At 37.2% G+C, this 288358-nt stretch overlaps 2 protein-coding genes and 2 pseudogenes across 2 annotated transcripts; 3 read left to right on the forward strand and 1 right to left on the reverse strand.

Moving 5' to 3' along the window:
• The first annotated feature begins 11278 nt into the window (after nt 1–11278).
• On the forward strand, nt 11279–30542 carry ADAMDEC1 (ADAM like decysin 1). The gene is made up of 13 exons (XM_060013575.2): nt 11279–11366; nt 11598–11716; nt 12320–12396; nt 20437–20515; nt 21931–22007; nt 23186–23372; nt 23550–23609; nt 24298–24369; nt 24833–25002; nt 25365–25446; nt 26161–26291; nt 27244–27421; nt 30462–30542. Exons 1-13 carry the CDS (start codon nt 11279–11281, stop codon nt 30540–30542), a joined length of 1401 nt encoding a protein of 466 aa, XP_059869558.1.
• Nucleotides 30543–56861: 26319 nt separating this feature from the next.
• Nucleotides 56862–104876, forward strand: ADAM7 (ADAM metallopeptidase domain 7). Its single transcript, XM_060015374.1, is given in 22 exon segments — nt 56862–56917; nt 69911–70028; nt 71389–71465; nt 72503–72695; nt 73982–74035; nt 77384–77452; nt 80228–80397; nt 82436–82527; nt 84023–84155; nt 84999–85173; nt 86614–86703; nt 87730–87925; nt 88332–88434; nt 89416–89602; nt 93737–93817; nt 94950–95028; nt 95554–95639; nt 95641–95660; nt 96249–96348; nt 103019–103112; nt 104365–104473; nt 104732–104876. Coding segments are annotated over 22 exon segments (2427 nt in total).
• A 122-nt stretch (nt 104877–104998) lies between these two features.
• Nucleotides 104999–241695, forward strand: LOC132427721 (tyrosine--tRNA ligase, mitochondrial pseudogene; annotated as a pseudogene).
• Nucleotides 241696–278559: 36864 nt separating this feature from the next.
• On the reverse strand, nt 278560–279727 carry LOC132427722 (sodium/potassium-transporting ATPase subunit alpha-1 pseudogene; annotated as a pseudogene).
• Between the last annotated feature and the right edge of the window lie 8631 nt (nt 279728–288358).

The raw sequence follows: 288358 nt of genomic DNA on the forward strand, positions 1-288358 counted from the left end.
ATACCAAAACCAGACGAAGATACTACAAAAACAGAAAATTACAGACCAATAGCACTGATGAATATAGATGCAAAAATCCTCAACAAAATACTAGCAAACAGAATCCAGCAACAAATTAAAAGGATCATACTCCATGATCAAGTGGGATTTATCCCAGGGATGCAAGGATTCTTCAATATACACAAATCAATCGATGTGATACACCATATTAATAAACTGAAGAATAAAAACCATATGATGACCTCAATAGATGCAGAAAAAGCTTCGACAAAATTCAACACCCATTTACAATAAAACTCTCCAGAAAGTGGGCATAGAGGGAACCTACTTCAACATAATAAAGGCCATATGTGACAAACCAACAGCAAACATCATTCTCAATGGTGAAAAACTGAAAGCATTTCCTCTAAGATCAGGAACAAGAAAAGGATGTCCACTCTCACCACTATTATTCAAAATAGTTTTGGAAGTCCTAGCCATGGCAATCAGAGAAGAAAAAGAAATAAAAGGAATACAAATTGGAAAAGAAGAAGTAAAACCGTCACTGTTTGCAGATGACATGGTACTATACATAGAGAATCCTAAAAATGCCACCAGAAAACTACTAGAGCTAATCAATGAATCTGGTAAAGTTTCAGGATACAAAATTAATGCACAGAAATCTCTTGATTCCTATATACTAATGATGAAAAATCTGAAAGAGAAATTAAGGAAACACTCCCATTTACCATAGCAACAGAAAGAATAAAATACCTAGGAATAAACCTACCTAGGGAGACAAAAGACCTGTATGCAGAAAATTATAAGACTGATGAAAGAAATTAAAAGATGATACTAACAGATGGAGAGATATACCATGTTCTTGGATTGGAAGAAACAATATTGTGAAAAATGATTATACTACCCAAAGCAATCTACAGATTCAATGCAATCCCTATCAAGTTACCAATGGCACTTTTTACAGAACTAGAGCAAAAACTCTTAAAATTTGTATGGAGACATAAAAGACCCCAAATAGCCAAAGCCGTTTTGAGGGAAAAAAATGGAGCTGGAGGAATCAGACTCCCTGATTTCAGACTATACTACAAAGCTACAGTAATCAAGACAATATTCTACTGGCACAAAAACAGAAACATAGATCAATGGAACAAGATAGAAAGCCCAGAGATAAACCCATGCACCTATGGTCAACTAATGTGACAAAGGAGTGAAGGATATACAATGGAGAAAATACAGTCTTTTCAATAAGTGGTGCTGGGAAAAATGGACAGCTACATATAAAAGAATGAAATTAGAACCCTCCCTAACCCCATACACAAAAATAAACTCAAAATGGATTTGAGACCTAAATTTTATACTGGGCACTATAAAACTCTTAGAGGAAAACATAGGAAGAACATTATTTGACATAAATCACAGCAAGATCTTTTTTGATCCACCTCCTAGAGTAATGGAAATAAAAACAGAAATAAGCAAATGGGACCTAATGAAACTTAAAAGCTTTTGCACAGCAAAGGAAAGCATAAACAAGATGAAAAGACAACCCTCAGAATGGGAGAAAATGTTTGCAAATGAATCAACGGACAAAAGATTAATCTCCAAATATATAAACAGCTCATGCAGCTCAATATTAAAGAAACAAACAATCCAATCCAAAAATGGGCAGAAGACCTAAATAGACATTTCTCCAAAGAAGACTTACAGATGTCCAAGAAGCACATGAAAAGCTGCTCAACATCACTAGTTATTAGAGAAATGCAAATCAAAACTACAATGAGGTATCACCTCACACCAGTTAGAATGGGCATCATAAGAAAATGTACAAACAACAAATGCTGGAGAGGGTGTGGAGAAAAGGGAGTCTCCTGCACTGCTGGTGGGAATGTAAATTGATACAGCCACTGTGGAGAACAGAATGGAGGTTCTTTAAAAAACTAAAAATAGAATTTCCATATGATCCAGCAATCCCACTACTGGGCATATACCCACAGAAAACCATAATTCAAAAAGACACATGCACCCCAATGTTCATTGCAGCACTATTTACAATAGCCAGGTCCTGGTAGCAACCTCAATGCCCATTGACAGATGAATGGATAAAGAAGATGTGGTACATATATACAATGGAATATTACTCAGTCATAAAAAGGAACGAAATTGGGTCATATGTTGAGATGTGGATGGATCTAGAGACTGTCATACAGAGTGAAGTATGTCAGAAAGAGAAAAACAAATATCGTATATTAACGCATGTATGTGGAACCTAGAAAAATGGTACAGATGATCCGCTTTGCAGGGCAGAAGTTGAGACACAGACATAGAGAACAAACGTATGGACACCAAGAGGGGAAAGCCGCGGGGGGATGGGGATAGTGGTGTGATGAACTGGGAGATTAGGATTGATATAGATACACTGATGTGTATAAAATTGATGACTAATAGCCTGCTGTATAAAAAAATAAATAAAATTAAATTAAAAAATTAAAAAAAAAGAGAAAGGAAACAGAAAAATAGCATATTCTCCCCAAAAAAATAACAATACCTAAAATGAAAATGGGCAAAACACCTAAAATAAAGCAGCCTAAGCAGATATATTAGAAGAGAGGGTCCAAAAATAACAATAAACATATTAATAGGCATAAGAGAAGTTACTCCAAATATAAAACAAGAAAAGATTTTTAAAAAATAAGGAAAAATATTAGGCATGAAAAACTTCATACTTGAAATACAGAATAAAATAGAATAAATTGTGGAATGTATGGAATTGAAGAACAAATCAGTAAATTAAAGAAACGAAGTAGAGAAAATATTTCCAGAAAAAGTTTAAAATTTGATTTACATCCAGAGAGACATATACTCAATAGTACTGTAAAGTAGAACTGACTGTAAAAACACATATCATGTAAACACTCTTTAAGAAAGGCAGTGTGGCTATATAAATATCAGACAAAATAAATTTTATACAGGAAATACAGCTAGAAATAAAAAGGGACATTCATCACAAACATATAATAATCTCAAATGTTGTGCACCAAGTAATAAAGCTTAAAAATACACGAAACATGGGGCTTCCCTGGTGGCACAGTGGTTGAGAGTCTGCCTGCCGATGCAGGGGACATGGGTTCGTGCCCCGGTCCGGGAAGATCCCACATGCCACAGAGCGGCTGGGCCCATGAGCCATGGCTGCCGAGCCTGCATGTCCGGAGCCTGTGCTCCACAACGGGAGAGGCCACAACAGTGAGAGGCCCGCGTACCACAAAACAAACAAACAAAAATACACAAAACACAAACTAAAAAGCATTAAGGTAGAAATAGGTAAATCCACAATTATGGTAGGTGATTTAAAATACCTCTTTCAGGCATTGATGGAACAACCTGGAAAATTTTAACAGTACAGTTATGGAAGACTTGAACAACACTACCAACTAGACAACTAGTATGACCTAATTAATAATGAGTACAGTATTATATTCATAACCACAGAAAATACATGATTTTTAAGAGAACATGGATTTTTCACTAATATGTTGATGAATGTCTCATATATTTCAAAAGACTGTAATGTTACAAAAATTTTCTCAGAACACAACAGTAATATATTAGAATTTCATTAAAATGAGATATATTGGAAAGCTCCAAATATTTTGCAATTAGGCAGCATGCTTCAAAATCTCATAAATTAATAACAAAAATAAAATTAGGAGATATTTTTAACTGATGTTTTTATCTCTTTCAAATAAAAGAAATAGTGGATAGTGCTGAGAAATGTATAGCTTCCCAATGCTTATGTTAGAAATTTAAAATCAATGATTCAAATAATAAAAAATTAAAAAGAAAATAAATTAATTAAAATTAAACTTATAAAAATTAAGAAAAAATGAGGGACTTCCCTGGTGGTCCAATGGTTAAGACTTTGCCTTCCAATGTAGGCAGTGCGGGTTCAATCCCTGGTTGGGGAGCTAAGATCCCACATGCCTCATGGCCAAAAAATCAAAACATAGAACAGAAGCAATATTGTAACAAATTCAATAAAGACTTTAAAAATAGTCCACATCAAAAAAATCTTTAAAAATATAAGAAAAAATGAAATGGCACACAAAATATAATAAAGAAATGAACAAAGGAATAATTTGATTTGAAAAGAGAAATTTGGTAAAGGTTTGATAAACTTTTACCAAACATATCAAGTATAAAGAGAAAGCAGAAATTACTAATATCAAGAATCAGAGTGATTCCATCACAACAGACCCTTTAGATGTTAAAAGGATAATAACAAAGTAGTATGAAAACTTTACAGTAAAAATTCAGCAACTTAGATAAAACAGAAAAATTCCTTTAAAAACAATTTAATTTGGAAGACAGAGTAGGTGTACTTTTCCCTATTTCTCACATGAAGTACAACTAAAAACTGTATGTGGAATATATATAAAATAAACATAATAAGACTCAAAGGTGGAGAGAAGACAGAACATCTAGGACCTTGGGCTGCAAGTAAGGACATAATGGTGAGTTCCCTGGGTTTTCTTTCACCCAGACTGTATCTGAAGAAGCCATCAATTTGGAAATGTCAATGGACACAGACAAGAAAATCCTCAACAGAAGTCTGTTCATTTTAGTCAAACAACCAGGAATAAGACAGGTTAGCAACACAGAAAATTTTAAACGCTCTACTCCGGCCAAACACTACACAAATATTTATGGCTACACTTCAACTACATGAGCAAAAGCTGAATGAACCCTTTGACCACCATACTGGGGTGATGTCAGACAAGGCTAACTGGAGGCCTGCGCTTTTTTCATTCTCACCAGGCGGTAATGATCATGACAGCCCACTCCCCTTGGTCTCAGTGGAAATGAGGTAGAGAGCCTTGATTTCTACCCCTACCTGGGGAAAATGAAGGGCTCCCTCCCCACTCACTGCTGCAGGGTTGTCAGAGGAAGCTTAGTGGAGAGTCAAGATTTTCATCACCTCCCGGGTGTAACAAGGCCACCTTCCCTAACCGAGGTGTCAATGGAGACCATGTGGGGAGCAGTAACAAGGTGTTCCTACCTCTCCAGAGAGGGTAGTGTCAGTGGAAACCTAGTGGGGAGCCAGAACCCCCTCTCCTACCCAGGAATGATAAGAAGCATTCCCACCTTTAGGTGTCAGTTGAGTTAGAGTGGAGAATGTGGATTTCTACCTGCAGTAGGTAGTAATGAGGCAGTGTCCCCCTTCTCCTGCCAGAGAGGTGTTAGAAGAAGTCAGCTAAAACAGAAAGTTTAAGTAATATTTAGAGTTTCAGAGCATAATATCTCCAAAGCCCAAGTTTTAGTAAGAAATTACTCATTATACCAAGAACAGTGGGTATCTCAAATTAAGTGATTAAAAAACAAAAACAAAAATCAGCCAGTATAGATGAAAACACTGAGATGACAGAGATTATAGAATCATCTGACAAAGATTTTAAACCAGTCATTAAAAAGATGCATGAAAGAGCAACTATTAACATGCTGGAAACAAAAGCCAGTATTTAAAAATCACATTAATAGACTAAATAAGAAACATCAAATGATGATATCAATCAATGAAGGAAAAATTTAACAAAATTCAACTGTAGTGCATGATTAAACCCTCAGTAAAAAGGAATAGAAGGGAATTTCCTTAATTTGTTAAAGAACTTCTAACAATTTTTAATATTTAATTATATAATATTACATTTAATTGTATTTAATGATGAAAAACTCAGTGTTTTCTCCTAAAACTGGGAACAAGGTGAGGCTATCTGCTCTTGTCACTCTTATTCATCAGTGTAATAGAAGTGCTAGCCAGTGCTACAAGGCAAGTAAGGGGGAAAGAATCAGATCAGAAAAGATAAAATAAAACTTTATTTGCAGATGACATGATGGTCTATATAGAAAATCTCAAGGAATCTACAAAACAATCCTAGAATAAGTAAGTTTCACGAGGTTGCAGGATACGAGATAAAAATAAGTTTTATTTCTCTATATTACTAATGAAAACAAGAAAGCTTAAACTAAAACTACAATCCATTTGCAGTTTCTTAAAAAATTAAACATGTGTGTAAGTCTAACAAACATATATAGGATTTATATGCTGATGAAGTACATCAAAGAAGATTTAAATAAATGGGGAGACCTCCCATATTCATGGTTAGGGAGGCTTAGTATAGTAACATGTCAATTCTTTGCAAATTGATACATGGGTTCAACACAATTCCTATCAAAATCTCATGAGGATTTTTTCTATATACAGACAAGATAACTCTAAAATTTATAGGGAAAGGCATAGAAATTAGTATAGCTAAAACAATACTGAAAAGGAAGAAGTGAAAAGATCAATTTACCTAATTCCAAGACTTATTATTTGGCTATTCTCAAACTCCTTTTAATAGGTTTTATACATTTTTTTCTCTAGCTCATGAACATATTACTAGTGGAGGACTGGTCTGATACAACCTAGTCTGCAACAGTTGGCAGTTTTCTTTGGTTGATACCCAAAATACTCTTCTCTTACCTAATTCTGTATTTTCTTTTCCCTCATGCACCATTCCACTTACTGTTCAGTGTAATTTTCCTCACAATTATACTGTTGAATCTCACCTCCCAAAACCCTTATACAAAGCCTGGAACATAAGCAATTCTAAATATTTGTTGAATGAATGAGCAAACCCAACTGAACCCTCTCTCATTCCTTTTACTTTATTCACCTGAAAATATACATACCCCTTATCTTCAATCTCTTTACCATCTGTCATAACTGAAATCCCACTCTCCATTCAATGACCTCGTTACCTTGCATGCATTTTAGGGATATTTCCAACATATTTCCCACATTAATTGGGAAAACTGCTAGTTCACCAAAGATGGCTTTTAAACGATTGCATTTTCACTTTTACTTCCATTAAGTTTCATGTTGCTCAGCTGTCACCTTCTATTTTTACTTATCTTTGACATCTAACAACTTGATGATAGCTAACAAATATACATTAAAGCTGTGTGATGTAGCTGTTCACCAAACCCATTTCCCTTTCCTCTGGAATCGTGTAGCTGGACTATTGTCCCAGCCTCCCTTACAATTAAATGTGACCCTGTAAGTTCTGGCCAATGGAGTTCCAAAGATGCGATGTTACTTCCAAGCCTAGCTCCATAAATGCTCCACTCTTTCTCTTCCTCCATCTTTCAGATGGATGTTGATGTCCATGGTAACACTGAAAGTTACGTGTTGAAAATGGCGGCGCCTCCATCATCCAGTGTCTCCGAATGACTGTGTGGAGCAGAGCCCCTTGCTGCTGATTGGATTTTAAGTGAACTATATGTTGTGTGTAGCCACTGAGATTTAAGATTTACATGTTACTACCCTTAGAATGACCTTTAGTAGTGCACGTGGCACTTCTCTGTATCAATAAAGTCTGCTATAACTTTAGAACTTTTAATATTTAAAGACCCAGAAGCATACTAACATTATAGTTCTTGGATCTTACTGCAAGGCAATACTTTAACTCTAGTGGTATCAAGCCTTACTATCATTTCAGATAACTTAGGTACCTAATCTATTGTCTAATATGAAACTCTTGTACATCTAACTCTTTCTGTGATTTATAACCTTAGTTGTTTCATTAATACTAACTAAACAATCTTTCTACCTTTCCTTAGTCAGCTCCCCTTCCATTGTTTTGAATAATTATTCTGAGTACTTATTTATTTATTCTTATTAAAGTATAGTTGATTTACAATGTTGTGTTAATTTCTGCTGTACAGCAAAGTGATTCCTTTATACATATATATACATTTAATTATTCTAAACCCTCTCTTCTCATCTCAAACCTCTCAGCCAACCCACTAATTCCTATCCTCTCATATTCTTAGAATAGGCTTCTTCCTTGAAGCGATTGAAGCCATCATGGATCCCTCCCACAATAAGATATTTGAAATACTTTAGTTCTCATATCAAGCAACTCTTCTCCTATGTCAGTGACTTAGGAGACATATATTACAGACCTTCTGGATGATTTGAAGTAAGTCTCTTTGAGTCATCTATAAAACGGGAATCACAATCTTTGAACTGACTACTTAGATCTATTACGATTACCAAATAAAAGAATGTATGTAAAATATTCACATTTTAAGGGATTATTGTAATTTTTATCCATGTTGCTGTTCTATTTTCATTTCTAGTTAGACACTGTTTAAACATCTTCCCCAGTCATCAAGTATACTTTATTATGAAACATTTCAGAATGTTGTTAACTTTTATTGGAACAAAATTCTCTGTGGTCAAGACGTTGGTCATGATTTCTTAGTTTTGTGATCATAAATTAAGTCCTATGTTTAGTAAATCCTTGGATATTGTGTTCATAAGGGTACATGATATGTCATTCCTCATTCCCTCCAGATGCATCAAGTAAACAATCTCTTCACTATTATTTCCACAGTTTTAATTTATAGACTGATATTCAACTATTTAACAAACAGCATTAGTATCTCAGGCAGACAGTTCAGTTTACAAACTTCTTTTCATTGAATGTGAATATTTTTGAACATCTATTATCTCCAAGGTGCTGTGCTCTTGAAAGATACACCAGGAGATATACATCCTGCCTTTAATGGTTATAACTAAAACAGTCTGATCAACTGACCAAATGGGAAGATGTCATCTATAAGATTCATACAGTTGCTCAAACTGCCCCTTAGAACTCATTCCAGATTTTTCTATCTTCCTTAGTTGTTACATCCGATCAATTAGCAAGTGTGACAGTTTTATGAGCTAAATATTTCTCAGATAGGTACCATTTTCCTTAAGCCCTTTAACATTTGTCTCTCCATAACTTGGCCCCCTGAATATCTCAAAAGCTTTATGCCGTATACCTATTACTTTTTATGTTATGTTCAAGTCATGGAGAACATATTGTAGTTCTACACACATATGATTTTCTACATATCCATGGCTTTTCTCACATAGTTTTCTCTCACAGAATGCTCATTCCCCTATTTCTTTTCCAGCTAATATTATCTGACTCTCTCTGTGCACCAAATGATGTATTCTAAAGTCTACCTGAATGTAGTGCACAAGCCTCAATCATAATGTTTACCATTTGTATAAACGGACCTATTTGTAAATTAATCTCTATTATTAGACTTTGTTACGGGACTATCACAATACTAAGGATAGTATCAGGGTCATCTTGAAATGCCCAGAATAGTAGCATTAATTTAATATAAACTCAAATTTAACATGATCTCAATAAATATTTAACTTATCTTGAAATACTAGCTGTATAAGTAACCAAAAATTAATGTGGTGTTTAATAGTCTGAAAGCAGACTTTTCAACAGCAACACTAGTTGTCAAAAAAAAAAAAAAAAAACCCCAGTAAAATAGCTTACAAATGCTGAGACATTAATTGTCATTCTAAAACTGTATTCCGAGCTAAACCACCATTAAAGAATAGGGTGAAATAAATACTCTCAGAAAAAAAATTAAAAAAAAAGTAGTGTTTACTCTAAGAAATGATTTGTCAGAGAATATGTTTTATAAAGACATTTAAAAAAATACTAATACTAAAAGGATCTATAAGCAAAGAAGGTGGTATGATTGTGAGTAATTTCAAATAGTATTATCTGTATAAAACACAAACTAATGATAATGACTAACTTAGGGGTGAAAATCATGGTAGAGCTAAAATACCTGACAACAACATGTAAGATGGCAAGGGGTGAGATGTTGATAAGAGTTACACCATTCCAAAGTCTTGTACTACTTGACGGTAGAGATGTTAAGATTATATTTTGTGAAATTTTAATGGTAACTACTATAGGATATATGTAGACTGTTGATCTTCTGCACCAGCAAAAAAAAAAAAAAATATATATATATATATATATATATATATATATATATATATATATATATATAAAGTTATAGAGAAAGCTTAAATGACACAACAGAACGTAGAAGAACAAAAAGAAGCATGAACATGAAGAGGTAACTATAAAACTTACAGTCCAATGCTAGCAAACTCCCAAATGTATCAGTGAAAACTGAACTCAGTAGTTAAAGAGCATAGATTTTTAGATTGGGAAAACTCTGCAAATGGGGGTGTAATTTGGAGCTAATTATCTGAGGATTACCAGATCAATGTATACCAAGAAGCTCAAATTGTTCTACCTTTTTAACTAAATAATACCATTTCTAGTAAGTTATCCAAAAGAATCAGAAAATCAATCATAGAAATATACACAAATAACGACATATAAAACATTACATGCAAGGCAATATTCTAAAGTCATTAAAATAACATATTAATATACAATAGGATGACAATGTTTATGCTATAATGCTATGCAAAAAATAACAGGTTCCCCAAACCTTTTCTACAGTAAGAACTATAGTTTATAAAGTTTAATTTTCTTTTTTCTTTCCTTTCTTTTACTAGTGCATGGAAGAGAGATGAAAATAAGTTGTCAAAATGTTAACAGTAGTCACTTCTTGATGTTGGGCTGTTGGGTGACCAACTTCTTTCCCTCAGGATACTGATTTGATGCTTATGACCATGAAAATGTATTATTTTTGTAATCAGAAAAAGTTATTTTCCTTCAGTAGAACTCATAGTGCGTTTCAAAAATACTTTATATGCAGTATAATTTGAGGCTAGCACTGTCGTCAAGAGAATTTACATTTGCACATTTCCTTATAGTTTTACGTGTGTGCGTGCATGTGTGTGTGTTACCTTCTATGAACTTTATAAGAAACTTAGAGTAGGTATCATTATCATCATCCCCTTTTCACAGATAAGGAAAGTGAGGGTCAGAGAAATTATAATATCCTAGCTTATAAAACTTTGCCTGGTGCTTGTTTTACAGATTGTTTTCTCTGTGCCAATTTTTCAAAATATGTACAGACTACTGAAATATTTTCTAAAAGTATGGATCAATTTCTATAACACTACCGAATGGCATGAGCAATGGCTGAATTTAATGAATATGTAAACATATGCACACACATCTGTCTCAGTTGGTACTTTCTCACTACTATAGGAGCATCAGGGCCAAGCAGCTGTCCAGATGTGACTCCTTAAGCTGTAACCACAGACATAAACACCTCTCATAAATGAGGAACATTCTCACGATCTTGACACTGCAATTTCTTAGCAACTTCCCAGTGTCATTAGGAAACATTCCTCAATCTCCCAAAGAAGGTTTTAGGTTTTTATTATTTTTTTTCAATTTGTAAAGAGAAGTAGGGGAAGATAAAACTGGACAGCTGGGGAGACCAAATCTTCATGTTGTGTGGGATGTCTCAGCTACCTACAGTAGCCAGCATGTCTTTGGTCCTGCTTTCCACCCTCTGGCTCATCGTTCAAGCTCAAGGTAAGTACTAATATATTGACAGTTCCAAAGAATTGTTTCATCATTGTCACATCTTTCCAGAATAGGGAGAAAAACTAAAGAAAAATTCTTTGTTATCAAAGCTGAACTGGAGGAGTAACTTGTTCTTCTCAATGTTTCCCTTCTCAATGGAAATTGTCTTCCACTCACTTTCAAAAAACCAACCGACAAAAACCTTTAAATATTTTGTCAGTATTACCTCTCTTTTTCTAGCAATAGCCATAAAGCAGACTCCTGAACTAGAGCCCTATGAAGTAGTTCATCCTAAAAAACTACACATTTTACACAAAAGAGAGATACAGAACAACCAGACAGAGAAGCATGGCAAAGAGGTAAGCAATGGGATGACCGTGGGATTTTGCTGTCATCTAAAGAGACAGTAAAGGACCTTTTCACTAGTAGAAGTGATGTCACAGTCAACATCTAGTAGTTCAGTCTTGAAGCCCATTTACACGAATGCTCCCCTTTGCCCAGGAGAGGGCATAGGATTTTTCTAAATGCTTTTACAGTTAAGCAGCAGGAAGGGAGTTAACTCCCTTCCTGCTGGATCAGAAAAAATAAAACAGTTTGGGTGTTTCTCCAACTCTGTGGGGGGATCAGAAAAAATAAAACAGTTTGGGTGTTTCTCCAACTCTGTGGGGGGAACAAAAAAAAAAAGAGGACAGAACGGCAGTATTTCTAGGAGAAGACATTCCTTGCCAAGCCCACCAAACCCATGTCTTCTCCCTACCCTCACCTCCTGACCCCCCGAATTGCCTTTTGTCTATGATAGAGAAATCATATTATCTCATTAATTAACATTTTAAAAATGTATTATAGATATTAACTTTCTATTACATTTGTAATTATTATTCTATACAGCTACCTATATCATTATAATTATTTTAGATAGACTCATAAATATAAATTATCATTATATTATTACATATTTTTAGGAAAGATATGAACATGAACTTCAGTATCAGATGATATTAAATGGAGAAGAAGTCATTCTTTGCCTACAAAAAGCCGAGTAAGTTGTATTTCCTGACAGTCTAATCACTGGATTATACCTAAGAGAATGTGGAAAAATAAATCTTCTTTAGACTCTATATACTGTAATTTGACATAGAAGACATGAAGCATATTGAACATTAGATGCTAATAGTTGGTGTTAATATTATCTAAGAAGTTTGATGTTTCCCTAGGAAATTATATGCAAAGAGTAAAACAAAGAGCTGCACGAATGACTTGATTCCCTGCTGCTTTTGGAATTTACTGAAAATATTTTTCACCCAGATAAACTGAAACCTTTGATGTGACTTTCCATTACTTTTTGTTGCTGTTGTTCTGTAAAGCATTTTAATTTTTTTTAACATCTTTATTGGAGTATAATTGCCTTACAATGGTGTGATAGTTTCAGCTGTATAACAAAGTGAATCAGCTATATGTATACATATATCCCCATATACCCTTCCTCTTGTGTCTGCCTCCCAACCTCCCTATCCCATTCATCTAGGTGGTCAAAAGCACCGAGCTGATCTCCCTGTGCTATGCGGCTGCTTCCCACTAGCTATCTATTTTACATTTGGTAGAGTATATATGTCCATACCACTCTCTCACTTTGTCCCAGCTTACCCTTCCCCCTCCCCATGTCCTCAAGTCCATTCTCTACGTCTGCATCTTTATTCTTGTCCTGCCCCTAGGATCTTCAGAACCATTATTTATTTATTTATTTTTAGATTCCATATATATGTGTTAGCATATGGTATTTGTTTTTCTCTTTCTGACTTACTTCACTCTGTATGACAGACTCTATGTCCATCCACCTCACTAAAAATAACTCAATTTCATTTCTTTTCATGGCTGAGTAATATTCCATTGTATATATGTGCCACATCTTCTTTATCCATTCATCTGTTGATGGACACTTAGGTTGCTTCCGGGCCCTGGTTATTACAAATACTGCTGCAATGAGTATTGTGGTACATGACACTTTTGAATTATGATTTTCTAGAGTGTATGCCCAGTAGTGGGATTGTGGGGTCGTATAGTAGTACTACTTTTAGTTTTTTAAGGGAACTCCATACTGCTCTCCATAGTGGCTGTACCAATTTACATTCCCACCAACAGTGCAAGAGGGTTCCCTTTTCTCCACACCCTCTCCAGAATTTATTGTTTGTAGATTTTTTGATGATGGCCATTCTGACCAGTGTGAGGTGATATCTCATTGTAGTTTTGATTTGTATTTCTCTAATCATTAGTGATGTTGAGCATCCTTTCATATGTTGTTGGAAATCTGTATATCTTCATTGGACAAATATCTATTTAGGTCTTCTGCCCATTTTTGGACTGGGTTGTCTGTTTTTTTGATATTGAGTTGCATGAGCTGCTTGTATATTTTGGAGATTAACTCTTTGTCAGTTGCTTCGTTTCTAAATATTTTCTCCCATTCTGAGCGTTGTCTTTTCATCTTGTTTATGGTTTCCCTTGCTGTGCAAAAGCTTTTAAGTTTCATTAGGTCCCATTTGTTTCTTTTTGTTTTTATTTCTGTTTCTCTAGGAGGTGGGTCAAAAGGATCTTGCTCTAATTTATGTCATAGAGTGTTCTGCCTATGTTTTCCTCTAAGAGTTTGATGGTGTCTGGCCTTACATTTAGGTCTTTAATCCAATTTGAGTTTATTTTTGTGTGTGGTGTTAGGGAGTGTTCTAATTTCATTCTTTTACATGTAGCTGTCCAGTTTTTCCAGCACCACTTATTGAAGGGGCTGTCTTTTCTCCATTGTATATTCTTGCCTCCTTTACCAAAGAGAAGGTGACCATATGTGCATGAGTTTACCTCTGGGTTTTCTATCCTGTTACATTGATCTATATTTCTTTTTTGTGCCAGTCCCATACTGTCTTGATTATTGTAGCTTTGTAGTATAGTCTGAAGTTAGGGAGCCTGACTCCTCCAGCTCCATTTTTCTTTCTTAAGATTGCTTTGGCTACTCAGGGACTTTTGTGTTTCAACACTAATTGTGAAATTTTTTGGTCTAGTTCTGTGAAAAATGCCATTGGTAATTTGATAGGGATTGCATTGAATCTGTAGATTGCTTTGGGTAGTAGAGTCATTTTCACAATGTTGATTCTTCCAATCCAAGAACATGGTATATCTCTCCATCTGTTTGTAACATCTTTAATATGTTTTATCAGTGTCTTATAGTTTTCTGCATACAGCTCTCCTTAGATAGTTTTATTCCTAGGTATTTTATTCTTTTTGTTGCAATGGTAAATGGGCGTGTTTCCTTAATTTCTCTTTCAGATTTTTCATAACTAGTGTATAGGAAAGCAAGAGATTTCTGTGCATTGATTTTGGATCCTGCAACTTTACCAAATTCATTGATTAGCTCTAGCAGTTTTCTGGTGGCATCCTTACGATTCTCATTGTATAGTATCATGTCATCTGCAAACAGTGACAGTTTTACTTCTTTTCTGATTTGGATTCCTTTTATTTCTTTTTCTTCTCTGATTGCTGTGGCTAAAACTTCCAAAACTATGTTGAATAATAGCAGTGGGAGTGGGCAACCTTGTCTTGTTCCTGATCTTAGTGGAAATGGCTTCAGTTTTTCACCATTGAGAATGACGTTGGCTGTGGGTTTGTCATATATGGCCTTTACTTTGTTGAGGTAAGTTCCCTCCATGCCTACTTTCTGGAGGGCTCTTACCATAAATAGGTGTTGAATTTTGTCAAAAGCTATTTCTACATCTATTAAGAAAATCATATGGTTTTTATTCTTCAATTTTTTAATATGGTGTATCACATTGATTGATTTGCATATATTGAATCCTTGCATTCCTGGGATAAACCACACTTGATCATGGTGTATGATCCTTTTAATGTGCTGTTGGATTCTGTTTGCTACTATTTTGTTCAGGATTTTTGCATCTATGTTCATCAGTGATATTGGCCTCTAGTTTTCTTTTTTTGTGATATCTTTGTCTGGTTTGGGTATCAGGGTGATGGTGGCCTCGTAGAATGAGCTTGGGATTGTTAGTTCCTCTGCAGTTTTTTGGAAGAGTTTGAGAAGGATGGGAGTTAGCTCTTCTCTAAATGTTTGATAGAATTCACCTGTGAAGCCATCTGGTCCTGGGCTTTTGTTTGTTGGAAGATTTTTCATCACAGTTTCAATTTCTATGCTTGTGATTGGTGTTTATATTTTCTATTTCTTCCTGGTTCAGTCTCAGAAGGTTGTGCTTTTCTAAGAATTTGTCCATTTCTTCCAGGTTGCCCATTTTACTGGCATACAGTTGCTTATAGTAATCCTTCATGATTCATTGTATTTCTGCAGGATCAGTTGTTACTTCTCCTTTTTCATTTCTAATTCTGTTAATTTGAGTCTTCTCCCTTTTTTTCTTGACGAGTCTGGCTAGTGTTTTATCAATTTTGTTTATCTTCTCAAAGAACCAGCTTTTAATTTTATTGAAGTGTGCTGTTGTTTCCTTCTTTCTTTTTCATTTATTTCTCATCTGATCTTTATGATTTCTTTCCTTCTGCTAACTTTGGAGGGATTTTGTTCTTCTTTCTCTAATTGCTTTAGATGTAACATTAGGTTGTTTGAGATTTTTCTTATTTCTTGAAGTAGAATTGTATTGCTATAAATTTCCCTCTTAGAACTGCTTTTGCTGCATCCCATAGGTTTTGGGTGGTCGTGTCTTCATTGTCATTTGTTTCTAGGTGTTCTTTGATTTCCTTTTGATTTCTTCAGTGATCTGTTGGATATTTAGTAGTGCATTGCTTAGCCTCCATGTGTTTGTACTTTTTACAGTTTTTTTCCTGTAATTGGTATCTGGTCTCATAGCATGTGGTTGGAAAACATACTTGATACAATTTCAATTTTCTTAAATTTATCAAGGCTTGATTTGTGGCCCAAGATATGATCTATCCTGGAGAATGTTCCATGAGCACTTGAGAAAAATGTGTATTCTGTTGTTTTTGGATGGAATGTCCTATAAATATCAGTTAAGTCCATCTTGCTTAATGTATCATTTAAAGCTTGGTTTCCTTATTTATTTTCATTTTGGATGATCTGTCCATTGGTGAAAGTGGGGTGTTAAAGTCCCCTACTATGATTGTGTTACTGTCGATTTCCTCTTTTCTGGCTGTTAGCATTTGCCTTATGTTGAGGTGCTCCTATGTTGGGTGCAAAAATATGTACAATTGTTATGTCTTCTTTCTTGGATTGATCCCTTGATTGTTATGTAGTGTCCTTCTTTGTCTCTTCTAACAGTCTTTATTTTAAAGTCTATTTTGTCTGATATGAGAATTGCTACTCCAGCTTTCTTTTGATTTCCATTTACATGGAATATCTTTTTCCAAACCTTCACTTTCAGTCAGTATGTGTCCCTAGGTCTGAAGTGGGTCTCCTGCAGACAGCATATATACAAATCTTGTTTTTGTATCCATTAAGCCAGTCGATGTCTTTTGGTTGGAGCATTTAATCCATTTACATTTAAGGTAATTATAGATATGTATATTCCATTTACCATTTTCTTAATTGTTTGGGGTTTGTTTTTGTAGGTCTTTTCATTCTCTTGTGTTTCCTGCCTAGAGAATTCCTTTAGCATTTGTTGTAAAGCTGGTTTGGTGGTGCTGAATTCTCTTAGCTTTTGCTTGCCTTTAAAGATTTTAATTTCTCCATCGAATCTGAATGAGATCCTTTCTGGGTAGAGTAATCTTGGTTATAGGTTTTTCCCTTTCATCACTTCAAATATCTCCTGCCATTCCCTTCTGGCTTGCAGAGTTTCTGTTGAAAGATCAGCTGTTAACCTTATGGGTATTCTCGCCTATGTTATTTGTTGCTTCTCCCTTGCTGCTTTTAACCTTTTTTCTTTGTATTTATTATTATTTTTTTTTTTTTGCGGTACACGGGACTCTCACTGTTGTGGCCTCTCCCGTTGCGGAGCACAGGCTCCAGATGCATAGGCTCAGTGGCCATGGCTCGTGGGCCCAGCCGCTCCACGGCATGTGGGATCTTCCTGGACCAGGGCACGAACCCGTGTCGCCTGCATCGGCAGGTGAACTCTCAACCACTGCACCACCAGTGAAGCCCTGTATTTAATTTTTGATAGTTTGATTAATATGTGTCTTGGCGTGTTTCTCCTTGCATTTTTCCTGTATGAGTCTCTGCACTTCCTGGACTTGATTAACTATTTCCTTTCCCATATTAGGGAAATTTTCAACTATAATCTCTTCAAATATTTTCTCAGTCTCTTTCTTTTTCTCTTTTTCTTCTGAGACCCCTATAATTTGAATGTTGTGTTTAATGCTGTCCCAGAGGTCTCTGAGACTGTCCTCAATTCTTTTCATTCTTTTTTTTTTATTCTGCTCTGTAGCAGTTATTTCCACTATTTTACTTCCAGCTCACTTATTCATTCTTCTGCTTTAGTTATTCTGCTATTGATTCCCTCTAGAGAATTTTTAATTCCATTTATTCTGTTGTTCATCATTGTATGTTTGCTCTTTAGTTCTTTTAGGCCCTTGTTAAACGTTTCTTGTATTTCTCCATTCTATTTCCAATATTTTGGATCATCTTTACTATCATTACTCTGAATTCTTTTTCAGGTAGACTGCCTATTTCCTCTTCATTTGTTAGGTCTGGTGGGTTTTTACCTTGCTCCTTCATCTGCTGTGTATTTATCTGTCTTCTCATTTTGCTTAACTTACTGTGTTTGGGGTCTCCTTTTCACAGTCTTCAGGTTCGTAGTTCCCATTGTTTTTGGTGTCTGCCCCCAGTGGGTAAGGTTGTTTCAGTGGTTTGTGTAGGCTCCTGGTGGAGGGGACTGGTGCCTGTGCTCTCTGGTCGATAAGGCTGGATCTTTTCTTTCTGGTGGGCAGGACCGCATCCAGTGTTGTGTTTGGGGGTGTCTGTGAATTTATTATTATTTTAGGCAGCCTCTCTGCTAATGGGTGGTCTTGTGTTCCTGTCTTGCCAGTTGTTTGGCATGGGGTGTCCAGTGCTGGACTTTGTTGGTCATTGAGTGGAGCTGGGTCTTAGTGTTGAGATGGAGATCTCTGGGGGAGCTCTCACCAATTGATATTATGAGGGGCCAGGAGGTCTCTGGTGAACTTGTGTCTCCCCCACTCAGGTCTGAGACCCAGCTGGAGCACCAAGACCCTCTCAGCCACATGGCTCAGAAGAAAAGGGAGAAAAGAAAGAAAGAAATAAAAGAATAAGTAAAATAAAGTTATTAAAAAAAATAAAAAGATAGTATTAAATTTAAAAATTTTCTAATTAAGAAAGAAAAAGACAAGAGCAACCAAACCAATAAACAAATCCACCAGTGATAAGAAGCACTAAAAACTATACTAAGATAAACATAAAAATCAGAAACTAGTCAGTTGCATACAGCAAACCCCAATCTACAGTTGCTCTTAAAGACCACCACCTCAATTTTGGAATGATTAGTTGTGTATTCAGGTATTCCACAGATGCAGGGTACATCAAGGTGATTGCGGAGATTTAATACGCTGCCCCTGAGGCTGCACAGAGAAATTTCCCTTTCTCTTCTTTGTTCGCACAGCTCCTGGGGTTCAGCTCTGGATTTGTTCCCGCCTCTGCATGTAGGTCGCCCTCTGGCAACTCTTCTTCGTCCAGACAGGAGGGGGTTAAAGAGCAGCTGATTTGGGGGCTCTGGATCACTTAGGTCAGGGGGAGGGAGAGGTATGGAATGCAGGGCAAGCTTGCAGTGGTAGAGTCCAGTGTGACCTTGTACCAGCCTGAGGTGAGTCATATGTTCTCTCAGGGAAATTGTCTCTGGATCACGGGACCCTGGCAGTGGCGGGTTGCACAGGCTCCGAGGAGTGGAGGTGTGGATAGTGACCTGTGCTCGCACACAGGCTTCTTGGTGGCGGCAGCAGCAGCCTTAGCATCTCATGCCCATCTCTGGGGTCTGCGCTGATAGCTGTGGCTTGCGCCCATCTCTGAAGGTCATTTAGGTGGTGTTCTGAATTTCCTCTCCTCGTGCACCCCGAAACAGTGGTCTCTTGACTCTTAGGCAGGTCCAGACTTTTTCCCGGACAGCTGTGGCACACTAGCCCCCTTCAGGCTGTGTTCAGGCAGCCAACCCCAGTCCTCTCCCTTGGGTCTGAACTCTGAAGCTGGAGCCTCAGCTCCCAGCCCTCACCCACCCCGGCGGGTGAGCAGAGAAGCCTCTCAGGCTGGTGAGTGCTGGTCGGCGCCGATCCTCCGTGGGGGCATCTCTCCACTTTGCCCTCTGCACCCTTGTTCCTGCACTCTCCTCTGTGGCTCTGAAGCTTCCCCCCTCTGCCACCCACAGTCTCTGCCTGCAAAGGGACTTCCTAGTATGTGGAAATTTTTCCTCCTTCACAGCTCCCTCCCAGAAGTGCAGGTCCTGTCCCTATTCTTTTGTGTCAGTTTTTTCTTTTGCCCTACCCAGGTACGTGGGGAGTTTCTTGCCTTTTGGGGAGTCTGTGGTCTTCTGCCAGCATTCAGTAGGTGTTCTGTAGGAGTTGTTCCACATGTAGATGTATTTTTGATGTATTTTGGGGGAGGAAGGTGATCTCCCCGTCTTGCTCCTCTGCCATCTTGAAGGTCCTCTTCTCCATTACTTTTATAATAACATATATCTAATGCTCATTCCGGGCACACAAGTTTGAGATAGATCCCAGGGTATGGGGCTCCACCAAGTTCTATAATAGTCAGTAAACTTCTCCCTGAATGCAATGGTCCTTCATGTGTATTTACGACCCAACACCCTACAGAGATCCTTTGGAGGCTATATCCTTGGTTCAAAGAATCCCAAAATAATCCATTTGAAGGTAGAAAAATTCCTATGTGATTTTTCTATCAGAAAAGTATTTCAGGGTATTTCTTTCCTCAGATCTAAGAGGTATAACTAATGCTTTGGTTTGCTTCAGGAGCAGACTTCTGATGTTGGAAAAGGACCAGTGGTCAGAATGCCAGCTCTTTCTCACTGTAGACATTATCATTCCTTTAGTACTGATGATCTTACAGGAATATTAGCCTTTACTACCACCATGAGAGTATCATGCAGCTTTCTGCTCTCTACAGGCATCTCCTGGGGCCAGACTACCTTGAAACATATTACTCACCCAGAGGAGAGAAAATCACAACAAGCCCTCAGAACATGGTAGGTTCCGAATGCTTTCTGGGACTCTTACTTGGATCTGCTGCTTACATCATAAGATTCATAGGTTCAAGGGCAACTTAAAAAAAATTAAAGGACTTGAAAACAGGATGCTCATCTAAGACCAATGAGGTAACAGATGAAAAAAATTGTATCTTTTTTTAAAAGACAGGAGTAGTAGGAGGCTTCCAAGTGTTGCATTTTTAGAAGCAACCAAAAGTCTGCTTTCCCTTAAACCATCTTATCAATAGGTTAGAAATATTGTCCCCTAGGTACTTGAAAGGTCATGTCGCTGTTTACTGTTTCCTAATGATATATGCATTTATCCTGAGATCAGAAAAGGTACATTATTTAATTAATATAATTTTTTATCTGGTTAAACTACCATCATATGAATAATGCCAAGGTATAGATATCAGACATAGAGAATCAAGGCCAAGGGAAAAACAGGAAGAGAATATAAAAAGACTCATTCATAGAGTATTACCAAGCTAAGCGAGTTTCTCAGAGCCACCCTCCATGGTGCCCCAAATATCTATGTTTCTATAAAAAAACAGACAAGACTTATGCCACAGAATGACTCTCCATTCCCTTCTCAAGTCAAGACTCTCATTTCATGGATGTCTGGATTGTTGCTAACATTGACCTCTGGGGAAAATATCTGATAAATTTATTCATGCTCAAGTGTGAATAGCCAGTGATATCTTAATGTGGTACCTTTTCCAAGTCGTCTATAAGAAAATGTTTATGACGACAAGGTTTCTTACAAAGGAAAGAAAGATACAGATGGATTTTCAGACCCTGAGGCAAGTCAGTTTATTTTGAGCAAGAGTTTATTCATTAGCTTTCTTGGATCATTCTACATAAGTGACCCATTACTTTGCTTCTACGAAGCGCCAACCATGTGTGAATCTCTAGTTGTAGATAAATTCTCTGGGCTTCGGATGCTGGTAAAGGGATGCCACTAACACACTAGTTAAAATAATGAGTTGGACCAGTTAGTCTGAGGGGCTCAGGAGTGGTGATGTGGCCCCCTGAGGACTCTAGAATCTGGAAAAGTGAATACCTCATTTTATTGATATGTGATGCACAGTGGAGCTTGCATAAGGGAACTATATTCTCAAAAGTTGACACTCAAACCTGAGAGCTCTTGGGGAGTGCTATAGATCCCATTGGGGAACTGGCTACTTCTCAAATGCAGCATCCACTCTTGCCATGAGTCCATTTAGATTCAAATTCCCCATGGAGTAGTTCATGAAACCGCTGAGGTTCTCAATGTTTTTGTTTCTGGGAGCTGGTCTGGCCACAGCCACTACTTGAAGAACTTTCCTACATAGTCAAGATAAGAGCTTTCAACACAACTGTGATATGTTTACTTTTGTAGTTAAAAAAAACAAACACATTTTTTTCAACCTTAGGAACACTGCTACTATAAAGGACACGTCCTAAATGAAAAGGATTCTGTTGCCAGCATTTGTACTTGTGATGGGCTGAGGTGAGTGCCACTTGCAAAAATGTTAAACATCAAGAACCATTTTGTGACACAAGGTTGAGTCTTTCTGAACACCATATCTTCTTACTATCCTGGTAAAATTGTCTCCATTGATAAAATGTTGAATATATGTGGTTAAAGTGAAGAATAATGTATCATCCTTGCACTCATTATCTGCGGTTCCAGTAAAAGTTAAAGTTAGCAATTTTTAAACAAGTACTACATTCTGGAGCTTGATGATATCTGGATCCATTTTCATGTTTATCACCCACTCTACCACTCACTCCCCAAAACCACCTGTTTCATTTTCTTAAAGATTCTACCCTGCAATTGTCATGGTTGAACATAATTTTTAGAAGTTTGTGTGTATGGGTATGTGTGTGTGTCTGTCTGTGTGGTATTTCTGTTTACTAAAATAATTCTTGCCAATTAGGGAAAATTTTTAACGTGTGAGAAAGCACAAATACAAAAATATCCACCATAAAATTTTACCTCTGTGTATCGCTATTATTAATATTTTGTCATGGTTGCTGCCTTTTATGCATATAGACAAATATATCTTTTACATGATTGAAATATGAAATAAAATATACATGATTCTTCTGCCAACCTGGGACATACCACATGACATCATAAGCCTTTTCCCAGGTCATAAAATACCTTCATAGATGTAATTTTTAACAGCTGTGTTGGCTTTCTAATATTCCAACATATGGATTTACTTTGTATTTCTGAACTAATTTTCCTTCTAAGAGGAGAAAATCTTTAAGTTAATACTAATTATAAACTGTTCCTCTGGCTGATCTGCTCATCATTCTTTCTCTCTTCTGGGGTTCTTGGTATCTAAACATGCCTTTACTGCATTTTCCATTATATGTCTGGGAACTGCCAAGAAATATTTGCTAAATGTGAAAATAAACTATGGTGTACATTCCAAATTCTTTGGGATAGCTTCACCTTAGTACTTCTTGTTCAGAATTCTCTAGGTAATTAAAATAGGCTCTATTTTAGTACTGACAAATACTGAGTACAACTTAAGTTAGCAAAAGTTAGCTGCAAGGCCTACAAATGAAAACTCTATGTGTGAGTTTGGGATTGAGGGAGAGGTATCCCTCCACACTCTGGTCAGTGGATGTGACTCTGGAAGACAATCTTGAAATATGAGCCTCTGTATCTCGCAGGGGATACTTCACACATCACAATCAGAGATACATGATAAAGCCTTTGAAAAGCACAGACCAAGAAGAACATGCTGTCCTCATATACAACCAGGAGGAGCTAGACCCAGCTAATCACACCTGTGGTGTAAGAAATGTTGGCAGGAAACAGGGCCTTATTCGAACCTCAAGGTCACTCAAAAGGCCAAAGGTGAGTGCAGCTTTCCGACCAACATTCATTTCAGCAATGATGTATGAAATACTGGTGCACCCAGCAATGACTCGTATGAGTAAAGCCCAACCCTTCTTTACTTATTTAAATCTCTTTGTAAGCTTTTTAATCTCTTAGGTTGAAGATATTAACAATGTTCTTTCACTCTTTGTAAAGAAAGACTTTCTTCAGGCTAAGAAATACATCGATCTCTTTTTGGTGCTGGATAATGCCTTTGTGAGTATGAAATATAAGTACTTTTTGGCCAGTTAAGTCAACTTTTAAGTTTTCTTATCAAGTGGACACAAGCAATAAACTATTCTAGCTGAAAATACAAAGCCTGTCCACCTGATTGTCTTGTCTGTTCTACCTGCTTTGTCAAAAATAGTTTTCATTCATCCCCCCCTTTAAAATCTTCTGCCAAAATATTCAGATATTGGAAATATACTTAATGCCAGATAGCAACAGTAAAACAACCACAATAACTAGAAACATAAAAGAATGGGTTATTAATGTCTTTTTAAAGTTCTCACTATAATACATATAGACATAAAACTATCTGTACTTTACAAATTATGTTCATATGCTCAAAAATACTAGAATCTGTGCTTCTCTCAAATACTGCTTTATAACCAAATTTTAATAATATTAAATTGGTTTAAAAACACTGAAATTAATTTGATTTATTTAACTTAGTTTGAATTGAAATTTTATATGAATGCCAAATTGTTCTCCTGCCAAAAACGTCTTACATTTGAATTAGAATTTGTTGAAATAGATTCTTATATAAGATAGACGTGGAATGAACAGACATTTATTTACATTGAAACGTGTAATTTTTCTTAGAATGTAAAATCCTGTACCCCATCAGCTTTCTCATTTTAATTTGTGGTTTTAATTACTCTTTGCATTTTCTGTTTTACAGTATAACATGTATAATAGGAATGTAACTTTGATAAGAAGCTTTCTGTTTGATGTGATAAACCTACTCAATGTGGTAAGATATTTGTTCTCTAAACATATATTTCCACACAGGAGCTTAGGGCTTCCCTATGTGTTCACCAAATAAGGAGCTGGGAGAGTCACAATGGCTTAAGGCCAGCAGTTTTGGGAAATTTAGCAGATATGATCAACATCAAGGTAAAATCACATATACTGTAGAAAAGGCAACTTCTAGGTTTTCTATTTTCAAAATTTGGATACATTTATGCATCACTTGTGGTCAGTAAAATATCTAAAATACTAAAGAAATCTCTCCTACTATATAGCACAGGAAACTATATTCAATATCCTGGGATAAACCATAATGGAAAAGCATATGAAAAAGAATATATATATATAACTGAGTCACTTTGCTGTACAACAGAAATTAACACATTGTAAATCAACTATACTTCAATCAAAACTTTTAAAAACAGAAATCTCAAACATTTTCACGAAGAAAAATGTTCTTTCCACAGATGTATAATACCATAGATGTTCAAGTGGTCTTGATAGGTATGGAAGTCTGGTCTGATGGTGATAAGATAAAGGTGGTACCCAACACAGCTGTCACCTTTGAAAACTTTCTGAATTGGCATCGTTCTAACCTGGGGAAGATGAAGATCCATGACCACGCTCAGCTACTCACGTGAGCACACGCTGGACAGGGCCAGGCCTATTTTGGCAGAGAAGATAGTTATCCCAAATGTTTCTTGGCAGACATTCCTGTTCAATTCTACCTCCCTGATCAGTTGTCAGAGAGCCTAAAGTTCTACTAATAGCAGTTCACCTGTGAGATTATTGGAGACCCATGTCAGAACACTAAAATCGACTCTTGGATGTGGGATAGCCATCTGTGGTCATTATAATGCTATAGAACAGCAGAAGCTTTTCGGGGGCCTCATGAATATGAAAAGGATAGGGGAACTAGGGAAATCTCAAACAGAGTTGAAAAAAGCTGATGGTTCCAAAGATTCAAATTGTGACAATGTGCCTGTAACTTTCACACAGTGGAGTTGGCTTCAAAAATCGAATTACAGCACTGGCAGCCTTGAATTCCTTGTGTTCCCCATCGTCTGTTGCCGTTATTGAGGTTTGTAAAAATATAGCTCCATGAGGTTCTATAACCTCCAGGAAGACAAGCACAATGTCTTATTCAGAGTTAGCACAATGTACATTTTCTGAGTCAGTAAATAAAAGTAGAAATGAACCTCCTGCTAGATCACTACACTGAAGATTCCTTGGATTATGAAACAGAGTATCTCTTTACATTGACTATCCCAGAGGTTTCATTCTTTAGTTTGTGTTAGTGAATGAGAACAGGAAGACTGGGACATAAAGGGAATCCAGGTGCCCTCTGGGGCCCAAGGCAACTTCAAATTAATCATCCCTAGTATCTATGGCCAGGAAGGTCAGACAAAGTGCATGCTGGTGTCATACGGCCAAACACTACCAATGTCATAGGCATCACGGCAATAGTTTTTGGAGGTCTCTGAGTATATACTATGGTGTATTTTAGTACTTCTTATAAAGAATGGAATTACCATAATTTAACCATGGTTTATCAAGAATTCATCATTAATTCAGCAAATATTGATTGAGCACTGGCTCAATGGTTAGATTCCCAGGAGGCAATCATTTCAAATGTTTATGCAACAATTTTCAATAACCAATGACAGGGCAAGAAGCTCAATGATTCAATAATTTTCATCTGTCAAACTATTTTTTTGTAACACTGAACATTGGCAAAAATTAACAAATAACTGAATAAAATCAGAAGTAATAGATATTTCTATTCTTTTTCCAGGGTAAGAGAAAGAATAGTGTCTCTCTTGCAGGAGTGATGGCACATGAGTTGGGTCATGCCCTCGGTATGCCTGATGTTCCATATAACACCAAGTGTCTCTCTGGGAGTTGTGTGATGAATGAATATCTGAGGTGAGCCCTTGTCACCCTAGAGAAAAAATATTTCTTAAATCCCAAAGAATTCAGATGCAGCCTATATAGTTGGATGGAAAATTTTTTTTTTTTATGTAGGGCTGTTTCCTGCTAATTCACCCTCCAGCTTCTTTTTTCTTTTCTTTTTTTTTTTTTTTTTGGCCACACCGCACAGCATGTGGGATCTTAGCTCCCCAACCAGGGATCAAACCCGTGCCCCCTGCATTGGAAGTGCAGAGCCTTAACCACTGGACTGCCAGGGAAATCCCCACCCTCCAGCTTCTTGATGTATAGGATTTACCAGCTAGCAGAGTTCATTATTTAAGATCTCCAAATATGCCAAGATAGAGTTTATAAGTATAGTGACCATGTTAACTTAAAATAATTTTAGCTTAAAATAATATATTTTCTAAAAATATTTATCTAATTAAGATGATGATAACATCCTTATAAATCCCCATCACCAATCAATTCATTTTTATGTTATTAATAGTTGCCTTTTAATTCCAGGCACTTTGCAAGGACCTGGGATAGAAAAATGAAAAAACATACCTTGCTTTTGAAGTGTTCATAAATAGATAAATATGTCCATAGAACCTCTAATTCTGCAATTATTTCCTTTCACTATTCATTGTTATTATCGCCTACCTCTTAGCCCTCGGCGAGATGAGTGAATGATAACAAATGGCGAGGCTCATCACTGCTGCCCTTTAGGACAGAAGTGAATCCACACGGGAATTTAAATTCTTCCAACTCTACAACTGGGTGTCTAGGAAAAGAATTTTTCAACCAGCAGAGTATGCCTGCTCTATGAAGCTCCACATATAACATGGTCCATTTATACTAAATTTGGAATTTTCATTGAACTACGTAATATCGTTAGACAAGTCAGATTCTCATGTTCACTTATCACTGTGTGTCATGATATGTCTCATTTTTCTTCTGGTTACAGTTCAAAATTCCCAAAGGATTTCAGTACAGTCAGTCGCTCACATTTTAAAAAATATATTTTATCTCAAAAACCAAGCTGCTTGCTGAAAACACTGGTTCCTAAAAATATGACGATAAAACCAGTGTGTGGGAACCAACTTCTGGAAGTAGGAGAAGTCTGTGATTGTGGCTCTCCTGAGGTATGAAAATATCCACGGTTTAAAAATTTTACTAAGGAGTTATTGTTGCATAAGAATTATACTGTTTTCTTTTTCTTTTTTTTCCTTTAAAATGTTTTTTTGGAAATTCTTTTTAAAGACAAACTTGACATCTTAGTAAAACGTAGGCTTGCACTTGTTTTCAGTACTGCTTTTAGTAATCTTTTGAAAAGCATTTCAAAGCCAGGATACACTTATGACATGATTGTATGAAGTTCAGTGTAAAGAAGTAAATCATTAACTATAACATGTCACTTATGATCTTTCCTAAATATATTAGTCAGAAATTCCTAAATCACATAAAGTCACAGCTGATCATTTGTTGAGCAATAACAATTAAAAGTCTAGAAGTAAGTTCTCTCCATAGAAAAAGTGCTGGCCTTCTCTCATCAAACCAGTGTGTAAACGAGGAGAAATTAAAACAGAAGGAGAAAAAAGAAAAATCACACAAACCTGTAGAAAATGGGTTAACATAGAACGTCTAAGATAATTACTATACTTCTGCTAATCTTCATAAAAATCTGACCCCTTCAAGGCATCAGTGCACTCTAAAGAATGTCTCTGATAGAATGTTTACTAGCAATCCCAGATTGGGTTTCTAAAAGAAAGCATTCTATTTTCTTAGCAATCTTCTTTTACTTTTAAGGTTGAGAAAATGAGTTACTATTTGAAGAGAATTTTTATGTGTTAATCTGCAAAATGCTTTTATAATCACAATCTCCTTATTACTCACAACAAATCTACAAAATAGGTTTGTTATTTTCCCAATTTAGAAAAGAAGTGAGATGCAGAAAATTTAAGTAACTAGATCCAAGGATACAAAGCTAGTAATTGGTGAAGCCTACTGCAACCCAAGACTTATCCATTACTTTAAGAGGCTCTATGACAATGGGGAAGGCATGTAATCTCTCTATGCCTGAGTTTATTTATTCAAAAATTTTAAGCTATTGAATTATATTAAAAGTTTACATGGTGCAACAATCATTTGTAAAGAATATTGCAAATATTCTCTTAATTATAATGAGATATGAAATTTTACAAATGACGTGATACCCTACAATAAGTTAGACTTATGTTTATCTCATTCTTACTTCCTTACATTCCCATGTGGTTTCTTGGGTGGAAGATCATTGAAGTTGTTCACAATCCTTACTATTTCTAATTTCAGCAGGTAAATAACGTGTATTCAGTACATACAGACACACCTACAAAAAAAAGAGGGAGAGAAGGGAGGAGGAGAGGAGAGAGAGAAACTACTATATATGATGTATAATATCTAATATTCTTTAAGTATATCATCCAACTGCTATACTTTTTCCATATCTTGATTTTCTTCTTCTACAGATGAATAAAATCAGAGAGAGTTCAAGCTTACAAACAACTGAATTTTTAAACAACTGTTTTCTTATCCAAAAAGTAGTGTATATATACTTTATATAGTATCCTTTAGTGAAAAATCCAGTTTTCCATGATCTTATATGCTATTTTATTATTTTTATGTATATATGCAGGTATTTTTCTGGATTTAAAAAATGATCATTCTATCTATCTGTCTAGATATTATCACACAACTGAAATGCTACTTTAATGACTGTAACTATGTAACACACTTTAATATCTTTAATAGAAAATTTCTTCACTGGCTTTTTTTTTTTTTGGCAGTGTTTACATAGCAATTATCCAGTGTTCATTCTTCTATAAAACTCCCAGTATTTTTTTTTTGTCAACTTGCCCACAAATACAATTGAGATTCTGGTTGAAACGTGTTAAATTCATAATTCACTCTGAAGGCCACTGGCATTTTCACAATATTAAGTATTGTCTTAAAAGACAAGTTGCCTTTGAAGTTTTTCAGGGAAGTTATATAAAATGTTCTTCATGCAGTTCTTGCACATTTTGAAAGTTTATTTTGAAGTATTTCCAATTTTTTCTTTTTGCTATTAATATGTATAATGTTTTCTTTTTTATTTAGGTTCTAATTTATTAGTGTTCTTGATGTTATTTTATTGTTATCTTAAACAGCTATCTTAGTGACTCATTCAAAGTTTTTAGAGTTGATCCTCTCTTTTTTTCCTAGGTCAAGAATTGTACCACATATGAATAATGAAAGTGTGATTTTATGTTCCAATTATTATACTTTCATGTATTTTTTCACTCATAGCATTTGTCAGAATTTACATTAAGATATAGCCTATGAGTAACTTTTTTAAATTACTTTTTATTGGAGTATAGTTGCTTTACATAGTTATAAATAATTCTTGTCTTATAGTTTATATTATTGAATATATTTTTGCTATTCATCAGATAGATTTTATCATAATGATGCATAATTCTGTTCATAGTTTACTAATATATGCTTAAATAAGTAAATAATGGCTACCTAATTTGTACTAATTTTTGCCATCTATCACTATAATATTAGTTGTTTTCTTCCCTTAGCCTTTTAATATGATGGATTATATTACTTTATTCTGTAGAGCTGAGTCACTCTTGCATTTTTGGTGACAAAAAAAACCCTGCATAGTTTGTAATAGAGAGTTGTTATATTAATAAGCTAGTGTTTTACTAATATTTTATTCAAGTTTTTGCATTTATATTCATAAATGAGAATAGTATGTATGTGTATATTCATTACCAAATCTCATTATCGAAATTATGCAGGCTTGGTAAAATGAATTGAGGATTAAGAAAATTTTTTTCTCTATCTTCAAGCTGTTTGAATAGTACAGAAATATTGTCCTTTGAGCTTTTAAATTAACTTACATGTAATACCACGTGGGCAAATTTATTTGGGATAATTCTTGGATAATTCTATTTTTGTCCTTTTAGGAGGTAGTTTTCACTACTCAGCATTTTTTCTATTATTAAATTTCCTTGGTCATTTCCATTAGAATTTGTATAGCAGAGTAATTTAGTTTAGAAAGTGAAATTTCACTGTCATCTTGTACCAGAATTCTGTGCACCTAGTCTACAGGAAAAAAAATACTTGAACCCACTTTCGCATTGTGTGTGTGCTTTAAAGGAATGTGCCAATCCTTGCTGCGACGCCACGACCTGTATGTTAAAACCTGAAGCTGACTGTGGAAAAAACAGTAAACCATAACACGTAAGACTTTTTTTTCTTTGTTTCCAAATATTTTCATACTTCTATGTGATTTAAGAAAGATGTGACACTGAGTTCTACAATACACTAAAACACAATTTATTTTACATTTTTTAAATGACTCAGTTTCAGAAATGAAAAAAGCCATCAATATGAACATAAATAACTCAGAGTTGTGTGCATACTAATATAGTAATGAGAAAAGTGGCTACTTTATCACCTACTAGATCAGGACTGCTGTAATCTGTGCTAAAATTTGTATAAGTTTCTATTAGTTATAAGTTTAATATAAAGTAATATGACAGGAAATTTTATTTAAAAAGGTCTCAATTGAAGAGCAAATTTTGTTCTTAAGTGCTGATCATTGAAACTTGCAGCGTAGTCAGAAAATAACATTTAAGAACACACTACAAGATTTAGCAATTTTATTCCTTTCAAAATGCCTCAATAATTCATAGTTCACTTATTATTTTTGTGTTTTACACACTCCTACATAAGTTATACTAGGAAACCTAATTGTTCTGAATATATTCCTTTCAGTGAAAAACAGTCTCCAAATCTAAAAATGGCAACAAGAACAAAAAGTTATAAATAGGGGAAAGGTTCAGGATAAATTATATTAAAGGAGTTATTCTTACAAATCCCCACCCTTTCCTGAATTTCCTGAATCTTTTCTGGGACGGAAACTGCAGAGAGATTATAAAGTGAATAATCGACTCAAAAACCATTGACTATAACTTCCTCAAGGAAAGGATCAGAGGGGCCATAAGATGAGGAACATCATTAATTCTCTCACCAAGCATCATTGCACTCAGCTGAACCCCTGGTGTGATCCATTCTGCAGGGAATGCTAGACATTAGGCCCATTTTCTTCCTCTGTCACAGTGACCAGAAGCATAGCGTCACAGCAAACATCCATTCAACTCTTTAGGGGCTTGGAATGATAGGTGGGCATGCCCCATTACTGGGCAAGATTGGCAATTTAGTATCATGGAAAGAAAATTGGACTTGGACTCAGGAAACTTCAATTCTTTTCTTAGTTCTTCCCCAAACTAGGGACTTTAAGCTAAGTTATTTAATTAGTTTTCTCACCTGTAAAATGAAGCTAATGATATTGCCTTTCAGTAGGGTTGTTAGCATTTTTAAAATTCTATAAATATTTATTATTATTACATAATATTTTATAATTTATAATAACCATGGCTTCCAACTTTTTTCTTTTGATCAGAGAATGAATCCAAAAATCCACTTCATTGAGATGCTACTTGCCAGGACAAGAATCAAGAAATCTAAACATGCCAGGAATCTTGCATATTCTCACAGTTGCCCTGAGATATATTTTGCTTTTCACTTGTCATTATGCTTCCTATAGTTTTACCACTCCAGCCAACAGGTCAATAAATGTATTTAGAGAAGCTGCATGTTTTCTAAGCCTGATCTTTAGTGTATTTTTAAGGACCCTGAAGCTGTTGTTTAGCTCTGTTCTTTGGAGAACAAAAGAAATTAGCCTTTGACTAAAACACCTCAAAATGTTCTGCTGAATTATGCAGGCTCAATTCAGAATTGTAAACTGTTAAGTGACATGTGTTTTAACCCCACTTTTTTTTTTTTTTTTTTTTTTTTGCGGTACGCGTGCCTCTCACTGTTGTGGCCTCCCCCACTGCGGAGCACAGGCTCTGGACGCGCAGGCTCAGCGGTCATGGCTCACGGGCCCAGCCACTCCGCGGCATGTGGGATCTTCCCGGACCGGGGCACGAACCCGTGTCCCCTGCATCGGCAGGCGGACTCTCAACCACTGTGCCACCAGGGAAGCCCCTTATAAAGCATTTTTAATTTTGTCATGTGTAATCCTTTCACCATCACATTTAATATTAATTTGAAGAAGTCTGCATTGCTTACACTGGAATTTAGCCACCAAGGAATGCCACCAATTCATCTATTGGCTTAATGAACCACAATGTCAATGAATAAAAGCGCAACTTTTTGAGGATTTTCTGTGTGGTCATTTTCAAAAATGAGTATTTTCTAGCTTTGCCGTAGGTTTGTGTTAGACGTCAAAGCCTCACATAATTAGACAGTTTTCCCTCTGGTCATTTGACGGCATTGCCACAGAGAGCTGGGCATCGTGATGGAGATGGAAAAGGTCACATCATATTTTAATGCCCGAAATGAAATGACTTGAGGCCAGTCACACAAGACTAGACTTCTTTTTGAAGTTTCTCTAAACCCTTTTTAACAATTAAAATAATTGCCCACATTTCCACTGATGCCTGGGCCGGGAGAACAGGAACTTAAACATACTTCTAAAGATTAGGTTTTGAAACAAGCAACCTTCCAGAAAACACTGCTTGCTCCTGTCGGCTGTCTTCCCCTTCCTTGCTTCCATATTACTGGTGGGTTTGTAACTACAAGTGTTACAGTGAAGCTGCACATCTGATGTTGCTGGTAGCCCTGCTGCAGCCAGGACTTGTCAATATCCCCAACTGTCCACTGGTCTGATACAAACTCCCACCCTAATCTTCCAAGGAAAAAGGGTTTCTTTAGGTTTATTTCTCCCCTACCTCATGCTCAGATAGAGGCCTCTTATAGTAAAACCGCTTGACCTACAAGGATTATAACCAGTGGCATGCTGGAGACAGCTAGCATTGGTTGTAAAACACAGCCATTACTAAAAAAGCAACCCATAAAAAATGTGTAATTAAATACATTATATTAAAACCTATATTAGAGCTCCCCAGAGAAACACCATACATACTATATTTACATTTATTCACTTTTTATGATAAATAGATATATATCATATACATATGATATCTATCATATACATATGATAAATACATATCTATATCTATATTTATAGATGTCTGTCTGTCTATCTACCTACCTACCTATGTAAGAGAGAGAGAAATTGAGTTTTGTTGTGAGGAATTCGCTCACACAATTATGAAGGCTGAGAAGTCCCCAGATCTACCATCTGAAGAACCAGGAGAGCTGGTGCTGTAATTCAGTCCAAGGGCAGGAGAAGTTGGGATGAGGTGTCCCAGCTCGAGCAGGCAGGCAGGAAGAAAAAACAGGACAATTCTTTTTTCTCCACCTTTTGTTCTGTTCAGATCCTCCACAGATTGGATGATGCCCACCAACCTTGAGGAGGAATCTGCTTCACTGAGCCTTACGACACCCCGTGGTGCAGTCACAGAAGCAAAGGACACACTGAAAACTTATCACTTCCTATCATACTACATTTTACTAACCCGTGCTCTTCTTGTTGTCTAGGTCTACCATAATCATGTGATGGAAATCTCATACAGATCTTCCTTGATTTATGATGGGATTATGTCCCAACAAAGCCATCGTTAAGTTGAAAATGCAGTTAATACACCTAACATCGTAGCTTAGCCTCGCCTACCTTAAACGTGCTCAGAACACTTCTATTAGCATACAGTTGGGCAAAATCATCTAATAAAAAGTCTGTTTTACACCAAAGTGTTCAATCTTGCAAGTAGTTTATTGAATACGGTACTGAAAGTGAAAAACAGAATGACTGTCTGGGTACAGAATGGTTATAAGTGTATGGGTTGTTTCCCGTCATGATTGCATGGCTGGCCGGGGGCTTTGCTTCCCTGCCACTGCCCAGCATCTTGAGAGAGGATCATACCGCATATCACTAGCCCGGGAAAAGATCAAATTTCAAAATTCGAAGGACAGTTTCTACTGAATGGGTATCGCTTTTGCACCATCATAAAGTCAAAAAATTGTAAGTTGAACCATCGTAAGTCTGGGACTGTCTGTATACCCGTGTGCTACTCTGTGTAGTGTGTACACCTCTACTCTGTGTTCAGTGATGTCACATTAGTAGCTCTGAAATGGACCCTGGTGGGAGAATTTTATTACAGAAATAGGCAAGTGCTATAAATCACTGATTGTTTTGTGCATTGTCTATATTTCAGAAAGTGATGGAGAAGTTTTTTATAATGCAGATTCAACTTAAAAATGAGTCTTTAGGGCTTCCCTGGTGGCGCAGTGGTTGAGGGTCCGCCTGCCAATGCAGGGGACACGGGTTCGTGCCCCAGTCCGGGGGGATCCCGCGTGCCGCAGAGCGGCTGGGCCCGTTGGCCATGGCCGCTGGGCCTGCACGTCCTGGAGCCTGTGCTCCGCGGCGGGAGAAGCCACAGCAGTGAGAGGCCCGTGTACCGCAAAAAGAAAAAAAAAAAAAGAGTCTTTATAGCAATTACAATGTGAATAGCACAAAAAAATTGAGAGACTATTCTTTCAGTATTGGAAAACTATTAACCACTTAAAGTCACTCACATTTTTGACAAATGAGAGAAATTCCAATATATATTTTTGTGGTTTCATTTCTGTTCATTTGCATAAACAAAGATACAAGTTCTGATATTCATATCAGAACTACCCTCATTCATCATTTGCAGCAGCTAGTCTGGCTACAGACACAATTGTTCAACAGAAATCAAAGAAAGCATCCTGTGAGAATCCAAAGGCTGTGTGAAATTTACAATAAAGAATACTGTATGCTTTATTATTATTTAAAAATTATATGACACACACCCTTTGTATCAGTAAAATTTATAATAAGCATATGTACTCATGTGCAAACATGCCTTTTTTTCCCCCTGAGAGCCAGTTGTTAAAAATTTACCAAGGTACCACTGATTAGAGCATTTTATATCTAAAATTTTTAAGTCATACTCATGTGACTTAACATCACTTTGTCCAGGGTATATCAGTGTTATCAGAATGCCCAGGTCATGGGAATGGATTCTAATAGCCCAGAAATATGATCTCCATCCCTTTTCCACTCTCTTCTCACCTACTAAGTCCATATACATAGTCTAGTCCTTTCCTCTTCCTTTCAGTGTTGTTTTTTTTTCCCTAAAAGATCCCTAGTGTTTTTCTGAAATTTGCCTTGATTAGGGCTGCTCCAGTCTATTGAACATGGGTTTATATCTATAAACCTCAAAGGCAAGAGTCGGGATTTTGATTTTTTTTTCCACCTTATAGGATTATTCTCCCTCAGTTATTGAGACAGTATATAAATACATGGACTAGAGCTGAAATAGGGAGGACCCCTTCCAATTCTACTTAATAGCGTCTAAGCTCCAAAAGCTGATGTATATTGAGGGGGAGGGGCAACACCTAACTCCAAGTGGCTTCAGGCTGTAAGTCCCAAGCCCTTGCCTAGCTAAAATGTCCTATTACATAATTTAAAATTTCTAAACAACTCCTCATTTTGTAACCAAAAGTGGGGTCTAGTGCTCGCTGCTCAAAAGCCAATAAAGAGGCAAGCTTGGTGGAAAGGAAAGTTTGCTTTATTTTGGATGCCAGATACCAGGGTGGACACCCGTCCAAAGGCTGACTCCCCGATACTGACAGAGCTTTTATAGGCTGAAGGAGGAGACTACATGCAGAAACAGCACAGTCAGCTCTGACCGTCATCTTGAAATTGGTCATGAGGTAGTCTGACCACTGCCATCTTGATTGTTTTAAGAACAGTTAATTTTCAGTTCTAGGGTTGGTTTGTTCCCATTTCCTTGAGGCCAATTCTTGGAATTGTGGCAGCTTATGTCACGGCTACAGTCCGATCATCATGTAGTTAGCTTCTTCCACCTGGTGAGCGTTTCAGTACCTATAAGACAGCTCACAGGATATGGCTCATAATATTACCTATAGCCTTTGAGTAGGAACTAAGGGTCCTTGACTAATGTTTAATGACTAAACTATTATTATTTGGTCTCCTTTGACCATTTTCCTTTGTTTCTGCATTTTCTCACTTCTCTGATTAAACTTATTCTTTGGCTAAAGTTTTTCCACAGATGAAAGACAGAGGACTTGGGGGACAAGGACCATAGGGTCCTGCTCCGTTTCTATTTGTCATGAAAACATAGCATCTTCAGAAAAGTGGCTTAGAGATTTGGACAATTTTTAAAGGCTGGGTATAATTGGCATATTACCAAATAACCAATTTAAATAAAAGTTTTCCCACTGAGTTTATCAGGAGCCATCAAACTATTTGGGAAAAAAATTGCTGTGATAAAGACTTAAATACTGTTTTTGGAAACCTTCAGATGATTGGCATGTTGGTAGACCAAACATCTGGATAGTTTGCTTTTGACATTTGGTAATATGCAGACAGTCCAACAGTTAAATGTGATGTGTTTTTAACATCCAGAAATTACTTTTCAAAGGCATAATTTTGTTTCCAAACAAAGCAAAATCAAAACACCACCATACATCTGTTCGACGCTGTAAGTTTTTCAAAGTATTTTTATATCTTTTACTTAGTTTGATTCTTAATGAAATCAATAAGAGATATGCATGAAAAATATTATTATTTTTATTTCATAAGGAAATAATCTGTGGCCAAAGAGGTTGTTTAGTGATTTATCTAGACTTCTATAGGAAAGTTTGACAGAACTCAAACTCCAGTGCCCTGAGTCCCAATGTCAGATCACTTACAAATAATTTAGATGTTTACCATTTTATCCTCCTTTCTGATGGGATTATCTCTGGAATGGATGAACCTCACATCTTAAAGCATTCAGATGGCATTTATATATTAAACCTTAGAGTGTGTCATAAATCCTAAGAGAACCTAGGATGTTGGAAAATTAATTTGAGCTCAAAGGCCTAACTAATGTCTACAGATAGTGCTCAGTAATCTGCTTTCTACAGACACTGCAGATGTTACTTCTGTTTCCTCCAAAGAGCTTCCTTTTCAAATACATGTTTCAGGAAGTCTTGAAATATTGGAATCAGTTTTTACATTGCCTTTCTCTGTCTTCCTTGTGATCACGTAGTCAACAAATTCTAAGAGGAAATTGAAGGCATAGAAACAGAGGATCAGTAAAAGCTCACCAGGGACTTCCTGGGTGGTCCAGTGGTTAAAACCCCACGCTCCCAATGCAAGGGGCCCGGGTTCGATCCCTGGTCAGGGAACTAGATCCTGCATGCCGCAATAAAGGTCCCACGTACCGCAACTAAGACCCGGCGCAGCCAAATAAATAAATTTTTAAAAAATAGAAGAAGCTCACCAGAAGAGAAAAGGTAAGAGAGAGGGAGTAGAAGGAAAAGAAATCTACTCTCCTCAATGGATATATTAGAAAATACCCTTTCTAGGTGGCTACCACTCGGTACCAGGTGACTGGAAAAATCATTCTTCATCTTGACCATCAAATATCAATACATCAGAACATTAGATAGTTACTCACAGCTATTCAGCTTTGCCTATCCCCAAGTCTACCACCACCTAGGGACAGCCCAAAATTGACAGAGCTTTTAATTTCTGAAATCAAATTAATCGGGATTTTGGGCATCTTCATAGACAAATGACAATCATCAAGAAAAGGTAAACCTGTAAGAGGGAGAGAGTGCCCCTACATATCTTAGGGGTAAAAAGAGAAGTGCTGTTTTCTCAGGTATAATAAGGTCCACGGGATACAAGAAAGCAGTGAGAAATCAGGGTCAAGGGTAGGTAATAATGTTTCCGTGGACAGACAGGAAGAAGCTGAGAGGGAGAATCAAGGTTTGAAAGGTCAGTGCTGTGGCATCAAATTAGAACTACACAGTGAGATCAGCTATATAGAGATTGCTTATAAGGAAACTAATCCATCATACAGGAAACATGTCTAACTCTTCAAATATTCTGGAGCCCCTGACTGTCCTCCTGGACTGGGCTCACTCATTTTCCTTCTGCTGATGCACCACGAAAATTCCTGATATAGCTCTTCTTCAACTGTTATCGACACAAGCCAATCTTAAATAATGAAAAATAATGACTTCTTTCTTGTTTCTCTTAGCAGATCTAACTAAAGTGCTTTTTGAAAAAACTAACTTTACTATAGACTTAATAATAGGAAGAAATAAATAGCAGCATAAAAAGGAAACATAAAAGATAGCCATCTTCCCACAGTGTGGCTTTTCTGACAAGTGCCAGTCCAAAGGACTGTACATCTTCATGGACTTTGCCCAGGGCCCTTCCTCCTCCTCTTTATTTCCACGGGAGGGATTCCATTTTATTATCTATTAACTTTTCGTCCTGAATTTCTGAGCCTTATTCATCCCTAAAAATCCCACTTAAGAACCATCTGCAACGCCCTCCCTGTAAGTTTCCAGGAAAGCTGCTTACTTCCCCGCAGGAGACTCTCTTCCAGGAAGGCTTTGGACAAGGAGCCAAGTTCCGGTGACAGGGAACAGACAGCAGATTTGCTCATCCCAGCGGCATCAGCGACACAGAGCAGGGTGGGAGGGGCCTTCCGAGGCCGGCTGATCTTCAGGACCTCCCAGGAGCAAGGACTTCTTGCCTTTCCCCATCTTTGCATCTCAGTCTAGTCCCCTTTTCTCCCGCATCAGAGGGGCTGTGACCGGTGCGCGTTGTTGAACAGAGTAGAGGACTCCAGGATCAGGGCAGGTGGACTTTAGTCTGAAGTCTGGAAGCTTAGAGAGGGGCTCAGGCAGGGCCAGGATTTGTGGACTCAACGCCGGCTTTCGCAGTTGTGGACACTATTTAGGGTTTTACGCGCCCTCGTGTGGCCACAATATATATAGCAGCAGAGCCCACCTTTACTACCCGTCCAGTCTGCATTTCCTTCAAGTCATCTTAACAAAGTTGATCCACTGGGGTTGAAAGCTGCATCCCTGGCCAAGCTTTATCCATTCAGTTCAATACAACAAACTGCTCTCTGGTTAACTGCTGAATGAGGAAGTCGGTATCTTGGTTCTACTTGCGTTTTAAGAGTTTCTAAGGACACTCTTCCTTATTCCTTTCAGATTTGACCAGTTTCCCACCTAAGAAGACTCTTTGAAGCTCAGAGGACAGATGGGCATGCATGCTCTGGAAGTGGTCTCCTCCCAGCACTGCTAATGTACTGCACATACACACACATTCACACACCAAGCTGACTGCACTGATTACCTGGGATAATTACCCACGGGGTTTACAGATTCCACACAGCTGTCACTCAGAGCCTGGGCAGGGGGTATAAACCACAGGGTTATTGTCCCTAGTCAGAAACACAAAAGGAAGGGTCAAATACTGAGGACACTCTGGTTTATTTCCCAGGGATAAAAGGAAAAAAAAAAAATTGGATCAGAGGAACTCAGAGGTCTGCAGATTGTTCTGGCAGAGTGACATACGTCAGAGACCTCAAGCATTTGGGTTTCATTCCCAGACTCGCAGGCCCTAGAGGTAACCTGGTTCATTCAGCCAAGAGGAACCCTGCTAAGCCCTGTTGGGTGGATGTTCCATTTAGTGGGCTTTCAGAAAGATTAGGGCCAAGAGTAAACACTGAATCACTAGGATACATCCTCTATTCTGCCTAAGAATTAAAATTAGTCCAACCATGCTATCTCCTATCCAAGGGTTCATCAAATTTTTCCTTTCCCCTTCTACTCAAAAGGAAAGCTATCTTCTCATTAAATCCTACACAAGCTCCCTCCTTTCTCCTTAACCTTAGCCTGGAGACACAAGATGCAGGATGACCTGCTCCCTTGTTTTTCCTTGTTAATTCTACCTGGGACTTGAGCCTTACCCCTCATTTCTTGCCTGTGGACCACAAATCTCTTGGATTATGGCTATCCATCTACTACCATTTTTGAGTGCTAATATTCTGGACACGAGTCCTTGTCAGATATATGTATTAAAAACATTCAGATAAGTCAGAATATGAATATATATATATATACACCCATTGGGTATAGTGGAACTTGCCTTTTCATTATCTTAATGCTATCTTTCCAAGATTCAAAGTTTTTAATTTTAAGGAAGGCTAATTTATGATTTTTTTAAATGTTTGTTGTTTACTCTATATTCGCACATCCTTCTTCCCTTAGGGTTGTTAAGATTTTCTCTTATGTTTTCTACCGGAATTTTTATTATTGTATTGATGCTTTTTACATTTAGCTCTATGATGAATTTCAAGTTAATTTTCATGCGTGGTGTTAGGTAAGGTCCAAAGTTCACTTTTTCCATATATGGCCTGTGGTTCCAGCACCATTTGTTGAAAAAAATTATCAGTTCCTCATTGAGTTTCCTTGATGCATTTGTAAAAACAAAAAAATCAATCGTTTATATGTGAGAGCTCGTTTCTGGACTCTTTATTCTGTTTCATTGATCTATGTATCTAATCTATGACCTTGCTCAACTAACTTATTCATTCTAACAGCTTTTTCTCCCCCCTAATTTAAATACTGCCTTTTCTTGTTGTATGTCGTCTAGAGGACTACAAATCCCAAAGCTCTTCATTGATGTGTCACATTATTTAGGATCTAGCGACTATTCCTAAATCAGTTTGTGCAGCCAGTTCAGTGACAGCCATTCAGTCTGGATGTGGCATGTGTGTTCTGTTCCACATCCTGGTGCCTCACTCTTTCCTAATGCTACTATGTGATGACTTCCTGTCCCGTACACATGCCCTCCCACCAAGAACCAGGCTGATATGACCATCACTCTGTCCTCCCCATCCTCCAAGTCAGTGGCATCATCTATATTTTGCTTTCGGCAACATTAGCCCAGTAATTCAATTTAGAGACTGGAGATTCCAGCTTTTACCCTGGAGAGGGCTGTCTCCATGGGGGGAAAAAAATCTCATATTCCATAATTGATAATTTAGGATTTGTATTTTTTTTTGCTTTATTTTTTGTTGTCTATTTATTTGAACATTTATGGCAATATTTCTTCCTTTTGTAGAATAAATAGAAGTACAGAAGAAATTGTAAGTTTGAGGAAGATGGACTCATGTTTGGAATATGCCAGGATATTCTGCACAACTCAGCTACAAGACGACATCTTTTTTGACCACAGTGCATGTCGACCTCTTGTCTTACATAGGGATATCCACCCAAAAGGGTGTGATGGTCTTCGCTGAAATGAGGGGCCTGGGATTGAGTGCAGAGATGTATTATATGAAAAACTAGGGGCTCATTTACTTTTTTAAAAAAAGGGAAATAACAAACAAACAATATTCAACAATAAAGTCTTCTCTAAGAATGTGAGCAAAGAAAGATAAAAGCTTCCGCTGAAAACTGGGAGATAACGTTTCTCATGGTCTGCTGCCAGGGTTGGGATGGTCATTGTGTGGAGATTGTTACCTGGTTTATTTTTCTTGTATTTATTGAACTCCTACTGTGGGCCAAGAGGAAAAAAAAGCACGCTCCTATTTCAGGCAGCAGAGAGAATTCTTTATCTCCAAAAATGCAAATGGAAAAGAGGGCACCACCTCCTGTGTCCATCAGCAAATACCAGGGCCCACCACCATCCTTCATCACCCCAGGCCCTGTGGCCTCGAAATTCTGATGATGTATAGCATCATGTTGTTTTCTTAAAGTATCAGCCAGCAGGTGTATTGACACTCGGTTGGCACCCTCCAGAATCAGGCTCTGTGCAAGGGAAACTGAACAGGGCAGATGTCTGGGAAACTGGGAAGCAGTGGCAGGGATGTGAAACTCACCAGCCACTTGCAAACAGCATGTGGTTAGTGACCATATTTCCTTGGTGCTAAGGGTAACATCCTTTCACATTTTAACATTTATGAAGCTGGGATATTGCTTGTAGTATATATGGATGTATATTTTTACACACACACACATTTGATGAGGTAGTGTTCTGTTTTTCTCTTCAATAACTATAATTAAATCAATGCTGTAGTTTACCAGCATGTTACTTGCCAATGCAGGAAGGCACTCATTACCATGTCAATTCTCACAATGTGCTAATGATACTAGTTGCCTGTTTTTTAAAGCCATATGTCAAAGTGATTAGTGCCTTTCTCTTTTTCATTAAGAAAACTTACAGCATGCTTCTCTTTTATTAGGCAACTGTGACACCTGCTGTCAGAAACAAAGAACTTATTTTCCAATTCCTTGCTGGTCTTTCCTATGGAAAAGAGATAAATATTGCTAGAACATGAAAACTTCTAGGAGAAAATGAGCAAATAACAGTTAATTTTTCCTGACCATTGAAATTCCAGTATTAAGTAGGTAGCATTATGTGTTGAAATATTGTAAGCAGCCCAAAGCATGTCTCTGTGTCTCCCCCTTGTTTTTACTTGAGGATTTGGTGATGAGTGATTTAGTGACCACAGATGGACAAATATTTGCAGACATCTACCCATTCTTTGAGCAGGTAGATAGCACCCTTCTATAGTTTCTAGTTCCTTTTGTATGTTTGTTCCTATGTTTTGTTTTGAGCATTTTCTTTTCTTTTCTTTTAATTTTTATTGGAGTTTAGTTTGCCCATGGGCTCTGTGGGTTAGGATTTCAGCAGGGCACGGTGGGGACAGCCCTTTACTGTCTGGGGTCTCAGCTGGAAGTACTAGGAGTGACTAAATGCCTGGATGTCAGAGCAATTGAGGCGATGTCACCCATGCATCTAGCGGTTGATGCTATGGGCAGAGACCTCTGTGCTCTATAGACTGGGACACTTATCTGCTGCTTCCCCACAGCATGGTGAGTGAGCATTAGCATGCAGCAGGTCCTGGATCCAAAGGCGTCCAGAGCCAGGCAGAAGCTGCACAGCCTTTTCTGACACAGTCCCGGAGGTTGTATAGCATCACGTGTGCTGTACTGTATTGCTTGCAAATGCACCCCTGTGGTCAGTCTAGATTCAAGAGGAGAGGTCCATGTTCAGAGAATCTATGAACATGTTTTAAAACGACCGCATCTATTTACTTGTGTGCCCTGGCAGTCCATTTCTTACAATCAATTAGCAGAGCACCATTGTATGGCTGTGCCATGCTTAGTGTAATCGATTTAACCTTTCATGGCTATTTAGGTGGTTTCTAGTTTGTGGCTATCATGACTATAACTGCAATAAATATTTGTGTACAAGTCTTTCTATGGACATACATTTTTATCTCTCAGGAAAATACCAAGGATAAAATTACTAGGCCATATGGCAGTATATATTTAACATGAGAAAGTAACACAATGTTTTCTAGAATATTATGACTTTGTATTCCCATCAGTTTATATGTGAGAATTCAAGTTACTCCACATCTTCACCAACAGTTAGTATCATTCATCTTTTTAAATTTTAGCTATTCTGCTACGTATGCAGCATTATCTCCATGTGATTTTAATTTGCGTGTCCTTATTGACAAATGTTATGAACACACTTTTGTACGCTTATTGGCTATATCTATTTTCTTGTGCAACGTGTGCATTCAGATCACTTGTACATTTTTATTGTGTTGTGTATCCTATTATTGAGTGATAGCAATTGCTTATGTATCTGGACACAAGTTCTTTGTCAGATATACCTATTACAAATATTTCCTCCTAGGCTATCTATCTCTTGCCTTTTCATTTTCTTAAAGATTTCTTTCCAAGATTAAAAGATTGTTGTTTTAGCATATATGTGGAACCTAGAAAAATGGTACAGATGAACTGGTTTGCAGGGCAAAAATAGAGACACAGATGTAGAGAACAAACATATGGACACCAAGGGGGGAAAGTGGCGGGGTAGGGGTGGTGGTGTGATGAATTGGGAGATTGGGATTGACATATATACACTAATATGTGTAAAATGGATAACTAATAAGAACCTGCTGTATAAAAAAATAAATTAAATAAAATTCAAAAATTCCAAAAAAAAAAAAAAAAAAGGATTGTTGTTTTTAGACTTGTGGTTGCCAAAGGGGACAGAGAGGCAGGGGAGGGCTGGACTGGGAGTTTGGGATTAGCAGATGCAAATTATATATAGGATAGATAAACAACAAGGCCCTACTGTAGAGCACAGGGAACTTTATTCACTATCCTGTAATAAACCATAATGGAAAAGAATATGAAAAAGAATAGATATATATGTATAACTGAATCACTCTGCTGTATACCAGAAACCAACACAACATGCTAAATCAACTACACTTCAATAAAAAAAGGGTTTTATTTCTTTTTGTTTTTTTAAGTATTTATTTTTTAGAGCAGTTTTAAGTTCTCAGCAAAATTGAGAAAAAGGGAGATTTTCCACATAGCCCCTGCCCTGACATGCATATGCACATAGTCTCCCCAAAGTCCTAAACCAGAGTGGCATATCTGTTACAGCCGAGGAACCTACACTGACATGTCATTATCAACCAAAATCTACAGTTTACATTAGGGTTCAGTCTTGGTGCTGTACATTCTAAGGGTTCGGACAAATGTATAACGACATGTATGCATCATTATAGTATCTAACAGAGCATTTTCATTGCCTTAAAAATCCTCTGTGCTCTGCAGATCTTTTTCCTCCTTGCCCCAACCCTTGATAACTACTCATCCTTTTAATTGTCTCCATAATTTTGCCTTGTTCCAAATATTGTATATAGAGTTAGAATCATATAGTAAGCACCCCTTTCAGGTTGGCTTCTTCACTTATTAATATTCATTTAAGGTATTTTCATGTCTTGTCATGCTTGAGGTCGCATTTCTTTTTGGCACTGAATAATATTCCATTGTCTGGATGTACCACAGTGTATTTATCCATTTACCTACTAAAGAATAACTTGGTTGTTTCCAAGTTTTGGCAATTATGAATAAAAGAGCTATAAACACTCATGTATATAGGTTTTCGTGTGAACCTAAGTCGTCATCAACTTTGGGAAAGTAGTACAGAGGGCAAATGCTGTATTACATGGAAAGAGTATATTTAGTTTAGCAAGAAACCACCAAATCATCTTCTAAAGTGCTTGTACAATTTTGCATTCCCACCAACAATGAGTAACGGTTCCTGGCACTCCACACCCTCAACAGCACTTGGTATTCTCAGTGTTCTGGATTCTGGCCATTCTAATAGTTGTGCAGTGTTATCTCATTGTTGTTTTAACCTGTGTTTCCCTGATATATGGTATAGAGCATCTTTTCATATGCTTTTCTCCCGTCTGTAGATAGTATTTGCTGAAGTGTCTGTTAAGGACTTTGGCCAATTTTTTAATGTGGTCATTTGTTTTCTTACTATTGAATTTTGAGTTCTTTGTATATTTTGGATAGCAGTCCTTTATCAGATGTGTCTTTTGCAAATATTTTTTCCCAGTCTGTGTCTTGTCTTCTCATTCTCTTTACATTGTCTTTTGCAGAACAGAAGTAAAGTTTGAGGTCCAGCCTTACCTTAATACCTCAATGTTTAATCTCCATGTATTTGGGGATTTTCTGGTTATCCTTCTGTTATTGATTTCTAGTTTGTGGTCCATGAGCAGATGTATGATATCTATTCTGTTAAATTTGTTAAGGTGTGGTTTATGGCCCAGAATGCGGTCTATCTTGCTGAATGTTAGGCACAAGCTTGAGAAGAATGTATATTCTGCTGATGTTGGATGCAGTAGTCTATAGATGCCAACTCTATTGTTGATTGATAGTGCTGTTTATTTCAGCTATGTCTTAATTGGTTCTCAACTGCTGGATCTGTCCATTTCTGAGAGAGGAGTGTTGTGCCTCCAACTATCAACTATCAAGTGGATTTATCTATTTCTTCTTGCAGTTCTATCAGCCTTTGCAACACGCTGTTGTTAGGTGCCTACACAGTAGGAATTGGTATACCTTCTTGGAGAATTGACCCCTTTATCATAATGTAATACTCTTTAACTGTGATAACGTTCATTGCTTTGAAGTCTGTTCTGTCTGAAATTAATATGGCTACTCCTGCTTTCTTCTGATTAGTGTTAACATGGTATTTTTTTCTCCATCCATTTACTTTTAAGCTATATATATCTTGTAGATGACAAGTGGATTTCTTGTAAATGACGTATGCTTGGGATTTTTTTTTTTTTTTTTTTGGCGGTACATGGGCCTCTCACTGTTGTGGCCTCTCCTGTTGCAGAGCACAGGCTCCGGACGCGCAGGCTCAGCGGCCATGGCTCACAGGCCTAGCCGCTCCGCGGCATGTGGGATCTTCCCGGACCGGGGCAGGAACCCTGTGTCCCCTGCATCGGCAGGCGGACTCTCAACCACTGCGCCACCAGGGAAGCCCCAGGTAGTGTATTTTATAACAACAAAATAATTCTAATTTCTCACCAGTCCCATCCTGATTACTACCATTCAATTCACGCACACACACACACACACACACACACACACACACACACACACACACCCCCTATATCTATCTATATCTATATCTATATATCACAACCATTATATGATATATACATAAGCATAACATAATTGAATACATTGTTGATAATATTTTGAACAAGTTGTTATCCACTAGATCAATTAAGAATAAGAACAATAAAACTTTTTATTTACCTTCAATTACTCCTCCTTCAATGCTCTTTCCTTATGTATATCTGAGTTTCTGACTTGATCATTTTCCTTCCTTCTGAAGAATTTCTTTTAACACATTTTGGAAGGCAGGTGTACCAGCAAAAAAGTCCTTCAGTGTTTTTCGTCTGAGAAAGTCTTTATTTCTTCTTCACTTTTAAAAAGTAATTATTCTGGGTACGCAATTCTAGGATAGTTGGTGTTTTCTCTCAATACTTTGAATATTTTACTCTACTCTTTTCTTTCTTGTATAGTTTCTGAGGAGAAGTTAGATGTAATCTTATCTTTGCTCCTCTGTAGGTAAAGGTTTTTTTCCTTTGGCTTCTTGAATTTTTTTTTTTTTTTAATCATTTCCACTTGCTTCAAGGTATTTTTAAATTTTGTTTGTGATTTCTTATTTGATCATTGGTTGTTTAAGATTGGGTTGTTTACTTTTACTTTCCCTCTCTTTATGGGACTAAAATTATATACATATTAGAAATCTTGACTTTTTCCCATAAGCTGTTGAAATTTTATTTTTTTCAGTATTTTTACACTCTACACTCCATTATAGACATTTTCTATTGTTATATCTTCAGGTTCACTGATCTTTCCTTTTGCATGCCTAATCTACTGTAAATCATAAACAGAAATTTAAATTTTGAGACCAATTTTTTTATTTCTAATAATTCCTTTTTTGTATTCTTTGTATCATTTATCACTTTATTAACTTCGTTTTCTTTTAAATATTTGAATATATTTCATATCAATGTTTTACTATTCTAGTGGGCTAATTCCATTATTTCTGTGATTTCTAGTTCTTTTTTTATTGGTTGATCTTCTCCTGGTACTGGGTAATATTTTTCTTTATCATGTTTAGTAATTTTTATTGGAGGTCAGGCATTGTAGACTTATACTGTTGAATCCTGGGCTTTGTTGTGTTCCTTTAAAGTGTACTGGGATTTGTTTCTGATTTAATTTCTCTTTCTGATTGTTCGTTATTAGTGTATAGGAGTGCCAGAGATTTCTGTGCATTAGTTTTGTATCCTGCAACCTTACCAAATCCATTGATTGGTTCTAGTAGTTTTCTAGTGACATCCTTAGGATTTTCTATGTATAGTATCATGTCATCTGCAAACAGGGACAGTTTTACTTCTTCTTTTCCAATTCCTTTTATTCCTTTTTCTTCTCTGATTGCCGAGGTTAGGACTTCCAAAACTATGTTGAATAAGAGTGACAAGAGTGGACATTCTTGTCTTGTTCCTGATCTTAGTGGAAATGCTTTCAGTTTTTCACCACTGAGAATGTTTGCTGTGGGTTTGTCATATATGGCCTTTATTATGTTGACGTAGGTTCCCTCTATATGCATTTTCTGGAGAGTTTTTATCATAAATGGGTGTTGAATTTTGTCAAAAGCTTTTTGTGCATCTATTCAGATGATCATATGGTTTTTATTCCTTAATTGGTTAATGTAGTATATCACATTAATTGATCTGCATATATTGAAGAATACTTGCATTCCTGGAATAAACCCCACTTGATCATGGTGTATGATCCTTTTAATGTGCTGTTGGATTCTGTTTGCTAGTACTTTGTTCAGGATTTTTGCATCTATGTTCATCAGTGGTATAATACCTAGGAATAAACCTACCTAAGGAGGCAAAAGACTTGTACTCAGAAAACTAAAAACACTGATGAAAAAAATCAAAGATGACATAAACAAAAGAGAAATATACCACGTTCTTGGATTGGAAGAATCAATATTGTGAAAATGACTATACTACCCAGAGCAATCTACAGATTCAATGCAATCCTTATCAAATTACCAATGGCATTCTTCACAGAATTAGAACAAAAAATTTTACAATTTGTATGGAAACACAAAAGACCCCAAATAGAAAAAGCAATCTTGAGAAAGAAAAAAGGAGCTGCAACAATCAGGCTCCCTGACTTCAAACTGTATTACAAAGCTACAGTAATCAAGACAGTATGGTACTGGCACAAAAACAGAAATATAGATCAATGGTGCAGGATAGAAAGCCCAGAGATAAACCCACACACATATGGTCACCTAATTTATGACAAAGGAAGCAAGAACATACAATGGAGAAAAGACAGCCTCTTCAATAAGTGGTGTTGGGAAAACTGGACAGCTACATGTAAAAGAATGAAACTACCTAACACCATACACAAAAATAAGCTCAAAATGGATTAAAGACCTAAATATAAGACTGGACACTATAATAAAACTCTTAGAGGAAAACATAGGAAAAACACTCTTTGACATAAACCACAGCAAGATCTTTTTTGACCCACCTCCTACAGTAATGAAAATAAAAACAAAAATGGGACCTAATGAAACGTAAAAGCTTTTGCACAGCAAAGGAAACCATAAACAAGATGCAAAGACAACCCTCAGAATGGGAGAAAATATTTGCAAATGAAGTAATGGACAAAGGATTAATCTCCAAAATATACAAACAGCTCATGGAGTTCAATATCAAAAAAGCAAACAACCCAATTAAAAAATGGTGGAAGACCTAAATAGACATTTCACCAAAGAATACATACAGATGGCCAAGAGGCACATGAAAAGATGCTCAACATCACTCATTATTAGAGAAATGCAAATCAAAACTACAATGAGGTATCACCTCACACCAGTAAGAATGGCCATCATCAAAAAATCTACAAACAATAAATGCTGGAGAGGGTGTGGAGAAAAGGGAACACTTTTGCACTGTTGGTGGGAATGTAAATTGATACAGACACTATGGAGAACAGTATGGAGGTTCCTTAAAAAACTACAAATAGAACTACCATATGACCCAGCAATCCCACTACTGGGCATATACCCTGAGAAAGCCATAATTCAAAAGGACACATGTACCCCAATGTTCATTGCAGCACTATTTACAATAGCCAGGACATAGAAACAACCTATATGTCCAACAATAGATGAATGGATAAAGAAGATGTAGTACATATATACAATGGAATATTACTCAACCATAAAAAGGAATGAAAGAGTGCCATTTACAGAGACATGGATAGACCTAGAGTCTGTTATACAGAGTGAAGTAAGCCAGAAAGAGAAAAACAAATATCGTATATTAACGCATATATGTGGAATCTAGAAAAGTGGTACTGATGAACATATCTGCAGGGCAGGAAGAGAGATGTAGACGTAAAGAATGGACATGTGGACATGGGGGGGAAGGGGAGGGTGGGACGAATTTGGAGATTAGGTTTGACATAAATACACTACCATGTGTAAAATAGATAGCTAGTGGGAACCTGCTGTACAGCTCAGGGAGCTCAGCTCGGTGCTCTGTGATGACCTAGGTGGGTGGGATGGGGGTGTGGGAGGGAGGTCCAAGGGGGAGGAGATGTGGGTGTACATGTGGCTGATTCACTTCATTGTGCAGCAGAAACTAACACAACATTGTAAAGCAATTTTACTCCAATAAAATAAATAAATAAATAAAGTGTACTGGACTTCCCTCTGATATTCTTTTCAGCATGGACTCTAGAACTTTTAGCATGGATCTAGAGTAGCCTTTTAGAGCATGAATCTAGCACTAGCTTAGCCTTACTACTAAGATGTGATCCCCCCTTACTCTACTGAATGTTCTGAGTGATGAACAAAGTCTCTCCATTCTGGTTCTGAATTTAGCTCGTAGAATTACTAGCTGAGCTTTTGTAATTGTTTGGTTTATTACTCCTCTGTAATTATTCTTTCTTCAGAAGTCACTATTTTCCTGATTCACGAAGTTTTCTGTTACACACATGCACAAATTTTTGTTCATCCATGAACTCTATGGACCCAATGTCAGATTTCTGGAGCACTTTCTCTGCTACACTGATCTACAAATCCTATCTTCCTAAGGATTCTCCCACCCAATTGAACTCTCTCCTCAATTCAGCAGAACCATAGGCTATGTTTGTGTTTCCTCTTCTTGTGCTGCATTTCAGGTTGAAATCAAGGTTACTGTGGGGCTTCCTTGTTTGTTTCCCTTATTTCAGGGAAGCCTGTTGTCTAATTTCTAAAAATATCATTACATATAATTTGTTCTGTTTTCTGGTTGTCTATAGTATAAACCCAAATTTCAATACCCCGTAATGAGGAAATTGGAAATATTTGGACCTATTTTTTCTTATTCCATTCATCAGTTATCTGTGGGTTTTGGAGAAAAGAACACCTAAGTTTAATTTGTCACCTTAACACCTATAGTTTCAAAGCAGTGAAGAATAACATTTTAACCATAACAGATGGTATTTGGATGCAGTCATCCTAACAAAACTTTGTTCTTATTGTAAAATATAAGAAAAATCCAATCCCTTTAAATAAACGCTAAATACAAAGATAAAACGCATCATGAATTTATAAACATAAGTGTACCTCCCACTCACAGAAACTATTCCATGTACTCCATTTCTCATCACTAGATAAAAGGGCAGGAAGAAACTTATTTTAGAGCACTGTACATCGATCTCATGATTGAAATGCAATCATTTCCAGTTCTTGAAGCTCTTATTCAAACCAGAACTATATGTCTTTTTATTCACAGTGTTTTTCCATTCAATACAGGCATACTGCAGGTTCAGTTCCAGACCACTACAATAAAGTGAATATCAAAATAAAGCAAATCACATGAAGTTTTTGGTTTCCCAATGCATATAAAAGTTATGTTTACACTATACTGTAGTTTATTAAATGTGCAATAGCATTATATCCAAAAAAGTACATACCCTTATTAAAAATACTTTATTGCTGAAAAATGCTAACCATCATCTGAGACTTCAGTGAGTCATAGCAGTAACATCAAAGATCACTGACCACAGACCACCATGACAAATAGAATGAAAATGAAAAAGTTTGAAATATTGAGAGAATTACCAAAATGTGACAAAGAGACACGAAGTGGGCAAATGCTGTTGAAAAAACAGCACTGACAGACTTGCTTTATGCAGGATTGCCACAAGCTTTCAATTTCTAAAAAAACACAATATCTATGAAGCACAATAAAATGAGGTATGCTTGTAAATATTTTTTGTTTGTTTTATGGGAATTCTACACGCCTGGTCTGCATGCCTTGGCCTGGCCACTTATTCTTTCTAAACTTCACTATTCATAGCTTAAGACATAAGGATAATTTCTATTTTACTAGCTTACAAGGTATTACCAGGATCACATGAGATAATCTATGAGGTACCTTTTTTAGATGTATTGAGCTATATATATATCATACACATGTTTGTGGAGTCCCAATGTCCTTGACATAAGCCATTATAATGTATGTGAGAATATTTATTTTACTAAGAAGTTACTTTGATAGTGTATGTCCTGAGTCTCTCTTCCTGAAAAGCATTTGATTTTAACTATATGGAGAATTGGAACATTTGCATGCATTTCATTAAGAAAAGTAATGGGATCTCCAATTAGTATAGTCAAATATTCATTCATTATCCTCAGATTTAAATTAGCTTTTTAAAAATCATATATCTCCCTTAATTGGTAACCCACATTAAAAAGAAAAAGAAAAAAAACTAGTAAATATGAATATCAAAGCTTATTGCCTGGTCTCTCTCTCTCTTCTAATCTATCATCCTATCCATACCAACCTACTTATTCCTACACTGGGTAGTTAAAAAAATTGTTAAGGTAACTAATAATGATACATAATACACGAAGATGAAAACATCAATTTGAAGCAAGCAACAAAAAGTAAACCTCTGGGTTTTTAAATATTCATCTTTATTAATTTTGTCCTCAATGTGAATAAGAGGTATTCTGGATCAGAGAGATATTAGTTATTAGTATTTCCATAATAATAGCTGTATTGTTTCCTTTGTTCCACTCTTACCCCAAGACAATACAATGAAAGCCAGATGGGAAAACTTATTTGAGTGGTCAGATACTCCCTAAGCAAGAAATGGAGAAAAATGGATTTTCTCAGCTGTCTCATGGCTGTCTTTCTCTCCAGTCCAAAAAGAAGACAGAAAAACCTTTGTTCCTTAGAGACAGGATGGAAAAGTTTCTAAGTTCTTACTCTAATCTTTTGGAATATAAATATATCCCTCCAAAGGCCAGAGATGCCCCAGACTTTCAGGCTTCTATGACCTACAGATATACCTCCAAGGTCCCAGGTCTCATTTTCCATTGAAATTTTAACTCATACTTGTACCTATGGAATTAGATAAATGTCACTGGAGTTCTCTCATTCTCTATACTGGTGTATTATCTTCTCATGGCTTATTCTTAGGTCAGAGTACAAAATTTCTACAAAATTTATTCAGAAGATCCTTGATCTGCAGAAACACAAAAATATTTTCTCTATATTGCACAGTCATACAATGGCAAGATCATAAAATTTATATGAACAGCAAAAGTAGGAGAAAGTAGCTCTAGGTTAAGTCCTTGAAATTTCTCTTTTAATACATCTCAGAAATCAACTAATTTCCTAGTTAGTTTCCTAGTTAGTTACTCTCTCTTTAGAGTAAAATACATATACGTAAGTCCTGTGCATATACACACACAGAAAACAACCAAGCAGAAAAAAAATCCATTATTTTCACTCAAAAGAAGTGACTATGTTTTGTTTTGTTTTTGTTTTACTTCCACTTGGGAAATTAAAATAAGCTTCACAGAAATTAGAGAACCAAAATATTTTGTTGTAAAATAGAGAGAAAAACTCATCAGGTTGACTTAAATGTTCTTTTGATTTTTACTTTTTCAGATAAAGGGCTTTTTGCCCAGGGCATGTTATTGAAGTCAGATTTCCTTATTAGGAACAGAGCACTTTAAGCTAGAAGAATCCTTCAATATTTAACAACCCTAATGGAATCAGAGCTAATTTTAGAAAATGTATGTCTAGGATACATATTGATTTGTAGTACTGATGAAGTTTGTGTTTCTTCAGAATTATATATTTCCAGTTACCTTTCTATGTTCTTATTACCCAGATGGGCTTTCTAACTGCTTTAAATCATAAATCTTTTAAAATCAGTGTATCTTTTTAAAAATTTAATTTATTTTCTATTGGAGTATAGTTGATTTGCCATACTGTGTTAGTTTCACGTGTACAGCAAAGTGATTCAGCTATACATATACATATATCCATTCTTTTTCAGATTTTTTTCCCATATAGATTATTACAGAATATTGAGTACAGTTCCCTGTGCTATACAGTAGGTCCTTGTTGATTATCTATTTTATATAAAGTAGTGTGTATATGTTACTCCCAAACTCCTAATTATCCCTCCCCCCACCTTTCCCCTTTGGTAACCATAAGTTTGTTTTTGAAGCCTGTGAGTCTGTTTCTGTTTTGTAAATCATAAATGTTGACAGGAGGTAGATGCTTGGGATTTTTAAAAAAGGTATTGACCTTTATTAGAGTCAGTGTGATATCCTGAAAAGCACTGGCTTTGTAGAATACAGACTTGGTTGGAATCCTTACTCTGCCACTTACCACCTGTATGAAATTAGAAAGTGAGATAGGTTTACTCACCTATGAAATTACCCCCCATTAATACATGAGGACACAGGATGTAGAGGCACTGGATGAAGTACGGTTACATGCTGCAAACTTTTGGCAGTTTAACAGAGATATATAAATTGCTAGCTGTGTGTGTGAGACACAGTAAGCACTAAACCCATGGAAAATAACTTTAGTAAATTTCTAAAATAGAAATCATTTTTCTCTTTGTTCAATCTCTGATGGACCATCTAAATATCTCTGACTTTCCATAGCTCTGCCTTCTTCACCAACAGGAGGGTAACTCAGGACACAGTTGGAAAACTTCTTGTGCATCTTTTGAGGACTGCATTCGTTTGCATCACTTATACTGACAAGACCATTTACACACTTTCAACAAAGAGTGGTGCCTCAGTGTCCAGGAAAAGAATGCCTAGAAACTTCATTATGAGATTAAATACTCTAAAAGACAAGTTTGGCTTTCTTTCAACAAAAAAGATAAAGCGTTATGTAACACAGTGAGCAAAACAAATTGTTCCATTTTTGTTTCTTCTTGCTTTTCTGTTTTTTACTATGTGTGTGTGTACATGTCTGTGTGTATATGTGCAGTACTCTGTAACTTAGGCTGTTTGAGAGGACTTCTATTCAACTCTTTTCTCCAGATTTCCATTTCAGTTCCTCTTAAGAGCTCTGATCAGTAAAATGTAATGCAGCAACCTCAATACTATTGAATATTTATCTCCTCAATGGTTCAAAACTTTAAAAACAAACGAAGGAAAAATACACTGACAAAAACAACATTGCCTAAGACTCGAGTTGGTATATATTTTCTGTAAGGGACTAGATAGCGAGTATTTTAGGTTTTGTGGGCCATGTGGTCTCTGATGTAACAACTACTTCTCTGCAGTAGCCATAGACAATACATAAACAAATGGGTGTGGCTAAGTTCCAATAAAATTTTATTTATAAAACTGGTGGCCCACAGACCATCATATCACAACCCCTGGCTCACAAAATACAATGGATGCAATTTTATTTCTTAATTTTGTGGAATATCACAGAGCAACCTTCCAAATAGTGGGTTACAAATCATTACATTTAATATTCCACACTAAATACAGCTGGAATATCCTGTCTCTAGCAAGGAAAACTCCCAGGAATAAAATCCCTCCATCTGAGGGATAGGATTGAAATTTACCAATGTGAGTGAAAACTAAATTAAGATAAAACTGATAAAATTCTCCTTCCTGGTCAGAAGATCTGGTACAATCATCACCATTTTCTCCTTTCTCCACTCCAATCCATCATGCCAGATGTCCTTATCATATGAGAAACAGGTCTGACAATATTTTTTCTGTGTTTAAAATTCTAACAGCTATTGTCTTCAGGATAAAGTATCATTCTGTTACTCTGGCAAACTGACTTCTTCATATTCCATCTTCAACCTACCTGGAAAGCCTTCTTTCATGGCACAATCCACCTCCCCAATCCCACTTAACATGTTCCATTGTTAACATCCCCATTGATCACCCAACCAAAGGATCTGTCAGAATTTTAGATATGAGTTGACTTCATCTACATTGTTTTTAAACAATTTCATTTAACTTCATAGCAATACTCTCCTACAGAGTTCATACCTTTGAGCAAATCTCATCATTCCATTAATATCCAACTAATTTTTTTTTTTGTCCTGCTTAAAAGACTATTACAGTTTCTACAAGAATGTATTACTCAGTTGAAGCAACTGAGAAAGTTCAACAAAGGAATGGCAGAAGCAAAGATTAGAGGGGCTCAAGCCGTAACAACAAACAAAAGAGGAAAACATAACACAAAAACAAAACAAAAGCATACATCCTCACTTCATAGGAAGAGAATGAGAGTAAATAATTTTCTTGGGTGACGTCTCCTTAAGAATTAGGGAAAAATAAGTATGATTCTTAAAAGAAGAAACCAATGAAAAAAATTGAAACTCTCAATCTCAACTTTCTCTTTCTATTTCTGCTTCTAACCATGGCCACTGGCAGGCAGCAGGACCATCACCAACAAAGCACCGTGGAAAGCAAAGGCTCAAAATACTCCATATTTGTATGGCACGTGGCTAGAGTTTGAAACTGGAAGGGAATTTCAAACCTTATGCAGGGGCTGGTTACTTTGAAAGATTAAAAGTATTTTTTTTTTTTGAGATTATCACTACTGTAGGATTTCTCTGTTATGCTCAGAAGTGAGAGAGCAGGATAATGGGAACCTCACACATTGTCTAAGGGACTTGGGCATACACAAAGCTCCACCATTTGCTGATTACCCTTGAATGGGTGAATTTCCTTTTTGAGACTCAGTTTTTTCATCTGTAAACTGGCTAATTATTTAACTACCACATACTGTTAACACTGAACGAGCAAGTGACGGACAGAGTGAATGCTCAGGGTATAAGTTTTATTTCACCAAGCTTTTAATTTCAAGGCTGAATCAAGACTGTGCATTCTGAGTTAAGGAATATCCAGGTGCCAATACCCCTCCCTCCCTTAATGTTCTCTTTGTGAGGTGACAACTTTGGCCCCATGGGGAGCTTCTGGCACAGGTTTGAGGGCCATTCCCAGCCTCTGCTCCACGATTAATGAAGTGCTGCTGGTACAGTAACATCGAGATCAAGCTGTGCCGGAAGGTATTACTGTGGGTGAAAGCAGTCTACAGAGTTTGAATGGGCAGACTGTAGAGATGGTATCACATTCTTTCCCATTTTCAGAAGAAAGGCACGATCGATATCCAAGTTATTCGAAATATTACTATGACCCTGACTCCTACTACTTGATGGTCCATGAATAGCCCTTAGTCACAGTGATTAGGGGGCTTTTAAGCAGGCTTAGGTTAGCTACACAGAGACCCAAAGAAGCTCCCATTTTCAGGAAAATGAGAATTATTGTGAAATTTTTGTTCAGTCCCAGTGAATCCATAATATTTATCATCTGTTCTATAAAATGAGTGTAGCAATAATGTTATGATAAATTATAATCAAGTTCTTACATTACTATTTATTGAGTACCAACAACATGCAAGGTCTGGTACTGTTAGACTCCGCAGGTGACATGTGAATGCTCGCCGTGGTCTCTGTCTTCAAAGGGCTTGCACATATTTCAGAAGATAAAGTGAAAATTATACTAATAATTCCTATGACTGCGAATATTTGAGAGCAGTGATAGGCAGAGGGTAACTTCAGATATATCACTTTATTAAGAAATAAACAAACAAACTTACTCGATACTGTGGATTCCACTATATCTAGTCTACCATAACAAGAAGAGGAGAAAGACTCACTCAAAGGTACTTACATACCAACATGCAGACTGTAGAGCAGAGCTAGGCAGGGTATCAGGAGTCAGGGGAAGGAAGGAGCAGCGCATGCTATGCTGGGAATAGGGGTAATAGAAGTATCATGAAGAATGTGGTACTAGATGTGTTGGGTTCAGGGAGGGTAGACAGGGGATGATGGCCCCTCACCCCAGACAATGATTTATTATATTTGTCAAATTGGAGGCAAAGGGTGGCATAGAATGAAGCATATGATGAAGCCACAAAAGACTGACAAGTATACTCTGAGTTCTGTTTAATCAACCTTGAACAAAGATGTTTCAGCTGAAATTGTAGGCAGATGAAAGGAGGGCCAACTGTGTAGGAGAACTCCCACAGGCATGCTGATAAAAGGAGCAGGGGCAGCAAGAACTGAACGGGCCAACCAACCAAACGGTCACTTGGCTAAAAGTAAAGTCCTTACACCGTTTTGTTGATAATCTTAAAATATCGTGCAAACAGTGGCTAGATAGGATAACTTATGTCTCCTTACATTTGACCATCCATGCTACTAAGAAATCCTCTTCAGAAAGGCAGAAGAGGCCAGAATCTCAGTCATTCATTGGTAATACTCAGTTTCTTGAAAAGAAAATGTAAGCTCTATGGACAATATCCTGAAATAAATGGTTACTTTACACAAAAAGTTTATTGAGAGTCTGTTAAATGCAAGGAACAAGCCTAAGCATTGGGGGTATAGTACCAAACAGGAAAAAATCTCTACATTACATTTTAGAACAGGCAGAGGATGAAAAATAAATACATGAATAAAAGTCTTCACTGACCAGGTACTAAGAAGCCTTCATTCACCAAGTGGGAAGGGGGGTACGGAGTGCTTAGATATTTGTTCAAAGACAGGTGCAATCTAAAATAGAGTGAACAGAGAACGTCTTGGTGAAAAGGTACTGAGGAAAGAGCTAAAAGAGGTGAGGGAGGGAGCCATAGGGATGTTGCCTTGAAGCGACAATGGGCTAGCGTGTCCATCCTGGGTACAGGGAGAAGGACAGAGTAGCTGAAGAGAGCTGAGAAGAGCCAGTGATGAGGTCCAAGAGTCACAGGGCTCCAGACCATGTAGGGACTTGTAAATCTCCACAAGGAATTTAGCTGCCACTCACCATTAGACGGCAAGCCACTGGAGGACACCAAACACAGGAATTGACGTGGCATTGCTTCCATTTTAAGATGATCACTAACTACTTTTGGAAAAGAGACTATGAGGGAGAGGCAAGGATAGACATGGTGAAACCACTGGTCAGGAGGTTACTGTAGTAACAGACTGTGGATTTGCTCAGAGTGGTAGCAGTGGAGGAGAGGAGAAAGATTAGATGCAGAGTATATTCTGAAAGAAGAGCTTCTGGAGCTTCCTGAGAGATGGTGTATGGAATATGAGAGAAAGAGAGGTGCCCAGGCCAACATCAAGGTCTTTGGCTTGAGTAGCTATTTTGATTGACAGCATTGTCATTTCCTGAGATGAGCGGGATGTGCGGAGGTGCAGTTTTGGGGATGAAAATCAGGAGTTTTGTTTCTGTGTATACTGAATTTGTTATGCTCACTAGACATCAAAATAGAGATGCCAAATGGACAACTGGAGTCAAGGAAATAATTCTGGGACCTATGAATTTGGCAATCAACAGCAGCGCAATAGTTTTTAAGACATGTGATTTGTTGAGATCTCCAAGGGAATAAGTATAGACAGAAAAGAGAATAAGTTCAAAGAGTGAGACCTGAGACCCTCCAATGTTTAAAGGTCTGGGATATGTGGAGAAATGAGTGAATCAAAGTAAAAAAAAAAAGCATCTAATGAGAGAGAAAAAGCAGGGCTTCCTTTCCAGTAAGGATAGTGTATCAAAAAAAAAGAGAGGGTCAAATGACAAATTGAATATGACCAAGAAATGAAATTGGGACTGAAAATTAACCACAAATTTAAAATATGGAGATCATTGGTGACCTTGATGAGTAATTTCAGTACAGTAGTGGGTACAAAAGAGATTGTCTCTTGTACCTGACTGGAGTGGCTTAAAGAGAGAATGAAGAACTGAGAACAGTGATTATAGATAGCTCCTTGAGAAGTTTTTGCTATAAAAGGAAAATAGCAAGGTTTCTGGAAGGGCATGAGAGATCAAGAGAGTTACTATAAATTGTTTAAAAATGAAAATTACAGCTTGTTGAGGAGTGAAGTGAAGGTGTGACATAGTTCTGTAGGAATTGGACTTGTGGATAGGATCATGAATGCTATCACTTATGCAACTGGAGAAAATCTAATTGCATTTCATTTCATACCCTGTCACCACTTGGCTTTAAATCTATGTTGTTTAAACATTTTGACCTTACCGAAGTTAGTGTATTCCCTAAAGCTCTTATGAAACAGTTAAATTGAAGGTGAGAAATAATGTCAACCCTTCAACAAAATTGAGAGTCGTATATGTATTATGCACTATTCATTAATTATCTTATTAATCTACACAGTGATCTTGTGTAGGAAGCACTATTATCTTTAATTTGCCACGAGGAAACCAAAACTCTAGGAATATTAAGTAATTTGTTCAATGTCACTAGTTAAGTAATGTGACTTTCAGAATTAAGAGGTGAAATTTCTATGCACTCTTTTTAGTCTGGGTCTGCCATTCCCCAGGAATAACCTTGTCCTTTTGGGTAGCAGAGTGAGTCAATTTTTTTATGGCTCTTGTTGCATTTATAACATGACATTTACTATGCATATTAATTTGTGGAAAGTAGGGTAATGATGAAAAAAAAAACTCCGAACTTGTCATTATTCTATCAAGTCAAAATTTCTACTTACAGTGAAGAGGTCTTGGGAAAGGAGAAAAAAATTCAGTAAAAGCATGGAAACATAGCATCCTGATGTTAAAAAAAAATCTTAAAGATCAAATAATCTGATATTCCCAATTTATAAATAAGGCACTGGGGCCCAGAAAATAAGTGATTTGGCAGAGGTAGCAGAATTAGTCACAGGTGAACACAGAGTTCCTGATTTTGAATCTAGTGTTCTTTTCAATGCACTTAAAACACAATTAATGGGCTGAAACTAGCTTCTACAAAAAGAATTGCAAGTTCCCCTTAATTAACATGGTTTTGGAATACTTTATAATGATATTTCTTTTAAAGTCAGACATAAAACGCTACCCTTTATTCCAGTATTTCTGTGTGAAGTTTTTGCCATTTCTATTGTAATTTGAATAAGATTTTTTTTTATTCACTTCATTCTCTTCATTCACTTGAATTTACTGCCCCTTTTCTTCATGTTTCTCTTGGCAAAGGACATACAAGAATAAGCATTTTGAGTCTGCAGAGTGCGCCGCCGTTTCTGACTTAGAATATATTCTTTATCATCTGTCATGCTTCCTGGGCCTCCACTATTGTGAATTCACTCTGTTAAGTCCTTAAGAAGGGGGGCTTCCCTGGTGGCGCAGTGGTTGAGAGTCCACCTGCCGTTGCAGGGGACACGGGTTCGTGCCCCGGTCCGGGAAGATCCCACGTGCCGCGGAGCGGCTGGGCCTGTGAGCCATGGCTGCTAACCCTGCGCGTCCGGAGCCTGTGCTCCGCAACGGGAGAGGCCACAACAGTGAGAGGCCCACATACCGCAAAAAAAAAAAAAGGAAAAAAAAAGAAGGGGTGAGGGATTGCTCTCTAAGTTGCTGGCTAGGAGAGGGGGAGGTGGACTGAGGGAAAGAAAGAGAGAAGGACGCTCAGGACGGCAAGCCTGAAGGGGTACCTGGATTGTGAGGGAGGTCAAAGGGAGAAAGTGGACATGCGCTTCACAAAGCTGGGAAGCCCCCAAGACACATACTGCTTCACTGCTTGTTAAAGGGTGATCCTAGTAATGATAAGGATTGGACACAAGAATGTACAACCTCCAAACCCCTCCCTGAAACCAAGATGGCATTCGATTGGAGAACCTCCTATGAGAGGTTGCTTCACTAATTTGCAGCTAAGATATGAGCGGACAGAACGTTCTCATATTTGTCTAATTTTTAAAATCTGCTTTTGTCTGATAAGCAGACTTCCCAGAGCCACTTTGACAGAAATCTGCTTCAGGGATCACTGTTTGTTTCTAAAGCTTTATATACTTTAGTGATGATGTTAATTTAAACACAGAAAGCTGTGACCTGAGAGTGAGAATAAATTATAAACCAGTTATATTATAATATTGCACTATTCCACACTAGTCACTTGATAGAGCTTTATGAGAAAAAATAAAGTTTCTTTTCCCCTCAAAAAAAGCACTAGTGTATAATAAGAACACAGAGCCATGCAGAAATTTTATCTTAATGTCTGCTTTCACTTATTGATTATGGGTCATGAGTAAGTTCCAAAAATTTTTCTTCTTTGAAAGTTGTTGGCTGTTTCACCTGGATTAGCCATGGATAATGTCACATCTCTAATCTTATAGACATGCTAGAAAGTTAGCTCAGCCATAACTAAAGGCATCAGACAAATGCCTTTAAGCCTTATCCTTTAACATGACACCATAAATAATTGGGATTTCACAATTGGTACTTTAAACATTGTTTATTCTAGTTTCCACAATTTAGACTGTAATAAAGGCAAGCTCAATATAGTTCCAACCTATCACCCAATTTAAAATGCTCTCTTTAACTGTCACTGTGAATGAAGCTGCTAAGTTCCATTTGATATGTGGATGAGTATTTGTTTGGTGATGGGTCAGATATGCTGAGTACGCCCATCAGTCTTCAACTATCTCTTGTAATGACCTGAAAGATTATCAGAAACTCTACTGGTAGAGATGCTCATTTGGATTAAAGTTGTTTCAATTACGTTCAAAATTTTTAGAAACACACGTGGATGTAGCCAGATAATAATCATGTTGCAAATTAGGTTTATTTCATTCAACAAATTTATATTGAATACAGTGTGTATATGCAAGGCACTGCTAGATTTGTGGTACCAGAGTAAGAAAAAGCCATTAGTTTGGTTGAGAACCACCTTGTTAGTGACTGTATATAACATTCCAAGAATCGAGCCCTGGATATCTGAGGTATTTAGATACTGAGGAGGGAAGGATGATGCAACAACTGAGACTAAGAAGAAGCAGTGAATAAGCACGGAGGAGATCCACAAATGAGCTAAACTCTTCAAAAGGTGAAAGTCATCAACAGTGTCAAAGGTTGTAAAAGGTCAAGTTAGTGAAGACTGAAAATTGACCACTGGATCTGGCAAAGGTGCAGATCAGCAGTAACATTGACAAGAAGTGTTTCATTGAGTAAAGGATGAAAAGTATGTTTGGAGTAATTTCAAGAGCAAATGGGGAGAGAGGAACTGTACATTCATCTTTCAAGAAGCTGTGCTATTAAAAGAAGTCAGGAAAGCAGTAGTAGCTGGGTGGAAGGTAGGGTGATGTAAAAGAAGAAATGCTTTTTGAAAAGATATAAAAATGGCAGCATATTTGTATATATACTAATTGAGAGTATTCAGTCTCGAGAAAGAACTTGCCAGAATGATGATATTGGGGCTAGGGGACAAGAAGAAACGGAATCCAATATATTAATGGTGGGTAGACCTTAGAGGAATGGGCAGTACATTTATAGAAACAAGAGAGAACTAGTCTCTTGTCTTAAGAGACTATTGTCTTAAGACTTAATCCAGACTAATATGAAAATTTCCAATATGAATCTACAAGATGAGCCTGGACAGGGCACGAAATATACAAAATGAGTTGGGAGCATCTTGTAGTTCTAGAAAGTAAGGAAGCTCTCAAACAAATGAAAAAACAAACCCAAACCGACATTGATGGGAATATGTCAAGAGAACACAGGGGGCCAGCTGAAAGATCTCTCAGTGGCCAAAAGGACAATTTGAGCAACAAAGGCAATAACATGGTTTTGGACCATAACACAAAGTATCAGTTAATATCCATGAGCCCATATTGATATAAATAAAAGACCGAACAAGTAAATTAATGAGGGAGAATAGACAAATCTCCCATAAGGAAGAATCAAAAAACTGATGTAGAAACGTGCCCCCCGCCCCCACCAGGAGGAGCCCTACCCTTTGAGCATGGGCTGTGCATAGTGATTTCCTTTCAAAGAGTAGACAGAATAATATGGAAAGAGGAAAAAGTATAACTTTACAGTGGAGAAAGCTGACAAATGCTACCTCAGCAAAGCAGTCCATGGTAACATCAGTAGTAAGTCATGTTGACAGCATGTGCTCTTTATATGATGTGATGAAAAGTGGCACTTGATTTTGTTTTCTATCAAGTCTCCATAACTCCAGTCTAAACATGAGAAAAACATCAGAAAAACCGAAATTGAGGGAAAGCCTACAAAAAACCTGACCAGTATGCTTCAAAACTGTCAAGGTCATCAAAAATAACGGAAGTCTGAAAAGCTATCACAATCTAGAGGAGCCTAAGGAGAAATGACAACTAAATATAATGTGTCCTGGATGGAATCCTAAAACAGTAAAAGGACATTAGACAAAAACTATGGAAATCTGGATAAATGTAGCCTTTAATTGATAATATCAATCTTGGTTCATTAGTTGTGACAAATATACCAGAGTATTATAAGGTGTTAACAACAGGAAAACCTGAGTTGTGGGGTCCATGGGAATTTTCTGTATTGTCTATCCAATGTTTCTCTAAATCTAAAATGCTTCTAAAATTAAAATGAATTCAAAATTAAACAAAAATAAATATAATTCTAAAATAAAAAAGTGAAAATTTTGTTTATTGACAGCAGAATGACAAGATGAAAAGCAATATTATCACATTTAACAATATTAACAACAGTTTCATTATACTAGCTAATATAAAATCCATATTCAAGCACTGAAATTTCAAAAGTCCCATTATAACATCTTGTTACACACACACACACACACACACACACACACACACACACACACACCCCTATACATATAGTTATGTCGTAAGATGGGATTCAACCCTTCTTATTTGATTGAGCACCTAGTTTCTTGTCTGGCCATCTATGAATTCTGCATCTTTACAATAAAGTTCTAATTTTATATTAAACTTGTAATCAAAAAAGTCCTAACTAATGCGTTCCTCACATTCAACAAACACAAACCTCCCCTCTTCCTCCCTCAAACCTGCCCCTCCTTCAAAAGATCCACCTTTCAGTGGTGAAAAAGTTAAACAAACCAGAAACCTGGGGCAATCCTTGACTCTTTTCTTTTGCCTCCTCTATCAAGCAATCACTAAGCCTTGAAGATTCTAGTATGTAAATAGTCTTTGGAATCATCTACTAGTCACTATTCCCGCAGCCACTCCCCTGCTCAAATCACCTATACACCATCAATAACCTGTAAATTCTTTTTCTGCCTACAGTCGTGATTTCTGCTGATCCATTATCCATAGTAAGCAAGCCATCTAAAATACCAGACCAACTTCTGCATTCTTCTGCCTAAACCTTTTGCTTCTCTTTGCTCTTAGGCTAAAGTCCAAATCCTCTTAAGTGACTTAGTGGGCTGTACATGATTTGACTCTTTCCTAACTTTTCGTTTCTCATTTCTATTCAACTTACACTTGATTTTCTGGCAATATTAAACCTCTCTCTGTCCTTCAAATGTGTCAAGCTTCTTCCTACCTCAGGGCCTTTGCATGTGCTGTTCCTTGCCCCTGACCCCTCTTTTCAATATCTCTCACACAGTCACTGAATTTCTCGTATTATGATGCTTATAATACCCAATTACATTTGCTTGATTTTTTTCTTTGCCAAGCTGTGGCTTCCTTGAGGGCAGTGACCTGTATCTTGTGCACCACTGTTGAATAAATGAATAAACATATACCCATAATCCCATCAAGACATAAAAATACAAATATGCTCATTAACATTTCATTATATTTATTTTATATCATATTTCTTTGTCTATCCATTCCTCTATCATCCATCCATCCTCCATCTTATTTTTATGCATACCAAATTATATTGCAGACATCAGTACACTTCCCCCTAAGTACTTCAGCAAGCATATCATTAGAGTTTAATATGTGTTGACAGTTTTTCTTTCGATGTAAAATTTTCATGCAGTGAAATGCACAACCTCAAGTGTACATGCATTGAATTTTGATGAATGCACATACCTGTGTTACCCAAATTTCTATACAAGTGAATTATAAAAGAACTGTCACTCAGAAAATTTCCTCCTCCTCCTTCCTAGTCAACTTCTCTCAAAACCTGTTCACAGAGGTTTTACTCATCATAGATTATTCTGTCCATTCTGGAAGTTTTTATAAATAGATTTACACTGCATGTACCCTTTGTGTAAGGCTTCTTTATTTTAGCATTCCATAGACAGAGATTCATTCATGTAGTTCATGTATCATAAGTGTGGTTCTTTTCCTTTCTGAGTACTACTCCATGATGTGTATGTATATGTATATATGTGTGTGTGTGTGTGTGTGTGTGTGTGTGTGTGTGTGTATATACATATATATATGTATACACACACACACACACACACATATATATATACACATTAGCATTTTTTTATCCATTCTATTGATGGAGACCTTGGCTGTTTCCAGCACTTGGCTATCATGAGTAAAGCTTGAATGAGCATTCTTGTATAGTCCTTTTATAAATATATGTTTTCATTTCTCCTTGGTGAACGCCAAAGAGTGAAGTTTCTGGATCACAGGGTATGTATATGTTTAGTTTTATAAAAAATGGTCAGATCATTTTCCAAAATACTGCGAACAATGTATGAGAATTCTAGTTGCTCCAAATCCTCTTTGTCATTTTGTGTTCTCGCCCCTTTTTAATTTTAGTTATCCTGGTGGGTTTGTGGTGATATTTCATTTTGTATAAGTTTTCAGTTCCCTGTTGAAAACTTTTTTATGTGATTATTGTCCATTTGTATATCTTTTGTTAAGTGTCTGTAAATATTTACCCATTTTTAATTGGGTTAATTGTCCTTTACTGAGTTGAAGATCTTCATACAATCTGGAGATTAGCCCTTTGTCAGATATATTTCTTATTAACTGTTTTCTCCATCCTGTTACTTTTTATATTCATTTTCTTAATATTCTTTTAAAAAGTAAAATTTATAATATTGAAGAAATTTCAATTTACTAAATTTTCTAACGTTTTCAGGGTTTTAGTTTTGGTCTATTATCATCTTGAATTTGTGTGTGTGTTTGTGTGTGTGTGCCTGTGTGTGTGTGTGTGTGTGTGTGTGTGTGTGTGTGTGTAATTTGAAGGTGGGTCAAGGTTCTTGGTTTTGCATATACATAGCCAGCCTCTTTTGTTGAATTGCCTTTCTTTGGATTGAATAGCTTTTGCACCTTTGACCAAAAGCAAATGACTATTTCTGAGCTCTCTATTTTATCCTGTTCACCTCCTTTTCAATCCCCAAGCTATGACCACATTGTCTTGATTACTGCAGCTTTAAAGTAAGTCTAAAAGCCAGTGTGGGTAACTTATATAATTTTGCTCTTCTTTTGCAGAATTAAAAAAATTCTAGATCCTTAGCATTTCTCTATAAAATTTAGAACTCACTTGTTAATTTTTATTTTTTAAAGAGCCTGCTAGAAGTTTGGTTGTGATTTTACTGAATTTATACATGAATTTAAAAGAATTGATATCAACAATATTGAGTCTTCGTGTTGCATCTCTATATTAATTTAGATCTTTAATTTCTATCAACAGTTTTGTAGTTTACAGTGTACAGCTCTCAGACGTCTTTGCTTAGATGTATTTCTACATATTTAATGCTTTCAGTGCTCTTGTAAGCAGAATTGTTTTTTATTATTTCATTTTTCTATTGTGAGGTCTTAATCTACGGATTTATCTATTGTTTCATAGATTACTTAGAGATGTTCATCAGCAAGTATTGGCAGTTGTATATCTTTCTTTCTAGTCATTATTCCTTTTATTTCTATGCTTTATTGTAATGGCTAGGAACTCCAGTACAATCTGAGTAGAAATAGAAGAGTTGGCAATATTACAGTATCCCTGATCTTAAGGGAAAAGTGATAAATATTGAATGATTAATATTATATTGCCAATAGACTTGTCATTTGTGTACTTTATGAGATTAAGATAGCTTCCTGAGAAGTTTACTGAAAGCATTTCATCTGTATCCATTGAAATGTCCATATGGTAATTTATACTGATTGATATTTGAATGTTAAACCATACTTGCATCCCTGTGATAAAACTCTCTTTGCTGTATACAGTTCACGAAGATTTTCTTAAGGATTCTGACACCATGTTAACGATAGATATTATTCTGCATTTTTAGTTTTGTGTGTGTGATGTCTTTGTCACATATTTAATATTAAGAGGTGAATTGGGAAGTGTTCTCAAAAATGAATTGGGAAGTGTTCTCTCTTCCTATATTTTCTGAAGAATGTTATTTTTAGATTGTTGAATAGAATTCACGAATGAAACTACCTGTGCCTTGAGGGACTTTTTGTGTGTATGTGTGTGGAGGAGGTTTTATGATTACAAATTCAATTTTATTGAGAGGGTTATTCAGATTTTCTATTTCATTTTATGTCAGTTTTAAATTGTAATTTACAAGGAAAATGTATATTTCACGTATGTTGTCAAATTTTTGGTATAAAGTATTTCATAATATTCTCTGATTATTCTTTTAATATCTGTGGTACCTTAAATGATAATCTTTTTATAATTTCTAATATTGGTAATCTGAGTTCTCCCTCTTTTTTTTCTTGACAAATCTAAAGAGGTTTATCAATTTGTTGATCTTTTTAAATAACCACCCTTTGAATTTGTTTATTATTGCTACTGTCTGTTTATTTCACTGAATCCATCTATTATCTTTATTATTTAATTTATTCCACTTATTTAGTGTTTACTTTTTTATGCAAACATTTGATCTTTTTGTCATAGTATTTAAAATATTTAAAACCATGACATTTCCTTCAAGCATTAATTTAGATGCAATTCAAACACCTTGACATCTTTTATTTTTATTATCATTCCTTTCAAAATATTGTCTAATTTCTTTTAAGATTTCTTCTTTGATTCATGGATTATTTAAGAGTGGGTTATTTAATTTCCAATATTTGGTAGTTTTTACATACCCTTTCTCAGGCTTTGTATGATATCATTTTTAAAAACATGTATTGCAATTTGTTTTATGGCCAAACCTATGTTCTAATTTGTTAAACATACCTTGAAAAGAATATGTATTTTGCAGTTACTGGGTGAAGTGCTCTATAAACAACAATTAGGACAAAGTGGTTGATAGGATTATTTAGATCTTCTATTTTTACTTATATTACTTGTTTATCTGTTCTGTCAACTGCTGAGGGAGGAATGTCAAAACATTCAATTATGATTTGGAATTGTTTATCTTTTCAATTTTTAAAATATTTTCTTCATGTTTTGGAAGCTTAGCTATTAGGTTATACACATGTACTATTATTTTTTCTTTATGGTGAATTTACTCTTTTATCATTATGCCATTATGGAATGCCCGTCTTTTTGGGAACTGTACTCTACCTGATATCAATACAGCTTAGCTCCGCATTCACATATTTACTGTTTCCATAATGTACTATTTTTCATGCCAACCTACCTGTGCCTTAACATTTAAAATGTGTCTCTTGTAAGATGGCAAGTAGTTGGGTTCTGCCTTTTTAGTGGATTCTGACAATCTGATTTCTAATTGGAAAGTTTAATCCATTAACATTTAATGTCATGAATGATATGGTTGTATTTAATATTGAATTTCTGTTTGCCTCTCATTTTGTTCCTCTAGTTTTCTCTTCCTGCCCTTCTTTGGATCTTCGAATTATTTGATTTCTTTTTTACTCTTATCTACTGGCTTTTTGTTTATCGATTGTTTTTATAGCAATATCTCTCTGCTTTAGTTTAAAGCTTTTGTTTTAGAGGTTACAATATTTACAGTTAATATTGTATAATTTCACATAAAATGTAAAAACTTTGCAATCATGTTAAATCCATATCTATGTACATATGATACATATATCTTAATACATATTAACCCAACAGCTGTATATTTAGATAAAACATATATAGTATATACATTTATACATATGATACATATACATCACAATTTTTTGCATTAATTTTGGCGCTTAAGGCAAGAAGATTTTTACTTAGATAATATTTTCTCTAGGTTCTTCTCAAAATGATGCCTTGTTAAAACTGCCAGAATCTTTTACCATCTTTATCAAACCAGGAAATCTAGGTAGAAAGGCTTTTCATGTGACTGGGATTGATTTTGCTTATTTGCTTTTAGCATAAGAGGATCTTGCTGAGAAGTGAAAGCAGCCTAGAGCCTTCACTCTCACATAACAGGTTTTATCTGCTAACTTTTTAGAATAAGCGAATCTCACTACCTCTCTGCCCTCTTTTCCAGGCAGTTCCTAGCCTCAGATTACAGTGAGACATACTATTCCACAAAAGGAGAGCAGATCACCAAGCATCCTCAGATCATGGTATCTTATGGGACCTTCCTATGTCTCTTCTCTGAAACTATTGTTTCCTCGTATGATTTTTAAATCCCATCCTAGCTTTACAAGCAGCTTCAGAAAGTGTTACATCAGAAATTACTCCTGCATTGACTACCATCACTGAATGATTCTAGAACAGAAACTATGACATTCTGACCTCTAAAGGAGATTGATCACTGCCTAACAAGCAAATCAATGACTGCTAATGTATTTTCCTTTACCACACTGACTTCTATGTACCCAAAATGGGGTTAAGTCTGGAGGAAGGGTAAAGCAGGACACCAGAGAAGTATAAGGTACCATGATGGAATAGTAATTAAGCTAAAGGATAAAACTTCAAGACATGAAACAAGTTTAAAACTTCCATCTAACTGACCCTTATGGGAGTCAAATCCTCTTGCCCTGTCCTTCTGATGCACCAACACTGAATCCTCTCCTTCATTCTCCAAATGAATCTTTGTTCATTAATCATGAATATTATTCCAATGGATATGAGTTCTATTTTTATATTTATTCCCCTTTACAGAACATGCCCACTGCAGCCTTCTAGCCAAGGATGACTTTATTCTCTTCTATTAAATGTATACTTTTAAACCATATTGCCTCTGTTTAAGGCAGCTATCAACTATGAAATCTCAGTCATAATGCAATCTTTGTAAAATAGAACAGTAAGAAAACTGGGTAACATTCTTTTATACAGTGAGTGGTTGTTCGTCTGTGAGAGTCTGCGGTCCAGGACCATGGAAAGTGTCACACATAGGCAGGAGCTGAACATAAGGAACTGATGGAAAGAGAAATTATTTGGCGGAATCACCATGGATGGAACACCCAGTAGGGAGTAATAAAGATACCAACTTGATTGAAGCAGAGAGGCAGGAGACAAAGCCACGAGGGGACCTGGTTGGAGAGTGAGACCTAATTTCTGCGATCATCAAAAATTTTGACTTTATTTCATAGGCAACTGGGGGAAATTTATAATAATAGCACAGGAGGGGTAGTCTGATAGGATTTTAAGATGGATTAAAAAAGTAATATTTCAAAGGAAAAGGGTCACATTTCTGAGGTTAGCATCAACTAATAGACTCTTAAATTTGTGAAAGAAGAATTCATACACTGCTTCACACAAAGTAATCATGCAATTAAAATAAAAGGCTTCTAAAGTAGCTTCGAAATTTTCCAATGAAAGAATGCAATGAATGAATGCATGAATGAATGCAGAAATGAACATAAGTGTAGTTTGTGAAAATGAAATAATGATGTATTGTGAACATAAAATATGTAGGTATTAATATTTATATAATATCAATACATGTACTTACATCAGTAGCCTCTTCATCTATTTTAGGATCACTGTTTTTACCAAGGATCCATCATACATGAATTTGATTGTGCTGCCAGTATCAGCACATGTAACGGTCTGAGGTATGCACCGTATCTTTCTACCTTTATGAGTTTTCCTATGAATTTTCAAAGACATTCACGTCTCTTTTCTTTTTAAGACCTTTAAATAGAAAAATTAATGGAAAAAAGCTACTGTATATTTTCAGCATGAGGATCCACTCCAGCCCATTGTTTATGTTCATTTTTGAAAAAAAGATGTAAAGCACAGCCCTAAGCAAGACAAGTTTTTCAGTATATGATCAAGGGATTCAGAGTTGGAAGGTGACCGGAACTCATCCAGCCTGTCCTCTCATGTTACAGATCAGGATACTGACATCAGAGACTTGCTCCTGAGCATTCATTTTGCTGGTGGTTGAACTCTGTCCAAAAACCAGGCCTCCTAATTTGTAGGCCTGTGAATTCCCACTGCATCACACCACAATGCTTCACAGCTTTTTACTAAATTAGGCAGTGTTTCCAGACTCTGGAAAGTAAAAAATGTCAGAAGTAAAGCCTATATTGTTGTCTCTAGATCTTGGGCTCAAGGACAAAGGAAGAAGATGTGGGGTGGCAAAGAGTAAAGAGCAAGAAACCTGTGTCTTCATTTTTGAGGATTTTACTTGAGTAGGTCCCAGAATTTTAAAGAATGAGAAACCCTTTAATGACACAATTACCACATAATAGTGTCTGTACCTTCATATATTTACTCTGTAATTAATGAATGATGGACATGAAAATTCACAAAATTTTTGCAAGAACTCACACTTGCCAGAGGTCCTCAACCCTGGGTGGGAATTGTTACTCTACCTATGCTTCAAAGGAGAGGTTGGGCTGTTAAACTTCTGAAAATCCAGATGAGCTGACTCTTAGAAAAGTTATTGAGTCAAAGGTTACATGCCATCTCACCTCTTTGTCTCTCAGAATACCTGGCTACATGCTTACATGAGGCCTTGACTCTGCAGTTTCCCTTTCTTGAAAAGGCAAACTCCATAAAGTGGAACAGAGAAATATTGTGTAAGTAATGTAGCAGTAAAATGAAAGAGATCTTAAAGAGACAATTGTATTCCCAATTTCCACAGGGGGTTCTTCAGGGTGAGTGACCGAAGGTACCTCATTGAACCAGTGAAATATTCAGATGAAGGAGAACATGTGGTGTTCAAATATAAACCCCAGATGCAGCAACCTGCCAATTATTCCTGTACAGAGCTCAATTTTACCAGGACAGCTGTTCCAAATGACAATACTAAATCCATGGAAGACTCCAAAATGGAAGTGAGTGCCTTATTTTTAAATTATCTTTATCCCAAGTCAAATGCCTCTTACTTTCTTACTGATCTCAAGAGAGAGATTATGAGCCCAATTAATGAAGTGTATAGGCTGCCTGAATCTGAATCTTCATTGTTTGAAATCTGAAATGTCAAACTTTTGTTTTTGTTATCTATACAGAAAGTGTTCATTCCCTACAGCAAATCCCAGTTTGTCTCATCAGTTTCTAAGAAGGGGCATATCTACAATCCTACATATAGATTTATAGTATTAGGGCTATAAGTGGTTGGAAAGAATGAAATTTACATCTTGAAATCTCTCTTAGATATTATCTTTTCTTTCCTTGTCTTTCCTGCCACTTTTTTGGGAGGAGATGTTGATGATAAGCCAGGTTATCCCCCTTTCATCACGCAAAATATTCTAATTGTTAAGGTGGAATTTCTAGTAGAATGAAGGCACAATGATAGTCCTCCATATTTTAGGCTTTTCTATACTTGTTCATATCAACTTAAATCCCCTCTACATGTTAGCCTTTAAGATGTGTGAGTGTTTATTTTCTTCACATATCCACGGTGTAGACTGTGTCTGAAACTTACTAGATGCCTAATAGATGGGTTTTTTTGATTGAATAAATCAATAAATAAATGATCACTTAGTTCAGAAAAGAATGACAGTCAAATATTTGAACAATATGCCTCTGGTTTATATTCAAGAGCATATGCATGTACCTCAATGCATGACACTGAAAGCTGAAAACTTAGAATTTCTTGGTATTGCGTTTTATAAAATAAAAGATCTATAAATAACAACTTTCATATCTTTCCTTGGAATTGACACTCCCATAAAGGGAGACTGGGAGATAGAAGAGGAGTAGAAGGAATACAGTCACTCCTGTTGGCCAGTTATATGTCTTGCTCTCAACTGTAAATGGTCCTTTTACATGAGCTTACTTAGTAAGCATTTAGTTTGTAAATTAAAAAAAACCCTAAATGTTAAAAACTGGATTCATGATTCTTTGTTTATAATCCTTATTTTACCTGAAAGACTAAACAAAAATAAAAAGGGTAATAAAATATGGAATGTTGTTTCAGGTTTACTAGAATCTGATGCATAGAACCACACGTTTTAATAATATAGTGGGTTTTATTTACCTACATTTCTAGAATTATTAGATATACTCCTGCATGTCAACTTCCAATAATACTAACATTTCTCACCTTGAAAATTTTAGCTTAAAATGTTAAGATAAGAGACATTAACCGTACTTCATTCAATTTTCCATAAATTTCCAGAGTATGGAAAAGGAAAAGTATATTGAACTGTTCATTGTTGCTGATGATAACATGGTAAGTTTTCAGAGAAACATTTGCTCCCCATTCATTCTTATAAAACTATAGTTGTGATTTTTAACAAAGAGAAAGTAGTATTTCAATCAGAATTCCATTCCAGGTTCCATGTTCTGTTTTTAGCTTCCCCAAACAGGCATATATAAGAGATGATAATGTCCTTTGGCAGTACAGCAGACTAAGCCAAAATAGAACCTCCCTCCACATCATGAACATACGGAACTGATGAACAAATTCAAAAAATTGAAAATATGTTCACCATCTATAGTTGAGCTAAAAAAAACACAGAAAATCTCCAAGTGCTAAAAATGAGGCAGAGAATCTCCATCGAAACAGTAACTAAAATTCAAAGGCATGGTGACACAACACACAGTATACAGAATATATTGCATAAGGCCCAGAGCCACAAAGGGCTGTCCCATCTCTGAAAGGAAACTGGAAAAGCTCTCTAGTGAAACTGCAGAGAGAAAGGAAACGTTTTGTTTGTCTGCCTGTAGCAATGGGCAGGGAAAATGTTATGCATGAGAAAACAAAATCCTAAGCCTGTGTCCTGCACTGATGTGGAGCATGACATACTTTTCTTTAGACACAGAAATGCCACGCCAAGCTTTCAACAAAAAAACTGATCAGAAATTCGGTAAACTGCTAGACTCCAAGTCAAAAATGCCCTATAATCATAATCCAAGGTAAAACTAATCACACGAGGAAGAGTCAACCAACATAATGAAAAGAAGAATGAGCTCTCCAAGAACTGCAAATCATCCAACGATATTTCAGATTATACATCTTACAGCAGAGTATAAAAAGATATACAACAACAACAAAAAACATGGTTACAGGGTAAGAAGGGTTGTTTTTTACATCTCTATTAGAAAATTTTAGGCTAAGCAGGGAAAAAATTCAACAAAAATAGAAAAGATTTGAACCACATAAATATAGGTTTGATCTAATCAATTGATGGATGTATACTGCAACCAGAAAAAAGACAATATGTATTCATTTCAAGTTCAAACAAAACATTTTCAAGAATTAAACTGACATTTTGCCACAAAGGAAGTAAAACAGATAGGAAAGATATATATGGAGAAGATCACCGCTTTTTTTTAACCACAACCAAACTGGAAGGTATAACAAAAAAATTGTTAAACTAGACTACAAAACGAAAATTGATTTGGAAACTAAAAGAAAAATACATTGCCAAATATTGACTAAACAAGTCAAATCTGAAAGTATGAAATATTTATAATAGCAAAAAGAAAACATTAGTTGAGATAAATTTTTCTAGATGCAGGTGGCATAACAGTAATTAGAAGGACATTTATAGACAAACATTTATATTAAAAAAGAAAGAAATTTAATGAATTAAGAGTCTAACTGGAAAAGTTAGAACATAAACACAGAATAAAACCAAAAAAGAGAAGGAAAAATAATTTTAAGAATGAGTAAAATTGATAAAAAGCACAAGACAAAAAGAAACAAAGTCAAATGCTAGTCCCTTGGAAAGATAAATGAAATAGAGAAACTTCTGACAATACTTATTAAGACAAAAATAGAAGTACAAATAAAATTAGGAATGAAAGAAAAACATAACTATAAATATAGGAAAGGTTATATGTATATCATTAAAAAATATATGTACAACCTTGTGCCAATAAATTTATGAGTAGAAGAATGTAGTACAATGTTAAGAAGCTGACTTGAGAAGAAATAGGAAACTCCAAAAAGAATGTTACATAGTTTTAAAGTTAAACAAGTAGTCCACAATCTACTGACAAATAACTAGGCTCAGATGAGTTTAAAAACAAATTTTACCAAAATTTATTGTAACAGAAAACCCCATTTTTTATACACTGTTTTCAAGAATAGGAAACATTCTTCACACATTTCATAGTTATTATAACGTTCATATTAGTTATCTACTGCTGTGTAACAAACTACCCAAAACTTAGTGTGGGTCATTTATACAGTTGCAGTAATCTGGTGTTTCCACTGGGCTGGCTGGATGGTGTAACCTGGCCTTAGCCACTTGTCTGGTACATAGTGTTGGGTTTGGCCCACGTGTCCCAAGTAGACAAGCCCGTTCTTCTGGTATTATAGCTGGGCATCAAAACATCATGAGAGACCAGGCTTCAATGTACAAGAGCTTTTCAAGCTTCTGCTTATAGGACACTTATAAATGTCTTATTAACTAAAGTCATATGGCCAAGTCTAGAATCAATGGTTGAGGGAACCACACATCGGTGCAGATACCCGGAAGAGTGATTCCTTAAGGGTCATTACCATAACAACCTATGATGATACTGATAACAAATCCAGACAAGAAAGTAAAATTATAAGCCAATCTCACTTACAAATACGACTGCAAATACCCTAAAAATATTTGCAAACCCAATCCAGCACATATCAAAAGAAAAAGTGTGCATAACAATGAAGGTTTACTCTAGTAATGCAATGGATTTGATGATTAAGAGGACATTTATGGGCCTATCAGGAATAGTTTCAGTAGAATAGTGGCATTTAAATCAATGAGTAGTAAGTTGAGGAGTGGGTAGGAAATGAAAATTAAAGGGATTCTAATGTAATATCTTTGGGGGTATTCAGATATTTAAGATAACAGGCGAGCAATGGAATGTTAACTATAGGATAATTGCAGCATTCAGAAAAGGCATTTTTTAAATTATTATTATAAAAGAAGCTTGACCACTTGCATGTATCTCTACGGGATACCTTATGTTATTATTAAGTGTATTTTATTAGGTCTAAACTGATAATGTTGAGAACAAGTACAAATAGGGAATCCATTTGTAAGAAGAGAACAACATAGAAAATTAGCTGGAGCAGGAAACTGCTTTGTCTTCTTAGCCTTTTCCTGGAGAGAAAGGAGGGGAAACCACAATTTCTTGTCCCTCTCCATCCTATCCCTGGCTCCAGGTCCTTGATTACATGCTCCTTAGTTTGTAGCCACATGGATACAGGAGTGCGGACAAAGTTGTTTTTTGCAATATAATGGTTGCTGTGGAGCTTTAGTAAGTTTTGTTATGAATATGGACTCTAAAGCACACTTATCAGTTGGTTTAATAAATCAACGTAATGTAATATATTTAATGTGAAGAGGGAACAGAGTCATAAAGAAAACCTTAAAGTAAGTGCCAAGGTGAAGCATGACTTTTGAAACTGCTATATCTAGTTACTTTATATAAAACATGTTATTTCTGCATAAGTTGCCCAGATATTTTAGCCCTCTGGAAGGAAAGCCAATGAATTTTTTTCTTCGAAATATCTCATGATGTTGAATTTTTATTCAACTCCTATGATTAATGAGTATTGATTTGATGTCTATATTTCCAGTATCGCAAGAATAATCACCCTAACAAACTGAGGAATCGAGTTTGGGGAATGGTCAATTTTGTCAACATGGTAAGATTTGATACAGTCTGAATCAAGCCAAAAACACAAATGGAAAGAAACTTTTAGGATAGATCTCTGCTGGATTTTTGTAGTAATACTGATATTAAGACAGCCCAAAACATAACAGTTCACCAAGTAGTCTAGCAAAATTCCATTGAAAAAAAAATCACAGCAACAAATGCATCATAGCTCTAAGTTTTTGGTTTTCTAAGTAAATGACACTTAATATTTACATAAGTTTCAAATATTGGTCACTATCACAAAATTTATAAAGCAATGTACAAAGATTTGAATACCCATCATGAGTAGATCAAATCCACTATTTTAAATCACTCTTCCATGACCTCTGCATAGCAAAAAGTCTTTCAAGCTATAATTTATTGCCCATGTTTAGACAGAGAAATCAGGGGAAATATTTCTGTAAAATTCACTAAAATGATTAATTCGTCTAACATGAAATGAACTAGTATCCTGTCAAAGAAGCAAGACTGTGAATTATACACATCTTTTTAAAGCTGACTCCTTCCGACCAGCTCCATTACCAGGATAAAGAGGCCCCAAAGAAAGACACTGTAAGAAATCGCTCCTTTAGATCAGTGGTTTTTGCATTCACCAGCTGAAGGACATTTGATCTTTTTCTAGTTTTTCACTAGGATGTTTGGGGCCTGAATCAGACCTGAGTGCACTGAATTCCCAGGGTAGATGAGGCCACCAGTTTTGCTCCGCAGATGGGGGAAGCCACGGGCTGAACTCTGTTCAAGTTCCGCAGTTGAATGGGCTATGTAGCGTCTCACAGTGAGGGTCCCTGGTCAGACAGGCTGAAGTCTATATTCAGCAATGAGCGGGGCTGCAAATTAAATTCCCTGCTTGGGCACAGCAGGAGAAGCAGCCCTGAAACTGGTAAAGCTCTTTGTTTGCTGCCTTAACTCAAGCTGACCCCAAGTTTCCCAGCTGAATAGGAGTACTGGCTTTGCTTGCAGACTACTGGCTCTGTCTGCCCTTCTCTCAGCTTGAGCACCGCTGCGATGCATATCTTTCAGGTGTTCTCACCAGCCCTTCGGGTCAGATGGGGCTGGAAAACAGTCTCCACAGTGCGCGGGGCTGTCTCAGCCCCCTAGCATGGGCAGGAGGCGGAGGAATTGCTTCAGGGTACTCTCAATTTCCCAAACAGGACTGGAGGGGCTGAGAGCTACCATTAGCCTTGGATATAAATGAATCCCTTTCCTGGGCATAGTGGGGAGCTCCCACACCCAGTACTGGCTTTGCTCTGGGGGTGATCTCAAGTGCTGCTTCTCCTGTTTCTTATATCTTGCAATTGTCTTTATTACTCCTCTAACACTGACCCAAATATAAGACTCTAACTCTCTCCTTGGGGTCCCATCTCCAAGATTGTTGCACATTGCTGAACTTTTACTAAAGATTTTCAGTTCAGACTGGGGGCTCATACCACAAACAATTTAAAGTAGCACAGTCTAAAAGTCCTTGACTCTTCCCGTCATATCTCTTCTTACTGGCCCTTTATCCTCCACACTCATTATTTCACTGCATCCTTTCTCACTTTACTTTCATGTCTTCACCTCTTTTGTCTCAGAAATTCCAAAGTTCTTTCTCAACAACCTTCCAAATATGTATATCCAAACCCATCCAAGCATTCTGTAGATAAAATATGGCTTTATTTTATAGGATATTTTTTCACTAGAAGAGAATACATCCATAGAATAACAAATATTGTTCCCATTTGCACTTGAATCCAGTTTTATGGACCTAAAGCCCACCCACGAATGTAGAGAATTCAAAGGTTAAAAAAATTATCTTGCTTGGTGGGACCTAATTCATAAGGTTTATTCCACAATACGATCAGAGCCAAAAGGAATGGACATCTAGTTAGGTTTGAGATCATGATTTAACTAAAGGTCGGCTTGGTGCTTTGTGACAGCCTGGAGGGGTGGGATAGGGAGGGTGGGAGGGAGGGAGACGCAAGAGGGAAGAGATATGGGAACATATGTATATGTATAACTGATTCACTTTGTTATAAAGCAGAAACTAACACACCATTGTAAAGCAATTATACCCCAATAAAGATGTTAAAAAAAAAAAAGTTTATGAGAACCATAGTTCTCACGGTTATGAAATGACTTAAACTCTTAAACTCTTTTGTCGTGGCATCGAAGTACCTATCAACTAGGTGTTTACAAAAGCAGATGGGAGTAGGGGTGAGAATCCTTGGGCTACAACTATTTCTGTCTGTTTTGAGGCTTTGAGCAATCCCCAATAAGATTTCTTACACAACAAAGTAGTTCCAAAAATCAAACATGGGGAACAAACATGAAAGCTAAGCTATGGGTTTTTGAAAACAGTATCAACTTTCTAATCTGCTACAGAACAAACTCATGACCTAAGTAGAGAGATGAATAAAGAACATTCATTCCATTATGTGCCACTGTTCATAAATTCATATTTTCAGGTCAGGTATAATCTCAGAGCTTTAGTAAATTATTTATTTTAGACATATCCTGAGCCCAGTGTATGTAAGGATTATAATAGTTCAAGGAGAATCAGGTGTTTTTGGTCAAGTTTCTTTGTTGGTCACGGCAATTCACCCAGTATTCTGGACGATTCAACTCTACATTCTGCTTCAATACAACTGTTTGTAAAATGAGGTCTAAACTTTTGCTTATGTACTTCACACATTAAAATTACTTTTTTTAATGTAAAGGAATATAGCCATGATAAAGGATCCTTCTGCAACTTGACATTGTGAAAAATTATTTCTCCTTTGAACAGATTTATAAAACCTTGGACATTCAAGTAACATTAGTTGGCCTTGAAATATGGACAAATGGAGACAAAATAGGTATAGATTCTAAAATAGAAACGACCTTATTACGTTTTTCGGCTTGGCAAGAAATAATCCTTTAAAAGAGGAAGAATTTTGATCATGTTATGTTACTCAGGTATGTCGCTGCTCTATTTTCCTGCACATCTTAGGTGGATTATTAAAAAAGAAAACAAAACAAATAAACCAAAATACTTTTTAAAGCAGCTGATTTTTGGATAAAAGCCACAGGAACAAAAATGTTATGTGTAGCTATACAGAACATTTCCAGGTGAGCTTGTAAATAACCTTTCTTCCTAATAATGATTAATATCAGAAATGAAAACCCTGAAATATTCATGTTGCTGGGCAGAGTTGAAAATGTCATTAGGTAAGCAAAGCACCCTTAGAATCCATTTACTTTACTTATCAGCATCCAATTTGAACTCTCTTCAGCCTTCCACGCCATGCCATTTCAACACTGCACCGAAACCCACCTTTCTGAGAAAGCACTTCATTTTCTGGACATTTTCCCTCAACAGAGTGTGTGCATCCAGACCAGCTCTTCAAGAGCATCTATACTTAAGATAACAGATTATTAATCTGATAAATTAAACCTGCCACAGCTTTAATGTTCCTAAGTAAAGGGTTGGATTTTTCTGTAATACTAGGTCATTAATTCCTTAAAAGGGGGGCTATTTTTACCACTTTGTCATTCAAAATACCTAGTACACTATTCAGCCTATAGGAAAATGATAAATTATGGTGGAACTGGTCTGACATCAACTTTGTGTTTCACATAGTCCTGTCACCATAAGGAATGTTAAATTAGGGAAGAACAAATTTGAAGCAGTGGAGTCTTTTAGCATCTCTTTTGATGTCCTTAAAGCTACTCTGTAAGAGTGGTATCCACTTTAACTATTTCATCTACCTATATTACCAGTATTTCTCCTAAAGTCTACAAACATAGCCTGCAAATATGCTTTCTATCGTTATCTAAATGTTAACTTTCAGTCTGAACTCAGAACTGTGAAGCTTCCAATGCCCATAGTCAGAGGTCAGGTTCAGCCCTTTGGCAGACTGATGAGTGAACCAGACCTCCAAATATCATTTCTGATTTTCATATCCAGGATGGTCCACAACACATATCTCCAGGGGAGTAGTGGTTGGGTTCAGATATTCACGTACTACTGTGCCCCAAAATTATGGAGATACAGTAAAATATTATCATGACCTTCACAGCAGGCAAGATTAGCTCTATTTGCCTATTCCTTGGATGTATGTCTTAAAATACTTAATAAATTAGCCTAGGAAAATTAACTTGGTATAAGTAGACAATCTTTTACTTCCATGTGTGTCTCTTACTCTGAGCAGTAGCTTCACCACCAATAGTATGTCTACAAATAGAGATATGGGGGAGTGCTACTAAATGACTTTAAAATGTAGGGACAGAAACATATCAGTAGTGAAGAAAGAAATACAGCATATCTCCTTGATCAGAAAAGTTAAACACTGAAAGGGGTCATCTAGCCTGACTAGCTTTCTTGTATTTGAACCGTCTCTATTATACTCTACGTACGGCCCTTCAGCCTATGATAGTTCTTTTTAAAGTGGTCCAACTCTAAATATTCTTCTTGAAAGCATATGAAATTTGGCTCCCTTTAATATACACATGTACATCTGTCTTTTTAGATAACCCAGGAATAGACCTGTTTTCACATGACAAGTGTTTTAAATGTTTGATTATACTTATCAAATCCTCTATGAGTTTCTACGGTTGATTAATTTTTTTGTTTTAATTTTCCACCACGGCAAATTAATCGTGGTGTTGAGTCCATTCACTATGTTGCATTTTACCCTCTGAACACTTTAAACTTTTTTGGTCTTTTAAGTGGTGTTATCCAAAGTTGAGTGTAGGGCAAACTAAAGTCAAGTCAAATGGACTCTGACCTTATTATTATTTTTGGGGGGAAAGTACTCTTTTATGATTTCAACTCAAGACTACATTGACTTTCTCAATGCCTCTAAAATACCACAGGTTTAAAATGAGCTTCATATCAACCAAGGTCATCCTCAATTCCAGAACTCCAGTGCCAAGGCACTAGCATTGGGGGGGTTCACGGCACTTCAGTGTTTGTGTTAACTGAACTACGAGTTTATTTATATCTCGTTCATAGTGGAAAGTGGCTCTAAGCACATGCACAAGGAACTTCCTATTCAGGGGGTATATGCCTGCCCTATTATTCCTCCAGTGTCGTTAAGGTGGGCTGTGTTTTATTTATGTTGTATTACTTAATCAAAATGCTTACCTTAGATTTCTGTAATCTTCTGTGTCCTATTGAAAGGGACCATGTATGCATCCTGTCATACATTCCCACCAAAATGTCACGATGAAACTGTCATGTTTCCGTTATTAAATGGGAAATGTTTTATTAAAAACTATAGATAAATAATGAAGATAAACCAGTGTTTTCCGAGTTTATATGAATGTCATACACAAATTAACCTACAAAGATTAGGAAATCTCTTTTGCATATTAAATATAGTTATTTATAAGGACACGTGATGTACATAAAACTTGATGGCTGGTTTAGCAAGTAAGGATAATTGTTCTTATGTGGAAAATATCATACGTAGATGGCTTTACCATTCACTTTCAAAAAGCCTAAAACCTACATACTGCTGACTCCCCTTGTTTACCTGATCCTTTCCCAAGTCACTACACTTCTAGTAAATGCTGCCCAAATAACACTAAGACATTCTTTAAGATATCAAGGTTTGAAAGGAAAAAAAAAAAAAGGATATGCACAAAGACTATGAAAATACATTACAAAATTTGTTTAAAAAAAAAAGATATCAAGGTTTGGGTTGATTTCCTATAGTGTCTCTGCCTAATTGTTGTTATGCTTAAGCAAGTCTTGTAAGACCTTGAACTTAAAAGCCAGTACTTATTAAAATGGCTACCTGATTTATTATTCCTATGGTTCTTTTTATGATTACGCCTTTGCCCATGGTATTTTAGAAACAAAATTTTGCATAATAGAGTCAAATTAATCTAATATAGGCTGTCCACTCCAACTATGACAGTATAACCCATCCAGGACACATTTTAAATGTCATATGAGTAAGATGAAATCACCAAATTAGGGGTGTTTTACTTTTACAGTAACCTGATATCCCACCCCTCTTTGGAAATTTAATTTTTTTCATTAATATAGAGATTAAAACATGAAATAGAACTAAGAACAGAGATAACTATCAACTCTGTGTTGGATTTTACATTACTGATCTTCTGACTTTTTTCATAGTGGTAACTGCCTCTTCATGATTGTATAACATTATCGCCTAATGTGAGACTATAAATTGGAAACCCAAAACTCACATATTTTTATTTTTACTCCCTTTGAATATCTAATAATAGAAGACAATCAATAATGTTTATTTTATTGTGTAGGATTTTAATTAATAAATTTGAGCTATTTGTAAAAATAAGTCTATATAAAACCAACAATGACTGCACCAAAAAAAAAAAAAATTTCAAAGTGTTAGTGTTAGAGACATCCAAAAGGTTACTTGTCCAACCTCATTATATAACTGAAGAAACTAAGGTGCAAGAACGGAAGATAACTAAGTCCACGACCTCTTAGATAAAATACTAGTTAACCGGAAGCTAGAAACCAGCTCTCAACCACTAGTTCAAAGCTTTATGTACTGTAGTGTACTATCTTACAGAACTTTCTAATGCACATCTTTTTTGGCATCAGGATCTTTGACCTGTGACCTAAATGCCATTGCAAGCAGAATGGCACATCAGTTGGGGCATGACCTTGGGATGCGGCATGATGATTACCCATGTACCTGTACTTTGGGAAAATGCGTGATGGATAGTAATGGAAGGTGAGGCTTAAACAACATAGAGAATATATTTCAATATTGGGGGAGTGGCTTTGAGTAAAACTCAATATTGTAGGGACATATGGTTATTATCTGGAATTTTCCTGATATCTCCTGGGTAAGAACTCAGTAACTGATATCTAATTTTACATCATTATCTACATAATTAGTAATATTTTGGGGGGACCATAACATCCCACTCAAACGTATCCAAGACTTTAAAAGTCCATCTGTATCCAATCATTGTATCAATAATAATAACAAAGGAGTCAAAACAAAAGGAAGATGGAAGGGAGGCAAGTTTCAGCTTAAAAAGAAATATATCACATTCCTAAGATGTGTAAGAGCGTACTATATATTAATAGTTTGTTTCAGAAAATGTTTATAGAGAACTACTTTGCGCCAGGCACTGTGTTAACTAGTGCTTATTTTTAAAAACTTTGAACACGAGTCAGTCCCTGTATTGAGAAGCTTGTATTCTTGCATGGATGGTAGGCAAATATATAGATTATTTCAAGTGGGGCAAATAAAAAGTGATATGGGAGCAGCAGGCACAATTGGTCGGAACCATGGGCTTCAGGAAGGATATTCTGGAGGATATATAGTCTGAGTATTTTCACTAAAATAGTATGTGTTGGCTGTGTTTCAATAAGACATTTTCTATAATAAAGAGCCCAGCTACTACTCTGCTGTAACAGTGAGACAAGAGTAAAAAAGGTAAATGGACCTTGAGTCTATCATTTACGTATGTTTTTTTGTTCTAAATTCTTCACAGAACTTTCATAGCTGTTCTACCACTATGCATTGATATGATTAATCTTTATTTTTAACTCGTCCTACCTCTAGCATTCCTGCACTAAAATTCAGTAAATGCAGCAAAACCCAGTACCAGCAATATCTCAAGGATTACAAGCCAACGTGCATGTTCAATATTCCATTTTCTGATAAGTTAAGTGATTATCCATATTGTGGAAACAAGAGGTTGGACGACGGAGAAGAGTGTGATTGTGGCCCTGTTCAAGTATTTGCAAATGATGTTGCCTTTACATTTACAAAGTGTAACCTCAGCTAGAATCTAGACAGGGATGTAGCCATTAATCAACCATGGTAATTCTTGTAAAGCTTTAAAAACTGTGCTTTAAAAAAAAAAAATGGAAACAAGTTGTTGGTGCAGCCTCAATGCGAGGCTTCTTACCAAGTCATGTAATGATCTTGCTGGAGATTCAAAGCATCACATTAGCCTGGTTTATACATTAATTGGCTCCTCTTGTGAGAAGGGCTCATAGGTGTCGTTAAGTCTGATCTCTCATGCACGGTAGGAATCTGTTCTACAAAATCCCTCACAGTCAGTCAATCGAGTTTTACTCAGGGTCTTATGAGGTTAGTCTATATCCCTGTTGACCAGTTCACATTATTAGAAAAGTTAATTGAGCAGAAACCTTCTAAACTTACACATATTCATTGCAGTCTCTGGTACATTTAGAATAAGCCTTGGAGGCATATTTTAAATTAATTCTTATTCTGCTTTTCTCTAACATAGGAGCTTTTTCTTTCAAGAGGTCATCATATAGGTATGTGTCCTAGATAATGACTTCTCACATTATCAAGTGCTCATAAATCACCTGGGCATGTTGTTAAAGTGTGGATTCTGATTCAGTAGGTCTGGAGTGGAACTGAGATCCTATTCCTACCAACCTGCAAGGTTGTCTAAGGCCGCCGGTCCAAGGACCACATTTTAAGTAGCTATTTTCTAGACACTGCACAATTCAAAATTCACTCTGGCTATGAAGAGACTCCAAGATCAGAGCGGAGGCAGCGAAGGTCCAGAGGTTACAGCTTCTATTTTTCAAATGTCTCAGATTAAATGGAAAGAGAATCCTAACTTTGGAAAGTGATGCTTTTGCCTATGTGCATTTTTTGGAATAGTCCTACAGTTTCATTCCAACACTTGAAGTACCTTACATGACAGGATGCAGACAATATTTTGCAGTCTTAACTTTGTTTCAGCAGATAGGGTCTAAGTGTCCACCCTGTTATTATTATCTAACGATGCATTTTGTTAAAAGTTCAGCCATAAATATTTAGCATCTTGAGGACAATATAAAATCAGAAGTTGTATTATCTCACACCCAACATTTAGCATGAGAAGCAGCAGGACTCTTCCAGAGAACAGAAGTCATCAGGAGAATGGAAGGTCACAAACTCCGGGCTTTGTATGCTACCAGTGAGAATCATTAGCTGTGGAGTACTGAAGAGCACAAGGGAAGGAAACAAAGTAAAAGTCCCAAACACCAGTTGCACGCAGTAGTCTTTGTATACATATCATAGTCAAGGACCATGTATTGGATTTAACTCTGAAAAACAATTATGGCTAAATTGCACAGAAGCACCACAAATTAACTCTTCAAACAGGAGCCAAACTACAAACTGCTTCTAATTTTTCATTTTTGATTATTGCCAGGAATGCACTAATCCTTGCTGTGAGGCACACAAATGTATGTTGAAGCCAGGATTTAGTTGTGCAGAAGGAGAATGCTGTGAATCTCGACAGGTAAGATCCTTTGCTAGGACTGGGTTTCTCTGTTTTCAGTTTATTAAGTATACATAGAACCAAAGAGTCGTCTGGCCACTGAATGACCTTCCACCACTAATCCCAGATTGGAGCTAAGATTGCTCGTACCCAATACAGCCTCTTCTGAGATGCTCAGACTTCTAAATACTAAGCAGTGTTATGGTCTGGGGAGTGGAGAAGCAGGTAAGCAGTGCTTGGACTTTTAGGAGTGGAGTTATACGGCTAACATGATTCTTGCTTTTTTTGTCGATCATTACCAACCTATTTGACCTCAGCTGAGGGGGAAAATGGCATCCCAACAACAGTGAACTGAAAGGGAAAAGGGTTATCCTGGAATTGGAAAGTGACAGTGACTAGTAGCTGGAGATATATTCCTAGGAAAGATGACCAAAAGTCCAAATGCCTCTGTCTAAGGGTTTATTGACACTTCTTTCACGCCACTAGATTGCGAACTGACAAAGGAAAGGAAGTGTGTTTTATTCATCTCCAAGTTTTTCCAAAACCCAGCACAAATTAAATGCATATTGAATGGCTGAATGAGAGAGAATATTTCCATGTCGTGCCCTCCAGCAGTGAGAGCCTGGGTATGTTTTTAGTTCATCTGAAAAGATCTGATTTATTGGGAGTGGTGATTCCTCATTAGAGTCAGGCGTTCCCAGCTGCGCGTGTACGGTGGGGTGGGGTGTGAGAAAGGCATGTACTAAAGGGATGAAGAAGGCAAGATGAACAAAACATATGCTTCATTTCTCCATTTTATGTCCATTCCAACTCTTCTCAGTGCTGCTCTAATACCAAATTTCAAAAACACCAACTTGTCGTTCCTAAAATCACATAAAAACCAAGAATGCTAATAATTCTCAGTGGAGTGGAGAGGGAAGTCATGATCCATCCTTAAAACTTTTTTAGATAAATTAAATGGGTCAACCTCCTTACTTCCTCCTACTTACTGAACCTTTCCTAACCTATGGATGTCCAAGATTCAATCTATTCATTTTTCTTCAACAGTTGAAAAAAGCAGCGTCTATATGCAGACCAGCAAAAGATGAGTGTGATTTTCCTGAGATGTGTACTGGCCACTCTTCCGGGTGTCCTAAGGACCAATTCCAAATAAATGGATTTCCTTGCAAGAATGCAAAAGGCTACTGCTTCATGGGGAATTGTCCCACCCGGGATGATCAGTGCTCTGAAGTGTTTGATAAAGGCGAGAGACAATTACAGTGAATGATTGATAAAGATAACAGCCGTTATTTCTGTTACTGTCCCTTAGGAATCTGGGGACAAGATTGGAGATAATGCCATTTGTGGCAGATATTACCTGGCACCTTTCTGAATAATACCTTTCATATTCATTGACTTTACCTCTAATATTAATTGACTAGCTCGGTATGTGGGTTAAGGTATGTTTCTTTCTTTTTTATATTCATATTCCTTCCTAAAATATCCTCCCGAGGCAATAGGATAGTTTTTAAGTTATTTAGTTGTCCCATTCTGCTTCACTGCTACATGACACTGAAATTTCAATTATATTAGAAAAGTAAGGCATTTTATGATTTGTCATATTCATGCTTTCAATGTTTTACTTTTATCATACCATTTTTGGGTCCCAGAGGCAAAAGACAGTTCTGATATCTGCTACAAGATGAATAAAATTGGAAATAAATCTGGATACTGCAAACACACGAAACACGTATTAATTCCTTGTGAAGAAAAGTACGTGCCCTCTCAGAGTGTTTTGCAAAATCAGAACAGCTCTTGTTCTGACAGCTGCCAGCCTGTTTTTACTGAGGAGATTAGGAAGAAAGGGAAGCAAGAAGGGAGAGAGCACACATCCCTGATGGAATTAACAGGCATTTATGTTCTGTATTTTGTAACTGAAAGTCATGGAACACAAGGAGGAAAGATGGGAAAGATTTAAGATTCTTAGGAAGAAAGGGAGGAAAAGAAGCTACAAAAAAAAGAGAGAAAGAAGCAAACAGAAGGAGGGCGAAAATAAGTAGAAAAGGGGAGAAGAGGAAAAAAGAAGGAAAGCCATCAGAAGAAAGAAAGGTAGACGCTGAAGTTGAAGACAGAATGGGACAATTGGATGTTAGATCTGATTTTTAAAAAGCATGTGCTGACCCCCACTTCTGGGTTTGTTTCTGACATTTGGCAAGGCTTTCTGTGTGCCCCCAAACAGGATCTGGACTGAAAACAACAATAATAAAAACCTAGAATCAAGTTCAACTTTGCTTCTAAATATAATCCTACAAATGGGCAGTAGCTTAACTTCTCTCACTTCCAATTGCGGCCTAATCTGTAGGGGGGGGTTATAATGATAGCAACTTCATAGATTTGTTGTGAGAATCAACTGATGTGCTCCACGCAAGAAAGAGTAAGAAGGAAATCTTAATATCCTGATTCAAGTTATGCTAATTCAAATTACTAATAAGAAATATTCTCCTGTAAACTTGAGCTAATATTGCTTTATGAGAATTACATAGATATCATAAAGAAATACAATCATTTTACATCTTTGTCTACTCATCTCAGTTTCCAGGGTCAGGAAACAGGGTCCAACAGTTTACCCAGCCTCTCCTCTCTGACAAGCCTGGTTTAGAAAAACATGACCGGGCCACTTCACTTCCAACCTAGTCTCTAAAGTTCTATTGTATTTCTGGTCCCAAGTGTGAGAATACTCTTCCTTTCCTTCAGAGGTATCAAATGTGGAAAGATATTCTGCACAGGTGGGCAGCATTCTTCTGTCCTTGGAGAAGAAAAGATCTATCACCTTAAGAAGGCTCTGAAGCAGAATGCCACTGAATGCAAAACTTTTTTTTTATACCACGATTCTAAGGATTTTGGCCTGGTTGCTCCTGGAACAAAATGTGGAGATGGACTGGTAAGATGAGGGCCCTTTGTTTTATTAAAACTGCTTGTCCAGTCACTTAAAACCTCATTGGATCCTATAAATGGTTCCAGAGGGCTTATATATGGGAACACAGAAAAAAACTCTGCAGTATTTTTTTTAATTGAGCAGAGTAGCAATAACACTATAGTAAATATTCATTTTGCTTAATATTTGTTATACAAATTATGAAAATATTATAAATGTGCTTAATTAGTGTCTTACAGTAGATGCTCAATAAAATTACAGACTGATTTTTTTAAAAAATTCATTTGACTATGAAGTAGCCATAGAATCTTCATTTATTTTATTCATTCAGACATATTTACTGGGCACATACTATGGTGCCAGTGTCTGTGCAGGACACACTTGATGTAAAGATGAGTGTACTTGAGAATTTCGTAGATTAAATTAAGTGTATCACTACAATCTAACTCAACTGTTTTCATGGTGATGTGATCAATGTGCACGAGTCCAAAGGAAGTGACTGACTTTACTTGTAGAACACAGAGTGGCATCTTCTGATGCCATTAAATGAGCAACATTTCACCTTTGACTTTATGAACAACATTTTTCAACACACAGAAGATGAGAAAAGACTTTTTAAAAAGAAATATACCTACATAATACGCAAAGGTACAAGTGTATGGCATAGACAGGTAGCTGACAATTTCAGAGTGACTGGCACTCCGAGTGAAATGGCAAAAAATTAAATTGAACAGGTAGAGTGAAGCCTGATTGGAAAGGCTTTATCACTCCAAGATGAAAACGTGAGAATGTAAACTAAAAACAGTAGCCATCTCATCAAGGTTTATAAACAAAAGAATATTTGAAAAAATATAACGCCGTAGAGAAAATCAGCAATTTTGAAGTTGAGCAGTTTCTGTGATATGCACCACCCCCTGACACTGCCATCCACAAGCATTACAGTATCATTCATATAATGAGATAGATAAATGAATTGGAAAGTAAAAATTCAGCATGTAAAAGCAGAATCAGAATTTAATAATTTCATAGAGACCTCTATTTCAAGTCCATAGATTTAATTATACAGTTTCCCACTGAAAGACTAAATAAACATAAAAATGGCGAGGAGTTAATAGCTGTGAAAATTTGGGTATGTGTACCAACCACAAACTAGAAAGTTCAAGGACGTTCAGTAAGATAGAGTATATGAGGCATTGGTTTGAAGAAAATATCGAATAATTTTCTACTCACTTCAGGTAAGGAAAATCAGCCAGAGGTACAAAGGAAACGTACGACATCCCTTTCACAAAATGGCAGGAATTAAGCCAAGAAGTTGATAGGGGAGCAGTTATTAAGGAACACTTCGTGATTGTGCAAACACATCACGACCATGTACCACCACATTGAGTGCCTAATTCCTTCTAGAGAAATCTTAGTACAGAAGTGCGCCACTCACAATGGTACCAATTCTTGAACCAATTCCTATTGAGGGAATCTATGCATAGCAAACGCTAGTCTGTAGAGGTATCACAAGGACACTACTGACAGAATTTGTCATTTTCATATTTATTCTGAGATACTATTTTTTAGACTTGAGGAACTTTAAATGCCTAAAAACATTCTAGTTTCTCTTAGTAGTTATTCTTTCTGGGTAAATTTTAATTTGGCATGGGAAAAGAGGACAAACATATCCCATTACCCCTGGGTGCCCTTTTCCTTAGTTATACTATAGAACTTACAACATAGATAAGAAAAAAAGATGAAAAGTAAAAGACGAGAAACAGTAAGAGAGAAAGATAGTAGACTGCAGAGAGAATGAGAGTAGAGGAGAGAAGAGAAGAAAGAGAGGAAATTAGTTAATTCTTTCATTCTCTACCAGAGAAGAATTGCTCAAAAACTGTCTCTGTAGTTATCTCTTTATTAAACATACAGAACAGCAAAATCAAAATAAAATACATCTCAGTATTTTCCTTTAGTTGAGCCTGAAATACCTGAAGTGAGGTCTACGTGGGTTTTAAAACAATGTTTCTCACTGTTTAATCATGTATATAGAAAACCCATTCTAAAAGCATAAGGAAAGAAGATAAACAACAGACATAAGAGAATTCAGTACAGTGAACAAAGGAGACCAGTGTGAGATATCAAAGATGATAGTCTCCTATGAAACAGATGCATTTTTAAAAAGACAAAAATCCTATAGAAATAAGTTAAATTTATATTTTATACTATTTAGAAGGATATTAAATCTATAAAAATGATATAATTTGAAATCAAGAAGCACTGCCTTCAAAGTGCAAAATGAATCGTGATTGCCTGTTTATATGCAATTTCTGCAGTAAGCCATGGAATAGAAACTCCAGGGGAAAAAAAAAAAAGGAAATTGGAAGCTAAACTTCTTAACACAGAAAAATAAGATAAGGAAATTTTTTAAAATAAAAGAAAATGAATAAAAGCAAACCTGATACAGTGTTAATAGGAATTCTAGATAAAGGAAACAGAATAGAGGTAAAAAAATGTAATTAAGGAAATAATACTCAACAATGTCCCTGAGCTTAGGAATGAATAAAGTAAAAACTCAGTACCGGGAAAAAATCATAAAAATAAATGAGCATTTAGACTTATCTTCATACCATGAAGTCAACAATAAAGAAAATGTTCTATGAGCACAAAAGAAGGCAAGTATTATTTTTCAATAGGAAAAATTATCAAGTTACCATCGTATGTATCCCCAACAAAAAATGCCGGAAGATAATGCAGCAAAATCCACAGTTTTGGGAAACAGAAATATGGTGACCCTAAAACCATATATATAACCAAGCTATTATTCAGAGTGTAAAGTAATAGAACAACACCCGCACAACCTTATGATTAAGATAATATACAGTAAAATTAGACAGCATTTATTTTCTGAAAAGAAGAATAGTCAAGTACTCCAGCCAACTGGAAAATGAATTTAAATTGAAGTGATATCTGCACTTTCGTATTCACTGCAACATTATTCACAATAGCCAATGGAAACAATTTAAATGTCCTTGGACAGGTGAATGGATAATGAAAATGTGATTATATACACATATATGTGACTTTATATATATATATATATATATATATATATATATATATGAATATTATTTAGCCTTAAAAAATAGAAATCCTTTTTAACAACATGGATGAACTTGGATATTTCACTTATGCTAAGCAAAATAAGCCAGACACAGAAAGACAAATACTGTATGATCTCACTTATATGTGGAATCTAAAAAAATTAAAGTCACAGTAGCAGGAAGGAGAATGATGGTTGCTGAGGACGAGGGGTAGGGAAAACAGAGAGACATTGGTTAAAGGATACAAACTCTCTGTTATAAAATGAATAACTTTTGGAGATCTAATGTAAAGCATGGTGACTATAGTTAATAATACCGTAATGTGTACCTGAAATTTTCTGAGAAGTAGATCTTAGGTGTTATCACAAAAAAAGTAACTATTTGACGTGATGGGTGGGTTAATTAGGTTGTTTGTGGTCATCTCACAATGTATAAGAGTACCTAAAGTCATCACGATATACACTTTAAATATATACAATTTTTAATTGTTAATTATACCTCAATAGAGTTGGAAAAACATTTCCAGATGTAAGCTTTTTTTCTAAAGAAACAGGTAAAACTAAAAATAACAGTTGACAAATAAATGAGCTAAGATAAGCCAGGCAATAACCACAAGCAACACAACAACAGTAATTTGGTCATAAAACCTACCCCCCAAAACGAGCATAATTTAAAACGAAAGTAATAAGTATAAATAAGAAGATTAATTGATTTTGACAAAATGCCCAACCAGCAACTGTGAAATAAACGATCATAGATCCTTATCAAATCAGAAAAAAACCTCATAGAAGGAATAGAAGAAATTGCTGCAATTACAATGGTGGAATCTTTGATAGATTAACATTTGAAGAATTAATAAGGACATAGGCATTATAATAATTAATGTTTGTATACAACAGTATTTGAATGTGCAGTACACATTTCAAATAACCATTGAATATTTATAGAAGATTTCTTCTTCCACAGAAGATTCTACATGTGGTTTTTCACAACAGAACAAATGATGCAAATTCTAAGAGCAAGTAATTCTAATTCATCTTGGTGACTTTATTTCTAGGTGTGCAGCAATGGTGAATGTGTGACTACTGCACAGGCCTACAATTCAACCAACTGCTCCTCTCAGTGCAATGAAAATTCTGTAAGGTTTGACTCCTTTTAAAATTAGTGTCTTACCAGTCATTTATTTACACAAGACTTCATTCCTGAGCCCATGTATAAGTGCAGGTGTGCGCATGAGCGTGTATGTATGTATGTATATACGTACGTATAGTGATTTTTAAATAAAATATGCATTTGGGATCCATTTTTTTCATGTATCATCAATAATATTGATCCAAAAGCCAAACCAAGTATTATACATAGATAATGCCAGTGTTGCAAGTATATGTCTTATCATTGGACTGGTAATCTAGAAACCCAGGAGCTTACATATGAATGAAGTTTAAACCTGAAGTTTAACATTGGATCTATCATAATTTCACTTACAGTTAAATTACACCAATATCAACATTAGCCTAAAGCTTTTGAGAAAAACAATAAAAGCAATTTTTTTCACTCATTTAACACTGTTCAATACTAGCAGTACCTAGCAGTTTGCATGTGTGGGTAACATCTTTCCTAAGCCAAATTAATCAGTAACACGTATATAGAGTTGTACTCTTTCAATTATTTTACATATACATTAAATTTTAAAAGCTTCATAACAACATTAAAAGATAAGTACTATTTCTATGCCCACTTTTAGAGATGGCGAACCAGTCGCACTGATGGTATGCGCAAGGAAAAGCTGAGAATTCAGGACAGAAAGAGTGTGTGTTCTTAACCATTACACAATGCTCTTTGATGAACTAAACATTATGCCATCACTCTTTTCCCACATTAATATTATCTCACTGTTACTAAGCCTAGTTAGAGTCTCCTCTTTGGCTATGACATGTCCAGCTCTAGCCGGGCTGTTCATTTAATAAGATTTATGGCTTCTGGAAAAATAAGTCAAACTACCTGGCTCATCTGGTTTTGAATTTGTCAGGATCATTCTCTTGTTCCAAGGCCATCTTCAAGGACAGCTGCTCCTTGTATTTTGTTTGCTTATTTTTCCCAACGTTGATTTTGGTATGTTTAGTTAATTAATCAATAAAAAGTTCATGAGTGCGTGGGTGTGTGTGTTTTTGGGTGTGTGTGTTTGATGTAGAGCTGGCACTAAGCTAAATGAGCTTCAAAACACAACTTACCTCAGTCCTTTGATGAATTATGATTTACGGCTCTTCCAGGTGGATGATGGTGAACTTGAGTGCCAGTGTGAGGCAGTACAGGCATCTGCGGAATGGGAGGAAACCTTAAATGTTACCAGTGAGCATCCTAGATTAATATAATATCCTTCATATATCAAAAGCCTCACCAGTGAGAATGCTTTTTGCTTATATTCTAAGTCCACTGCACATATGTTGTATTTCTGTATGGATTTGTATGGTCTTCTTGGTACATTGGATATTTAAATACCCAAGTTTGAATTTACTAAAATTTCTTTTTAGAATGAACGTATCTCCTTCTAGTTAAATTTGGATGAGTTCTTCTAAGAACCCGTAACACAGTAAGGCCTTTTCTATAGTCAATAACTGACAATCCAACTTTTCCTGCTGACTGTGATTCCCTTAAACACAATGGAATCTTGGGTGGAGTGTTAATTGTTAATACAGATAATAATTTGTGCAATGTTTTGGTCTTTTACTTTATTTAAAAAAATAACTGGTGGAGGGAGAATTAAAGCCTTTTAAGGAAGGAATAAGCAGAATTGTAACAGCTCAGTTAAGTGTTAATATTCCATCGTCCTAAAGTTGATGTCCTGGCTGAAGTTCATGTGTCTTAATGTTACAGATATCTCCATCCTGGTGGTTGGGCTCATCCTGGTTATTATTGGTGTTGTGGTTGTCATAGTATTAATTCGTTACAAAAAATGTATTAAAGTTGAAGCAAGTTCAAAGGTATGTCTGTATTCTCTCTGTGTTGAAGGGGACCATGACTGAGACTATGTAAGCTTTATGGCCATAGAGATGGGAGAAAAGTATAAGCCTCTTACTGAAGGCCAAGAAGATTAGTAATAAGTCAGGCTTTTACACACTTTGCTCTCATTGAAATGTTTATCCCAGTGACTCCCAAACTTTGCTGCACACTGGAATCAAAAGGGATTTAGGATTGACATACATATACTACTATGTATAAAACAGATAACTAATGAGAACAGACTGTACAGCACAGAGAACTCTACCCAATGCTCTGTGGTGACCTAAATGGGAAGGCAATCCAAGGAAGAGGGGATATTTCTATACGCGTGGCTGATTCACCTTGCTACACAGCAGAAACTAACACAACACTGTAAAGCAACTATACTCCAATTTTTTTTTAAAAGGAGATTTAAAAAAAATACTAAATTTGATTCCTCCATCAGATTTAATTGTTATAGAGTGTAACATGAGTATCAGTCTTTAAAAAATCTCCAAGATGATTTAATATTAACCACTGGCTTACCTCATACTTTAGCTGGTATCAACATTCAATTCCTTTCTTGACAGCCCACCGAGAGAAACCCTAGGAGTGGAGAATAAAGGATACTTTGGTGATGAGCAGCAGACAAGGACTGAGTCCATCTTACCTGGTATTCACCCCCTACATGTAAGAAAATATCATTCGCACTAGTTAATCAATTTAAAAAGTAGTTGTATGTATGTTTGAAGTGGAACTATCCCTAAGCTAAGTGAGGTGGGAAATGCAGAATGGTCTAACCTGATTCCACACCAATAACCTTCCGTTGACAGGTGGGGAAGGAGAGGACGGCAGGACTCAAACATACCAAGACACTATTTCAGAGCAGAATGGTTAAATAAAATACTAATTTGTGCATGACTGGAAAAATGTACAAGCATAAACCATATTCTGGGATATGAAACAAATCTTAATAAATTTAAAAGAATTGGGGTCATACAAAATATGTTCTCAAAATAAAATTCTATTAGAGATCAGTATGAGAAAAATACTGGGAAAAATCTTTTTCTCGTAAAAAATTTAAAATGTACAAGACTAAATGATAGTGTTAAGAGATAAATATTCGGGGGTAAAAGTATAATCACATGCAAGGAGGAGGTCACTATTATAAGTTGGGAAAGTGGCTAATTTGGGGGGAGGAAGTGGGTGACAGTAATGATAGGAAACTTGAAATGGCAAAGTTTTATTCCTTAATCAGTGCAGTGATTGCAAGGATATTTACCTTAAATGGTTCATTAAGCCATGAATCTGTTTTGTGTGTGTTTTTTATCTGTATTGTATTTTCCCAAGAAATGACTAAAAATGAATAAGGGCAACAATGCCAATTATTAGTGGGGATATAGAGAGTAAAAACTCTCATAAAAGCTAATGAAACTTTAAATGGTACAACCAATAGGTAAAATTCATACTATACCCTAAACGTGATCATACACATTCACTGTAATCCAGCAATTCCTGTCATTATGAACACACCGAACAGAAATGTGTACATGTGTATATCGGAAAACATCAACAATAATGTTCCAACAGCATTATTTGCAAAAAGTGAAAATAATACGAATGTCCAATAACGCTACAGAGAAGGAAAAACGAACAAACGACTGACATTTACAACATACTATTGTATGTGATATCTTACTGTCACACACTCTTAGACAACACACCGAACCTAAAAGCAAACTGTATGATTCAACTTATATAAATTCAAACTGACAAAACTACTCTATGGTATTAGAAGTCAGGGTAGTCGTACCACAGGGAAGATTTTCAGAGGGAACGGTTAAAGTTTTATGTTTTGATCTGGGTGGGGTTCGGTTACCCATAGGTGCTCATTTTTAAAAATTCACCCACCTCATACTTTCTGTTTGTACATTTCTTTGTGTATCTTTTACATTAAAAGAAAAGTTTATTAAAATGACACCCATAGCAATATATGAAAACCTAATAAAAAAGCTGACAATCCTGTAAAAGTCCCTGCAAGCAGTGGCTTGTTCAGCACCTTTAACAACAGCTATGATTTCCAAAGCATTTGATTCAGTGGAAAAAAAAAAAAAAAAATGTGAGTGCTGGTTAGGAAGCTACAAAAGCATTCCTTTTAAAAAAGTTAACCAGTGAGGAAAGAATTTGCGATAAGATTATACCGATGAAACTGCCCACTAGGACCTAAGTTTTGAAGGAAGTATGAACTGATCCTTGTTAGATGCAAATGCCAATGAAAATATAATGGTGCTAGTATTTTAAAATTAGGATTTTTTTTTTTTTTTTTGGTTAGTGGTAATCTTGCTCCACGTCTCCAGAGATTCTGAATGCTTTACCCCAACTCTTCATGTCCCAAAAGCCCCGTGCTTTTTACTGTACAATATTACAGAACAAGCTCCCACCCTACCCCCAGGAACACATATATGACATCATAGTAGAAAGGCTTTTACTGAACTTCTCTTACTTATGTCTGTATAGTTACCCTTTCTCTGGTAATATGACGGTTGATCATTTTTATCCAATCATACATTTTATTATGCCAGTGGTGACCCAAATCAACAAGTCTACATTGTCCACGCAAATGAAAGGAAAATATTGTGTAATAATTTTTTAAGCTTACACTGAGATTTTCTGATATGAGAACACAGGATGCTAATATCAGGTTTAAATAAGAAACTGAATGTAAATGCACTTAGCACCGTGTCTGGTTTATATTTAGCACTTAATATGTGTTAAGTGTCTACTATGCCTCATGCACTGTCACAGTAACTTCCCTAATTACATTTTCTTTAAATTAATGTGCAAAACAGTTGCACTCCCAGAGAACGGATTCAGGTGAAGTTAGCCTGAGCGTATGATCAATGATAGATAGTCATCAGAGGTTCAAATAGCGCCTGGGGCATATTTATATTGAATACAAAATCCTTAAGGGCTTTTTGGATTTTTAGTTAAATGGGGGAACTTAGAAGTAGAGCTTAATAAATATTTGTTAAATATATGAACGAATTTAATTAACCATATAGCATAATATATTATAAATACAGATTGTATAGGACAGTTTGGGTCCTTGAATCTCTTGTTTAGGTTTTTTGTATTATTTGTCATAAAATTATATGAATAATAATGATTTAGCTGACTCCTGTCTGATACATTAGTTACCCATCAAAGGCCAGTTCTCAGCAAAATTGTGGTTTGGAAAAGATCTGTGTTTGGTGTCCTTTCCCAGTTACATTAATGATATTTGGTTAGCTTTTCTGTCTGGTACCCAGTGCCTCTCCTAGGTCCTGTTTCCACTGAACCATGCTGCCTGGTTGTATTAATGTCCACGGGGGGGGGGAGGGGGGGGTGTTTAAAAGAAAGCACTTCAAAAAGGGTAACTTCGCAGGGCACATCTGCATTACAATAGTAAGTTCTGGAAATCCTCACAGACCTCCAAGGTCCAAAGGGATGTGCCTGGTTGTGGAATTTCAGGCATGCAGACAATTAGAGACTCTAAGATTTGGAAGTTAACAGACTGACCTTGAACTACTCATATCATAACATGTAAAGAAACTCCCACTCTTATATGTATGCTTGATGTACAGATAAGTTGTTAGACTCATCCATCACAAGAGAACAACCTAGGCAAGATATGGTCTCTGTGTGTTTCAATATCTGTACATTTACTAGGACTGTATCCTAGAGACGACTAGCAAATGTATTTTGTAGGCTCGGAAAACAGTCATAGTTGTTTGAGCCCTAACTGCAGGTTAAGAGTATCTCTTTTCGTCAGCCAAGAACAGCAGAGTCCTCGGAGAGACGTCAACCAGTTTCTTGAGTCCGCACTGCATCACGCTGGTATGGTCCCTTGGCTCTTTTCTGTTGGTTGTGCTGGTCTGTGTACATTTCACTAATAATCTTGGTACCTCTTAACCACTGATTGGTTCCTTGAAAATTTCCAACAGTATAACATGGCTCTCTGACTTGAGGCAGAAACAGGAACGTCCTACTTCTCAGCAGGGCTGGGATTAGGGTGATAAAGAGCAGTGACTCTTGTAAGCACACAGTCAGATACCGTCATATTTAAAATACTGACTGTGCTCATCATGAATTCTTGAGAATTAGTTCTGATTTTTTTTTTAAAAAACAACACATTAACGTATTATTGATTGTGATCACAGAGTTTGTTTGTACCCCTTAAATGCTGCTCCTGGGACAAATGCCTCGCTCACCTCGCCCTGGTCCCAGCCCTGGTTCTCAGGGGTCAAACCCAATGACAGCTTCCAGAGAGGCCTTGATCAGGAGAGGGCTTTCCGCTAACTGAGGAGATGTCTTCCCTGAATAAATATTGATGAGAAAGAAACAAATTAGCTAAATCAGCCCACACATGCACGAGAGACACGGAGCCAAAAAAGAGATATTACCAGGTTTCTAAGAGCCCCTGTACCTTTATCTACACCTGTATCCTCAAGGTCACACAGAACACTTCCTATTCAGAACTGGACGCCGAAATCACCGAGACTCTCAACTACATCTTTGTAAACTCAGCAATTCTCATTACGCATTGTTCAATGGCCAGAAGGGTGTGATTAAGGTAGTGTTCAGTCTGTGGCTCCACAGAATCTGCCTGTCACACAAAAGGGTCTCAGAACGTGCTGTATAGTCAGCGTGGCACGGAATGAGCATATCTCCCCATGCCCTGCTCCACCAGCACGGTCCCTTTTCATAAATTGGTTTTACTGGGATTTCAACTGAGATGTTTTTTGAAGGAAAGCTCTAGTACTTGAAAAATGTTTGGCAATCTTACCAAATATATTGTTGGAGAGAGTTACAATCAGGATAACAAGGAAACCTGGCTTCTGATAAAACGTCACTTATCCTGAACTATCATTGCCTCACCCCACCCCCAACCCCTCCATTCCCTAGCGATTTACAGTCTTAGGTTTTTCATGGATCAAAAAGAGGTGGTCTGTGTGTATATGTGTTCATGTGTATGTGTGCCTGTGTGTGAAATCTGGTTTGGTTCCTGACACAGATTTTTCAAATGCTAGCCTCCTTTTGTGTTCTTTGTCTACTCATTGATTGGAGAGATCCTCTGTTCTTATCAAAAGATTAGGAAGGTTGAAATTGTTTCCCCTGATATGCTTAAATTTCTAACTGATAATTCAGCAGTGCATGTTTTAGTCCAAGAGTTTTCAACCTGACTGAAGGAGCAAGCTAGAATTCAACAGTGTCAGAGTCTGAATACATTTTAGAAATAACAACAAAAACAAAATTTCTTTCTCAAACTTTTTTTGGATAGAGTATACATACCCATGGGTTCTCATGAGGTATTTTAAAGGACATAACAGTACTGGTAATCATAGAAGAGGTATCCTTTCTAATGGAACAGTTTTTTTCATGATTACTTTGTCCAAGTTTTCACTTACAAATCAATAACTGACTATGCCCCAGGAATGATTTCACTTTTGAATTATTAGGTCTGATGTCAGAATATTTATCAAAAAATTGTGATTTTTGCCAAAGGGAGACAAAATGAGCATTCAGAGTTTTTGTTTTCATTCCTTCATTCATCCATTCAGTGACTTTTGTTGAGTCCCTGCAATGTACTGGGTTAATGTGAAGCTTTCCCCAAGAAAGCATTCTTACTAGAACTACTGCCCAATACACTTTCCCTGTTGGGATGGAGAAGACAAGACTTTTCTAATGGTCCCTCCACTCCACAAGGATGAACCTGTCTCATACTGGGGAGTAGAAAGAGATGCTCCTTAGTGCAAGCAAACTGGCTTCTTGTATTGAAAAATAAAATGATTTTCTTTCTTTTGTGATAGGCTTGTTGATTTTATTTTATAATGACGGCTTAATTAGCCATGGCTAAGGCGATCTGGGAGAATGTGAATAAATGAAGTACAACAGAATCCAGAAAGGTTACTGTAATTAGTAGATATAAATGAAATATAACATGCTTATAGATTTTGCAGAAAACAATCTACTTTTAACCATCGCTTTTTATTTAGAGCTTGAAATTGGATATCCAAAACGGCCGTGCAAGGCTAGGCTGAGGATTCCGGATGCAAGATCGTCTTAACCTTCCCTAGGTGTTTGCTACACATATTTCTGGTAGTTTTTCCAATGTTTTTTATCCAGACAGAAAACGGTGAAGAGAAACAACATCTTCTGTAATATTTACCTGTAGAATGGCATAGACATAGTCTACCAAAAAAATCTACCATTTTTCAAATGCTCCTTAGCTTAATACAAAAAATAGTCTTCTTGCTCTAGGATTTTCTTACAAAATATTAATCTAATTACTTAAAAAAAAAGAAGAGTCAAAACTTAGAGGATAGTAAATTACAACGCTGAGCCTAAGAAGTAAAACATCTCTTATAACAGGTTATTTCTTTGGGAACATAAAAGTACTTATCTTAATTTGAACCTGACATAATTACCATTAATTATGGCTTAAATAAACTTCTCTCCTGTAGAGATGCCAAGGAAATCTGTGCAGGAAACATCAGATTCCACTAGTTAATTAAAAGGTAGACAGTGAAAGAGGGAAAAGAATAGTCACTTTAACTACAAAAATCCTTCTTAAACTTGTGGTGGCAGCCAAAGAGGACATGAAATGCTCCTGCTAATTCTAAATGACTAGAAGTTAATTCAAAATCCCTTATTTTTTAGAATTCCTTAAGAACGTGACAGAAAAGTCAGAGCATTACAAAAATTTCAGAAAATTGACTCCAGCAGAGAAGAAAGACAATTCCCACGAAGGACTTTTGAGATCCTTACAATATACGGGTTTGAGCACTTCCTGTGCGATTTCTGCACTGTTTCCTTCCCTTCCTGTCAGTTGACGGTGATGCGCGGGATTGTCCTGGGAATGATTTCAGCTCCTTCTTATATGGGGGCTCCTCAAAGTGTTCTCATGGGTTCTCTATTTTCTTTTTTGTTAACTGCTAAAGCTATCTGCAATTATTTTTTCACTTACTGAAATAAAGTTTTCAAGGGCTAACTGCAAATTTTCTGATTCAATGAAATAAAGACTGCAAATCAAAGAAGAAAGCGGATGGTTCTTGGTGAATTTCTGTGGCTCTGCTGACTGGTTGATAGGAGAGTGAGTGAAATCAGCAAAGGACAGCAGTGACTCAGCACTTTGTACCCAGTGTGCTTTCAAAAAGCATCTGTTTTTCTAATCAAAGCTATTCCTTTAAGAAACAAAACTGGCACCTTGGATGGGCAATGAATTCATGCACCGAGGGCATTTACCAGCCTGTGGTACTGAAACAAGGTTTCACAGTATATATTGATAGGTGTTATAGATTTAATTTGTCCCATTTTCCAGAGTGACATGAGTCTGGTCTGGGTAGGAGATACAGAGTCTGCCTCTGTGCTCTGGCCTCCACAAAAGTGCCTGTCTCCTGCGTATCCTCCACAGGGTAAGTCGGACACTTAAAAAAGAGATGATGAATACTTAACCTGATTAAAATAAATCTTTATATGTAAAAAGAAAGAAAGAAAGAAACAATACCGATAAAGGCATGCTTAATGCAAAATATACTAATTGAAATATTTTATGTAAATTTTTGAGAAAAGAGAAATTCCATATCATATACACTAGCCTCATTAAAGCAAACAAATAATCCTCATGTCCAAGACAAATATCATATGATATTGCTTATATGTGGAATCTAAAAAAAAAATGGTACAAATGAACTTATTTACAGAACAAAGAGTCACAGATGTAGAAAACAAACTTATGGTTGGCAGGGGAAGCAGGGGGAAGCAGGGGTCAGGGGGAGGGTTAAATTGGGAGACTGGGATTGAGATGCACACACTACTATATACAAAACAGATAACTAATAAGGACCTATTGTATAGCACAGGGAACTCTACTCAATACTCTGTAATGACCTATATGGGAAAAGAATCTAAAGAAGAGTGGATATATGTATATGTATAAATGATTCACTTTGCTGTACACTTGAAACTAACACAACACTGTAAATCAACTATAAACAATTTTTTTTTAAAAGACAAAATGAAGGGATGTTCACATATCCATATTTGCCTGAACAATACATGTTGATGAACAATGTACATTTTGGTGATATTCCCCCTTTAATAGAATCATTTTCTTGATTTTTTTTTTTTTTTATTGTTCCCATATCTCTTTCAGAAAACTCCCCTCATGGTGTCCTTTCCGAGGACGTCACTCATGTCCTCTGTCTTGGGCTCCACATTCAGCTAACTCCCAATTTCTAGTGATTTCTTATTTTTCAAATTTCTTCTCTCCAGTTATAAATATGTCTGGAATTCCCTAAGTCCTCCTGCTTCATTGCTTCCTGCCTAGATAATCACTCTAGTCTTCTAATCTGCTTCCCTGTTTTTCAAATAACCCCAGGGGCCTTCTGACAATCGAGCCTCTTTTTAATTTCAGGTGGTATTCACCATGCTTGCCCATACTACTCAACCTGGGCCTTAGAGACTTTACCTACAGTCCTTTCAAATGCTGCCTCTCTCTGCTCTATTTCTTAGGGATCTTCTTCTTCCAATATTGTCAACAGATTAGGAAGCATTTTCACAGCCATCCCCTACTAGTGGGCCCCTTGTAGGCCCAGTTCTGTCCCTGGTTATGGAGCCAGTTATGATTTCATAGCCTTGATATTTCTAGCTCTTGTCACCTCCCAGGGTTTGAATCCTTTCCCTTGAACCCACAGGCACTGACAGAACTCCTGGTGGGAATGGACGTACCTGCTAGACCTACTGTCCGAGCACCTCTGCCTCCCACCTCAGCCCCGTAAGTACCTTGCTGCCCTGCCACGAATAAATAACCCTTCCTGATGCTAGTACTTGCCTCAACTTAGACGGAGCTTGCTACGGGTCTGGGATATTGTGTCTTGGGATGCTGGGCTGTGCTTACAGCTGGGTCATGTGCCCTCTGCCCTGGACAGAGGCAGATTTATCGGCAAGCTCATGAAGCTGGGGCTTCAGGGCCCATCACATGCACTGCTCCTTCCAAGACCTTTTATATAACTTTGTATTTACATTTTTTAAGGACATTCAGTGGGCTGGTTTGGGTTGGTGAGCAGGAAGTCAAACGACTGATCAGCAAAAGCGCCGACAGAAAACAAACAGGACAAAGATGCATCATAGTTAGGCTGAGGTTTAGTCATAGGGAGGGCGAGAGTGGACTGACCTGAAATGGGAAGAGGCGGGTATGGGCATGAGAGAAGCATGGCAGGTTTGACAAGCCCCCAACACCATCCCACCCCCACCTGGGGGGTGAGTACCTGAGAGAGCACCACAGAGGAAAATCCAAGGCATGAGTGAAACCCAGCTGAACTTTGACGATGCTCCCCAGCCCAGGCACAGATCAAGGGCAGAGGGCCAAAGGTATATCGGCTCCCAGAATTTGAGCAAAACTGCTGCCCAAACCTCTGACCTGTGAGTGATACAGAACCAGGGAAACCCACAGAAATCAGTAAAATATAAAAAGAAGTCAAACTGAGCAGAGACGTGAGTAGCTGTACATTGCAGGGGGTGGAGGGCAGTTGGGGGATAGATTCTGCAGTTTAACTTCACACAAAATCACTTTAAAAAATTCTCCAGGGCTTCCCTGGTGGCGCAGTGGTTGAGAGTCCGCCTGCCGATGCAGGGGACACGGGTTCCTGCCCCGGTCCGGGAAGATCCCACATGCCGCGGAGCAGCTGGGCCCATGAGCCGTGGCCGCTGAGCCTGCGCATCCAGAGCCTGTGCTCCACAAAGGGAGAGGCCACAACAGTGAGAGGCCCGCGTACCGCAAAAAAAAAAAAAAGTCTCCAAAAAAAATAAATCAGAATCCATATTTGTTATAATATATTGTCTAAATGCTACAGTGCCAAGGAATCTCAAGTATATTTTTACATCATTTCTGCCAGGAATGCAGTGATGGTGACCCAAACGAAAACAAGACAAAACCAGCATTGCCAATAGCATCCATTACAGTCCTGCCTCGGTATCTGTGGAGGATTGGCTCCAGGGCCCCCCAAAGAAAACTCCTCCCAAGCTCAAGTCTCTTACATAAAACGGCAAAGTATCTGCATATAACCTAAGCATATCCTCCCAGTATACTTTAAGTCATTTCTAGATTACTTGTAATACCCAATACAATGAAAATAGTAGCTTTGTAAATAGTTGTAAATAAAATGTAAATGATATGTAAATAGTGGCTGGGATGTGGCAAGTTCAAGTTTTGCTTTTTGGAAAGTTGTGAATTTTTTAAAAAATATTTTTTCATCCTCAGTTGGTTGAATCCCTGCATGCAGAGCTCATGATTACAAAGGGATGACTGTATTCTCAAATATCAACCAGCTCCATATACCCAATTTGCCTCTTTCTCAAAGCATCTGTACTGACACGAGATTGTGGAATTAAAAAAAATCCACACATTTTAGCACACACATGTGCTAAAACTGGGAAATATATTCTAAAGAAAGGTAATAACCTCCTTATAAACGTGCATATATATGTGGCAGGTCTGTCTGTACCTGACAACCCATCAATGAAGTTCTTAGAATGGTCACTAGGTGGCGACATAGGAAACTAAATCTCCTGTAAGCGGGCAGCTTGTTGGACCATTTCATCCCTTTGTCAGACAACACCAGGCCATCAAAATCATGACTTTAAATAAACGTACTAAGAAATGTATTAAAGTCCTGTTCTTGATTATTAAGGAGGTAACTCTGTGAATTTAGCCAGACACAACTTCCTGTCTGCCAGGGTCATGGGTTGAGGTAGAAAAATAGGGATCATTATCACTGAACAAAAGGGGAGCTGGGCTGGCAGCCTGAAAGCTATGATTGGAGATTTTAAATTGGAAAGACAAATACTATTTATTCTCAGTTCTGCAATCCAGTCTTCTTGAAGCTGACCTGTCAATAGTCCCAAATAACCCAGTCTCCTGAAGACGCCTGTGAGGTTTTGCTTTTGTTTTTAAATTTTGTATTATCTGTGTCCTTATTTTTTAGAAGGCCGGCAGATTAGCCACTTCTGCCATGGAAACTTGAAGAGCTCCCCCTTTTCCAGGGACACCTAATGGATAGAAAATGTCAGGAAAAGCCACAGCCTGTGTGACATGACTTTTTGGTGGACCCTTGATGACAACTGATCATCACCAAAGACTGAGAAACATTGATTAGACTCCTGAGCTCACTGGAAGCTTCCTGATCACTTTCTAACTGAAGGTCAGGCTTTTAAGAAACTCAAAAGCCGTTCTGTAAGGAAGTGGCTGCCTCATGGCCTTGACAGAATCCATTAGCATCTTTCTCCAGGAAAAGTGGTAACCGTGAGCTATACGTAATGGATATTGATTGCTAAGGAAAGAAGATACATATAACTTTAAACCTCAGAGGTCTCCAGGAATGAAAGACCTAGAAAAAGATGTCTTCAGCGTCACCCGAGTGCTAGCTCAGAAGAAATTATGCCAGAGCTGTCTTAGAGAATCTTAGGTAACTGAATGTAAAACCCAGTGTTCTTGCCATGGATACCAGCAATTTGCTACAAGGAGAGCAAGTACGGCATTTACTGAGTGCACACTCTTTGTTAAGCATTATTCTAAGCACTCCATATGTATAATTTCATTTTAAAATTAAAACAATTCTGAGTGAACTAATATTATTATTCTCATTTTATAGTTTGAGAAAATCAAGGTCAAAAGTCAAATAATCCACCGAAAGAGAGACAGCTGATTCAATTACATAGTCAGGACATCAACCCAGGAAGTCTAACTCCAAAGAGTACGCTTTCAATCACTCCCACACTGCTGGTGTAAATATACTTTTGATTATATTATAGGGAAAAAGCAGAGACTCCCCCAAATTCAGACTCCTGGAAAGGAAATTAAGATATCTCACTCCCATTCTCATTTTCCATCCACCAAACTTCCCACCCTTTGCAGCCTCAGGGACAATGATTCATGGGTTAACACAGCAAGGAAAGAAAAGGGAAGCCAGGCAGCAGAGTCACCTCACGATTTAGCCGATTTACCCTAGTTGAGATGCTGCTGTCCACAGAGAGCTGTGTCTGGGGATACAGCTGAGGCTTTAATACCTTTTGCCGTTCTCCTGGCCACTCCCTAGGGGGTGCTTGTGATCCTGGAATCTTTTCTGTGTTTTACAACTACTTCAGGTTCTGGACGATGCTTTCTCAACAGAACGGGGCTCTCCCTGGGTGATGTTTTAGTTCAGTTTAGCATGCCTTGGGAACTGTCTGATGCTGCCTCCACCATCTGTGTTCAGGGAAGGAAAACCAGCAGAATTATTGACACTTAGCAGCTGATGGGTCACGGGGTGGCAGGCATCAATAAAGAGGCAGAACCCTCTGATGAAGCCTTTTTCCTTGCTTTAATAATAATAAAAAAATGCCCCAGATGAGTGGTCACCTTTCACAGGTAAGGAAAGAGAGGGTATCTGTACTGCACCCTTTCAGACTCCAGGCACCTGCTAGACCTTTACACACTTCTCCTGGGATGTCCACTGCAAAGTTCTGTGACAACGATTATTTTATAGACAAGGAAACTAACGATAAGTGGTCCCCAGACATACAGCTGTAAACGGGGCTCAGACTAAAAGCATGATCTGAACTGTCACCCATTCCAGTTTTGAGGCTGGAGTGGGTAACAGTCAGGCACCAATGTAACAACAACATAACAGGTCGCCGGTGAACGACCTAAGAGTTTATTCCTGGGGAACGCGACTTTGATCTAGAAAGGGGTTGCCCAACGAAGAGCAGTGGGTAGGCCTGGGTTTTGGCCATGAAGCAACAGATATCAATTTCATTTTTCACACCTTCTCCAGGTTCTTTGAAGTAATGATTAGAGGGAAGAAAATATTCAAAGGTCTGTCGTCATTCCAAAAGGACTCAAAAAAAGGACTTGCTGGATAGAAAAACATGAATGATTTTAGGCAAATCCTCCAGCATTTAAAAATCATTCTCATCCCATATTTAAACTTTTCCATTCCTCACTTTATCAGGATCAGTCTCTTGATATAAAAGTTTATGATGATGGCCCGGGAAAGGTGACATTTTTTTAAAAAAAGAAGAAATCTGAGGTCCTGACTCTGGAACATGCTTCTTCAGGTCCACCCGGCAAAGTAGCTGGAGATTAGTTTGATCTCAGAAATGTGTGTGATGCTCTCTCTGAAGAGGGACTTAGATTTAGATATCATTATCTTCTGCAGTCTTTAGGCTGCCCAGGAAAGGAAAAGAAATGATCTTCTGAGATTGGTTCAAGATGGCGGAGAAGAAGGACTTGCTCTCACTTCCTCTTGCGAGAGCACCGGCATCACAGCTAACTGCTGAACAATCATCGACAGGAAGACACTGGAACTCACCAAAAAAGATACCCCACATCCAAAGACAAAGGAGAAACCACAATGGGATGGTAGGAGGGGCACAATCACAATAAAATCAAATCCCATAACCACTGGGTGGGTGACTCACAAACTGGATAACAATTCCACAGAAGTCCACCCACTGGAGTGAAGGTTCTGAGCCCAATGTCAGGCTTACCAACCTGGGGGTCCAGCAACTGGAGGAGGAATTCTGAGAGAATTAGACTTTGAAGGCTAGCGGGATTTGACTGCAGGACTTTGACAGGACTGAGGGAAACAGACACTCCACTCTTGAAGGGCACACACAAAGTAGTGTGCACATCGGGACCCAGGGGAAGGAGCAGTGACCCCATAGGAGACTGAACCAGACCTACCTGCTAGTGTTGGAGGGTCTCCTGAAGAGCCCAGGGGCAGCTGTGGCTCACCGCGGGGACAAGGACACTGGCAGCAGAAGTTCTGGGAAGTACTCCTTGGCATGAGCCCTCCCAGAGTCTGCCATTAGCCCCACCAAAGAGCCTGAGGATGCTCCAGTGTTGGGTCGCTTCAGGCCAAACAACCAACAGGGAGGGAACCCAGCCCCACGCATCAGCAAACGGATTAAAGTTTTACTGAGCTCTGCCCAACAGAGCAACACACAGCTCTACCCACCACCAGTCCCTCCCATCAGGAAACTTGCACAAGCCTCTTAGATAGCCTCATCCACCAGAGGGCAGACAGCAGAAGCAAGAAGAACTATAATCCTGCAGCCTGTGGAACAAAAATCACATTCACAGAAAGATAGACAAGATGAAAGGGCAGAGGGCTATGTACCAGATGAAGGAACAAGATAAAACCCCAGAAAAACAACTAAATGAAGTGGAGATAGGCAACCTTCCAGAAAAAGAATTCAGAATAATGATAGTGAAGATGATCCAGGACCTCAGAGAAGGAATGGAGGCAAAGACCAAGAAGGTGCAAGAAATGTTTAACAAAGACCTAGAAGAATTAAAGAACAAACAAACAGAGAGGAACAATACAGTAACAAATGAAAAATACACTAGAAGGAATCAATAGCAGAAAAACTGAGGCAGAAGAACGGATAAGTGACCTGGAAGAGAGAGTGGTGGAGTTCACTGCTATGGAACAGAATAAAGAAAAAGAATGAAAAGAAATGAAGACAGCCTAAGAGGCCTCTGGGACAACATTAAATGCAACAAAATTTGCATTATAGGGGTCCCAGAAGGAGAAGAGAAAGAGAAACGACCAGAGAAAATATCTGAAGAGATTATAGTTGAAAAATTCCATAACATGGTAAAGGAAATAGCCACACAAGTCCAGGAAGCACAGAGAGTCCGACACAGGATAAACCCAAGGAGAAACACAACAAGACACATAGTAATCGAAATGGCAAGAATTAAAGACAAAGAAAAATCATTGAAAGCAGCAAGGGAAAAATGACAAATAACATACAAGGGAACTCCCGTAAGGTTAACAGCTGATTTCTCAGCAAAACTCTACAAGCCAGAAGGGAGTGGCATGATATACTTAAAGTGATGAAAGGGAAGAACCTACAACCAAGATTACTTCCCCGGCAAGGATCTCATTCAGATTCCATGGAGAAATCAAAAGCTTTACAGACAAGCAAAAGCTAAAAGAATTCAGCACCACCAAACCAGCTTTACAACAAATGCTAAAGGAACTTCTCTAAGTGGGAAACACAAGAGAAGAAAAGGATCTACAAAAACAAACCCAAAACAATTAAGAAAATGGTCATAGGAACATACATATCGATAATTATCTTAAAGGTGAAAGGATTAAATGCTCCAACTAAAAGACACAGGCTCGCTGAATGGACACAAAAACAAAACTCATATATATGCTGTCTAAAAGAGACCCACTTCAGACCTAGGGACACATACAGACTGAAAGTGAGGGGATGGAAAAAGATATTCCATGCAAATGGAAATCAAAAGAAAGCTGGAGTAGCAGTACTCATATCAGATAAAATAGACTTTAAAACAAAGAATGTTAGAAGAGACAAGGAAGGACACTACATAATGATCAAGGGATCAATCCAAGAAGAAGATATAGCAACTATAAATATATATGCACCCAACATAGGAGCACCTCAGTACATAAGGCAACTGCTAACAGCTATAAAAGAGGAAATCGACAGTAACACAATAATAGTGGGAGACTTTAACACCTCACTTACACCACTGGACAGATCATCCAAAATGAAAATAAATAAGGAAACAGAAACTTTAAATGACACAACAGACCAGATAGATTTAATTGATATTTATAGGACATTCCATCCAAAAACAGCAGATTACACTTTCTTCTCAAGTGTGCACGAAACATTCTCCAACACAGATCACATCTTGGGACACAAATCAAGCCTCAGTAAATTTAAGAAAACTGAAATCATATCAAGCATCTTTTCTGACCACATCACTATGAGATTAGAAATGAATTACAAGGAAAAAAACATAAAAAACACAAACACATGGAGGCTAAACAATACGTTACTAAATAACCAAGAGATCACTGAAGAAATCAAAGAGGAAATCAAAAAATACCTAGAGACAAATGACGGAGAAAACACGACAATCCAAAACCTATGGGATGCAGCAAAAGCAGTTCAAAGAGGGAAGTTTATAGCAATACAAGCCTACCTCAAGAAACAAGAAAAATCTCAAGCAAACAATCTAACCTTACACCTAAAGGAACTAGAGAAAGAAGAACAAAGAAAACCCAAAGCTAGCAGAAGGAAAGAAATCATACAGATCAGAGCAGAAATAAATGAAATAGAAACAAAGAAAACAACAGCAAGGATCAATAAAACTAAAAGCTGGTTCTTTGAGAAGATAAAATTGATAAACCATTAGCCAGACTCATCAAGCAAAAGAAGCAGAGGACTCAAATCAATAAAATTAGAAATGAAAAAGAAGTTACAACAGACACTGCAGAAATACAAAGCATCCTAAGAGACTACTACAAGCAACTCTATGCCAATAAAATGGACAACCTGGAAGAAATGGACAAATTCTTAGAAAGCTATAACCTTCTAACAATGAACCAGGAAGAAACAGAAAATATGAACAGACCAATCACAAGCAACGAAATTGAAACTGTGATTTAAAATCTTCCAACAAACAAAAGTCCAGGACCAGATGGCTTCACAGGTGAATTCTATCAAACATTTAGAGAAGAGCTAACACCCATCCTTCTCAAATGCTTCCAAAAAATTGCAGAGGAAGGGAAACTCCCAAACGCATTCTATGTGGCCACCATCACCCTGATACCAAAACCAGACAAAGATGCTACAAAAAAAGAAAATTACAGACCAATATCACTGATGAATATAGATGCAAAAAGCCTCAACAAAATACAAGCAAACAGAATCCAACAACACATTAAAAGGATCATACACCATGATCAAGTGGGATTTATCCCAGAGATTCAAGGATTCTTCAATATATGGAAATCAATCAATGTGATACACCATATTAACAAATTGAAGGTTAAAAGCCATATGATCATCTCAATAGGTGCAGAAAAAGCTTTAGACAAAATTCAACACCCATTTATGATAAAAACTCTCCAGAAACTGGGCATAGAGGGAACCTACCTCAACATAATAAAGGCCATATACAACAAACCCACAGCAAACATCATTCTCAATGGTGAAAAAATGAAAGCATTTCCTCTAAGATCAGGAACAAGACAAGGATGTCCACTCTCACACTACTACTCAACATGGTTTTGGAAGTCCTAGCCATGGCAATCAGAGAAGAAAAAGAAATAAAAGGAATCCAAATAAGAAAAGAAGAAGTAAAGCTGTCACTGTTTGCAGATGATATGATACTATACATAGAGAATCCTAAAGATGCCACCAGAAAACTACTAGAGCTAATCAATGAATTTGGTAAAGTTGCAGGATACAAAATTAATGCACAGAAATCTCTTGCTTTCCTATACAGTAGTTATGAAAAATCTTAAAGAGAAATTAAGGAAACAGTCCCATTTACCACTGCAACAAAAAGAATAAAATACCTAGGAATAAACCTACCTAGGGAGACAAAAGACCTGTATGCAGAAAACTATAAGACACTGGTGAAAGAAATTAAAGATGATACAAACAGATGGAGAGATATACCAGGTTCTTGGATTGGAAGAATCAACGTTGTGAAAATGACTCTACTACCCAAAGCAATCTACAGATTCAATGCAATTCCTATCAAATTACCAATGGCATTTTTTAGAGAACTAGAACAAAAAATCTTAAAATTTGTATGGAGACACAAAAGATCCCGAATAGTCAAAGCTGTCTTGAGGGAGAAAAACAGAACTGAAGGAATCATACTCCCTGACTTCAGACTATACTATAAAGCTACAGTAATCAGGACAATATGGTACTGGCACAAAAACAGAAATATAGATCAATGGAACAGGATAGAAAGCCCATAGATAAGCCCATGTACCTATGGTCAACTAATCTATGACAAAGGAGGCAAGGACATACAATGGAGAAAAGACAGTCTCTTCAATAAATGGTGCTGGGAAAACTGGACAGCTACATGTAAAAGAATGAAATTAGGACACTCCCTAACACCATACACAAAAATAAATTCAAAATGGATTAGAGACCTAAATGTAAGATGGAACACTATAAAACTCTTAGAGGAAAACATAGGAAGAGCACTCTTTGACATAAATCACAGCAAGATTTTTTTTGATCCACCTCCTACAGTAATGGAAATAAAAACAAAACTAAACAAATGGGACCTAATGAAACTTAACAGCTTTTACACAGCAAAGGAAACTACAAACAAGATGAAAAGACAACCCTCAGACTGTGCGAAAATGTTTGCAAATGAATCAACGGACAAAGGATTAATCTCCAAAATATATAAACAGCTCATGCAGTTCAATATTAAAAATACAAACAACCCAATCCAAAAATGGGCAGAATACCTAAACAGACATTTCTCCAAAGAAGACATACAGATGGCCAAGAACCACATGAAAAGCTGCTCAACATCACTAATTATTAGAAAAATGCAAATCAAAACTGCAATGAGGTATCACCTCACACCAGTAAGAATGGGCATCATCAGAAAATCTACAAACAACAAATGCTGGAGAGGGTGTGGAGAAAAGGGTACCCTCTTGCACTGTTGGTGGGAATGTAAATTGATGTAGCCACTATGAAGAACAGTATGGAGGTTCCTTAAAAAGCTAAAAATAGAACTATCGTATGGCCCAGCAATCCCACTATTGGGCATATACCCTGAGAAAACCATAACTCAAAAAGAGTCATGTACCCCAATGTTCATTGCAGCAGTATTTACAATAGCCAGGACAGGGAAGCAACCTAAGTGCCCATCGACAGATGAATGCATAAAGAAGTTGTGGTACATATATACAATGGAATATTACTCAGCCATAAAAAGGAACGAAATTGGGTCATTTGTAGAGACGTGGATGGATCTAGGGACTATCATACCGAGTGAAGTAAGTCAGAAGGAGAAAAACAAATGTCGTATATTAACGCATATATGTGGAACCTAAAAAAATGGTAGAGATGAACCGGTTTGCAGGGCAGAAATTGAGACACAGATGTAGAGAACAAACGTATGGATACAAAGGGGGGAAAGTGGTGGGGGTGGTGGTGGTGGGATGAATTGGGAGATTGGGATTGACATGTATCCACCAATATGTATAAAATGGATAACTAATAAGAACCTGCTATATAAAAATCAATAAAATAAAATTAAAAAAAAAGAAATGGTCTTCCATGTAGCACACTGAGCACATCTGATGCCTCAGTACTGAGGCACTGCCAAGCAATTCAGAATAGAAATCAATTCATCCCATCTCATTAGTGATGCTTTGGTGTTTTAACAGGTTTCTATGCTGAAAATCTCACCAGCTGGACCCTGTGCCACTCAACATCCCACCTTCAGAACTGAATTATCAGACACAAGGCCAATGTAATGTCATACTCCTGCCTGGGTTCACTTGGATCTTCAACTGAGAGAACGCTCAGAAAGAAGAGTGAGAAATCTAAAAAAGAGTGGAGATATATATATATGTACATGGATAACTGACTCACTTTGCTGTACAGCAGAAACTAACAAAATATTGTAAAGCAACTATACTCTAATACAAGTGAATTTAAAAAAAGGGAAAGACGGGGCTTCCCTGGTGGTGCAGTGGCTGAGAGTCCTCCTGCCGATGCAGGGGGCACGGGTTCGTGCCCTGGTCAGGGAAGATCCCACATGCCGCGGAGCGGCTGGGCCCGTGAGCCATGGCCGCTGAGCCTGCGCGTCCGGAGCCTGTGCTCTGCAATGGGAGAGGCCACAGCAGTGAGAGGCCTGCGAACCGCAAAAAAAAAAAAAGGAAAGGAGAGTGCTAGAATGAACATCATTTCAGGATCACAGAACAGCCAAAATATGATCTTCTTCACTAGGAACTCCCCCACTCAGTGACACTTCTAAAAGCAAACAAGCAAAAACTAGAAACAGAGACCAATAATCCTGGTAAATTTCAGAGGGGAAAAAAATGGCATAAAAATAACAAAATGAATCACAAATATGGATTGATAGCATTTAGGTTCTTCTTGTTTCATTATCCATTTACTTCATTATTCAACAAGGATTCATTGCACACTTGCTGTGTTGGAGGTATTGTTCTAGGGACATGAAGATATACAGGTGGATAAAGCTCTGCCCTAAGAAACCCAACCCTCACGGGAAAGCAAAATAGGCCTCTAAATGGATGGTCATAAAATAGTGTGATGAAAGGCACAAAGGAGGAAGGCAGTAGATGGGGTTGCCCAGGGGAAGGAAGAGGAGGTGTGTACCATTTGGCAGAGTGGAGAAGCCTTCAAAAAGGCATGTGAGTTTCCAGATAGAAAGTACCCACCTTAAAAGTTACAGTGTAATATAGCTGATTCACTTTGTTATACAGCAGAAACTAACACAACATTGTACAGCAATTATACTCCAATAAAGATGTTAAAAAGGACTTCCCTGGTGACGCAGTGGTTAAGAATCCGCCTGCCAATGCAGGGGACGCGGGTTCGAGCCCTGGTCTGGGAAGATCCCACATGCCACAGACCAACGAAGCCTGTGCACCACAACTACTGAGCCTGCACTCTAGAGCCCACGAGCCATGATGGTTGAAGCCCGCGTGCTTAGAGCCGTGCTCCGCAACAAGAGAAGCCACCGCAATGAGAAGCCCACGTGCAGCAACGAAGACCTGATGCAGCCAAAAATTAATTAATTAAAAAAAAGTTATAGTGTACTGAAATTTCAAATCACCAGTTTTAAAAAGAAGAACTCAAAACCTCAGAGGCAAGTTATAGGTTATAAAGAGGAATCAAAATCAGGGATATCATTATATTTCTCAATACCGTATAGGAGGTTGGGAGAAAACAGATCAATGCCTTCAAATACTGAGGAAAAATGTTTTTCAAACCGGAAGTCTAAACTCAGCTAAACTTCATAATCAAGTATGAAGGTAGAATAAACATTTTCACCATGCAAGCTTTCAAAATTTTAGCTGTTATTCACCTACTGGAAGTTGGTAGAGGAGGTGCTCCAAAATGTACGAGAATAAAAGGATAAAGAAGACAAAAGATTTGAGGAACAGATGATTCAACATAGTAGAAAAGTAAAGGAAATTTCCCAGATGTGGGTGGAGGGAGGTCCCAGGATGACTGCTGTCCTAGGGAGTCCCAGAAAGTCTCTGGTCAGATTGCAGAAAGGATAGAAAGCTCCAGAAGAGATGTCCTCAAGAGGAGATAAACAAAAACACAATAGTGGACCTGGCTGAGAACAAGGTGTCTTTACCATCCTGAGATGTGGTTTCCAGTTCTTCTAGAGCAGTGGTTCTCAGTGAGGGTGATTTTGTTCTTCAGGAGACATATGACAATGTCTGGAGACATTTTTGGTTGTTCCAACTAGATGGAGGTGTTAGAAGGAGACCAGTGACGCATCTAAATATCCTACAATGCACAAGACAGCCTCCTGCCCTTTACCATCCCATCCAAGAATTATCAGACCAAATTATCAATAGATCCAAGGTAAAAAAAAAAAAACCCTGTCCTGGAGAGTTTAATACAAAAAAATTTTAATGGGGCTATTTGAAATCCAAGGAAAAAAATGTACAAGGAAAGAAACGTAATCACCTATACTGTGCTGTTCAACTATGAGCGATATTTAAAACAACTGTGCTATACCTATTTTGGAAAGATTAGGAAACAAGTGGTAAGAAGAAGGAGATAAAAGAGTGGTGAGTCTTTATCGTTCTCAGATGGAAGATGGAAGATGGAAGATAATTCCTAAATTGACAAATGTACCAATGGAAACATAAGTGACTTATTTAGAAATATGGAGGTATCTGGTAGTGGAAATAACTTACAGTACTGGTTGTTTAGTGTATAGTGACTGGGAAAGTATGGGGCAGGAGCTCCTATCTTTCATTATAAATCTTGAATATCATTTGATATTTTAAACTATATGTATGTTTCATGAAAAAAAAAATACCTTTAATGGACATAAGTTCTCTGTTCATCCTGAGACCCAGTAATCTAATTCAGAAATTAGACTTCTGGTACCTGTAAATGAGTAAATAACTTAGACAATTTTGATGAAAATGTAATATTTTAATTTTCTGATTGAGACACCAAAAGATGTAATTTTTCTGATCTCTGCAATATATTTTCCTTTATATTTCAAGTTGGTTTCCCCCAGTGGAGAATTCAGGCTGGGCAGACTAAAGGGAGTGTATAGAGGGGCTGATTCATCAAGCACCAAGATGGTTCCATCAACATCCTGCCAGAGGGCCCATGTAAAATTGTGATTAAGAGACATAATTGAGGCTGACCCAAAGAGACATGTGCAGAGTGGGTCCTTAAACTGCAATACAGGAAGCATCAAGAGCCCACATAGTGAAAATCAACTGTAATTGGAGAGCTTGGCAATTTGGAGAGAACTGGCTGGAATGAGAAGACTAGGAGGTGTCCTGGAATAACCAGAGAGGTGGAAGCCCATGACCGCCACTAAGGTTGTGCAAATTCTCCATAGACATCAGCATCTGTGAGTTCACCCAGTAAAGAGGAGGGAGCAAAGAAGAATGTCACACTATCTCATGAAAGGAAGACTCAAAAACTGAACAAATACACAAAGGGTAAATTGTTCTCTTACTGTGAAATTCGATGCATGACTTCTGTAAACCACCCTAAATTAATGAAATAGATGAGATTACCAGTCTTCAAGTGATCAAGACAGAACCCTGCTTTGCTGCAATGCTGAAACAGCATCAATGGATGACAGTGTCACTAGAAATCTGATTGACTTCACAAAGCATCCTGCTTTTGACTAAGGAGCCTAGCATTGAGGGCTTGTTTCTTCTGGGTAATGGGTTTACTTACCTCTTTGCTTTAAGGGGCACTGCTAACATAGGCCTGTTATAATCAAGTCTTCAATAATACACAAGGATTTTTTTAAGTGATTTACTATTTTAATTAGATGTGGTGGTGATTAAACTATCTTGCATTACACTACAGTAGTTAGAAGATGACAGTGCAGTTTTCTTCTTATTACTGAGAATAATTTTTATTAGCAGATTCAGAGGATGCACACATGTATAAGTAGAGATGGTTTTTAAAAGAGGAATAGCTATGTCACAAGAAAAATATTAAAAATCCACTAAGCTAATGATGCTAATACTTGCATTCGTGTGGTTAAAATCCTTGTCTTTTTCATACCAAATTTTTCAGCTATGCGTATTGTTCACTATATAATTTTTCTCTTAACCACAGGAGGTACAAAGTTGCTCCTTAAGACAACTGCATTCGGGCATGATATTAGAAATAGAAGAACTACAAGTTTGGTTTTAGTTAGTTTTTTATAAAGCCAATGATAACCAAGGAAATTATGGTATTTCTAATGGCAACCAGAGTAGGGTAGGAAGCTCAAGACATGGTCTGCAGTACACCTTGGTGCTGTGTGGGTTTGGGTTGGTTTGGGAGGTAAGGATGTATCTGATAGGAAACAAAAGATAATTTAAATCATCCTTGTTATCAAGTCACTTATATCAGCTTGGGAATAAAGGCTAATTTGTCGAGAAAAAAATCCCGTGTTAAGTGTCAAGCACTCACCTCAGATAGAAGAGGAACACAGTGTGAACTACCTCACGTGTGAATGTCTATGGGTTTGAACCCCAAAGACCTTGCAAAACACTGTCTTTCAGGCTCCAAACTTTGGCCATTGCAGGGAAGAGAAAGTAAAGGAGGCAAGGAAATGAGTAAATTTCTCTCTATATGTTTGCATAATTTACTAGTTAAAAGCAAAGGAGATTACTTTTTGTAATTTAAAAAGAAATAATGTGTTTTTTAAGATAGATAAATGAGTCACGCCTGATTTCCCATCTCCATTCTCAGCATAGAAAATGGCTTGTTGATGTCCTAAACAGAGTCAGAACCAGAACAAATAATCTTCTGTAATAAGGGCATCGCATCCTCGGCCTCTGCTACCACAGAAGGTGGATCGTTAAGTGCATTTTCAGCCCCACCGCCCACCCCTCTCCTAAGTAAAAAGCCACTCAGAGTTCCCCGTCTACCCTGTGTGCTACTGGGGGAGAAGCACTTAGGATGAAGATATTTGGTCATTCTTTACTTCAATGTGGCTTCTATACTGAATAATATGAGAGAGAAATCCTAGTTTTAAAAAAACTTGGGAGGACACTAAGTATACTTTAGATGCTTTACCATCTTTTTTTTTTTAACATCTTTATTGGAGTATAATTGCTTTGCAATGGTGTTTTAGTTTCTGCTTTATAACAAAGTGAATCAGCTACACATATACATATATCCCCATATTTCCTACCATCTTTTTTAGACTCTCCTGAAACCCTAATCACACATTTTTCCAAAATAGCAAATTCTCTTCTTGCTACTCTTTTCATTGACATTCATCAATTACCCACTCTGAGTGCGGCATCTGTGATCTGCCTAGACCCTGTTGGCTACAACATCAAAATTCTGCTTAGTTTCACGCAGAGGTGGGGAGAATATTCACCCTTTTTCCTGGTTTGGTGCCACATGCAATTACATGAGCCCTAAAACAGATCAGTTTCTATACAGTTAAGTCATGAAAATCTCATGAAACTCAGTTTCCTACGATCTTAGGAAACAGGCAAAAAGAAAAAAATGTAATAATTCTCTCCATCCTTCTCATTAGGCCCTGCTCCTATTCACAGCACCCCTGTCAGGCATAAAATATGGATACAAAGAGACATGGCTGACAGGGGCATGAGGAAGGAAGGCTTCGCCTAGAGGGATTGAGTTCCAATACAGAAGCGTGCACGCTGAGGGGGTAGGGAAGGGTGTAAGCGGCAGAGGTAAGAAATTCAAAATTACAAAGGTTGGACTAATCAGAAAAGCTTTGATGGAGAAGATAAAGCCAACTTGACCTTGATAGAGAAAAAGGATTTGGGACTAGAGAGCCTGGAGCGCATTTCAGGGGTGGGTAACATTTATGTAAAGATAACGAGGTAGAACATTAAAAGACTGTGGACAGCAGGTGCTGGGGAGTCAGGGGAGATGGGGTTGAATGGGTCAACAAAGCCATTCAATAGAAGAACTTGAAAGCTAGTTAGAAATATTTAAATTAAGACTCCACAGAAAGGGTACAAAGGAACTTATCTACAAAACAGAGAGTCACAGATGTAGAAAACAAACTTATGGCTATCAGTGGTAAGGCGGGGAGGGATGAACTGGGAGACTGGGATTGACACATACACACTATGAGATATAAAATAGATAACTAACAAGGACCTACTGTGTAGCACAGGGCACTCTATGCAATACTCTGTAATTGCCTATAAGGGAAAGGAACCTAAAAAAGAGTGGATGTATGTATAGGTATAACTGATTCCCTTTGTATACACAGGAAACTACCACAACACTGTAAATCAACTAGACACCAATAGAAATTTTTTTTAAAGAAATATTTAAATTAGATGTAGTCAGCAATAGGAAAACATTAAAGTTATAAACTAAACATGACCAGATCACTGGGAGGAATTGTTTCCGCAATTTGGGTTAATTTAATAGGATTTTGGAGTTGTGAAGGTGCTCTCCTCAGAACCACCACGTTAGACTTTCAGGAAGACGTGGGAACCAATAGAGCCAAGACAATTCTTCTATAATGGCCCATTTGGAAATCCTGAAATCTTTAGTTAAGAGAGTTATGGCATTTTGCTAAATCTCTGCAAGGAGGAGAGGTGACAGATAAATAGGCCTAGGACACAATTCTGAGTTTGGAAACTGCAAAGCTGTCCAAGTGTCTAGAAACTCACCCAAAAGTGACTGCCACACAGGAAAGTTTCCCTAATTTCCATTTCTTAAAAAATGAGTCAATAATTCTTTAGGTTTATGCTACATCTGACACATTGCTTGATTGGCAGTCTAAAAGAAGCAATAGTGTAGAAAAGGGCAAAGAGATGAAAATGACCAGAATTGGCTGCAAGCAAAGTCAATCTATCATGAATGGACTCCAGTAAGATTACAAGGTCATAAAATGCCCTATGCTTTTTGATCATCTAAACGGCTGCACATGACTTTTTCTTTATAATCTCATAGAGAAGAATAAGAAATACAAAATTAGTGGAGGGGAATAAAACTAACATGTTTCCGAACATTTAAGGGTCGAGGTCTGTGCTATGTTCTTTGCATTTCCTCATTCACTCTCAGTTTTATTAAGCCTAGGGGTGTTAAGTAGTTTGTTCAGGATCACACAGCACCAGGTTGTAAGTTAGGATGCACCATCTTCAACAATCAATGACTTCCACGTGCTTCTCACCTGGTATAACTGAGCAGAAGTAGTTTGTTTGAATCTATATATACTCAACCCAATAGATCTGATTTTTTTCTTCCAAGTATTTTCAACAGGTGTGCTGCAGAGCTAAGACCCTGCCTGCTTGCAATCACTCCTATATCTCTCTGATCTGAATTAAGCCTCTAGTTAAAGAAGATCCACTCTCTATTCCTTTCCTGACACTTTCATTGGGCTTCCTTATTTTTTTTTTTTTTTTGCTCCTTCATTTTGTGTTTGAAAAAAAAAGATTTGATGTCATTTATTCATTTATGTTTTCATATATTTTAGCACCAGCTATATGCAAAACATTCACAAGAACTAAAAGGAAAATAAAACTTCAATCCCTTATTCAAGGAGTTTTTACAAAGACTTAAGGAATGGACAATTGTGGCAAGAAATATTATGGATCCTCTAAAATTGTATATGTATATTGAGTAATGTATGTTGAAAGTGACCCTGGAAAACATCATGTTGAATTGATAAATTGTATGTTGTGAAGGATCTGAATGCCAGGTTTCAGGAACTTGAAATTTAGGCACTGAAGAGTCATTTTATATTTTTGAGGAGAAAAGTCATTTTAGTATCCCTTAAATCTGTGTCATTTCCAAATACAACTGAGAGATTATCAAGAATCCATGATGTATGTAGAATAAAAATATAGAATTTAGAAATGGAAGATGCTTTTAAAATTACTCTGTTCCACTCTCTCATTTGTCAAAGAAGATGTTCAAGCCAAGAGAGGTTTTTCTTTTCTTTTTTAAAAAAAAATTTTTCACTTTGTTGTAAAATCCCCAAGGTCTGGAATAACTCTATAAATGATACTGGTTAGAAAAATGCTGCTGCATCTACAAGTGACATTTCCCATTTGGAATAAGGTCATTAGTGCTTTACTCTTCAGTGACTGAGCCCACGGCTTTGCCAACAGCCGGTGCTCCAGAGACGGCTGAAGCTAAATTTCCATCCTGGAAATGATAGAGGTAGGTTTCTTTCCTGCTCTAAAAGCTTATAGCTCTTCTTTAGCAGCTGGCCTATTTGTTGAGCTGTAGAAAAATCTCTCTTTCATGAAGGAATTTCATTTCACAGATTCAAAAAGTAGTTCAAGGCTATCAAAGGTCATTGGGCATTTTCCCCATTTTTTTTCAGGTGAGGAAAGTGATACCCACAGAGCCTGGGGGACTGGCTAGCTAGCAACCAGGTGGAACTAGATCCCTCCACACCTAGCACGTGTCCAGGATTGCTTCCACTGTACCATGTTTCTTTGATACCTTCTCCAATGTAATTCCACCATCATTAAAGAACTTGCAATGACCCATTATGCAGCAGTTTCAGGAAGAGTTCCATCTACTCATTCAATGTCATTCTGAGTCCCCATCGATTTTTGTTCCAAGCAGAGCAGCTAGGATGAGAAAGAATGAGACTCCATCAGGGTTTCCTCTTCTTTTGTGGCAACTTTATTGAATGCACCACTTGCTAGCCTGTCTTCTACTGAACGCTGTTTGCTCTAGTGATTTAGCATTGAAAACATTAGGAAAATTTGTAAGATAGATATTCTGCTAGACACTTTGCCTGTTATCTCATTCAGTTCTCACATATCTCTGAGGGGCTGTGTGTACGCATGTGTGTGTGTGCGTGGGTGTGCGTGATTACCTTTATTATGTAGATTACAAAACTGAAGCTCTGAGAGATTAATCTGTCCAGGTCCCACACCTAGTGCATGGCAAAGCTGGAAGTAAACTCTGGTCTCTCCAAACCCAAATCCATGCTCTTTTCACTGCACCAGTTTCCTCACCGAATGCATCAATTCTGCCCCCTAAATTAAATAAAAGTAATATTTGCTTCCATGCAAGGTTTACAATGAACAGAACTGCACTTGAATTTATATAGCATTTTGCATTTCCCAAAGGTTTGGCATCCTTTTTTATTGCTTGCTCTATGGGGAAAATGTTTATAAGTGATTTTTGCAAGTCATGGTGGTTAAAAAAAAAAAGCAAGGAGTTAGGGCCCTGAGTAGTGATGGTTCCGGTGCCGTCAGACTCGAGGAAGGATTACAACTTTTAAAGTTCCCTGAGTTTTGTTAATGTCCTAGATTGATAAGCCCATCAGTTTCAAGTCCGGAATTGGTATAGGATTGATTGCCAGGGCCACTGAGGACTAAAACACCAGGTCTCTCTGTTAAAAAGCAAAATGAAAAACATTACAAAGATAGATTTGGGAGTCACAGAGAACTCATGGTTGTGATTTGTGGAAGTCTTGTTACCACCACTGATATATCAATGACTCCATGTAATCTAATGAGCCATCATAAGCCTTAAATCACCTAGTATTACAAATCCACTGGGGTGGGTAAGCAGGAGACGGTGTCACTGTGTCACAACACTTCCATGCAGTGGCCGATACAGTGACTGCTTTCTCACCCATTTCCTTTGGCGCTATTGATTAGGCTGCATGCATTTACATAAACACAACAGAGACAGTAGTCTGGTTTATACTGCAGTGACCTCTACTTAGAAACATCAATTCTCCAGAAACTCTAGCCTCACGGTTCCCAGAACTGAAAACTTGAGAATAGTATATTTAAGTAAAATTGAGGTGCTGTAAGGTTGAACTAAGATGTGGGAGTTAGTCTTCCCACCTACCTCCAGCTACAGAAATAGACTACGCAAGATGATTTAGATCATAAGCGGAAAGAAAACCAAGAAATGGAGTACTGATACAAGGACCTTACCAGCAGGCATGAAAAAGGTGCAGCAACAAATTCTTCTGTGAAACATTGTGGCTAAAATCTCTGGGGCTGGCACTTCCCTGGTGGCGCAATGGTTGAGAATCCGCCTGCCAATGCAGGGCACGCGGGTTCGAGCCCTGGTCTGGGAGGATCCCACATACCGCGGAGCAATGAAACTGGTGCGCCACAACTACTGAGCCTGTGCTCCGCAGCAAGAGAATCCACTGCAACGAGAAGCCCGTGAACCGCAAGGAGAAGCCCGTGCACTGCAACGAGGACTGGCCCCGCTCACTGCAACTAGAGAGTGTGCAGCAACGAAGACCCAATGGAGCCAAAAAATAAATCAATACATTTTCAAAAAAAGCTACGGGGCTGCAACTCAAGTCTAAGGCAGGTGCTAGAAAAATCTGAACTTGCTCCTTGTTCTGCACTGATTTTTTTGGAGTAATATTAGACACAAAATCTGAATTTGGGTTCCTATTTCCACATCTGTAGTTTGGGGCATATATCTTTTTGACATACTGGCATATCTTATTCATGTAGAGCACAGCAGTATTTAATTCATAGATGACATTAAAGTTAGGTTTATTGAATAACTTAGGATTTGGTCTTCTGATTGCCTGTAGCATGCAACATCATTAAGAGACGGCATAGTTTGGTGGTTAAGTGTATACAGATGGGACTCATAAACCCTGTGTTTGAATCTTAACTACACTGCTTAACACATGTAAACCTGGTCAAGTTCGGAAATCTTTCTGGGTCTGATTTTCCTCAAGCGTAAAATATAACAGTACCCATCTCATGAGGAAAGGAGCTAATACATGTAAAGAAATTAGGATATATCCTGCACACAGAAAATATTAGTACATGTCAGCAATATTACCGTGTTAAAAATAGCTTCATTAGCTCTGAGTCCTTTATTCTATTTATAATTTCTATTAAAGGTATTTATGAATACCAAAATGCCCAGTGAAGAGCAAGGGAAAGTGAAGGCAATGAAGAATAATCAAAGAGGAAGAATAAACATCTTACACATCCCAGATTCCCCGGGTTGCTGTCATGTCCTACAGTACAAACAAATCACAGCATTTTAACAATGTGCTTTCATAAAATACAATGCATTCCTCATGAACTCAGGAATGTGAAAATGAAAGGCATCTTCTTACAACTGGGAAAGAGGACGAGAGGGCACGTTTGCTATCTAATTCCCTTGTCTGAATTCAGTATTATTGTTTGCATTCTTTCTCTGGGCATACGATGTTTATCATAAACTTTGTCTTTGAGGCCGTTAATTTGCTGGCTCTTCCTCCACCTGTATACTCACAACAGTCCCACTGGGGAAGCACTGTTTCAGATTCTACATCTTATGCATGACTTAGAGGTTTACACATTCCACTGAATTATTTCCAAAGGAATAAGGCAATAAAATTTCTGATTTTGTCTTTAAAACACGTAAGTAATCTATTTACAATGAGACCTCCTTGAATGAACAGGGTGGAAACCCTTTACGAGATCACGATCCTGAGCCCTTTCTGCCCTAGTCACGCAGTCCTAACTATAGCTCGTGGGCCTATCATGTGAAGACTCTGGGCCAAGCTAGACGAAACCAGAGGGACCTACAAGGAAACAGGCTGCCACTTTGGGGCTCAAGTATTGGTCTTACTTCACCAAGCCCAGGGTCTGTTTTTTCTGTAGTTATTCACAAGCAGCTGCTTGTAAATTGTGCTGCAGTCTTGCATTAACCTCTACTATCAGCTTCCAGACTATGGGCCTGGGCTTCTGCCTCTGTTTCCTGATTTTCACTCCAGTTCCTGATGGCATTGGAAATTGAAGCTGGAGCCCAACTGAAGTATGTAGGACTCTGACACACAACTGAAGCCTCCCTGGCATTTACTTTGGGGATTAGATTTGCTTTCTCTACTTCCTTTGCTGGTTTCTATTTTGTTCTAAGGCAAATGGACCACCTGCAATCATAATGTTGATTTCACATGACTAGGTGTATGCCCACTATTTAGAAGTTCTCCTTATTTTGCACCATCCATCAGATCGGATTCTCTTGTGTTTAAATGACAACCCAGATCAAAAGATAATTAATGTTGCTTGTAGATAAACTCATCCACGTTTACGTATGCTCTCAGAGATTAGCACTACATTTGGGTCTGTTAGTTTTGGCCCAGTGTCTACTTACTCTGCTCCCCACTGAGCTGTAGGCGATTTATCATGCCTCACGGCAGAGCCTATTGTAGCCATGCTTCATTAAACATTAGAATTAAACACATGTATATGTATATATGTGTCTATGTGTGTGTATGTTTACACATGTAAGTATGTATACACATATGCAGTCTGGGTCACTATTTTCTCATGAATTCATACGCCAAATCCACTTTTAAGGCCTTTACTCATTCAATAAATATTATTTGAGCAACTGCATTATGCCAGGTACTGGAAAATAGAGGAAGAACTAAAGATTAAGGAGATATGGTCCAACACAAGAAGAAACAGAAAATCTGGATAATCTTATGTATCTTAAAATATTAAAACTATAGTTAAAAAAACAACAAATCTTCCCACAAAGCAAACCTCAGGTCCAGAAGCTACACCAATGAGTTCTATCAAATATTTGGTAATTAATTGCGTTAATTCTATACAAATTCTTCCAGTGAATACCAAAATTCTTCCACTGAATAGCAAAATGAAAACTTTTCCCCAGTTTATTTATAAGAGGAGAATAACCCTGATGCCAAAACTTGAAAAGGACATTAAAAAAATGACAGATCAATCATGAATAAAGTTGCAAAATTCAAAAGCAAAATAGATTCAAATAAAATTAACCCGTATATAAAAAGGATAATACATCACAATAAAGTTGGGTTTATGCCAGAAAGAAAAGTTTGATTTAACATTAAAACAATATAAATCATATTAACAGACTAAAGAAGAAAAATTACACAATCATCTTGATTTATACAGAACATCATTTGATAAATTTAGCATCCATTTATGGCAAAAATTCTTAAAGTAGCAATAGAGGATGTTTATTAATCTGATTTAAGGCATCTACAAAAAACCTACAGCAAAATGTATCCTTAATGGTGAGAAATATGAAGCTTTACCTCTGAAATCAGGAATGAGACAAGAATACATCTTATCACTAATTTCATTTAACATTGTATTAGATGTCTTGGCTAGCACATTAAGGCAAGTAAAAAAAAATATATGAAGATAGAGAGGAAGCAATATTATCCATTGGTAATGTGACTTTTTATTGTTGAATAAACAACAAAATCTACAGACTGTTTCAATTGCTAAGTGGATTTAACAAGGTCACGAGATACAAGATCACAGTGCAAATGTAAATTGTATTTCATTATACTATCTAAAAACAATTAGAAAATGAAACTTTGAAAAACCATACCATTTACAATACCATCAAAAATTGTAAACTTAGGAATAAATCTAACAAAATATGTGCAAAAACCTCTACACAAAAAAAAACGATAAAACATTCTTGAGAGAAATTAAGAAAAGTTTAATAAATGGAGACAGAGACGTATCATGTTCATAGTCTTCAAAAAGAAGAATGCATATTTTAAGATATGCATTCTTTCTAAACTGATTTGGAGATCTGATAGAATCGCAGATCCTTGAATGTGTGTGTGTGTGTGTGTGTGTGTATGTGAGTGTGTGTGTAGGAGTATATGGAAAATAGCAAGCTGATTTTAAGTAGTGTTTTGCATCTGGAAATGCAAAGGATTGGAAATGGCTCAGATCAACTTGAAGAAGAGCAAAATTGGAGAACTTATACTTCCAGGTATTAAGAATTTTATAAAGCCACAGTAATTAAGGCAGTGTTAGCAGACATCAAGATTTTTTATAAAGCTACAAAAATTAAGACAGTCTGTAAATATAGATAAATAGGAAAAAACAGTAATACAAAAAATAAAGGGTTCAGAAGCAGACCCACACATATACTGACACATGCCAGAGCAGTGGCAAAGGGTAGTCTTTCTCTGAATGCTGCTGTCTTTTGATAGCCTTCTGGGAAAAGGTGAACATCTACCTCTATTTCACTCCATATACAAAAATCAATTGTTGGTGGACTGTGACCTAATTTTGAAATAATAGAGAAGATAATGTACAGGAATGTCTTTATAATATTGAGGAAGAGAAAGTTGCCCTTATGCAGGAGACACACACACACGTGCACGCGCGCACACACACACACACACATAATTAATGATAAAGGAAAAGACGGATGAATGGAATAAAATTAGCAATTTCCGGTCATCAAAATATACCATTAGAAATGTCAAAATACAAGCCACAAAATGGGAGAAGATACTTGAAAAACATAAAGTTTAAGAGCACTTGCAGCACAAATTAATAAATGACTCTTACATCAATTAGCATATAGACAGATAATTGGATAGAATATCAGGCAAGAATGCTAAAGAGGCATTCATCAATGAGGATAACCAAATCACCAAACAGCAACAGACACATGCAAAGGTGCTCAACCTCATTAGTCATCAAAGAAATACAAATTGCAACGAAATACCACTTACTCTCCAGAATCACTAATATTAAAAGACTGATATAGACACTGCTGGTGAGAATGTAAATTGGTATAATTATTTTGAAAAACCCTTCGGCAGTCTGCTAAAGATATATCAGTGTGTGTGTGTGCATTTTAAGATCCAGAAATAACACTCCCTAGTTTAGGTCTAAGAGAAATACATGCATACATGCATCTGAAAACACATACAAGGATGTCATAGCAGTATTATTTTTAATTTCAAGTGATTGAATAACAGAATATATTAAATATATTGTGGTGTATTCATACAATAGAATACTACAGAGGAATGAAAAATATGATCTCCTGCTACAAGCAGTATTATAGATGGAGTCACAGGCATAATTTTGAGTAAAAGAAGCCAAACACAGAAGAGCATATGCTACATGATTGTGTTTATGTAAAGGGCAAAACCAGGAAAAACTAAGTGGGAATAGTAGTAAGAGTGCCATCTGGGATGCAGATAATGTTCTATTGCAATTGCTCTGTGAAAAGACATTTTCACATTTAATATCTGTGCACTTATTTGAATGCACATTATGTTGTAATTACCTGTTATTAAAACATTAAAATATGGTCCCTGCAGTTAAGATCCTTGCAAACTTAATGTGGGGACTACAGATTCACAAATAATACATGATCTTTCCCTTGCTCATTTATCCACCTTCATTCTAGTAATATTTTCCTGTGGGTCACTAATGCCAAAATCTGTAGCTGTAGCCCTGACATTGCTACCCTGCTGTCAACCAGACTTGATGCAATGTGATCCCTTGAGCACTTCCTCATCTCATCCCACAATTCCATTCTTTCTAAAATCACTGAGTCCATTTTCTCCTCCCGTGTCTGACAATTCTGCTTGACACCCTCCTGCCTTTTCCTGGACAATTGTAGTGACCACCTAATTGACCTTCACAAAGGCATTTTATATGTATTGTAAATATAATTCCTTCAAGACTATAAATATGATGATGCCATTCTTTGGCTGAAAAATGTCAACATTCTTCAACTGCCTACTGATTGAAACCAAGGCCTCTGAACCACATGGTGTTACTATCTATTTTTGTTTCCTTTGTTCATATTTCTTCTGCCAAGAATGTCTTTCTTACCAACTGCAGAGACCTAAGTTAAAACGTTCTACAATGTCCAATTCAAATGCCACCTCTTCCATGAAATTTTTTCCTTAATTCCTTCCTGATTCAACTTCTCCCTCCTTTCCAAGATCATCACTTTACTTCTATAGCTCTGGTGTGCATCTATCAATTTTCGCCTTACATAAAGGGCCGAATTTGCATAAAAATACTAAATGCGTAATTGGAAAGCATGAGTTTGAATGCTACTTTGCCACTTATTAGCTGTGTGATTTGGGGCAAGTCATTTAACTTGAGCCTCCATGTCTTTTTTTGTCAAGATATGAGAGATGCATAAGACTTTCCAAGACCCATCACAGTATAACCCTTATCATCAAATAAAAGCCTTTCACATCTCTAGGGAGTCTTGGGAGTCAAATAAAAGACACTTTGTTAGGTGACCTCTAGGGTCTCTCCAAGTTTCATGAACCTCTCCATGTTTTACAGATACTTGTGTACATTTTCCTACCCTCTGCAGTGCTGCAAGCTCCTAGAAGATGGTGTTTGTGATTTACTCATTTTTACTCCCTTAGCCCAAGTATAGTACCTTATACACTATACATGCTCAAGAAATATTTGAGTAAATCATGCAAAAGAACCATATATTGACAGGATGGTACCTTACATAGAGAGTTAGGTAACTAAGGAATTTGATTCGGAATGGTCAAAGATGCTGTAATCAATGATAACGTCACAAACTAAACCCAAGTGTCATGTCTGAGTCCGAGACGATGATAACTCGATAGTTCATCCAATCACAGATAAAATAGTGAAAGGAACTCTAGTGATCATCTAATTCAAGCATGTCATTTTATACGTGAGTTCCCTCAAGTGCTGAAATGCTTTTCCCACTTAATGTAACAAGAAAGCTACAGCTAGAAGCAAGGTTTCCTCTCTTCTCTAGAGATTTCTTCAGCGTTTCACATTGCTTTCCTCTGGAAGTTCTGTTGTTCGGCAACCGTGAGCTCTTTCAACCACTTAAGTTTTAAGTGCATTTTATAAAATCTCTCTGCTTGACAGATCTGAATGATGGTGGAGTTTAGCAGGGAAAAAGAAAAAGCCTGGAAATGGCCAGTTTGTGAGCTTATGGCAGCTAAACCCAATCCATTTCCCCAACTGGCAAGTGGGACTGTCCTGCCTGTTGGAAATAATGAGCAGGGTAATGGCATTACAACATCAAGCACTCAGCGTCCACACATGCCCTGGGAAAGCTGACTGAAGCACTCACATCTCTTTCAAGGGCAGTGGATGTTAATCTCAGTATGTCCTTCTAGAATACAGATTTTATGTAAAATTCCATTTTTAAATTATTTTAAGAGGATTTTCACTTGGGGTGTTCTGTATTTAATCTGATTTTTATAGCAACTCAAAACAGTACAGAGGCCTTTCTCTCTCACCTGATTATTTTCGACTTCCCCTGGAAAATTGCCCTGGGATCCCTTCTGGCCCACTGCTGAACTCTGATTCTCTTAGTTTCCTCGGCTGCTTGACCAAGGCAGCAAGGGGAAATTGAAGCTGATTCTATAACTGGATTCAGCACTGCTTCTCCTGTTTGTCTGCAATGCACCACAAAATCTCTTCCAAGCAGAGCTAGCCTTAATTCTGGTAATGTTTTCATTCCTGTATTTTTTAATGTATAATATCCTTCCATTTTGACATGTGGGCCACATATTTAAGAGGAGGCAGTCTGCTGTTCTTCAGAGCCTTGGAAATGATGAACAGATTGTATCCAATTACTCCTCTCCTGACAACTCTTTTGGCCAAGAGGCAAACTCTGGACATAGGTACTTTCACCAAAAACTGATAATTGTGGGTTTTTTTAAGATCTTAATCCAACCCTGCCAATGAGAAGCCACCTATTAAGTTACAGGTGATAAAAGAGCCAAGGCTATTTTTATACTTAAAAGTATTTGAAAGTGTCCAAGTGCCATATACATTTTATTGAATAAATTCTTGAATCACCTGTAATAAAACATGTTAGAATTACAACTTATAATCATTTAGTTTTATGTAGCACTTTTCACAATATAAAGTATTTTATTTTTGAAGTTCATAGTGACCCTGTGAGGTAGACAGCTCTGTAAAGGTAAGCATCAGCTGCAGTTTACACAGATGAGAGAACTGAGACTCAGAGAGGTAACAGGACTTGCCCAAAAGCATTCCACGGAAATGCTGGGACCTGAAACCAAGACTTAAAACTTCAAATCCACTACTGTACTAATAATGCTTCTCTTTGTCAAGAGTCAGTAAACTATGCTTACTGAGCTGTTTATCCCATCCTCTGCTTGTTAGAAAGCAGTGATAATTCTAATTATCTAATACTAATACTAAAAGTAGCTAATACTTTTGGAAGCCTGTCACATAGGCCCTATGATTATCCTCTCTTTACTGATGAGAAAACTCAGGCAAAGATAAGTTAAGTAACTTGCCAAATTTCACACACTTAAGAGGGAAAGTGAAGATTCAGACCTAGGTCAGTTGGTGACTCCTAAACACCCCTTGTTTGATGTAACACGTACAAGGCAGCTAGCTAGAAATAAGGGGCAGTGGGGATTATGCAAGCTCACGGGTTCGTGTGGGGACCCATCCTGCCACCCCAAGGTCATTATGCTAATATTAAATCCCTGAAAGCTTCAAGCAAAGACGGTGCTAGGTTTATGAAGGAAGAGGCATTGTAAGCTATCAAGACTATGCAGCTAAAGAATATTAAATTCAAGCACTGGAGGTCTGAGAACACAGCTGAAGATGGGGGTAGAGTAGAGGAATGGCCCTTCCACCAAGTGCTGATTGGAACACTTGTCTACTTTAGAGCACAATCCTGCTCTAAAATATTCCTACATCTTTTTTTTTTCCCAGTGACATAGTTTGAATAAAACATGGTAGTTAGGATGATCATACATCCCAGTTTGCCCAGGTCATTTCTGTTCTATGTCTTTTCTTTCAGAGAAACTATTAACGGTACGCCTTTCACTCTCAAAAGTTTCCCAATTTGGGTAATACATTATGCGGTAAGAAACTTGTAGTTTCTGAGCTACCAAAGACTTTGACTTAGTGGAAAAACCTATATTTTGTTATAAAATTGACAAGTGTGGTTTCTAGTTACTAGATGTTTTAGTTTGATGAAATTAAGGATGTTATTTCAGTCTCATATCTTTCATTTGCAAAACAGGGATACCAATATAAATCTTGCACAGTTATTATGAGGATTAAGTAATGGAAAATCACTGGCTGCCAGGAGAAGTTTGTTCCCATTCTTCACTTCTGGTATCTTATTCATATTTAACACTTAACTGCATACTGACCATTATATCTTCCCATATATGCTTCTACTCTTCCAAATTAGTGAAGTTCCTCAGTAGATATAATAAGATGTTAAATCATTGAATGTCCCAAGCACTCAATATGTTTCTGTGTACATTCTCTTTGTGTAATAAATGTTTGTTGATAGTGGATTTGTCTATTAATTGATCTTACTGAAATATTTAAACATCAATAGTATCATGGAATCGATATTGATACCAGAAAGTCATTCATTTAATAGAAGAGAAAACTGACACCCAAAGAAGAACAAATTTTACCCTCTTGGGCATAAGCAAAACAATTTTGACAGTTATAACACTTCTTTCATCTTACTAGGGTATCCCTTAGCAAGCAACTGTAAAAATATTTTACAAGAGTGGGATGCATTGAAGTCTTTTCCCATATATTATCTCTCTTTGATCCTCAACTCAACACTCATTATTTCCATTTTGCACATGAGAAAATAGTACATACCTCGTTAAGGAAGTATAAAGTATAGCATGGCCTTAAAATGAATCAGGCTCTCTGTTAGAGATAAGTTCCTTAAAGAAACATTGCATTGTATCTTAAGGCACTGACATGGTTTAACTACAGAGAAAGTCAGTTCCAAATCAAAGTTTGCATAAATATATATTTGCAGAGATCTTAATAAGCCGATATGCATAGAATTCTGGGACTTTTGCCTATAGAGCTGGGAGGCAGAGTAAGACACAGTGGCTAGCTTGAGACAAAATGCCAAAGCCTTACTAGAGGAGCTGATCTTGCAACTGAGGTCCGCTGAAGAGATAACCAGGCAGCTCCAAGCATAGTGAAATAGTGAAACAAGACTCAATTATGAGTATCTAAGTGATCAGTGTTGAGGAACAGAATCAGGTAGGGAGGACATAGTATGGGGAAATCAAAAGGGAGAGGGGCAGGACTCTTGGAAAACGTAAACTGTTGCTGTGATTCTAGGAAATTTCCTCATTGAGCAGAATTCAAGATTGAGCCCCTAGAGGAGATAGGAATTCTGCTTCCCCTATTAGCACTCATTACATTTTATAGTAAGGTCTTGTTAAATACCTATCACCTCAATAGACTGTAAACTCTGTGAAAGTAGAGGAAATCTCACCTTGTTCCTGCTGTAATCCAGTACCTAGCTGGCACATTGTAATTATTCAATAAATATTTGTTGCAAAAATGCATGAATTGAAAAGCTACATAGAACAAGAGAATCTTAATTATGCAGACTAAATAGAAAAAAAAAAAAAACTTTAGCTAGAGACTAACAATTCAGGGAGAGAAAACTCTAACATGGAAATCAAGCTGGGGTCCCAGGGGCCAGCCTGAAATTCTGGTAGTGGTGTGCACTTACCTCCACATACAAAGTCCAAGGTCAACTTGGCAGAAAAAGAGACTCCATGGGACAATTGAAATTCAGACTGAAGTATATGACTCAATCCCAAATCTAACCAGAGAGGAGCAACTGCCATTGACAATCTCTCTTCTTATTAGGGCTGGCTAAGAGAACACAAGGCTGGCTGCCAACGGATCAAGCACTGGAGAGTCACAAAGGCATTAGAGTATTTGTCCTTGCATTAGGTCATTTAAAATAGACACTTCTGGCAGACTCTGTAAAGTCTACACATTGGCTTCACTGTTTATTGCAATTTGATGGAAAGCTGGGTATTGATTTTTTAAATAAAAGCAAGAAATACTTGGAAAGATTTTGATCATTTCCATTAACTTTATTAGGACTATAACAAATCATCCCACTCAAGATTAGAGCATTTGTGTAGAAAAGACAGAGTCCTGCATTAAATTTGTTTTGTCCCATGCTCTGCCTCTCACAAGGCAAGTGTAGTATGTTACCTAAAAGTACTTCTAAAGATGTTTCTGTTTCTAACTTGGTATTTTGTTTTAATGTAAATAATTCTACTTAGAAAAGACCATTTGATTATTTGTTTTGAGGTGAATTAAAGACTTCAGGAAATATCCAAACTATTCAATATGCATTTGGATCTGTTAACAACATTTTCTTCATTTCCCATTAGAACATCTTTGTCTATAAATAGTAAAATGTAGCATTTAAGGATAATTCAGGCTCAGCTATGAGTCGCGTTGGGATAAGTGCAGTATGAGGTGAAGCTGAGACACGGTCAGATTAAGACCAATGGTACTGACTCTGGTATACTTAACTCTGCATCCTAGAACTTAGGGAAGGGTCTGAAGTGCAGTTTACATGCTCAGAAAATGGATGAAAGAATGAATGAAAAAATGAAAGAGTGAATGAATTAACTAATCTTGAAGGATATGTATGCTAATTAGCTGCCCAGCGATCCAAAGTAAGGCCCAAAGAGATCAAGACAAATAGGTTACTATTAGCCATGATAACATGGAACCAGGTCAAGCCCACGGCTCACAAGAGTCCCTATACTTTGAGCGTAGCACAGCTCATCGTTGAGGAAAGGCAGGTGCCAGCAACAACAGCTAGGTTAAAGGTTAAGACTAATTTTATCGTGGAACTGCAATAGTTGAACAGGAAGACAAGACATAGCCATTTAGAACAAAGAGGTACACCTAAGAGGTAAAGCTGAAGGCTGTATCCCTGTGACGTTCAGAGGTTCAAGGTTCATCAGAGGTGAAACCGATAAATGACAAGAAATTTAATTCAATATCCATTAATTCAGAAGGATTGGAGGCTGTCAATATACTTCTTTCTGTCTTGATGAGAACTGGTTAGGGACTTAAGAGTGTAGTTAATTTAAGCCACGAGTAAAATGTTTCAGCATCTCATGACAGAGCAGGAATGAGTAAAGTAGGAGGTGATACCAGAAAATTCCTGCTAAGAGCAAAATTTTCTTAGTTATCATCCAGAATGAATAAATTTCACCCAGAGTAACGGGGAGACGGTAAAGAAGATGGCAAGGTGGAAGGATCTATGCAACTTCTTGAAATCCGTGTAACTATTTGTGAACTAGGTTCCATTTCTCCTAGTTTTACAGACAAGGAATCTGAAGTTCATGTAATTTAAAGAGCTTATCCGAAATTATAATACAGAAAGTGACAGAGCTACGAGTCAAATCTCGATCTTTTCCAAGATCATTATACCTTCAGCCATCTTAAAACTCAGAGGAACTAAGTCTGTGACCTGTAAAAGAGACAAAAGACTCAGATCTTCTCTTCTGGAGTGAACTTTCTTAATCCTGTTAGCTATTAAGAATTATGGTCATTTTCAGGTACTTACTCCCAGGTTCTGACTCAGACCATCACAATATTAACCAGTCTTCAAATGTTTATTGGGCTAGGTTCTGAGTGAGACATAAAAAATTGTAACTCCTACATCTTGACCTCATAGAATTTACAATCTAATTGACAACAGGAGATAAAAATGGTTAGATAACAATGTGTTAGGTCACAATACTAGTATAGAACTGTCATGAAACAGGACAGAAGCACTATGTGAGGGGTCAACATATGAGGTAAGAATAGTTAGAACTGCTTTAAATAGAAGAAATGGGATTTTACTTTTGCCTAAAGCATCGGTGGGATTAGGAAGAGAGATGATGGGAAAGGCCTTCCTATAACAAAGAAGAGCAAGTATCTGCTCAGGATAAACATGACAGGAGCCTCTTACCCCTGGATCTCTTTAAAGCTGCTCCTATACCTTAGCTGCATTCAACGTTCTTTTTCCACATACATAGATTTCTACTCCCCACTCCAGCAACTAAACCAAGAGTAATCCCCAAGTTGCCAAAGATAAATGTATAAGAAAGTATAATCCATGGAAAGTATTGGATAGTTTGGAAGCCACGGGGTTTGATACACATAGAAGACCATCCGTTTGTGATTCTCTTTGCTCTTTTTTTTCTAGTGTGCAAATAGAGATATTACGATTCAGCAAAAAAGGAAAGTAAGGTTCCTTTTCTTAAATCAAATTGACCATTAGCATTGTGATATGTTTTAAATGGAGATAAGTGGCATTTGCTTCTTTAATGATATGTTATATCACACAGAATGTCTTTAGTATCAAGAGTTAGTTCCAACACTGCATCATGTAGGATTTATAAACACAAGGGTTAAAGTATTAGAAACTATCTTTAAGCAACTTGGAAAGTGAACAGCCAATGAAACATTCTTTGGATGAGGTAATGCTGTTTGCTTGCGCTTCACTGGTTGAGTCTAAAATTCCTGTTTCCAGGAGTTGAAGGATAAGTTTCTCTGCAACCAGAAAGAACTGGATACTCTCCAATTGCTTATATAAGATATTTTATGATCACTCAATAAAAGCAAGTCCCTCCTCAACTTGCCAATAGCTTCCTCTGAATTATTTCCCAACAACACTTGTACATAAACTCGACTGTAGGGATTTTTGCTGGGTCCAAACGAAAACCTACATAAGATATTAAGAAAGGCAGTTAGACGCTCAGTGATTATATTTGTGTGCTATGGTGTAAAGAATACTGCAATCTTCCTCTCACCTTTGCAACCTTGTGCTGCTACTTTCTACATCTAGAATGTAGTTTCTTCTATTCTTTCCTTTTTGGGGAAGGGGAACGTTGGATTTCTTAGCTCACAATGGTAATAACTGTGCTAGTCCGGCCTACTTCATAGAGTTTCTGCATGCACGGACATCTAATTAAATACTGTATGTGCAAGAGTTCTAAAAGACAGAAATGTCTACCTCAACTTCCAGACTTGCCTATCATTTTAAGGAAGACAGTATTGATGATTTCTCATTTTTGAGGCAAAATTAGCACCCTTTATAAGCAAGCACAGAAAGCCTCTTGGCTAGAAGTGGTACTTTCATATGTTGAAGAATCCCGGGAGCTGAGAAAGCTTTCTGCGCTTTAATGCTAGAGAGAAAGATGCAGGCTTTCTTTGGACAGAGTTCTATCCAAGCTGCTTTGAGTCTTAATTATCTAATTAGAAACCACTTTTACCTTTGTGAAATACAGAAAAGTCTGGGACACTGGGACACTTAACTTGCATCTTCAAACCCACTAGGGTTCGAGGCAAGTAGCCCACCTTCATGTGACAATGTCTAACCATCTAGGTGCACCACCCACTGCATAGGTACATCTACAGCTTTAAGTCTCTTGCTATCTTGGCAAGAAAAAATGCAACAGATTCCTTTTCGAAGAGACAGTGCTGGTTATAGATTTTTAACACATTCAAAAGCAAACTCCTGATATCCTTACTACCCAACTCCCACCTTCCAAAATCACCACTCCTCCTATCTTAGTAAGTGGTAATCTTAGTCCTCATGTTGTTAAGACAAAACGCCATGGAAGCATTCTTCTTTCCTTTTTTTTCCCCTTCATCCAACTGTGAATCTATCAGCAAACCCTGCAGGCCTATCTTCAAAATACATCCACAATCCAGCCCAGTGTTTGACTACACTGCTGGTCAAAATTGCTGTCATTTTTCCTCTGGATTATTGCAGTCACCTCCTAACTATTTTCTTTGCTTATGGCTTTGTCCTCATAAAGTCTATTGTTCACACAACTATTTGAGTGATTGTTTTTAAAAAGAAGACAGCTATGTCACTCCTCTCCTCCAAACCCTCCAATGGTCCCATCTTACTCAAAAATAAAAGGCAGAGGCTTTACAATGATCTGGCCCTACCACCTCCTGTCTGCCTCCTCTCTCTTATCACTGACCCCTTCAGCTCCCTGAATAATTCAACCCTTCCACCTCACCTTTGCACAGGGTTTGTACGGGATGATCTCTCTCTCTCTCTCTCTCTCTCTCTCCCCAGATTTTTCCTCTATTCCTTTTCAGAGGCCTTTTTCAGACCACTCCATATAAAATAACATCCTCTCCATAAACCCTATCTTTTTTACATTGCTATGTTATTTTACATTGCTATATTTTTCTCCACGTTTCTTATCACCATCTGGTAGACTTCATATTTTCTTGTTTATTGCCATTCTTTGGCACTACAAAATAAACTCAATGAGGACAAGAGCTTGGTCTGGATTTTTCTCCCATATTCAGCCTCTAGCAGTAGGTGTTAAAAAAAATATTTAACAAAGTACTTGGCAAAGGTACTGTTTAATATGTGATTTGAGGTAGGCATGAAATACTTTAATATTTAAGAAATACTGAAGTGCAACTATGAAGTACTAAGATATTTCCTAAAAATATTGCAATTTATATGTTCCTGGAAGAGACTTTCAGCATTTAATCAGTGTCAATACCATTGCAATAGTGTACAGCTGCTTAAGGATATTATATTGATTTGGGAAATATGGAAAAGTAGCATACAATGAATGCTTAGAACTCCTCAGACCCTGGGTGATTTTCTTTTGTTAGCATTTTTATCTCATTTAGAGAATCTCAGTGGTCAATAATTATTTAGATGCACATATTCTTTTGCATTCTTTATAAAACCAGTCTTTCATATGTTTAAGTGTGAACATATGTGCTGAGATATTAAAAATGGTATTATCCTGGATATAGAGAGACAAATTCTGACATACAAGTAAGTTACTCTCTAGACAAGAATTAACCATCACGTAGGTTGGAAAGAACATATTTAATCAGTTATGTAGACTTTAGAAAAAGGTCTGGAAGAATCAGCATACCTCTCAGAGATCCTCATTTATGTGCAGAGCATAGCAATCTCATAGGGAACAACATGGTGTATGTTAAAGAAAAATGTATTCTGATCCTAGTTAAAATGTTAAGGAAGATTTTATTCAGGACTATTTCAATAGGTTTCAAGACTATACCAATAGAGGAAATAGATAAGGCTCAATCCTGAATACAAAAAGACAGCTGGGGATTTATAGTTAAAGAGCAGACCTAGGGGTCAGTGGGTAGAAAATTGCTAAGAGAAGACATAAAGGGTAGGGAGATTTTTGCTAAACTTACTTCGCAGGATTCTTGCTAAAACTGAACTAGGCACACCAAAGTCAGGACCCAAGGACAATGCCTAGTCACAAAAAGAGCCCAGAGGAGCCTGACTAAAGTTTGGGGAAAGAGTCTTTGTCACATAAAAGGTCTTCTCAAGAGCCCATTTGAAGTCCCTTTGCCTCCAAATATCAATTAAATAAGAATCATCCATTGTTTAATTCAACAATATTCATCCACTGAGCTTGCTATAGGCACTGTGCTAAATAAGGAGGGAATAAATTTGAATATGATGCAATCCTGACCTGGGAGCTGCCACTCTAGTGGGGAAATCAAGGTGTTAAGTTAATAATTACAATGTAATAGAACACATGCTTTATTAAAGGGGTAAAACATTCCTGCTATGGAAACACAGGGGTGGAAGGGGAATTAATGCTAAGTAACAGAGAAAAGAACACAGATCAAGAAAGTCTTCTCAGAAGAAGATTCTTTTGGATTAGATCCAGAAGGAAGTGGAGGCACTGACCAGTTAGAAAAAAAAGATTGGCTTTTCAAGGCAAAAGCAACAGCACTTACACAGGTACGTACAGAAACATACGACATCAAAAGTGACAGCTCGCTGAGAAATGGAGGAGGAGGCTAGAAGCAGCATTGGGAGTCTGGAGAGAAATAGAAATAGATAAGGCTGGTAGTCACCTGGAGCCTGACTGTGAAAGACATTGTCCTTGAATACTTCATGGACTTGGGCTTGACCTTTGATGGTGGGAGGGGAAAGAAAGTCAAATTTGTAGTTTAGAAAGATTTCTCTGGCACGAGTGGAAGAGGATAGATTGGAATAGGAACAGGCCAAATGGAAGTCAACTAACTTAGTAGTTCAGATCCTAGGAGGGAAAATACTGAAGATCTCAAGGAGAGATAATGGGTCTGGAAAGGAAACTAACGACTTTAGAGGAGACAGATTTCTATTAGTAATCCAATATAAAGTATAAGGAAAAGTTAGAACTTAATAATGGCTCCCAGGTTTCTGGGTTGGGTGTTTGTGAAGATAGTGGTGGTATTAACAAATGTAAGGAGTACAAAAAGCAATAGCAAGTTGTCTGTGGGATAGAGAGATTTGCTTTGAAAACGTTCAATTTAAGGTGCTTGAGAGTCCAAATCTAGATGTCCAGTACGCAGATCTGTGTGTGGGTTTGCAGCACAGGAGGAGGTGGAAGTTGAGAGAGGAATTTGCAAATCACGGAAGTTTGAAACACTGGAGAAGGAAAGGGGATACAGGAAGAACACCAGGTAAGGAGGCAAATGGAATATGGAACCATGATGCGCTACTGCTTAAGAGAAAGCCTGGTGTGTCCAATAAAAAAAAGCATGGTTTATGTTATATAATCTCAACTGTTCTTAAAGAAGGCATATTATATTAATGAGAAAAGCCTTGTTTTGAGAGCACATGGATAGGTTTGGGTAAGCAAATTTGGGCTATGCAAGTTTGCTGAATTACTCTGCACGTTAAAAAGAACTGAAATTCTTTAGAGAAAAATAGGGGAAAAGAGAACAAAAAAAGAAAGGCAGGATGCTTAGCGAGATCAGAGGGATACACCTTGGCAGGAACTTTAGGAAAAAAATATGCTGTAAAGAGATTGAAGTTCTATGTTCAGCTTTAAGTTCTCGTCCCCAAATGAAAACTTCAGTAAGTCTGCAGTCCACTGATGTCTTTATGCCTGTGGATTCACTGGCAGGGGATATGGGGGGTGGTAGTCAGTTCTCAAAGATCTACTGATTTCCACTTTTGCCTACTTAGTACAATTAACAGATGATACATAAAACAGAAGAGGCCATGAGAGACTAGGCCTTGAGAAATGACCAAAAAATATTGTGTGGAGGGTTCCCCGTTTCTCACAGGGACAGTTCCAGTTGACCTTTGTGTTACATAGTATAGACGTATATAAATGATACATATGAATAAAATATACACTAGATTCAGCTGGCTAGCTCTGCGATCTTTGCCAAGTTGCCAATATTTACCCATATATCAACTCTCCTATACATGTTCCCATACTCATATACCAAATTCAAAATGATACTCTCATTGAGATGCTTAGCATGAACCATCATATTTATCTATATATTTCACCACCTTTCTACATTCATTACTATGTATACATGCAAAATGTTGCCTCATTGTATATCCCAAAATAATACAGAAAGAAAATATATATATATATATATATACACTCTTCTTAAAGCTACAGATCAATCTCTGATTTTAGAAAATGACAATTTTAATTTTATGAGAGTTTTGTGATTAGGCAAATCATGCAAAACAGAAAAAAGAAGCTTAAAAACATTTCCAGGATACCAAAAAGTTAATCAGAAAGGCTCTTCTATACAGGTCAACACAGCAAAGCAAACCTTAAATGCATTCTGCAGGCAGATTCCTGTCAAGTTTTCATGCTGCCCTACGAGTCCCAGAGGACGCCCTTATTCATGCTGCAGATACTGCAGAGATGTGGGTGTGGTTTCTAATACAGAAGCTGACTGTCTATGAATATTCATAGACACACTCTAGCTAAAACCCTCTGATGGTTTTCTGGGAACAGTTAAAATAGAAACAGTAAATTTTCTACAGCTAACCAGATACAGTTAGTTAAGGAAGGATGCTGAGTTCCTGGGAAATGAAAGTATGCAGCACCCCACTCCAAAGAACAAATCTCCTCTGAATCAGCCTCCCCTGAGTTATGGGGGGCATGTGACTTGAAATGAATTGGTAAGAAACAAGAAGCACAATTCAGACAGCTACAAAGCAACCGAATCCCATTCTTTCTTAAGATGGTGTCTATAATTGGATATTTCTGGATCCCCAGGAAGGGTTCCAAAATTCAGATAGCCTCAAACTTATTTATTTTGGCAGAATTGTGCAGCTAAAGGTATCATTTTTCCCCTAATTATGAGCTGATCTTTGTACAACTTGGGAAAGATACAAAGCTGTACAAAGAAAGCCCAAATGCTTTAAATCCCCTACACAAAATTAAAATTATGAACACCGTTAACACAATAGACTATTATTTATCATATATAAATTCCTTTATGCAAATTTTTAACCTGTCTACTTATCTATCTAATCTATCTGTATACACATATACACACTATTTTTTAAGACTTTTTGAAGAGCAGTGTTAAGTTCACAGCAAAATTGAGGGGAAGGTACAGAGAGTTCCCACATACACCCTGCTTCCACACATGCATAGTCTCCCCCATTATCAACATCCCCACCAGAGTGGTACATTTGTTTAAACTGAGGAACCTCTGGTGACATATCATAATCATCCAAAGTCCATAGCTTACACTGGAGTTCACTCTTTGGTGTTGTACATTTTATGGGTTTGGTCAGCTGCATAATAGCATGTATCTTTCATTACAGTATCATACAGAATATTTTCACTGGCCTAAGAATCCTCTGTGCTTCACCTGTTCATCTCTCCACACTCACAACCCCTGGCAACCACTGATCCTTCTACCATCCACATCGTTTTGCCTTGTCCAGAATGTCATGTAGTTGGAATCATACAGTATGAAGCCTTTTCAGATTGGCTTCTTTCACTCAGTAATATGCGTTTAAGTTTCTTCCATGTCACTTCATGCTTGATAACTCATCACCTTTTAGTACTGAGTAATATTCCATTGTCTGGATGTACCCCTATACATTTATCTATTTATCTACTGAAGAACACCTTGGGTGCTTCCAAATTTTAGCAATGATGAATAAAGCTGCTATAAACATCTGTGTTCAGGTTCTTGCAAAAACATAAGTTTCAACTTTGGGCAGATACCAAGGAGTGCAGTTGCTGAATCCTATGCTAAGAAGATATTTAGTTTTGTAAACAAACAAACAAAAAACCCACCAAACTGTTTTCCAAAGTGGCTGTGACATTTTACATTCCCACTAGCAATGAATGAGAGTTCCCACCACTTCACATTCCTCACCAGCATTAGGGATGGTCAGTGTTCCAGAGTTTGGCCATCCTGATAGATGGGTAATGGTATTTTTTTTAATTTGCATTTCTCTCATGAGATATGATGTGGAGTATCTTTTCATATGCTTATTTTCCATCTGTACCTCTTCTTTTGTGAAGTGTCTGTTTAGATCTTAGGCCCAGTTTTAATTGGGTTGTTTGTTTTCTTTTTTGTTGAGTTTTACGAGTTTTTTGTATATTTTGGATAACAGTCTTTTATCAGATACGTCTTTTGCAAATATCAATATTTTCTCCTAGTCTGTGTCTTGCCTTATTATTCTTTTTGTCTTTCCCATAGCAGAAGTTTTTATTTTAATCAAGTTCAGCTTATCAATTAGTTCTTTCATGGGTTGTGCCTTTGTTGTTATATCTAAAAGTCATCATCATACTCAAGGTCATCTATATTTTGTCCTGTGTTATCTTCTAGAAGTTTTGTAGTTTTACATTTTACAGTTAGATTTGTTCTCCATTTTAAATTAATTTTTTTGCACTCATAACCTTCTTTATCACATGTGCTTCTTTCAAGTACTTCTCTAAATGCATTACAGAATGACTATCACATCTATTCCCTGAAATAACATTATTTTGAGTTAATTTTTATGAAGAGTATAAGTTCTATATCTAGATTTCATTCTTTTGCAGGTGGATGTCCAGTTTTTTCAGTACCATTTGTTGAACAGATTATCTTTGTTCTGTCATATTGCCTTTGCTCCTTTGTCAAATATCAGTTGACTATATTCATGTGGGTCTATTTCTGGGCTTTCTATTCTCTTTCATTGATCTATTTGTCTGTTCTTTTGCGAATACTACACTCTCTTGACTACTGTAGGTTTACAGTAAGTCTTGAAGTCGGGCAGTGTCAGTGTCAGTCCTCCAACTTTGTTCTTCTCTTTCAAGAACAGAATAGTGTTGGCTATTCTGGCACAATATACTTAAATGTATATTTTATATATCTAAATATATTAGTACCTTACTATATACTGTTGATATCTCTTTTCACGTTATATGAAGGTCATTCTCCCAAATCTTTAGCGATGATCTCAAAATTTCACATTATGGATATACTATCATATATTTAAACAACCTTTAATTGTTAGATACTAAGTACTTTCCATTTTTTGCTATCATAAATAAGAATATAATAAATATTCTTGTATGTAAGTCTTTGTGGACCTCTTTGATAATTTCCTATGAATAAAGTTCTTGATTAGGATTATCCAGGAGAAACTTCCCAAAATTTTGGAAAATTTATCAGAATTTTTACTCATAAATGAACATTTCTTCTTTCCCCACATATTCACCACCATTAATAATAATGATGGGGCTTCCCTGGTGGCACAGTGGTTGAGAATCTGCCTGCTAATGCAGAGGACACGGGTTCGAGCCCTGCTCTGGGAAGATCCCACATGCCACGGAGCGGCTGGACCCGTGAGCCATGGCCGCTGAGCCTGCGCGTCCGGAGCCTGTGCTCCGCAACAAGAGAGGCCACGATAGTGAGAGGCCCATGCACCGATGAAGAGTGGCCCCCACTTGCCACAACTAGAGAAAGCCCTCGCACAGAAACGAAGACCCAACACAGCCAAAAATAAAAATAATTAAAAGAAGGCTCAACATTTAAAAAAATAATAATAATGATTATGGTCATGGTCGTGATAGCAACAAACTTTAATCTACATTCTTTGATTGCTAGGGAAGCCAAACATCCTTTATGATTATTTCCTCTCTCCCTCCCTCCTTCCTTCCTCCTCCTGTTCCTCCTCTCTTCTTTCCGTCTATTTCTTTTTCTATATTTTGGTAATGGTCATATTATATCCTCTCCCTCTCTTTCTATCATTATCAGGTATAGTTTTTAGGAATATGTATTTTTTTGTTAAATGAATTAGAAAAACTTTTCATTTTTTTTCTTCCACCCTCACATAATTTATTTGTCATGAACATTAAATCTTCTTGGAAGTTCAAAGTAAAAGTGGACCTGGAATTATCTGTCGGGACTATAGTATTTTTCAGATGTAACTTTTCTAACCAAAAAAAAAAAAATCCCCTTTTGCTATATCCATGGTCAACTCATTTCTTCTATTTTTTAAGCCCACTGAAGTCATAAAATTTTGAGACAACTGTACATTTCTCTTCCAAGACAAATGTGTCAGAGAGTTTTATATATTTGATTATTTATTAAAAACTCCTTTTGTTTCATTAGTTATATACTCTTAACTTTGTGAAGTTTTTTCTATACCTCTTTTTAAAATGGACTACAAAAATTTTTATACTCCAGTTAATTAGTAAAGACCAGTACTTCATTTCTTGGGGCGGCATCATTTCTTTAATCTATAAATGGTCTTCTTTTTCCCACTTAAGACTTTTGTTGTGGAATTATTTACCTGTTAATTGATGCTGTGTGTACTTTGCTTTAGTATTTTATAAATTATTCTTGGTCTAAAATATTCTCTTCATTTTACTGATGATAATTCCATCTCACCTTACTTTAGAAGAGTATGTATTGGATAACAGGGCTGTTCTTTGCTTTCGTTATCCACTCTATAGGGATAATCAGAGTACTTTGATTGACTATTTTACCATAACTCACGTTTGGTCTTTTTTTTTTTTCCATTTTGTCTTTTGCCTCTTTTGCTCTTTCAGCTAAGCTTTTTTTTTTTTTTAACATCTTTATTGGAGTATAATTGCTTTACAGTGGTGTGTTAGTTTCTGCTTTAAAACAAAGTGAATCGGCTATACATATATCCCCATATCTCTTCCATCTTGCATCTCCCTCCCTCGCACCCTCCCCATCCCACCCATCCAGGCGGTCACAAAGCACCGAGCCGATCTCCCTGTGCTATGCAGCTGCCTCCCACCAGCTATCCATTCCACGTTTGGTAGTGTATATATGTCCATGCCACTCCCTCACCTTGTCCCAGCCTGCCCCTATCCCTCCCCGAATCCTCAAGTCCATTCTCTAAGTAGGTCTGTGTCTTTATTCCTGTCTTGCCCCTAGGTTCTTCATGACCATTTTTTTTTTTGATTCCATATATGTGTGTTAGCATACGGTATTTGTTTTTCTCTTTCTGACTTACTTCACTCTGTATGACAGACCCCAGATCCAACCACCACACTACAAATAACTCAATTTCATTTCTTCTTATGTCTGAGTAATATTCCATTGTATATATGTGCCACATCTTCTTTATCCACTCATCTGTCGATGGACACGTAGGTTGCTTCCATGTCCTGACTATTGTAAATAGAGCTGAAATGAACATTTTGGTACATGACTCTCTTTGAATTATGGTTTTCTCAGGGTATATGCCCAGTAGTGGGATAGCTGGGTCGTATGGTAGTTCTACTTTTAGTTTTTTAAGAAACCTCCATACTGTTCTCCATAGTGGCTTTATCAATTTATATTCCCACCAACAGTGCAATAGTGTCCCCTTTTCTCCACACCCTCTCCAGCATTTATCGTTAGTAGATTTTGGGATGATGGCCATTCTGACCGGTGTGAGATGATATCTCATTGTAGTTTTGATTTGCATTTCTCTAATGATTAGTGATGTTGAGCATTCTTTCATGTGTTTGTTGGCAATCTGTACATCTTCTTTGGAGAAATGTCTATTTAGGTCTTCTACCCATTTTTGGATTGGGTTGTTTGTTTTTTTGATATTGAGCTGCATGAGCTACTTGTAAATTTTGGAGATTAATCCTTTGTCAGTTGCTTCATTTGCAAACATTTTCTCCCATTCTGAGGGTTGTCTTTTGGTCTTGTTTATGGTTTCCTTTGCTGTGCAAAAGCTTTTAAGTTTCATTAGGTCCCATCTGTTTCTTTTTGTTTTTATTTCCATTTCTCCAGGAGGTGGGTCAAAAAGGATCTTGCTGTGATTTATGTCATAGAGTGTTCTGCCTATGTTTTCCATTAAGTGTTCAATAGTGTCTGGCCTTACATTTAGGTGTTTAATCCATTTTGAGCTTATTTCTGTGTATGGTGTTAGGGAGTGTTCTAATTTCATTCTTTTACATGTAGCAGTCCAGTTTTCCCAGCACCACTTATTGCAGAGGCTGTCTTTTCTCCACTGTATATTCTTGCCTCCTTTATCAAAGATAAGGTGACCATATGTGCGTGGGTTTATATCTGGGATTTCTATCCTGTTCCATTGATCTAGCTTTCTGTTTTTGTGCCAGTACCAAACTGTCTTGATTACTGTAGCTTTGTACTATAGTCTGATGTCAGGGAGCCTGATTCCTCCAGCTCCATTTCTCTTTCTCAAGATTGCTTTGGCTATTTGGGGTCTTTTGTGTTTCCATACAAATTGTGAAAGTTTTTGTTCTAGTTCTGTGAAAAATGCCAGTGGTAGTTTGATAGGGATTGCATTGAATCTGTAGATTGCTTTGGGTAGTAGAGTCATTTTCACAATGTTGATTCTTCCAATCCAAGAACATGCTATATCTCTCCATCTATTTGTATCATCTTTAACTTCTTTCAACAGTGTCTTATAATTTTATGCATACAGGTCTTTTGTCTCCTTAGGTAGGTTTATACCTAGATATTTTGTTGTTGTTGTTGCAATGGTAAATGGAAGTGTTTTCTTAACTTCACTTTCAAATTTTTCATCATTAGTGTATAGGAATGCCAGAGATTTCTGTGCATTAATTTTGTATCCTGCTACTTTTCCAAATTCATTGATTAGCTCTAGTAGGTTTCTGGTAGCATCTTTAGGATTCTCTATGTATAGTATCATGTCATCTGCAAACACTGACAGCTTTACTTCTTCTTTTCCAATTTGGATTCTTTTTGTTTATTTTTCTTCTCTGATTGCTGTGGTTATGACTTCCAAAACTATGTTGAATAATAGTGGGGAGAGTGGGCAACCTTGTCTTGTTCCTGATCTTAGTGGAAATGCTTTCAGTTTTTCACCATTGAGGACAATGTTGGCTGTGGGTTTGTCATATTTGGCCTTTATTATGGTGAGGAAAGTTCCCTCTATGCCTACTTTCTGCAGGGTTCTTATCATAAATGGTGTTGAATTTTGTCAAAAGCTTTCTCTGCATCTATTGAGATGATCATATGGTTTTTCTCCTTCAATTTGTTAATATGCTGTATCACATTGATTGATTTGCGTATACTGAAGAATCCTCGCATTCCTGGGATAAACCCCACTTGATCATGGTGTATGATCCGTTTAATGTGCTGTTGGATTCTGTTTGCTAGTATTTTGTTGAGGATTTTTGCATCTATGTTCATCAGTGATATTGGCCTGTAGTTTTCTTTCTTTGTGACATCTCTGTCTGGTTTTGGTATCAGGGTGACTCACAGAATGAGTTTGGGAGTGTTCTTCCCTCTGCTATATTTTGGAAGAGTTTGAGAAGGACAGGTGTTATCTCTTCTCTAAATGTTTGACAGAATTAGCCTGTGAAGCCATCTTGTCCTGGGCTTTTGTTTGTTGGAAGATTTTTAACCACAGTTTCAATTTCAGTGCTTGTGATTGGTCTGTTCATATTTTCTATTTCTTTAGCTAAGCTTTCTTATTTGGTTTGGTTTTCTCCAATAATTTGGGAAACATACCTATTTTCGCATTTTATGTCTCATTAACTCAAACTTTTAAAACTATCCTAGAAATTTATTTCTGTAATAATTAAAGTCAGCAATGGGAAAACATTAACTGTCTTTCATGTAAAGGGGGAATAAATTATTTTCTATTTTCTATGCTTTTGGTGCTATTTTCTTAGATTTCAGACCTACTGTTTGCTTGGATTTCTCTTTGTCACCTGATTAGTGTTTTCCAAATTTACCTGATGATGGAAATCACATCAGGCTTTGGCTGCTAACCCAGATTGTTTGGTTCCATCCAAACCTACTGACTCATACTCTTCAGGAGTGGGCATGGGCATTAGTATTTTCAACTTGTACTCAAGGTGTTCTTTGTTTTAAGAAGATAAGAGTTTATTTTCAACCTTTGTATTCGATGGATATTTTTTCTGCAAATGTCAATTTTGTTCAATTCAAGAGTCTTTCTATGTTATCTATTTATGTATTATTACTGCTACAGTTTTTAAAAATTCTTTGTGTTGAATGCTAATATCTGTAAATTGCATCTTCAGTCTTTGGATGAAAACTTTTGCCTTTTAGCCATCTTAATGCTTTTGCTTTTAATTGTGAAAGTTTTAGATATTTAGTTTTTTTTTATTTCCAATTTTGTACTTTATACACGATGCTATCGTGAACATCTTTGTTCAATTACCCAGACATGATTTGATAAATATTAACAAAGTTCCCTCTAAAAGACGGTATGACTTCAGAATCCTGACAACAGTGGTACAGTTGCTCTATTGACTGTTATTAATTCTTTTAATCACTGGAACTCTGAGAGACAAAAACCAAAGTTCACTCTAATTTTTGTTTTTCTTAATTAGATGACTGAACATATTTTCATATAGTAATTTTCTATCTGAATTTCTTAACTTTCATACCCAAAACTTCTCTGCACTATTTATTCATTTAAAAAATAAAATGTAGCACTTAGTATGTGCCAGACACTGCTCTTGGGGCTTAAAACACAGTAATACATTTACTCTACCACTAAAATACTCATTTTTTTTAATGTGTGAGAGATTTCATATATTAAGAATATTGAATCTTTCCCTATCATATAATTTGAAAATGATTTCTCCCATTTATGATATTGTGAGTTTTATTTTTAACTTTATTATGATAGTTGAGAAGGAGAGAACCAACTTTATTTTGTTGAAATTCCTAGCCATTTACCCACATTCATTAAGCAATCCTTTGCTTACTGATTTGGAAGGCCATCCCAAAATGTACTTGTACAAGAGATATCTGCAAACACAATGTTTTTAAAATGAATTTTATAGTGCGTTTATACATCTTTTAGAGATTTAAAAAAACATAGTTAAGAGTACAGAAAAAGTTACATCTTCCCCTATATTTTAGCGTATTTAATGGCATCTATCTAATAATCTCAGATCTCTAGAATGCAGCCAAGAACCTCCTGGAGGAAAAGAGGCTTGTAAGCATCTACATTCCACATGACAAAGAGCAGGCATTAAATCTCAGCCTCTTAGAATCTACACATTGTCAGTCGAGAGTCTAGTCAAGCGACCTTGATCGTAGCATTCCTGATTCACTAAGATTAGAAAGTATGAAAGGCATTAAATCTATAAGAAAGCTTACAACGAGCAGTGAGAAATTATGTTAAACCTTGACAATAACGGAAAAGAGAGATGCAGAGCAAAATACAGGCATGAGGAATAAATAACACAATGGTTGAAGGTCATTTAATAGAGTGACAAATAATTTACTCACTTCAAAATGTTATAAAAATTGATTCTCGAAGGGGCTTCCGGTAAGATGGCGGAAGAGTAAGACGCTGAGATCACCTTCCTCCCCACAGATACACCAGAAATACATCTACACGTGGAACAACTCCTACAGAACACCTACTGAACGCTGGCAGAAGACCTCAGACCTCCCAAAAGGCAAGAAATCCCCCACGTACCTGGGTAGGGCAAAAGAAAAAAGAATAAACAGAGACAAAAGGATAGGGAAGGGACCTGCAACAGTGGGAGGGAGCTGTGAAGGAGAAAAGGTTTCCACACACTAGGAAGCCCCTTCGCGGGTGGAGACTGCAGGTGGCGGAGGGGGAATCTTCGGAACCGTGAAGGAGAGCACAGCAACAGGGGTGCGGGGGGCAAAGCGGAGAGATTCTCTAATAGAGGATCGGTGCTGACTGGCACTCACCAGCCCGAGAGGCTTGTCTGCTCCCCCGCTGGGGCGGGCGGGGCTGGGAGCTGAATCTCGGGCTTCGGTCGGAGCGCAGGAAGAGGACTGGGGTTGGCAGCGTGAACACAGGTGCAGGGGATTAGTGCGCCACGGCTGGCCAGGAGGGAGTCCGGGGAAAGGTCTGGACATGCCGAAGAGGCAAGAGACGTTTTCTTCCCTCTTTGTTTCCTGGTGCGCGAGGAGAGGGGATTAACAACGCTGCTTAAAGGAGCTCCAGAGACGGCCGCGAGGCGCGGCTAAAAGCGCGGACCCCCGAGACAGGCATGAGACGCTAAGGCTGCTATTGCCGCCACCAAGAAGCCTGTGTGCGAGCACAGGTCACTATCCACACCCCACTTCCGGGGAGCCTGTGCAGCCCGCCACTGCCAGGGTGCCGGGATCCTGGGACAACTCCCCCGGGAGAACACACGGCGCACCTCAGGCTGGTACAACGTCACGCCAGCCTCTGCCGCCGCAGGCTCGCCCCGCACTCCGTGCCCCGCACTCCCTGCCCCTCCCTCCCCCTGGCCTGAGTGAGCCAGAGCCCCCGAATCAGCGGCTCCTCTAACCCTGTCCTGTCTGAGCGAAGAACAGACGCCCTCCGGCGACCTACACACAGAAGCGGGGCCAAATCCAAAGCTGAGCCCCTGCGAGCCATGAGAACAAAGAGGAGAAAGGGAAATCTCTCCCAGCAGCCTCAGAAGCAGCGGATTAAAGCTCCACATTCAACTTGATGTACCCTGTGTCTGTGGAATACATGAATAGACAACGAATCATCCCAAATTGAGGAGGTGGACTTTGAGAGCAAGATTTATGATTGTTTCCCCTTTTCCTCTTTTTGTGAGTGTGTATGTGCATGCTTCTGTGTGAGATTTTGTCTGTATAGCTTTGCTTCCACCATTTGTTTGAGGGTTCTATCCATCCGTTTTTTATTTTTAATTTTTCTTTAATTTTTTCTTAAAAATTACTTTTTATTTTAATAACTTTATTTTATTTTACTTTATCTTCATTCTTTCTTTCCTTCCTTCTCTCCTTTAGACAACAAATCATCCCAAATTGAGGAGGTGGACTTTGAGAGCAAGATTTATGATTTTTTCCCCTATTCCTCTTTTTGTGAGTGTGTATGTGTATGCTTCTGTGTGAGATTTTGTCTGTATAGCTTTGCTTCCACCATTTGTCTTAGGGTTCTATCCATCTGTTTTTTTCTCTCTTAATAATTATTTTTTCATTTTAATAACTTTATTATATTTTATCTTACTTTATTTTATTTTACTTTATCTTCTTTCTTTTTTTCCTTCCTTGCCCCTTCCTTCCTTCTTCCCTCCCTCCCTCCCTCCATCCTTCCTTCCTTCCTTCCTTCTACTAATTCTTTCCTTCTACTTTTTCTCCCTTTTATTTTCAGCCGTGTGGATGAAAGTCTCTTGGTGCTGCAGCCAGGAGTCAGTGCTGTGCCACTGAGGTGGGAGAGCCAACTTCAGGACACTGGTCCACAAGAGACCTCCCAGCTCCACATAATATCAAACAGCGAAAATCTCCCAGAGATCTCCATCTCAACACCAGCACCCAGCTTCACTCAATGACCAGAAAGCTACAGTGCTGGGCATCCTATGGCAAACAACTAGCAAGACAGGAACACAACCCCACCCATTAGCAGAGAGGCTGCCTAAAATCAGAATAAGCCCACAGACACCCCAAAACACACCACCAGACATGGACCTGCTCACCAGAAAGACAAGATCCACCCTCATCCACCAGAACACAGGCACTAGTCCCCTCCATCAGGAAGCCTACACAACCCACTGAACCAACCTTAGCCACTGGGGACAGACACCAAAAACAACGGGAACTACGAACCTGCAGCCTGCAAAAAGGAGACCCCAAACACAGTAAGATAAGCAAAATGAGAAGACAGAAAAACACACAGCAGATGAAGAGGCAAGATAAAAACCCACCAGACCTAACAAATGAAGAGGAAATAGGCAGTCTACCTGAAAAAGAATTCAGAATAATGATAGTAAAGATGATCCAAAATCTTGGAAATAGAATAGACAAAATGCAAGAAACATTTAACAAGGACCTAGAAGAACTAAAGATGAAACAAACAACGATGAACAACACAATAAATGAAATTAAAAATACTCTACATGGGACAATAGCAAAATAACTGAGGCAAAAGAACGGGTAAGTGACCTGGAAGATAAAATAGTGGAAATAACTACTGCAGAGCAGAATAAAGAAAAAAGAATGAAAAGAACTGAGGACAGTCTCAGAGACCTCTGGGACAACATTAAACACACCAACATTTGAATTATAGGGGTTCCAGAAGAAGAAGAGAAAAAGAAAGGGACTGAGAAAATATTTGAAGAGATTATAGTTGAAAACTTCCCTAATATGGGAATGGAAATAGTTAATCAAGTCCAGGAAGCACAGAGAGTCCCATACAGGATAAATCCAAGGAGAAATACGCCAAGACACATATTAATCAAACTATCAAAAATTAAATACAAAGAAAACATATTAAAAGCAGCAAGGGAAAAATAACACACAAGGGAATCCCCATAAGGTTAACAGCTGATCTTTCAGCAGAAACTCTGCAAGCCAGAAGGGACTGGCAGGACATATTTAAAGTGATGAAGGAAAAAAACCTGCAACCAAGATTACTCTACCCAGCAAGGATCTCATTCAGATTTGATGGAGAAATTAAAACCTTTTCAGACAAGCAAAAGCTGAGAGAGTTCAGCACCACCAACCCAGCTCTACAACTGCTAAAGGAACTTCTCTAGGAAAGAAACACAAGAGAAGGAAAAGACCTACAATAACGAACCCAACACAATTAAGAAAATGGGAGCAGGAACATACATATTGATAATTACCTTAAATGTAAATGGACTAAATGCTCCCACCAAAAGACACAGATTGGCTGAATGGAGACAAAAACAAGACCCATATATTTGCTGTCTACAAGAGATCCACTTCAGACCTAGAGACACATACAGACTGAAAGTAAGGGGATGGAAAAAGATATTTCATGCAAATGGCAACCAAAAGAAAGCTGGAGTAGCAATTCTCATATCAGACAAAATAGACTTTAAAATAAAGACTATTAGAAGAGACAAAGAAGGACACTACATAATGATCAAGGGATCGATCCAAGAAGAAGATATAACAATTGTAAATATTTATGCACCCAACATAGGAGCACCTCAATACATAAGGCAAATACTAACAGCCATAAAAGGGGAAATCGACAGTAACACATTCATAGTAGGGGACTTTAACACCCCACTTTCACCAATGGATAGATCATCCAAAATGAAAATAAATAAGGAAACACAAGCTTTAAATGATACATTAAACAAGATGGACTTAATTGATATTTATAGGACATTCCATCCAAAAACAACAGAATACACATTCTTCTCAAGTGCTCATGGAACATTCTCCAGGATAGATCATATCTTGGGTCACAAATCAAGCCTTGGTAAATTTAAGAAAATTGAAATTGTATCAAGTATCTTTCCCGACCACAACGCCATGAGACTAGATATCAATTACAGGAAAAGATCTGTAAAAAATACAAACACATGGAGGTAAACAATACACTACTTAATAACGAAGCGATCACTGAAGAAATCAAAGAGGAAATCAAAAAATACCTAGAAACAAATGACAATGGAGACACAACGACGCAAAACGTATGGGAAGTAGCAAAAGCAGTTCTAAGAGGGAAGTTTATAGCAATACAATCCGACCTTAAGAAACAGGAAACATCTTGAATAAACAACCTAACCTTGCACCTAAAGCAATTAGAGAAAGAAGAACAAAAAAACTCCAAAGTTAGCAGAAGGAAAGAAATCATAAAAATCAGATCAGAAACAAATGAAAAAGAAATGAAGGAAACGATAGCAAAGATCAATAAAACTAAAAGCTGGTTCTTTGAGAAGATAAACAAAATTGATAAACCATTAGCCAGACTCATGAAGAAAAGAAGGGAGAAGATTCAAATCAATAGAATTAGAAATGAAAAAGGAGAAGTAACAACTGACACTGCAGAAATACAAAAGATCATGAGACATTACTACAAACAACTCTATGCCAATAAAATGGACAACCTGAAAGAAATGGACAAATTCTTATACATGCACAACCTGCCAAGACTGAATCAGGAAGAAACAGAAATTATGAACAAACCAATCACAAGCACTGAAATTGAAACTGTGATTAAAAATCTTACAACAAACAAAAGCCCAGGACCAGAGGGCTTCACAGGCAAATTCTATCAAACATTTAGAGAAGAGCTAACACCTATCCTTATCAAACTCTTCCAAAATATAGCAGAGGGAGGAACACTCCAAAACTCATTCTACGAGGCCACCATCACCTTGATACCAAAACCAGACAAGGATGTCACAAAGAAAGAAAACTACAGGCCAATATCACTGATGAACATAGATGCAAAAATCCTCAACAAAATACTGGCAAACAGAATCCAACATCACATTAAATGGATCATACACCATGATCAAGTGGGGTTTATCCCAGAAATGCAAGGATTCTTCAATATATGCAAGTCAATCAACGTGATACACCATATTAACAAATTGAAGGAGAAAAACCATATGATCATCTCAATAGATGCAGAGAAAGCTTTCAACAAAATTCAACACCCATTTATGATAAAAACCCTCCAGAAAGTAGGCATAGAGGGAAATTTCCTCAACATAATAAAGGCCATATAGGACAAACCCACAACCAACATCGTCCTCAATGGTGAAAAACTGAAAGCATTTCCACTAAGATCAGGAGCAAGACAACTCTGCCCACTCTCACCACTCTTATTCAACATGGTTTTGGAAGTTTTAGCCACAGCAATCAGAGAAGAAAAGGAAATAAAAGGAACCCAAATCGGAAAAGAAGAAGTAAAGCTGTCACTGTTTGCAGATGACAAGATACTACACATAGAGAATCCTAAAGATGCTACCAGAAAACTACTAGAGCTAATCAATGAATCTGGTAAAGTAGCAGGATACAAAATTAATGCACAGAAATCTCTGGCATTCCTATACACTAATGATGAAAAATCTGAAAGTGAAATCAAGACAACACTCCCATTTACCATTGAAACAAAAAGAATAAAATATCTAGGTATAAACCTACCTAAGAAGACAAAAGACCTGTATGCAGAAAATTATAAGACACTGATGAAAGAAATTAAAGATGATACCAACAGATGGAGAGATATACCATGTTCTTGAATTGCAAGAATCAACATTGTGAAAATGACTCTACTACCCAAAGCAATCTACAGATTCAATGCAATCCCTATCAAACTACCACTGGCATTTTTCACAGAACTAGAACAAAAACTTTCACAATTTGTATGGAAACACAAAAGACCCCGAATAGCCAAAGCAATCTTGAGAACGAAATACGGAGCTGGAGGAATCAGGCTCCCTGACTTCAGACTACACTACAAAGCTACAGTAATCAAGACAGTATGGTACTGGCACAAAAACAGAAAGCTAGATCAATGGAACAGGATAGAAATCCCAGATATAAACCCACGCACATATGGTCACCTTATCTTTGATAAAGGAGGCAAGAATATACAATGGAGAAAAGCCAGCCTCTTCAATAAGTGGTGCTGGGAAAACTGGACAGGTACATGCAAAAGTATGAGATTAGATCACTCCCTAACACCATACACAAAAATAAGCTCAAAATGGATTAAAGACCTAAATGTAAGGCCAGAAACTATCAAACTCTTAGAGGAAAACATAGGCAGAACACTCTATGTCATAAGTCACAGCAAGATCCTTTTTCAACCACCTCCTAGAGAAATGGAAATAAAAACAAGAAGAAACAAATGGGACCTAATGAAACTTCAAAGCTTTTGCACAGCAAAGGAAACCATAAACAAGACAAAAAGACAACCCTCAGAGTGGGAGAAAATATTTGCAAATGAAGCAACTGACAAAGGATTAATCTCCAAAATTTATAAGCAGCTCATGCAGCTCAATAACAAAAAAACAAACAACCCAATCCAAAAATGGGTAGAAGACCTAAATAGACATTTCTCCAAAGAAGATATACAGACTGCCAACAAACACATGAAAGAATGCTCAACATCACTAATCATTAGAGAAATGCAAATCAAAACTACAATGAGATATCATCTCACACCAGTCAGAATGGCCATTATCAAAAAATCTAGAAACAATAAATGCTGGAGAGGGTGTGGAGAAAAGGGAACCCTCTTGCACTGTTGGTGGGAATGTAAATTGATACAGCCACTGTGGAGAACAGTATGGAGGTTCCTTAAAAAACTACAAATAGAACTAACATATGACCCAGCAATCCCACTGCTGGGCATATACCCTGAGAAAACCATAATTCAAAAAGAGTCGTGTACCAAAATGTTCATTGCAGCTCTATTTACAATAGCCCGGAGATGGAAACAACCTAAGTGTCCATCATCGGATGAATGGATAAATAAGATGTGGCACATATATACAATGGATACTCAGCCATAAAAAGCAACGAAATTGAGCTATTTGTAATGAGGTGGATAGACCTAGAGTCTGTCATACAGAGTGAAGTAAGTCAGAAAGAGAGAGACAAATACCGTATGCTAACACATATATATGGAATCTAAGAAAAAAAATGTCATGAAGAACCTAGGGTAAGACAGGAGTAAAGACACAGACCTACTAGAGAATAGACTTGAGGATATGGGGAGGGGGAAGGGTAAGCTGTGACAAAGCGAGAGAGAGGCATGGACATATATACACTACCAAACGTAAGGTAGATGAGCTAGTGGGAAGCAGCCGCATAGCACACTCGGTGCTTTGTGACTGCCTGGCGGGGTGGGATAGGGAGGGTGGGAGGGAGGGAGACGCAAGAGGGAAGAGATATGGGAACATATGTATATATAGAACTGATTCATTTTGTTGTAAAGCAGAAACTAACACACCATTGTAAAGCGGAAACTAACACACCATTGTAAAGCAATACTCCAATAAAAATGTTAAAAAAAATTGATTCTCATGCCATTAATAATGAGACATAAGTAAACAATAAATTTTTATATGATATTCAGCTAAAAGTGGCAAAAAATCAGATAACTCATCTTTTAAAGCTTTCTATAAACTGACAAATAAAATATATATGAATTATGCCTTATGCATTAGCACCCCAACATGTGCTTTTGTGGAACACATTTAGAAGAAGACAGACCATGAGATTTTTCTATTTTTCAGGTAGATGTAATTTTGTTGTTAGGTAGTAAAGGGTTAATTCAGTGGGCTTGGGATACCCAAACCCTGAACATTTCAAAGAAGGGACTGGCCCTTGCCAGCTTCTGAGAGATAACCTCTAAGTCCCTGTAATACTATACTTGATAAGAATATCTTTGTATACCTGGGGACTTGAGACAAACCAGATTTACTCCAACAATGTGATTTATGATAAATACATATTTTTATTTGCTTGGGGTCTTGGGCCACACTTCATCAGTTTGACCTCTGGGGAGCAGGAGGAAGGTTAAGGCTGAGTAGTTAAGGTCAGTCTTGCAGGCACCCTATGCCTATGGGACTGACCTAAAATAAAAACACTAGACTCCAAAGCACAGCTGAACTTCCCCATTGGCAACACTTCAGATGTATTGTCCTATATCATTGCTGTGAGAGTTAGGTGCTGTCCATATGACTCCACTGGGAGAGCACAGTTGGAAACTGAGGCCTGGTTTCTCCTGGACACTGCATTACGCACCCTTTTCCTTTGCTTATTTTAATCCATATGATTTCAATTTGTAATGAATTTTAACCATGAGGATGACAGCTTTACTGAGCTCTGTGAGTCCTAGTAAACCACTGAAGCTGAAGGTGGTCTTGGAATCCTTGACACAGTTGCTGAGACAGCTAAACATCTTCAGTAAGTGCTTGCTAAGTGTCACAAGAGTTACTGAAACTTCAGTTTGGAAATGGCTACCAAGGAAATCTGAGCTACAGCTGGAGCTGGAGCTTGAATTCTGGATTTCATGTGTATCACTCTATACTTAGAGTGGAAGCTGCATGCCAAAAGGATTATACCCAAGGAACAGACCTGGCCCAGCTGTGGAGTAAACCAGAGAAATTGAGAGGTCAGAGGGGTCCAGTGTCATGCTCAAGGCTAGAGGTAAGGATACAGTTTTGAGCCAGGTATTTGGGTTTACACTCACTACCTCCTAACTCTGATGAAAAGTGTAAGTTAGTTAACCTTTCTGTGCCTCCAACTCTCACATTATATATTTCTAAAGAAATATATAAAATCATAGAGAATTTTAAGAAGCCAGCATCAACAATATTAATATAGAGGTATAAGTCTTTATCCCACAAGCCATGCCTGTTTGTCCTTCTTCTGAATATTCACAGTCAGGATTTGTCCTTTGTATACTCATATTCTGGCTTCTTTCTCCTAAGGAATTATTCTCATCAGCTATATTGCCAGGGTGGGATTAATGCTGTAAAAGATATTAATGTTTTTATGATTGTGTTATTTATAATCATACTGTTTTATAACAAATTACACTCCACGATTCAGTGCCAGCTAAGCAGAATATGCAAGATGAAACTCTAGAGTTCTTGAATCATTTGAGTTGATGGAGGTGACCACCCCTGTCACTTGTAAGCTTTGTGACATGGTGCTTGTCACTTAAGTTCCTGGACACTATTTACCTCTACAGAATTCCAGTGATGAAAACATCAAGGTCATTTGCATTTTTGGAGGATTAAATGAGAAAATGCATGGAAGATGATCAGAGTTAGCCCCAGGAGTAGATACTACAAACATATGTTGTTTTTGTTAATATTTGTTCTGAGTAGGTACCATGTGCTTTGTGTCAGGCACAAGGGTAGTGATTCAAGGATTTAACAAATATTAAGATATGGTTAAACATATGTACATAAGAATGAAAACAGATGTGCATCTAGGTGCTTATGGTTCAGTAAGGAGACCGACATGCATAAAGATACAATGCAGCAGAGGCAAGTGAGTTGGGGAAGGGCATTTCAGGTAGAGGGTAGAGTCAGTCATAGTTTGTGCAAAGGTGTGATGAGTATATTTAAGAGACAGTGAAAATTAAAGTTTCCAGAAGCTGGAAACTAGGCTGTGTGGGCGGAGATAAGGAGGGTCAGAGAGGGCACCCAGGTACTGTAACTGAATCCTTTTCCCCACAATGTCACCAGTGTTTCCTCAGTTGCTTTCCTAAAGGCAGAGACTGTAGAGGCATTTGGACTCTCTGTCTTTAAGCTTTCCCTTTAGACTGTGCAGTATGTTCCTTCAGAAGCTAAAACAAATTACCCTTATTGGCAGATGGCTGAGACTACTGCAGTTAAGGCTGTGTGGCGTGTCTGCATTTCCAATGAGATCCTTCTGATTTATTTCATCTGCAGTAATTAAACTTGCCTTTCCTTGCAGCAATGACTTAAAAATGCCAGGCGCTCTGGGCCTCATTGAAGAGGTTTGTCGTTGTCACTGTTGGGTTACCCAGATGCATCTCAACTCTTGCTGTGGCCATTTCAGATTTTCACCTGCAAACTCTAGGAACGAGGTCCTCAGCTATCATACTGAGGTGCAGCTAACAGCCTTTCCATCCATTAGAACCAAAGACTGAACCAAAGAGACTCTCATCTCTTTCTTTGTATCCCAACAGAATGATGACTCCATCCTATGGTGTGTTTGTCAGGGTTCCCCAGGACAGTAACAGGGGAACAGGGCTCTGTCAAGCTATAGAGAAAAGAACCATTTTGGAATATTGTATGCACCTTAAAGGATGCAAAATATAGAGACTTCAAACAAAAATAAATAAATAAATAAGCTTCTTAAGCACAAAAAAGAATGCAGTTAGTGCCAGAATTCCACTTCAGAAATCCACAGACATTTAAACTAAGTTTCTAATCCCCAGCCTTCAATAACATGCTTTGATTGTCTCATTGAAGAATCTGCAGGCATTATCAGGAACGGTGCAGAAAAACAAAGGAAGCCAAGTGAAAGGCACATGCAGTACAAACACTCTTTGCACAACGTTGCTGGATCAGATCATTCTTCAGATAAAACTCAAAGGAGATAGCCAGGTATAATACTGTGATTTATAATAAGATATATATACTTGATCTTAGGTCACTGTTGTCCCTGGCACACAGCCTGTAAAGCCCTTGATATTTCCTATAATGAATGTGATAAAGATGTCTTTCTTTATGTTAATGAGGTGACTTTTGGAAAACACCTAAGGATGGGGACTGGTTGCCAGGGGAGCCAAACATGTGATTAGAGGGTTGGAACTTTCAGTCCCACCCTCTTGACCTCCAGGGAGTGGAGGGTGGCTACAATCACCAATGGCCAATGATTTAATCAATGGTGCCTGTGCAATGAATCCTCCATTAAAACCCCAAAAGAACAGGGTTCGGAGAGCCTCCAGGTTGGTGAACACATCCAAGTACCTGGAACATGACACAACCCAACTCCGTAGGGACCGAAGCTCCCAGGCTCAGGACCCTCCCAGACCTCACCCCGTGTACGACTTCATTTGGCTGTTACCTTTAGTATCCTTTGTAATAAATCTGTAATCTAGTGAGTAAACTGATTTCCTGAGTTCTGTGAGCCCTTCTTGCAGATTAAACGACCAAGGAGGGGGGCTGTGGGAACCTCTAATGTATAGATAGTCGGAGGCACAAGTATCAACTTGGACCTAAGATTGGCATTGGAAGTGGAGGTGGACTTGTGGGACTGAGCCCTGCTTAACCTGTGAAATCTGATGTTATCTCCAGGTAGACAGTGTCAGAATCGAGTTAAATTTATGGGACACCTGGCTAATGTCCCCAGAAAATTGATGTGTAAAAAAACCCAAACACACACATTGGAATTAGTGTCTGAATTGTACCAAGTATATAGGCTATTGGGAGGTGGGTGTGGGAGAATGAAAGAGGCACTTTGGATGTGGCAACCAGTAGGGTTTGGTAAGACTGGAAGAAGAGTGGGTGGTGGGAGTGGTTGGAGATAAGAACATCTAATTATTGTTATACAATTATAATTACACGGCCAACATCTTGCTCACTTACTCCATGTAGGGCACTGAGCTAAGTCTGTTAAATGCCTTATCTCATTCAATCCTCACCAGGGGCCCTGTGAGGTAGGAACATCATTATCCCAGCTTTGCAAAGGAGTGAACTGAAATGCAGAGATTGTGATGTACTGGTCAAGGTCATTCAGCTCTGTAGCTAGGCAAAGGTCAGGTGATAAAAGTTCTTATATTCCAAGCCAAACCTGGAGTTTACCTCTGAAAGCAATGGGGAGATGTGGAAGGATTTCAACTAAAAGAGTGGCATGCTCAGACCTGTATTTTGTAAAGATAGATTTGGAAGTGGGGGTGGAGGAGGAAAGGGGGAGCCAGGGGGCAGAGGAAAGCAAATCAGGACCAATTAGAAAGCCTTAGCTGATATTTGGAGGTAAATGATGAGGCAGAAACTGGGCAGCTGGTGAGAAGGGAGTAGCTTTGAAAGACATAAACAAACTATAGTAGACCATCATGAGCAATTCAAGAGTTAAAGCAATGTTCTCAAGCAGATATTAATGACATTTTATTATTTTATATTTCCCAGAGGATGATGGGAATCTGAACAATTATACAGGATTCGCACCATGGTAAATATTTACTTGGCAATTTGGAAAACCTGATTAGTGATTAATAGAGTTGTTTTAAACTCATGGGCCACGGTCATTAAGAAAAAGAAAATTGGGCTTCCCTGGTGGCACAGTGGTTGAGAGTCTGCCTGCCGATGCAGGGGACGCGGGTTCGTGCCCCGGTCCAGGAAGATCCCACATGCCGCGGAGCAGCTGGGCCCATGAGCCGTGGCCGCTGCGCCTGCGCGTCCGGAGCCTGTGCTCCACAACGGGAGGGGCCACAACAGTCAGAGGCCCACATACCGCAAAAGAAAAATAAAATAAAATAAAATAAAATTGCCTCTCTTGTTGCATTATATTTTAATTCCAGGCAGGAAAGCTTATTTAGCAGCCTTTGTCACAGAGCTTATAAACAACAGTTTTTTAAAGTGAGACAACATAAACACGGTATCATCCTGACACTGCATGAGTCAGCCTCTACAAAACAGGACAAATTTCCTCAGCCCCAGACCAGTAGTCTGTTTATAAGGGGTGAAAGCTCATTCCCTAACACCACCTCTTAACTCATGCCCTTGAGAGGAAAAATAAAGTTACAGATCTCTAAGGGAACTGCAATCAAAAAAAAAAAAAATCACTTGGTTAGCAGCCACAGAAACCGATTCCCTCAATTTCTCTCTCGTATCTTCACGAAAACTGGTCAAGGTCAAATTTGCACTAGTCATGGTTTTCCCCCTAGAAGAAAAGTAAAAGCAGTAGCTACTTATGATTTTCCAGAAAAAGCCAGACAAGAGAAGTATCAGAACTTGAGTCCAGTTTACCTGGCTTCAGGGTACCTTTCCCCATAATAATACGAGAGCCCTCAGGGCATGAAATAGCATGATTCAGAATTTTTCAGAAAGGCCAATGGGAGGTTAAGTTCCTGCTAAGTCCTGTATTTTATATCTTAAAAATTATAATCTGTAAATAGTTTGTTATTTATGTTGAATTTTCATAAATCATGTTCAAAAAAGCCTTCATATTTAGAAGGCTGGATAACTTTTTGAGAAATGCAAATTAAACCTCAGAATGGAAAAAGTGATCAAAGTTGATATAGATTATCTTGGCACAATCCCTAAATCTTAAAAGAGGTGAGAAGCCATGAAATGATAATATATAAAAGAAGGACATCGTGTAAAGTTTTCTGAGCAATTTGTTGTTTTTTTAAAATATAACATATACACCAAAATGTGCCCAGACTTTAAGTGTATAAGCTGTTGTATTTTTACAGTGATCCCATCCATGGAAACAGTGACCAATTCAAGAATCAGAACCTGGTCATCACTTCAATCACTACTTTCTCTTGAATGATGAAGTTACGGACAATGTTTGTATCCTCTCAAAATTCATTGGTTGAAGCCCTAACCTTTAATGTGATGGTATTTGGAGATGGGGTTTAGGTAGATATTTAGGGTTAGATGAGACCATGAGGGTGGGGCCCCCATGATGGGATTAGTTCCCTTACAAGAAGATATACCAGAGACCTCGATCTCTCCCCATAGATGCACAAAACAGAAGTCACATGGGCAGATAGCAAGATGGTAGCCACCTACAAGCCAAGAGGAGAGGCCTCAAGATGAAACCTGTCTTTCTGACACCTGCATCTTCAACTTCCCAGCCTCAAGAACAGAATAAATTACTGTTGTTTAAACCACCCAATTTACAGCATTTTGTTATGGCAGCTCAAGCAGACTGAGACAAATGGTAACCACTGTTCTGACTCCTAGCAGCATAAATTATCTTCCTTGGTTTTGAATTTTATATATCTAGAATTACACTGTATGCATTCTTCATGTTTAGCTGTTTTACCTTGGTATAATGAGAAATTCAACCATATTTCCCAGAATAAGGAAATACTTTTTGTATTTTTAGTTTACTGAAACGTTTCCTTTTTTTTAACTCTGAACAGTGTTGAATTTTCTCAAATGTTTTTCTGCATCAAGAGGAGAGATAATGTGATTTCCCCACACACATCATTTTCCTGCTAATATGGAGAATTGCTTCATTAGTTGATTTTCAAATATTAGCTTACTCATATTGGTGGAGAAAGATCAGTTTAATCAAGATGTATTATCATATATATATCAAATATATATCATATCTATATGATATATAGATATATATATCATATACATATTGCTGGATTCACTGTGCCAAAATTTTGGTAAGAATATTTGCATCTACGTCCATGAGAAAGATTGCTGTGCAATGTCATTATCAAGTTTTGAATTCAAGGTTATATCGTACTCAAAAACAATAGGGAAGTGTGTTCCCTTTGTTTCTATTCCTTGAAATAATTTTTTAAGATTGGTGTTATTTTTTTTCCTTAAATACTTCGAAATATTCGGAAATATTCATTGGTGAAGTTATATGAGGATGTTTTTTGGGTTTTGTAACAACAAAAACAACAGTTTTTGTTTTTTGTGTGTGGAAGGTATTTAACAATGGGTTCAATTTCTTTGCTAAATATTAGGCTAGAGATTTTTGTTCCCATTACTTTCAGTTTGAGTAGTTTTTTCTTAAGTAATTTATTTATTTCATCCCAAATGTCAAACTTATTGGCAAAAAGTTGTTTCTAACATCCTCTTATCACTTTAATGCATGTAGGGGATATGTACTGATGTTCATTCTTTCTGTTGGTTACTTGTGTTTCCTCTCCCTTGCTGCCTTTCTTTTCTTCCTTCCATCCTTCTTCTTCCTTTCTTCCTTTTGTCATTGATCACTCCTTCTAGGTTTTTATCAATGTTAAGTTTTTAAAAAGAGTCAACTTTTGTCTTTGAACTCTTGTATTTTATTAATATCTACTGTTGACTTTATTATTTTCCTTCTCTTTTATTTAATTTAGTTTTCCTGGGTATTTTTTTTATTTTTATTTACTAGTTTCTTTCTCTTCTAATATATGCATGTAAAATTAAAAATTTGCCTCTGGGCCCTACTTTAGCTGAATCTCACAAGTTGCTAAGTGTTGTATCTTTGCAGTAATTCCATTCAAAGTATTCTCTAATTTCAGTTGTAATTTCTTCTTTGACACACAAATTACTTAGGAGAGCACTGTCTAATTTCTAAAAGGTTGGAGATGCTCAAGCTATGTTGTTATTACTTATTTCTAGCTTAATTCCACTGGGGACTGGACATCATACTCTGAACATTATTAAACCTTTGAGTTTGATAAAGCTTCCTTCACAGTCCAGCATATGATAATTTCAGTGAATTTTTTAACTCATTTTTCTCTCTGTGCTTCATTTTGGGTATTTTCTACTAACTGTTCTCCCTAGTCACTGCTCTGTCTTCTGTTATGTTCAATTTGCTGTTAAAATCACCAATTCAGAGACTGTTATTTTTCTATTCAACAATGTCCATTTGATTTTCTATATATGTTCCAATTACATGTTAAAATTGTACATTATTACTATTTTCCTTCTTTTCCTCTATTTTCTGGAACATTCTAATCAAATTTATTTTAAAGAGCTTGTCTGCCAACTCCAGTATCTGGACTACTTGCTGGTTTTCCCTCTAGTGTCTATTTTGTATCTTAGGTTTTGGCCCTATATCCTATCTCTTCACATGTTTAGTAATTTTTTATTGAATGCCACATATTTGGGTAAAAAAATTGTAGACGCTTCAAATTATTTTATCTACCATAAGAGAGGTTTCCCCTTTCCTTTGCTAAATAGTTAGGAGACGATTGTGTTAATCTAATCACAAACTGCTCTGGGCCAACACTGAGGTGCAGTTGTGTTAAGGTTTGGTCAACTTCTTTTTTGTACCTGTTCCTAGGGCAAGGCCCCTGAGGGCTTTCAATTGAGATCTTTGTCAATCTTTGTCTCCTCAGCAATAAAAAACTACAGGAATTTCTGCTCTAATTTCTGGGGGGTTTCAGTTTAGCTCTTTAGCCTTCCATCCCACACAGCATCACAGTTTGACAACTGTCTTGAGGAGGAGACCAGCTGTGTTTAAAGTCCCTCAAATTTCCAATTTTATCACTCCATTTCTGAATAAATGACAAAAGCTCTGCTGATTTCTCTGTCTACAGGAATGGTCCTCTTTCAGAGGTCAAGCCTAGATCCTTAGATTATAGCTGTACCAGATCTGCAAGTGCCTCCAGGAAAAAAGAAGTTAGAGCTTTGCATCTGTGTCAGCTCACCACTCCAAGGGGGGTTTTCAGTTCTCATCCCTTGCTTTCAGGTTTCCTGCCCCTTGTAAGTATTTGTTTTCTAAGTAGCAGGAGGCTGTGGAAAATTCCACTCAGCTTTTCTGAGACTTGGGCTTAGTTCTTTAGTCTCCTATTCTATGTAGATTTGTAGTTCAGCACATGTATTAAAGAGGAAATTGGCCATCTGTTTGAGGACTTTCATATCTCTAAACCTGTCACTCAAACCCTTCATGACTGCTCCAATCTCTAGTGCTTATTTTATACCCCAGTAGTCCACAACCAGGCTGAGTCCAGGCTTTCTCTGTAGTCCTTATAGTTCTGTGGTTCTCTGACACATCAAATCTTTAAAAATTGTTATTTTATCTGACTTGTCTGGTTGGTTTCAGCAGGAGCATTGGCCTGCTATGAAATTTTCTATCTACCCCAAAGCAGAAGTCCTGACTTGGCTTTTTATATAAATTAAATAAGTGTCATTCCTCATTTTTCTACTTCTACATGGAAGTTACGTTCAGATCTTCTGAATGTATACCCAATAGCTTTACTTGGGGCTTCTCAGCATATAAATGAAAACTGACAAAATAATTTTATTTCAAAGAAAAGGAAAATCCACACATCATAATTTATTTCATCTTTTCCGAAAGTTGCTGGGTGTTTTTAATCTACAATCACTGATAAGAGAAACCATCAAAACCAGTTTTTCTATAAATGTTAGCTTTTAGATAACATCTAGACTTATGACTTCTGAATAAGAATTTCTTTACTAATAAATTTTATAGCAGATCATGTCTTTTTTGTCCCCTGTCCCCCCCTTCAGTGACACTGTTTGCAGATTAACTCCACTCTTGCCCCACACCTCGACTTCAAGCATCCAAACATGACCTTCTCCCTCAGTGTTGTTCACCAGGAGTTTTGATACTTCTGAGTTTCATAATAGAATTTTAGTTGGGAAACATGCTTGTAGAGGGATTTGAGACTTTGTAAATATAAAGGCATTTGATATCAGCATTTGTCTGGTATAATGGGATTGAGAAGTTCTGACACCTCTTTCCTTTGGTAGAACAATAACAATGGTAATATTACTGTAGAGTTTTTTTGCTTACAAAGTAGCTTTACATAATCTCACATTTACATCTCAAAAATCATATAACCAAGTTATTATTATCTCCATTGCAGAGAGTTATTGATTTCCCCAAAGTAAAGTGGCTAGAAGTAAACTGAACTGGGGCTCAAATTCGGGTCTTTTTATAAATTCCATGCTGTTTCCTTTTACTTCATTGCTTTAGTGAGGATAACTAGCATAGCAAGTATTGTGCTAGAAACTGGGAAAATGTAATCATATAAGGTCCTGCCCTTATGTCTACGTAGTCCATGAGAAGACACAGGCTAATGACTCACAATTTTCAGACAGTGTAATAAATATCATACTATGCAGATGATAATATGGGAACATAGAGACTTAATATTTAAATTAAAAACAATGGATTGATCTCAGGTGGCCTCGGCCTGCAGCGACTTGAAGCAAGGTTTTGGTTCCTGGCCAGAGACAGAAGTCAGACTACAGCAGTGAGAGCGCTGAATCCTAGCCACTTGACCAGTGTCCAGTGACAAGGCCTTGACCTGTCAGCTGTGTAGAACTGAATTTCCACAGACAGATGGAAAGTAGTGAAACAAGTAAAGTGTTTATTAGGAGGAAAAAAGGTACGTGTGGATAGACACGTGGGCGGGCTCAGAGAGAGTCGTGCCCTCATGGTAGTTTGAATCACTTATATGCGGCATTTTTTCCGGGTTTCCTTTGGCCAGTCTCTTGCTTTGCCTGGTTCTGAGTCTGTATTTGGTTTATCTCAGGGTCCTCCCAGGTGTGCATGTGCATCTCTTAGCCAAAGTGGATTCCAGCGAAGAGGCCAATGGGTAGGTTGACATCACCTACTATGGGATGGCGACCCCTCCCTTTTTGACCTTCAAGGAGCCTTTCTGTGCATGTGCAGTCAGGAAGGTCTCCTTGACCTTGAAAATGAGAAATGTGTGGTCTCTTATCTGGGCAGGGCTTAGCTCCTCCTCCTCTTCATCTTGGAGTATTTGTCCACAGGGGACAAACTCCAGCTGTTCAGCCTGGGACCCACCTATCTCCTGCCTCAAGATTAGTAAAGGTTTATCTGAGGAATGACAAGTGCTGAGTTTTCAAGGTGCAAGGATTGGGCTAAGAATAAAGGAAGAACATTTTCCAGAGGCAAAAGTAAATGGAAAGACACATGCTCTAATGTTCTAAGTACAATATTCCACCTGGGGAATGGTTCAGAGGCAGTGATTAACTTATACTCTATTAAAGATTCTTAGAGCTAGAATTGTTCCCCAGAGTCTGCCCAGCCAGTCTACTTGTTAGTAGCCACATAGTATCTTAATGATATCAGCCAAGTGGTCATTAGTCCATAAAAAAAAAAAAAAACTTTATACTTTTTCTAATAATATTTTCCATTTGCTAATAGCACTTATTTCAGAATTATTTCAATAAATAATCTTCAGAGCTCATATACTACCTGTTTCTGCCTTGGGTAAGATTAAATGATGATAGACAAGCGAGAGCACAAACAATAACAAACTAATATTTCAATCTGTTAAACTCATCATATATTTTACCAACTATTCTTGAAAATGTCACCGCAGCCTTTGAGGACATCAATTTCCTTCCACATGGAGCAGGTCATCAAAAACTCAGCTAACTTTGGTTATGTTTAATGGACCAAAATTTACAATTTTTTATTATATCAATTTCAATATCCTTTACTTTCATTTAGTGACAATTTTCTAACCTAAAAAAGATGATAGAGAAAATAATGTAATTTTTATTATAATAAAATACAATTAAATGTATCACTGATCCTACTGTAAATTAAAATAGTTTATCAGTCATAATAATTGTTAAATTTTATAAAAAGTATACTTCTCAAATATGTCACATATTTTATTTCATCCTCACATTTTATGACATTATGAGCCACAAGCAGACGTTATGTCTACCTGGCCCTTGGTCACAAGTGCTGAACCTGAGTTAAACTCCTTTTCAAATCCAGTGATTTTCCCATTACTCCATGCTGCCTGACCACTAGTCTCCCTCTTTTCCTCTCTCTTTTTTTCTCTTACAGCCTGTTCTTCTAAAATCCTATTATACCTTGTAAATTCTATAGTGAACAGACTGGAGTTTCCTTCCCTGGAGTTTATGCTTTTGATTAGAGTTCCTGAATCCTATAACCAAATGACGAATGACTTTGACATTAGGGAGCTCTCTCTTTGTGTCAATTACTGAATATTCCCTTTCTGAGTCTTAGATTCATTTTTTATTCCTGACACAGATGTAGGACTTGACCTACTTTCTAAATTTATATTACATTGCACTTTACCCTCACTTCTAACAACCCAATTTATCTCACTGCTTTGAAGAAAAAAATTGATGTGAGGACACTTCTTGGTGAATGTGATATTGTGGTTTACAAGAAATATATATTTGTCCGTTTGGATGAAATATATTTCTCATATATATTTGGTATTTGTCCACAGCTCCTGTCTCAGAGTTCCCCAAACCCTTAGAATTTCTTAAGTCTTGAAAGTGATAACAGTGTCTTCTATTATGCTAATGAGGTGACTTGTAAAGCACCTAAGGATGGTGGCTGGTTGCCAATGGAGTCAACCAGGTGATTGGAAATTTCCGTCCCACCCCCTGACCTCTGGGGCAAGGCAAGGGGCTAGGGACTGGGTCAATTGCTCATGGCCAATAATTTCATTAATCATGCTTACATAATGAAGCCTCTACAGAAACCCAAACAGACAAGGTTCAGAGAGCTTCTGGGTTGGTGAACACCCGGAGATGTGGTAATAATGGTGCACTCCCAGAGGGGATGGAAGCTCCAGACTTTTGCCATGCTTGCTCTATGCTTCTCCTCCATCTGGCTGTTCCTGAGTTATATTCTTTTATAATAAACCAGTGATCCATAAATAAAATGTTTCTCTGAATTCTGTGAGCCACTCTAGCCAATTACGTGAACTGAAGGAGGGAGTTGTGGCAACCTCTTATTTAAAGCCTGTTGGTCAGAAGTACAGGTAACAACCTGGGCTTGTGATTGGCATCTGAAGTGGCGGGGAGGGTGCAGTCTTGTAGGACTGAGCCCTCAACATGTGGAATCTGATGCTATCTCTGGGTAAAGAATATCAGAATTGAATTAAATTTAGGACAGCCAGAGAATTTCTTGGTGAGAGTGGGGGCAGGGAAACCTTCATATATTTGGGGACCAGAATTGAAGTGTTCCTGAGAAGGTAATGGAGACACACAAGGAAGAGAAACATATAATAGGGAAGAACTGGGTTTTTCCTTACACAGGAGAAGAACTGTGACTTTTTCTATTTCGGTGAATTTGTAACTTAAACTCTTAGCAAGCCCATCAGCTCAAGATGAGATGTGTAAAACTACTGAAGAGATAGCAAGAGGAAAAAAATTAAAACTTATCCTAGTTTGTCACTTAACTGAAAGGTTACGTATATCAAAATAGACCTTGGGGTCAAGCTCATTAAAACCATAATCTTCACAAGCAAGTTTGGGGAACAACATTCTGGTAAATCATTTCTATCTCCCAGTGAAGATATTGCAAAATGGAAATTAAGATTAAAATATAAGAAAACCAGAGGATAAATCTAGAAGAATTTAAGAACAAAGAAAAAAGGGTGAATCTTATTAAAGCAATAATACAATAAAATTTCCAGAGCTGAAGAAATGTCCTCAGATTTAAAAGTACAGCTGAGTTACAAAACAATACATGAAGAAAATTTCAAAAGTTTCCAAGTGAAAGAAAATCCCATGAAGAATATTTGGGATTTGAATGCTTTCAGATTTCTAATTAACTATTGTTTCACATAGAGAAGTGACATAATCTTATTTATAATTTTTATATAATGACTCTGGATGCTTGTAAATAAATGAATTGTAATGAAAGCAGGGAGGCCAGTTAGGAGGCTATCACAACCATCTGTTGACCTAAAACATCTAGACTGTCAGTTATTTCTCCAGCAAAAACAAATTTATTCAGGATCAGGTGAGAATTGCAATTCGGGGTGTGCAACAATAGCAAGCCACATGCAAGTCCCTGCAAAGCAAAGGAAGGAGAACTCTTTTATAGAGGGAAAAGGGAAGTTGGGAGGGCTATCATAAACAGAGTCCATGGTTTTTCATTGGCTGGGTTGTTGCTAGAAAAGTAATCTTTCTTCTTCCTTTTGGGCTCTGCTACCATCATAGGACCTAAGAGCTCCCCCTCTGGCCTCTCACCTCTATATAATTCAGGTTTCTGTTTACTAATTATTTTACACATCCCACTAATACGATGATGATAATGAGGATGGAGAGTTATCATAGATCTGAGATAGAATCAGTAGGAGTATGGAAATAAGGAATCCTAGGGGAGGGAGACTTACCAACTTACAAAATCCCATAGATACTTCCCATATACCTCATCATGACTGAAAGTGACACAAAGATTGTATTTGCAGATAAGCACAGTCTGAAGATCTGGAATTCTTTTCACAACATCAAATAACCTTTACTTTTATATCTCTACATTACATACATACATTCTTTTCGCTAAGCCAGTTCCAAGATTAGACCCCAAGAGACCTTGTACACTTCCACTTTTTCTCTTGGTCCTCTGCCTTCCCCAACAGAACAAGATTAAGCCTACCTTCTAGAGGGCGAGGGGCCCCATGAGACAGAGCTGAGTCAGTTGCCCAGCAAAGATCTCAGAACTGTGAGAAAGCCCAGCTAAGATGTGCATTAGACTAGCTGAACTATAGCTGACCACAGACATATGAGAGCCTCACTGAGCCTAGACTAACAGCCAACTTCACCTATATTCATGAACAATAATAAACATTTTTTAAGCCAATGAGTTTTGTGATGGTTAGCTATGTGACATCATTATGACAAAGATAACTGCTACATGCATCTTCTAGGGAGGAAAATATGGTCCAGAGAGGTAATTTACAAAATTGTTTGCAAAGAAATTTGCCAAATGGCTCAGTTATTAAGTATTAGAACCAAAATTCAATCTCTTTAATGCCTGGCTCCTAAGCCAGAATCTCCTTTATGTTGCACAAACTGTGAACAAACACATCAATATAACCCCTCATGTACCCAGACTCAGAAGTTGATACTGAACCAATGGGGATATTATATCAATCTCTTACTCAAAAGTCTTTTACTCAAAAGTGGCTTGTTTGTTTTTTTACCCCTACAGTCATCTAAATTATTTCATCCGTTTGCAAGGTCCTTTTGTATCTGGGCCCACACCTTCCTGTCAATCATAAGAATGACCCAAGAAGGACTAGCCTGTGTTACACTATAAACAGAGCTACTAATGAAACAGCATTTTAAAATCCCAATCACTCTTTACTAGAACCACATCACTTTAGGCTTTGAGCAGAAATTTGACTGAGCTAGGGGACTGACTGACCAAGAAAAACTTTATTCTGTGATTTTTTTTTTCCACCAATGATTAGTATTAGTCTTTTATTTTACCCAGAAAGCATATTCACCCAGAACCTTTCTTTCCTTTGGATGAGACTCTTAAAACATCCTTTGAAAAGTCCCCTGAGCAAGGGGTGGAAGATTGCTATGTCCTATTCCATCTGCTACAACACAAACCCACATCTCATGTTAAATGGTGGTGTGACTTCAATAGGTCTTGGTATTGCCTAACCTCAAACCCTACTGAACTTCCTTCTACCTATTTAAACTCCAAGCCCATGCACTTCTTGTTTCAGCTTTCACACATAAAGAGGTAAAAGTTTTCTATGCCATCTTTACAACAAACAAAGCTGGACAATCTAAAAAGCAATGACTTTTCTTGCACACTTCAGAGCACTGAAGACATAGGGCATAACACCAAACCCCAAATCTGGAAAGATGGTGGTATCCAGAAAGATACGCTTACTGGAAGAGAAAAATTGAGAGCCATTAACTGGTAGGAAAATTCACAATTTAGATTTACTGTTGGAAGCTGAGTGTGAACTAGCATGAAAGGAAGAAACTCCTGGGAACTCAGTCTTAGGGGATCCCACACTTTTGTGGGCTTTCCCTCTAGGAACCTCACAAGGTTTTCACAATGAGGGTCCAAGAAAGAACTACAAAACAGCCAAAAAATGGCAAAATGTCAATAGTAATTTTTACCTATAAATAATTAATTGTAAATAGATTAAACTCTCTAATTAAGACACAGAGTGACTGAAATGATTTAAAAAGGAAAAAAAGGATTAAAAAAAACACTCAACTACATGTTACATATAAGGGACTCACTGCAGATTTGAGAATGTACATAGGCTGAAAGTGAAGGGATGGAAAAAGATATTCCACATAAATTGAAATCAGAAGAGAATGAGAATAGCTACATTAATATCAGACAAAATAGACAAAGTCAGACACTGTAATGAGAGACAAAGAAGGTAATTTTAAGCAAAGGAGTCAATTCATAAAAGGCTATAACAACTATAAATATACATGCCCCTAATGTCAGAGCACATAAATATAGAAAGCAACATTAACAGGTCTCAAGGGAGAAATAGACATCAATATAATAATAGTAAGAGACTTCAATATCCTACTTTCAATAATGGATAGACCATTCAGACAGAAAATAGATAACAAAAAGACATAAATAAATGGAAAGATATCCCATGTTAATGGATTAGGATAATATTCTTTAAATGTCCATAATACTCAAATGGTTCAATGCAATTTCTATGAAAATTCCAATAGCACAGTGCACAAAAACAGAAAAAACAATTATAAAATTTATATAGAACCAAAAAGACCCCAAATAGCTAAGCCAGTCTTGAGCAAGAACAAAGCTGGAGGCATCACAGTTTCTTTTTTCAGACTATATTACAAAGTTATAGTAATGAAAAGAGTATGGTACTGATGTAATAATAAAAACAGACCAATGGAACAAAATATAGAATGCAAAATTAACCCATATATGTATGATCAATGAATCTTCAACAAATTTGCCAAGAATACACAATGGGCAAAAGATAGTCTCTTCAATAAATGGTGTTGGGAAAATTGCATATCTACATGCAGAAGAATTAAATTGGGTGCTTATTTTACACCATGAACAAAAATTAACTCAAAATTGATTAAAGACTTAAATGTAAGATATGAAGCCATAAAACATCTAAAAGAAAACATAGGGGAAAATCTCATTGACACTGGCCTTGGTGGTAACTTTTTGGATGTGACACCAAAAGCAAAGGCAACAAAAGCAAAAATAAATAAGTGGAATTATGTCAAACTAAAAAGTTTCTTCACAGCAAAGGAAGCAGTTAAAAAAAAGTGTAAAGGCAACCTACAGAATGGGAGAAAATATTTGCAAACCATATCTATGATAAGGGGTTAATATCCAAAATACATAAAGAACTTATACAACTCAAAAGCAAAACAAACAAAACAAAAAACGGATTTAAAAAATGGGCAAATGGTCTGAATTGATATTTTTCAAAAGAAGACATACAAATGGCCAACAGAAACATGAAAAGATGTTCAACATCACTAATCATCAGGGAAATGCAAAGATGACATCTCAAAACCATAATGAGATTAATCCTTTGTCTGTTGTTTCATTTGCAAATATTTTCTCCCATTCTGAGGGTTGTCTTTTTGTCTTGTTTATGGCTTCCTTTACTGTGCAACAGTCTTTAGGTTTAATTAAGTCCCACTTGTTTATTTTTGGTTTTATTTCTGTTACTTTAGGAGGTGGGTCAAAAAAGATCTTGCTGTGGTTTATGTCAAAGAGTGTTTTTGCTGTTTTCCTCTAAAAGTTTTATAATGTCTGTTCTTACACTTAAGTCTTTAATTCATTTAGAGTTTATTTTTGTGTGTGGTGTTAGGTAGTGTTCTAATTTCATTCTTTTACGTGCAGCTGTCCAGTTTTCCCAGCATCACTTACTGAAGAGGCTGGCTTTTCTCCATTGTATGTTCTTGCTACTTTGTCATAAATTAGGTGCCCATACGTGTGTGGGTTTGTCTCTGGGCTTTCTATCCTGTTCCATTGATCTATATTTCTATTTTTGTGCCAGTACCATTCTGTCTTGATTACTGTAGCTTTGTGGTATAGTTTGAAGTTGGGAAGCCTGATTCCTCCAACCCCGTTTTTCTTTCTCAAGATTGCTTTGGCTATTTGGTGTCTTTTGTGTTTCCATACGAATTGTAAGATATTTTGTTCTAATTCTGTGAAGAATGCCATTGGTAGTTTGATAGGGATTGCATTGAATCTGTAGATTGCTTTGGGTAGTACAGTCATTTTCACAATATTGATTCTTCCAATCCAAGAACATGGTATATTTCTCCATCTGTTTATGTCATCTTTGATTCCTTTCCATATACTGAAGAATCCTTGCATCCCTGGGATAAATCCCACTTGTTCATGGTGTATGATCCTTTTAATGTGTTGTCGGATTCTGTCTGTTAGTATTTTGTTGAGGATTTTTGCATCTATGTTCATCAGTGATATTGGTCTATAATTTTCTTTTTTTTAATATCTTTTTCTGGTTTTGGTATCAGGGTGATGGTGGCTTTGTAGAATGAATTTGGAAGTGTTTCTCTCTCTGCAATTTTTTGGAAGAGTTTGAGAAGGATCAGTGTTAGCTCTTCTCTAAATGTTTGATAGAATTCACCTGTGAAGCCATCTCATCCTGGACTTTTGTTTGTTGGAAGATTTTTAATTATGGTTTCAATTTCATAAATCATGGTAGGCCTGTTTATATTTTCTAATTCTTCCTGGTTCAGTTTTGGAAAATTGTACCTTTCCAAGAATCTGTCCATTACTTCGTGGTTGTCCATTTTATTGGCATATAGTTGTTTGTAGAAGTCTCTTATAATCCTTTGTATTTCTGTGGTGGAAGTTGTGATTTCTCCTTGTTCATTTCTAATTTTATTGATTTGCATCCTCTCCCTTTTTTTCTGGATGAGTCTGGTTAAGGGTTTATCAATTTTGTTTATCTTCTAAAAGAACCAGCTTTTAGTTTTATTGATCTTTGTTATTGTTTTCTTCATTTCTATTTCATTTATCCCTGCTCTGATCTTTATTATTTCTTTCCTTCTACTGACTTTGGGTTTTCTTTGTTCTTCTTTCTCCAGTTGTTTTAAGTGCAGGATTAGATTGTTTATTTGAGATTTTTCTTGTTTCTTGAGGTGAGATTGAATTGCTATAAACTTCCCTCTTAGAACTGATTTTGCTGCATCCCATAGATTTTGGGTCATTGTGTTTTCATTGTCATTTGTTTCTATGTATTTTTTTTTATTTCACGGAGCTCAATATCAAAAAAGCAAACAATCCAGTTAAAAAATGGGCAGAAAATCTAAATAGACATTTCATCAAGGAAGACATACAGATGGTCAAGAGGCACATGAAAAGATGCTCAACATCACGAATTATTAGAGAAATGCAAATCAAAACTACAATGAGGTATCACCTCATGCCAGTCAGAATGCCCATTATCAAAAAAGCTAGAAACAATAAATGCTGGAAAGGGTGTGGTGAAAAGGGAACCTTCCTACACTGTTGGTGGGAATATAAATTGATACAACCACTATGGAAAACCGTATGGAGGTTCCTTAAAAAACTAAAAATAGAACTACCATATGACCCAGCAATCCCACTACCAGGCATATACCCTGAGAAAACCATAATTCAAAAAGAGACATGCACCACAATGTTCACTGCAGCACTATTTACAATAGCCAGGACACGGAACCAACCTAAATGTCCATCGACAGATGAATGGATAAAGAAGATGTGGCATATATATACATTGGAATATTACTAACCATAAAAAGAAATGAAATTGAGTTTTTTGTAGTGAGGTGGATGGACCTAGAGTCTGTCATACAGAGTGAAATAAGTCAGAAAGAGAAAAACAAATACCGTATGCTAACGCATATATATGGAATCTAAAAAAAAAAGTTACTGATGAACCTAGCTGCAGGGCAGGAATAAAGAGGTAGACATAGAGAATGGACTTGATGACATGGGGTGGCAGGGTGAAGCTGGGGCGAAGTGAGAGTAGCATTGACATATGTACACTACCGAATGTAAAATAGTTGGCTGGTGGGAAGCAGCAGCGTAGCACAGGGAGATCAGCTTGGCGGTTTGTGTTGACCTTAGAGGGGTGGGATAAAGAGGATGGGAGGGAGGCTCAAGAGGGAGGGGATATGAGGACATGTGTATGCATATGTTTGATTTGTTGTGCAACAGAAACTAACATGGTATTGTGAAACAATTATACTCCAATAAAGATCTATTTTTAAAAAAAAGAAAAAAATACCATAATGAGATGTCGCCTTACACCAGTTAGGATGGCTATCAACAAAAAGTTAAAGTGTTGGCGAGGATGTCGAGAAAGGAGAATCCTTGTGCATTATTAATGGGAATGAAAATTGGTACGTCCATTACAGAAAACAATATAGAGGTTTCTCAAAAAATTGCATATAGAACTACTATATGATCCCACAATTCCACTTCCGGGTATATATCCAAAGGAGTGAAAATCTGGATCTCAAAGAGATATCTGCACTTCCATGTTCAATGCAGCATTATTCACTATAGTCAAGATATGGAAACAATAACAAGATATATATACATATATATGAATATATATGAATATTATTCAGCCTTAAGGAAAAAGGAAAATTGTGCCACTTGCAACAACATCAGGAGAGCATGTTATGTCAAATAATCTAGACACAGAAAGATAAATACTGCATGATCTCAATTATATGTGGAATCTGAAAAAGTCAAAGTTGTAGAAACAGAATAGAATGATGATTACCTAGGGCTGGTGGGGAGAAATGTGGAGCTATTGGTCATGAGTACAAACTTTCAGTCATTAGATAAATCAGTTCCGGAGACCTAATGTACAGCATACATTATATACATATATATACACACATAACTAGAGTCATATCATTAATAATATATTGAAAGTGTTAAAAGAAAAAAACACCAACTTAGAATTCTACTTCAGTGGCATTATTCTTTTTTTTTTTTTTAAGCCATAATCACTCATTTATCCCTTCATTTATTTGTTCTTAGCGGTCCCCCTTTTTTTTTTTTTTTTTTTTTGTCCACACCGTGCAGCATATGGATCTTAGTTCCCTGACCAGGGATGGAACCTGTGCCCCCTGCATTGGAAGTGCGGAGTCAACCATGGAACCGCCAGGGAAGTCCCTCAGTGGCATCATTCTTAAAAGGCAAAGGACAAATATACTTTCTCAGTCAAATAAAAATGGACAGAATTCACAGCCAGATGAACTGCCCTACAAAGCCTTCAGTGAGAAGAAAAAGGATATAAGTCAGAAACTTTGATGTACATAAAGAAATGAAGAACATCAGAGAAAGAATAGGTGAAAGTAAATTAAAACTTATAATATTTTTATTCTTAACTAATCTTAAATATAACTCTATTTAAATCAATAATAGCAAAAGTATTGGGTGATGACAGCACATGGATAAATTAAATGGATAAGAGCAATACCAAAAAATATGAGAGAAAGGCATTAGGAATACAGCTGGTGGTCCATATCTGTGAGTTCCATATGTATGGATTCAATGAACCACAGATTAAAATTTTTTTTAAAAAAGTTCTTAAAGTTCAAAAATCAAAACTTGAATTTGCCACATGCTAGTAACTATTTACATATAATTTACATTGAATTTACAACTATTTACATAGCATTTACATTGTATTAGGTATTATAAGTAATCTGGAGATGATTTGAAGTATATGGGAGGATATGCATAGGTTATATTCGAATACTATGTAATTTTATATAAGAACCTTGAGAATCCATGGATTTTCATATCTGTGGGGCATCCTGCAACCAAGCCTGCATGGATACTAAGAGATGACTGTACTGTTATAAAATACATGCATTTCAGATAAAATGCTATAGTGTTATTTGAAGGTGGACTTCAATTAGCTTAAAAATATTGCAAGCTCTAGGACAACTATTTTTTAAACGAGAGGAGATAAAATGAAACTATATTAAAGGCTCAATTAAAATTGGAGAAGCCAAAAAAGGAAAAAAATAAACAGAACAAACACACTGAATAAAAAATATTGCAAACATGGTGGTTAATCTAACTATTTCAATAATCACTTTAAATACGGTCAAAGTTAAATACATCAATCAAAATAGAGATTAACAGAATGGATTAAAAAGAAAAAAACAAAGTCTGACTACTTTGTCTACAGGAAATCCACCTTAAGTATAAAAATTCTGATAGGTTAAAAGTAAAGAAGTGGAAAAGATATATCTTGCTAACATTAATCAAAAGAAAACTGAAGTAGTTACAGTAATTTTAGACAAAGTAGAGTTTAGAGCAAGGAAAATTATCACTGATAAAAAGGACATTACATAATGGTAAAGGGGTCGATTTTTCAATAAAACAATTCTCCAAGAATCCTGAAGTTGTATGTATCTAACAATAGAGCACCAAAATACATGACTTAAAAACAGAAAGAAGAAATAGATAAATACACTGTTATAGATGGAGACTTTAACACCTGATTCCCATTAGTAATTAATAGATCAAGCAGGCAGAAAATCAGTAAGGCTATAATTGACCTGAACAGCACTATCAATCAACTTATCTAACAGCCAAACTGGCTGTTAGTTTTTGAATACTCCACTCAATAACTACAGAATAGACATTCTTTTCAAGCTCACATAGAACATTTACCAAGACAGAACACATGTTGGATCACAAAATACACTTTAACAAATGTAAAACAATATATATTATACAAATTATGTTTGCAGATAGTAATGGATTTAAAATAAAAATCAATAACAGAAAAATAGCTAGAAAATCCCCAGATGTTTGTAAAGTAAACAACATATTTCTACATAACACATAGGCTGAAAAGGAAGTCACAAGATAAATTTTAAAATGTTCTGAATTAAATGAAATGGAAATACATCTTATCAAACTTTGTGGGATGCAATAAAAGCTATAATTAGGGAAAGTGTAGAGCACTAAATGCATATATTCAAAAAGAAGAAATATTTAAAATCAATAATCTAGCTTCCACCTCAGGAAACTAGATGTTTAAAAAAACAATTTAAGTATAAGCAAGGAGAGGAAAAGAAGTTTAGGTAAGGGAAACAAAAACAAAAATAAACAAATGGGACTACAACAAACTAAAAAGCTTTTGCACAGCAAAGGAAACTTTCAACAAAATGGAAAGGCAGTGTACTGAATGAGAGAAGATATTTGCAAATGGTATATCCAATAAGGGTTTAATACCCAAAATATTCAGAGAACTCATACAACTCAACATCAATCAATCAATCAATCAATCAATAAATGGCAGAGGGACTACATAGATATTTTTTGAAAGAAGACATACGGGGGTCAACAGGCATATGAAAAGATGCTCAACACTGATCATCAGGGAAATTCAAATCAAAACCATGAGATCACTTCACACCTGTCAGAAGGGATATTATCAAAAAGAAAAGAAACAACAAGTGTTGATGAGGATATGGAGAAAAGGGGCCCTTATGCACTGTCAATGGAAATGTAAATTGTACAGCTGCTATGTAGAACAGTATAAAAGTTTTTCAAAAAATTAAAGATAGAACTACCATACAATCCAGCAATTTCATGTCTGGGTATTTTTCCAAAGAAAAAAACACTAACTCAAAAAGATATATGCACCCCCCTATATTCAATGCAGTATTTACAATAGCAAAGATGTGGAAGAACGCTGATAGATGAACAGATAAAGAATATGTGATATATATATATATACACACACACATACACAGACACATGCATATACATGTGTCTGTACATATATATACAAATACACATTAAAATGCTACTCAGATATAAAAAATAATGAAATCTTGACATTTGCATCAATATGGATGGATCTAGAAGATATTATGCTAAATGAAATAAGTCATAGAGAGATACATATTGTATGATATGTATGTACATATTGTATGATTTTACTTATATGTACAATCTAAAAAACAAAACAAATGAACAAACACATCAAAATAGAAACAGAGTCATAGATACAGAGAACAAATTGGTGATTTCCAGAGAGGAGAGGAGTGGGAAGATGAGTTAACTAGGTAAGGAAAATTAAGAGGTACAAACTTCCATTAATAAAATAAATAAGCTACAGTGATATAATGTACAGCATATATAATATAGTCAATAATACTGTAATAACTTTGTTTATGATATATGGTAACTAGGTTTACAGTGGTGATTTTATAATGTGTACAAATATTGAATAACTGTATTGTACACATGAAATTGACATAATATTCTAAGTTACACATCAATAAATAAAGTAAATAAATAAATACAGTTAAGTGCATCCACAGGTAGTATTGATTTAAAGAGTCATTTTCTAAGTGAACCATGGATTTGTTCTCTCCAGACATTCCTTCTGGAAACATGCTAAAGGAAAAAGTGATGAGATGCCAAAAGTGATGATTTATACATTTTACATTATCAATTATATGTTTGGCATTAACTCTATCAGAAGAGAATACACTCAGGTTTGGTTTACTGCCTTCAATATTGATGGCCTATAAAATTATATTGAAAAATCAATGTGTTAAAGTGTGTAGGTGACTGTCAGGAAAATGGAGAAGCCACTATCATTTACAATTGCTTTTACATTCTAATTCTAAATCCATTGTCACAATATGTCTCTGCTTATAGAAAGACTTTTTCTGTCAATCTTTGGATAAGACCCCTCTCCGCACTCAGATATCTTTTTTTTTTTTTTAATGAAGAGCTAATTTTGACAGAGAAAAGTTGTTAGATCTGGATCCATAAGAAAGTCATTTTCTTGATTTTTAGAAGTGCATAATCATTGAAGAAATTACTAGCGTTCAAGCTAAAATTTGTAGAAATGCTTCCTGGCCTTGAGTGAACAGAGTATAATATTGCTTGAGATTTTTGCTATTCCTCCTTGGAACAGAGCTTGATTCAGAAATATCTTGTGTTAAGAAGATTCTGGTTGCCTGATGAAGGCTGTAATCTAACTGAATCCTGTCTCTAAAACAGTGATTTTCTGAAGAGCCCATCCATGCACAGTACTGACGAGTTTCCTAAAAGACACAGAGATTACAGAACAGGTTGCAAGATTATTCTGTGCTATTTTCTAATGAGTCATTGACTTGTGAAAGAACTTGGTTTGAGGTTTACTTTCTTATAATTTAGTAGGGAGAGTGTGACAGAAGAGACCTAAACTCTTTACCCAGCTCAACATTCCCCAAAATAGCATACATAACCATATTGGCTTAGGTCAGTTAGCAATCTACTCTAAATCAAGGTTAAAAAAAAAAGAAAAATGATAGCCAGTGCTCTAGGGCAGCTCAAGTCTTCCCCAATCTCACTCCCACCTACTCCTGTTGGACAAGAAGACCACTGACATAGTGCAGCTTTCTGGATAAAAGGTGAACATGTAATAGAGATGAAGCATTTGTTATAGAATACTCTCACTTCCTTGAAGCACCACTTCTTGACTCTTGCATTTGTGCTCTTTTCTGGAGGCTGTGTCAGAATCTTTCTTTTTATTTGGATAATTTAAAGTTTCTGACTATGTGGTTGACATGGAAAGAGTGGCCATGACTTCTTTTGCTTTGTTGGGGAAGGTATTGTCCACTGTCTCTTAGAGTCAGGAATGGAGGGTGAAGTACGAAGAACCTACTGACACCAATTACTGATAACTTTCTTGGGCATGGGAGGGGTGGGGCATGGGGCAGTAAAAAACGGAGAAGGCTAGAGAATTAAGGTAGAGACAGAGAGAAAAGTTCCCTGTGTGTCATGCTAAGGATTCTGGACATGATGCTTTGGGAAATGAGGACAAAGGGGTGGGAGTCACAAGAGAGACCACTGCAAGTTTTAAGTCAGGAAGTGCAGAAACATATTTGCATTTAAGGAAGTACTCTGGAGGATGTAAAGACCCAGAGACAACTAAGGAGATCATTTCTTAGCCCAGGCAAGAGAATAAGAGGAATGAAAGTGTGGAGAAGGACACTAGCAGGGAAATGGAGGGGAAAATGGGCTATATTCAAGGCATTTTTAAGAAATAAAGGATTGGGTCCCATGTCTCCAATGTACTTTTTCACTTTCATATTTTAACACATATTCAAAGCATCTAAAAATAAAATATTTTTCCTAGAAAAATATTTTCCATTTGTGACTGGCGTCATCACTCATAGGAGCATCATCTGGTCACTCAGAGGAAAAAAAGAACTATAATCTTTTTTTCAGTTGAAGTACACTTGATTTACAATGCCATGTAATTTCTGCTTTACAGCAAAGTGACTCAGTTATACACATATATTCTTTTCCATTATGGTTTATCCCAGGAGATTGAATATAATTCCCCGTGCCATACAGTAGGATCTTGTTGCTTACCCATTCTATATGTAATCATTTGCATCAGCTAACCCCAAACTCCCAATCCATCCCTCTCCCTACCCCCCTACCCCTTGGCAATCACAAGTCTGTTCTCTATGTCTGTGAGTCTGTTTCTGTTTTGTAGATAGGTTCTTTTGGGCCATATTTTAGATTCCACATATAAGTGATACCATATGGCATTTGTCTTTCTCCTGACTTACTTCACTTAGTATAATAATCTCTAGTTGTGTCCATGTTGCTGCAAATGTCATTATTTCATAAAAGAACTATAATCTGAGTCCACAGTGTCCTTTGTTCTTTCTCCTTTATTAGTTGCCCAGAAACTCAAATTCCTATTTTCCTTGTTCTTTCCAAGCAGCATACCTTTTTGCCCAAGCCATCTTTAACCAGTGGAGTCAACTGAGACAACTTTTCAACTGTTTTTCTTGCCCTTTCTCACTTTTTTCTCTCCCTTTTTACTCTCTGCTTTCAAACTAATCTATGACACTACTTTTTTTCCCCTAAACCTCCATTGTTATCGACTTGCAATGGGTTCCAGTGACCAAGAGAATAAAGTTAAAATGCTTGCTATTCAAAAAACTTTACAGTTGGTTCCCACCTTATCAATCCTACTTCATCGTCCAAACTCTCTAACAGATATCCCACTTTTTATTCATTCAACAAACAATCTGAACACCTATGTCTCAAGCACTAATTAAGTTATAGGCAGCAGCCATGTTTAAAAAATGGTAAAAATAATTGAACTTTTTTCAAAGCATGGTGGGAAGCCATCAGCAGTTTGGGGGGGGGTTATTTTTAGTTTTTAAAATTTTATTTAATTGTATTTTAAAATAAAGACTGACACAACCTGCTTCTGCTTTGAATCTTTAAAGGGTCACTCTGGACACGGTATGGAAAAGGGATTCTCAGGAGGCCACAGAGAGGCAGGGCGGCTATTATATTACGTGGGAGAAATTATTATGACTTGGACTAACATGATAGCAGTGGAGATTGAGAGAAGTCAGCAGATTCTGGCTATATTAAGAGTAGAATTTACAGGGCCTGGCTGGTGGGTGACAAAACAGGAAAAACAGAAAGATATTAATCAGTAAGGACTTCGGAGTCGGACATCATTATACGACCCTGTAAAAACTCTAACTTTTCTGAGACTAAAATTCTCTGTTTAATAAGGATAACAATATTTGTTTAGACCATACAAAATTGCCCATTTTGACCATTAGTAAAAAAAAAAAACATTTATATAGTTCATATAAAAAACATTTATATCTAATAGCAAACACAGAATAACTGTAAGGACTAAATGGAATAATGTGTACAATGACAGCAGCTTAACACTCTACCTTAGTAGATGCTAATTGCCATTTCCCCCTTTTTTTTTTTCCTACCTTCTACTTCAGGATCCAAATAAAAAATCTTTTTATTGTAGTCTTCTTGGATTAACTGGTACACATTGATCTCCTTACTCTCAGAACTCTTATTTAAAAACCAGCCTGCTCGACCTACTAGAGAATGGACTTGAGGATACGGGGAGGGGGAAGGGTAAGCTGGGACAAAGTGAGACAGTGGCATGGACATATATACACTACCAAACGTAAAATAGATAGCTAGTGGGAAGCAGCCGCATAGCACAGGGACATCAGCTCGGTGCTTTGTGACCACCTAGAGGGGTGGGATAGGGAGGGTGGGAGGGAGGGAGATGCAAGAGGGAAGAGATATGGGGATATATATATATATGTATAACTGATTCACTTTGTTATAAAGCAGAAACTAACACACCATAATAAAGCAATTATACTCCAATAAAGATATTAAAAAAAAAAACCACTAGACTGCTCTAGTTTAACAATCCTAAAATCTGCCTTGTTTACAAGAGTCCAGATAGGCCATTTTTACCACAAAGGCACTAATATGAACATTAGTCTACTTAGAGAAAAATGAAAGTTAGCAAGAATATGAAACTAGATGTAAATTAGATCACTATGGTTATGCCATATTTCTTCCTGACTCACAAAAACAAGCAGAGAATATTTCATTATTTCAATGATACTGGGAGTGCTATTCATCACATATGTGGTACAGTTAACCAAGGCTAAGACAGTTCCAAATATCTTGATTTAGGGGAAAACCAAGGCATCATCAACAGGAAGCCAGTTTTCTGAACTATCTAACATTTTATGAGATTTTACTGAATTGTTTTATGATAAGTGAGAATAGTCAAGTATGGTGGATAAAAATATTCAGCCTAGTTTTCCGCAAATCTTATAGTTTCCACAAGTACATATGAAATAAATATATGGAACATGGATTTTCAACATTATGTTTTAAAATATTAGGATGTTCCAAGATTAGGATGACCAGTCTACCAATTTGCCCAGGACTGAATGGGTTTGTGGAGTGTGGGACTTTTAGTTTTAAAACCAGGGCAAAAAAAAAAAAATACATATATATATATATATATATATATATATATATATAAAGAAATTCATATTTCCTACTAATTATAGGATTCATGTTTTTCCTTTTTTAACCATTTTTTAAAATTGAAGTATAGTTAGTTTACAATGTTGTGTTAGCTTCAGGTGTACAGAAAAGTGATAAATATACATATATATATATTTCAGATTCGTTTCCATTATAGGTTATTACAAGACATTGAATATAGCTCCTTGTGCTATACAGTAGGTCCTTGTTGTTCATCTATTTTATACATAGTAGTGTGTATATGTTAATCACAAACTCCTAATTTCCCACCCTATCCCCAATATTCCTTCTGGTGACCATAAGTTTGTTTTCTATGTCTGTGACTCTATTTTGTATATACATTCATTTATATCATTTTTTTAGATTCCACATATAAGTGATACTGTATGATATTTGTCTTTCTCTGTCTGACTTATTTCACTTAATATGATAATCTCTAAGTCCAAATGGCATTACTTCATTCTTTTTTAATGGCTGAGTAATATTCCATTGTGTAGATATACTGCATCTTCTTTATCCATTCATCAGTCAATGGACACTTAGGTTGTTTCCATGTCTTGGCTGTTGTAAATAGTGCTGCAGTGAACATCGGGGTGCATATATCTTTTCAAATTAGAGTTTTCTCTGGATATATGACCAGGAGTGGGATTGTAGGATCATATGGTAAATATATATAATTAATGTATATAGTGTATAGTGACTGCACCAATTTACATTCCCACCAACACTGTAGGAGGGTTATTTTTTCTCCACACTCTCTCCAGCATTTATTATTTGTAGTCTATTTCATGATGGCCATTCTGACTAGTATGATGTGATACCTTATTGCAGATTTGATTTGCATTTCTCTAATAATTAGTGATACTGAGCATTTTTTCATATGTTGGCCATCTGTATGTCTTATTTGGAGAAATGTCTATTTAGGTCTTCTGCACTTTTTTTCTTTTTTTTTTTGCGGTACGCAGGCCTCTCACTGTTGTGGCCTCTCCGGTTGCGGAGCACAAGCTCCAGACACACAGGCTCAGCGGTCATGGCTCATGGGCCCAGCCACTCCGCGGCACGTGGGATCCTCCCGGACCAGAGCACGAACCCGTGTCCCCTGCATCAGCAGGCGGACTCTCAACCACTGAGCCACCAGGGAATCCCTTCTGCACATTTTTGATTGGGTTATTCACTTTTTTTATATTAAGCTATATGAGCTGTTTCTGTATTTTGGAAATTAATCCGTTGTTGGTAGCATCATTTGCAAATGTTTGCTCCCAGTTTGTAGGTTGTCTTTTCGTTTTGTTTATGGTTTCCTTTGCTGTGCAAAAGCTTTTAAGTTTAATTAGGTCCCATTTGTTTATTTTCGTTTTTATTTCCATTATTCTAGGAGACAGATCCAATAAAAATATCGCTGCAATTTATGTCAAAAAGTGTTCTCCTATGTTTTCCTCTAGGAGTTTTATAGTATCCAATCTTCCATTTAGGTCTTTAATATATTTTGAGTTTATTTTTGTATATGGTGTTAGAGAATGTCCTAATTTCATTCTTTTACATGTAGCTGTCCAGTTTCCCCAGCACCACTTATTGAAGAGACTGTCTTTTCTCCATTTTATATTCTTGCCTCCTTTGTTGTAGAATACTTGACCATAAGTGTATGGGTAGAATTCACTCTTCAGTTGTAATCTATTTGTAACAGAATCAAGAATTTCAAAATCTCTCTACTGAACATGTTGGCAGAATCATCTTTCTAGATTGAAAAAAAAGACATACAACTAGAAACCTTGATTTGGAAAAGGTGCTTCAGTGCTAAGAACTGCCAAACATTTAAGTTTAGTAAGTTCAATACTTGCTTATTTCCAGCTTAAAAATATTCATTCTCTTGTGATGTATAAAACTCACAGTGGGGGAGTCATACTGCTGAATCCTGCCGATTTAGATGTACCAATGTTTGGATTATATCTCAAAATAGAAAGAGAAAACTGGGTATGGTACAATTTACATACCAATAGCAGTGATATTATTCCTACTCTCAACACCAAAGGTATAAAAGGTTTACATTGCATACAAATGTTTTGGCGTTGGTTGTTTTTAAACTCCTTTAACTGATATATTTGACAAAATAAATGTGTTATTATGTTTCTTAGATTATGACAGGACACCCAAAACTAAACTGTACTCTCTGATGAACTGAAGGCATGGAAAGACAGAAAGTTCTCTATTTCTTCTTTTAGCAGGCAGGGCAATCACATATACACAATAAAAAATTCTACAAGAGTAATTTAGTTTGTGTCTTTCTCACTTTCAGAGAACAAATGGTAGAATGGATTTACTTTAAACTATCACCACTGTGGTTTTAACTTTTTTAAAAAAGCATGTGGGGTTGGAAAAATCAATGAATAAATAAATTAATAAACATAGTGTAATCTATTAGATTCAGACTTAGCTTCATTTAAGAAAATGGTACAGATGAACTGGTTTGCAGGGCAGAAATTGAGACACAGATGTAGAGAACAAACCTATGGACACCAAGGGGGGACAGCGGTGGGGGTGGTGGTGGTGGTGGGATGAACTGGGAGATTGGGATTGACATATATACACTAATATGTATAAAATAGATAACTAATAAGAACCTGCTGTATAAAAAATAAATAAAATAAAATTCAAAAAAAAAGAAAATATTAACAATAATTATTTATACTTGCTGAATATGATCCTGTAGATAACATTCTTCTCTACAAGTCACTAATGGAAAAAAACTATCCACATAATGATTATCTGAAATATATTTAATAGCTCACCCAATTTAAGCATAATACATTTGTAGATGCTCTCTGAAAAGGATGATATAATGAACAGTACAGAGTTAGAATAATTTGTCATTAGTGACTTTGTTTTTTATTATTAAATATAGAGAAATGTATTGGTATGATAAATCAAGGCATAAGTTACAAAAATATTTTAAAGAAATGTAATTGTGCATATATTTTGAATAATACTCAAAGGTTATGTTTTACTGTTAGAATTATATAGCTTGAGAGACATAAAAAAATTCCTCAAAATAAATTTAAATATCTTGGCTTACAAATTACATTTAAATTTGACCCGGCAGTATGATAAACGTTTATACTTTTCCGAATATAGAATGGATTGGTGAACAGCTTTAGGTGATGTTTTATGAACATACGTATGTAATTCTATTAATTTAGTCACTCACTGGTTCTTGAATGCTTCTGCACATATCTGCTACTGCTGATCTTAAGAAGGTCCACCACAGTACATCCTTCCAGTATGTGCTTGCAAAAGTGCTTGCCTCAGTTGCCCGCTACTGCGCAAGCAGCTTCTGACTGCAAGCACTGCAGTGATGAGCTTTATAGCAAGCTCTGACCTTTGGCAGGTGTTAGCAGAGTGCTACAATAACTCATAAACTTTCCTGTAATTTTAAACAAGAGAGCAAACAACAACAAACCACAAAAAAACAGAAATCCTGTTTGGTTTTTTTTCCTGTTTCACTATAAAATATGCCCTCTTCACCCTACCTCTAACGAAGTACAGCACCCTGGCACTACTTACTATCTCACAATCCCTCAAGCATCAATGCCCAAACATATGGAAAAGTAGAAGTGCGTGCCATGTTCAGGAAAGGGCAAGACATTCGTGAATTGTCTGATTAGAGTGAGGAATGTTCTTAGGAAAAGTTCTTAGCAAGTAAGTGGACACAAGACAGTAAACACAAGCTGTAGCTAGAGTGTAAAGAATACAGTTGTGAAATTTTTTGTTCTAGTGCTGTGAAAAATGTCCATGGTAGTTTGATAGGGATTGCATTGAATCTGTAGATTGCTTTGGGTAGTAGAGTCATTTTCACAATATTGATTCTTCCAATCAAAGAACATGGTATAGCTCTCCACCTATTTGTATCACCTTTAATTTCTTTCATCAGTGTCTTACAATTTTCTGCATACAGGTCATTTGTCTCCTTAGGTAGGTTTATTCCTAGATATTTTATTCTTTTTGTTGCAATGGTAATTCGTATGGAATCACAAAAGACCCCAAATAGCCAAAGCAATCTTGAGAACAAAAAATGGAGCTGAAGGAATCAGGCTCCCTGACTTCAGACTATACTACAAAGCTACAGTAATCAAGACAGCATGGTACTTGCACAGAAACAGAAATATAGATCAATGGAACAGGATAGAAAGCCCAGAGATAAACCCACGCACATATGGTCACCTTATCTTTGATAAAGGAGGCAGGAATGTACAGTGGAGAAAGGATAGCCTCTTCAGTAAGTGGTGCTGGGAAAACTAGACAGGTACATGTAAAAGTATGAGATTAGATCACTCCCTAACACCATACACAAAAATAAGCTCAAAATGGATTAAAGACCTAAATGTAAGGCCAGAAACTATCAAACTCTTAGAGGAAAACATAGGCAGAACACTCTATGACATAAATCACAGCAAGATCCTTTTTGACCCACCTCCTAGAGAAATGGAAATAAAAACAAAAAGAAACAAATGGGACCTAATGAAACTTCAAAACTTTTGCACAGCAAAGGAAATCATAAACAAGACAAAAAGACAACCCTCAGAATGGGAGAAAATATTTGCAAATGAAGCAACTGACAAAGGATTAATCTCCAAAATTTACAAGCAGCTCATGCAGCTCAATAACAAAAAAACAAACAACCCAATCCAAAAATGGGTAGAAGACCTAAATAGACATTTCTCCAAAGAAGATATACAGACTGCCAACAAACACATGAAAGAATGCTCAACATCATTAATCATCAGAGAAATGCAAATCAAAACTACAATGAGATATCATCTCACACCAGTCAGAATGGTCATCATCAAAAAATCTAGAAACAATAAATGCTGGAGAGGGTGTGGAGAAAAGGGCACACTCTTACACTGATGGTGGGAATGTGAATTGGTACAGCCACTATGGAGAACAGTATGGAGGTTCTTTAAAAAACTACAAATAGAACTACCATATGACCCAGCAAGCCCACTACTGGGCACATACCCTGAGAAAACCATAATTCAAAAAGAGTCATGTACCAAAATGTTCACTGCAGCTCTATTTACAATAGCTCGGAGATGGAAACAACCTAAGTGTCCATCACCGGATGAATGGATAAAGACGATGTGGCACATATATACAATGGAATATTACTCAGCCATAAAAAGAAACGTAATTGAGCTATTTGTAATGAGGTGGATAGAGTCTGTCATACAGAGTGAAGTAAGTCAGAAAGAGAAAGACAAATACTGTATGCTAACACATATATACGGAATTTAAGAAAAAAAGATATCATGAAGAACCTAGGGGTAAGACAGGAATAAAGACACAGACCTACTAGAGAATGGACTTGAGGATATGGGGAGAGGGAAGGGTAAGCTGTGACAAAGCGAGAGAGAGGCATGGACATATATACACTACCAAACGTAAGGTAGATAGCTAGTGGGAAGCAGCCGCATAGCACAGGGAGATCAGCTCGGTGCTTTGTGACAGCCAGGAGGGGTGGGATAGGGAGGGTGGGAGGGAGGGAGACGCAAGTGGGAAGAGATATGGGAACATATGTATATGTATAACTGATTCACTTTGTTATAAAGCAGAAACTAACACACCATTGTAAAGCAATTATACTCCAACAAAGATGTTAAAAAAAAAAAGAATACAGTTGCTAGACTAAGGCATTTGGACTTTATTTTATAATATATGCAGTAGATTGGGAGATTTTAAGCAGACAAGTAACTTGATCAGATTTGTATTTTGTATATTTATAAAGATCACTCTCATGGCAGAGTAATCTGTAGGTATATACACCTTTAGGACAATTTTTGCAATAATCAAGTGAAGGTTGATAAAGGTCTGTGCTAAAGCAATGGCCTTGGAAAAAATGGAGATGCGGATGAATCAGGAACGATTAAGGAGGTAGAAGTCAGAGGATTTGGTCATTGACTGGGATACTGGAAGAGGATGTGCTACAGAGTCAGGCAGACATGGGTGGAAATTCTGGTTCTACCCCTAACTACCTGTGAGTAACTTGGACACTTAAATTCTGTGGCTCAGTTCCCTCATTTGTGAAATAGAGAAAATAACAATGATTTTCATAACGCTGTTATGATGACAAAATAAAATAACCCATTCAAAAACAAACTGCAGTGTCAAGTACAGAATTAAAAATCCATAAATTTAGCTTCATACGGCATGGGTAAAAACGTAAGGATGACTCTGAAGTTCCTGACTCAGCATTCCGTTAGGAATATCACAGAGGAGACTAACACCCTGGGCTTGATGAGAAACTATGATTCAATGAGTGGAAGAAAATATAATTCCTATGACACAGATAAAAAATAATTTACAGAGCACAGTTCTTACTGCCTTTAGGATCAGTTAACTGCAGCAGAATCTCCGGTTGCTGATCTCACTCCAGGCGACCTGTCCTGCTTCCTTTGATTAATTGATCCTTGCAGAATTCTAGGAGACAGCATTTGACTCTGCAGCTTTACAGGCAACCCCTTATTTCGGTACAGGCTGATCACTTTAGGCTCCATTTCCAGCCTCAGGTCATGCCCTTGTCAGAGCATCCCAGCTGCTTCAAAGCAGGAGGCGCCTGGCTCTCCATTAAATACATCATATGAAGCCCTAGTAACCACGGCAACAATCCTCGGAAGACACAGCCCCATCACCATGCTGACCTTTTGACCATCCATAGTGAAAACCACAATTCCTGTTTAAATGTTTTAAATTGGACACTCATATGGTCTGCTTTTAGTCAAGGGAAAATACCACGTGCCCATGTTGACAGCTGCCTAATATCAATCATACCAAGATGCCAATGATAAAATGCTGGTCTAACATAATTTGGGGCAAAATATAATCAGTCCTTTATCTCTAATGGGCAGCCAACATTCTTCAATTTGTGTATTATTGTGAAGTTTGAGATGTCTGCTTACTATTTTAAAATATTTTCTGCATGAAGAAATCATTTTCTGTGTTTCTCTAGGAGTTTGGGAGCAAAGAAACTTTAAGAGTGTTATAATTAAAATGAAACCTAATGGATCTTCTAGTTCTCTGCCTAACTTTAAAAAGAATGAAACTGAAGCACAAAAATAAGATAAAATGGATTGTCCAAAAAGCAAGGCTTGAGGGATCACTGAGACTTTAAATCTCTCTCTCGATTCCCCTAGAAGCTTTTTTCTACTGCATTCTGCTCCTTGCTGGGTAACAGAACAGTGGCAAAACTGATTATGCTGTCAGTTTTACAACTAGGCTTTGATATATTAAAGATCAACAACAACAAAATAGCACCATTGTCATGGGAAGAACAGTGTTTACAATCAGACAGACTTTAACTCAAATCCAGCTTCTGCCACTATCTTGGAGTCAGTATACAATCTTTTACTTTTCAGTTTCCTCATATACAAAAGGCAACAATAGTTATCTGCTTACAGGGTTAATGTGAGAATTAATTAAAGCCGTTTACATAAAATATCTGGCATTAAGACAAATACACAATAAATGTTCATTTCTCTCTTTCTTAGATTCTATATTCAAATTATATAAATAAATGAACAGCATATTTCTAAAGTTAATATGGACAAATAGAGCAGGAGGATGGGTTCACTTCAATATTTTTCTTCCCTTCAGAAAATAAAAAGGTGATATCATTATATATATATAGGTTGCATAAAGAAGCTAAAAGATTATTGAAACAGGCCTTTTAGTTCACTGAGTGAAGAGCATTCATCATCCTTTGAGCATGAGATAATCAAAGCTCACTGAGAACCTTGACATGCAGGAAGTTGACCCAACAATGGCTATGAATGGACAAGTCAGATGGCTCACAGGGGAATCAATGAGGTGAATGAAAGTAGAAAATAATTTATTTTCCTTGGAAACAACTTTTTCCAACAAGAAAGTGCTTCTAAGGAACATATTTCTCACATGCAAAGGAGAACAACATTCACAACTCAAAATTGCAAGTTAAGGAAAAAAGACAAATATCAACAAGACCAAAAACCAAGATAAAGATACACCTTCATACCAGTGTCAAGATGAAATCCTAATTATTAATCAACAGGACAGGTCAAATCAGATTTAGAAGAAATCCTACTTAGGGCTGATTTTAAATCAGTATTTCTTCATAAAATAAAGACATAATGAAAAATAGTAATAAGTAGGAGGGCACCCGCTATCCTTCCCCCACTAACTGTCTCCATACTCAGGGCACCAACAAATGCAGGTTAACAAGGCATATTACCATGGCCATCACCTGCCCTTCCCTACAACCTTCATTCTTTCAGTCATTCCAACATCTCACCATTCTTATTAGAGGTATGTTCTATAAGAAGAAAGGAGACATGTAGAAGAGTCAACAGTATATTCTTTCATATATTTTTGGGGTTTCTACTGTGAGCAGTGGTATATTTGTAAATATTTAACCATCAACTCTCCAAAAATACAATCTGGATATATGTGTACAAATATCGGTTTTTATATAAATGTAACTGATTCAAAGGTGCAAGGCAGCAATTTACAAATAAAAATAAAATATGCAATATTCTTTACTGTAGATTCCAAATTACCAATTAATTATCACAGAATACATTTCCTTGATTTTTGCTGAACTTTCATATCCATAGTCAACCTACAGTTGCAATTGGCAAATGGGTGTTGTGACATAAAGGTTGGGGATGGTTTGTCTGAGTTAACAAAGAAGAGAAAAATGACACAGTGAAGACATATGTCAGAACTTCATTCATTAATGACATGAGCAACATTTTTTGCTGAATCAGTTAATAATTTCCAAATATTAGAGGAATAGTTCCTCCGATTCTGGTCTTATTGACACTGAAGTGGCTACAGACAATAAGTTTAACATTTTCTGCATTCTTAACATTTTCTTCATCATTTTTCTAAGTCTAGACAATCAACAAAACAATAAATGGTAATAGTTTCTTTCCATGATGCGAATACTCCCACCATGACGAATTTTAAATGCACCTACGTATATCACTGAATGCAGAGTAGAGAAGAGATGCATGCTGGCACGCCATTATATAGCATTATATAGCAATGGTATATAGCATTATATACCATTATATAGCATTTCAACCTTGCAGATACAATATTCATATATAATCTCAAGAGCAAAGGATATAGGAAAATGTAGTAAAATAATTAGGAAGTAATGGAAAGTGAGTTTTTACTGCCTCTGTTTTTTATTATAAGTTATTTAATTGAAAGTTTATATAATTTAATTTTAACAATAGTTCTATTTAACAACTGGCTCATAAAATTCCTGAAAATTTAATAACCTGCGCTTGCAGACCAGAACGAGCTGGCTCTGGGACAGCACTGAATGTACAAAACACTGTGTTCCATGCTGGCATGGCCACTGTTTATCTGAAACAAACATTCTTGTAAGAAAGACAAATATTATAAGAATTATATTATTTATTATTTAATTATACCACATTCATTCATTCATGATAAATATTTATTGACCTTCTTATATACCAGACAGAAGTAAAAATATAAGGTACAATGGGAGTATGGCAATGCGTTCCTAAAGAAATAGCATTTTCTGAGAGATGAGTAGGGAGTTACACTGGAGAAAGTAGGATTTAGAGAGGTTAGAAGGAGTGTGTTCTAAGAGAAAAAACAGCTGTACAAAATCTCTAAGATGAGTAAAAATATGATATATTAGGGAATTTGAAAGAATGTTTCTGGTGCACAGTGAATGAAGAGGAATACAGCATAAAATATTGGTAAGAAACTAAATCACAAAGAACATTTTAGGCAGGGTATCCATACACCCTGGTTTGCCTCAGATTTTCCCATTTTACTCTTACTGCCCGAATTATTGGTGTAATTATAAACAGCACCCCTCTTTCACTTTCAAATGTGTGCTACTCTAGGTAACAAATTATACAGCCATCCTATCTGTAAACCATGTTAGGGACTTCAGTATTTATCATAAAAGATTTAAGCAAGGAAATCTAGAAGGATTTTAGCCACATCTGTATGTATTAAAGAGTGGCTACTGTGTGTAGAGAACATTAGAAAGTGCAAGAATCAAAATAGGAAAATCCATTTTGGAGGCTTTTACAGTAATCCAGTGAGAGGCCATGGGAGCATAGACAGGACTTGTGGCAAGGATTTGAGAGCACTTAATCTGAGACATAATGAATAGGCAAGACTTGGTGATTCATGGAACAGAGAGGAAGAAAAAGAAGGAGATGTCAAAAGTATTCTTGAATTCTGGTCTATGCAGCTAACTGACTGGCTGCGCCATTCACTGAAATGGGGAATACCAGAGGAAGACCGTGTCTAGAGCAACAACAGATGGGTTCTGTTCGTGTGTCAAATTCAAGATAATGATGAGACCAAGAAATGGATATGTTCATAGGTGACTGGATAGAGACCCTTAAATTCAGAGGAAATACCTGGGCTGGAGAGGAAAATTAGAAATAATCATTTCAATGAGAGGGTCATGACAGTCATGAAATTTCCTCAGAAAAGGGTAGGAAGGAAAAAAGAAGCTCTAGGGCAGAGTTTTGAAAAAACCTACCAAGCTCACGTGATACATCTCAGAATTAAATCAGCCTTATATCTAGAAAAGGAAGATCCTGGAACCCAATAAGTGGATCCTGCTATCCATGAAGATGATAAATAGAAGACACAGCTAGGAAAAGGAAACTTTCTTTATGATTTATTGGTGATCTACCCCTAAGTGCCAATTTGGAGCCTCTTAAATTCAATGACTTGAGATAGGAAAACTTTCCTGGTGCAGAGAGCCTACATAGACATGCTTCTATGGCCCATATTGTTCCTACTTGGGAAGGGGGCTTCTACTGAGGAGGAGCTAACTACAGTGTAGGAGTAGCGAGAGGGGATGGGGTGGGAGGGGAGACAGAGAGAACGTTCCATAGACAGACCATAAAACTAAAGCCTCAAATAATAATTATAAAGAGTACAACTTACTGAGGACTGAAAACACCTAATTGAATCGTCATATAAATCTCATAAGGTAGATGTTCCCATCTGAAAGATGGAGGTCTGAGCCACAGGGAGGGTAAATATACAGTAAACCAGTTTTTTCTTTTTATTTTTTTAGGAATGAATTTTTTTTAACATCTTTATTGGAGTATAATTGCTTTACAATGGTGTGTTAGTTTCTGCTGTATAACAAAGTGAATCGGCTATATGTATACATATATCCCCATATCCCCTCCCTCTTACGCCTGCCTCCCACCCTCCCTATCCCACCCCTCTAGGTGGTCACAAAGTACTGAGCTGATCTCCCTGTGCTATGCAGCTGCTTCCCACTAGTTATCTGTTTTACATTTGGTAGTGTATATATGTCCATGCCACTCTCTCACTTCATCCCAGCTTACCCTTCCCTCTCCCTGTGTCCTCCAGTCCATTCTCTACATCTGTGTCTTTATTCTTGTCCTGCCCCTAGGTTCATCAGAACCATTTCATTTTAGATTCCATATATATGTGTTAGCATATGTTATTTGTTTTTCTCCTTCTGACTTACTTCACTCTGTATAACTCTAGGTCTATCCACCTCATTACAAATAACTCAATTTCATTTCCTTTTATAGCTGAGTAATATTCCATTGTATATATGTGCAAAATCATCTTTATCCATTCATCTGTCGATGATCACTTAGGTTGCTTCCATGTTCTGGCTATTGTAAATAGCGTTGCAGTGAATATTGTGGTACATGTCTCTTTTTGAATTATGGTTTTCTCAGGGTATATCCCCAGTAGTGGGAAAGCTGGGTCATATGGTAGTTCTATTTTTAGTTTTTTAAGGAACCTCCATACTGTTCTCCATAGTGTCTGTATCAATTTACATTCCTACCAACAGTGTAAGAGGGTACCCTTTTCTCCACGCTGTCTCCAGCGTTTATTGTTTGTAGATTTTTTTCATGATGGACATCTGCCCAGTGTGAGGTGATACCTCATTGTGGTTTTGATTTGCATTTCTCTAATGATTAGTGATGTTGAGCATCCTTTCATGTGTTTGTTGGCAATCTGTAAATCTTCTTGGAAGAATTTCTATTTACGTCTTCCACCCATTTTTAGATTGGGCTGTTTGTTTTTTTGATATTGAGATGCATGAGCTGTTTATATATTGTGGAGATTAAGCAGTTGCCCGGTGATTCGTTTGCAAATATTTTCTCCCATTCTGAGGGCTGTCGTTTCATCTTGTTTATAGTTTCCTTTGCTGTGCAAAAGCTTTTAAGTTTCTTTAGGTCTCATTTGTTTATTTTTCTTTTTATTTCCATTACTCTAGGAGATGGGTCAAAAGAGATCTTGCTGTGATTTAGGTCTAGTGTTCTTCCTATGTTTTCCTCTAAGAGTTTTATAGTGTTTGGGCTTAAATTTAGGTCTTTAATCTGTTTAGAGCTTATTTTTGTGTATGGTGTTAGGAAGTGTTCTAATTTCATTCTTTACATGTAGCTGTCCATTTTTCCCAGCACCACTTACTGAAGAGGCTGGCTTTTCTCCATTGTATATTCTTGCCTCCTTTATCAAAGATAAGGTAACGATATGTGCATGGGTTTATCTCTGAGCTTTCTATCCTCTTTCATTGATCTATATTTCTGTTTTTGTGCCAATACCATACTGTCTTGATTACTGTACCTTTGTAATATAGTCTGATGTCAGGGAGCCTGATTCCTCCAGCTCTGTTTCTCTTTCTCAAGATTGCTTTGGCTATTTGGGGTCTTTTGTGTTTCCATACAAATTGTGAAATTTTTTGTTCTAGTTCTGTGAAAAATGCCCATTGGTTGTTCGATAGGGATTGCATTGAATCTGTAGACTGCTTTGGGTGGTATAGTCATTTTCACAATGTTGATTCTTCCTGTCCAAAAACATGGTATATCTTTCCATCTGTTTGTATCGTCTTTAATTTCTTTCATCAGTGTCTTATAGTTTTCTGCATACAGGTTTTTTGTCACCTTAGGTAGGTTTATTCCTAGGTATTTTATTTTTGTTGCAATGGTAAATGGGAGTGTTTCCTTAATTTCTCTTTCAGATTTTTCGTCATTACTGTATAGGAATGCAAGAGATGTCTGTGCATTAATTTTGTATCCTGCTACTTTACCAAATTCATTGATTAGTTCTAGTAGTTTTCTCGTAGCATCTTTAGTATTCTCTATGTACAGTATCATTGCATCTGCAAACACTGACAGTTTTATGTCTTCTTCCCCGATTTGGATTCATTTTATTTGCTTTACTTCTCTGATTGTCATGGCTAAAACTTCCAAAACTATGCTGAATAATAATGGTGAGAGTAGGCAACCTTGTCCTGTTCTCAATCTTAGAGAAAATGCTTTCAGTTTTTCACCATTGAGAACAATGTTGGCTGTGGGTTTGTCATATATGGCCTTTATTATGTTGAGGTAGGTTCCCTCTATGCCCACTTCTGGAGCGTTTTTATCATAAATGTGAGTTGAATTTTGTCAGAAGTTTTCTCTGCATCTATTGAGATTATAATATGGCTTTTAACCTTCAATTTGTTAATATGGTGTATCACATTGATTGATTTGCGTATATTGAAGAATTCTTGCATTGCTGGGATAAACCCCACTTGATCATGGTGTATGATCCTATTAATGTATTGTTGGATTCTTTTTGCTAGTATTTTGTTGAGGATTTTTGCATCTATGTTCATCAGTGAAATTGGCCTGTAGTTTTTTTTTTTTGGTGACATCTTTGTCTGGTTTTGGTATCAGGGTGATGGTGACCTCGTAGAATGAGTTTGGGAGTTTTCCTCCCTCTGCTATATTGTGGAAGAGTTTGAGAAGGACAGGCACTGCTCTTCTCTAAATGTTTGATAAAATTCACCTGTGAAGCCATCTGGTGCTGGGATTTTTGTTTGCTGAAGGTTTTTAATCACAGTTTCAATTTCAGTGCTTGTGATTGGTCTGTTCATATTTTTCTATTTCTTCCTAGTTCAGTCTCAGAACGTTGTGCTTTTCTAAGAATTTGTCCATTTCTTCCAGGTTGTCCATTTTATTGGCATATAGTTGCTTGCAGTAATCTCTCATAATCCTTTGTATTTCTGCAGTGTCAGTTGTTACTTTTCCTTTTTCATTTCTAATTCTATCGATTTGAGTCTTCTCCCTTTTTTTCTTGAGGAGTCTGACTAATGGTTTATGAATTTTGTTTGTCTTCTCAAAGAACGAGCTTTTAGTTTTATTGATCTTTGCTACTGTTTCCTTCATTTCTTTTTCATTTATTTCTGATCTGATCTTTATGATTTCTTTCCTTCTGCTAACTTTGGGGATTTTTTTGTTCTTCTTTCCCTAATTGCTTTAGGTCTAAGGTTAGTTTGTTCGAGATGTTTCTTATTTCTTGAGGTAAGATTGTATTGTTATAAACTTCCCTCTTAGAACTACTTTTGCTGCATCCCATAGGCTTTGGGTCATCGTGTTTTCATTGTCATTTGTTTCTAGGTATTTTTTGATTTCCTCTTTGGTTTCCCCAGTAATCTCTTCGTTATTTAGTCACATATTATTTAGCCTCCATGTGTTTGTACTTTTCACAGTTTTCTTCCTTCTATTGATATCTAGTCTCATAGCATTGTGGTTGGAAAAATACTTGATACGATTTCAATTTTCTTAAATTTACTGAGGCTTGATTTGTGACCCAAGATATGATCTACTCTGGAGAATGAGTACTTGAGAAGAAAGTGTATTCTGTTGTTTTTGGATGTAATGTCCTATAAATATCAATTAAGTCCATCTTGTTTTATGTATCAGTTAAAGCTTGTGTTTCCTTATTTATTTTCTGTTTGGATGATCTGTCCGTTGGCGAAAGTGGGGTGTTAAAATCTGCTACTATTATTGTGTTACTGTTGATTTCCACTCTTATGGCTGTTAGTAATTACCTTATGTATTGAGGTGCTCCTATGCTGGGTCCATAAGTATTTACAATTGTTCTATCTTCTTTCTTGGATTGATCCCTTAATCATTATGTAGTGTCCTTCTTTGTCTCTTGTAATAGTCTTTATTTTAAAGTCTATTTTGTCTGATATGAGAATTGCTACTCCAGCTTTCTTTTGATTTCCATTTGTATGGAGTATCTTTTTCCATCCCTTCACTTTCAGTCTTTACGTGTCCCTAGGTATGAAGTGGGTCTCTTGTAGACAGCATATATATGGGTCTTGTTGTTGTATCCATTCAGCCTGTCTGTTTCTTTTGGTTGGAGCATTTAATCCATTTACATTTAAGGTAATTATATATGTTCATATTACCATTTCCTTAATTGTTTTGGGTTTGTTTTTTTAGGTCTTTTCCTTATCTTGTGTCTCCTGCCAGGAGAAGTTCCTTTAGCATTTGTTGAAAAGCTGGTTTGGTGGTGCTGAATTCTCTAGCTTTTGCTTGTCTGTAATGGTTTTAATTTCTCTGCCAAATCTGAATGAGATCCTTGCTGGGTAGAGTAATCTTGGTTGTAGGTTTTTCCCTTTCATCACTTGAAATATGTCCTGCCACTCCCTTCTGGCTTGCAGAGTTTCTGCAGGGTTCATCAAGTTGATGGTGGGGATTTAATCCACTGCTCCTGAGGCTGCATGGAGAAATTTTTCTTTCTATTCTTTGTTCGCACAGTTCCTGGGGTTCAGCTTTAGTTTTGGACCCGCCTCTGTGTGTAGGCCATCCTCAGGAGTCTGTTCCCCACCCAGACAGGAGGGGGTTAAAGCAGCAGCTGATTAGGGCTCTCTTGATCACTTAGGCCGAGGAGAGGGAGTGGTCTGACAGTCATAACTGGAATGTGGTGCGAGCCTGTGGTGGCAGAGACCAGCATAACATTGCAACAGCCTGAGGCGTGTCATGTGTTCTTCCAGGGAAGTTGTCTCTGGATCTCAGTACCCTGGCAGTGGCATGCTGCACAGGCTCCTTGCGGGTGTGGGTAGTATCCTGTGTTTGCACACAGGATTCTTGGTGGGAGCAGCAGCAGTGTTAGCATTTCATGCCTGTCTCTGGGGTCTTAGCTGATAGTCATGGCTCGCACCTGTCTCTGGAGGTTGCTTAGGTGGTGCTCTGCCTTTTGTGGGCACATGGGGAAGGAATCCCCTCTCTTTGTGCACCCTGAAACAATGATCTCTTGCCTCTTTGGCAGGTCCAGAGTTCTTCCTTGACTCCCTCCCAGCTAGTTGTGGTGCACTAGTCCCTTTCAGGCTGTCTTCACGCAGCCTACCCCAGTCCTCTCCCTGGGGTCTGACCTCTGAAGCCTGAGCCCTGGCTCCCAGCCCCCACCCACCCTGGCAGGTGAGCAGACAAGTATCTCAGGTTGGTGAGTGCTGGTCAGCACCAATCCTCTGTGCGGAAATCTCTCTTCTTTCCCCTCTGCACCCCTGTTGCTGCACTCTCTCCCGTAGCTCCGAAGCTTCCGCCCCACCCACCCCCAGACCCCACCAGTGAAGGGGCTCCACAGTGTGTGGAAACTTTTCCTCCTTCACAGCTCCCTCCCAGAGATGCAGGTCCTGTCCCTATTCTTTTGTCTCTGTTTTTTTCTTTTCTCTTTTGCCCTACCCAGGTACGTAGGGGGCAGGAGGAGGTTTCTTGCCTTTGGGGAAGTCGGAGGTCTTCTGCCAGCATTCAGTAGGTTCTGTAGAAGTTGTTCCAAATGTAGATGTATTTTTAATTTATCTGTGGGTAGGAAGGTGATCTCCATGTCTTACTCCTCCACCATCTTGAAGGTCTCCCGGGTAAACCAGTTTTTAAGTAGTAGAAACAAGACTTGATCCCAGGTTTACCTGACTCCAAGGTCTATGTTTGCAATTACTGGTCCTAAAGAAAACTCTAATTGATTCTTCATTGCAAAACGTCTTCTCTTGAGCAGTGTGGCCCTATTCTTTTTAAAAACTGCTAGTTGAGTGAGGGAGAATAAACACAAGTTCACCCAGAGGAAGACAGTGTGCAACTCACAGCACAGTGATGCAATGGAAGACCATGCACACAAAACAACTGATGGATTAGAGAATCAGTTAATCACACAGGGAATGGCTTTCCATACGGTATTGTCTATGCTCCTCTAAAGGGGATGCCTGTCCCCTTACATGTAAGATGATGTTTGACCCATATGATAAACATAGCTTATCTCCACAGACTGTCAATTTTATTAAATATATCTGAGGGACAATTCTTTAAAACTAACATGCATTTGATATGGATTGCAATGCAAAATTCACATGAAAGAGAAAAACACGGAATTCAAAGAAAGTGTCTATTTTTCGTGGACCTGGTTAGGCTTCTATATCAAGACACTCAAAGTTAGTTATCTCCTCTTGTTTACTATTAGGAACAAAAATTTAGAAGAAAAATCTCTATGTCACGAGAAAAAAAAATCATGCAATAGAGTATATACAATATAATCTCTGACTCCATAAAAAAATACAAAATTTTACATAACACATACAGGGAGATAGAGATATATTAAAAAAAAATCCTGATTGGAGAAAAAATACATGATGGCAGTACACCAAAATGTTAACAGTAGTTGTCTTTTGTATGATTACAAGTGTTTACTTTCTTCTTTATGCTTTTTTAATATTTATATAATTTTTCTTAAGTACAGATATGTGGCTTTTTAAAATTATTTTTAGATAATCTGTTATTTTTGAATGAAGAAAATCCATAGGAACCCATTTCTGTTGTATTAATGACCATAGAAAGACTAATTTCAAATTTAATAAAGTAATAGCATGGCTATATTGAATAATAAAACAATTAACATTAGAATATATGAGGTTTCTTGGATTATTAACAGTCTTCCTCTGGAATAAATTGTTTAACTTTCATGAAATGATTGAAGTTTGGGGAATGGAAGTTTATTATTCTCTTTTTTAATTGTATGGATATATTAAATTCTGCTAGTGGAAGCTACATCTTCCCCCATGTGGCAAATACATGAGAAATAATGCTCCAGTATTTCTGTATCCAGAGAGGTGCCAAATGTTCCACAGCTTTATTCATTATTAGCTATAAAAGTCTTTTAACATGTGCTTTGCACTCCTTCTTTTGAGAAGCAACTTTAGTTTTATTTTCACCAGTCATACTCATAAATGTTAAACAAGAAAGAATATTTTAATAAATACCAAATTACCGTATCATCGGTCTCCACTGTGCTATCAGAGTGCTTTAGTGCACTACAGAAACTAGGGCTAGCTCTTTTGAGCCTCTGCTTCTGAATCTTTGGTCCAGCAAGATCGTGGATTGCTTAAATTCTCTTATGTGAACTGCATGTTGCATCTGGAGATGAATGATCTGGTTGTGTATATAGTCCAGGAGACAATCAGTGTTAGGAGTGGACTGTAATTCAGGCTTGTGAAGTATCAGAATGGTCTTTTCACAAAACCTCTCTCAACCAGCCTAAAAATTGAAGGCACTCTTTTAATGCTATGTGTTCAAATATAAAACTTACATGTCATCTGTATAAAATGTCTTAAAATATTTTTGAGTGTAATAGAAATAAAACAATTTAAGGCTAAGAATCAAGAGTTCTGGATCCTGAGCCTAATTCCATCACCTTATATGACTTTTAAGAAAGTCATTGACCTTTGGGCATCTCATTTTCATTGTCAACAAAATGAGATTAATAACACTGCTTTTTGCTATCTCACAAGACTGTTGAAAGACTCAAGGGACTGGAAATATACTTTGAAAAGTATAAGAGAAAAATGCAAATACAAGATAATGTGATTTTTAAAACTTCAAAGGTCAATTATTTATAGACCATTTTTCTCATGTTTGGAAAAAGAACGTACCCTTTAAAAAAAAAATGTGATCTGAGGCATTACATCTCTTAAGGAAAAACAAAACAATAGAATAATTCTCTTATCTTGCCAGTGGACACTATTATATTTTGACTTTCAGACCCAGCTGAGTCAAATGAGCTATACCAATTCTACGATAATCTTCAAAATAGAAGTTAAATATTTGCTACATTTTTTTCTGTATTAAGATAGGGCTGAAAGGTGACCCCCCCCTCCCAATCTATGGAGCCATCTATCCTCAGATCCCAGGGAGAACAACACCCTTGACGACTCCTGAGTTCGCTTTGGCACCATGACGTTGGCCACTTTTACACTGAGACCTTCCTCAGCATTTCCTCCTGTGTCTGGCCTCCCCCCTCCCCAAAACTGTAGATTCCCTGGGAGCAGACAATGTGTCTTACTCATCGTTTTATCCCTCCCTGTTTTACAATATAGAGCTGTGTGAATTATAGCCACAAATGATAGTTGTTAAATAAATAATTACCATTTCTATGCTTGTAGCTGTACTGAGAACTAGCATTTATTGAGCACTTATTATGTTCTTGGTCACCAAGCTAAATGTTTTGCAAACAAGCCTCCCTTAATCTCTTAAGGGGATGTTACAAGTAGCCCTTAGAACACAGCCCTTAGTCAGTGTTAACTGTGATTGAGATAATGATAATTCTTATTATTCTCCTTCAACAAGTGAAGAAACTGAGTTTCAGAAATGTGAAGGTAACCAAGGTAACATGGTGAGTAAATGGTGAAACAAGGACTTAAACTCACACCTATCTGATATCCTACCTCCTAGTCAGATATTTTACTCTGCTGCTTCTCCAAAGATGTGGATATGATTACTGAGATGTTTCCCCAGACAGAAGGGCCATCTTTGTCTATTATTGCAAAATTGCTTATCCCTCTGTATGGTTTGATAGACCTTTAAAGAGTCTGTGAATAGTCTGGACTATTTATTGTGTGTCTCCTTAATCAGATTCAGTTTCAGACTCTTATCTTCTTGTTCTGCCCCTCTCACACACTGGGCTTCATAATATGTGCCTCAGGATTTCTCACTGAAAGCAGGCTGAATTTCTGTGTAAGCAGTTTATGATTCTTACCGATTTATGTGCTACAATATTCCTTTGTTTGGTTGAAGAGAGTCTCAGTCTTTTTGTTATTTTTGAACTATTACTGTTTAACTTTATTCTTTATAAAAGGAGTACGATGTTTATTATAGAGTACTTAGTAATACACAGGAGCAACAAGGAGAAAAGAAGACTCATCTGTAATGACACTATTTACTGCTGTCCACAATTTTCTAGATGCCGTTTTCTATGTGTGATATGTATGTGTGTGTATATAAATATTGTATGAGTATCGTGCATATACATAACCACACATACAGCAGTGTCATACCACACGAACCATATGTACTAGGTGATTCTGTTTTTTAACGTAATAATATATCTTGAGCCTCTTTCTATTACAAAAAATATTCTTTTAAATTATCATGTAAGTGGTTACATAATAATATTTTGTATAAATACATCATGCTATTTAAGCCATCTTTCATTATTAAATACTTTATTTTCAATTGTAAACACAATGGTGCAAGGATTATCATTGTAGTTGAGTATTTATCTGCATCTTCAACTATTTCCTTAAAATTACTTCTGAATTTTTGTCTTCTTCAAATTTACAGCTTTACAAAGGGAAAGTGTTTTGATCTGTAGTTAAGTGAATATACAAAGGTTTTATATATATATATATATATATATATATATATATGCAATGCACAAAGTGGTTTGGATTCTAACCTCCAATATGTATAACTTAAAAGTTCCTGCATTTTCCACTGTACCATATGGTCTCCCTATGATAGCATACCAGTCAGAAAACTATGTCCAATCCACATGCCCAAAATGCATAAGGGAATTTTTAAAAAGAAAAATAGTAATGCTTATCCTAGGGAAATTGTAATTTTGATGGTGTGGTCATATTTGGGAATCATCTTTGTATTTAAATTTTTAATTTGCAAAATGCTAGAGGGAGCTTGAAACACAGTCTAAGAGGTCTAACCATGAAGTATATTGGTCTTTCTAATGAGCTCAGCAATTTTAAGGGGAAGAAAAATGCATTTATTGATTTGGCTCAGCTGTCTCGATTTGGGAGCTGTCCCAGTAATCTCATTACTATGGTATGTATGCTTTTATTCCCTCAGCATCAGAATTAAGTCTATATATAGAGCCAGCAGCTGCATTCTCAGCAAGACCTCAAGGTATCAAATGCACCCAGGAGCTCTCAACTACCCATTTTCATTAACACAAGGCACTGATGACAAATATCTTTTTTATTTTTTTTGACCAGCATGTTATTTCCAGTCCACAGACTTTTTTTCTCCTTTATATATCTTTGTCTAAACTAACACATAGCTTTTATCATTTCTGGATTCAGGCCTTAAATGCTTAGATTTGGGCCAAGGTTTAAATATATTCAAGCAAAACTTTCTTTTTATCTGACTCATGAAATCACCAGATTAGGCCTCAGAATATCTCATTAATCTAATACAAAGAAAACTATAATAACTAAAGAATGATACTGTATATCTTGATTATTGTTCTTTTCATCACAACAATTAATTCTAAAATCAGTATGTATCCTTTTCTTGCCAAGAGAAACTCTTTTCAGTGCTCTTCCTTTACATTTTTCTCTCTCCTGCACAAGGAAAAAGATGCTTATGTACAGAAAGTCTGGCTTGCCAGAGTCTCTAATTTACCCTCACTTGCCATATGCAATGCATAAATTTATAATGTGTTAAGCTTCAAGAACAGCTGACGACAAATTTCAGCTTTCCGACCTAGGTTTGTTCCATTTAGACTCTCTGTCCCCTTGTATCAGCTCTGTGTGTTGTGAAATGCTTTATGACTAATCAAATATCTTCTGCTGCAAAGATTTTAAGGGCTCTTAGGGAAAATGAAAACCTGTATTAATAAGAACTTGAGAAGTGCTAATGAAATGTGTTTGTCTCAATGCCATTTTTTTTCTCCCTTACCCTTGAAAGGTCATGGGCTTTCAGAACAGAGTTTCTCCTATGGCCAAATTCTATGACATTCAAGTGAAATGTTGGGTTATAAGGGTATCTTCTTAAATAGTAAGATTAGTTCTTGCATTATTATCATTTGCTTTCTAATATCCCAAGTAGAAACTATGCTCAACTTCTATTCATTTACTTGAGGCAAGAACTAGCCATTTAATCTCTTGCTACTGAAAATTAGGCAGTTCTAAAGGAGGAAGGGATTATCTGTTTCAACAACCTTTGTTTTTTATAGAAGAAAAAAAAAAGTTAATGCCACACAACGAATAAAGACAGGGCTGTGGCTTAAGCACAGTTCTCCCAAGTACCTTCCAAAATAACACACGGATATACATTTGATGATGTTCCTTAAATGCTGAAGTGTAAGCAGAAAACCTATTTGCCTATTTAAATTATCTTGGTGTCTTAAAAAAATAAGTAGATTGAGTGGAGCACGATCAGTAGCCCAACAGAGAAAGTGTTTTGCTTATTTGATTAAAAGTCTCTCACTAATGTGTCAAGTCAAATCAAAACTGGGTACCTACTAATCTAAATAAAGCTGACATGAATCAGCAGGCTATGAAGTAAATTATGACATAAAAATGATTCTAAACAATAGATTATTGTGAATTTGAGAGTTTGAAGTAAATGATGCAGATGGTGACTTGTTCATTAAGCTATCTAAAAAGAAATTTTTCAGAAAGAGAGATTAGAGCATTTCCTAGAATGATGGCATCTTGAATAAAAACATCTAAGCCAGTTTCTTTCTTAAAGTATAGCATAAGACCAAAGGAATACAAAATTGGGAGGAAATATGTATCAGCACCGGAAACTAGAAAGTAATGCTATGCACATCTTATAAAACATGAAGTCACATTCTGCTAAAAACCGAACAAATAGGAATATACTGAGTAGAAACACAGCAAGAACCAACTCATAATCACTCTCTCTGGAACGCAATAATTTCAAGTGTACTAACAAAAGATATACAAGCAGAACACTGCTAACAAGTCCCAATTTGCAAGGGCAGAGGAAAGATATTGATGCATAGCAAAGCATTGTGAACCAACTGTGCTAGAAAAACCCTGGAGTGAGTTTTGCTACAGCAAACTGTGAAAATGAAGCCTCTGTCCCAGCTCCACTATTTCCTCTCCATGCGACCTCAGGTTAGTTAATTACTCTTTCTGTGACTATCCGTTCTCTAAAATGTCAAATAGTAATAACAGTGGTACTTACCTCAAGGGTTTGTGGAAAGGAAGAGATGAAAGAATATGTGCAAAGCTTTAATCATGGCGACTAGCGTAAAATAAGCACTCAATATGTGGCAACCACTATTGGCATTATAATCATTATCGTTATCATCACTATCATCATCATGACCTTCACCTCTTGAAGACATATGGACCTTCCTTTTTTATAGTAACGCAAGGAAAAGAGCTGGACAAGCTCTCTTATGTGAAGACAAAACAGAACAGAAAATTAATTCCAGGAAGCTTATTCCTGGTGGTAGATTTATGCAGAAAAGTAGCATGGAAACTAAATTCCTTATACTACAACTGCACTTCAGGGTGCTCACCATTTGCTCAGAATGTTGGGATCAAAGAGTTGGCAATATAATGCATATCAACCAGTTCTTCAACTTAAGATCTGAAAAAGGATTTTAAAAGCACTCAAGTAAGGAGTCTATTTTAGGATGTAATACCAGATTAGAATTCTCATCCTATCTAAATATCAAAGAACAAAAACACAAAACCAATATGGAGCCTGTGGTAGGTTGAATGATGCCTTCCCCACACAAAATGTTCACATCTTAATCCTCAGAACCTTTGAATATGTTATCTACACGATGAAAGCGAATTTGCAGGTGTGATTAAGGATTTTTAGATGAGGAAATTATTCTGGATGAGCCCAATGTAATCACAAAGGTCCTTTTAAGAGGGAGGCAAGACCTTCAGATTTAGGTCAGAGTAGAAGATGTGACAATGGAAGCAATGGGTTGGAATAATTCACAGAAAGGGTCACTAAGCCAAGGAATGCAGGTGGCCTCTAGAAGCTGGAAAAGGCAAGGAAGTGGATTTTCCCCTTCCAGAAGAAACCAGCCCTGCCAACAACTTAATTTTAGGCCAATGAGACTAATTTTGGACTTCTAAAATCCAGAACTGTAAGATAATAAATTTGTGTTGCTTTAAGCTACTAATTTCACAGTAACTTGTCACAATGAGAATAGGAAATTAACACAAGCCCTTTGAACTTATTCTTTATTAAGAAGGAAGGTTATGATGCAGCACTCAAAAAACTATATATCAGAAGAACATTCTTACAAAAAAGATAAATGCAAAAAAAGATACAAATAAAGAGAATCTTCTCTGTGGTATAAGCAAAATACAATAATACCAGGACATCATGAAAAAGATGCAGAAATGAATATGAAACTGTAAGGAAAAGTGAAGGAAGGGATCCAGAAAAAAAAAAGGTAATTGCTATGGTCTGAATGTTTGTGTCCCCCTGCCCCAAATTTGTATGTTGAAATCCTAACCCTCAAAGGTGACATTATTAAAAGATGGGGCCTTTGAGAGGTCCTTAAGTGTCCACCCTTCTGAATGAGATTAATGCCTTACAAAAGAAGCTCCAGAGAGGTCTCCAGCCCCTTCAGCTATGTAACGGTACAGTGAGAAGCCTGCAACCTAGAACAGGGCCCTCACCTGACCATGCTGATACCCTGATCTTGGACTTCCAGCCTCCAGTTCTGCTTGTTGTTCATAAGCCACCCAGTCTATGATGAACAGACTAAGAATATTGATAATTTTAAAGCAGAATTTAAAATGGCATTAGGAATAATCGAGGGCAGAGGGGACATGCAGAAAAGAGACCCATTATACATAAGATAAACACAGGCAACGTTCTCAGGATGCAAAATAAAAAGATAAATAGATGAAAATGAAAATGCTAGATCAAGAAATATAACAGAGATCTAAAACACATGCTATCCTTCCTAAATAAAATGACATATCAAAAATAAGTAATAAAAAAACACAATAAAAAATGTTCTTGAGCAAAATTTTGGTTGCTTTAGACTAAGATAATATGATTAAAGGATCTTAGACAAAAATACTTGTTTTAAAAGATTATCACTATAATTAAGCAATCCAACTTATCATCATTGTGTGACAGCATGAAATTATGTGCTTCTTGATGAGATGCAATATAAAGAACATAATACCACCTAAGAACAATTTACAAAAAATATTAAACTTGAATCTAATCAAGACTTTGGACTTAACTTCCAGTTTACCTGGGACTATTGGGGAAAGAGAAACAAGATAAATGACACCACAATCAGATAAATAAATGCAGAATGTAGCTTATTCTACAATACAACTGGTCTTATCACTTCAAAAGTATGTGTCATTAAATTAAGATAGAGAGAACTGTTCTAAGGTAACAAACTAGAAAAAGCAACTATAATATATAAATCTTAATTGGATTTGGTTGGAGAAATACAACTACAGAAGTCATTTGTGGGACAACTGGAGAACTTTGAAGATGGATTAGGTATAAAATGAAATTACGTAAATATTGACTCTTTTTGGAGATAGTTGCATCATAATAATGTAAAAAAAGTCCTTTTGTTAAAAATATTCATGAAGATGCTCTAGGTGGTAAAGTCTGCAGCTTCTATGAAATGGTTTAGCATGTATACACATACACACACCTATTTGCAAATAGGTATAATAAAATGTTAAAATAATTGTTTCTGAGAAGTGAGTTTACGGATGTCCATTGCACTAATCTTCAACAATTTCATATACACAAGAATTAGTGAGAAGCACTGGAAAGGGTAAATGTAAAGAAATATCAAATTTACAAGAAAAAGAATATTGCATTTTGAGTATAAAATATGTCTAATTGAAATGCATGGCATTATTAACAGATGAGTAAATACTTCTATGTGTCATAGCATTATCATAGAAGTGTTAAAAGTAAGAATTTGCATTGGATAATAATGCCATGACTCATGTTGTCATCTTTAGGGTAGCCATTGAAAGAATGAACAAATAATTACAGGTTAATAGAAGAAAATGTAATACAAAAGGAGTTGACTAACCTAAAAAAAGGCAAGAAATTAGAAAAACAGTAACATAAAACATAAAAGTAACATAAAACAGATGCATAAAATTGGAAATAAAAAATGGATGGAGGGATTTCCCTAGTGGCACAGTGGTTAAGAATCCACCTGCCAATGCAGGGGACACAGGTTCGAGCTGTGGTCCAGGAAGATCCCACATGCCGCGGAGCAACTAAGCCTGTGCACCACAACTACTGAGCCTGTGCTCTAGAGCCCGCTTGCTGCAACTACTGAAGCTGGTGCGCCTAGAGCCCATGCTCCACAACAAGAGAAGCCACCGCATTGAGAAGCCCACGTACTGTAACGAAGAGTAGCTCCTGCTCGCCGCAACTAGAGAAAGCCCACGTGCAGCAACAAAGACCCAATGTAGCCAAAATTAAATGTATTAAAAAAATTATTTTAAAAAAATGGATGGAAAATAAAATAAAATGGATGGAAAATAAAACCCAACTATATCAGTAATTACACTAAGTGTAAATGGACTAAATACTCCAAGCGGATGAATAGGATTAACAGAATGGATCAAACAAAAAAAAAAACTACAAAAGCAACACAAGCAATTATATTCTCATTAAAAGAGAACATTTCTTAACTTTAAAGTCAAAGACAAGTGAAAATAAATGGACATATATTTACATATATATACCTGTACTATATATTACATGTAAACATATAGAGAACTTATAGAGAGAATTATGTTCTACATAAGTTATAAATATTAAATTCTATATGTATATGTAATTTCTATATATGTTTATATATAATATATAATACAGGATGATACATATGTTGCTATATATATTACAATGCATAATATATATATTTACAAAGATTTATATGTGTGTGTGTAAATGAAAAGAGAGTTGTTGTATCTACACAAATATCAGACAATGTAGACTTTAAGGAAAGAAGATTAATTCAATTAAAGAATATATTGTAATGATAAATGGATTAAACTACCAGAAGATATTACAATCTAAACTGCGTACCACATAACTTGGCTTTAAAATGCATAAAACAAAAATTGACTGATAAATGAGAAAAGAGACAAATCCACAACCATATTAGCACAACTCTCTTAAAAACAGATAGAACAAATAGACAAAAACCAGTAAGAAGAAAATGTACTGAAGAGCCAAACAACAAAATTTAAAACTTGACCTAACTGAAATACATGAAAGACTGTTCCAAATAATTACAGATTTTATATTCTTTTCAAAAACAAAAGTTACTAAAATTGAATAAAGGTTGGCCATTAAAAACGTTAGCCAAGAATCACTTTTAAAAGTAAAAAGCAGTCATCATGGCACAACTGACTAATGCACCAAGTAGCCAAAAGGAGCAGCATATTGAATTATCCTACCATCACCCAGACCAGAAAGAGTGCATTATCCCTAGCTTCTCCAATCCAAGCTCACTTGTTACATCAGTGAATTTCTGTACACTCTTTGACAGGAAGATGTTAGTTACATTGGAGCTGGAAAGTGTAAAGACAAAGTATTATCATTGATGGCCTTTCATATTTATTTATATATTGAGGCAAGAACTCTCATTACTGCATATTCCTTTTACACCCTAGTAGACAAGACCATGGCAGAAGATAAAAGCATAATTCACATGCTTATTATGCTGCTGTTGATAACAATACTTCAGTAAAAATGAAAAAAATTCAGAATAAACAGGAAACCAGATGAGATATTTGGACAGCAGTGGTAAACTGGGACTTTCCCAGACAAACCAGAATATGTGGTCACACTAATCTTGTCTCAATCTAAGAAACAGTGAGATTTTTTTTTTTCAGCTTGCTTATTTACCAATAGACAGGATGGGATGGGATGTATTGATTGCCTTTATCCCTGTTCTTTCCCCACATGCTTAGTGGAAAATTCTCTTTTCAGTTTAATAGCTGAAGGGCAAGATGACAGACACAACTCTCAGCTGATTTCCTCTTCTGATTCTTGCTTCTTGATTCTCATTATTTTAAGCTGGGGTAGTACACATATGTAAAGTAAAATCCCTAAATATATCATTAGTAAAGTGCATTAGTGATTTATTTGTGGGAACTACATCTCCTAAGGTGCTATTAGACTTTATTACCATCCTAAATGCAGGTTGTTTTCCAGCAACCTGTTTTCTAGGTACCCCAAATAAATATATTCACTTAATGAGGAAGGAACAAAAATAACCTGGATGCTCAAAAAGTAGCAGCCATACTGCAAAGGAGCCATTTTCTAGCAGGAAGGAACAGACTTTTGAGTGTTTATGTGTGTCTGGCAGGGGGAGAGCAGCAGTGCAGAGATCAGGAAGTATTTTTATAAATAGTTTTAATGCTTTTTCTTTTGCACAAATATTTGCATTTCCTTGGTTCACTTTCTTCCTAGTTACCTTTTTACATATTCGGATAGTTATCTGTCAGTCCTAATTTTATATTCTTCTGGGGTGTCATATATTTCTCCCTTCACAGGTATTTAGTGGGAAATTGGAGAAGATTCATCATAGGCTTGTAGCCAGATTCCATTTTAAATTGGAAGTCTCTGAATCAATGATTTTTAATCAGGGGACATGAGCAATGTGCAGTAGAGCTGATTAAAACTCATTAAAATATAATTTCCTTAAATATGGTATTTCCGTTTTACTCTGTATCTGTCATTGTATTATCACAGGCTATCAGATATGCTAGGAGATAATTCTTATTTCCAGAATTAAAACTGACACCACTTAACAACTCTCCAATACAGAGATTTACAAATTATTTTGGCACTCCCATTTATGGTTCCCCTACCACCCCCAAGAAAGAAAATCTTATAGTTCTCAGTTTATTTGATTAATTGCAAAAATTAGAGTTTTTAAATTGCTGTTTTTATCAAAGGCTCTGGGAAATATAATTCATAGTTTTATTGTTGTTCCCAGATGTAAAACAGAGGTAGAGTTAGTTCTATTTTTTTCTTTATTTGTACATTTCTTCTGAGAATTTTCCTACATCACATGAGCTCTATCAATATTGAACAGGCCTCATTTTAACCATGTGGAATACACAGATTCGTGTATAGTATATTGAGTCTGTTTAGTAAAACTTACACCAACTTAAGAAAAATGGAGACATTTTTGACACTCTGTATCAACCAATTCTGTCATGACTCCATCAATGTACAGAAGTACTTAAATCTGCTTCATCTGTGTTGTAAAAGGTGAATCATAAACTATCCCTCTGATACTGAATATTTTACTAGACACATGACATTTTCTGTTCTCATGTATGCTAGAATATTAAAAAAATCCCATATTCTAGGTGAGGAATTAGCTGACAGTTATCTTTTCTCCTTTATTCACCATTTCAATTTTCTACAAGTATTTTTGAAGATACACTCAACTCATTTCAATATGTCTTTAGAAGGGTAATTTCAGGGGCCTTGATCTGATAAAAGGGAAGATGCAAAATCAGTAGGAGAGAGGTACATTTTAATTCTATTGCCCTTTCCCCAAAAATCATGCAAAGAGATTCTTACTTAGACCCAATTTTTACCAAACAAACAAATACATTTTGTAAGTGATATCACTGGACTCATCACAAACCTAGTAAATTTGTATTTCATATATGTTTGTCTAAAGTGGAGGGAAATTTTTGACGTTGTTTTTATGCACATTTCATTATTTGACCCACATTTGTTCTGTACTTAATATGTGTTAGCAAAGTGTGCTGTAAACCTACATTATGTTGTCTCACAATCTCTGTACAAAGGAGAAATTTTACTTCTCCATTTAACAGAAAGAAATTGAGACTTGCAGAGCCTCAATAAGTTGCAAAGGGTCATTTAGCTATTGAATGACAGAGATAGATTCTGTTTTTCCAACGAAGGCTTGATGCTATTAATGTCAGAAATTCATGAATTCTCAACTGATTAAAGAATAAAGATACCTACAGATAACATCATACCTTTTGGTGAGAACCTAGAAGCCTTACCACTAAGATCAGGAACAAGTTCTAGATGAAATTGACCAATTCCTTGAAAGATACAACATGCCAAAAATCACACTAGAAGAAACAGAAAACTTGAGTAGGCCTATATCTATAAAAATATTGAACCAATAGTTAATAATCCACCAAAACAGAAAGCACCAGGCCTAGATGGGTTCATTGGTGAACTCTATCAAATATTTACAAAGAAAGTATATTGATTCTCTACAATCTCTTTTAATATCTAAAAGCAGAAGGAATACTTCCTAACTCATTGTATGAGGCCAACATTACCATAATACCAACAGCAGACAAAGATACTGCAAAAAATCTACAGACCAATAACTCTCATGAACACAGATGCAAAAATCATCAACAAAATATTAGCAAATATAATGCAACAGTGTATAAAAATAATTACACATCACGACCAAGTGGGATTTATCTCAGGCATGCAAGGCTAGTTCTACATTTAAAAATCACTTAGGGGGTGGAGTCAAGATCGCAGTGTGGGAAGACGCTGAGTTAGCGTCTCCCCACAACTAGGTCACCTGTTGGCCACTGGTGGGGGACTCTGATGCCCAAGGAAATGGGAGGAACCCCCAAGTGAACCGGTAGGACGTGGGGGTACTGAAGGGGAAGGAGGAGTGGAGGCCAGACAGCATTGGCGCCCCTGAGGCTGGGGAGATCAGGAGAGGCAGGTGGGAGGGGCTCTCTAGGAGGAGCAGGAGAGGAGTGGAGGGCGATTGCCCCACCCACTCAGGCCCGGGGAACCTGCTGAGCTCCCAGGCCGTTCCCCTGCCCTCCAGGGCCAACCCCTCCCCCCAACCTCATTGTTCCTGGGGGCATAGTAGGGAGGCCGGGGAGATCAGGAGAGGGAGGTGGGAGGGGCCCTCCAGGAGGAGCAGAGGGTGACTGCCCCACCAACTCGAGCCCAAGGAGCCTGCTGGGCTCGCAGGTGAGGTTCCCCCCCAATACCAGGGGTGGGGGGCATGCCTGGATGCCTACTGTTCCGTTGAGCCTAAGACTCAACCCCCACAGCCCCCAGGGCCTTTTCCAGCCCTTTGGGTCCTAAGCATAGGTCCCATCCACCGCCCAAACCATGCCCTTGCTTAGGCCCCGCCATCCAAAGCCAAGGCCTTCACCCCCCTTTTTTTCCCCCTCTTCCTCTTTTTTACTATTATGGTACTGTTGTACTTTCTGGTTGTTGATTCATCTATATTTTTATTTTTATATTCTTTCTAACATACCTGTTAGTTTCCTTGTCTAACTATATTTCTAACTTTGTTATCATTCTCTTTCTTTTTTTTATTATTTTTTTCTTTTTTTTGCCACCCACGTGGCTTGTGGGATCTTGGTTCACGACCTGGAGGTTGAGCCGAAGCTCCGGCGGTGAGAGCTCTGAGTCCGAACCACTGGACTAACAGAGAATCTCAGACCCCAGGGAATATTCATTGGAGTGATGTCTCACAGAGGTTCTCATCTCAGCACCAAGAGCCAGCTCTACCCAACAGCCTACAAACTCCAGTGTTGGAAGCTTCAGGCCAAACAACCAGTAAGACAGGAACACAATCTCACTCATTAAAAAAAAAAAAAAAGTGAGATGGCAAAAAAATAGGTCACAGATGAAGGAGCAAAGTAAAAACCTACAAGACCAATAAAATGAAGAGGAAATAGGCAATCTATCTGAAAAAGAACTCAGAGTAATGATAGTAAAGATAATCGAGAATCTCAGAAATAGAATGGAGGCATGTACTGAGAAAATACAAGAAATATTTAACAAAGATCTAGAAGAACTAAAGAACAAACGGAGATGAACAACACAATAACTGAAATGAAAAACACACTAGAAGCAATCAATAACAGAATAACAGAGAGAAGAACAAATAAGTGAGTTGGAAGACAAAATGATAGAAATAACTATTGGGGAGCAGAATAAATGAAAAAGAAAGAAAAGAATTGAAGACAATCTGAGAGACCTCTGGGAGAACACTAAACGCACCACCATTCGAATTATAGGGGTCCCAGAAGAATAACTGAAAAAGAAAGGGCCTGAGAAAATATTTGAAGAGATTATAGTCAGAAAATTCCCTAACATGGAAAAGGAAAGAGTCACCTAAATCCAGGAAGCACAGAGAATCCCATACAGGATAAACCCTAGGAAAAACACACCAAGACACATATTAATCAAACCAACAAAAATTAAATTCAAAGAAAAAATATTAAAAGCAGCAAGGGAAAAAGGAAAAAATAAAATACACAGGAATTCCTATGAGGTTATCAGCTGATTGTTCAGCAGAACTCTGTAGGCCAGAAGGAAGTGGCAGGATATACTTAAAGTGATGAAACAGAAAAACCTACAACCAAGATTACTCTAGCCAGCAAGGATCTCATTCAGATTCGATGGAGAAATCAAAAGCTTTTCAGACAAGCAAAAGCTAAGAGACTTCAGCACCATCAAACCAGCTTTACAACAAATGCTAAAGAAACTTCTCTAGGCAGGAAACACAAGAGAAGAAAAAGACAATGAAAACAAACCCAAAACAATTAAGAAAATTGTAATAGGAACATACATATCGATAATAACCTTGAATGTAAATGGATTAAATGCTCCAACCAAAAGACACAGACTGACTGAATGGATACAAAAACAAGACCCATATATATGCTGTCGACAAGAGACCCACTTCATACCTAGGGACACATACAGACTGAAAGTGAGGGGATGGAAAAAGATATTCCATGCAAATGAAAATCAAAAGAAAGCTTGGGTAGCAATACTCATATCAGAAAAAACAGACTTTAAAATAAAGACAGTTACAAGAGACAAGGAGGGACATTACTTAATGATCAAAGGAACAATCCAAGAGGAAGATATAACAATTGTAAATATTTATGCACCCAATATAGGAGCACCTCAATACATAAGGCAAATGCTACCAACCATGAAAGGAGAAATCAACAGTAACACAATAATAGCAGGGGACTTTAACACCCCACTTACACCAATGAACACATCATGCAAACAGAAAATAAATAAGGAAAAACAAGCTTCAAATGACACAATAGACCAGATAGATTTGATATCTATAAAACATTCCACCCAAAAGTGGCAGAATAGGCTTTCTTCTCAAGTGCACATGGAACATTCTCCAGGATAGATCACATCTTGGGTCACAAATCAAGCCTCAGTAAATTTAAGAAAACTGAAATCATATCAAGCATCTTTTCTGACCACAGTGCTATGAGATTGGAAATCAATTACAGAAAAAAAACTGTAAAAAACACAAATACATGGAGGCTAAACAGTGCACTACTAAATAATCAAGACATAGCTGAAGAAGTCAAAGAAGAAATTTTAAAATATATAGAAAAAAATGACAACAAAAACATGATGACCCAAACCTATGGGATGCAGAAAAAGCAGTTCTAAGAGGGAAGTTTATAGCAATTCAATCTCACATCAAAAAACAAGAAAAATCTCAAATAAACAATCTAACCCCACACTTAAAACAACTAGAGAAAGAAGAACAAAGCAAACCCAAAGTCAGTAGGAAGAAAGAAATCATAAAGATCAGAGCAGAAATAAGTGAAATAGAAATGAAGAAAACAATAGCAAAGATCAATAAAACTAAAAGCTGGTTCATTGAGAAGATAAACAAAACTGATAAACCCTTAGCCAGACTCATCACGCATAAAAAATGATGTTTTTTTCATCAAGAAAAAAAGGGAGAGGATGTAAATCAATAAAATTAGAAATGAAAAACGAGAAATCACAACTTCCACCACAGAAATACAAAGGATTGTAAGAGCCTACTACAAACAACTATATGCCAATAAAATGGACAACCACGAAGAAATGGACAAATTCTTAGAAAGGTACAAGTTTCCAAAACTGAAACAGGAAGAATTAGAAAATAAAAACAGACCTATCACAAGTAATGAAATTGAAACCATAATTTAAAATTTTTCAACAAACGAAAGTCCAGGATGAGATGGCTTCACAGGCGAATTCTATCAAACATTTAGAGAAGAGCTAACACTGATCCCTCTCCAACTCTTCCAAAAAACTGCAGAGGGAGAAACACTCCCAAATTCATTCTACAAAGCCATCATCACTCTGATACCAAAACCAGAAAAAGATATCACAAAAAAAGAAAATTACAGACCAATATCACTGATGAACATAGATGCAAAAATTCTCAACAAAATACTAGCAAACAGAATCCAACAACACATTAGAAGGATCACACACCATGATCAAGTGGGAGCTATCCCAGGGATGCAAGGATTCTTCAATACATGCGAATCAATCAACGTGATACACATTAACCAATTAAGGAATAAAAACCATATGATCATCTCAATAGATGCAGAAAAAGCTTTTGACAACATTCAACACCCATATATGATAAAAACTCTCCAGAAAATGGGCATAGAGGGAACCTACCTCAACAGAATAAATGCCATATATGACAAACCCACAGCAAGCATCATAGTCAATGGTGAAAAACTGAAAGCATTTCCACTTGGATCTTGTTCCAAGATCAGGAACAAGACAAGGATGGCCTCTCTCGCCAGTATTATTCAATATAGTTTTGGAAATCCTAGCCATGGCAATCAGAGAAGAAAAATAAGTAAAAGGAATACAAATTGGAAAAGAAGTAAAACTGTCACTGTTTGCAGATGACATGATACTACGTATAGAGAATCCTAAAGATGTTGCCAGAAAACTACTAGAACTAATCAATGAATTTGGGAAAGTAGCAGGATACAAAATTAATGCACAGAAATCTCTTGCATTCCTATACACTAATGACAAAAAATGTGAAAGAGAATTTAAGGAAACACTCCCATTTACCATTGCAACAACAAAAAATAAAATACCTAAGAATAAACCTGCCTAAGGAGGCAAAAGACTTCTACTCAGAAACCTATAAAACACTGATGAATAAAATCAAAGGTGACATAAATAGATGGAGAAATATACCATGTTCTTGGATTGGAAGACTCAATATTGTGAAAATGACTATACTACCCAAAACAATCTACAGATTCAATGCAACCCCTATCAAACTACCAATGGCATTCTTCACAGAATTAGAACAAAAAAATCTTACAATTCATATGGAAGCACAAAAGACCCCAGATAACCAAAGCAACCTAGAGAAAGAAAAATGGAGTTGGAGGAATCAGGCTCCCTGACTTCAAACTATACCACAAAGCTACAGTAATCAAGACAGTATGACACTGGCACCAAAACAGAAATAAAGATCAATGGTACAGGATAGAATGCCCAGAGATAAACCCACGCACATATGGTCACCTAATTTACGACAAAGGAGGCAAGAACATACAATGGAGAAAAGACAGCTACATGTAAAAGAATGAAAATAAAACACTACATAACATCATACACAAAAATAAACTCCAAATGGCTTAAAGACCTAAATGTAAGACCAGACACTATAAAACTTAGAGGAAAACATAGGAAGAACTCTCTTTGACATAAACCACAGCAAGATCTTTTTGTACCCACCTCCTAGAGTAAGAGAAATAAAAAAAAAGAGACTTAATTAAACTTAAAAGCTTTTGCATAGCAAAGGAAACCATAAACAAGACAAAAAGACATCCCTCAGAATGGGAGAAAATATTTGCAAATGAAATAACAGACAAAGGATTAATCTCCAAAATATACAAACAGCTCATGGAGCTCAATATCAAAAGAACACTCCAATTAAAAAATGGGCGGAAGACCTAAATAGACATTTTACCAAGGAAGACATACAGAGGGCCAAGAGGAACATGAAAAGATGCTCAGCATCACTAATTATTAGAGTAATGCAAATCCAAAGTACAATGAGGTATCACCTCACGCCAGTCAGAATGGCCATCATGAAAAAATCTAGAAACAGTAAATGCTGCAAAGGGTGTTGTGAAAAGGAAACCCTCTTGCACTGTTGGTGGGAATGTAAATTGATATAACCACTATGGAAAACAATATGGAGGTTCCTTAAAAAAACTAAAAATAGAACTACCATATACTCCAGCAATCCCACTACTGGGGATATACCCTGAGAAAACAATAATTCAAAAAGAGTCATGTACCAAAATGTTCATTGCAGCTCTATTTACAATAGCCAGGACATGGAAGCAATCTAAGTGTCCATCGACAGATGAATGGATAAAGAAGATGTGGCACATATACACAATGGAATATTACTCAGCCATAAAAAGAAACGAAATTGAGCTATTTGTAATGAGGTGGATAGACCTAGAGTCTGTCATACAGAGTGAAGTAAGTCAGAAAGAAAAAGACAAATACCGTATGCTAACACATATATATGGAATTTAAGAAAAAAATGTCATGAAGAACCTAGGAGTAAAGCAGGAATAAAGATGCAGACCTCTTAGAGAACGGACTTGAGGTTATGGGGAGGGGGAAGGGTGAGCTGTGACAGGGCGAGAGAGAGTCATGGGCATATACACACTAACAAACGCAGTAAGGTAGATAGCTAGTGGGAAGCAGCCGCATGGCACAGGGATATTGGCTCGGTGCTTTGTGACAGCCTGGAGGGGTGGGATGGGGAGGGTGGGAGGGAGGGAGACGCAACAGGGAAGACATATGGGAACATATGTTTATGTATGACTGATTCACTTTGTTATAAAGCAGAAACTAACACACCATTGTAAAGCAATTATACCCCAATAAAGATGTTAAAAAAAAAAAAAAAGAAATGAAATTGAGTTATTTGTAGTGAGGTGGATGGACCTAGAGTATGTCATACAGAGTGAAGTAAGTCAGAAAGAGACAAACAAATACTGTATGCTAACGCATACATGTGGAAACTAAAAAACAAATGGTACTGATGAACCTAGTTGCAGGGCAGTTATAAAGATGTAGACATAAAGAATGGACTTGAGGACACAGGGTGGGAGAGGGATGTTGGGGCGAAGTGAGAGTAGCATTGACATATATACACTACCAAATGTAAAACAGTTAGCTAGTGGGAAGCAGCAGCATAGCACAGGGAGATCAACTCAGTGCTTTGCAATGACCTAGAGGGGTGGCATAGGTAGGATGGGAGGGAGGCTCAAGAGGGAGGGGATATGGGGATATATGCATACATATGGCTGATTCACTTTGGTGTACAACAGAAAGTAACACAGTATTGTAAAGCAATTATACTCCAATAAAGATCTATTTTAAAAAATCAATTAACATACTCCATCACATCAACTGACTAATAAAGGAAAACTACATGATCATATCTATAGATGCAGAAAAAGCATTTGACAAAATTCAACACCCATTCATGGTAAAAACTATCAGTAAACTAGGAGTAGAGGCAAACTTCCTCAATTTGATAGATAATATCTACAAAAAACCTACACCTAACATCATACTAATGGTGAGAAAGTTGAAGCTTTCTTACTAAAATCAAGTACAAGGCAAGAATACCCCTCTCATCACTCCTTTTCAACTTCATACTGGAAGTTACAGCTAATGAAATAAGACAAGAAAAGGAAATAAAAGGTATAAAGATTGGTTAGGAAGAATTAAAACTGTCTTTGTTTGCAAATGACATTAGAAAAACGTATGTAGAAAATCCAAAAGAATCAACAATAACAAAAAAAAGCACCTGGAACTAATATACAATTATAACAAGATTGCAGAATATGTATTTAATATACAAAATTCATTTGATTTCCTATATACAAGTAATGAACAAGTGGAACTTGAAATCAGAAACACAGTGCCATTTATATTAGCACCACAAAACTAAATACTTAGGTGTAAATCTAACAAATTACGTTTAAGATCTATATGAGTAAAACTGCAAAACTATGATGAATGAAATCAAAGGAAGACTAAATAAGTGGAGAACCATTCCATATTCATGAAGAGGAAGACATAATATCGTCAAGATGCCGGTTCTTCCCAACTTGATTTGTAGATTCAATGCAATCCCAATCAAAATTCCAGCAAGTTATTTTGAGGATACTGACAAACTGATTCTAACATTTATATGGAGAGGCAAAAGACCCAGAATACCAACACAATATTGAGGAAAAAGAACAAAGCTGGAGGACTGATGCTACTCTATTTAAGACTTACTATAAAGCTACAGTAATCAAGATGGTGTGGTATTGAAGAAAGAATAGACAAATAGACAAATAGATCAAGATGGTGTGGTATTGAAGAAAGAATAGACAAATAGACAAATAGATCAATGAAACAGAATAGACCTGCATAAATATACTCAACATATCTTTGACAAAGGAGCAAAGGCAATACAATGGAGCAATAATAATCTTTTCAACAAATGGTGCTGGAACAATTGGACATCCACAAGCAAAAAAAATTTAGATATAGCCCTTACACTCTTCACAAAAATTAACTCAAAATGGATCATAGAGTTAAATGTAAAACATAAAACTATAAAACTCCTAGAAAATAGCACAAGAGCAAATCTAGATAACCTTGGGTATGGCAATGACTTTTTAAATAAAACACCAAAGGCAAATCCATGAAAGAAATAATGATAAGCTGAACTTCGCTAAAATTAAAAATTTATGCTCTGTGGAAGACAATGTCAAAAGAATGAGAAAATAAGCCACAGACAGGAAGGAAATATTTGCAAAAGACACATCTGATAAGGGACTGTCTTCTAAAAACACACAAAGGATGCTTAAAACTCAACAATAAGGAAACCAACAATCCAATTAAAAAATGAGGTAAGGACCTTAACAGAAACCTCACCAAAGAAGATATGCAGACAGAAAGTAAGCATATAAAGAGATGTTTCATATCATATTTCATCAGGGAAATGCAAATTATTTTTTTAATTTATTTTTAAAAAACTTTATTTTATATTGGAGTATAGTTGATTAACAATGTTGTGTTAGTTTCAGGTGTACAGCAAAGTGATTCAGTCATGCATATACATATATCTATTCTTTTTCAAGTTCTTTTCCCATTTAGCTTATATCTGCACAAAAACCTGTATGTGGATATTTATAGCAGCTTTATTTATAATTGCCAAAACTTGGAAACAACCAAGATGTCCTTCAGTAGGTGAATGGATAAGTAAACTTGTCCATCCAGACAACAGAATATTATTCAGTTCCAAGAAGCAATGACTATTAAGCATAAAAAGACATAGAGGAAACTTAAATGCATATTACTATGTGAAAGAAGCCAATCTGAAAAGGCTATATACTGTATGATTCTAACTATATGACATTCCGGAAAAGGCAAAACTATGGAGACGATAAAAAGATCAATAGTTTCCAAGGGCTTGGAGGGAGGGACGAACAGGTGGAGCACAGTACAGACTTGGCTGATTACGATATGTCAGTATGGGCAACTCTGTGCATGTGTGGAAGCAGAGGTATGTGGGAAATCTCTATACCTTCCACTCAATTTTCCTATGAACCTAAAACTGCTCTAAAATAAAAGTGAAGCCAATCTATCAAGCTACATAGGGTCAAAATGTGATTTAAAAAAAAAGATTTTTAAATGGACAAACTGAAAATAATTTTTACAAGATTGAATTTATTAAATGTTAGAGTGAAATATATTAAAATTACCATTAAATATCAAAAATATAAAGATTAAGTCTTCTATGACTCCTACAGCCCATACCTGAATCCAGATAATGTGTTTCTTCAACTGAAAATTTTATAATTATAGGTTTTATCGTACATTATGTTTTCTACCTTAATAACTCTACTGATATTGTTTTATTTTTTCTGTCTTCAGCATTTTCACAGATCCATGCAAGTGACTGGAATTCAGGAGACATGAATTTTCAAATGGCTGTTTTCTTCAGTGTTCCTTTTGTTTTTAAACCTTGCTGACAATCTTTGCAAATATGCCTTTATAAAGATATAGTCTCTGGCCAGCGTGAAACAGGATTTTATAGACCTTTCCAACTTTGAGAGAAAATCTCACAGCTGGCAAACTCACATCCATTACTTAGAAGCCATTTACTCTTTAATAGCTTTCTGTCTCCTGTTATAAAAGAATCCCCTGCATGCTCCTTGGTTAAAGTGTTGGCAACTGCATGCATCATATACATTTTCATGTGACATTTCTTTATTCAACATGTCTATTATGTATCAATGACTAATCAAAGCAATAGGGAAATATTAGTAAACAAACAGAGAAACCTTCTTGCCTTCCAGGAGCTTACCTTTCCGATGGGGAAACAGACAATAAAAGTGGTAACTCAATTAATTATAAGGGATAAGTACCAAGTGATACCTGAAAGCGATAAGGGCTAAGAATATTTGAAAAGAAAAAAGGGCATCCAGAGATGGTGAATGTTTAGAGAGGATAGCTGGGGAAGATCTAACTTAGGTGACTTAAGATCTGGAAGAAGGAAGGTATTTGAGATTCGACACAGGTTTGAGCAGATTTAGTTACATGTCAGCACCCATTTGACGACCAGCACCCAGCAGCCATTGGTTGAAAATGGAGCAATGTGAACCTAAGTGCCCCAATGGGGATCAAACCCACAACCCTGGCCTCACCTGTTCCCTGTGTTAATAGAGCTCACTGCCAATTATGTCCAAGGGACTGGCCCCACAGTAGCCTCATCAGTATGTTAAGGGTATTTTACCTGTGACTCGGGTAGGACCAATGAGGGCATATGTAAGGAAGCACAAAAGCTTATTTTAGTATTATCTATTCAACTGTTCATCAACTGCCCCCAACGTATGCAATTCCCCCTTAAATGTTATTACTAAACGTATAATGGCTCCAATAATCGTGTCAGTTAGTTCACTTTATACACATTATCTTACACAGTCCTTACAATTAGTCTCTGAGGTTGACGTTATTTTCTTTCTACTCATGAGGATGCTAAGGCTCAGACACATCAAGGAATTTTCCTAAGTTAACATGGCAAGAAAGTGGTCAAACTAGATTTCATACACAGATCTAGCTGGATCCTAGAGCCTGTACTCTTAAGTCTCATGCTTTGTTCAATAAAGTTGATTGCATCAGACACAGAAGAAACTTTAGTATTAATCCTGTCCACACTGAGGCCCAGAGAGATGGAGATATTTTCCAGTGACTCAAAGAAAGTCAAGGGCAGAGTTTGGAATAGAAGTCAGATGTACTCATCCTAGCCTGGAAATCTTTCTACTACAACATGTGAGGGTTATTCATTGCTATAATATAAAGCTCCAGGAGGAATAAACACCTGCCCCAGGACCTATTATTCCTTGGTGGGAATGACCATGACCTTCTGGTGAATGTTCCATTCTTTCTTTAAAATCTAATGAGATGTTATTTTCTTTGGAAAGCCATCCTTGATACTTCAGTATACTGTCACTCTCTTCTTCCTTTATATACTTATTCTTGTCTTACCATGTCATCTAAATCATATCATAACATATAAATCACATGCCTTTATCTCCTTTAAGATTGAGCTCCTTGAGAGCAATCACCACATCATTCATCTTGGTACCCTTCGTGTATAAAAACTGGTATATAGCAAGCAATAAATATTTCTGCAATTAATTTTTTTTAATTTCCATTTCCTCAAGAAAACCACGATTAATACAGTCTTCTAAGTTTCATCCAAATAGAACCAAAGAGAACTTTAAAGAAATCATTATGTCCATTGTCTTTTAGCCAAGTATTTATTGAATAGGTAACTTTCCATGTTTATTTGAGCCATAAAAACCTAAATACAGAATTACTCTCAATGAAATGCAATTTTTCCTTTTATTTTTATAGGAGCCACCAGTATTCCAAATTTCTTAGCAAGAGATACCTTTTTGCAGTCTTACTACTAGCCCTATTGGTGCATACACCATTGGGAATATGCTTCTGGACAAAAGATTCTCACCCAACTCCATGTACAGAGGTTCTCCTACATTACTGTCTGTTCACATAGGTTTCTATTCCCCTGATGCATTGTTAAATATTGGAAAAAGAAAAAAATCTGTAGTCAAAAACTTTGTTTCATGTTCCAAATCTTCCATTTACTTCCTAAGTGAATGTGTGTAAATCTCTCCAGCATTCTGAGCCCAGCAAAAGGGGATTAATAGTATGGGCAATAGTATACTTCTTGGCAAAGTAGTGCAAATCAACTGAGTAGTACTTGTAAAAGTGCTTAGTCCTATCTGTTAAGGGTAGTCCTAGTTGTTATTATATGTTCAGATTTTGCTCACACGCATGGCATCTACTATCCTAATATCTGTCATTTTGCCACTCCAAAGGATAATAAAATGTAAATATAAGTGAAATATCATTTTATCTCAAACTTCAGACAAAATTCCCAAATGATTTACCTTTTACAGAATTTTATCCAGATTAATGAGTAATTGTTCTTCATGGAAAGATACTGAATGAAAAAATAAGCTTTCTAATTGTTTAGTTATAATTAAAAATAAGTAGTTTGAGTTGGTAGGGTCCTTCTCCAGGGTCCTAGGACTGTGTCTATTTTATGTTATTTTGGTGAGTGCTATTGGAGTTTACTATTTTCTGATGAGGGTGTTAGGGTATTTCGTTTGGAGAAAGTTAATGAGCATATATGTGAAAGTGTTCCTTGACGCTTGCACAAGAAAACTGTGGGGACCAGAAACACTACTGGTGTTCCCCTGCTCATCCCTTTCCTACTTATAACACCATCAACATAAAGGTCCTTCGACAGACACCTGACAAAAACTAGTAGGGACAGAACGAGCAACTCTACACCATTGTTCCTTGAAGAAAGGTAGTCTCCAGATCAATGAATCACTGTTTCTATAAGCAATCACAAGCACAGAAAATGTTATCTTGTAGTATCAAAGACATCCTTAAAATTATATTAAACGAGATGCAATCTCTGCACATTCAGCTACAATACTAATATTGAAATAGAGATGATTTGGATGTTTACTGTAGATTTTTGCTATGACATTTTAAGCACAGAGACTTTTTAAAAGTATTTAATATTCCAAATTGCACCCTGCATTTATGAAATCCCTCCAGGTTGTGAAGACTGAATTTTAGACCTCCCATTAGAATACAGGGTACCCAAAACAAAAAAAAATCAAGACAGCACATAAGAGTTTCATATATTTTTTCCTGAATATCAACAGAATGGGAACTGCATAGAAAATTCTCCACCTACAATTCCTCAGTCATGGACTTGAAAATATAGTGACAAAGTTCATCTTTACTGTGACATCTTAATGTACCTTACTCATACTCAGATAGCCAGAGCAACCAGAAAATTAACTCTATATTTCCATATCACACTCACCCTCACTTTCTCTTCTCACCTCCTGCTTGAGAACTGTCTCTTTCCCCAAGTATCTTAAACAAGTCTTTGATTTTGTTTTTATAAAGAAAAAGGTATTGAGAATAGGATTCATCTTACATAAGGAGTTAACATAAGATTCAGGATTTCTTCAACCATTGATTAGTAATGGGATCTTATAAAATGTCAAAGGGCATTTATTCTATGAAAATAAGGGTAACAGTAAGAAACAGTACAATTTGGTGAAAGCATGTACACTCATTATAATTAAAATTTTTCATTTGATAAAAGGCCTTGATAGAGGTGACAATATTCTCATGAACACCAATGTCTAGAAGCATTTGACATGCAATAATGAATCACTGTGGTCAGCGAGATAAAGAGATACTTACCCCGAAAAACAAGATTAGAGGAAAGGGAATCAAATTTTACTTGCACATTTGAGGCTAATTGAGGGATATCAACAAGAACAGAGTTGGAGCTCAGAAGAGAAAGTCGACGTCTTGATAAAGATTGAACTATCCAAATGTCACTTCTAGAAACCCAGTGACAGAGTTACCTGGTCAATTTAGTGCTATTATACTTAAACCCATAGATAGATAAACAATAGATAGATAGATGATAGGTAGATAGATAGGTAGTTAGAGATATTGATATATAAATGAAGTAAAAACAGCACTCAACTATAAAGCATCGTATAGTTTGTTAGTTCCATTTTAGGTCAATGACTATGAATGACTGCACAGTGGATAATAAAATTTATTTCCTGGTGGGGTGAATTTTGTGAAATTGCTATGGTTACTGATGCTTGCATGCCTCTCCTTTCATCTTGCTACCTTCAAGGACAGCCAACCTTATCAAGGAGGATTAGTAAAAATGGAAATTTACTTTTATTACTATCAACTAATATTTACTGAGAGCCTACTAGTACATGCTATCTTGTGCATTGTTTCAGTCATCTTCACAATGCCCTTGTGAGGCAGGGACTATTATCTCTTTCCTCTGCCTTATGAATGAGTAAACAGCTCGGACATGGTAAATAATTCACTCCAAAGAAAGCATTAGAACTTCAATATGAACTAAAACCTAACTACTAAACCTTATGTGTCTTTTCAGCAGCCCTTTTTTATTCACTTAACTGGCATTTATTAAATTAGGTATTGTAGAGAAAGTGACATAGTCCTAGTTAATTACAGAGACTTTAGAGTCAGAGAAGGCTAAAATTCCAGCTTTGTCATTTACAAGCTGTTTAGCCTTGAGGAAGTTACTTATCTTCTCTAAGCGTTAACTACCTCATCTATAAAATGAGGATTAAAAAGATGCATAATTCAGAGGACTGTTTTGATAATTAAAGAAAATACTGCAGACAAAATACTTAGTTCAGTGCCCAGGTCATAGTAAATATTCAGGAAATGGCAACTTCTCTAATTGTGATAAATATGCCATGGCCTCTGCCCTCGAGGACCATAGATTTAAAGAGGGAAGGTTAGATGTATATCAAATGACTGTAATAAATAACTGAAAAAGGCATTGTGAGAGTTGAGAGTAAAGAGTCATAAATTCAGTCTAGTGAGATCATGGGTATCATTGTGAAGGAGGACACATTTTATTAGGGCCTTGAGGAATTGGCTTCTGTAGATTCAGTGACACGGCACCCCAAGGAGAGGCATGAGCAAAGCTGGAGGCAGGAAAATACTAAGCTTGGTGGATAAACAAAGAGAACTGAGATTGACTCAAACATAAGCTCTATGCAGGAATGCAGTGGAGACCAGACTATATGTTAGAGACTTGAATGTACACCTAAGGAATCGTTTCTTTACTTAGAGGATAATATAGAACCTTTGAAGATTTTTAAGAGAGGAGTCATAGGAATGAGACTGAACTATTACGATGCAAATGTAAAGTGTTGGGGAAAAGGAAAAGGAAAAGTACAACAATTATGTGGGCCAATTAAAGAGAATGTATGGAAGTCAAATTGAGCAATAAGGGTGCTTGAGCAAAGCAGAGCAGTGGGAGGGTAATGCAGAGAAAGGGACTATCTCTGAGGGTGATAGACACATAAACTAGACAGGAGTTGGCAAATATTAGGCAAAAGAGACAAAGAAGAAGAAAGAATAAAAGATGTCTGAAATTTCAAGTCTGAGTTGTGAGGACAGCAGAGGAATTTTCAAAAGACAGCAATCAGAAAAAAAGACCAGCTTTGCAGAGCACATGATGAGCTCTCTTGACATACTGCATTTGAAACCAGACGGCTATGTAGAGGTGCTAAAAGAACAATCAGAACCGTGTGACTGCAACTTAGGAAAGACTAAATCATGGGGTAACTGATTTGAATCATCACAAGGCAGAGAAGTGAAGTATCCTTTGCTGAATGAAAACGCTGAGGTAGAAAGAGAGAAGAACCAGGAACAAAATTGCTTGCAGGAAGGGGAAAAGAGTCACAGAAAAGACAAGGAAAGAAACCAGAATGTTAAAGCATCACAAACCCAAATAAGAAGTTACAAGGAAAATGGAAGGTCATCACAGCAAAATGGTACAGAGCAATCAATGATAAAAATTAGTAAGACCAATATTAACACTAAAAATAAGAATTCATTGGTGCATTCACTTTGCAAATACTTTCCCAGTTTCTCATGATATCAAACACAGAGATACTATATGAACCAGCAATTCTACCCCTAGGTATCTACCCAGAGAGAAATGAAGACATATGTCCGCACAAAGACTTGTACACAAATGTTCATAGTAGCATTATTCATGATAGGCAAAAATGGAACAACCCAAATGTCCATCAACTTATTAATGGATAAACAAAATACCGTTTATCCATACAATGCAATATTATTTGGCAATAAAAAGGAATAAAACACAGGACTAGCTAAAATAGGGATGAACCTTGAAAACATTACGCTAAATGAAAGAAGTTAGTCATGAAAGACTACATACTGCATTATTCCATTTATATGAAATGTCCAGTATAGGCAAATCCACAGAAATAGAAAGTAGATTAATATTTGCCTAGGGATAGTGGAGATTGAACAGAATGGGGAGGGACTGCTAATGGGTATAAGGTTTTTTCCCAGGGTTATAAAAATATTCTAAGGTTATAACTTGATGACTGGACAACTATGTAGATATACTTAAACCACTGAATTGTACACTTACGTTGGCTGAATTTTATAGTGTATAGATCAAATCCCAATAAGTCTGTTTTAAAAGGAAGAAGAATCCACTGGTTAAGTTTAAAAAAATCAATTTCTGCAAACTGATAGAATTCAAAGGCATAAAAGCTTCCGATATAAATCACATTTAAAGTTTATCAGTGAGGTATGACCATAAGGTAAATCAAATGAAATCTTAAATATGACTCTAAGATGATTCTGAGTGTCTCTGCAAATGAAATTCTGGGAATCCATTAATGTTCTCCCTGGAGGAGAGTAAAAAAGAAAGGTGCGGGTGTGACTGCAATTGCTGAGACCTGATTTCAACTTATTTACACGACTTCAAGATAATAACCCATAGATTTTTGGGAAAAGGCTAAGACTTAGTTATGACAACTCAAGTCACTGAGAACACCTTTCATCCCCAACAGACCCTTCATCAGACATCAACGGGTCCATAGTAAAGCCACTGAGAGGACACCTGGCACAGTCTTACTGTGGTGGTGACATCAAGGGCATCAACCAAAGGTTATATGTGTGGGATGCTGGAATATTATCGGATGTTATACAACTGATCAGCACCCTGGGGCATTTGGTTGGGTCTCGCGGTCTCAGCACTAAAAGTATTCAGTTATCACAAGACAGAAATGAATATGCCTGAGTACAAAAGGAATATTAATACTAATTGAATAACTTATGTATTATATTAATGACTCAAAATTTTCAGGAAAAGAATATTAAGATTAAACAAAATGTGACATTGTAATAAATGTATATACTCGAAGCAATAAAAATCCTAAATATTAACAAAATATCTCAAAGAAATAGTATAGGCTCTACTAGAGAAATAATTTCTCTTTCAAATACCATGTTTTCAGTTCTTAAAATATGGATGAGTGAATAAAAGGAGTAAATGATAAGTATTCTTACGTGTGAATAAATTAATAGATAACGCATTCTTACTAAATTCCCTGACTCCAAACCACCTGGACTTATTAAAGAAACAAGTGGTTTAGGCTATTGTTTGCTTCAACACTGAACAGTGACCCAACTGATTAATGCTTGTGGAAAACCTACCCTTAAGCAGCTTTTATAAAATGAATTAGTGCTTCTGAAATTATAGAACATATACTTCAGCACCTCAGAAAACTTTTGATGGCTAATCAATGGTTAAATACCATTCTATTTCCAATCTTCTGAGCTATCTCATTAATATAATGAAACTGAGACACCACAGCTTCAGGGCCTACATCCCCTGTGATTCTAAGATTAATGTATAGAGCACAGCCCTTCAGAACAAGGAGCGTAGAGCAGGAACGTACTGCCATTTATCAGCTCAATGGATTGATAATGAATTCAATTCAACAATTTTTTGAATGCCTACTATGTGCCAGACACAGGATTGTTCTAAAGGATACAGAGAAATGTAAATCATAAAGACTCTATTCAATATAGTGAGTGGGTTAGATTTAAAAGATAAATTTAACTTTGAGTAATATAAATACTAAAAGAGGACTAAAATAAAATGTACTTTCAAATTTTAAAGTAAGAAACACGTTTGAAAAATCAGGAAAGCTTTCAATCAGAAAATTATCTTTGACAGAAGATTAGAATAATACCATCTTTTAAGAATTTGTGTGACAAGGATATCACATCTATTTTCTCATTTAATCCTAGAAATAACACTCTGAGGGAGGTATGAAAATCTCCATTTTACAAATGAGAAAACCAAAGTTCCAAGACATTACTGAATTTCTCAAGTTCACGCGTGGTCAATAAATAGAATCTGAGTTCAAACCCAAATCTATCTAGTTCCCAAGGTTTAACCAGGTCGGTATAATGGCCTTAAAAACACAGAAAGTTGAAACAAGCAGAACTGTTGTCAAATTTCCTCAGATGTGGAGGATTAAAGTGCAAAGGTAAATGAACCAAAGACCATGTCAGTAATCCACACAAGCACAGTAGGAGAGAATATTTGAGTGCTCAAGGACGAAAGAGAGCTTTGAATGCCACTTTGGACCTTTTTGGTGAAAAATGCAAAACCACTGAAGACTTTTAAAAAGGGAGTAAAATCATCAGAACTCTTATTCTAAAAGACTGTCCAGATAACAGTCTATAGAAAAGATTATACGTTGAACCATAATATCCATAAAGAACACCCACTCCCCAATTAAAATTATTAGTGGTAATTAGAAGCAGATTGTTTATTGAAAATGTTGACTACGGGTAAAAAGAGGAAGTTTGGAAAGCGTTTGACGTGAATGAGCATTTTATCGAGTGAAACTCTGAGAGATAAGAAGGTGTTAAGAAATATTTATAAAATTCTGCCAGACTCACTGTTTTGTGGTGATTATCCATCCTGGACTCTGAAGAGCCAATAATTTCTCTGTCCACATCAAGATATTTTTCTCTCCAAGTGATGCTGTTGTGTTGAAGGACACATTTTCTTTGAATAGTTTCAATGGACACTTTATAATATATTCATTGCAGATTTTAGATCTATTAAGCATATTTTTCTCATTTCATCTTCAGTTCATTGTTCATAATCCATTATTTGTTGAAAACTTTCCACACTAGGGATTGTGTTGAGTCCTGGGGACAGGAAGAAAAATAACAAAGGTTATACAGCATACCAAGGGACATAGACATGTAAACAAAGCATGACAATATGTTGTATTATGAGTGTATACTAGACACATAGAAAAATCTCTATATATATCCATCAGGATCTCACTATAACCATTTCAAATATTTATAACAGAGAAAATGTAAGTAGCCGGCTACTCAGAAGAGGCAGGATCTGAGCAGCTAAAGAGTGAACAATAAGATAACCTAGAGATTTTCTAAAGCAGACGGCCTCTACCAATCATAGATGGGAGAAACAAGGAGAGGAAGTGATTGTAGTGGGTTGAATGGTAGGCCTCCCCCCAAATATGTCCACATCCTAATACCTGGAGCCAGTGAATATTAACTTATTTGGAAAAAAAGGTCTTTGCAGATGTAATTAAAGATCCTGAGATGAGAGTATCTTGAACTAATCAGGTGGACCCTAAATCCAAAAAAATTTTCTTCCAAGAGACAAGAGTAGAAGATGCAGAAAGAGAAGAGAAGAAGACCATGTAAAGACAGAGGCATAGATTGGAGTAATGCTGCCATAAGCCAAGGAGCATCTGGAACCACCAGAAGCTGGAAGAGACAAGGAAGAATTCTCTTCAAGAACTGTTGGAAGGAGCTTATCCCTACTGAAACCTTAATTTCAGACTTTTGGCCACCAGAACTGGGAGAGAATACATTTCTATTGTTGGGAATCACCAAATTTGTAGTAATTTGTTACAGCAGCCCCAGGAAACTAATACCATGTTGTTACCAAAGCTACGGTTCCCCACTTGGAACTGGAGCGGAAGCAAGCATGTCCAGAGGGAGGAATCTCTGAAGGAACATACTCACTACTAGAAAAGTCACTCAATGAAGGGAGGGAAGGGAAGAGCCCATCCCCCATCTCCTGCCAGTGATGCCAGCCACAAGCTTCAGCTGCTATACAGGAGCTTGGAGAATGCAGCCTGGAAAAGCCAGTCCCCCACCACGCAGAGAAGAACCAGCAAGGACAAAGAATATTTCTAAGAGCCACAGTGTCAGCACCAGTATGCTATGGGAGCACAATGGATAAGTAAAGCTTGCTATATCAAGGCATTTTCAGAGAAGGTGAAATTTAAGCTTAATCAAGATGAATGATTAGAAATTCATCAGGCAGTGGAGGAAAGGTATTGAATGGGAAGAAAAAACATGTGCAAAATGAAGTTCAGAACCCTATGCAGTCTTCCTGTCCTCCACTTTTGTCCTGGTCCTCCATGTGGAAAACAAATATGGACTGAGTCTAATTGTTAGGGGCAGGCCATGTAATTAGTCTGGGGTCTAATCTGAAGACTTAGCCATTTTAGTTTCAGGACAGAGAGAGAACAGGAAATCCCACTAGGGAATCCAAGCTCGAGTCATACACTCCAAATCAGTTTTAACAGAGAGGGCTGGGTTAAGTCCTGTGGCAAGGCTGTGTTAGGTAATAGCTGATCCACAGTAGAAGAGTATTTTGATTCCTATTTGGTTTTCCACCTTGTGTATATATCTTATACATCGTGTATAGGGAACCCCAGTGGAGATGAAGTGAGGAGTAAGATTTTCAATCCTCTGCCCTATTCCCCAAAAGAGAGGTTAGTTCTTAGTTCATTTGATCCATTTATATGTAAATGTTCATTACTCAGTTGACGTACGTTTCTAAAATTTAAAATAAGTATGGGCATGAGACAGAGGTTTGGAAATATTCAGATAGGAATTTAAAACAAGGCATTGGATGATACCATCTAGGTAGAAGGTAGATGAGGACTTAGACAGGGCTCTAGGGAACCTCCCAGTGAGAGACATATTGCTGTTGCTCTTGAGATATTCTACCACTATTCATTGGACACCTGCAACTACGTGGGCCCTCTCCCCTTACCTTAGGCCTGAGCCAAAGTTATTAATAGAAGCTTAACTTTAAACCATTAGATAACCCTTTACTGCAGTATCTATTCTACAGGGTACTGGAAGAGATTGGTCAGAAAATGACACTGCAAAGCCATTGCAGCTCGGTAACCTTTTTTTTAGTCACCAATTCTACCTGGATTTCAACGAGAGATGAAGAAAAAAGGTGCAATTATCTCCCTTAATTTACACTTCCTGAAAATATAACTCAATCTTTAAAGCCTGCACTCTTTTATTTCTTGCTTATTTGATCCTTTAAATCCTGTTCAAACGAAAATATAGTGATATTTTCTTATTTTAGCTCTCTTCTGAAGCGACCTTGAAAGGCTAAAGAAGATCTTACAGTACTTTCTTTTCTTGGGGTCTTGGTAAAAGAGGATGAAAATGCTGACTTGTCAGCTAAACAGCATCGGATGGTTACAAATGAATGCAGCCCTTCTCAGGGGACAAGACTGTATCCAGGCAGAGGCTGGCAGCCCTACAGCACTGCACATAAATGAGTGATGCACTGCAGATAAAATGGGAATCAACCTGTTTTCTGGGCAGCAAGCCCGTTCAAGGAAGAAATTGTGCTCTTTCCTGGAAGCGCGCCATCCTCCTTGTCTGCATTCCCCAAATGCCTTTCATTTCTTTAAGAAAATATCAAATAAAGGACTGGCCTCAACGAAGAAGCCACTGTCCTACAGCAGGGTACTTTGACCTCTCCAAGCAGTTATCAAACTGCATTTTCTGAAGACAGAATCAGCTCCAACGATTTAGACATATTGGGAATGTTTGTTTCTTTACTGATTCATTTCAAAAGATGTTTATAAAACATCCCAAGTAAATCTGACTGAGAACATTTATGTCTATTTTCTAGCATTTGGAATGTTGATGGTAGCTTTAAAATCTGTGATTCTGTAATAACGAAGATCTTAAAGACAAAAAAGGTTTTAGAGCACTTTGAGTCTAGTGACGTAATCTATCCCTACCAGGAAATTTCCTTTACAGCATTCCAGGAGGTATTTTCCTTTGCAGCGTTCCTGGAAAATTCTGCTTTGTCCAGGGACAGGAAGCCTACCCACTATAAGACAGCTCATCTCTTTGATTCAAAGTTCTAACTAACAGAGTTCCTCCTGATAGGAAGCCAACATGTACAGGACCTATCTTCCCCCATCCTGCCACTCTGTTGAATCCTACCTGCTCTTCTACAGGAGCGTGTTCACAAATTCCAAGGCTGCTTCTGATTGGCTGCCACCAAAATGGTGGCGCCCATGTTGCGGTCCTTTTCCTTAGGCAGGTGGTCTGGAGCCCCAGGCCCTTCAGGGGTCTTGCGCCTGGGGCTGCGTGAGGCTCACTCCGGCGCTCAGGGGTGGCCGGCGGTGCAGGAGTCCGGGGGTCTGTTCAAGAAGTTCTCCCCCGGGCTTCCCTGGTGGCGCAGTGGTTGAGAGTCCGCCTGCCAATGCAGGGGCCACGGGTTCCTGCCCCGGTCCGGGAAGCTCCCACACGCCGCGGAGCGGCTGGGCCCGTGAGCCATGGCCGCCGAGCCTGCGCGTCCGGAGCCTGTGCTCCGCAACGGGAGAGGCCGCAACAGTGAGAGGCCCGCGTACCACAAAAAAAAAAAAAAGTTCTCCCCAAAAGGGGTATGAAGATAGAATTGCCAGAGCTCTTCCACTGTGGCAAGGCGGGAAGCTTTCTCCAGACCATCTACTGTTGCCTCATCCCACGGCCAACTTGTTGCCTCTTGTGGGCCGTCCGCTAGCGCAGCTGCGCCCCTTTACCTACAAAGCGATTGCGCAGGCGGGAGGGGCCATTGCGCCTGCGCAGAGGCCTCCAGCAGCTGATCAGCATTTCTTTGCTGATGAGCCGACCGGCAGCTTCACAGCGCAGTACTCCATACCCTTCCGAGCAGCTGTGGGCGGACGCTTGCGCATGAACATCCAGACTCGTCGGCACTAGAGCCCTGAGATCATGAGGTCGAAAGAGTTCTTCTTATACTGAATGCTCCAGGCCTATGAACGAGTTCTTCTTATACTGAAGGCTCCAGGCCTATAACTTCTACTACCTGTTCCAGCGTTATGGCTGTTGATCCGGCTGGGTGGATCTGATGAGCTAAGCAATGTCATGTCCGGGTATGATTTCATCCACAAGATGACTGGAGAAGACGTATTTGGAATCACTGTTCCCCTAATTACAAGTGGATCAAAACCATGAAAGTCATCTGACAGTGCTGTTTGGCTACACAGAGTTAAGATACCTCCCTTTGAATTGTATCAGTTGTCAGGCAGCAAGATGATTCAATAGAAAGGTACCAAAAGCTCTTCACTTTTCCACCCCTTCCAGAGATTAATGACATAATGCAGCAGCATGTCACAGAGCCAGAAAATCGGCGTCCTCAGAAACGACTTGCTGCAGAAGTAACAAAGTTTGTTCGTGGACCAGAAGGGCTGGATTCTGTGAAACAGTATACACAAGCCCTTTGCCATAGTAGGATAAATGCACTGGAGGTTACGTCTGATCAAGAGTTAAAAGAGTTGTTTAAAGAAGCTTCATTTTCTGAAGTAGTTCTTAACCTTGCAACGTGTCCTAAATATAAGCTGCAAAACAAATGCCATTCCGCATGGTCCACGAGGGTACTGGCTAACAGAAGGTGGAGTTGGTATTAATCAGAGATAAGCAACAAATCCTGAGAGTGCTAGTTGTTGGACCACATATACTTGAGAATGGACTTTCATTCTTAATAATGGAAAAGGAATTTCTACACTATAAAACGGCTTCAGCTATGAGGAGAAACCCTGGTGGTTCAAACATCCATCATTCATTCTCAAGATATAAGAAGGCACTTATACGTTTGCTTATGCTAATCAGAACAACAAAGAATGGAGTATACTCTAGGCTTCACACTGTAAGTAATTTCATTTTTTTATAAGGGCATTTTTAAAAATTTATTTATTTATTTTTGGCTGTGTTGGGTCTTCGTTTCTGTGCGAGGGCTTTCTCTAGCTGCGGCGAGCGGGTGCCACTCTTCATCACGGCGCGCGGGCCTCTCACTATCGCGGCCTCTCTTGTTGCGGAGCACAAGCTCCAGATGCGCAGGCTCAGTAGTTGTGGCTCACAGGCCCAGTTGCTCCGCGGCATGTGGGATCCTCCCAGACCAGGGCTCGAACCCGTGTCCCCTGCATTGGCAGGCAGACTCTCAACCTCTGCTCCACCAGGGAAGCCCAGTAATTTCATTTTTTATGTAAGCTGGTTTATACGTAAGGTGTTTGTGTGATGATGAAATATTTTATTTCCTGATTTGCAAACACCAACGACCATGATTTCCTGGGTTAATCTTTTTTTAAAATTATACTTTATGAAAAAATTAAATTATGTCTTTTTTATCCTAAAAAAAACCCCCAATGCTTCTCATTTTACAGAAGCACAGCATCCATACTTACACATGTATTATGAAGGATGTGCCTGCAGTGAAACTGACCAGTACAGCACCCTGCTTACAGTACTGCACTTGTGCAATAAATGTTAGCATCTCTTTGATAATAAACTCTGAAATTTGAGTAGCACTTGATAATTTCAAGGGACTTTTTGACATACTCTCTTAATTAAATAACTCCACAAAGTGAGGAGGAGGGTGTTATGATCTTCATTTCTCAGTTGAGGATATCTGTTCATTCCACAAATATGTATGACATGTGCCATACACTGTTGTAAGCATTCAGATTGACACTGAGAAAGCAAGACATCTGTTCAAGCTCATGCAGATTCTAAGGGGGAGATTCAGGACCCTACATGCAGATCTTCATATCAAATCTCATTGTCTTTCTATCACATAAGTTATCATGTTTCTCCAGAGGTGGAAGAAGACAGGGCTCCATGGTCCTGGGCAGTGAGGGTTTAGTGAGAGACAAACAACTCTATTTATTGGTACAAAAGCATCCAGTCGGCTTTTTAGTAGCCCACTCTTAAATAAGAATTTACAGTCAACAACTATCACATATTTGAGGGAAATTGTATTATAAAAGACAGAAATCACATAAAGTAACAGGAAGGACACAGAGATAGTGCAGGAGAAAAAAAGTTTTTAACCTATATTAATACCTTCCAAGAGATAAAAGATATTACATCCATGAAGCAAAACCAGGATGCTTCAAAAAAAATATTAAAAGAGCCAGAAAGAGATGTTAAGAATTAAAAATGAGGAAAAAAACCCCGTAAATTTGAAGAAATCTCCCAGAATGTAGGACCAAAATATAAAGAGTTAGAAAATGGAGAGAAAAGAAAATAGGACTTTTCCAGAATGTCCATCATACACACAAAGGAGTCACAGAAAAAGTGGACAGAGAAAATAGAAGGTAAGAAATTATCCACGAGATAACTGGAGAAAGTTTCTCAGACTTGTAGGATGTGAGTTTCCAGATTGGAAGAGCCCATTTCGTGCTCAGCACAATAGATGAAAATAGACCTACACTAGAACCCCTGAAAAATTTCAAAAGACTGGATATTAAGAAAAGATTCTAAAACTTCCAGAAAGAAAACTGGTTTCTTGCAAAGGATCAAGAAATCAGATAATGTCAGATTACCCAGTAGCAACAATGGAAGTCAGAGGACCATGGAACAATGCTTTCAAAAAGAAATTACTTTCAACCTAGAATTTTAGTCAACCAACTTTCAATGGAATAAAAGGGGAGAAAAAAAGACATTCTCAGATACTTTTTTAAAAAGCTACAAAATCTGGAAAGTAGGGTGTTCAACACAGCAGCTGTGTGTGTCAATCCACGTTGGAACATGTCAAAAAAAATCCTGGGATATTTATTGTTTAAAAAGATATTTAAAAATACCTAATGAATCTGAACATATTGGGAGATTTACATCACTGAGAGAGAATTTGGGTATAACTTAATGATAGGTGCATACAAACTAAATCAAATGGTGAAAAGACAATTATTAACTCTAGGGAGAACAAAAATATATCGATGAGAAACAGAAAGCAACTATAGTATATATACAGGGCTCAGCTATAACGTATGTTTTACAATGTGAAGATAAAATGTTTATGTCACCCAGTGGTTCCCAGAGTGTGGTCCCTCGGCCAGTCCAACAACATCATGACATCACCTAGAAATTTGTTTGGAATGCACATTCTCTGGATCCTCCCTTACTGAATCAGAGGGGAGTAGGACCCACAAATCTGTATTTACACAAGCTATCGAAGTGATCCTAAGGCACTCTAAAGTTTGAGAATCATTGATCTGACCAAAGTTGTAAAATCTAAACTAGAGAGAGTGACAGGCTTTTGACATGTATGTGATGAGGATGGGCAGAGGAGAAATTCAGTAACTAATGCTTAAACCAAGCATTAAGAAAAACCAAGAAATGCAATCTAAGCATGGTATTTAGAAGTAGAAAGGGCAAGAGAGCACCCTTATTTCAGTCGATAAAATAAAAACAAAATTATATAAGAAGCACTGACCTGCTCAGTCCAACTGACCTGATGTTCTCGGGCCCACCAAAATTAAGGATGTTTTCTCTTTGTAAATTATAAGGAGTTCCCAATCCACGAAAGAGAACTTGCTTATAGGTAGTAAAGATGTATGTTATTTTTATACATCTTACTTTAAAAATCACTCAGATGTCATAAACCATGGATCTTATATTGCAAAATATTCAGTTACAAATTGGTATTACTTTGTTATCCTGTAGATGAGGTTTTTCATTGAACACCAACATATGGGGAAAAGCATGGCACCATGACTTTCATTACTGAGCATGGTATGATGTGGCATGTTACATATATGTGGGATTAAATGAAATTAAAGAAGTTATATATATATTTATAATATATGTGTGTGTTATATATACATATTTATTTATTTATTTAACCTTTATAACAATTTTAGGAAAAATGTGGTCATCTCTGATTTAGAGATGAGGAAATCCCGGCATCAAGAATCATTGAAAATGTTTAGCATCACACAAGTGGTGGATGTGCCTTCCATGACCCCCTGTTAAACTAGATTTAGTTTGTAATTATTTGTACTACAACTAGTCAGATGGGGCAGCATCTGCAGACAACTACAAGATGCAGAGGACCCCATCTTTCTGTTTTGATACAAGGAGCTCAATAAGTTAAAACGAGCAAGTGGCTCTGCAATTTTCTATGTAATCTTTAACAAAGTAATTTATTAATCACCAAAATGTCACAGGCAGTTTACTAGCCAGTGAAGATATCTTCTTTTTCTAAAACATCAGACATAACTCTAGACATATGGAGTGAATGGGGGAAAATCTGATTCTTTAACCTTATTTGCCTTAGAATTCTCCTTCAGGTTCCTACTGGCTGTGTGAACACGGACCTCCCAGACTCTGTATTAAAGCCTTCCAGGGCCCACCTTATTTCCTGTCCTGTTTAGCATACAGTCTCGACTCTAAATCATGCACCACGGTCAGGAATCAGCCTTGGTTATAAGAATTGACTGACCAGGGAAGACGAGGAGATTGTGTAGACACTCAAGCTGACTGCTGTATTTTTCTTTTTTTTCTTTTTTTTCCGGCGGTACGCGGGCTCCTCACTGTTGTGGCCTCTCCCGTTGAGGAGCACAGGCTCCGGACGCGCAGGCTCAGTGGCCATGGCTCAAGGGCTCAGCCACTCCGCGGCATGTGGGATCCTCCCGGACCGGGGCACGAACACGTGTCCCCTGCATCGGCAGGCGGACTCTCAACCACTGCGCCACCAGGGAAGCCCTGTATTTTTCTTTTTAAAATAAGTATCACTTGCATCCTTTACATCCTCCTCACATTCAAGCCTCGTTCTGGATCTTACAAATGTCATGTCAAAGTCGAGCAGCCCAGGCCCTGACTTTTGAGATAATCTTACATCCTTAGCAGATACAGGCTCGCAGCCTCTGCCCTGCAGCCCCTGTGACTGCTTCCACTCAAGCTGCTTCCGTCTGGATGCTGGGTTTCTTTTGTTCAGAACACTCCACCCTCAAGCTGACTTAGTTCAACTGCACGTCCACCCTGAAACCACTTCACTCAGGGAACCGGGGGGCAGACACACCTAATTTCACAGATGAGCAGGCCCCTGAAAAAAGCTCAGCAACCATGCAAAATGATTACTAACGATGATGTAACAGATTCCGAAGTGAGACTGACTTGATGTTTGGGGGTCTGCTGAAAATAAGGATGTTTTCTCTTTAGCGTCTGAGTACAGTTTGGTTCTTTCTATTGAGGTGAGAAAGAAATTGCAGAATCCCCAAAGATAAACTCACTAAAACGATCCATAAAAGCAGTGTCCAAAACTATCCAAATCATTTCCAGCTTATCTCCCATCTTCTGCATGAAGGAAAGACCCAGGCATTTCCCCAGAGGCCCAGGCCCCATCACTGGCTCAGATGGCTAGTGACCAGGCAGACAGACAGCAGACCCTGCTGGCCTGCCCTGGCATCCGTTCCAATAGGGGACAAGTCACGCCATGAGAATGGGAATCAAGTGTTCTAACCCCTTCTATTACTTCTCTCATCAAAGAAATGTGTCTTCTCAATAAGGCAAGTTTCTATTCTTTTTTTGAAACCTTTCTTATTGTGAAATGTAAAAATATAGCACACTTACAGAAAAAGGCATAAAATATAAGTGTGCAGTTTAATGAATTATTGTAAAGTAAACATCCCTAAAACCACCTCTGAGGACAAAAAAGGAATATCCTTGCATTCCAAAAGCACTCAACATATGGTTCCTAATTAAAACTCCCTCCTATATCCTGGAATAACCCTGACCTGACTTTTATGGTGATCATTTCCTTGCTCTTTATTATACTTTTAATACTTATGTATGAACTTCCAAATAATGTGGTTTAGTTTCGCTTATTTTTAGCTTTATATAAATGGAATTGTACAGTATGTATTTTTAGTTTGGCTTCTTTTACACATTATTATACATATTTTTTCATTATTATATTTTTGAGATCTCTTTACACGCTTGACTAATGAATGCATAGCAGACATTTATTCATTTTAATTGATGTATAGTGCTTCTGTTGATAAGCATGTGTTTTTTTCTCATTTGGGCCATTATGAATAACACTGTTGAGAATATTTTTATACATATCCCAGTTCACTCTGAAAGTCATTAATAGACATAAAAAATGAGCAAGTCTGAATTCAAAGCCAAAAGAGACTTTTAAAAGGGAATTTTCAGATCCTAATACATTTTTTCTCTATTGTTGCAAATGTATGTTAATCCTGAAGAGGAATGCACAGACCCTATTACCTTACTATTCTGTTTGTCCCGCCTGCTTTCTGTGAGCTAGAAAAAATACTTTCATGACACTGTTAGGGGAATTGGGGGTCCTAAAAGCCTTTTTTCCAAGGGACTCTCATAACACCTGAGTTCTAGAACAGCTAGGCCACTATCTGCCAGTGATATAAGACCTAGGGAAAGTGACTTGACATCACTGAGTTTCGATTTTTCTTTTATGTCAAATTCAAAGGGGAATCAATTATTATTATGCATAAATTACGTTATGTCGAAGGCATTTTGCCATCTGTGTAGCTAACTAGCTTATTAAAGCACTTCAAAAACTTTGTGAAATAGCTATTACTATCCACATTTTCTACTTCACTATTTCTATCATCTCCCAGAGTTGTTTTAGAGAATAAATAAAAGAATATATGTTAAGTGCTTAGCACAGAGTTGAAATTCAGCACACATTCATTACAATTGATTTTGTCTCATCACAGTTTGTGCATTTTTTTTTATGTTTCCAGACACTAAATGCATTGTACACATATCTGGCCAAATCTGGTTTGTCATCGTCTTTACTTATGTCTGATCCTTTTATTTTGATTTGTTTCAGCCTAGAGTTAAGTGTGGGAACAAGAAAACAAGAGAAAGCACAATTAACATAGAATCTAAACTGAGTTTTCACCCAAACTTATTAACTTTCTTTAAAATATCTTCTGTAAAATTAACTTTCACTGATTAAAACACAGTGAAAAACTGGAATCCAGGTTTTAAAAGTAGCTGTTATTTAAATAGGCCCCATGTCCCTGGAAAGTACTGCTTAGGACTACGTATCCATTCAGGTTACTAAGAAAAATAAAGAGAAAACTGTGAGTATATTTATGGCTACATTTAACATCTATTTTTTCTTCCATGCTTCAGGTTTGGAGCTTTAGCACATTATTTCACTGTGATAGGAAAGTAAAGCAATTTCTGTGACCCTAGTATACAAGGCTCATCTTGACACAGGATTAGGGAGGGAGGCACTCAGTCACTTTGAATCCATGTCTTAGAACAGGAGGACGCTGTCAAAGAAGAGAAATGAAATAATTACAGATCAGGTTTTCTTTCCCCCACCCATCCCTGCTGGTTTCCAGCTGTTCCTCTGCTCTAATCTTTTGATGGCCAACGAGATAATGCACCTTGCTAACAAGACGAAGACTCCTTGGGTATCGTGGCTGCCGATTCAAACTCAGAGGGAAAAGAAGTGTATGAGAGCCATTATGCAGGAAAAATATTTATTGAGAACAAGCTGTGTGTAATGTGCCGTGTGAAACAATATCAGCGAGCATGGTTCAACTGTCAGATCATGGAGTTATTGAATAGATTTTTACCTCTACCACTCAGTATTCTAGATAATGCATAATTATTGGTTTAAAAAAAAGAATAGAAATAACATCTATCCTCCAGGTGCCCGTCCACCCTCTGGTATGGCAGTTTCTTGAATCTGATTGATTTTGCTGCTTTTTTTTTTTTCAGTACAAATTTAGTATCTTGATGCCAGTCCCGTGGGCAGTTATGTCAGAATCTTTAGCTCATGTCTGTCTGAAAGACTGATCCCTGAGTGTTCTTTAACATCATGTGAGAGCCTGCAGTAGAGACAAGAACCAAGAGGAGCAGTGGGGATGGTGTTCCAGGATCTGAGCGAAAAGAGCACATCAGCAGAATCAAACACTAAGCTTCCACCATTTGCACCTGGCTATGTACCAAGCCAGTCCTCGCATCATCAATGCAACTTCAGTTCCCAACCCTGGAATTAGATACGATACAATATAGTCCCTAATAAAGGACTTGTCTGTGGCAGCGGTGAATATAAAATAATGGGGTTGAACGGATGATATGGCGTACGTAGTCTCTCTTCTTTGTTTCCGGCTGCATTGTGACTAAGTCATCCACAGTACAGTTTAAGATTGGCTAAAGAATTTTACTAAATTCTCAACAGTTCACTAAGAAAATGGTGAGGGAGTTTCAAGAGGAAGTTAACTATGACACCAATGAAACTTTGATTACAAATTGGAAGGTTCAAAATAACGTTCATGGCAACAAGCTACCTTTGGATTATCAATATACATGTATCTCTTTTGAAATTCCTAATGGACTCAGAAACCAAAATACACCTTCTTCGAGGGGGAAAAACAAGAAACAAGAGAAAATAACCCCTGGAAACTAGCTGAGCAATTTTTGGAAAACTCGGTCTTTTGTATAATCAGACACCAAGCAATTTCAATACTGCAGCTCTGAGTCCAGAGGCCAAAATATATTACTGTCTTCTAAGGAACGCTACTTTCATGTGTTTTAACCTAGCTGAGGGTAAGAAATAATCTCCGTAGCAACAGCTGCAATTATTTAAGTACTTCCTTCTTGCCAAGCACTGTACCAGGGGATTCACATGCCTAACAGCCAAGCTTCTCCACAACTTTGGAGTAAAATACTACCTTGTCCGTTTCATGTCCTCCAAACTGAGGTCCAGAGAGGTCGAATAATTTACTGAGATTGCACAGTTGGTAAGTGACAGAATGGCATTAAAAAATCAAATTCTGCAGCAGCCGCATGGCACAGGGATATTGGCTCGGTGCTTTGTGACAGCCTGGAGGGGTGGGATAGGGAGGGTGGGAGGGAGGGAGACGCAAGAGGGAAGACATATGGGAACATATGTATATGTATAACTGATTCACTTTGTTGTAAAGCAGAAACTAACACACCATTGTAAAGCAATTATACCCCAATAAAGATGTTAAAAAAAAATCAAATTCTGCCTCATTCCAAATCCTATTTTATTTATGTTCGTTATGCTACTTCAACTTCTCTTTCTCTGGAGGAGAATTCATTCATTCCTTCCTCCATGCAGAAATTAGTCGCTGCCTAATATGTATCAGACACTGCTCTAAATGCTAGAATCACAGTAGTGAATGAAGCAAAATCCTTTCTCACATTTTAGTAATCAATCTATAAAGAAATATAAAATAGGGTATGGGGTGATACTAATGGAATACTACTATAAATAAAACAGGCAGGAAAGGCCTCTCCAAAGACATAGCATTGAGCTGATACGAATAAGGAGAAGAACAAGGTAAGTAACTATCAGGAGGAAGAGCTCTCCAGGCAAAGGAGAAAGGAAGTGCAAATGTCCTGAGAGAGAAGTATGCTTCCTATACTGAAGGAATGGCAAGGCTGGAATTGCTGGAGCCAAGTAAGCAAGGAAAGAGTGGTAGAAAATGAGAACAAAGGGAGCAGTAAGGACCAACCCTGCAGGTTCTCATTGGCTCAGTGAGGACTGTGGATTTTATTCTAATTGTGAGGAGAAGCCATTGGAGGGTTGAAAGTACAAGAATGACATGATCTTATTTTCCTTTAAAAATGCTTATCTTGGCTGCTGTGAGAAGAATCAGCTTTAGGGGTATAGGTTAAGAATGAAAGCAAGGGGAAGAGTTAGATGGCTGTCTTAGGACAGTCAGGAAAGACATTCGTATTCATGAATTGTAAGAATTAACATTGTGAAGATGTTAATAATACCTAAAATGATCTACAGATTCAGTGCAATCTCTCTCAAAGTTCCTATGACCTTTTTTGCAGAATTGGAAAAGCTGATGGTTGTATTTATACAGAATTGCCAAGGGCCCTGAACGTTGAAAAAGAATAACAAAGGTCCGATTTCAGAAACTGGTGCAAACGTACAGTAATTAAAACAATGTAGTACTGGCTTAAGGATAGCCATGCAGACCAACAGAATAAAACTGAGAATTCAAAAATAACTTGTACATTTACTGCCAATTAATTTGCAGTAAGGGTGCCAAGGCCATTCAATGAGGAGAGAATAGTCTCTTCAAAAAATGGTGCTGGGACAACTGGATATCCACACGCAAAAGAATGAATCTGAACATTACTTAACACTACATACAAAAATTAATTCAGAATGGAACAACCTAACTATAAGAGCTAAAGCCATAAAACTCTTAGAAAAAAACACAGGGTAAATCTTCATGACCTTGAATTTGGCAATGAATTCTTAGGTATGGCCCCAAAAGCACAAGGAACAAAAGAGAAAGTAGATATATTAGACTTCATCAACATTAAAAACTTTTCAAATCAAAGGACCTTATCAAGAAAGTGAAATAACTCACAGAATGGAAAAAAAATGTTAGCAAATCACATATCTGATAAAGATCTTGTACCCAGAATATATAAAGAATTTTTACAACTCCACAAGAAAAAAAATACAATTTTTAAGATGGGCAAAAAACTGAAATGGACATTTCTTCAACTGGCCAACAAACACATGAAAAGATGCTCAGCATAAATAGTCATTAGGAAAATGCAAATCAAAACAACTATGAGGGGCTTCCCTGGTGGCGCAGTGGTTGAGAGTCCGCCTGCCGATGCAGGGGACACGGGTTCGTGCCCCGGTCTGGGAAGATCCCACATGCCGCGGAGCGGCTGGGCCCATGAGCCATGGCCGCTGAGCCTGCGCGTCCGGAGCCTGTGCTCCTCAACGGGAGAGACCACAACAGTGAGAGGCCCGCGTACCGCAAAACAAAAACAAAAAACAAAACAAAAAACCACTATGAGGTACCACTTCTCATCCACTAGGATGGCGACCCTCAAGAAAGTGAAAAATAGCAAGTCTTGGTGAGGATGTGGAGAAATTGAAACCCTTACATATCACTAGTGGGAAGGCAATGGTTTAGCCACTGTGGAAGACAGTTTGGTGGCGCCTCAAAGAGTTAAACATAGAATTATTAAGTGACCCTACAATTCTGCTCTTGGGTAGGTACCCAAAATAATTGCAAATAGCTACTCAAACAATAATACATATTATCTTTTATATAATATTATATACTATCTTTTCTATCATCAGAATCCTTGCACAGGTAAAATCTAAAAAAAGACATAATGCTGTGAAAGATCTTTGTAAACTATAACATTGCCTTCCAGAACAAAGTTAAATAATACCATGAATTTTCTAATGCCTGACTCCAGAACAAACTTAACATGATAAAAATTCTCAGAGGAGACACTTACATTTTTCTCCACATGGAGAATCCCCCTTCCATACTCTTTGGTTGCAGCTAAGCCAGCTCCTTCGTAGTCACAGCATGCTGGACAGCCTTAGAAACGGCCCTACCAAGTAAAGCTCACTCTCAAACACATACACATCTATGATAGAAAAATGACTCATGAAGGAAATTGTCTCTGGATTCCTCTCTAGTGCTCACTGGTGCTTTCTGCACCAGTGTCTCTCTGTTTCTCTCTCTCTCTCTCTCTCTCTCTCCCTTCCTCCCTCTCTCATACATGTGCACACACACACACACACACACACACACACACACACACACACACAAAATCTCCTTCTAGTCTTCCTCCCTCCTTTAAAGATCATTCTTGGGAACTCTACTCAGTACTCTGTAATGACCTATATGGGAAAAAAATCTAATGAGTGGATATATGTATAACTGATTCACTTTGCTGTACACCTGAAACTAACACAATATTGTAAATCAACTATCCTCCAATAAATTTTTTTTAAAAATTAAGCATAATTCAAAGAAAGTTCATTCTTTTAAGAGGAAAAAAAAATGACCTAATAAAAAAGAAGCAAAAAAAAAGGAAGCAAAAGAGAATATTTTTTCTAAAAGCCCATCCTGTTGGCCTCTGCTTAAGATCCCACCCATGTGTTAAGTCACATTTTATTCCTCTAATTTCCTTGAAGCCTTTCTTGATTGTCCCAACCTTGTTGGCCTCTCCCTTCCTTTAACCCTAACAGCAGTTACAGTCCATATTCTGCATTTCCACAAATAGTGGGATTTCCTTCTCAATAACACTCCCACCCGTGTTCTTTTGTGCATTATTGTTCCATCTCTTGAGTGATTCTTCATCCATAACATCTTCACCTACGAAGTCTCTACTCTGCAGAATATCGTCAAAGATAATAAAATGGTTTTCAATGAGTATCACATCTGCCAAACAGAAAGGGTTAAGTAAGTAATTCCTCTTCACTCCCTCCCTTTTGTATCTCCAATGGCCAGCAGAGCTTTTGGGTAAAGATTAAATGTGTCAATAAACAGGATAAAGAGTATTGATGGATTCTACCCATTTCATAATCTGATCTTTTCTATTCCCTTTGGCATTATAGAGTTTTTCAAAGCTATGGAGAAAGAACCCAGTGCTCTTTATACTGCACCCCTCAATTAATTTCCCCTCACTATTGTCCTGCTTAATTATATAGGGCCTGTTTAGGCCCATCTCCTGTGATTAGCTGATTCAAAGGCTTGTTGGTGGATTTCATTTAAATTTCAACTTTTAGGGCTAATTGATAATGTCATTAAAGTAACCAGTTCAGGAAAGCTGCCAATGTGTATACTATGAATTCATCACTGGTGAAAGCCCTTATTCTGCCAAGCGTGCACAGAATGTATAAAATATTCAGAATGGAAGCTGAGTTGCTCACGCAGCAGAAAATATCCCAGCAGATCTGCAGCTCGGCACAGAACAGCAGGCAAAGACTTGAGCCCAGAAAACTCTATCACACAGGCCTAGTATTTCTATTTATGGCAAAAGAGGAGAAGAAACTCTTGGCTGGGCTTAAATCATGACCTGAAATCTAGGTACAGTGAGAAGCTCAGTGAGTGAACGTGAGCATCTTACTCACGAATGTGGTGAGAGCGTAACAACCACCCTGCAGTCCTTGAGCCCCCCAGACTTGATGACTGTTCTCAGAGGGAGGGACGTCAGTTACCCTATTTCACCCCCAATCTCAGCCACTCACAGCAACCAGCCATTCTAATGGTCTGCATGTCCTATGGCCAAGCCATATAGATCACAATCTTTACACAACAGAATATTAGACTAGTGACCTTCTCGTGCCTTGTGGTCATTTTCTCCAAAAATGCAGTGCTGGCTACTGAGAAACTCATGCTTTCAAACAAGAAGAGCTTTTCTCAAGGTCACATATAAGTGGGTGGTAAAGGTGTTGGAAAACCCATTGCATTGAAGCAACTAACATAATTAAAGCATCTGTGTGTTGTGATTTCTGCAGTACATACTGGAAAACCTTCCTTCCTTCCTTCTACATTAGAATTCCTTCCTGTCGGAAACTCCTGAAAGTGAACAACCGAATTTTACTCTTTAATTGGAAATAAGGATCAGAATTGCAGTCGCACGTAGGATAGGTGATCCAGTAACTTACATTTGCACAAGAAAAAAAAAAAAAAAACACAAAGCCCCTCCCCCCAGATCATGAGCCTCTTCATGCAGTCAAGAAGCTGTAATGGTAGATGACATGCATTGATTCTTCATCTATTACTAGTCAAAGACAGCACTCATTAATTATAGCAGAGCACAGCTTAGAAATGCAATGTTAAAGAACAGGCAGAGAGAGACAAAAGCAAATTGGCTTCTAGAAACAGCAATTTCTATTTAAGAGTTTTAATTTCTGCTCTTTTAAACTCTTTAAATTAAAGGTGCACAGGATAACCAATAAACAAACTGACTTTGAAGATTCTGGTTGAAGGTAAAAATGGAGCCCACCTTTTTAACACTCCCTGCCTCTCAAATCCTACTAAGATGATAAAAGGAATGTAAAAAAGGTTTCAAAAGCTACACCTGTAGATCCTAAACCCAGGCGACAGTGTTCACATGTGCAAAATTTCAAGGGATTTTTGCAAGAAACAGTGCTGGCAAGGCCATGGAAGGGAGTCTCCTGACCGGCATCTGGATCACTGCATGAAGAGAAATCCTGCCTTGACTGAGGGGGAAGCAGGGAGCCTGGGCAATAAGGTTAGACCAGGGGACAATCTATGGCCCAACCACTGTCTCTGGAAAAGCATGTCAGTGCTGACACAAGAACAAATGTCTGCACTGCCCCTCCTGACTTTCATCTGGCAGGACTTTGGGCTCAGTACGAGAGTGGGGGTCAGTAAGAGTCAACCAATGAGAAAATTCAACCAGGTTGCAAGTGAAGAAACAATAAAGATCAAAATCCATCACTTCCTTATGCGCCAGCAATAAGAACATACAGTTAGACCTTTAAACAACTGGAAGTTATTGGCACCGACACCCATGCAAATGAAAATCCAACTATAATTTTACAAAGGGTCCAGAGCCCTCCATATCCTGGGTTCCAGCATCCGAAGAGTCCATCAGTTGCAGATCATTTATATTGTAGTAAGCATTTATTGAAAAAAATCTGCCTATAACTGGACCCACACAGTTCAATCTAACCCCTGTTATTCAAGTGTCAATTGTACCCTAAAAGGAAAAAAGACCTCATTTACAATAACAATGTAAATTCTGGTAAATTCAAGAGTAAAAGGTAGAAAATTGAGCCTTAAAATTTTTTAAATAGTTTATCAAATACATAAAAGAGTTTTATTATAAAATACATATTAGAAGGAAATGGAAGTGTTTATCTATATAATATCATTTATATAATATTAATTCTTCTAAAATATAACCCTAAAGGCAACATCTTAAAGGAAAAGAGCAGCTCAAAAACACAAATCCATTTAATAGTCAGATATTAAATAAAATTTCCATAAATAACTAAATTTTAAAATTTCAATAAAATATTAAAATATTGGAGGATATAATGAAATCTGTATGACAAATCCATCCTATATAAAGAATGCTAGGACATTAATATGAGGAAAATAAAGTCTTTGAACTCTTCAACAAAACACTAATGGCCCTTAAATATATGAATAAAGTGTTTAAGCATACCATAAGCAAATAATACTAAAACCCTGAAATATAATTTTTTAAATACCAAACAGACTGCATGCAAATTATAACTCATGAATGGCAAGAGTCAGAAAAATGGGAACTGCCATGCCTATGAGAATATAAATTGACACAATCTTTCTTTAGCACAATTTGAATATATATGTATTCAATAAATATCTTTAAAATGGGCACATCTCTTTTACAGTCCCATGACTAGGGAATGATTCTAATAAAATAAGTACAAATATATCCAAAGATGTAGTCAAAGCCTTTCAATTATAGTACTGTTTAAAATTGCAAAATATCACATACACACACACAAATGGTAACCATATGAGGTGATGTATGTGTTAACTAACCTTCTTGTGTTAATCATTTTGCAGTAATACATATATCAAATCACCACATTGTACAACTTAAACTTATACAATGTTATATGCCAGTCATATTTCAATAAAGCTGGAAAAAAATTTTCAGTTAAAAAAATTCAAAAAAGTAAAATGGCAAAAAATTAGAAATAATCTAAATGTTCAAGCTTAGGGCCTGATAAAAGTCATGAAGTTATATGTAGTCTATAAAAAGTATATGATAAAAATATCGTAATAATAGAAAATGTATTTTATGAGAAAATTGCATATTTAAAAATTGTAAGTAAGAGTAAGAGATACAAACTATTAGGTAGAAAATAAGCTACAAGGATATATTATGCAACATGAGGAATATAGCCAATATTTTATAATAACTATAAATGGAGTATAACCTTTAAAAATTGTGAATCACTATATTGTACACATGTAACATATAATGTACAGCAACTGTACTTCAGAAAAAAATTAAAATAAAAAATAAAAACTGTAGATGTGTTGTAATTTAATTCTGTTACTATGCACTTATTCATTCAATCACAAATTTACAGCCCTGCAAAATTTGCATTTTCATGGAAATCTATGTATCTTATATCTAACAACATATATATTTAGAGGGCTACTGATCAAAATGGTAATAGTGATTATCTCAAGCTGACTGAATCTAAGTTTCTTATTTTTCTATAGTAAATCTGTGAAAATAAAATAATTTTAAATGACACATAGAAAGTAATAATGACAAGATTGAATTAAGTCAAATTACCAGTTACTTCATAGGATTTTAAACACTAGTGATTGAACCCAAACATTTGCTTTGAAATAAGCTTCCATACATAGTCCACAATTAAATTAACAGTTTATTTTGCATAATTATTTTGACTGAATTAATACTTTGATTAAAACTTTTCCCCCACAAATGGGTTTGAATAAAAAATAAGGAGAACTTGATCAAAAATGGTGGTGAGATAGGTTAAAATAAATTTGTATTGGAGATGCATGTTTTTCTCCCAGCAACTCTCCCTTTTCTATGCAATGATTCCTCAGTAGAGTAACCAAATGCAAAACGCATTTCCCACAAATTCAATTGAGATTCAAGGGATATTCCTTACAGATATATGTAAATAACATTAAAACTTTCTTTTAAAATGAACAACAATAATAGAGTCTTCAAATTTTAAAAAGATACAGATTCAGTCCCACTCTCACTTATAGAGTACTTATTCATGGATGATTAGAAAAATGACAGCTTGTGCACTCAGAGCCTTTTGTATAAATATCACTTATTCTAGATTGCTATCCTTGCATTTTCTCCCAAGCTGCTTAAAAGACTTTGTATTTAACATCATTTCCATACCCTTCCTTCACTCACTTATCCTGATTTAGTTGGAATACATCTCAAGGAATGTATGTATTCTGGGTTCTAATTTCAGTACCATCAGCTGGATTTTCACCCTTGAACCCCTTATTTAACCTCTTAGGAGAAGGTACACATGTATCTGAGAACTATTAAAGTATTGTTAAATAGTATGCCTCATTTCCACCATGTGTGTCAGACTAATTTTTAATTCAGAAAAAAAACATGGTTACCATAACGCTGAAGTTCATTTTTCTTTATCTATAAGAGAAAGTGAACAACAGTCCTTTTTCAAACAGGGATCTTCCAAAATAGTTAATGAACATATACTGTATTATTTTTCAAAGCTAAGCACTCCTACATGGAACATGAGGGTTACATAGAAGCAAATTGCATCATACCTGCTTTCAAGTTGGAGAAAGAAAATAAAGCATAAAAAAGGAGACCTAATATTTACTCACGTGTTATGACACTGTGTAACGTGAGACGCACCACCCCAGAATCCCTGTAAGGACTACATTGACACCTGTTTTGCAGATTGAGAAATCGTAGCACAGAAAAGAAGATAACTGGCATATGCCCAAGGCCCCAAGAGAGTGATCAGTAAAACATTCTTACAAATAAAGAAGGACAGAAAATATTTTAAAATTTAGAATTCATACCTACCTTATATCAAGTCTGCCAGTTACTCTTAAATACTCCAATATGAAATTGCTGGGGTGTTTCTTCCATCCTCTGATTTTCCTTAAATTGGTAGTATTGGACTTAGGTATCCATGCTTCAGCTGGCCACTCATCTAATCCCTTTGTTGCTAGAAAGCCCTCTCACCTGTGAAAATAAGATTATTATAGAATGACAATTATCCCCTCTTCCTCCATTTCCATTATCATTCCCTACCTCTGCGTTTCAAAGATTTTGCAGCAAATCTTGAAAACAATGACCATCTGGCCATTTTTAGTCAATCCTTGACAGGCTTCTGAGACATCAATAAAAAGTAAAAGGCATTTCACTCACTAGCTATATTGAAATTTAAAAAGTGCTTGTGCAACTGCATTTATATTCATATATGTGCATGTATGTATGTATCAGTCTTTTGGGAAACAGGCATCCTAACAAGTTTGGACAGAGGAGTCTGAAGCCATGTGATTTGGTTACTCATCTTTCAACCTACAATTTTCAGTGAGAGATCCTAAGTTTTATAGTGATTTTACCCAGACTCCTCTCCACCTCTCAAAAATAAGAGACAAACCATGAAAATGTCCCTGACATCAGGGAAGATCTTTATTTAGGACTTGGTTTCTTGAATGCCTACTCTTTTCTCAAAACCTCCCCTATCCCAATTTACCTGATTGTGCTTTTCTCCATCTGCCAATCATGATGATACCCTCCTCACAAGCCCCCGATTCACACCCACACCCTACTAGGGAGGCTCTGCTTTCTTTATTAGGCTGACACCCTTTCCACATCCTTTCATTCTCCCGAAAAACTCAGACAAGAATCAGACACATTTACTTCATGGTTGCCATACTTCCTCTGCCCTACTAGTCTCTCTCTCTTGTTTGTTGTTGTTGTTGTTTGTTTGTTTTTGTTTTTCCAACAAGTCACTTGGCTTATTGCACACAACACAGGTTAGTCAAAGTAGTGAACATCCAAAGGGGATAACGAACCACACCAAGGAGAAGTCTAAGAAAGAAATGTCTCAGCACCAGCAGCAATCTCTGGTCCAGCAGCGGGTCTCGAGACAAGCATGAGTGGGCAGTTGCCTTCTGCTCCCACAGATCCTCCAGCATCATCAGCCTGGAACAGCTCTCAGCTGGGTGGAGTCATGTCCTCCAGCAAAGAACCTTCAAGTTGCTGGGTTCAGTGGTGTCATTTGAAGGAGTCTGCCAGTAGCGTATAATGGTTACACCCAGGGCGTGTCTCATTGTCGCTTATAGTCTCTCTTAATAGTGCCCAAATCACATGGCATCAAACTTTTCTGTTCAAACTAGTTAGGATACCTGTTTCCAAAAAGACTGATACATACATACATAAACACATACATACATACATACCGTAATCTCTCTCTCTGCCTCTCACGCCCAGTTACATCTTCAAATTCCCTCATCTATTGCTTCTTTCCCATCAGTGTTTATGATCTCTCCTTTCCTTCACAGCCATACTTTTTTTAAAAAAAAGCATCCTGAGACTCAGGATCCTCAGATTTCATTCACTCCTCAACCCATTATAAACTGGCCTCTTCTACCACAATCCACTGGAAACTGCTCCTGACCAGGTTGCCAGAAATCTAGTAAAATTCAGTGACTAAGTTCATCTGCACTATCTAATTCTTTGACCATATCATTTATCTTTAAAAATACGTGCAATAATTTTTTAATATTAAAAGTCAGCAATGTTCAAAGACTGAATTCACTTATTCTTGTATGTGGCTGGATGTTGTGTTTTAGGGCTGGACAAATGTTTCATTAAGGAATTGAATAAAGACATGGGTATTTCATAGATTATTGCCAATTTAATGTTTGCACCATTATATCATCAGTAAGCACTATTTATATTGTTATAATCATATTTTGAAATAATTTTTCAGTTCCATTTGAGAGTAAGTAATGCAAAATTAGACAATTTTGAGTCATTGTAGTTCCCACATTTTTTCTTTTTATTAATTCCAATCTGGAGAAAATTTGCTTTTCTAACCAAATAGAAAATGTAAGTATTAATAAAATTTTTATACAACACTAGATTCAAATGTATTTTACATATCACATTAAACACTGTAATGGAACCACATGTGATAAATTGTTATCATTATACAGTATATTACAAAATATTTTAATTCCATCATATAAATAATCACATCTCATTTACCATATCTTAAAACAATACCTAAATCCATATATTATTTTTGTTATTCTTGCTCAAATTTTTAATGCTAGACAATCAAATGAAAAACAAAATTATCAAAATGTTGTTCAATGTGTTCGACTCTTCTCAGCTAAGACTATACCTTAAACTATTATAGCCAGAAAATAGCATAAATAGAATTTACCACCAGTATTTCTTTTTTAACATCTTTATTGGAGTATAATTGCTTTACAATAGTGTGTTAGTTTCTGCTTTATAACAAAGTGAATCAGCTATACATATACATATATCCCCATATCTCCTCCCTCTTGCATCTCCCTCCCACCATCCCTACCCCAACCCTCTAGCTGGTCACAAAGCACTGAGCTGATCTCCCTGTACTATGCGGCTACTTCCCACTAGCTATCTAGTTTATATTTGGTAGAATATGTAAGTCCATGACACTCTCTCACTTTGTCCCAGCTTACCCTTCCCCCTACCTGTGTCCTCAAGTCCACTCTCTACATCTGCGTTTTTATTCCTGTCCTGGCCCTAGGTTCTTCATAACCATTTTTTGTTTTTCTCTTTCTGACTTACTTCACTCTGGATGACAGACTCTAGGTCCATCCACCTCACTACAAATAACTCAATTTCGTTTCTTCTGATGGCTGAGTAATATTCCATTGTATATTTGTGCCACATCTTCTTTATCCATTCATCTGTCGATGGACAGTTAGGTTGCTTCCATGTCCTGGCTATGGTAAATAGAGCTGCAATGAACATTGTGGTACATGATTTTTTGAATTATGGTTTTTTCAGGGTATATGCCCACTAGTGAGATTGATGGGTCATATGGTAGTTCTATTTTTAGTTCTTTAAGGAACCTCCATACTGTTTTCCATAGTGGTTGTATCAATTTACATTCCCACCAACAGTGCAAGAGAGTTCCCTTTTCTCCACACCGTCTCCAGCATTTATTGTTTGTAGATTTTTTCATGATGGCCATTCTGACTGCTGTGAGGTGATACCTCATTGTAGTTCTGACTTGCATTTCTCTAATGATTAGTGATGTTGAGCATCTTTTCATGGGTTTGTTGGCAATCTATATATCTTCTTTGGAGAAATGTATATTTAGGTCTTCTGCCCATTTTTGGATTGGGTTGTTTGTTTTTTTTGATATTGAGCTGCTTGTATATTTTGGAGATTAATCCTTTGTCAGTTGCTTCATTTGCAAATATTTTCTCCCATTCTGAGGGTTTACTTTTCATCTTCTTTATGGTTTTCCTTGCTGTGCAAAAGCTTTGAAGTTTCTTTAGGTCCCATTTGTTTATTTTTTGTTTTTATTTCTATTTCTCTAGGAGGTAGGTTAAAAAAGGATCTTGCTGTGATTTATATCATAGAGTGTTCTGCCTATATTTTCCTCTAAGTTTTATAGTGTCTGACCTTACATTTAGGTCTTTAATCCATTTTGAGTTTATTTTTGTGTATGGTGTTAGGGAGTGTTCTAAGTTATTTCTTTTACATGTAGCTGTCCAGTTTTCCCAGCACCACTTATTGAAGAGGCTGTCTTTTCTCCATTGTACATTCTTGCCTCCTTTATCAAAAATAAGGTGACCATATGTGCGTGGGTTTATCTCTGGGCTTTCTATCCTGTTCCATTGATCTATATTTCTGTTTTTGTGCCAATACCATACAGTCTTGATTACTGTAGCTTTGTATTATAGTCTGAAGTCCAGAAGCCTGATTGCTGCACGTTCATTTTTATTTCTCAAGATTGCTTTGACTATTCAGGGTCTTTTGTGTTTCCACACAAATTGTGAAACTTTTTGTTCTAGTTCTGTGAAAAACGTCAGTGGTAGCTTCATAGGGACTGCAATAAATCTGTAGATTGCTTTGGGTGGTATAGTCATTTTCACAATGTTGATTCCTCCAATCCAAGAACATAGTATATCTCTCCATCTGTTTGTATCATCTTTAATTTCTTTCATCAGTGTCTTATAGTTTTCTGCATACAGGTCTTTTGTCTCCTTAGGTAGGTTTATTCCTAGGTATTTTATTCTTTTTGTTGCAATGGTAAATGCAAGTGTTTCCTTAATTTCTCTTTCAGATTTGTCATCATTATTGTATAGGAATGCAAGAGATTTCTGTGTATTAATTTTGTGTCCTGCTACTTTACCAATTCATTGATTAGCTCTAGTAGTTTTCAGGTAGAGACTTTAGGATTCTCTATATATAGTACCATGTCATCTACAAACAGTGACAGCTTTACTTCTTTTCTGATTTGTATTCCTTTATTTCCTTTTTTTTCTCGGATTCCTGTGGCTAAAACTTCCAAAACTATGTTGAATAATAGTGCTGAGAGTGGGCAACCTTGTCTTGTTCCTGCTTTTAGTGGAAGTGGTTTCAGTTTTTCACTATTGAGAACGATGTCGGCTGTGGGTTTGTAATATACTGCCTTTATTAAGTGCCCTCTAGGCCTATTTTCTGGAGGGTTTTTATCATGAATGAGTGCTGAGTTTTGTCGAAAGCTTTTTTCTGCATCTATTGAGATGATCATATGGTTTTTCTCCTTCAATTTGTTACTGTGGTTTATCACATTGATTGATTTGCATATATTGAAGTATCCTTGCATTCCTGGGATAAACACCACTTGATCATGGTGTATGATCCTTTTAATGTGCTGTTGGGATTCTGTCTGCTAGTATTCTGTTGAGGATTTTTTTTTTTTTTTTTTTGCGGTACGCACAGGCTCAGTGGCCATGGCTCACGGGCCCAGCCACTCTGTGGCATGTGGGATCTTCCCGGACCGGGGCACAAACCCGTGTTCCCTGCATAGTGGTCCCCTCAACCACTGCACCAGCAGAGAAGCCCCCATATATTGGAGTATAGTTGATTACCAATGTTGTTATTTTCAGGGGTACAGAAAAGTGATTCAGTTATACATATACATGTATCCATTCTTTTTTTTTTAACATCTTTATTAGAGTATAATTGCTTTACAATGGTGTGTTAGTTTCTGCTTTACAAAAAAGTGAATCAGCTATACGTATACATATATCCCCGTATCTCCTCCCTCTAGCGTCTCCCTCCCACCCTCCCTATCCCACCCCTCTAGGTGGTCACAAAGCCCCGAGCTGATCTCCCTGTGCTATGCAGCTGCTTCCCACTAGCTATCTATTTTACATTTGGTAGTGTATATATGTCCGTGCCACTCTCTCACTTCGGCTATTCAAAGTCTTTTTTCCCATTTAGGTTGTTACATAATATTGAGCAGAGTTCCCTGTGCTATACAGTAGGTCCTTGTTGGTTATCAATTTTAAATATGGCAGTATGTACATGTCAATCCCAAACTCCCTAACTATCCCTCCCCACCACCAGTCCCCCACTCCTATAACCATAGTTTCGTTCTCTAAGTTTGTGAGTCTGTTTCTGTTTTGTAAATAAGCTCATTTATATCAATTTTTTTTTAGATTCCACATATAATTGATATCATAAGATATTTCTCCTTCTCTGACTCGCTTGACTCAGTACGACAATCTCTGGGTCCATCCATGTTGCTGCAAATGGCACTAGCTATTTATATATAATTTTTAATCTGAAATAAAATAGTCCTCAAGTGTCCGGTGCTTCATAGGGTCCTGAGATGATTAGCGCCGAGAGAAGCAGCAGCAAACAGGAGGGGATTATGTAACAAATCCTCCTGGATGGAGTGCAGTGCTAGAAGTGAACTAAGGACATCCTCCTCAGGAGAAAACCAGAAGGAAAGATTCTCAGGGAGATAAATTTCCATAGCCTCCGTGTTCTCTGTTTTCTTTTCCACACAATGGTTAACATCCCTTAAAACATGCCACTCAGTCTCAGAGGCATTCCTGAAGCACTAACGCTTAATGAACTTAGCTGTGACTCACTCCAATAGCTCCCAGAGTAAAAGGTTCTCTGGAAAATGTTAGGTGCTCTCCACAAAGGGGACACTTTCTGAAAAATGAAGTAAGTTAGAACGTAGCTAACAGAATCACACTTGTTACCATAGTTAAGAATTTACATAATACATATAGGTGCCATTTAGTGTACCAAAGAAGTCTATTATAGATATTAAAATTGCATGCTTTGGAGCTGGATAACTCTTGTGCAAATACCCCCCCGCCAGTGACTGGATTTGTGAAGGTGGTGGGTATTTCTCCTTTCTGGACCTCAGTTTTCTCATCTAAATACTGTAGATCATGGTCCTACATTGTTGGATTTTTCCAAATATTCAGTTTATTATTACACAGAAAGCCATTAGTAAGTGCCTGACACAAAGTAAGTGTGTAATAAATGTTAATTATAATGATTATAATGTGTAAGGAACTGAGGAAAGAGCTGAAAGAGCACAAGATTTATATGGCTTAATTCTCATTCTCAAGGAATGAATTTAAACAAAATTCAAATGAAAGGATAATTAGTTCTTAATGGGCCTTTATCAGTTAGTTTCTGCCGTGTAACAAATCATCCCCCAAATTTATAAAATCACCTCACGTTGCACCTGTATCACGGCTCCTCATTCCTCTCTCCCTTTCCACTCTTCTCCCACCCCAAGTACATCTCAGTGTGTCTTTTTCCAGGCTCTAATTCCAAATGTAGCTATGCCCCTACATTTTCTTAGATAAAAACCATCATTATTTTCAGCACAAAGGATCTTCAGTTTAACAAGATCCACTCTTCTGAGACAGCAGTTGTGTGTTTTTAATCGTGTTATTAGATAGAGTTTTTATTATTTTGTAAGCATTGTTCTCTTTTAATAAAAGGAAAATCAGGAGTGGCACCAAAGTTGTAGAGCCAAAAAAAAAAAAAGCATTATAACTGGATTTAATACGCTGATATATTCAAAACCATACAAAAATCATGTCCTGAAACCCTAACCATCCTCCTCGCTGATCTTAGTAAATAAAAAGTAAATAGTCCTATTCCTAAATGCTCCTCAAAAGGCCTAGCGTAAGAGAATGTGAGACTAGTGCCACTCTGAATAACAGCCCTAAAAGATGACCTCTGAGGACTCAGGGGATCCACAAATACACACATCCACGCTTATGAAATTCCTACAAAAATATCAATATTGAGAATATTAGAATTTGAGTTGACTCCCATGACATTTCTTTCAGCTTTTTTGAGATATAACTAGTACACAAAAACTTGCACGTAATTAATGTATCTAATCTGGTGAGTTTGGACATATGTATATAATCTGATTAACATCACCACAATCCAGGTAATAAACATGCCCACCACCTCCAAATGTTTCCTTGTGTCCCTATGGGGTTTTGTTTGTTTTATTTTATTTATGTGTGTGTGATAAGAACACAACATGAGATCTACCTGCTTAACATATTTTTAAGAACACAATACCTTATTGCTAACTATAGGCACTATGTATGGAAAACAGTTTGGAGATTCCTCAGAAAATTAAAAATAAAACTACCATATGATCCAGCAATCCCAATTCTGGGTGTATATCCAAAAGAATTGAAATCAGGATCTCCAAGAGATATCCGTAATCCCATGTTCATTGCAGCATTATTCACAATAGCCAAGACATGAAAGCAACTTAAATGTCCATCAACAGACAAATGATAAAGAAGATGTGGTACAAACAAACAATGGAATATTATTCAGCCTTGAAACAAAGAAGGAAATTCTGCCATTTGTGACAATAGGGATGAACCTGGAAGATATAATGCTAAGTGAAATAAGTCAGTCACAGAAGGACAAACACTGCATGATTCCTCGTATATAGGGTATCTAAAATAGTCAAAGATATAGTAGACAAAAGAATACTGGTTACCAGGGGATAGGGGAAAGGGGAACTTGGTGTTCAATGGCTATAACGTTACAGTTATACAAGATGAGTACATTTCAGAGATCTGCTCTACGATATTGTCCTATGACACTTTTCTTGATCACATCTTCACTACTGGCTTTGACATATTAACTGACCCCTAGAAGGATGATCCAGCATTCAATTATTTCCGAATACTTTGTTACAGTATCAGGTAGGTAATAGCTGTATTTCTAAAACAAGCTTGAAGTAAATGGGATTTAACTGATTACTTAAGCTGATCGGGTAAATTTACTAGGCAATGAAACCTGCATTAATCTTTTCTAAATTTTTATTTTGTAAAAACTCTGAGACATCCAGCAATCAATAAAAGTAGAACCAATTATCTTTTTATCTCCTTGTATGTTCAGGAAATGAATCAGCAGCTCCAGCAGTGAGGGGCTGCTCAGTTTTATTATGAATCATGATGCAAGCAGCAAAATGTCTGAGAGATGTGGGGAGTTAAACTGCTAAGTCTCATTTAAAGTGGAGCAGACGGGGACTTCCCCGGTGGTCCAGTGGTAAAGAGTCCGCCTTACAACGTAGGGGATGCGGGTTCGATCCCTTGGGGCAACAAAGCCTGCACCCCACAACTACTGAGCTCATGCACCTCAATGAGAGAGCCCATGTGCTTCAAACTACAAAGCCCATTCACTCTGCAGCGCAAGCACCACAACTAGAGAGAGAAAACCCTGCATGCCACAGCTAAAGAGAAGCCCGCGAACCAAAACAAAGAGCTCACACACCACAATGAAAAAGATACTGCATGCCTCCACAAAGATCCTGAGTGCCGCAACTAAGACCCGCCACAGCCAAAAAAATAAAAAAGAAAATAAACAATAAAATAAAATAAATAACATTATAAAAAAGAAAATATAATTTTAAAATTAAAAAAATAAAAATAAAATGGAGCAGACAAACAATCATGGCAATTAGTATTTGTGAAATATCTTACCTTTCTCAGGCATTTTCACAACCACTACCATATTTAAATCATCACAGAACACCTGAGACAGGTATTTCCATCTTGAAGATTTCAAGGTACAAAAAGATTACATGGAGACTCTGGGAGGGCTTACGCCAAGGAGTACTTCCCAGAAATTCTGCTACCAGTGTCGTTGTCCCCACGGTGAGCCACAGCCACCCCTACCTCTGCAGGAGACACTCCAACACTAGCAGCCGTGTTGCTGACAGGGCCATGGCACTGCAGCCAGTGTCATGCCTGGGCCTCTGAGGTGGGAGACACGAGTTCAGGACATTGGTCCACCAGAGACCTACCGGACCCACATAATATCAATTGGTGAGAGCTTTCCCAGAGATTTCCATCTCAACGCTAAGACCCAGCTCTACTCAACGATGAGCAAGCTACAGTGCTGGATACCCTATGCCAAACAATTAGCAAGACAGGAACACAACCACACCCCTTAGCAGAGAGGCTGCCTAAAATCATAATAAGTTCACAGTCACCTCAAAACCCACCACCAGATGCAGTCCTGCCCACCAGAAAGACAAGATACAGCCTCATCCAGCAGAACACAGGCACCAGTCCCCTCCACCAGGAAGCCTAGACAACCCACTGAACCAACCTTACCCACTGGGGACAGACACCAAAAACAACGGGAACTATGAAGCTGCAGTCTGCAAAAAGGAGACCCCAAACACAGTAAGTTACGCAAAATGAGAAGACAGCAAAACACACAGCAGATGAAGGAGCAAGATAAAAACGCACCAGACCAAACAAATGAAGAGGAAGTAGGCAGTCTACCTGAAAAAGAATTCAGAGTAATGATAGTAAAGATGATCCAAAATCTTGGAAATAGGATGGAGAAAATAAAAGAAACGTTTAACAAGGACCTAGAAGAACTAAAGAGCAAACAAACAATGATGAACAACACAATAAATTAAATTAAAAATTCCCTAGAAGGGGGCTTCCCTGGTGGCGCAGTGGTTGAGAGTCCGCCTGCCGATGCAGGGGACACAGGTTCATGCCCCAGTCTGGGAAGATCCCACATGCCGTGGAGCAGCTGGGCCCGTGAGCCATGGCCACTGAGCCTGCGCATCTGGAGCCTGTGCTCCGCAACGGGAGAGGCCACAACAGTGAGAAGCCCGCGTACCGCCAAAAAAAAAAAAAAAAATTCCCTAGAAGGAATCAATAGAAGAATAACTGAGGCAGAAGAATGGATAAGTGACCTGGAAGATAAAATAGTGGAAATAACTACTGCAGAGTAGAATAAAGAAAAAAGAATGAAAAGAAATGACGACAGTCTCAGAGACCTCTGGGACAACATTAAACGCTCCAACATTCGAATTATAGGGGTCCCAGAAGAAGAGGAGAAAGAGAAAGGGACTGAGAAAATATTTGAAGAGATTATAGTTGAAAACTTCCCTAATATGGGAAGGGAAATAGTTAATCGAGTCCAGGAAACACAGAGAGTCCCATACAGGATAAATGCAAGGAGAAACATGCCAAGACACATATTAACCAAACTATCAAAATTTAAGTTCAAAGAAAAAATATTAAGAGCAGCAAGGGAAAAGCAACAAATAATATACAAGGGAATCCCCATAAGATTAAGAGCTGATCTTTCAGAGAAACTAAGCAAGCCAGAAGGGAGTAGCAGGACATATTTAAAGTGAGGAAAGGGAAACACCTACAACCAAGATTACTCTACCCAGCAAGGATCTCATTCAGATTTGACGGAGATATTAAAACATTTACAGACAAGCAAAAGCTAAGAGAATTCAGCACCACCAAACCATCTTTACATAAATGCTAAAGGGACTTCTTTAGGCAGAAATACAACAGAAGGAAAAGAACTACAATAACAAACCCAAAACAGTTAAGAAAATGGTAATAGGAACATACATATTGATAACTACCTTAAATGTAAATGGATTAAATGCTCCAAGCAAAAGACATAGACTGGCTGCAAAACAAGACCTGTATATATGCTGTCTACAAGAGAACCACTTCAGACTAAGGACACATACATACTGAAAGTTAGGGGACGGAAAAAGATATTCCATGCACATGGAAATCAAAAGAAAGCTAGAGTAGCAATTCTCATATCAGACAAAATAGACTTCAAAATAAAGACAGTTACAAGAGACGAAAAAGGAAACTACACATGATCAAGGGATCAATCCAAGAAGAAGATATAACAATTGTAAAAATTTATGCACCCAACATAGGAGCATCTCAATACATAAGGCAAATGCTAACAGGCATAAAAGGGGAAATCGACAGTAACACAATCATAGTAGGGGACTTTAATACCCCACTTTCACCAATGGACTGATCATCCAAAGTGAAAATAAATAAGGAAATACAAGCTTTAAATGATACATTAAACAAGATGGACTTAATTGATATTTATAGGACATTCCATCCAAAAACAGCAGATTACACTTTCTTCTCACGTGCTCATGGAATATTTTCCAGGATAGATCATATCTTGGGTCACAAATCAAGACTTGGTAAATTTAAGAAAATTGAAATTGTATAAAGTATCTTTTCTGACCACAACACTATGAGACTAGATATCGATTACAGGAAAAAAATCTGTAAAAAATACAAACACATGGAGGCTAAACAATACACTACTAAATAAGCAAGAGATCTCTAAAGAAATCAAAGAGGAAATCAGAAAAAACCTAGAAACAAATGACAATGAAAACACAATGACCCAAATCCAATGGGATGGAGCAAAAGCAGTTCTAAGGGGAAATTTATAGCAATACAATACTATCTCAAGAAACAAGAAACATGTCAAATAAAGAACCTAACCTTACACCTATAGCAATTAGAGGAAGAACAACAAAAATCCCCAAAGTTAGAAGATGGAAAGAAATCATAAAGATCAGATCAGAAATAAATGAAAAAGAATTGAAGGAAACAATAGCAAAGACCAATAAAACTAAAAGCTAGTTCTTTGAGAAGATAAACAAAATTGATAAACCATTAGCCAGACTCATCACGAAAGAAAAGGACAAGACTCAAATCAATAGAATTAGAAATGAAACAGGAGAATAACAAGTGACACTGTAGAAATACAAAGGATCATGAAAGATTACTACAAGCAATAGTGATGAAAGAAATTAAAGATGATACAAACAGATGGAGAGATATACCATGTTCTTGGATTGGAAGAATCAGCATTGTGAAAATGACTATACTACCCAAAGCAATCTACAGATTCAGTGCAATCCCCATCAAACTACCACTGGCATTTTTCACAGAACTAGGACAAAAAATTTCACAATTTGTATGGAAACACAAAAGACACCGAATAGCCAAAGCAATCTTAGAAAGGAAAACGGAGCTGGAGGAATGAGGCTCCCTGACTTCAGACAATACTACAAACCTACAGTAATCAAGACAGTATGGTACTGGCACAAAAACAGAAATATAGATCAATGGAACAGGATAGAAAACCCAGAGGTAAACCCATGCACATATGCTCACCTTCTCTTTGATAAAGGAGGCAAGAATATATAGTGGAGAAAAGAAAGCTTCTTCAGTAAGTGGTGCTGGGAAAATTGGACAGCTACAATTAAAGGAATGAAATTAGAACACTCCCTAACACCATACACAAAAATAAACTCAAAATGCATTAAAGACCTAAATATAAGGCCAGAAACTATCAAACTCTTAGAGGAAAACATAGGCAGAACACTCTATGACATAAATCACAGCAAGATCCTTTTTGATCCACCTCCTAGAGAAATGGAAATAATAACAAAAAGAAACAAATGGGACCTAATGAAACTTAAAAGCTTTTGCACAGCAAAGGAAACCATAAACAAGGCCAAAGACAACCCTCAGAGTGGGAGAAAATATTTGTAAACGAAGCAACTGACAAAGGATTAATCTCCAAAACATGCAAGTAGTTCATGCAGCTCAATATCAAAAAACAAACAACCCAATCCAAAAATGGGCAGAAGACCTAAATAGACATTTCTCCAAAGAAGATATACAGATGGCCAACAAACACATGAAAGGATGCTCAACTGATTCATCCTTTGATTACTAATCATTAGAGAAATGCAAATCAAAAGTACAATGAGGTATCACCTAACACTGGTTAGAAAGGCCTTGATCAAAAAATCTACAAACAATAAATGCTGGAGAGGGTGTGGAGAAAAGGGAACCCTCTTGCACTGTTGGTGGGAATGTAAGTTGATACAACCACTATGGAGGACAGTATGGAGTTTCCTTAAAAAACTAAAAATAGAACTACCATATGTCCCAGCAATCCCACCACTGGACACATACACTGAATAAACCATAATTCAAAAAGAGTCATGTACCACAATGTTCATTGCAGCTCTATATACAATAGCCAGGACATGGAAGCAACCTAATTGTCCATCGACAGATGAATGGATAAAGAAGATGTGGCACATATATATAATGGAATATTATTCAGCCATAAAAAGAAACGAAATTGAGTTATTTGTAGTGAGGTGGATGGACCTAGAGACTGTCATGCAGAGTGAAGTAAGTCAGAAAGAGAAAAACAAATACCGTATGCTAACACATATATATGGAATCAAAAAAGAAAAAAGATGGTGCTGAAAAACCTAGGCACAGGACGGGAATAAAGACGCAGACGTAGAGAATGGACTTGAGGACATGGGGAGGGAGAAAGGTAAGATGGAACGAAGTGAGAGAGTGGCATGGACATATATACAATACCAAACGTAAAATAGATAGCTAGTGGGAAGCAGACGCATAGCTCAGGGAGATCAGCTCGGTACTTTGTGTCCACCTAGAGGGGTGGGAGGGAGACGCAAGAGGGAGGAGATATGGGGATATATGTATATGTACAGATGATTCACTTTGTTATACAGCAGACTTTGTTATACTAACGCACCATTGTAAAACAATTATACTCCAGTAAAGATGTTTAAAAAAAAGATTAAATGACTTTACAAAAGACACACAGAGACCCCTGGCAGACTCCTGGTTCCGCGCTTAAGGTTCTTCCCCATTTTACTGTTTCATGGCAGAATCCATAAAGTTACTATTGCATTTTGTCTCTTCCTAATGAAATATGTTCTCACAAATGGTTATCAGAAATGCAATCTCCTTGCAAACGTTACCTTTCTTGATGGTTTTTAGTTCTTAATCATACAACTTGCCATAATCGTATTTGACCAGATATAATTAATTTCCCTAACAAATTAAGAATAATGGGTTTTTATAAATGCTGTTGGGTATTTTAAAATCATAAATTTTAGGCAACTATAACTAAGATTAACTAATTCTCTGCAATATCAATTATCACAAATACATGAAAGCAATTCTCAGTTACTCACTCAGATCATCACGGTTAATTTTTTAAATCTAAAATTGTTTCTTCCTTTCTCTGAGCACACTTCAGATTACATCACCCTAATCAGGGAATACAAATGAAAATGAATATTGGCTTAAAAGAAAATATAATTAGGAAAAAAGACATAATTTATATGTCATATATACAAATACCTTTTGCTACTTTATTCCAACGGAGTTAATAATCAAAGTTTGATGGACAGAAATAAAAAGTTATTCAAATAACATATACAAACATACATATATATACATAACAAATATATGTGGTAGATACACACACATACACACACACACACGTAACTGAGTTCATTCTAAAATTTCCAATGACAACCACAGAGGGTTTATTTTAGTCTTTCCCCTTTCTGCATCTGACAGGGAGAAATCTAGCTCATGTTGTCCTCAATATATTTATTTGATGGCCCAGTCATAAAATACACAGAAACTAGTTTACTATAGTTAACCCACAGCACTTCAAACGAAGTTACTAGCTCAATATTTAGTTATATCTTTAAAAAAATCTTTAGTGTGAGGGCACAGAGTCAAAACACTGAACTCATCAAGTTAAGTTTCCTCTCCATTCAATGTAGCAATGTTATTCATTGAAATACTTTTACACTCAATTTTAGGTGTTCATTTTTATTTTATGGTTATTTTGAGTATATACAACATTATCACGGTTCCAAGAAGTCAAAACTATCTGATAGGTACAGTTAGAAAAGGGTCATCCTCACCACTTCCACCTCATTCCCATTCTCCCCTGTAGGTTGCCAATCATTATTTTCTAGTTAACTTTTTACACAAGTTTTTTGTAAAATAGATAAATCTATAACGTTATATTTTCCTTTTTTCTAAACCAAAAGTTTGAGTACTACAGATACTTTTCTGCACTCTGTTTCTTAGAAATCACTTTATATGTGATCATAGAGATCTTCATCATTCTTTTATAGTAGCTGCAAAGTACTATGTCCTACCACACTATGCTTCTATGTATGGCCATTCAAGATGTTTCAGTATAGTAAATCACAAAAAAGAAATACTGAAACAAATATCCTTGTGCAATTGTAATTTTACATTGTTGGAGATACATCTTTAGGACAAACTCCTAGAAATAGTATTTCTGGGTCAAAATGTAAAATGCATATGTAGATTTCTTAGATATTGTCGTATTCCCCTCCATAAGGATTGTACCAGTTTGCAGTCCTATCAGCGATGTACGAAGGTGCCTAGTTTCCCACATCCTCACCAAAACCTTGGTTAAATTATCTTACACTTCTGAAGGCCAGAAGTCCAAAACTGGCCTTCACTGAACTTAAATCAAAGTGTAGGGAGGGCTGTGTTCATTCTGGAAGCTCTAGGGGAAAATCCATGTTCTTGCCTTTCTCAGCTTCTAGAGATCTCCTGAATTCATTGGAGCATGCATGCCCCTCTTCCTCCATCGTAGAGGCCAGCAACATCACACCTCTCTTCCTTCTTCTGCCCTCACATCTCTCTCTTTATAACTGCAGCCACTTTTTAAAAAATAACTTTTATTGGAGTACAGCTGACTTACAATGCTGTGTTAGTTTCAGGTGTACAGCAAAGTGAATCAATTATACATATACATATATCCACTCTGTTTTAGATTCTTTTCCCATATAGGTTATTTCAGAGTATTGAGTAGAATTCCCTGTGCTATACAGTAGGTCCTTATTAGTTATCTATTTTATATATAGTAGTGTGTATATGTCAATCCTAATCTCCCAGTTTATCCCTCTTCCCCCTTTCCCTCCTGGTAACCAAAATTTTGTTTTCTACATCTGTGACTCTATTTCTATTTTGTAAATAAGTTTATTTGTATGATTACTTTTTTAGATTCCACATGTAAGCAATATCATATGATATTTGTCTTTCTATTTATGACTTACTTCACTTAGTATGATAATCTCTAGTAAATCTATGTTCCTGCACATGGCATTGTTTCATTCTTTTTATGGCTGAGCAATATTCCTTTGTATATATGTACCACATCTTCTTTATCCACTCCTCTGTCACTTCCATGTCTTGGCTATTGTAAATAGTGAACTGCAGCCACTTTTAAGGACTCGTGATTACAGTGTGCCCACTCAGATAATCCAGGATAACTTCTCCATCTCAAATGTCTTACACTTATCACAACTGCAAAGTCTCTTTTGTCAAGTCAAGTAGAATATTCAGATTCTTGGTGATTAGGGCATGGACACGTTTACAGGCCATTATTTTTCCTACCACATAAATTTTATCATTCAGTGTTGAAATTTCTCTTTCAGAGGGTGATTTTGTCTGTGTTTCATCTAAATCCCTCTTTCTCCTTGCTTCCTTCTGATGGACTCTCTTAAGGCCTCCATTACCCACTTGCTACACCCAAAGGCTGGAAGGCTAGCAGCTCTGTTGCAATTTGGAGTTTATTTTTCTCAGAGGTTACTTGAAGTTCATGATATTCCCTGTCTCCTACTGAAGAAATGCTGAAACCATAAGTCAATGTATGGTTTTATTATACTTCTTGTTGAATTTTATGTTTTGGAGGGATTATGAATAAGAGATTTGGATTCAGTTAGATGCAAAGTTGAAGGTTTTATGACTGTTAAGGTATGAAGGGTATTTCTAAAGCTTCTCTTAGGGGTTTGATACTGTTAATACAAATGCATTTTGAAAATGAGAATACCACCTATTAACTCTGATCACCAAAGATGTCAGTGAAGAATAAAATTCAGAAGCAATTTGAAAAATGCCAGAAATAAACTACTATTGCAGTCAGGCAATGAGAACTAGTAACTACAATGAGCTATAGGATGATGAACAAACACCCCACTGGAAAACAAGGCTCCTAATTAATTATGTTTGTCATTTAACACCTACTCCCTACAAGCTAGCTTTTATCTGCAGCTGCTATAATCAATAGTGCTTTGTTGCTGGCAAACATTGCTCTCTTATAGCTAGTGAAATAGGAACATAAATATTTAAAATCTCTCAATATCTGTGTTTGAAAGTCTCACTGCCTATGCTCAGCTCTTTTTATTTGCAAACATATTCTCTCTCATCACTTTACAGATGCTTTCTCCTTTCTAGAAAAAAGGTTTCATTATTTTATCTCTTAAGACCAGAAATGATCAATGGGCCCAGTGTCATTAACCAAATGGACACACTGTATAAAAAATTGAAAGGAATTTTAAACAAGTTGGTTTTGTAATTTTTTTAAAATAAATTTTTTATTTATGTATTTATTTATTTTTATCTTTGGCTGCGTTGGGTCTTCATTGCAGTGTGCGGGCTTCTCATTGCGGTGGCTTCTCTTGTTGCAGAGCTGGGGCTCTAGGTGCATGGGCTTCAGTAGTTGTGGCACACAGGCTCAGTAGTTGTGCCCGCAGGCTCCAGAGCGCGGGCTCAGTACTTGTGCCATATGGACTTAGTTGCTCTGAGGCGTGTGGGATCTTCCCAGACCAGGGATCGAATCCATGTCCCCTGCGTTGGCAGGCAGATTCTTAACCACTGCACCACCAGGGAAGTCCCAGTTTTGTAATATTTTTATTAACTGTATTTTTTAAAGCAGTATGTTAAAATCAAATGACACCAAAGGATACACCATGAAAAGCAGGTCTCTGTCCAACCTTAAACCCTTAGTTCCTCAGTTCTCAAAAGCAACTCATTTTACTCTTTTCTTATTTATTCTATCTACCTCAATGACATATAGACACATTGCCCTCTATAATACACAAATGAGAGCAGCAAATTATACTATCAAATTTTCATTTTTTTACTTAACTGTGAACGTTGTGATCTTTTCTTATCACCTGACCAATATACAAATCTGTCTCATATCATTTTTCACAGCTTCATGGTATCACTTGGTATGAATAATACATAATTTATTTAAACACCTCCCTACGAATGAATTTATATAATTAAGTTTTAAATTTTAATTCCTATTGTTATGCACATTTATTTAGAACATTTATTTTCTCCAAGACAAGTGTTTTCATTTCAAAAAGTAATAGTAAATACTTAGAGTATAAAATGGAATCTGGTTAGCAAATAAATTATAAAACATAGGAGCAGTTTCCCACATGAAAAGAGCTTAGAAGTTAGCACTCCAATCCTTACAAGAAGCTGAACAAACTGGAAATCACTGGACCCACCAGAGACCAGAGATCTGTCAACTTAAAGAAAAATGTACAACATGGGAGTTGTGAGTTTAAGTTTTATTCAGGGTCTTATAGAGGACTATAGACCAGGAGATGGCCACTCAGTAGCTCTGAGGAACTGCTCCAAAGAGGTAGGGGTGGTAAGGGAAGAGCCAGTATATATTGATATATGAATTTTTTGGCTTGGAAATACATGTAGTCAAGCATACATCTCGGTAAAAGATTATTGCCAATCACAAAGAACAGATATCTCAAGTTAATTATTTTAGTGCTTTTCTGTGTATGGGAAGATGCAAGAATCTGGGGTCATGGAAATTCTTCTTGAAATATGCATTTTAACTATCTAGGGGGCCACTTATCCAAAGCCCAGAATGCCTCACCTCTTTTTTCTATCCTCAATTCCCCTCAGGGCCCACTAGAAGACTGAAATTCAATCATAAAATTGTAGAATGGTTTCCCCCGCCCCCCAACTTACCACCACATTAATGGGAACCCAATATAATAATAGTAGATGACAGCTGGAAAAGCTGCAAAGCACATACTCTATTTAAAGAAGAGTCCTTCAGGATACACAAAGAAAAACAAGGGAAAATAAGAAACAAAAGACTTGGAAGAACTCGGAACCTCTAGCGCCTATACCTACAGCAAACTTTAAACACAGCCCAACTCCTAGGCAGATTAACACAAAACCTCAGACTAAAGGATTATTTATCTCAGTTCCCAATACCCAATGTCTGGCTTCCAAGAAAAAAAGTATAAGACGTGCTAAAGAAACTGAATCAATAATTGAAACCGAGCAAGACTCTATGGGGCCCAGTAGGTACAAAAGCCTTTTTGCATTCCCCATTTCTCGTTTGTAGAAAAAGGCTTTATGCTTCTAGGTTTTCCTTGAGTTCCAAAGAGCAAGCTCAAGCAGTTACTAATTAGGGAAATGAGGGAATGCAGGAACAAAGGAAAAGCAGTCACACAAGAAAAGTATGATAGCTTAAGCAATAGTTCAGTGACAAAACAGAGTCCTAGTTCCCCCTCAAGGGATATACATTACAATCTGACACATATCTTTAGGTTGCTCTGCAGAAAATAAGACCCCCACCCAAGTGGAGGATGGTGACTACAGGCTGACCACAAGCATGTAGACCTTAGACTGGTTGGGACCAGAAGGCTGATGATTAAGATTCTTGAAACATCATGCTGTCACTTCACCACCAACTAATTAGAAGAAAGTCCACTATCTGATCACACACTTTGGAACCCTCACCACAATGTTGCCTTTTAAAACCCTTCCCTGAAAGCCTCAGGGAGTTCAGGTCTTTTGGCACTAGCTGACTGTTCTCCTTGCTTGGCACCCTGCAATAAATGTTATACTTTCCTTCACCACAACCCCATGTCAGCAGATTGGCTTTGCTGTGCATCAGGCAAGGAGATCCTAGTTTTCCTCTCTACAAAAACAAAAAGGCACAAAATAACCTTCCCTGCTGTGATTTCCACAGATGGGTGCTTCTCTGGGAACCCTTTCCCCACCTCCACCCACACACCCGCCCCATATAGCTACATGTTTCATTTCAGAACATCTTGCTTCCTCCACATGTTTCAGTGCTTTCCTATCACTGTAGAATTATGAACTCCAAGAATAAAGTACACAAAAAGGGGGTGGATAATGGGAGCAGAGTGTGTGACATGGTGCTCCACAGTGTGCAACATGGGGTCTAGTAGTAGGTTTCCTTCTCCACCAGCCACCAGGGCATCAGCATCACCTGATGATGACTTTTCCGACTTTGTCATATAGGAAGATGAGGAGAGAATAGGAGAAGACACTGAGCCACAAGGTAGGTTTGAGAGGATACATCCTCAAGGCAACACCCACTCCAGGGCAGTAGAAAAGGAAAGCAGCAAGGGCCATCTCTTCAAAGAGGCCAAATCCCCTGCTGGAAGACTGAATTCCTCCTGGTCTTGCAGATGACCAAGTTGGCCCATTGTGCCACCAAGATACTGACAAAGAAGGCTGTGTGGCAGGTAAAAGCCAAGATTTTCCTCTGCTTGTAGGTCCACTGCTTTCCGCAGCTGTCCTCAACATCATTGATCCAGTGGTCATCTCAGTCCCCTCAGACCCAGCAGGTGAATTGGGAGGAAGCTCTTCTCAGCCTAGGATCACAAAGTAAGTGAAGAAGCCCCCCAGGGCCTGGATCATAGCAATCTGTCCATAGGCCATGCTGATCAGCTGCTTATTCACGTTTGTCCATTTTGGGGTTTTCGAGCTGTCTCTTCATGATGTCACTCTGAGCTAGCTCATAAGCCAGAGAGGTGGCTGGAACCATGTCCATGCCCTAGTTAATGCAGAGGATGGTGATGGTCCTCAGGGGCAGTGGAATGTTTGTAATAATGAATATCAGGAAGGGGGTGTTCCAGATAATAAATATCTGGAATGTTCTGGTTATGGTGTAGGCAATAGATTTCTTCAAGTTATCAAAGATTAGATGACTTTCCTCTACTCCAGTCACAATTGAGGCAAAATTCTCATCCAAGGAGAATCATGTCAGTAGCTTACATAGACACTTCTGAGCCTGCAATTCCCATAGCAACCCCAGTGTCCACCTTCTTCAAAGCTGAGTCATTGACACCATCACCAGTTACAGCCATTATAGTGCCCTCTCTCTGGCAGTCTTCCTGAGCTTCTGTTGAGGAGAGGACCTGGGAAACACAATCTCAGTATGGTACTTCAAAATGTCATCCAGCTGCTGGAAAGTCAAGTCCTTCAGATCACTTCCATGTACCATGCAGGCATTGGCATTTCTTGGGTTCACCTGGCTCACTGGGATGATGAGGTAGGCAGAAATGTCTTCTATGGTTTCCTTGTCTTCTGAGAGGATGCCCACACCTTCGGCAATGGTTTTGGCTGTGATTGGATGCTCTTTGGTAACAAATTAATAATCTTTCAAAAAAAGAAAAGAAGCACTGACTGAGATGGTTTCACTGGATTATGCTGCACACCCCAAACTGAATAAATGCAGAGGAAACACGCATAAGCAGAGCATAGTCAAAATGCTGAAAAACAAAGAAATAATGAATTCTTTAAAAAGTTGGAGAAAGGGATATATTATGTACATGGGAACACAAATTCAAAAGGCCATGGACTTCTCATCAGAAACTAAATGGGCATGTAGTATTATTTCAATATGGATTTAATTTGCATTTCCTACTGATTGATGGTATTGAGCATATAGCTATGAGTGGATTACCTATTCATATATCTTCTTTTATAAATTCTGTGAATCTTTTTCCCATTTTTATTGAGTTTATTGTCTTATCTTTGAGAATGAAGAGTTCTATATATCTTCTGGATACAAGTCCTTTGCTAGATACTATGTATTATTAAAATAGTTTCTCCAAGTCTGTGATTTGCTTTATCATTTAACTGTGTCTTTGTAAGAGAAGTTTATAGTTTTTGTGATGTCAAATTTATTAATTCCTTTTCCTGGTTTAGACCTATTTTGTTCTATCTAAATATTTGCCTGTCCCAATGTTGTAAAGATTTTTCTCTTATTTCTTCTGGAAAAAAACTACAGTTTTAGTTTTTATGATAAATTATAATATTTAGGCTTATAATCCATTTTAAGTAATTTTATGTGGCATGAGGAAATGGTCAAGGTTCATTTTGGTTCATCATCATTTTTTGAAAAAACTCTACTTTCCCCACTAAATTACCTTGGCTCTTTTGTCAAAAAGCTATTGGCCATATTTTGAGGATTTGTTGCTAGGTTCTCTCTTATGTGTGTTTATTGATCTATATGTCAATCCTTATGCCAATACCAGTATCAAAATTTCTTTAGATTTATACTAAGCCTCGAAATTAATTAGTGAAATCCTCCAATGTTGTTCTTTTTCAGAATTGTTTTGGCTATTCTAGCTCCTTTGAATATTCATCTAGGTTTTATATTCATCTTTCAGCTTCCCAATTTCTATAAAAATAAATAAATAATAAATTTAAGAAGGCTGCAGAGATATTGATTGGGATTACATTAAAATTACAGATCAATCTGGGGAGAACCACAATCTTAATAATATTGAGCCTCCCAGTTCACAAACATGGTTTCTCTCTCCATTTAGTTACATCTTTCTAAAATTTCTCTTGACAATATTTTGAAATTTTCATTACCAAGTCTTGTACAAATTTTATTAAATTTATCTATAACTAGTTCATGATTTGTATGCTATTAACAGTATTTTTATTTTTATCTTCTAATAGTTTATATCATATATAGAATAAAATTTTTATATTGAGTTCTTTACTCACTCACTTGTGAGTTCTAGTATCTGCTTTTGTAGCTGCCTTAAAATTTTCATCATACATATTTATGGCATCTTCCTTTAGATCCTTGAACATATAGGGTATATTAATGACAGGTTTTTTGTTAATGTCCTTGTCTTCCTATTCCATCAACTCTATCAATTCTTTGTCTGTTTCTCTTTACTTATTTTTCTCCAGGTTACAGGTCATATTTTCCTCTTTACATGACCATCAAAAATTTTTATTGGATATTGAATGCTATGAACTTTGTATTATTAAATGCTAGGTTTTATTGTATTCACCTAGAAGGTAGTTAGATTATTTGGAGATTAGATTTATCCTTCCAAGGTTTATTTTTAAACCTATTCAGAGTGGGTCTAGAATACTCCTGAGGTTAAAGTAACCATTTTAATGTGTTCTATGGTCTCTGCCCAATGCCCTATGTATTTAATGAGGTCTTCCCACCTTAGTTGGAACAACTAGAGTGTTCCCTATACCTATACAAGCTCTGGGCATTGTTCACCTTAAAGATTTCCAGTAATTGCTCTTTCTTCAGAAGTTGTTCTTGTCTAGCTCTTTTGGGTTTTACCCTACACATGTGCAGAGTTCTCATCCAAAGATGCATGAAAACAATTATCCACATTTCTGGAGTTCTTTCTATGTATTTCTTCCTCATCTTGGGTCTTTTCCTCAGAAATTCCAGACTCTGTCCTCCCTGAACTTTGCTCTCTGTCATTTCTATTGCTACAGGAGATTGCTAGAGTCTATCAGAGGTTCATTGCCCTGGCCTGCAGTCCAGAAATATCTTCAAAAAAATTTTTATGTATATTTTCCTTGTAATGGTAGGGTTCATCTCATTTGTTTCCCTCCTTTCCCTTTTCTCAGAGATTGTAATCCTGTCCTGTCTGTTATCTTATGTATAAAAGCAGATGCTTTTATAGTAACTCTAATTTACAGATGTTCACAACAGGAGATCAGTTCTGTAATAGTTTGTTCTCTTATGCTAGCTTTTACTGACTTTGGCCAACCTCTTGTTTTTACTAGATTTGATTATATCCATCTTTAATATATTGAAATGACACAATATTTCTACCTTTCTCAAGGTATTTAGGAATGATTAAAGACACTGAAATTATAATCATGGCAGATTTTTAAAAGGGTACTTACCCTGAGTGAATCATTTTTCGCTTAAAAAAGTCATAGCCTGATAATTTACACAGTCTTAATGTTTATTTTATCTGAGAATGTTAGATTCTTAGGCATTACAGGTAATTTCCTTCTCCTCTCACACCCACACTCTGGGTTTAATGCCTAACTTCTATAAGATGCTTTGCATTTTCTACTTTCTCTATGGTATTCCTTTACCTACTTTCTGCCCCCATGCAGCCATGTAATCTAGTGATGGGTTTATAAGTATCTTAAGAACCATTAGCATCCTCCACCAACTAGATGATTATAGAAAAATCATCCATGAAGAATACTTATCCCAGAAATTGTTTGGTTTCTCTTTTGATATGGGGAGTTGAGCTGTTTTCCTTCCATATACCAGGAACTGAAGATACAATTATAAGCAAAAACAGGGTCCTTACTTTTGTGGAAATTATACTCTAATGTAAAAAATGCATTAATTATCATACAAATAAATGTATATTTGAAAGTAGTTACAATTGTTATAAGGAGAAGGAAAAGTGTACTATGAGCCATTAAAACAGGAAACCCAGTCCAGTTTAGGGAACTCAGGGAAATCTCAGTGAAATAACCACTGACATGAAATCTAAGGCTTGAGTAGGAATTACATACATAGACAAAGGTAATGGTAGGGAGATGGGGTGAGAGAGTTGTTCAGGTAAAAGGAATACCGTATCGAGGGTCTAGGTTAGAAGGAGCATGGCACATTTAAACAATATGAAGAAGGCCAGTATCGCTGACACTGGACCATGAGGTTATGCTGGTGAAATAGGCAGGAACCTGGCAGTTTACGTTAAAGCTATTAGTCCTTACCTTAAAATAACAGGAAAATTATTTCAGTGTTTTAAGCAGGATAGTGATTTGATTAATCTAAGTTATAAAAAGATTATCATGATTTCAGTATAAGAGAGAGATTGAAAAGATGCAAAAATGATGGAAAGAGACTAGTTAGAATGTTACTGCAGTAGCCTTGACATGAAGTAATGGGAACATGAACTCAAGACTTAACAGTGAAAACAGAAAGCAGCAGATGGATTCAAAAGATGTCAGGAGATAAAATCAACAAGATGTGAGTTATTATTACACACGGGAATTTTAAAAAGATCAAGGAAGAGAGAATGATGATTTCTGGGATTAACCAGGTGATGGTGTCACTTACTAAGAAGGAAAAAAAAGAAAAAAACAGGGTATGGTGTTTGGGGAGAAGAATGAGTGAAGGCTGTGAGTCCAGTTTGGCTGTGCTGAGTTGAGGATGCCCTTGATGCATTGAATTGTAGATCCTGGGTAGACAGCTGAGTATGCAGAGCTAGAGCTCAGAAAAGAGGTTAACAAAATGGCAATTGTAGATGAGTTTGCCAATGGACACAAAACAAAGTATCTGGAGGACACTACGGTAAGCCACCCAGATCCCCTTTTAGTGAACTACTCTTTGCCCCTACTGCTAAGAGTACCATCGGCTGAGAGCCTGTCAGCTGCTTCAGGAGTTATTTTATCTGCAAAGATCATGTCATACCTATTTCCAGGTTGGCCGAAAAATATCTGAAGGACTATAAAGCCCAGAGAATCATGGCCCAACCCAGAAAAACTGAAGAGCCATTCCAGTTTCACAGTCCCCCAAATTGTTTTTGTTTGTTTGTTTTGTTTGTTTGTTTGTTTGAACACCTTTATTGGAGTATAATTGCATTACAATGGTGTGTTAGTTTCTGCCTTATAACAAACTGAATCAGCTAGAGTGTCCCCCATATGGTTGACTGAGCCTGTGACTGTGATACCGAGCAGGGTTCTTGGCCTTCCCCAATCAATAGAAATTGACTAGAGGCCAAAAAAGAAGTTCAGAAAAGGCTTTACTGGGGGCCCTGCTGCAGTAAGAAGAAGGAGAACAAGTAACAGGTTCCCCTGCTCACTTGCTCCGTGAGGAAGTTGAGCTTGTTCCTTATATGGGGTGAGGGTAGGGGTGTGTCCAGGGGTGGGGCTAGAGGGGTGGCTTAGGTGTTTGCTCACCCCTCTGGTGGTGGTGTGTGCAGTACCCTGCTTTTGCTCCCGACCCGCCGTTCTGCTCCAGGCTCTTCAAAATTGGCAGCTGGGGGAAGAGCTACAAGATGGCGGAAGAGTAAGACATGGAGATCACCTTCCTCCCCATAAATACATCAGAAATACATCTACATGTGGAACAACTCCTACAGAAAACCAACTGAACGCTGGCAGAAGACCTCAGTCCTCCCAAAAGGCAAGAAACTCCCCACGTAGCTGGGTAGAGAAAAAGAAAAAAGAATAAACAGAGACGAAAGAGTAGGGACGGGACCTGCACCAGTGGGAGGGAGCCGTGAAGGAGAAAAGGTTTCCACACACTAGGAAGCCCCTTCGCGGGCGGAGACTGTGGGTGGCGGGGTGCGGGGGGAAGCTTCGCAGCCACGGAGGAGAGCATAGCAACAGGGGTGCGGAGGGCAAAGCGGAGAGATTCCTGCACAGAGGATCTGTGCTGACCGGCACTCACCAGCCCGAGAGGCTTGTCTGCTCACCCGCCGGGGCGGGCGGGGCCTGGAGTTGAGGCTTGGGCATCGGTCGGAGCGCAAGGAGAGGACTGGGGTTGGCGGCATGAACACAGCCTGAAGGAGCTAGTGCGCCACGGCTGGCTGCGAGGGAGTCCGGGAAAAGGTCTGGAGCTGCCGAAGAGACAAGAGACTTTTTCTTCCCTCTTTGTTTCCTGGTGCACGAGGAGAAGGGATTAAGAGCGCTGCTTAAAGGAGCTCCAGAGACGGGCGCGAGCCGCGGCTAAAAGCGCGGACCCCAGAGACGGGCATGAGACACTAAGGCTGCTGCTGCCACCACCAAGAAGCCTGTGTGCGAGCACAGGTCACTATCCACACCCCCCTTCCGGGGAGCCTGTGCAGCCCGCCACTGCCAGGGTCCGGGGATCCAGGGACAACTTACCCGGAAGAACGCACGGCGCGCCTCAGGCTGGTGCAACGTCATGCCGGCCTCTGCCACCACAGGCTCACCCCACATTCCGTACCCTTCCCTCCCCATGGCTTGAGTGAGCCAGAGACCCCGAATCAGCTGCTCCTTTAACCCCGTCCTGTCTGAGTAAAGAACAGACGCCCTCAGGCGACCTACACGCAGAGGTGGGTGCAAATCCAAAGCTGAACCCCAGTAGCTGTGCAAACAAAGAAGAGAAAGGGAAATCTCTCCCAGCAGCCTCAGGAGCACTGAATTAAACCTCCACAATCAACTTGATGTACCCTGCATCTGTGGAATACCTGAATAGACAACGAATCATCCCAAATTCAGGAGGTGGACTTTGGGAGCAACAATATATATATATTTTTCCCTTTTTCTCTTTTTCTCATTTTCTGAGTGTGTATGTGTATGCTTCTGTGTTAGATTTTGTTTGTATAGCTTTGCTTTTAGCATTTGTCCTAGGGCTCTGTCTGTCCGTTTTTTGGTTTGTTTTTTGTTTTTTTTAGCATACGTTTTAGCACTTGTTATCATTGGTGGATTTGTTTTTTGGTTTGGTTGCTCTCTTCTCTCTTTCTTCTTTTTCCTATTTTTTTCATTTTTATTACTTAAAAAAATTTTTTAATAATTATTTTTTATTTTAATAGCTTCATTTTATTTTACTTTACTTTATTTTATTTTATCTTCTTCTTTCATTCTTTCTTTTTTTATCCCTTTTATTCTGAGCTGTGTGGAGGACAGGCTCTTGGTGCTCCAGCCAGGAGTAAGGGCTGTGCCTCTGAGGTGGCAGAGCCAACTTCAGGACACTGGTCCACAAGAGACCTCCCAGCTCCACGTAATATCAAACAGCAAAAATCTCCCAGAGATCTCCATCTCAACACCAGCACCCAGCTTCACTCAATGACCAGCAAGCTACAGTGCTGGACATCATATGCCAAACAACTAGTAAGACAGGAACACAACCCCATCCATTAGCAAACAGGCTGCCTAAAATCACAGTAAGGCCACAGAAACCCCAAAACACACCACCAGACGTGGGCCTGCCCACCAGAAAGACAAGATCCAGCCTCATCCACCAGAACACAGGTACCAGTCCCCTCCACCAGGAAGTCTACACAACCCACTGAACCAACCTTAGTCACTGGGGACAGACACCAAAACAAATGAGATCTACGAACCTGCAGCCTGTGAAAAGGAGACCCCAAACACAGTAAGATAAGCAAAATGAGAAGACAGAGAAACACACAGCAGATGAAGGAAAAAGTCAAAAACCCACCAGACCTAACAAATGAAGAAGAAATAGGCAGTCTACCTGAAAAAGAATTCGGAATAATGACAGTAAAGATGATCCAAAATCTTCAAAATAGAATGGAGAAAATAAAAGAAACGTTTAACAAGGACCTAGAAGAACTAAAGAGCAAACAAACAATGATGAACAACACAATAAATGAAATTAAAAATTCTCTAGAAGGGATCAATAACAGAATAACTGAGGCAGAGGAACAGATAAGTGACCTGGAAGATAAAATAGTGGAAAAAATACTGCAGAGCAGAATAATGAAAAGAATTGAGGACAGTCTCACAGACCTCTGGGACAACATTAAATGCACCAACATTCGAATTATAGGGGTCCCAGAAGAAGGAGTGAAAGAGAAAGGGACTGAGAAAATATTTTAAGAGATTATAGTTGAACACTTCCCTAATATGGGAAAGGAAATAGTTAGTCAAGTCCAGGAAGCACAGAGAGTCCCATACAGGAACAATCCAAGGAGAAACACATCAAGACACATATTAATCAAGCTATCAAAAATTAAATACAAAGAAAAAATATTAAAAGCAGCAAGGGAAAAACAACAAATAACACACAAGGGAATCCCCATAAGGTTAACAGCTGATCTTTCAGCAGAAACTCTGCAAGCCAGAAGGGAGTGGCAGGACATATTTAAATTGATGAAGGAGAAAAACCTAAAACCAAGATTAATGATGTTGAGCATTCTTTCATGTGTTTGTTGGCAATCTGTATATTTGCCCCAGAACTGCAACCCAACTGCGCATGAATGCAGTTCTCTTCAGTTCCATATAGTTTCTTTGTATTTTGTTGCTCAAGGAGAAGTTTGTCCAGGTGCTAGCATTGCCGCACTGCAGCAAAGGGTCTCAGGTCCCAACCTGTCTCAGCTTTCATCACAGATCTGCTTTTCCCTCAACCAAACCTGACGTCCTTCTCCTGTCCACAGGTGTTGATCCCAAGAACACTCCTTAGCAAATACAGCACATGCTAATCCTGGGGGAACCAACCTTAGAGTGGACATGGAAAGAGGTCTAGGACTGAGCCTTAATTAGTCCAAATATTTAGTCCCCCTTAAGGGAAGAGGAACCATAAAGAAGATAGTGACAATAGAACCAAATGAATACAAGTAGAAGTAGGCAAGAATGGTTGTCACAGATGCAAAGAAGAAGTTAAAGTATCAATTAAAACGTGAACTGAAAAATAATATTTATCTGGCTTAGAGGTTTTGCTTTTTTTTCATAACAGTTTGGAAAACTGTGGGCTGAGGAGGGAATGGGATGTGCAGGAAAAAAAAGATGGTGAATGTAGGCAATTCCCCCGAGAAATTTTTCTTTGAGTAGGAGGAGAGAAATAAGGCTGATGGTGGTTGGCAGAGGTCAGGAAGGTTGTTTCAGTTCTTAAGAGGAGAGAGATTTATGTTTGTTCACTTATTTATAGGAAGGAGCCAGTTGAATAGAAGTTAAACTTTTAGAAGTGGTATACAGAGGGCAATATAATAAGATGTTACATTGGGGACGCTTGAAAGATAAAAATGAAACAAAGAAGGTAAATACAATGACGGGGCTGACTTCAGAATTCAGTGGAGTGAGTAGTGGAGTGACAGCAAGATAGGACTCTCCGAAGTCAGTTTGTTTTTTTAAATCAAACTTCAGTGTATGTAATAGTCATTAGGGGACTTGTTGAAAATGGAGAGTCTAGGATCATTCTCCGAGACTTGGATTCAGTAGTAATGCATTGGGGACCAGAAATCTGTACTTATAAAGCTCTCAAGTGATTCTGCACGAATAGTCATGGAGCATGTGAGGAGAACACGGGCATTGGAGGTACACCTCA

Source organism: Delphinus delphis, chromosome 6 (genome assembly GCF_949987515.2).
Source record: "Delphinus delphis chromosome 6, mDelDel1.2, whole genome shotgun sequence".
NCBI classification, from domain to species: Eukaryota; Metazoa; Chordata; class Mammalia; order Artiodactyla; family Delphinidae; genus Delphinus; species Delphinus delphis.

What these genes read in the sequence shown, in the direction of transcription:
- ADAMDEC1 (XM_060013575.2), top strand. Translation starts at nt 11,279, where the DNA reads ATGTTGTGTGGGATGTCTCAGCTACCTACAGTAGCCAGCATGTCTTTG. An exon ending in TGTACTTGTGATGGGCTGAG is followed by an intron (nt 22,008 to 23,185) that starts GTGAGTGCCACT and finishes TGTATCTCGCAG; the next exon opens with GGGATACTTCACACATCACA. An exon ending in TGATAAACCTACTCAATGTG is followed by an intron (nt 24,370 to 24,832) that starts GTAAGATATTTG and finishes TTCTTTCCACAG; the next exon opens with ATGTATAATACCATAGATGT.